The sequence below is a fragment of the Ricinus communis genome, chromosome 4 (genome assembly GCF_019578655.1).
Source record: "Ricinus communis isolate WT05 ecotype wild-type chromosome 4, ASM1957865v1, whole genome shotgun sequence".
NCBI lineage: Eukaryota > Viridiplantae > Streptophyta > Magnoliopsida > Malpighiales > Euphorbiaceae > Ricinus > Ricinus communis.
Window position 1 is genome coordinate 27,706,280 of NC_063259.1, and position 223,730 is coordinate 27,930,009.

The 223,730-nt window shown below is 34.5% G+C and overlaps 40 protein-coding genes, 2 long non-coding RNA genes and 1 other non-coding gene across 66 annotated transcripts; 20 read left to right on the top strand and 23 right to left on the bottom strand.

Annotated features, from left to right (window-relative positions):
• The first annotated feature begins 536 nt into the window (after window positions 1-536).
• Window positions 537-3,509, top strand: LOC8266332 (furostanol glycoside 26-O-beta-glucosidase-like). 4 transcript variants are annotated; one of them, XM_048372524.1, is made up of 8 exons: window positions 537-868; window positions 948-1,367; window positions 1,491-1,740; window positions 1,879-2,081; window positions 2,178-2,535; window positions 2,652-2,757; window positions 2,857-2,965; window positions 3,148-3,509. In XM_048372524.1, exons 2-5 carry the CDS (start codon window positions 1,294-1,296, stop codon window positions 2,401-2,403), a joined length of 753 nt encoding a protein of 250 aa, XP_048228481.1. In that variant the 5' UTR covers window positions 537-868; window positions 948-1,293; the 3' UTR covers window positions 2,404-2,535; window positions 2,652-2,757; window positions 2,857-2,965; window positions 3,148-3,509. The 4 variants fall into 4 exon arrangements, with proteins under 4 accessions (XP_048228481.1, XP_048228482.1, XP_048228480.1 ...); XM_048372525.1 differs by lacking the exon at window positions 537-868 and having other exon boundaries at window positions 876-1,023; window positions 1,116-1,367; XM_048372523.1 differs by lacking the exon at window positions 537-868 and having other exon boundaries at window positions 876-1,367.
• A 228-nt stretch (window positions 3,510-3,737) lies between these two features.
• Window positions 3,738-6,293, bottom strand: LOC8266331 (O-fucosyltransferase 37). The gene is made up of 6 exons (XM_002511170.4): window positions 5,527-6,293; window positions 4,967-5,135; window positions 4,778-4,867; window positions 4,411-4,694; window positions 4,056-4,314; window positions 3,738-3,968 (listed from the first exon to the last, which is right to left on the bottom strand). Exons 1-6 carry the CDS (start codon window positions 6,210-6,212, stop codon window positions 3,738-3,740), a joined length of 1,719 nt encoding a protein of 572 aa, XP_002511216.3. The 5' UTR covers window positions 6,213-6,293.
• Window positions 6,294-6,972: 679 nt separating this feature from the next.
• LOC8266330 (probable aspartyl aminopeptidase) lies at window positions 6,973-11,349 on the top strand. Its single transcript, XM_048372513.1, has 11 exons — window positions 6,973-7,168; window positions 7,256-7,391; window positions 7,491-7,569; window positions 7,704-7,906; window positions 7,996-8,068; window positions 8,513-8,635; window positions 8,789-8,944; window positions 9,663-9,836; window positions 10,178-10,252; window positions 10,354-10,494; window positions 11,059-11,349. Exons 1-11 carry the CDS (start codon window positions 7,075-7,077, stop codon window positions 11,278-11,280), a joined length of 1,476 nt encoding a protein of 491 aa, XP_048228470.1. The 5' UTR covers window positions 6,973-7,074; the 3' UTR covers window positions 11,281-11,349.
• A 340-nt stretch (window positions 11,350-11,689) lies between these two features.
• Window positions 11,690-15,330, bottom strand: LOC8266329 (adenylate kinase 4). The gene is made up of 6 exons (XM_002511168.4): window positions 14,892-15,330; window positions 13,878-14,023; window positions 13,660-13,779; window positions 13,398-13,565; window positions 12,639-12,728; window positions 11,690-11,981 (listed from the first exon to the last, which is right to left on the bottom strand). The coding sequence occupies exons 1-6, from the start codon at window positions 14,989-14,991 to the stop codon at window positions 11,880-11,882; spliced, it is 726 nt and encodes a 241-aa protein (XP_002511214.1). The 5' UTR covers window positions 14,992-15,330; the 3' UTR covers window positions 11,690-11,879.
• A 275-nt stretch (window positions 15,331-15,605) lies between these two features.
• LOC8266328 (nucleolar protein 56) lies at window positions 15,606-18,815 on the bottom strand. The gene is made up of 8 exons (XM_002511167.4): window positions 18,491-18,815; window positions 17,892-18,106; window positions 17,635-17,792; window positions 17,342-17,529; window positions 17,004-17,256; window positions 16,620-16,768; window positions 16,395-16,529; window positions 15,606-16,157 (listed from the first exon to the last, which is right to left on the bottom strand). Exons 1-8 carry the CDS (start codon window positions 18,693-18,695, stop codon window positions 15,784-15,786), a joined length of 1,677 nt encoding a protein of 558 aa, XP_002511213.1. The 5' UTR covers window positions 18,696-18,815; the 3' UTR covers window positions 15,606-15,783.
• A 699-nt stretch (window positions 18,816-19,514) lies between these two features.
• On the top strand, window positions 19,515-22,063 carry LOC112536368. Its single transcript, XR_007215462.1, has 2 exons — window positions 19,515-19,653; window positions 21,778-22,063. It is a non-coding gene; the product is annotated as an uncharacterized LOC112536368 (long non-coding RNA).
• LOC8266327 (transcription termination factor MTERF6, chloroplastic/mitochondrial-like) lies at window positions 19,648-24,802 on the top strand. Its single transcript, XM_025159052.2, has 2 exons — window positions 19,648-21,881; window positions 22,485-24,802. The coding sequence occupies exon 1, from the start codon at window positions 19,689-19,691 to the stop codon at window positions 21,069-21,071; it is 1,383 nt and encodes a 460-aa protein (XP_025014820.2). The 5' UTR covers window positions 19,648-19,688; the 3' UTR covers window positions 21,072-21,881; window positions 22,485-24,802.
• On the top strand, window positions 24,665-29,485 carry LOC8266326 (probable inactive leucine-rich repeat receptor-like protein kinase At3g03770). The gene is made up of 8 exons (XM_015726960.3): window positions 24,665-24,802; window positions 24,933-26,343; window positions 26,479-26,612; window positions 27,298-27,541; window positions 28,157-28,368; window positions 28,459-28,484; window positions 28,717-28,828; window positions 29,012-29,485. The coding sequence occupies exons 2-8, from the start codon at window positions 24,984-24,986 to the stop codon at window positions 29,219-29,221; spliced, it is 2,298 nt and encodes a 765-aa protein (XP_015582446.2). The 5' UTR covers window positions 24,665-24,802; window positions 24,933-24,983; the 3' UTR covers window positions 29,222-29,485.
• Window positions 29,486-30,341: 856 nt separating this feature from the next.
• Window positions 30,342-32,588, bottom strand: LOC8266325 (probable adenylate kinase 7, mitochondrial). The gene is made up of 5 exons (XM_002511164.4): window positions 32,101-32,588; window positions 31,673-31,813; window positions 31,498-31,579; window positions 31,348-31,388; window positions 30,342-30,925 (listed from the first exon to the last, which is right to left on the bottom strand). The coding sequence occupies exons 1-5, from the start codon at window positions 32,458-32,460 to the stop codon at window positions 30,758-30,760; spliced, it is 792 nt and encodes a 263-aa protein (XP_002511210.1). The 5' UTR covers window positions 32,461-32,588; the 3' UTR covers window positions 30,342-30,757.
• Window positions 32,589-33,531: 943 nt separating this feature from the next.
• On the bottom strand, window positions 33,532-37,065 carry LOC8266324 (protein ROOT INITIATION DEFECTIVE 3). Of its 7 annotated transcripts, none has more exons than XM_048373314.1 (8): window positions 36,549-37,065; window positions 35,855-35,968; window positions 35,479-35,612; window positions 35,231-35,375; window positions 34,931-35,133; window positions 34,567-34,688; window positions 34,212-34,447; window positions 33,532-34,004 (listed from the first exon to the last, which is right to left on the bottom strand). In XM_048373314.1, exons 1-8 carry the CDS (start codon window positions 36,771-36,773, stop codon window positions 33,708-33,710), a joined length of 1,476 nt encoding a protein of 491 aa, XP_048229271.1. In that variant the 5' UTR covers window positions 36,774-37,065; the 3' UTR covers window positions 33,532-33,707. The 7 variants fall into 7 exon arrangements, with proteins under 7 accessions (XP_048229271.1, XP_048229272.1, XP_015581803.1 ...); XM_048373315.1 differs by having other exon boundaries at window positions 34,221-34,447; window positions 36,549-37,049; XM_015726317.3 differs by having other exon boundaries at window positions 33,532-33,953; window positions 36,549-37,045.
• Window positions 37,066-40,453: 3,388 nt separating this feature from the next.
• LOC8266323 (cycloeucalenol cycloisomerase) lies at window positions 40,454-43,874 on the top strand. Its single transcript, XM_015721995.3, has 8 exons — window positions 40,454-40,708; window positions 40,798-40,952; window positions 41,263-41,346; window positions 41,495-41,536; window positions 42,294-42,404; window positions 42,483-42,674; window positions 42,941-43,038; window positions 43,455-43,874. The coding sequence occupies exons 1-8, from the start codon at window positions 40,702-40,704 to the stop codon at window positions 43,645-43,647; spliced, it is 882 nt and encodes a 293-aa protein (XP_015577481.1). The 5' UTR covers window positions 40,454-40,701; the 3' UTR covers window positions 43,648-43,874.
• A 305-nt stretch (window positions 43,875-44,179) lies between these two features.
• Window positions 44,180-53,154, top strand: LOC8266322 (ribonuclease J). 3 transcript variants are annotated; one of them, XM_002511161.4, is made up of 17 exons: window positions 44,180-44,665; window positions 45,237-45,465; window positions 45,845-45,968; window positions 46,900-46,956; window positions 47,188-47,379; window positions 47,444-47,521; window positions 48,187-48,369; window positions 48,497-48,577; window positions 49,214-49,279; window positions 49,359-49,451; window positions 50,088-50,213; window positions 50,580-50,693; window positions 50,896-50,991; window positions 51,075-51,172; window positions 51,253-51,701; window positions 51,881-52,329; window positions 52,650-53,154. In XM_002511161.4, the coding sequence occupies exons 1-17, from the start codon at window positions 44,476-44,478 to the stop codon at window positions 52,743-52,745; spliced, it is 2,721 nt and encodes a 906-aa protein (XP_002511207.2). In that variant the 5' UTR covers window positions 44,180-44,475; the 3' UTR covers window positions 52,746-53,154. The 3 variants fall into 3 exon arrangements, with proteins under 3 accessions (XP_002511207.2, XP_048228689.1, XP_015581879.1); XM_048372732.1 differs by having other exon boundaries at window positions 45,241-45,465; XM_015726393.3 differs by having other exon boundaries at window positions 44,184-44,665; window positions 45,845-45,954.
• A 1,283-nt stretch (window positions 53,155-54,437) lies between these two features.
• LOC8266321 (calcium-binding protein CML38) lies at window positions 54,438-55,262 on the top strand. Its single transcript, XM_015723351.3, has one exon. It carries the CDS (start codon window positions 54,763-54,765, stop codon window positions 55,183-55,185), a length of 423 nt encoding a protein of 140 aa, XP_015578837.1. The 5' UTR covers window positions 54,438-54,762; the 3' UTR covers window positions 55,186-55,262.
• Window positions 55,263-55,629: 367 nt separating this feature from the next.
• Window positions 55,630-56,967, top strand: LOC125369753. Of its 2 annotated transcripts, XM_048372734.1 has the most exons (3): window positions 55,630-56,156; window positions 56,262-56,324; window positions 56,401-56,967. In XM_048372734.1, the coding sequence occupies exons 1-3, from the start codon at window positions 55,976-55,978 to the stop codon at window positions 56,847-56,849; spliced, it is 693 nt and encodes a 230-aa protein (XP_048228691.1). In that variant the 5' UTR covers window positions 55,630-55,975; the 3' UTR covers window positions 56,850-56,967. The 2 variants fall into 2 exon arrangements, with proteins under 2 accessions (XP_048228691.1, XP_048228692.1); XM_048372735.1 differs by lacking the exon at window positions 56,262-56,324 and having other exon boundaries at window positions 56,401-56,966.
• A 1,420-nt stretch (window positions 56,968-58,387) lies between these two features.
• Window positions 58,388-64,355, top strand: LOC8266319 (conserved oligomeric Golgi complex subunit 2). 2 transcript variants are annotated; one of them, XM_015726106.3, is made up of 13 exons: window positions 58,388-58,977; window positions 59,139-59,345; window positions 59,470-59,806; window positions 60,396-60,557; window positions 60,648-60,747; window positions 60,822-61,037; window positions 61,125-61,233; window positions 61,332-61,532; window positions 62,594-62,698; window positions 63,030-63,155; window positions 63,246-63,380; window positions 63,479-63,622; window positions 63,914-64,355. In XM_015726106.3, the coding sequence occupies exons 1-12, from the start codon at window positions 58,519-58,521 to the stop codon at window positions 63,590-63,592; spliced, it is 2,271 nt and encodes a 756-aa protein (XP_015581592.1). In that variant the 5' UTR covers window positions 58,388-58,518; the 3' UTR covers window positions 63,593-63,622; window positions 63,914-64,355. The 2 variants fall into 2 exon arrangements, with proteins under 2 accessions (XP_015581592.1, XP_002511204.1); XM_002511158.3 differs by lacking the exon at window positions 63,914-64,355 and having other exon boundaries at window positions 63,479-63,852.
• Window positions 64,356-67,870: 3,515 nt separating this feature from the next.
• Window positions 67,871-83,622, bottom strand: LOC8266316. 3 transcript variants are annotated; one of them, XM_015724285.3, is made up of 28 exons: window positions 83,454-83,622; window positions 83,153-83,351; window positions 82,939-83,054; window positions 82,658-82,774; window positions 82,308-82,454; window positions 81,770-82,138; window positions 81,501-81,658; window positions 78,184-78,305; window positions 77,979-78,070; window positions 77,639-77,888; window positions 77,477-77,531; window positions 76,437-76,585; window positions 76,257-76,321; window positions 75,992-76,165; window positions 74,670-74,741; window positions 74,266-74,367; window positions 74,062-74,151; window positions 72,813-72,888; window positions 72,627-72,726; window positions 72,463-72,532; window positions 72,115-72,294; window positions 71,873-71,995; window positions 71,704-71,787; window positions 71,396-71,580; window positions 69,263-69,401; window positions 69,072-69,131; window positions 68,387-68,491; window positions 67,871-68,292 (listed from the first exon to the last, which is right to left on the bottom strand). In XM_015724285.3, the coding sequence occupies exons 1-28, from the start codon at window positions 83,550-83,552 to the stop codon at window positions 68,179-68,181; spliced, it is 3,612 nt and encodes a 1,203-aa protein (XP_015579771.1). In that variant the 5' UTR covers window positions 83,553-83,622; the 3' UTR covers window positions 67,871-68,178. The 3 variants fall into 3 exon arrangements, with proteins under 3 accessions (XP_015579771.1, XP_015579764.1, XP_002511201.1); XM_015724278.3 differs by having other exon boundaries at window positions 81,761-82,138; XM_002511155.4 differs by having other exon boundaries at window positions 81,501-82,138.
• A 5,182-nt stretch (window positions 83,623-88,804) lies between these two features.
• On the top strand, window positions 88,805-91,407 carry LOC8266315 (elongation factor 1-delta 1). Its single transcript, XM_002511154.4, has 8 exons — window positions 88,805-88,951; window positions 89,285-89,395; window positions 89,523-89,639; window positions 89,777-89,870; window positions 90,131-90,257; window positions 90,448-90,561; window positions 90,853-91,014; window positions 91,198-91,407. Coding segments are annotated over exons 2-8 (702 nt in total). The 5' UTR covers window positions 88,805-88,951; window positions 89,285-89,309; the 3' UTR covers window positions 91,200-91,407.
• A 573-nt stretch (window positions 91,408-91,980) lies between these two features.
• Window positions 91,981-96,036, top strand: LOC8266314 (UPF0235 protein At5g63440). Of its 2 annotated transcripts, none has more exons than XM_048373329.1 (7): window positions 91,981-92,351; window positions 92,862-92,962; window positions 93,645-93,798; window positions 94,004-94,100; window positions 94,695-94,783; window positions 94,900-94,968; window positions 95,610-96,036. In XM_048373329.1, exons 2-7 carry the CDS (start codon window positions 92,865-92,867, stop codon window positions 95,667-95,669), a joined length of 567 nt encoding a protein of 188 aa, XP_048229286.1. In that variant the 5' UTR covers window positions 91,981-92,351; window positions 92,862-92,864; the 3' UTR covers window positions 95,670-96,036. The 2 variants fall into 2 exon arrangements, with proteins under 2 accessions (XP_048229286.1, XP_002511199.1); XM_002511153.4 differs by having other exon boundaries at window positions 92,004-92,351; window positions 92,848-92,962.
• A 256-nt stretch (window positions 96,037-96,292) lies between these two features.
• On the bottom strand, window positions 96,293-98,414 carry LOC8266313 (60S ribosomal protein L17-2). 2 transcript variants are annotated; one of them, XM_002511152.4, is made up of 7 exons: window positions 98,246-98,414; window positions 98,116-98,152; window positions 97,961-98,001; window positions 97,392-97,622; window positions 97,180-97,282; window positions 96,977-97,044; window positions 96,293-96,549 (listed from the first exon to the last, which is right to left on the bottom strand). In XM_002511152.4, exons 1-7 carry the CDS (start codon window positions 98,246-98,248, stop codon window positions 96,511-96,513), a joined length of 522 nt encoding a protein of 173 aa, XP_002511198.2. In that variant the 5' UTR covers window positions 98,249-98,414; the 3' UTR covers window positions 96,293-96,510. The 2 variants fall into 2 exon arrangements, with proteins under 2 accessions (XP_002511198.2, XP_025014482.1); XM_025158714.2 differs by lacking the exon at window positions 98,246-98,414 and having other exon boundaries at window positions 98,116-98,161.
• A 255-nt stretch (window positions 98,415-98,669) lies between these two features.
• LOC8266312 (SWI/SNF complex component SNF12 homolog) lies at window positions 98,670-101,262 on the top strand. The gene is made up of 2 exons (XM_002511151.3): window positions 98,670-100,624; window positions 100,855-101,262. The coding sequence occupies exons 1-2, from the start codon at window positions 99,105-99,107 to the stop codon at window positions 100,922-100,924; spliced, it is 1,590 nt and encodes a 529-aa protein (XP_002511197.2). The 5' UTR covers window positions 98,670-99,104; the 3' UTR covers window positions 100,925-101,262.
• A 5,025-nt stretch (window positions 101,263-106,287) lies between these two features.
• Window positions 106,288-108,099, bottom strand: LOC8269245 (cytochrome P450 94B3). Its single transcript, XM_002511150.4, has one exon. The coding sequence runs from the start codon at window positions 107,927-107,929 to the stop codon at window positions 106,391-106,393; it is 1,539 nt and encodes a 512-aa protein (XP_002511196.2). The 5' UTR covers window positions 107,930-108,099; the 3' UTR covers window positions 106,288-106,390.
• A 4,016-nt stretch (window positions 108,100-112,115) lies between these two features.
• On the bottom strand, window positions 112,116-113,113 carry LOC112536301. Its single transcript, XR_003080346.2, has 2 exons — window positions 112,668-113,113; window positions 112,116-112,542 (listed from the first exon to the last, which is right to left on the bottom strand). It is a non-coding gene; the product is annotated as an uncharacterized LOC112536301 (long non-coding RNA).
• A 2,762-nt stretch (window positions 113,114-115,875) lies between these two features.
• LOC8269244 lies at window positions 115,876-119,192 on the bottom strand. The gene is made up of 6 exons (XM_015722259.3): window positions 118,812-119,192; window positions 117,579-117,624; window positions 117,209-117,335; window positions 116,851-116,921; window positions 116,244-116,347; window positions 115,876-116,089 (listed from the first exon to the last, which is right to left on the bottom strand). Exons 1-6 carry the CDS (start codon window positions 118,932-118,934, stop codon window positions 116,051-116,053), a joined length of 510 nt encoding a protein of 169 aa, XP_015577745.1. The 5' UTR covers window positions 118,935-119,192; the 3' UTR covers window positions 115,876-116,050.
• A 2,875-nt stretch (window positions 119,193-122,067) lies between these two features.
• Window positions 122,068-125,539, top strand: LOC8269243 (SNF1-related protein kinase regulatory subunit gamma-1). Of its 2 annotated transcripts, none has more exons than XM_048373194.1 (6): window positions 122,068-122,565; window positions 122,652-122,824; window positions 123,218-123,388; window positions 123,495-123,770; window positions 124,036-124,199; window positions 124,583-125,007. In XM_048373194.1, the coding sequence occupies exons 1-6, from the start codon at window positions 122,268-122,270 to the stop codon at window positions 124,698-124,700; spliced, it is 1,200 nt and encodes a 399-aa protein (XP_048229151.1). In that variant the 5' UTR covers window positions 122,068-122,267; the 3' UTR covers window positions 124,701-125,007. The 2 variants fall into 2 exon arrangements, with proteins under 2 accessions (XP_048229151.1, XP_002511194.1); XM_002511148.4 differs by having other exon boundaries at window positions 122,075-122,565; window positions 124,919-125,539.
• A 2,573-nt stretch (window positions 125,540-128,112) lies between these two features.
• Window positions 128,113-131,618, bottom strand: LOC8269242 (exocyst complex component EXO70B1). Of its 2 annotated transcripts, none has more exons than XM_015725392.3 (2): window positions 129,284-131,618; window positions 128,113-128,762 (listed from the first exon to the last, which is right to left on the bottom strand). In XM_015725392.3, exon 1 carries the CDS (start codon window positions 131,243-131,245, stop codon window positions 129,302-129,304), a length of 1,944 nt encoding a protein of 647 aa, XP_015580878.1. In that variant the 5' UTR covers window positions 131,246-131,618; the 3' UTR covers window positions 128,113-128,762; window positions 129,284-129,301. The 2 variants fall into 2 exon arrangements, with proteins under 2 accessions (XP_015580878.1, XP_002511193.1); XM_002511147.4 differs by having other exon boundaries at window positions 128,113-128,787.
• Window positions 131,619-133,859: 2,241 nt separating this feature from the next.
• On the bottom strand, window positions 133,860-136,711 carry LOC8269241. Its single transcript, XM_048372824.1, has 5 exons — window positions 135,271-136,711; window positions 134,706-134,876; window positions 134,520-134,612; window positions 134,221-134,340; window positions 133,860-134,115 (listed from the first exon to the last, which is right to left on the bottom strand). Exons 1-5 carry the CDS (start codon window positions 135,442-135,444, stop codon window positions 134,068-134,070), a joined length of 606 nt encoding a protein of 201 aa, XP_048228781.1. The 5' UTR covers window positions 135,445-136,711; the 3' UTR covers window positions 133,860-134,067.
• A 143-nt stretch (window positions 136,712-136,854) lies between these two features.
• LOC125368562 (pentatricopeptide repeat-containing protein At5g50390, chloroplastic) lies at window positions 136,855-139,134 on the bottom strand. Its single transcript, XM_048372821.1, has one exon. It carries the CDS (start codon window positions 139,077-139,079, stop codon window positions 136,941-136,943), a length of 2,139 nt encoding a protein of 712 aa, XP_048228778.1. The 5' UTR covers window positions 139,080-139,134; the 3' UTR covers window positions 136,855-136,940.
• Window positions 139,135-139,440: 306 nt separating this feature from the next.
• On the top strand, window positions 139,441-142,306 carry LOC8269239 (snurportin-1). The gene is made up of 7 exons (XM_002511144.4): window positions 139,441-139,781; window positions 139,862-140,048; window positions 140,123-140,373; window positions 140,547-140,661; window positions 140,741-140,833; window positions 140,945-141,088; window positions 141,662-142,306. The coding sequence occupies exons 1-7, from the start codon at window positions 139,441-139,443 to the stop codon at window positions 141,776-141,778; spliced, it is 1,248 nt and encodes a 415-aa protein (XP_002511190.1). The 3' UTR covers window positions 141,779-142,306.
• A 404-nt stretch (window positions 142,307-142,710) lies between these two features.
• Window positions 142,711-148,862, bottom strand: LOC8269238 (probable inactive purple acid phosphatase 27). Its single transcript, XM_048372822.1, has 12 exons — window positions 148,276-148,862; window positions 147,755-147,846; window positions 147,534-147,603; window positions 147,315-147,437; window positions 147,145-147,237; window positions 146,715-146,844; window positions 146,076-146,157; window positions 145,835-145,967; window positions 145,039-145,244; window positions 144,815-144,940; window positions 144,157-144,466; window positions 142,711-143,236 (listed from the first exon to the last, which is right to left on the bottom strand). The coding sequence occupies exons 1-12, from the start codon at window positions 148,471-148,473 to the stop codon at window positions 142,931-142,933; spliced, it is 1,869 nt and encodes a 622-aa protein (XP_048228779.1). The 5' UTR covers window positions 148,474-148,862; the 3' UTR covers window positions 142,711-142,930.
• Window positions 148,863-151,067: 2,205 nt separating this feature from the next.
• On the bottom strand, window positions 151,068-156,784 carry LOC8269237 (serine/threonine-protein kinase RIO1-like). Of its 2 annotated transcripts, XM_002511142.4 has the most exons (13): window positions 156,338-156,784; window positions 156,126-156,254; window positions 155,936-156,028; window positions 155,706-155,785; window positions 154,565-154,678; window positions 154,219-154,292; window positions 153,676-153,752; window positions 153,280-153,363; window positions 152,938-153,030; window positions 152,716-152,823; window positions 152,568-152,636; window positions 151,754-151,919; window positions 151,068-151,672 (listed from the first exon to the last, which is right to left on the bottom strand). In XM_002511142.4, exons 1-13 carry the CDS (start codon window positions 156,575-156,577, stop codon window positions 151,437-151,439), a joined length of 1,563 nt encoding a protein of 520 aa, XP_002511188.3. In that variant the 5' UTR covers window positions 156,578-156,784; the 3' UTR covers window positions 151,068-151,436. The 2 variants fall into 2 exon arrangements, with proteins under 2 accessions (XP_002511188.3, XP_048228780.1); XM_048372823.1 differs by having other exon boundaries at window positions 151,068-151,919; window positions 156,338-156,783.
• A 1,884-nt stretch (window positions 156,785-158,668) lies between these two features.
• Window positions 158,669-160,235, bottom strand: LOC8269235 (F-box protein At1g67340). The gene is made up of 3 exons (XM_002511140.4): window positions 159,935-160,235; window positions 159,660-159,822; window positions 158,669-159,566 (listed from the first exon to the last, which is right to left on the bottom strand). The coding sequence occupies exons 1-3, from the start codon at window positions 160,084-160,086 to the stop codon at window positions 158,832-158,834; spliced, it is 1,050 nt and encodes a 349-aa protein (XP_002511186.1). The 5' UTR covers window positions 160,087-160,235; the 3' UTR covers window positions 158,669-158,831.
• Window positions 160,236-168,357: 8,122 nt separating this feature from the next.
• Window positions 168,358-173,224, top strand: LOC8269233 (ubiquitin-like modifier-activating enzyme 5). Its single transcript, XM_015722076.2, has 14 exons — window positions 168,358-168,548; window positions 168,744-168,812; window positions 168,912-169,025; window positions 169,651-169,779; window positions 170,004-170,072; window positions 170,421-170,573; window positions 170,809-170,845; window positions 171,187-171,269; window positions 171,478-171,552; window positions 171,698-171,772; window positions 171,977-172,063; window positions 172,176-172,291; window positions 172,424-172,470; window positions 172,768-173,224. Exons 1-14 carry the CDS (start codon window positions 168,459-168,461, stop codon window positions 172,905-172,907), a joined length of 1,284 nt encoding a protein of 427 aa, XP_015577562.1. The 5' UTR covers window positions 168,358-168,458; the 3' UTR covers window positions 172,908-173,224.
• Window positions 173,225-173,582: 358 nt separating this feature from the next.
• LOC8277426 (deoxycytidylate deaminase) lies at window positions 173,583-176,820 on the bottom strand. 2 transcript variants are annotated; one of them, XM_015723645.3, is made up of 10 exons: window positions 176,713-176,820; window positions 176,355-176,499; window positions 176,176-176,251; window positions 175,965-176,004; window positions 175,665-175,723; window positions 175,557-175,594; window positions 175,229-175,292; window positions 175,007-175,060; window positions 174,077-174,178; window positions 173,583-173,825 (listed from the first exon to the last, which is right to left on the bottom strand). In XM_015723645.3, the coding sequence occupies exons 1-10, from the start codon at window positions 176,729-176,731 to the stop codon at window positions 173,763-173,765; spliced, it is 660 nt and encodes a 219-aa protein (XP_015579131.1). In that variant the 5' UTR covers window positions 176,732-176,820; the 3' UTR covers window positions 173,583-173,762. The 2 variants fall into 2 exon arrangements, with proteins under 2 accessions (XP_015579131.1, XP_002511183.1); XM_002511137.4 differs by having other exon boundaries at window positions 176,355-176,803.
• Window positions 176,821-177,859: 1,039 nt separating this feature from the next.
• TRNAL-AAG lies at window positions 177,860-177,940 on the top strand. The gene has a single exon. It is a non-coding gene; the product is annotated as a tRNA-Leu (tRNA).
• A 2,341-nt stretch (window positions 177,941-180,281) lies between these two features.
• LOC8269231 (zinc finger protein SHOOT GRAVITROPISM 5) lies at window positions 180,282-181,345 on the top strand. Its single transcript, XM_048372574.1, has 2 exons — window positions 180,282-180,612; window positions 180,751-181,345. Exons 1-2 carry the CDS (start codon window positions 180,500-180,502, stop codon window positions 181,037-181,039), a joined length of 402 nt encoding a protein of 133 aa, XP_048228531.1. The 5' UTR covers window positions 180,282-180,499; the 3' UTR covers window positions 181,040-181,345.
• Window positions 181,346-186,994: 5,649 nt separating this feature from the next.
• LOC8269229 (TITAN-like protein) lies at window positions 186,995-190,877 on the top strand. 2 transcript variants are annotated; one of them, XM_015725853.3, is made up of 7 exons: window positions 186,995-187,519; window positions 187,861-187,990; window positions 188,100-188,418; window positions 188,552-188,619; window positions 189,591-189,645; window positions 189,811-190,229; window positions 190,462-190,877. In XM_015725853.3, exons 1-7 carry the CDS (start codon window positions 187,260-187,262, stop codon window positions 190,480-190,482), a joined length of 1,272 nt encoding a protein of 423 aa, XP_015581339.1. In that variant the 5' UTR covers window positions 186,995-187,259; the 3' UTR covers window positions 190,483-190,877. The 2 variants fall into 2 exon arrangements, with proteins under 2 accessions (XP_015581339.1, XP_015581343.1); XM_015725857.3 differs by having other exon boundaries at window positions 187,003-187,519; window positions 187,864-187,990.
• A 70-nt stretch (window positions 190,878-190,947) lies between these two features.
• Window positions 190,948-193,857, bottom strand: LOC8269228 (glucuronoxylan 4-O-methyltransferase 1). Of its 2 annotated transcripts, none has more exons than XM_002511133.4 (2): window positions 193,381-193,857; window positions 190,948-193,293 (listed from the first exon to the last, which is right to left on the bottom strand). In XM_002511133.4, exon 2 carries the CDS (start codon window positions 192,361-192,363, stop codon window positions 191,377-191,379), a length of 987 nt encoding a protein of 328 aa, XP_002511179.1. In that variant the 5' UTR covers window positions 192,364-193,293; window positions 193,381-193,857; the 3' UTR covers window positions 190,948-191,376. The 2 variants fall into 2 exon arrangements, with proteins under 2 accessions (XP_002511179.1, XP_025014244.1); XM_025158476.2 differs by having other exon boundaries at window positions 190,948-193,299.
• Window positions 193,858-194,570: 713 nt separating this feature from the next.
• LOC8269226 lies at window positions 194,571-196,846 on the top strand. Its single transcript, XM_002511131.4, has 3 exons — window positions 194,571-195,399; window positions 195,482-195,574; window positions 195,687-196,846. The coding sequence occupies exons 1-3, from the start codon at window positions 195,352-195,354 to the stop codon at window positions 196,623-196,625; spliced, it is 1,080 nt and encodes a 359-aa protein (XP_002511177.1). The 5' UTR covers window positions 194,571-195,351; the 3' UTR covers window positions 196,626-196,846.
• Window positions 196,847-197,367: 521 nt separating this feature from the next.
• On the bottom strand, window positions 197,368-199,629 carry LOC8269225 (acetolactate synthase 3, chloroplastic). Its single transcript, XM_002511130.4, has one exon. It carries the CDS (start codon window positions 199,534-199,536, stop codon window positions 197,554-197,556), a length of 1,983 nt encoding a protein of 660 aa, XP_002511176.1. The 5' UTR covers window positions 199,537-199,629; the 3' UTR covers window positions 197,368-197,553.
• Window positions 199,630-202,797: 3,168 nt separating this feature from the next.
• LOC8269222 (protein transport protein Sec61 subunit gamma) lies at window positions 202,798-204,499 on the bottom strand. The gene is made up of 3 exons (XM_002511127.4): window positions 204,277-204,499; window positions 204,083-204,200; window positions 202,798-202,960 (listed from the first exon to the last, which is right to left on the bottom strand). The coding sequence occupies exons 1-2, from the start codon at window positions 204,368-204,370 to the stop codon at window positions 204,085-204,087; spliced, it is 210 nt and encodes a 69-aa protein (XP_002511173.1). The 5' UTR covers window positions 204,371-204,499; the 3' UTR covers window positions 202,798-202,960; window positions 204,083-204,084.
• Window positions 204,500-205,488: 989 nt separating this feature from the next.
• Window positions 205,489-209,516, bottom strand: LOC8269221 (nuclear transcription factor Y subunit C-1). The gene is made up of 2 exons (XM_015726676.3): window positions 208,781-209,516; window positions 205,489-205,746 (listed from the first exon to the last, which is right to left on the bottom strand). Exons 1-2 carry the CDS (start codon window positions 209,470-209,472, stop codon window positions 205,743-205,745), a joined length of 696 nt encoding a protein of 231 aa, XP_015582162.1. The 5' UTR covers window positions 209,473-209,516; the 3' UTR covers window positions 205,489-205,742.
• Window positions 209,489-215,055, bottom strand: LOC8269220. Its single transcript, XM_002511125.4, has 2 exons — window positions 214,629-215,055; window positions 209,489-213,054 (listed from the first exon to the last, which is right to left on the bottom strand). Exon 2 carries the CDS (start codon window positions 212,923-212,925, stop codon window positions 210,574-210,576), a length of 2,352 nt encoding a protein of 783 aa, XP_002511171.1. The 5' UTR covers window positions 212,926-213,054; window positions 214,629-215,055; the 3' UTR covers window positions 209,489-210,573.
• Window positions 215,056-216,599: 1,544 nt separating this feature from the next.
• On the bottom strand, window positions 216,600-220,510 carry LOC8269219 (protein NUCLEAR FUSION DEFECTIVE 4). The gene is made up of 4 exons (XM_002511124.4): window positions 220,426-220,510; window positions 219,605-220,296; window positions 217,586-218,523; window positions 216,600-217,449 (listed from the first exon to the last, which is right to left on the bottom strand). Exons 2-4 carry the CDS (start codon window positions 219,938-219,940, stop codon window positions 216,954-216,956), a joined length of 1,770 nt encoding a protein of 589 aa, XP_002511170.1. The 5' UTR covers window positions 219,941-220,296; window positions 220,426-220,510; the 3' UTR covers window positions 216,600-216,953.
• Window positions 220,511-223,730: the final 3,220 nt, after the last annotated feature.

A 223,730-nucleotide genomic window follows, 5' to 3' on the forward strand; every position in this document is an offset into this window, starting at 1 on the left:
CGACGGTGTGTTCAAATTGTTAGGTGTAGGCTTGTAGCATGTAGTAAGAAAAGGTATTAGGGTTAAGTTAGTAGATAGAAAATTATAAATTTAGTATTAGAGTAATGTATACTAATATTAGTATACTATATGATATATTAATATATAACTTATTTTTTTATAGAGTATAAAATACATTATAATATTATAGTTATTTTTAATATGTAGTTTCTTTTCTTATTTCGATAATAATTGCTTGAATGATATAAAATGATAAATATTAAATAATTTTTTTATAGAGTATAAAATAATTTGTAATATTATAGTTATTTTTAATAGATATTATTTATATAATATAAATAATTATTAATAAATATATGTAAAAATTCGGTTCTACGGTTTGGTCCGGATCAGTACAAGACGGATCGATTCTAATACGGTTATGGTACACTTTTTACTAAAGAACCAGTACCATATCGTAATAGAAAAAAAATTCGAATCAGTTCAATTCGGTTATAAAAAATTTCGGTTATTTAAGTTCTGGTATTTATCGGTACGGTTATTCGGTTTGGACGGGAATCACTGAAATCCATGCTCAGCCCTATTTGGGACACCTATGTAGAAAAACACCATGGTTTTTCTCACCTTAATTTTTTATTATCTTTCTCCAAAATAATTTAACTCCTTTTTTCTCTTGAAAAAATAAATAACTAATTAATAAATCTTGACACTAATAGTTTTTTTATTTATTAATTAGCTCCAAATAGAGTTTTAAGTTATTCACGATTTTATAAATATTTTTTTTCATTAATTATTTTTTTTTTAAATAGCTAAAGTGATTGATGGAAGCAACATGAATACAATGATTGATTCTTATGAACGTTACGAGGTGCGTAAAATACTCAGTATTTATCACTTCCATATGAAAAGAAAATGATACCAGATTTCTAATTCAAATATCTCTATAGGAAGATTTGAAGCATCTAAAGGACCTCGGGGTGGATGCTTATAGATTTTCCATTCCCTAGACCAGGATTTTTCCTGGTATGTTCTTGGTATTAATTACTGTTTTCTTCTGATTATGTTTTTATTAAGAAATTTGAGCAAGTTTCTTTTGTTGGTTAAATAATATGTAGATGGATCCTTGAGTGGTGGGATGAACCAAAAGGGAATCAATCACTACAACAAGATGATTGATATATTGATGGAATATGTACAAGCTTATATATCTCACATATGATATTGCATTTCTAACATTGCATGATATTTTATTTACATTTTTAGTAAATCTTTAAATTAGGTATTAAACGTTTAATGACTCTGAATCACTTCGACTTTCCTCAAGCTTTAGAGGATAAATATGTCGGCTTCTTGAGCAGTTCTATTGTGTAAGTAGAAAATAAGAGGATGATGTAGGGCTGTGAACACGTTAGTTCTATTTTCTTTAACAAAAACATAATGAATTGGATGGTCTTTTAGTTGTTGTCTGCTTTTCCTTTCCCCCTTTCCAGGGATGATCTCAAGGATTACAGTGAATTTTGTTTTAAGACATTCGGAGACAGAGTAAAAAGTTGGATTACAATAAACGAGCCACTAATAACAGCAAAGCTTGGGTATGACCTAGGAAGTGCCCCGCCAGGCAGGTGTTCAGAAAGAGAAGAATGTGCAGCTGGTGAATCGTCCACGGAGCCTTACATTGTGATCCATAATCTTCTGCTCGCCCATGCTACTGTTGCCAGGCTTTATAAGCAGAAATATCAAGTGAGCAATGTTTTCTTTCCTTGTTTTTGGTTCATTAAGAGGCCCAAGGAGATATGATATACAACAGACGTAATGTTCTTATTTGTAAATCTCTCAGCATAAGGTGATTATTTTCTACTAATGTTGGTGAAAGGGCAGTGGAGAACAAACATGGAGTTCTTATATCTTACACGATTTTTGAATAACATTACCATTAACTGGCACAAGGCGCACCCTCAATCTGCAGGCAGAACAAGGGAGAGAAATTGGATTTCTCTTACAGGACAACATTATGAACCGTATTCAAACTCACTGGACGATATTGCTGCACAAGAAAGAGTCATGGACTTTGAGTTGGGATGGTTTGTGCATTCACTTATTGCATACTTATGTTAATCTTCTTCTTTCTTTTTCTCCCTCAAAATATTTTTGCTTGTTATATACATATACATATATAGGTATTTGGAGCCATTGGTATATGGTGATTATCCTAGCATCACGAGAGAATTGGTGAAGGACAGGCTCCCAACTTTCACTGAGCAAGAAAAAGTGTTAGTGAAGGGCTCCTTCGATTTTATTGGCATAAACTACTATACATCAAATTATGCCAAAAGCATTTCAATAGATCAAAATGCTACAGCTTGCAGATATACTCACGACCAATTTGTAAATGCCACATGTTAAACCTAATTTCTTTAACGTGTCTCCTCCTCCTTTTCAATTCCTCTCCCTCTATAGGCTATAGCCATTAAATGATATTCTTCATGTTTTGTGGCTCCACTGGAGGATAAAGATGGAGTTCTGATTGGTCCAAAGGTAAGAAACATATACATATATCATGCCTAATAGCAGTTTTGTTTCATTTCCATTACAATGTTCATTCATAGATAGCTATGTATATATCTTAAAAACTTTTTGTCATGTATGTATAGGCTGAAGGGAACACAAACATATATATCTACCAGAAAGGGCTTCAGAAACTACTGGAGTTCATCAAGCAGAAATACCAAAGCCCTAAAATCTACATCACCGAGAATGGTTGCTGCTTAGATTTTAGTACACTCCTTTTAGTTAGTTCCTATCATGTTTTAAAAAATTTATAGCACCAGTAACCTGCCATGGTCGCATTGCCTGCAGGGGTTCCCGAAAAACGAGACGATAATCGTGGCTTTATTGAAGCACTGGATGATCAACATCGAATCGAGTATATTCAGCAGCATTTGTACAGGATCCGCGAAGCAATTAAGTAAATAATTAGAACATGCTTGGCGTATTAACCGCATTGTAATATTTTAGATTTCATAATAAAAAGATGGTGGCTAAATGAAATGAAAACTGTCTAATGCATTTGCATTTTGTTTTTTGTTTCACTTGACTGAAAAGTAAAAAACTTAACTTGCCTAATTTATGTCTTTGCTATATTTGCAGGAATGGGGTGAACGTGAAAGGATATTTCTACTGGAGTCTATTTGATTCCTTTGAATGGTTAGAAGGATACACAATAAGATTTGGGCTGTATTATATAGATTACAGTGACAATCTTTAGCGCATTCCCAAAACTTCTACATTGTGGTATCATGATTTCTGGCAAGGTGATAGAAGACAGAGCACGATAATGCAGACAAGGACACAACGAACATCGATGCATATGTGTGTGCGTGTTCTAATACCCTCTGTATTCCTGCTAAATCTAATGGGTGCACAGAAAAAAGGTCCACATGAAATATCCTGTTTTCGACATCATTGCATACGTTTGTTTACATTTATTACTTGATATTCATTGTACTCAATGTTCCTAGCCTCATCTTTGATTGATATAAATTATGAAACAAGAGACAGTTACTCTCAGAAGTTCAAGAAAAGATATGGCAACACAATTTTTGCATTGAGAAGGAGAAAAAGAACTGTACTATGAAGAATTGCTATACAATGATTCATGTACACTCAAAAGCTACAATGGGAATTACAAAATGTCTTTGCAAATGGTACACAACGATGTGCGTTTTCATTTGAGTTGCTCAAAAAATTGGTGTGCTGTGCTTGCACATGCACTCAGGTACTGGGTACGCGATCACGTCCCGGTCTCTCTTGTTACTTCTTGGCTCTGGCTGGCCTTTAGATTTCCTGTGCAGCATCCTGGCTATGCTCCCAAATTCTGCATCCGAAAGAGAGGATTTTTCTAAAAACGGAATCATAGATCGCTTGTTAGGCTTTATGCATTTCCAATGACCCACATAGGCGCGGTGACCCTGTCAAGTTCAACAGCGAAGCATCAAGAATAAGACAGTTCGCAGATCTTTGAACAACATTTCCATTGAAATGACTTGCACTATTACCTGCATGAGCCGGCCCATGTTTCCCCCATGAGATGGTATAAAAACATTGCTGCTAAGTGAAACAATGTAGTCAATGGCAGCCATAGCAGAAGATTTCTTGATATATGGTAACAGTTCTCCTTCTCTTGCCAACATATCCTTAGTCACTAGATTATGAAATTCTGCTACAAGTGGCTGCGCAGTCTGAACACCCCCAAATGGCTCTCCACCTGCAATGTATATTCTGGCGTTGCTCGAGACCCCTAAAGCCTTTAAAAGCCTGCATTACTACCCCAAAACTCAGAAACGGCTACAATCAAGAGTCTAAAAAATCCTGAACTGAGACATCTAGTGGTATGCTTCTGGTAATAATTACCTTGCCATTTCAATTGCATTAAGGGGACACAGACCAGCAAGTCTTCGCTCCATGTGGCTCATGTTTAATCTTCCAGTCAGGTATTCAGTTTGGGAATTCCTAACTTGAGAGATGATTCTGTCATATTCTGCGCCTAAACCAGTGAGACATCCACTTCTGACCCATACATCCTTCTCTAGACGAAGATGGAGGGCAATATATGGACCTTCAATCCACATTCTCCTTGCAAGTCTATTCCCAAGTTCTTGAATTGGTGCTGCAAATCTTAAGGCGTGGAAAGCCACCTAAAACATGCAGAGGAAAGAGTTGGAAAAATTACATGGTCATTTTAGTGAGAGATTTCTAATTATAGCAACCCGAATGTCACCTTGCATCGAAGTTTCTGCAGATCAGGTGGAAGATTCTTGGAGAGCTTAGAGGCTAGCCCTTTTAGTACAAGAACACCTTCTTCATTCAGCTACATGAATGTTTGAGAAGTGCAAGTATCAATAATTATTCCCTTTTTACACCTAGCTGCTAGACCATTAACAGGAAAACTAAATCTCAACTAAATTACCTTTCTAGAAAACCTGGCACGAATCCATAAAGGTGAAACGTCAATAGGAATCTGGTTTTCAATGGATTGTCTGGACATCAAATGAGTAGAGGGAAGGGATGATACAATTCTTACATCAGCTTGTAAGATCCTCTTGAAATGTTCCACATCAAAAATATCAGAAAATTCGCTGCAATATTATCAGAATAGATAGATTCTTTATACGCTGTCATGCAATTCTCGATCAAAATTTAATTAGACTATAGTCCATTCTGTTAAGGACAAATTCTTGCGGCTCGGAAGTGCCACATAACCCAATATTTCATTTAGTGTGCCGATGAAACTAAGATCAACAACAAGAATTATATTGTTCTTGATGCCAAATACGCTTGCCAGAAATAATGGAGAAACTTTTCAAGAAAAAAGAACATGACCCAAATGCTATTTTAAATTAAGTTCATAACTAGAAGTTAATTAATTAAACATGCCACTTATTCAACCATTTAGGAACATAAACAGCGACTAACATTGTTCCAGATCAGCTTTATTATACTAAATTGATTAAAAAGAAAATCTTTTACCTATCATCACCCCAGATCAAATTAACCTGCAAAACAGGCACAACCAAGGCAGCTTCAAGAATTCTCGCAATAACAACAGCATCAACAATCTGGGTTCTCTGCTGATTCAATCCGCCTGAGGCAACAACTACCAAGAATCTCCTCTTCTCCTTCGAAATTCTAGAAGATGCCTTTCGATAGTTGATACTAAAGTCCAAACATGGCTTGTACCCTTCGCCATCAGGCTGCTCCCAGAACTCACTCTCCTCTTTTGACACATTCCCAGTAACCCCTTGAACCGGTAATGGCACCATGACACTCTTTGCTAGACCAGGCTTGTCACCTTTTACATGTGATAACGATCTTGAAGAAAAAGAAGCTAAAAGGCGGTGCGAAATTGATTTAGAAGGGAAGGAGAGTGAAGATGAAGGAGAGATGAAAGAGTTACATGAGACTGAATCTTGAGAAATGGGAAACAAGCTGAGAATGAACATACCCAATAGCGAAAAAGAAACAAGAAGTGATATAAAGAAGATAGAAAAGGTTCTTGAGGTGGTTGATAGTGAAAAGAACTTATCAATGTGGTTTCTTGGGCTCTTTTTGGGAGAGAAGAGAAGTGAAGTTAATGGAGAGACAGAGACTAAGGGAAAGACTGGTGATGGAATCAGTGTAAAGAATGGGTTCTTTATGTTTCTCGCTCTCGCCATGAAAGCCTTTTTGCTCGAGTTCTCTTCAACTCGAAAATCTCTCTGTGTTTCTTGATCAGTTTTCCAGAGATGGAGGGAAGATTTCCGTCATGGATATTGAAAGGGTATTTTGGTAGTAAGCTGAGTTTAATAGGTGACATTGTGAAAGCCGTTACAGGATGGATTTTTAGTCGTTAGATTCGGGTGCTTTTCCCGCGCAAAATGCTGGTATGTATGTGAATTATCAAATTGCAAGGCTGCAACTTAACTCAGCTGGGGTGGCCTGTGTTAATCGGTTCATCAGTGATCATACAATCTGTTTTCAGAGAATCATACATTTTCCTTGATGCGGCAGTAGACACACTCATATGTTAGTTCTTTAGTAAATTTATGGTAGAAACATTTAATCTGTCAAACACTTAAAATTAATTTTGCATAAGAATTAAGTACCTCTACAATGTATCATAAAAGCAATTAAGCTTATTAAAAGTTAATTAAATAACCAAAGCTTAAAAGCAGAGTAAACTTAATAAGAGAGTGAGTGGAAGTAACTCTTGTCCTTGTTAATTACTAGTTTTCAAAAGGATTGGAGCTTTTACTGGAATTTTTAATTAGCTCAAATCAGGCAAACATTATATTATTATTATTTTCTCCATATGTACGGTTAAAATTGGATGGGCCTAAGGCCCAAAGATTTTAATTATTTTAAGCTTATAGCATTATTCTCCCAAGTGAATCTTACGCAATAGTCATGAAAAGGAAAAGACCCAGGCCCCCCAGCCACCTACATATACGCACACGCGCTAGCTGGTAAGTGTAACTACTCCTACCACCTCCTTCACTTGCACAGACTCTGAAACTAAATTCAAAGAGGTCAGCAGAAATGGCGAAGCAAGACTCCCAAACTGAAGGAATTTCAATCGATTCTGATCTTATAAACTTCTTAAACGCCTCTCCTACTGCATTTCACGCCATTGGTAATTTAATCTACTCGTTCTTTTCCCTTTACTTTCTTTTGTTTGTTTCTTTGGAAAATCTAATCATAAGTAGTGGGATTCGTTTAGATGAGGCAAAGAAGCGATTGAAACACTCGGGATATGTTCAAGTTTCAGAGAGAGATGACTGGAAGCTTGAACTCGGAAAGCGATATTTCTTCACTAGGAATCACTCTACTATTGTTGCTTTTGCCATTGGTAAAAAGTATGTCTTTTCTTTTTTCTTCAACTTTATTTAATTTCATGGCTATTTTTTTAATTCTAATTTTACGCGTGCTTTTACTCAAATCGTATTGCTTTTTAGATATGTTGCTGGCAATGGTTTTTATGTTGTGGGTGCTCACACTGATAGTCCTTGCATAAAGCTGAAGCCTGTTTCCAAGGTGATATTGTACTTCTTTTAACCTTTTTTTTTTTTTTTTTCTTTTTGATTTTTCAGCAATTGATTGGTCTGTTTTTTATTTTTATTTTCTTAAAAGATTTTGATTACTGAAATTAAATCTCTTGGTTTTTTCAGGTAACAAAAAGTGGGTACTTGGAGGTTGGAGTTCAGCCATACGGAGGTGGTCTGTGGCATACATGGTTCGATCGTGATTTGGCTGTGGCAGGACGGGTGATAGTAAGAGAAGAAAAGCATGGCTCTGTTTCCTACTCACATCGACTAGTCAGAATTGAGGAGCCTATTATGCGTGTCCCTACCCTGGCAATCCACTTAGACAGGTCAACTGCTCGTTTGATATTTTGTGGGATTAGGCTCTATGAGTGTGTGCTCTCATTATTAATTATGGGTTTAAGAGATTTACAAACAGGAATGTGAACACTGATGGATTTAAGGTGAATACACAGAGTCATCTTCTTCCTGTTTTGGCAACTTCAGTTAAGGTAATCTACAATTGCATGAACACCTATGTTTATCTGTTTATTTAGTTGTATTATTTCAATAGTTAAAGAAATGGTTTCTGTTCTTATCTTATATAGCAGGAAATTGGAAACCATATGAATTGTTCTTTAATATCTGTTAAACCAGTGGTTATCTATAGAAGTGCTAAGTTTGCCTAAGAACTTGAGGGCTATAATTATCAGTTACTGTCCTCATACTACATTTATGGTTTAGCATTGTTCAACATAATTTAGCTGCCAGCTGTTTGGACTGATGCTCAGTAAGCATCTGAAAGCATTCTCTCAACTATGGAAATAGAAGTAACTAGTATGGCTCAAGCTGAGCTTAATTAAAATGTAGACTGAATATTCATCTAATTTTTTCCTTTCACATGAAGGAATTGTATGTGTTTGCTTTCTTTTATTTTAACAAATTGCATTTCACAGGCAGAGCTTAGTAAAGTGGTTGCTGAAAATGGTACTGTTGGAAATGATGAAGAAACTGATGGGATGAAATCCAGTAAGGGAACAACTAATGCAAACTCAAAGCATCACTCACTGCTACTGCAGGTAACTTTTAAAACTAAGGATATTTGTCTTTTATCCCTTTTTTTTTTTTTTTTTTTTTTTTTCTGGGGCTGGGGCTGGGGGTGGAGGATAAACGGCTTGGTTTTTCAACAATTTATTATTTCTCTGATGGTGATTTTTTTTCTTTTCTTCTAGATGATTGCAGGTCAGATTGGATGCAATGGTAGTGATATATGTGACTTCGAATTACAAGCATGTGATACTCAACCAAGTGTAATAGCTGGTGCTGCTAAAGAATTCATTTTCTCTGGAAGGCTTGATAATCTCTGCATGTCATTTTGCTCTCTCAAAGTATGACCTGTTCTGTAGGCAATCATTGAGTTTGAACTTGTTTCATCTTATACTTCATATTATTTTATGTGCTAGCAGGATCAAAACCCCAGTTTTATTATTATCACACTGGCTTGTGTCTTCTGACAATTAGATCTGGTTGTTCTTATGAACACATTTTGTCTGATGTCCTCTTTTGTTTGGCTACTAAATTGTAGCTATAGTTATAAATTATCTTGTCTTAGTTTAAGTGCTATTGCATTGGTCAAAATTATCTGGTTTATTGAAATGACAATAGAGTTGCATTTCTCAACTGAATATGCATTCTAGAATTTTTCGAGTTTTAAGCTTTCTGAATATTAAAGTTGATTTATTGAGTGGGAAAACTGATATTTGTTTTGTTTTTCAATAGATTTAATGACAAGTATAAGTATTTTTTATTCATTTAAATAGCATTTGTTGGGTGGGAAAGAGTACTCATTTTATTAAAAATTACAAACCACTGGAGATGCTCTAAATAATTTGGAGAAATTGCCCTGATATCTACTTTATATCTTTGAGCTGGAAATTGGAAGTTATGATGTTTTCATACATCATGATATCAATTTACCCTAACTAAATTTTAATTATTTTTCTCTCTCTCTCTCTCTCTCTGGGTTTTATGCCTAATAAAGATCAGTGAACTATTTTATTTTATCAATTTACTGAAGCTGATTCCCTTTTATGACTTTAATTTCAGGCACTGATAGATGCTACAGCTTCAGACAGCCATCTTGAGAATGAGAGTGGTGTTAGAATGGTAGCATTGTTTGATCACGAGGAGGTTGGGTCTGATTCAGCTCAAGGAGCTGGATCTCCTGTCATGTTCGATGCTCTATCACGAATCACAAGCACCTTCAATTCAGATTCTAAGGTGCTTCCTTTCTGGTTCTGATTAAAAAAATATAGTCAGCTTCTGTCAAGGGGAAGTTCGAAATTATAAAATCGCCTTTTATATTCATTCAACGTTTCATAATTGGGGATCTAGAAACCAACATGTTAATTAATATTATTGAAATATTGCTTCTAAATTTTTTTGCTAATATTTATAGTTTGATTGGGCCCACATATTGAATCTTCAAATGGTGTTGAATCTTCATATGCTTTTTTCATAAAAGTTGTGGGATTCTGATGAAAGCAATCTGCATGATTCTCTTAGATTTTAACTCCTTCATTTGTTAATGTAGTTGTTTTGTTTAATTGATTTCTTTTCAGCTGCTTCGAAAAGCAATACAGAAGAGTTTCCTTGTATCCGCTGACATGGCACATGCACTCCATCCCAATTATGCAGTACGTTGTCTAAAGTAGTTCCAAGGTGCTTTTAGATGATTTGTACTTTTAAGTCTGCTGCTCTAATGTGGCAATTTTATTTTATTTTGTTTATTTCGTAGGACAAACATGAGGAAAATCATCAACCTAGGATGCATGGAGGGCTTGTAATTAAACACAATGCAAATCAGCGCTATGCAACCAATTCCGTCACCTCCTTCCTATTCAAGGAGATTGCATCGAAGCATAACCTTCCTGTTCAGGTTGGTGGCTCTCTGTCTTCTTTTTCATTCTCTTCTGTTAAAACGAATTCAGTATTACTACTTTTCCTATACCACCACAACCCAAAACCACAAGAAAGGAAAAGGACCATATTTTGGCCAGCTGGCAGCCTTATCCTTCCCCTCAATATTATGGGAGGTCAACAATGTTATGACATATTCAATTTATGTTAAGAAGCTATCGTTTCTTCTGTGCAGAAACCAAAGCATGATTCTGTCCATTTTGTTCTCCATGAGCCCAATTCTAAAGTTTAGAGGTTTAGTTTTGAGGGGGATAACATGTGCAGGACAACATTTTATAAGTACCCAGAACATAAAATTTCATTTAAACAAGTTAGCGCACCCTGGGAACGAAATGAATGTCATAAAATACAGAAAGGACAGCCTCATTTACTTGTAGTTCCAATTACATGCCAGTAGTCATTGCCACTATGTATAGGAAAACCAATTATAATGGCACTGAGAGTAACTCTTATTTTGAGTTCGAGTTAGGTTTAGGTTGGCGGTTGAAACTAAATGTTTCAGAGAAATTCCCAATGTATGCAGGACTTTGTGGTCCGCAATGATATGCCTTGTGGTTCAACCATCGGTCCAATCTTAGCAAGTGGTGTGGGGATTCGAACAGTTGATGTTGGTGCGCCACAATTATCGATGCATAGTATCCGAGAAATGTGCGCAGTCGATGATGTCAAGTATTCCTACGAGCATTTCAAGGCATTTTTCGAAGACTTTTCTCATCTGGATTCTAAGATTACAGTCGACATGTAGGTCTCCTGGACGTCATCTTTCTTGGGTGTTCCCAATACTCAAAATAATAAAAGACTCCTGATTTGCTTAGACTACTGTTCTTGTTCTAATGGAGGCTTCATTACTATAAATTTCAGTCTTATATTGTACTCGTTTACCATCCAGGTCGTAACTAGCTGGTACCTTAGTTATATTTGATGTGGCCAATTCGGTACTCGAATGAAGTTGAACTATTTTGACAGGGCAAGGACTCCTGTCGGGGTATGATATTCCATGCCAAATCTGTAAAGGAACTAGGCAGCACGACAAAAAGCCCACAAAATTATGTGGCACAAGGGCAGCTGTAGATGCTAATCAGAAAAAGAGTAGAAGATTAATATATGATGCGAGACAATTAAATCAAGTAAGATTTAACCACAAAAGAACAAAATAGAAGATATAACCAAAGTTGTAATATCATTATTTTAATGTTAAACTCGGTTAAAATATCTCAACGATGGAAGAAAGCCGGCTTGCAGTCAAAAAGAAAAGGCAATTGTGAATGTATGCTTAAAGTACATATGAGAACAAAAATCCCTTGAGAACAACTCATAATTTATGAGTCAAAAAGGACCTCATTTTTATGAGGAAAGCACTTTTTGAACCTCAGCTGTGACCACTTTTGGAGGCTTCTCTGCTGGAAGCTCCGCAACAACACCCTTCTGCTTGTAGTAGTCAATCACCTGCAATTCAAATGTTCAAAAAACAATCAATCTTTAGAATGAACTCGATAATGAGTAAATAATATGACAGCAGACCAACAATTAATCGACATGGCTAAAAAGGAAGAATTATAAGCTTCTATGAGATTGAACTGTAGGCGCACCACTGGATAAAAAGATGAAGGGTTCAAAAACCATCAATTGACACCAGATAATATATCATAGTCTAAGGTAACAGTTCAAAATTAATATGAATATTGATGCATCTCAAGATGATGCATGACCAGAGGCCTTCATAATGACTGCAATCACAAGTTGCAATCAAGATATATAGGCTGCTGATGTGAATTCAAAAGAGCCTTGAGCCCACCAATAAATAAACACAGGCTTGGCTGCCCAAGCAAAAATCATGGATATCAATCACATTCCTCTAGATATTTCTAAAAGATCTGTTATATGGAATATGCACAGGAAGAGGACAGGGAAAGAAATTCTGCAAATCTGTGTTCAGTGTCTTTCACCCTCTTATGTCCTGACGTTAAAAAAAAAAAAAAAAAGTATATTATTCTGTCCTAGGAACAACTAGTGACAGCCATAACCCTCTATATACTATTACACAGCAACTGAATCTAATTCTATCTGATGTCACCAAAAGTAATGAAACGAATGAAAGCATACCGGTTCAGTTTGCTTGTGGAATGCCTCCAGCCTTGATTTAAGAACTGCTGCAGTATCATCTTTACGTTGAATCAAAGGTTCTCCACTTACCTTCAAAAGAGCAAAACATGGGTACAAGCTTATTAACATATTTTCAACAGCTAATTTGCAGCAATAGAGATGCAAATTATGCAGAGATCACTATAGCAAGCATATAAAACCAGTAAAAGTTGTCAAATCGTACTCTTATATACACATGGATCACTAAAATTCTAAAAATGGGACGTAAACTCAAGCCCTCTATGATTTTCTACAGGCTCCAGTAAATCCACCTGATATATATTGATGCCTGAATCATTTTATCCTAGATGAATGGTTTATAATGTAACAGTGACGACCTTCACATAAGCATCTCTTATGCTTGGACATGTCAATTCTATTGAACCAGATCCTAAATGTTCAATCAGGTAAACTTCCGGATACTGCTTTGCAACTATGCCTGCATGGAACTGGCTCAACTAACATAGACTGGTCAGAGTTATCCTAGGCTATTATTAAACAAAAAAGCAACTAACAAATCAGTTAACACTCACCAAGAGCAATTTACGAATAATTATGAATAGCTATAACAGACTACTTTATATGTGGAATCTACGATTAACTTGTTTAGCCACTTTCTTGTCCTTTGCATTCGACCCATGTCAATGCATGCATCCTCGACTAGTCAGTTACATCTTCACAGCCAAAAAAGTAAAAGGATAATTAAACAAATCGCCTTACATCATCTACACCAGCAACCTTGGGAGGTGCAAATTTGGTGTGGTAGGTTCTACCACTTGAAGGGTGGATCCAGCGACCAGTGATTCTTTCCTCCAAAATAGCATCATCAATTGCAAAATTAAGTACCTTATCAATTTTTGCTCCCTGCTTTTCAAGCATCTCATCAAGCTGGACATAGTCAAAAGACAAAGTTATGAGCACACATAAACTGATTGAACAAGCCCAGGGTTGTACACAAGTAAATGATATGCTCGAATGGCACCTTCTGTGCTTGAACCACAGTTCTAGGAAATCCATCGAGAATGAAACCTTTCTGACATGAAGGTTTCTTCATTGCTTCATCTATAATGCCAACAACCAAATCATCAGAAACCAATTCTCCCTGAGATACCGCAAAAACTCCAAATTAGCAAAGAACAGCAAAATATTTAAGAAAGAAAAGAAAGAAAGAAGGAAAATAGGAATAGCTTAAGAATAAACCTTATCCATAGCCTCCTTGGCCTTAACACCAAGAGGGGTTTTAGCAGCAACAGCAGCTCTCAGCATATCGCCAGTAGCCAAGTGGCATAAGCAGTACTCATCCTTGATGATGGGTGATTGAGTACCTTTACCTGAACCAGGAGGACCTGCCAATCACATAATTTAAGTTACGGTATAGAAATGTTTGTATGCTGCAATATCAGCAATAATATGCAAATGAGAAAATTACACTTACACTATGTTTGGTTGAAATTCATTAAGGAATTCATTTCATTTGAGAAGAAAACATGAAAAAGAAAGTAAAATAAAAATGATAAAGTTGAAAGAAATATTTTGATGTTATGAAATATATTGACTTACTAATGTGGAATTCATTTGAAAATTATACCTATTATGTTAGAATTTAGTTTAACTATAACTAATTCCACACAAATTTAATTATGTAAAATTCTAAATTAAGTTTCATTTCGTTCAAACCATATAAACTTTAGATTTACAAATGAATTATCATAAATTTTATAGATTTCAACCAAACACAATGTTAGTCTAAATACAAGGCATTTAGTAGAGATACTTAACCCCAAAAAAATAAAGTTGATACTTTTTGCCCATAAACATTCCACTGGAAATTGAACTGTTATATTGAAATATTCTAAAGAGCAGCTATTGTGTTCTCGCAACCAAATAACATGCCACAAATAAAGCCTTTCTCTATTTTTCCTTTCATTATTATGGATTAAAAAGCATAATTATTCAAATTCCAACTACTTAAAACCTTAAAATTCCACTCACCAATAATTTTAATAATAATAGCAGTAGAGTATTAGTTGTAATAAACAAACCCAATCCTGTTTTCCCATTTGGTCTATTTAAGACCAGCAAAGAAACACAACAGGGAAACAAATAAGAGTCTACAAGAGAACGACAGCGAAGTTTCGGATCTGAGAAGCCGGAATAGTTAGACAGGATTATTTGAAAGAACTGACATTGCAATTAAAGTATATAGAGAAATACCGATGAGAATGAGGCGCTTGTCTGGTTTAGAGGAGCACTTCATGCGACGGAGGAGCTCCGTCATGAGATCCACTGACGGCACATCCTCCAAATTCGCCATTATTTTAGCTTTCTCCTTACGACCAAAAGCAAAAGGGTTACAGTAAGAGAGAGAGAGAGGAAGTAGTTGTGTAGTAAGAGGAGGTTGGGTTGTGTTTGGCGTATGAAAAGTGAAAAATGTTTGGTGGGTTGGTTCGGACCGTCCAATGCTTCAAATTCAAGCAGTAGCTTCCCGTCTCTTACCTCTCTCTCTCTCTATGAAATTACTCTTTTACCCCCTTGACTTTGACTTCCTCTTTAATTTTGTGTCTCCTTTTTCTGCAGTTGGCCGCCCAAGGCAGATGAAAAAATTGCTCGTCTTTTCTATTATGATGAAGCAAGCATTTGTACGCTCTTCCCAATTGGGTTAATTTCTCTTTTCTGTTTACAAATCAGTCGAACTAAAATATGTGAGAAAAAGAAAAAGCCCACAACATAGCATTTCATTACACACCGAATCCGAATATAACCAACTCATGCGTGAGGAATTAAGAAGTTACTAGTGATTGTGATTTCAGACCTACCAACCAAAACTCTTTCCCTGCCTGCCACCAAGAGGTGACAATTTAACAATCGTAGCACACAGCATGATCCAGACATAAGAATGCTGGATGATACTGCCAGCAAAGAAAAGAATTAACAAAACAAGCCCATAATAGAATAACAGCTGAATATTTTATAGTTCTTAGGACACCTAATCTTTTCATAATTCATACTAATAACAGATCAGTTAAACGCCACTTCTACAATTCAAAACTCTGATGGCAAACAGTTTCCACTTATGTAATAAACTCAAATACATCCTGTCAAAATTTCATTCATCATCTTCGCTTTTTGATTTCTTCTTCTTTTTCTTCTTCATTTCACTGGCAGGCTTCACATCCTCTACATCTTCATCTTTACTCTTCTTCTTTTTCTTTTTCTTGTTAGCTCCATCCTGCTCGGCATCAACCCCATTCACTCCATTTGATTTCTCCACAGCCTGCTCTTGCTCCAATTTTCTTTTCTCTTTCTTCTTCTTTTTCTTCTCTGATTTAGCATCCTCCAAAGCTTCTTCATTTGCAGCAACTGTTGGTTTATCCTCAGCCACATCTTCACCATCCTCTGCAGCCTCAGATTTTGATTTCTTTTTCTTGCTTTTCTTTGTTGAAGGTACAGGACTGACTTCTTCTGTTTCCATATCATCCTCTGCGGCGGCAGCAAACATGATCAGTGAAATATATTCTATCCAATGTAAGTAAGATCATTGATAAAATGCCAACATGCCAAATTGTTGACACAATAAAACTAACTGCTCTCAAAGAACAACCACTGATGCCCGGGCTACTTAGTGTTTGTACAGCTACAATGGATCTGAAGGAAGTTTTTTATATACACCAAATGTCGAAACAAATTAAATTTATATGAAAAGTTATATGCACACACCTTTATTTTCAGCACTTTCAATTGCAGCTTTCATCACATCGATGTTTTTACGAGGTGCAACTCCCTTGTCATAGAAATCTAATCGTTCCTCAACTTGTTCTCTTAGTTTCTCACCAAATATGGTAGTGCCATTATCTGCAACACCACCAGAGGGGAACAAGTAAATCCTAAAGGTGGCAAAGAAAGTTGGAATACGAATACAACTTACCAACAGATTAATTATACCTGAAAAACAATCAATGCGAGAGGCTATAGAGCATTTGTTTGCTAGATAACGAGCCATGCGTCCCTTGTTGCGAGCAGATGCTCGACCAATAAAGGATGAATGGAAGATCAAACCATATTTTGGTGTGTTTCCTCTAGTTTTCAATGCCCTGAAAATAGCATCAAAGAAATGAGTCTGGTAACTCAAATCATAAGCAGAAGAATTCTTGGGGAAAAGCATCACAGCGGACTCGGAAATAGAATCTTCTCAAGGGACACAAAATAATACCCCAAGTAAAGAGATGACAATGAATAATTTGAAATTTAGAAAGTTAAAGCCTCTAGAAATAATATAGGCTTACAAGAAGAATTCTATATAACTACAAGGATAGTGATGGTAAACACCTGAACAATGCCTTCTCTGCACCAAGAATCTGAAGTGTAGAAGAAGGGCATTTAGCCAGATTTGTAAGACTACCAGCATGAGAAATCAAACGAGCCCCAACAACTTCACCAATCAAGGAGGCCAAATTGGGTGCAATATCATTCATCTTAGTAACCAAATAATCGTACAACTTCTTCCTATACTCAGATAGATCCATTACCCTCTGAGCAAACTGCTGGACATTAATCAAGTCAATTGGGGACAAATCCTGCCCTGAAAAGAGTAAACAAGCAAGTTAATAAAGACAAAATAAGGATCAACAAGTATTTCATAAGGAGTAAAGATATAAGAATTCTACCCATTGATGCCTTGGCAGCTTCTACAACCTCTTTTGCCTTATCCTCATCACCAAGTATGTCTGTCAATTCAGGGATTTTCTCTTCAGACAACTTAGCCTTGTCTTCTATGAACTTGGCAAGTTTTGCATAGAGATAGTTGTCATTGACAATCTTCACTAACTCAGGAAAATGCCAAGAGTACCATTCTCTGCAGAAAGTGGGAGTTGAAGGACATTAAGACAAAGTACATGATCGTTAGTTTTAAGAATTGCTCTAACAACGCAAATGAGCATTAGAAAGATCCGCAGCAGACCTGACTCTCATTGAGAAAGAATTGATATCCTTATCAAGAGTATCGAGAAGGAAAATTGCTTGAATAACCATATTGTCAACTCGGTTGACATTGAACTTGACCTTTGCCCTGCTATAACTGTGACCCAGACCAAGTTGGGCTTTCTCCAAGTCACCAGGCTATGAGACATAAGAATCTTATAAGAGAAACATCCCGGTTATCTCAGAAAAGCATAAAATATATATATATATATATATATATATATTTGAAATGCAAACCTTTAGGTCCTTGATGAATCTTTCAAAGTGTAGACGGACACCACGAATAAGCTCAAGAACAAATTCATTGCTTTGGCAAGGTATTTTAGTCACTTCAAAGATATGTGAACCCAACTTGGGCTCAGAAACTCCTAAACTAAACTTAGCCTTCTTACCTTCCTTAACTTTTGGGAGATTAAGCTCTAAAAAGCTCCTTAACTCATCCGTCATAAGCCCTGAAAATTCGAATAAATAGATTCTGCTGTCAGAGTTCACAACTGGGAGTTAATTAACTAACATGCCACTTAACTAACCGTTTAGGAAAAGAAATCAGAATTCATAGTCCAAATTGACTAAAGTACCCTGTAAATGATTTAAAAGTCCCCATTTATTTTTTACTCTTAAACGCCATTGCAGAAATACGAAAGCACATTAACAAGGAAAACCACATAACTGGTAATAAGAGAAAATGCAAAATCCTAAGAAGCAATGACTCAAAAAGTAAATAAATGAATGAATAAATAAAAAACCTTAAATGAATTCTATCATTTGATAAACTCTAAAGACCTAAAAGATAACATCACTATACAGTAATGAGTAAGTGTGTTACTAAACGTTACCTTCAGAGAGAGAGTTACACTGATTGAGTGCATCTAAAGAAGACTCAAAGGGAAGAAAAGCAGTTAACTGAACAACTTTGCCGAAACGGTTAAGATCCGCGACGGAATTACGAACAGCTTCTGTGTTTTGTCCAATTTCATCGAGACCGTTAGCGAGAAACAGACTGTAACCAGACGCCGACTCGTATAGCAAATACAGCGCCATGGCTCAAATGGACTAACAAACTAGCAATCTTGGGTTTAGCTTTTTTCCCTTTCTTTTATTGTGGGTTATTATCGGCTGAAAGGAATGAGAAGGAAGACGAACTGAAAAAAGGGTTTTGGTGTTAGGGTTTTATAATAAATAAACATTATAATTTGTGGAATTAGGGTTCAGTTTATGGATTTTGTATTTGGGTCAAGTTGACCCAATATGCCTATCCGATCGAATACGTTTTGGGCCTATATCTCTTTTAGAAAGCCCCAAACTGTCAAGGCCCATTAAAATTTTCTTTTAATAGAAAAAGCACTTCTAAGATATGATTCATAAAACTGTAGCTTGGGCAGTTTAGTATCAATTTTTTTCTTATATTTTTTTTTTTTGTTGTTCATTTTCTAGACTAAATATTTTATTTTTTAAGGCAGGAAAATAATTTTTATAATTTAGAAAATTCATAAAGAGATTTTTCTAAATTTCTGAATTCAATTTTTAAGAAAATAAAATAAAAAGGATAGGAAAATTTCATATTTGTAGTTCTAATGAAATTACTAAATTCCTACTATAATTATAAATTAACCAACCCTATTTATTCATTTAGTTTGGTTCGATTGATGTATTTAATTATAAACATTAAAAAATATATGAAATTATTATTTATGAATAATATTGGTGGGTTACACTTTAATAATTAATGTAAAGAACAACTATACTGGCCTCCAATTAGGCCTCTGATGAGTAGAGAGAAGGTAATGGACTCGTAGTATTGCGTGACCGAACGTCTCGATCTGGCCCAGCATAGCAGGACCAAATACGCATTTTCGATGGCTTCATTTCCAGTTGAAGCGACTGTTTAGGTCTATTCCTCAAACCGATACCCAATAAAGACGACGAGAGAGGGAAGCCATAGCCCATAGCTCAAATTCAACACTAAACAGCATCCATCAAGAACAAACAGAAAGAACAGGTAATCATTTCCTTCATTTCTTTCTCCCCAATCCGATGATTCGTTTATTTTGTCAAATACTGTCACAAATAGTAAGACACAGAACTTCACCATTTACACTTAGCATTAGCAGTGCTTACTTCTATCCAACACCATCTAAATTCATCATCAATCGCTTAAATTCTGGACCTTTGCAATCTCTTACACTTTCTTACCTCCAAAAATCACGTGGATTGTCTTTAGAATCAGCTGTTTCAGCTTCTAAAAAGCTAGAACTCGACTCCACAAAGAAGCCTGATTTAGTCTTGAATTTGCTTAGAAAATATGGTTTGACTCAGACCCACATCAAGTATTTAATCACTAATCGTCCAATTTTACTTTTAGCTGATAAAGACAATACCCTTAAGTCTAATTTAGAGGTGTTCAAGTCTTTGGGGATTTCTGGCAATAGTCTTGCCAAAATGCTTAGCAAGGAACCAAGAGTACTTGATGTTGATGCGAAGACAGTGGTTGAATTCTTTAGAGAGAATGGTTTTAGTGATAAACAGATAACAATTTTGACTATGAAGAGACCCATATTGTATTTATGCCGTGCACATAAAAATTTTAAGCCAAAGTTGGAATTTTTCAAGTCCTTGGGCTTTTCAGAGCTTGATATTGCACAAATTTTGTCAGCAGAGCCTTATATTCTAGAGAGGAGTCTTGAAAACACTATTATGCCTTGTGTTCAAGTCCTCAGGCGTGTTGTTGGAGACGATTCAAATGTCCTAAAAGTAATAAAGGCGAGCTACCGGATTCTTGAGGTTAATGTGAAAAAGATGCTGGAGCCAAACATGTTATTGTTGGCCAACCATGGGGTGCCAGAGTCCTTGATATTGAAGGTATTCTTGTTTCAGCCAAAAATTTTGCTGCTAAAGACTGATCGACTGAGTGCGATTATTGGCGAAGTTAAGAAAATGGGTTTCAGTCCGACAACTTTATTATTTGTATTAGCTGTTCGTAGCATGTCAATGACAAATAAAGCACTCTGGGATCGAAAGTTGGAGGCATACAGAAGTTTTGGTTTGTCAAACGATGAGATTCATTTGGCATTTAAGCTGCAGCCTATGTGTATGCTCTCTTCAGAGAAGAAAATAAGAAAATTAATGGACTTCTTTGTGAACAAATTAAATATTAGCCCTTCAGTGATTTCCAAGAATCCAAACCTTATGCTTCTTAGCCTAGAGAAGAGGATTTTACCTAGGTGTTCAGTTCTGAATATTTTGATGTCCAAGGAATTGATAAATGAAGGATTTAAACTTATTTATATGCTTAGAATGACTGAGAAGATGTTTGGGAAGAATGTAGTGACCAAGTATCAGGATCTGGTTCCTGAAATTGTTGAGGCGCATCAAGGCAGGGTAGAATTTCAAGGCTTTTCAAGAGATTTGAAAATGTGATTGATCATTGATAGCAACAACTCACTAGGTGGTGTCAAATGATTCTTAGCTCATAATCCTTTCAGCACAATTTGGAGGACAAACTTATCTTTGTTTACCTTTCAGCAATAGATAGCTATTAGTAACAGTAATAGCTTAAAAGCTGAGCTTATTTAATGGCTGTCTGGTGCATGACTATTTTTATTTTGAACAAGAAGCCTTCTAAGATTCAAGAATGTGAAGGATTGTGATACCACAAAATCATTAGGTGGTGTCAAATGAGTTTGAGCTCCTATCTTTGTCATGCACACATCAGTGGAATAAATTGAGCATGGGCATTATATACCTAATATTTTAGCTGAAAATGCCTGAGGTTATTAACGGTGACCTGGTGCATCAAGCTTCACACTTTTGAACCCCCCCATGAAGTGGTTTGCCTAATTTTCTTCAATATGCCAAGGCATTGGGTAGACTCAGATCTTCATATTAGGTTTAACTGACCAAAAGAGTGTCAATCATTGTTCGATAAGGTTGTGCCCAATCCATGCTTTTCCGTTGTCTTTTCTTTTAATATTTATCTCTAATAATCTCTTATTGAAGATAGATTATGTTCTGACTGTTTGATGGCATCTCTTTGCTTTCTTAGTATGCTGATCTCTTGTTTGATTCTTTTAATTCAGAAGGAATTTTAAAGTGCTAAAGCAGTGTGTTACTATTGCTTGTCCAGTCATCCCTGCAGCTACGGAGGAATGTATTACTTTTGCTGATTCAATATCAATCTAATTTATTATCTATAAGAGCCTGATCGCTTGGATAAGCACTGGTTAAAGGGTGAGCTTGTTGTGAGTTTCACTTAGTGCCACTCCAGGCTAGTATGATACATAATTAGATGTGCAGCTTCAAGTGCTTTTTATGAGTCCTGATCTTCGGCATCAAATGCCTCAATCAGTGTGTAAGAAGTCTAAATGCTGTAGTAACAGTATACGTTGAATTAAATGGTTTGTCAACTCTCACCAAAGTCGTCTCAGTGCATTCTTCAGCTTTAAGAACATGGCGCAACTTATTGAATGACTAGAACAACTTTCATAAAGAATGTTAAGGGATCCCTCGGTCATCCTCTACACTGCAATAGAATCCTTGAGTTGCCATTAACTTGTACATAGACAATTTAACTTATTATCTATGCGTGTGTTCTTTCTTCTTACCATAACCACTATGGTTTCTCACCTCCACAACTTGACTACTACCAATTGCCATCGTTTTTTTCCTTGATTTTTGGTCCAAATTGAGGCATAGGCTCTAGATACATAAATTAATAGTTCCTGTCCCTTTGAGATATTTTCACAATTTTAAGATATTGCTTGATCCTGCCATGCATTATGGTGGTTAATGTTCTGAATGCTGTGACTGACGCTATTTCATCTTGCGTATCAGCTCTTCCATTGTTCCTCAAATGCTTGGGTTGCATGAGCCAGGATGGACTCGATTCATGAGTACGCACCAGCACTCGCATCACAAAATTAGACGCACATTATAAAGCTCTTAAGTCGTCCCAGTGTAGGTGTAGGTGTAGGTGAATTCGGAAGCCTGTGGTCTTGATCAATCTTCTCATAGCCTTCTTGTTGAAACCAATAAGATAAGCTTAGCGTTACCCTGTTATTTGGAAGCAGTCTGCTAATCTGCAGTAGTCTATCGAAAATTAGGAATAAGTTGTAACATCATCCTTCGTCTTAACAGGAAATAGAAGACCTAAATGGTTATGGCAGCAATAGAAGTTGTGGTTGCCCTGTTACTATCATTCTGTAATGGCATTACAAAGAGCTCTTGCTAAGACATTCCGGAAATGCTACATGATTGCTATTTTACCAAAATTTCGCACTTGTTTGTGGCTATCCTCGATTTTTGTACTCTTAAGAAAAGGAAAGTTATCAGAGTTTGATTCTTATAACCTCCATTACTAAGAGCCATGCATGACTTTGGGTGCTACTTAGAGGTACTAAATTTGCAATGGCAAATCATTGCAATGAGTGGTGAAATTATGCAAATGGGTCCCGTCAAGCCATCATTTTCAAAACATATGATCTGAATAATTGATTTTCTATTGCTTATTTTATGTTAAAAATCAAAAGCAAGGGCAAGTGGTTTCCACTGGTACAAGCATCATGTGGATGTAGATTCAATTGCATGAATTATTTGACAAAGACACGCCATGATAATAAGGCAAAAAGAAAAATGAATTTGGTAGGCCCTTTTATATAATACCAAAAGGAAAGTTCAAGGATGTACATATGTTCCTCTCTCTTATCTGGTGACCACATTGCCTTTCACTGAAGGCTTATAACTTCATTCTTCACATATGCTCTTCATATTGTTAGCCTAACCTTCGTCGGTGGCCAAATTAACCCCAAAAAGATTAGGGCTACTCTGCAGGAGAGGAGAGGTGGGGTCTGCTATTGATAATCTATTAAATTATGGATGGATAAATCTTCCAGATGGCATGGCCTACTTAATTATTTCTTTAATGGATATGGAGCTTTCCTCTCTTTTTCTCATTCATAGTTGTCAACAATCTTTATATAAAGTGAGAATCTGTGTCTAAAGTATGCCATCATATTTATCTTATTAAATGTTTTATTATTAGCTAATACAACTTACTGTATTATGAATTCATGAAAGTCAGGGTCAATAAATAAGGTTAGTCTTGAGTCAGTTATAGCACCTGCAAGGTTGAGGTACATTGCTATTATGGAAGGTCCCATGTTGGGAAAAGATTAAATGCTCTCTCATAATGGTTTGAAAGGAAAAAAGAAAAAAGAAAAAACATAACCAAGTATTGACCAGAGAATAAAAGCTTTATCTATTTTGTTGAATGAAGCCCAGTTAAGTGTTTCTGCTTCCTTCTTGATTTGCTCTTATGGGTTGGATGTGATCAGTCCTTCTCAACCTAGAAGATACGGATTAAATACCAGTTCTTTAAATCTTTACATTCATAATTAAGTTTAGCTTGAGGTTAAGTACACATTTCAACTTGCAATACAAAATGAAAAAATACATAATCCAAAAACATAAAACTGCTATGAAACAAGTTCTCTTTTACTAAGTACTTAAAAATCTCACAAATTTGCACTAAAGAATTGCTTGAACAAATGGGTATACTTAGACAGCCTGTCTATTTATGGGCAAGTAACAGAGACACGAGTTCCAAGGAAATGCTTTGTTTTTTTACTCTTCTGCCCTTCAAAGATGGCTAAATTGGCTACTCATGAAGTTTTTCTCAGTATTTATTTCCTCTGAAAAAAGTATAACGGTTGAATAAACAAGGAAATGTACTGATTTCTTTTAGTAACTTTCTAGTTTAGCTCTCTGTCCGTTCTACTCTGTACTTTCACTGCTGTAGTAAAAGGTTTCAACTACCAAGCACCAACTGCATTATGGACAAAAACTCTTTCCATTAATGTTGGAGAAAGTCTACATCTTGAAGCAAGAATAGCATGTGGGAGCACTAGTTCCGTCTATTCCTGGTATCCCACCACCCTAAATTCTAAGATATACAGCCAATAGCAGATTTCATTTAATGCTCATAATTCACTAATTGGTGTTTCCATTGAAGAAGAAAGAAGAAGACAACTTTACAGCACACTTCTCAACGGATCATATGGCTCAAGCCCTTTGTATTTTCTTTGTTTCTGCTTTAGCCTTAACGGGTGGTTTTCAACTTGTTCAGTAGTTCAACACTGAGAATCTTCATTCAGGTATTTTTGTCCAGTCCTTTTTGAGTTTTAACTTCGTAGAAACTTATTTTGATCCTTAACAGGTTATTCTCTGCTTCAACTATTTAATTTATTACAACTGATTCGCATTACTTTTATGCGTGGCTTTCAGATAAATAAAAGCGCTGTGACCACTTTTGTATGCAAAGGAGATAGTTTGTCCATGGGTTACTGTAGCTGGTTGTTGCTGTTATGTCTTGTGTGGAGTTCTTTGATTCTGGGTACCCTTCAATTACAATCTTCACAAACACAAGTTCTTCTTCAACTAAGGAAGCATTTAGAGTACCCGTATCAACTAGAGATTTGGAATGATCATACAATAGATTTTTGCTATTTATCTTCAACTACACAAGTGAATGTGACATGTCAGGACAATTTTGTAACTGAGTTGAGAATTTTAGGAGATAAGCCAACCCAGGTTAATAGCTTTGTTGGTTTTGCAATTCCTACCATAACTTTATCAGAAAATTTCTCTATCGACTCCTTTGTTGTTACTCTTGCAAGGCTAAACAGCTTGAAAGTTCTCAGTCTTGTTTCTCTAGGAATATGGGGTCCACTTCCAGACAAAATTCATAGGCTGTCTTCGCTTGAGTACTTGGAATTGAGTTCAAATTATCTCTTTGGTTCTGTTCCTCCCAAGATTTCAACAATGGTGAAGCTTCAAACTCTTATCCTTGATGACAATTTCTTTAATCATACAGTTCCCAATTGGTTTGATTCCTTGTCTAATCTTACAATTCTAAGATTGAGGAACAACAAGTTGAAAGGTCCATTTCCATCTTCAATTCAGAAACTTGCTACTCTTACTGATGTTATTTTGTCTGGTAATGAGATATCTGGGAAGTTACCAAATCTTGAGGCCTTACATAACCTGCATTTACTGGATTTGAGTGAGAACAACTTAGATTCTAATCTACCTTCAATGCCCAAAGGATTGGCGATGGCATTCCTTAGCAACAATTCCTTTTCAGGTGAGATTCCACAACAATATAGCCAGCTAAGTGAGCTTCAACACCTTGATGTTTCATTCAATGTACTAAGTGGAAAACCTCCTGCTACACTTTTCTCATTGCCAAACATCAGTTACTTGAATTTGGCATCAAATATGTTAAGTGGTTCTCTTCCAAACCATCTAAGCTGCGGCAGCAAACTTCAGTTTGTTGATATATCTAATAATAGTTTTACCGGGGGACTGCCTTATTGTTTGAGTATTGAATCAGGGGATAGAGCAGTGAAGTTTGATGGAAATTGCTTATCCATTGAACTACATCATCAGCGTGCAGAATCATCTTGTGTTAACGTCCCAATGGCTGTAAAAAGGAAACAATCTGGAGGCAAAAATGTAGCACTATTAGTGGGTGTGATTACTGTTATACTTATCGTTGTAGTGCTTCTGGCTATTGGCTTTCTCATTGTGTGTAGAAGATACTGCCCACGAGGAGTCTCTGAGCAGCATTTGTTGCACAAAGCAGTGCAAGAAAACTCAGCAACCGGGTTCTCGTCTGAGATTCTCACCAATGCAAGTAGGTCAACTAACAAACTGCAGGCAGGCATTGCAGATGTCCTACATTAAATTTCACTCAGATACAATTTTGCCCGAGTTTTTGTGGCTTTACACTTTAGAATGTACATAACTCTTTTCTACTTTACCCTTCCAGGATGGATTTCTCAAGCAGCAAAATTAGGGACACAAGGTCTCCCAGTGTGTCGCCCATTTACTTTGGAAGAGTTAAAGGAAGCTACAAGAAACTTCGACAATGCTATCATTTTGGGTGAAGGTTTTTACGGAAAGGTTCTGTCTAAAACTTTCAAAAGTAAACTCACAAGTTTTCTCATGAAACATTTATTAAAAAGACAATGGTGATGCATCTAACTGTTATTCATCTGTTAAATTACTGTCATGGTCTGTTATTGTTTGCGTATCAAGGGAATTAGAAATGAAGAATAGATACATTTGCATTTAAAGGGTGCTAAAAATGAAGAAAAGATACATTGGAAGGAGAAGGAAGCTAAAGAATACATGGCTAATTTTATGCTTTTTTTTTTCAGACACTGGCTACTTTTATGTTTTCTGAATGGGCATGGGCTTCATTTTTCAATTTTGAAGTGTGTGTTATTAGTCCTGTTCAAAGCCATATTTGGAAGTGTAATTTGATAGTTCACAACATTTGCAATTTTTGGTTCACGCACCTTATTCTTATGTTGTTTCCAATTTATCAGTTTCCGATTATTGGTCTTAACATATGCAGCTGCAACATGAATGCTAGTAATGGTACTTGGTTGATGGCAATAAAGGGAAAATTCTTGTAGTCCATATGCATACATATAGGTAAAATAGATATCATGAATATTTGGATGTCCTTTTGCAATGACTGCAATTTGAGCTTTTTGAACAAAAAACAAAAAGAGAAAATTATGGTGGCTTCTCTCCTTCTTCTATAATATTGTTTCTTTGACCCTTTTCTTTGTTTTCTCAGCTTTACAGAGGCAGACTACAAGATGGGACTCAAGTTGCTATAAGGTGTTTACCTTCAGCAAAAAAATATTCAATTAGAAATCTTAAACTCAGATTGGATTTGCTTGCAAAGCTCCGTCACCCGCATTTGGTTTGCCTGTTGGGGCACTGCATTGATGGTGGTGGACAAGATGATTACAGGGTGAACAAAGTCTTTCTTATATATGAATACATTTCAAATGGGAACCTTCGTGCTCACCTCTGTGGTAATTATGAAACATTTCCTGAGAATTTCTATTCAAGTGATCAAAGGTCTGTTACCTTGGGTCTTGTATATCACTGAAAAACATGATTACCAAACACATCATTCAAACTTAGAGTAGGCTTACCTTCCTTGTTGACTCCCTTTGCACATTTACACAGAACATCCACCAAAACTGCTTCTGATGTCTCCTAAAGCGAATTCCATCTCCTGTTCTTCAACCAGATTCTTATGTTTTCAGATTGGCACTTTATGTTCCTGAATATAATGAGGGGAACGGGTGAATGGATATCCAAATTCTTGCACATGTATGAACATTCATTATTCTGTACAGATGGTCATCCATAAATCAATTTCTCATGAAAAACTAGATATTAGTTAATGCTGTAAAAAATGAATCAGCAGCTAATGGAACCTCATCACTTGAATTTAAATGGTGAGAAAATGTTTTCATGATGGTCATCAAGCTTCAGTGAAGTATACATAATGATGAATTAGCGAATATTAATTCAATTTTTTCTAACAATATTGGTGAATTAAGCCATCAGTTGGAAGTTTCTCCTCTAGCTAAAATTTAGTGTGAAATGGTGAATTAATTCTAAGAATATTGTATGTGCAGAGGACAGTCCAGGCAAGGTTCTAAATTGGTCAGAGAGATTGACGGTACTAATTGGTGTTGCAAAGGCAGTGCACTTTCTGCATACAGGAGTTATTCCGGGTTTCTTCAACAATCAATTGAAGACAAATAATATCCTTCTCAGTGAGCATGGGGTTGCAAAGTTGAGTGACTATGGTCTGTCCATTGTCTCTGATGAGTTAGGGAGCTCCAGGGTAAGGGTCCTTATCTTATAGATCAAATTGTTAAGCCTTGCAATGAGGCCTGTTCCCTAGAGGTTCATGACATGGGTTATTTGTTTGCAGGAATGTGGAGAAGGCCATAGAGCAAGGTAAGGATTATTTATACATATGTTGCAATTTGATCCACCAACTTGATCATAAAAGAATTCATTAAGAATGACTGATGAGAGATTGGAAAAGATTAATTATCCAAATCAATGGACAACAAGTTACATTTCTAATCTGTGCAGTTTAGAGTAACTAATCTATTTGCAATAGTACCTATATAATTGTGCTGTATATGAATAGAAAATGAACTAGATTTGTTTATCCATGTTTCAGGCAAATGGTAAGATTAGATGATGATGTGTATAGTTTTGGCTACATACTGCTTGAATCACTTGTTGGCCGCTCAGTATCTGCCAGAAGAGACAAGCTTCTAATAGATGAATTGGTATGTGCTGAAACTCCAAGTCAGAGCATATTATATTTATTGCGTGTAGGAGAATTGCCAAAGCTTACTTCTCTCCATTCTTCTGATATGCTTTTGATTTGAGGTTGTTGATTTAAAAAAAATATATATATATACATATATATACAGAAATCTCAATGCTAAAAGAAAAACTGCACTTTACAGGCCTCTTGTAACAGCCAGGACAGCCATAGAAGATTAATAAACCCAATAGTGCTTGCAACTTGCACGCAAGAATCTTTATCAATTGTTATCTCCATAACAAATAAATGTATTTCTACTGAATCATGGAGCCGGCCATCGTTGGAGGACATCCTCTGGAACTTGCAGTATGCAGCTCAAGTCCAAGCAACAGCAGATGGTACAAAGGTTTGATAATTCATGATATTTGAAAAGTTAATGTGTAGACTAAATCAAATTCTTGCCATTCAGTCCTCAGGATCCTCAAAAGAGATTTCTGTCTTTTTCATTGAGGTTGTTGTGTAGGTGGCAAATGTCTTTAGCCATGCACCTCATTTTGCGCAGTTAGTGTTTTTGTATCTATTGTTATTTTTTTTCTGTTGGTTCTAGATTTTTAGCACTCTGTATTTATTTGAATTTGATAGTATAACTAACCAAAGATCAATCAGTGAGGAACAAGATGACCTTGTCGAGAATTGTTTTAGCCTTTAGGGCAAAGGGCACTGAAATGAAGTTTTGTCTTTGACATGTACAATCCAAAACAGTAGAAAATGCTGATTATCATAATCCCATGCCAAAAATGGAATAGTCGAAGAAAAATAGAAACAACATTCTGTGGCTTATGCAGCCACATTCAGAAGAGAAAAAGTGAAACTGCAGAATTGAATTAGGAAGAGAGGGATTTACCCTAATTTCAATCTTCTGCTGCAATTTTTATCCAATTTTTTCAAAATTGTATCAATTGCTTGAGTCTCATATAACGTGGCAGCCATGTATAATTAAATTGAAAATTTATTAATTTGCCGGGGGGAGAAAATGGAAAAGGATATAGTCAAAACTCAGGGCAATGTCGTAGAATTCCTTCAATTTAATCCTACATGGTTGCCGCTGTCAGATGAGACACAATCCTACATGGCTACCACGTCATGTAAACACAATCAATTGATCCAATTTCAAAATGTTGGATAAATTTGCAACAAAAGGTTGGAATTAGAGTAGAGCTGACAAAATTAAAAAGGTTTAGGTTTGATCAGAATTGATAGAAAACAAACAGATGTATACCTTGATGTAGAAGAAGATGATCAAAGGTAATTCCAATGATGTGCAGATGATCGAAACTTTCTGTCTCTTCCCCCTTTAATAGACAAACTTGTGCAATTTCCTTATTAAGCGTTTTCTTTTTTGCATTACAGACGTTCGCCGTACCCCCATTTAGATTAACACCTTAATAATTAAGCATGATTAATTGTTAAGGAGGTTAAACTTTAACCTTAGTGTCCCATAAGTAACACCACCCTCCTTTAAGAAAATTAACTAAAGCAAATACACGCATGTGCGAACACTATGCTATTACTTGGAGAATATACAAATACAACCAATTCTTAAGTCAGTAACCTAAATTATGTAACTAGAACCATGCTCAAAAGCATAAAAGCTAAAACATTTCTACCAACATTTGGGGCTACAATTGATTGATTACAACTGTGAAGCAAGTTAATTGGTACATATCATAAAGCTGGTTTTCTCAAGCTGATCCTGGGGAAGAGCTCATACGTGACAGGCTTTCTTCTTCAAAATTGCTTACAAGGTATTCAACAGAAAACAAGATGTAGGAATTCTACAGAAAGGTGCCTTTTATATGTTAAAATCACGGTTGACATTTTTCTCCTAATACAGCTATTCACATTACTTGTATTTGCACTAAAGTCAATACCTAATCGTAAAAATGGATTAAAGCAATGTGTATCCCGCAGTCAGATTCTTTGAGCAATACAGGGCATTAACATGTTGCAGGTGTAATGCAGACACAAGCCCCTGCCAAGTCTCTCCAGGTGCTGTGCCTACTTCAAAGTCGAGAAGCTTTTTCTGTTTCCTGTAATAATCTTCAAGTGGCTTGCTCTGAGGAGAAAAATGGAAAGTTAAACAATTGGGATTCGTCCCTCTTTCTGCCTATGTATCAGTAGTTCATACCACCTAATAATACAAGCAATCGGTTGTTTGTACTAGCCCCGCAGATAAATACCATCTATAAGTAGAATGACAAGACAGGTAGATTGTATGTGTATAATATCAAATTTTCTCAACTACTTTCGAATTTTGATGGACACTATGCATTAAAAAATAACAGGACAGGAAAACAAAAAAAAGAAAAGATTTCGTATCCACACATACAATAATAGTTTTAATAACTGTGAATTCACCAGAGGGCAACAATTTGCTCATAATCAAAGACGCATGGACTGAAAAAATTGAGCATAACATAGGCTTGGAAAGTATAAAAACTTATGATGTAGCGACCGAGCACAACGTTAACGATATACCTGTTCAACATAAGCTTGGAGTTTAGCTTTCCAGGCACCTTCTGCAATATCAGTGGAAGAATCCGGTTGAGTATGGTCTGAGCTAATACCAAAGCTTAACTAGAGAGGTGAATATTTCACATGATTGATTTGAATGGACAAAAAATTTACCTTCTTGATGTTTTATCAAGAAATCATCAGTGCATTTAAAATTTACAACCAAATCAATCTCAGTAAGTTGATCAAGAATCTCCTACACAGATCAAAGAAAGAATATCAAGTGATTCCAGCAGGTGAATCTCCCAGAAGTGCACAATCTTTGAACCAAATATGTGCATGAACTTACAGCTTGTAATTGGGAACGAGGAATTCCATCAAGAATAAAACCAGTTTCCCCTCTGTAATACCCATCTTCCAATCTCTTTGACAGCAAACCAAACATTATATCCTCTGGAACAAGTTGGCCACGGTTCACAGCATTTGCAATCTATTACTCGGTTAAATAATTATCAAGGACAACAAGTGAATGTCAGAATTGCGAATTTTTCCATTAAGTAAAATCATACATTATCTTATGTACTGTAATTAACGGCTAGTTCTAGCAATTATTAATTTCTAATCGTCCAATTCCTAATTCAAAAACCTGGATGAGTCAATATCTTTTCTGATTAAAATGATCAGAATAACCTCGGCATGAAAAATTCCAAAAGCAAATGTGATCTTGATTCTTGTTATCCAAATCAATAATAATAATAATATAAGAAAATAGGCGACCTGTTTATAAAGAGAGGTGCCAGGATTGAGCTCTTGACGAACGAGGCTAGCCATGGAAATGTACGGAACTTGCAGAAGCTTCGAGAGTGTTTCGATGTAGACGCGCTTCTTGACAAGTGGATATCCTATGAACGCCCACTGTACTCCTCTTTTTGGAACCGAACTTTTCGTTTCAGCCGTTGGACAAGTACACTTGTCGTTATTGCTGCTGCTGTTGCTGTAATAATAGTAGTAATCGGGGTCGAGCTGCGGCTGAGCTGCAGAGACGTTGGTGTACAGTCGACAGAAGGTAAGTAGACGGCATAACGGTGGCGTTACCCTTATGGCGGCCGCCGCGACATGGCCGCTCAGAGCGATCATGTCGATAGCAAATTTTCAAGCGACAGCAGGGAAATGGAAACAGGAAGTAAGCAGTAGTTTTCTGCCAGTACAAATGAGTACGTGATCAGCGCCATCTGCTTCCTGCCACGTAATTTCTGAATCGTGGGAGCCACGCGCAGTTGGAGTAGATTTTTTTTCCTATTACGTTCTTAACCTCATTGTAACATTAAGGAAAAAAAAAACTTAATTTATCATCATTTCGCTAATTATGAATTAGGTGTTTTTTAAGCAATTTATTTTTCCATAGAGAAAAAGAAAACCATTATAATAGAGTTTTGAAGGGGTACTAAGGCCATAGCAACAATTGTTAAGGTCGAATTAAATAATTATAATAAAATACTAATATTTTAAAATATATCATTTTGATCCCTTTGTCCTTATTTTTATTTTTTGATAAAATTGCGAATCATAGTTTTTTTTTTTTAAAGAAATTGAATAAAGACAATAATAATTTAAAATATAAAAATTTAATTTTTAAAAGAATTTTTATTATTACCATAATTATTTTAAGTTATTTATAGTTATTCTCTAAATGCGTACAATGCATAGATATATTTAATTTTTTATTTAAAAGATTATTAAAAATAAATTTAGACAACAAATGCATAATTGATTATATGATCAATAACATATATTTTTGAAATATTTTATATTTTGTATTAAAATAAAATATGTCATACATAAATTAATCCTACGTGACAATCGAAATTGAAATAATAAAAAAAAATGTTTAAACTTGATATATAATCTTATTTATATACTAAATTAAATATATTATAGAGGTATATATAAATTAATAGATGATTAATATATATATATATATATATATATATATAAAAATTTAATTAAATAACCTAATTTTTTTTAGTTTAAATGTATTATCTTCTTCTTCTATGTTCCTAAACTATAATTCTTAAATTGGGAAGAAATCAATTACCCCGATTGAATGCCCTAAAAGTGCAAATATACGAAGCAACTAGCAAGAATTCTCCATCACATGCTTTAGGTATAAGTAATTTTAGTTAATCAACTTGCGAGTACATATAGAAGAAGAGTCAACAACTAAAATATTTTTTGAATAATATTTAAATATATGAGCGGAAAAAAATTCTGTTTCCGACGATTCATAGACGGAACCATGCTTATGCTACAATTATAAAAAAAAAAAAAAAAAAAATTACGCCACCTTCTTCTGGTTAACTTCCTGTTTAAAAATCATGGAAATTTTAATTTTGGGACTGCAGTAGCTTCTCTTCCTCGAGTGGAGTTTCAATTTTGAGCTTCTTCTTCTTTCTTCTGTTGCTCTCATTATCTTCAGTGTTCCATAGCAACCGGATCTGCATCAAATCTAGCAAACGGGATTGCAAATGCTTGTTCATTTCCATAACATGCTTTGTCATTCTTGTAGCCCACATCCGCTGGACTATGCTTGTTTCTGCCTTCATCTGCAAAGCTGCAGGTGTATGTTCTTCCTGGTGACATACCAACAGAGGAATAAGAATTGGATGTTCCCCAAAACATATCTGTATGCAGAGAAATAATCTTTAAAAAAAAATTATTAATTTAGAGGCCACTTTTATATTCAATTAGCAATCACAATTAATCCACCTAGTAGCCACCTTTTGTTATTATTCCATGCACATAACTAAGGATGCATGGCATGGATCATGGATCTTATCATGTTCTGTCAGAATAATGTTTTCTAGTGTAACAAGTATCGACAAGCGTACAAGAAAGACCTCCATCTCAAATATTTGTCGCTCCAAGGAAATGGTTCCGACATTCAGAGAATTGTAATTGTCATCGAGGGAAAAACATGTGCGACGGAGAGTGGTGGTTCCCATGGATGAGTTGGGTGGCTGGCATTTGTCCAGTGGAGAAACACAGAGACGATTGGGAACTCTCTGATGGCTTGATGAAGGAAGCAGCAAAGAGTGCTGAATCACTACAACATTAGTTACTGCCCCTGCTTAGAGATGAAAACGGCATTTAGAAAGAGCTTCATTTACTCATCAATACAGCAATATTATAGCAAAAACTAAGGAAGTTTCTTCAAATTTGCAGAAACAATGATATTACGGTTACCTTTGTGATAGTTAAACCTTTGTATAGCAACCCAACTAACAGCATCCCAGAGGCAGATCGTACAATCCTCAGATGCTGATATCAGACCTAATGTACTGAAGGTCAATGCTGTTATAGATCCTCTGCAAGGAAGAAGGATTACGTAAATATATTATGTTTTGGTTGAAATATATAGATAATCATGCTTGAGAACACATATTTCAATAATTGGAACCAATTTAGTTACTTCAAAAATTTCTACGTGATTTAAGTTACTAACTCTCCAATTCAAGAGTATTTGAAATCAATTTTTCTTTCCAATATTTTCAATATTCCACATATGTACTTTAGTTAAAAAATTTATGCATCATACATTAGACATTACTTGTGTCCTTCAAGCACAACAAGTGGATCTTCAGCAATAACCAAAGGATCATCCACTAGTCCAACGTTAAGCATACTAACAAATATTCTTCCATCTATACATCCAGCAAACAGGAATTGATCCACTGGATGAAGGATGATTGCAGTAATTGCCAGTGGATATTCCTGACTTTGAATAGGCTCACCAGAGACCAGGTCCCAAGCCTACAAAATGAAAATTTACGTCCTTTGTATAAGAAGATTTCCCGTGTTAAAAGATACAGTTAATGAGAACGTGAAGTGAAAACATATATATGCTCACCTTGCACGTAGCATCAAGGGAGCTTGAGATAAAAGTTGAGTTTGAATTGCCGGATGTTGTTAACAGACCACTTATGGAGGACTTATGCTCTGATGAATAGTGCAACAATGAAGAAGAGCTTCCCGAATTCTCCATATCTAGCAAACTTCCATCAGAATTGGTATTAATAAAGTATCATACATAGGATTTGATTGGAAAATTTTGTGTACAAGGTATAACATAATTGAGAGTAAAGAATCAATATTTACCTAATCATAGACCACATACAGATAATGCCATCATCTGAACCAGAAATAAGGAGAGAGTCATCATTAGAAAATACCATGCACTTCAAAGATGAATGATGGGCACCCCAGGTTTTGAGTAATCTTCCACTAGTAACCTACACTTGATCTCAATGTTATTAGAACCTACTGTACAGATGATGTTTAGAACATCATATGACTACGTGAAACTGAAACTTTAATCGCATTAAATGAGCATGTGAATTGTTAGGAACTAACAATATAGTCCAGGTTCCAGGCTCCAGTTAAAATGAAATTCAATATAATGTAGTTTCTAATGGAAGAGTTCTCTAGAGGAACTCGTCATCTAATACAGGCAAAAAAATGGTTAGGTACCAACCTCCCAAATATAAGCATTTCCAGAAGGAGAACCACCTGCAAGATACACTCCATCCGTGGTGCAAGCAATCGGCCCAATAGCTTCAAGTGGGTAGCTCCGAAGTGGTGATTGAGGCTGAAAATTGAACATGAAATGAAGTAGAATCTTATGCCAACAAATTTAGATTTCAGAATAGGTGGATTGGTTTTTTATAAATTTTTCATTGAATCATCTTTGGTAGTTCGATCAGATTTTACAAATATGAGGCAAATCAGCAAAAATGAAAACAAAAGTAAAAGCAGGAATTTTCGTTTTTTCTTTTTCCTGAATAACTGGGGAGGGGGAAGAGGTTCAGGGGCACAAATCCCCTGGCCACCAGGCTAAGCAGGAATTTCATTATAAAATCAACCACCAACAGCAAAAGTTTCCTTGATCAAGCATCAAGAGAAAAAATCTTGCTTGATAATCATGAAAACACCTATCACTTTGATATAATACATAAATCAAGAATCACAATTGAAATTTACCAACTACCCAAACCAATAATCATGAGAACAGCATCATCTAGAGCCACTTTAATCCGAAACCCAGACCAGTCTGATTTGTCATGGACATAGAGCCTCAGAATTTACCTAATTGACTAACAAAAAGAAAAAGTAAATTTTTTTTTTACAAAGATCATGATTAGAGTAAAATCCCAGAGAAGTACAATTACCTTGTTCAAGGGCCAGGTGAAGATAGCCCCGCCACCTACAGATCCATGCTTATTAACCTGAGAAGCTACAAGGAATTGGTCTTTCAGGCACAATAAACCATGAGGAGCAGAAGCACATGTTGGAATATGCATAAGCCGATCTCCAGTTTCGACGTCCCAAATTGATATTCCTGTCCCCATACTCCTATCACTGCATCCCACTAATGCCTCTCTTCCCCTGCCCATCTCTTCCGCACCTCTCTCTCTCCCTCTCACACACACACAAACATATATATATCTATATGACGAGAGTATCTATGATTCTGTGTGTACTGAAGCTATTCGCATGGGCAGAGTTATTTTGACGCATCGCGTGTATGCTTGTAAAAGGGACAGAGGCCGTTGGGGGCAGATTGTGTATTTTGCTCACTCGCGAGCATAATTTTGGCAAGTGTATTGCATGCAAAATCCTAACCATACTATGCATGCTCAATCGCTTAAAGATGCCTCGTTTTTAAATGGGTCCACTGTGGCCCTTCACTCTCACAAGCTTAATCAACTGGAAGAAGATTTTAAGCATTTTCTGTAATAAAAAAAAAAAAAAAAAAAAAATTGAAGTTAGTTGGGATTCTATAATCCTCATGCTGTAAACTCAAAGTAAGAGAAATTTTCAAACTAAGACCGTATAGAGGCACCTTTATTTCGTCAAAGGTGATGTCAAGGACAGTCTACAAATAAAGTCGAGAGTTGTTCATTCTATAATCCGCATGCTGTAAACTCAAGGCAGGAGAAATCCTCAAGCTAAGACCGTATAGAGGCACCTTGCCATGAGAGGTCTTTCTGCTCTTTTGGATTCTTATAACCGAGTTAGCCCTTTTGGATCATAGAAGAACAAATCGTGCAAACAATTAACTCATAGCCAAAGAATTGAGAAAAAGATATGAAGAATTTAAAAAGCCATGAGAGAGAATATTATGCTCATAAATGAAAGGAAGAAAAACTCGCTTGCTTCATTACTTCTCGACTCCTCTTTATATAGAGAAGCCTAAATACAATAAGACAGAAAAGATAAGGTGGGAATCTTATCTTTGACACATGTCTTCCTTAGAAGAAAAGATGAGATTTTCCACTTACAAAAGGATAAGTCCTATCTAATAATACACTGACATCTCACATGCATATTAAGACGATAAGTCTTAATAATACACTTACATATCACATGTAGAAAAACAAAAATAATTCACCTAATAAGACGAAAAAGATGAAATTGGAATCTCATCTTTTTATTACATGTTGATTTATTGAAGAGAAAACTAGTCTTTAAGTCCAGCTCACGAACCATTATCATTGCCAGCTCAAAAAATACTGTCATAGTCATCATCATCCATAGGTTGAGAATCTTGCATAATGGCATCCTTATGTTCAGTGGTCAGATTCGGATCATCTAGTGGGGTTGGTAATATAGGAAAAGTGGAATGTTCAATAATGGAGTGTTCAGTCCATAGATGTCCATTGTAAGTGCAGACTAGTGGTGTAGAAACATCAGTCGTTCCTAGGTCATTTCTTAGTTGTAGAGTGTGCTTTAAATCCCTTGTTATTGTTGGAGGAGCAAGATGTAAAGGCATCTCAATCGTTCTCCAATAATGACAGATGTTTTGGGTTGCATAAGTTTCTTCTGAGAGCTGTAGGTAAGGCCTGTGAAGAATGTAAATGGCATGATATCCTGAAGCCTTGAAGTTATTGTTTGTGAACAATTTGTTTTCATGAATAACTCTGAGGAGTTCCCTTTTCCATTGGCATGGGGTTTTGAACCAAGTGAGGTATTTCCATGGATATGTTCCTATATTTGTCTCACTATTGAAGAAGTATAGGAGATCCATGACTGGTATTTCAATAGCATGATAACAAATTGTGGAAAGACACCATAGAAACCATAATTCACTTTCAATTTGTGGATGGGTATGAGAAAGGTGATAAATTAGGCACCAAGGGTAATCTGGATAAAAGAAATTGGGTTGGATGGGTAGCGAGAAAGTTTGTTGGATAGTTGTCAAATAATGAAATATCATATTTCTGGCAAAATTGTTGACCTGTCTCGTTGTGAGATTTGTGGGAAGGTCTGGTGGTGAGGGAGGTTGCAGAGGGTCTTTTGAGGACGAAGAGGCCACGAAGATTATAGGGAGATTAACTGTTGAGGTGAGGAGGACAATAAGTTGGTGTTTTGGTTGTGGCTTTGATAGTCTGGATAAGAAATCTGGGATGAGATTTCTCGTCCCTTTTATATGCTGAACTTCAAAATCATATCTACTGAACCATGATTTTAACCTCAATAATTGAGGTTCTGGTAAGGTATTTTGGTTGGATTCAAGGATTCTTGGAAATGAAGAATTATCCATCCGAACCAGGAAGTGTTGTCCAATCAGGAAAAACTCAAACTTTTTTATCCCGTATTTGACTGCCAATATCTCTTTGTAAGTTAAGTGGTAATACTTTTCTGAAGGAGAAAATTGTCCTGATGCATAACCACACAGTTGTTCCTTGTTGTTGAGATTTTCAAGGAGGATGGCCCCCTACGCATGATCAGATGCATCCGTCTGAAGGATAAGATTTCCTGTAGATGGAATGGTGAGAGGTGGAGGATTGTGAGCCAATTCTTTTAGTCTCCGGACAGCTGTAGTTTGTTATGTTCCCCAAGGAGGAGGGTCTTTTTTTAGCATTTTAGAAAGATGACATGTGTAACTGGACATGTGTGGTATGGCTTCCCTGACATAGTTGAGTATTCCAAGAAACTGTTGTATTTGCTTTACAGAGAGATTCTCATCTGGAAAGTAACCAAGCTTTTTTGTCAAGTGTGGACCATAGGTGTATTGGCCGTCTTTAAAATGCATGCCAAGAAACTCTATCTCTTGTTGGCCAATCATACTCTTTTTCTCTGACAGTATGATGCCATACTTTTGGATGATAGCAAGGAATTGTTTCAGGAGGTGATGATGTTCTTCAGCTGTCTCCGAGAATAGGAGAATGTCATCAATATAGATCAGGGATGAGTAAAGGATAGGCCCAAAGATTTCTATCATTATTTTTTGAAATTGTGAAGGAGCTGTTTTGAGCCCAAAAGGCATGACTGTCCATTGATATTGGGCGTTTGGGATACAAAAGGCTGTTTTGTATCTTTCTAAGGGATGGATACCTAATTGCCAAAATCCAGCCTTAAGGTCAAATTTTGAATAGAATTGGGTCTTTTGAATATGGACTTTTAGGTTCGAAATTCGAGGGAGAGGAAATTTGTTATCTTGCAGAAAATGGTTTAAAGGCTTGTAATCAATAACAAGTCTCATTTTCCCTCTTAATTTCTCAGACCTCTTTTCCACATAAAAAGCTTGACAGACCCATTGTGAGGTTGTGGGCTCAATGAGGACCTGTTGTAACAGAGTCAAGCATTATGATCTGGTAAGGGCTAGATCTGTAGGAGACATTCCTAGATGAGTGGCCTTTGTTGAGTTGATATCTTCATTGAGCTTGAAAGGGATGAGAAATCCTCAAGCTAAGACCGTATAGAGGCACCTTGCCATGAGAGGTCTTTCTGCTCTTTTGGATTCTTATAGCCGAGTTAGCCTTTTTGGATTATAGAAGAACAGATCGTGCAAACAATTAGCTCATAGCCAATGGATCAAGAAGAAGAGATGAAGAATTTAGAAAGTCATGAGAGAGAATAAATACAGATTGAAAGGAAGAACAGTGATAATACAATATAAATGTGGTATATTATATAGCACTGGTAAGAGGAGTGTTGGATGCATTTCCAATATCAACATTCTATTTTATTAAAAGTATGGTGTTTCTTAACTTGTGATTAGTGAGCCAAACTAAAGTATAAAAAAGAAATCCATATATGATAAAAGAATCAAAAAAATTCTCGAACAAAATTTGGAGTTAAATTAAGCCAGAATGAAGACAAAATCAAAATAGAGACCCTAGTGTCAGTTACCACTTTGGTTTATTTAGACTTACTATACAGTCTACAGAGCTAGCGCACTATGGAGTCGCCTCGATCGCTAATCCACTAACAAAGACTGTCACTGGGCTAATTCTGTCTCTCTCGTCACTCCACGCACTCTCTATCTGTTCAGATCCCAAAAATATCAGCAAAACGCTATAAACCCATATCGCAAAAATGGGCGGTAATCTCAATGTTTATTTTTGTTTTATTGTTAAAATAGGTTTAATCATTAATATTAATTCTTGACAAAAATAAGATTGTTCATTGAAGATGATACTACAAGTAAGGAGTCGGGTTCTTATACTTCGAGTTTATGGTTGGCTCCTAACGAGAGCAAAAGATGGGGCGAACTTTTCTTTCTCTGCTATACTCCTTTCTGGCTTACTCTCTGCTTAGGCATTGTTGTTCCCTACAAGCTTTATGAGGTAACCACTGTTTGTTTATTTAAAAAATGGGATTTTTTAGAGAGTTTTTATGGCTTTGGAACTTTGGATTTGATATTCTTTGGTAAGTTAGTTTCTCTACTTCTATAATTGGCATTAGATCAACGTGGTAATACGGGTGCTGTTTTAAAATTAGCTGTATATATATATCGCAGTTATGTTCATTTTGTATTTTACAGTTCTGTTCAATCTGGATTTACTTTGCGTATGCTCACTATATTGCTCCTCCAGAACCAGAGCATAGTGGTTTTAGTAACCATTAGTCTAAACCTATCATTGTTGTTACTGGCAGAGCTTTACGGAATTGGAGTATCTGCTTCTAGCTATGGTTTCTGCAGCTCCTTCTTTCTTGATTCCAATGATTTTTGTTGGAAAGGTAAATTGTTATTTAATTATCATTTTCTTTCTCTAAACAGTTCTAGAATTAAAATCCGGAAAAAAAAGGGGTTATTTCTCTTTTCTTTTTAATTGTGTTTTTCTTCGTTTCTGATTTTTCTGTTTTAACTGGATTAATGTTTTTGCAGGCTGATAGGAATTTGAATTTTAAAGACCGTTACTGGGTCAAGGCAAGTGCTTTTTCAGCCCAACATTTTATATATAATTATCATTAGGAGACTATGTAGCTAGGCAACTTAATTTTTGGTCTTGCATCATTGTCATGCTTTCCATTTATCAACTATTCAGTCATATCATGCCCACTTTTGCTAAATCATTTGTGAACCCTCTTCTTAATTAATAAAGTCGTATACATGTTTATTCACCAGCTATCATCTTAAATTTCTGTATCATCTGAGGTAGCTTTTAGGAGTTGGTAATTCCATTGTTTCTTCAAATTCGCTGTAGAGTTTCATTGAGCTTATTGCAGTACAATAGTATGAAGTCAAACTGCATTTCCCATTTTGCTTTTCTAAAACCTACTCCATCCATTGTAACCTTAAAGGTGAAAATGTATTATAATTGCATAGACAGGTTTAAAAGATATTTCATATGGCATGAGTATCAGTTGACTAGATGATATAATTGTATGACTTTTTAATCAGAATAAATGTCACTTAAGTTTATGCGGACTTTTTTAATCATCTTAACTTTGTTTTGTTCTCCTTATGAGTTATGACTACTTCAGTATAGTTGCTTCTTTTTTCATAATTAGTGCAATATCCATTGATGAACATAATTAAAGAAGTATTTATCATTAGGCGTAGATTTTTATGCTTTCTTTCTTATTTTAGAACATTATTGCAGTTCAATGTATATGTAATTTGAAGAAAGTTCGACTCTAAAGATAGGTTATCAACCTCAATTGTGAACTTACTGTTGTGGCAGGCTAGTCTCTGGATAATCATTTTCAGTTACGTTGGCAATTACTTTTGGACGCATTATTTCTTTACAGTTTTGGGAGCTTCTTATACATTTCCATCATGGAAGATGAATGATGTAAGTTACAAAACAAGACACATTCTTGTTAACTGACATGCTTTCTTGTGTACTCACTTTGTTTTATAATCTGTGTAGGTACCACACACAACGTTCCTTCTGACTCATGTATGCTTCCTGTTTTATCATGTCACTTCAAATATGACACTTCGTAGACTGCGGCATGCTATTGCTGATTTGCCAGATAAACTTCGGTGGGCTACTGAGGCAGCATGGATCTTGGCTCTTGCATATTTCATAGCATACCTGGAGACCCTGGCCATCTCTAATGTATGTTATACCTTGGCTTTTCGGTCAACAGTTACTATCTGAACTTGTACTTAACTATTCCAAAGTGGAGGTGATTTTCATCTATAAATTATATTGAAATGGATTCTGGTCTGCATTGAATGCTACACTATGCAATATCTTTCATAGTCAGTTTGATTCATAGCATTTTCTTGTTTTCTGTAAAATGACTGCTAATGTCAAAGTATTTCTTAGTCTTATGTGAACTAAAGTAACTGACAAGGACATTACATTTTGAACATATGCAGTTTCCATACTACGAGTTTGTTGATCGGTCTTCCATGTACAAAGTTGGGTCCTTGTTTTATGCCATCTACTTCATCGTAAGCTTCCCAATGTTTTTGAGGTAAGATGTATACTTGCCGATGAATTTGAATGTTGGATCATTTCTATAGCTCATGAATGCTTTTAGGTGCTCCAGTATTTTTTGCATTGTAGTATATGCTTGAAAATTGCTAACACTACCATACCTGTTCTATATGGAAATTCTGGGATCATATTCTCAGCCCTAAATGTTTCAGCTCATGAGGAAATTTGTGAACTACCTTAATTTGTATTTGTAGTATTGCATGTTTATTCTGTATTTATCGGTTTAGAGAGGAGAGACAAATGATACATTGGAGACATATGAGCACCGAGACAATAATAAAATAACACTAAGTTGAAGAAGTTGAAAGAAAGCTGAAAATGATGAGTGACTTGTACAGGATCAGGAAGGATATGGTTCTGACTTTTCTTTGTGGGATTCACTGATGTACGCAGGATTGATGAGAAACCTGGTGACTTATGGGACTTACCGAGAGTGGCTGTAGATGCTCTGGGTGCAGCAATGCTGGTAACGATAATACTCGACTTGTGGCGCATCTTTCTTGGACCTATTGTTCCACTATCAGATACAAAACAGTGCCTTCAACCAGGACTGCCCTGGATTCATGCACATGCCAATGAAACTTAGTAACTGCATTTCATTGTGGAAGTTTCAAGAACTTGATGTTGTAACATTAACTGTAATGTACATTAAGCCACTATTTTGTTTCCTTCATCTACGGATGCTTCATCTTTGGCTTAGACTGACTCCTGCAGTAGTTCTTTTACGAATGATGCTGTGTCCAGTGCTTCCTTCAAAAATGGCTACTCTGCGTGCTCATTATCTCAGAACACAGATCTTTCTTGTTTCAGTAACTCTTATGTTGGTTTTTGACAACACAGCCATTATAATTTGCAGTTTATCATATTGGAAAGAAAGCCATTGCAAACTGTAAAGAAATTATATCAGCAGATACTAATGTTTATTCAACCACAAAAATGCTTCTCATGCTCTAAATAATATTTGAGATTATTAAATTTAAAATAAATAGTTCAAATTTTATTGTTTAATAAAAAAATTATTAATAATATATAAAATTTAAATATTATTTGTGATAAATTTTAATCATTGGATTATAATTTGTGCATGAATATTATCAGCGAACGTATATATGAGGTGATTTAATTCCTGTAAAAATCATCACTAAACAGAAAAATAAAAAACAAAAAATAAGTAAATTTCACAAACCATAATGGGATACGCACGTGGTGTTAGGCAGGCACGTGCGACTGTTTATCACTTGCCATCGTCTCAACGATAAGAAAGATATTTATTTCTCAACCTTACGAAAAAACAAAAAAAATCCTGAACTTCACTTCACTCACTCAATTTCCCGCTCCAGGGAAAAGCTCAACTAAAATCAAAATTCTAGGGTTTTCCAGTATCTGGAGCTTCTAAATTAAGTGAAAGAAACATATGCAGATGCAGTCAGTCTCCTCCTATTCATTATACTTCACTTCTTGTAGCAGACTCGAACAACACTGCTTTCACAAAATGGCTGCTTTTAGTGCTATCTCTCTTTGTCCCTACAGTCTTTTGCACCGGCCTAGGCCTTCCACAAGAAAGTATCCCATTTCTTGCTCTATCGGCTCTTCTTCAACAATAGGTGTTTACTGAAACACCTTCACATATGAGTTTACTTATTTTGTTTTATCATTTACTTTATGAGAACTAGTGCTAAAATGAAGAACTTAGTAGAAGAAAAGAGTATGCAGTTATGGAGCTCATATTTATCTTCTTTTGGTGTGTGAACAATCCCATATTGATATGTTTTCTTTTTGTTATTTGGAAAAATTGTAAGGTTAAAACTTTCTATCAATTGAAACCTTACATATGTCAACAATATTCATAATATAACTTAAGTTTGTATTTATACAGCTGTAACTAAGTAACCTCAAAAACCTGAATGTTGTGGGATTTTTGTTCTTTCTTTGATTTCCATTTATGTTTTCTTGCCGCACCTTACAATCCATAGGAACAGGATCATACTATAAATGTTCAAATTCTCATTTCTTTCAGTGCATTAATAATTTATTTGGATTCATTAGGACTTTGGGTTTTTACTTTTCTGGTCAGTTTTTTTCCTTGTTCTTTTTGGTTAAGCATTATCATCCATATAGTTTCTACTATTAGGGATTTAGTTTTTATGATCACTGTTCTGTGTTGTTTCATTCTAGGCAGTCATGGATCCAAAGCACCACGTAAAAGATCAGGAAGAATGGAAGGGGCTGGGAAAAGTATGGAGGATTCTGTTCAGCGCAAGATGGAACAGTTTTATGAAGGGTCTAATGGTCCACCTCTTCGCATTGTTCCAATTGGTGGCCTGGGTGAGATTGGGATGAATTGCATGCTTGTTGGGAATTATGATCGCTATATACTAATTGATGCTGGTGTTATGTTTCCTGAGTAAGTATTTGGGCATACTGTGCTTCCTGAGGATCTTATATTTTGTGTTTAGCGCATGCCTGCATGCATCTCTGCCATTAATTTATTAATTTTTTCGTGATTCCATCAAAATTATTTACATTTTACAGCTTTAGTTACTTCTTCATGATTTTAACAACTTTTCCGACTTCTTGCAATGAATTAGGAAGAGGATGAAATACGTGAAATCAACTGTGTTAGTGACTATAAATGCTTTATAAAGCACTTTCAAGGATTACACTTTTGTGTAGAAAGCACTGGAAATTGCAGTTTTCTTTTGCATGGATTATTAATAATCATGTTGCTGAAGTGTTGTTATCTGGATGTGCTAACATTTTAATATTTCTATGATGTTTTCCAGCTATGATGAGCTTGGAGTCCAAAAAATTATACCTGATACCACATTTATAAAAAGATGGAGCCACAAAATTGAAGCTGTTATTATAACTCATGGGCACGAAGATCACATTGGTGCGTTGCCTTGGGTAAAGTTTCCTTCTACTTCTTGGAAAATGACCTTTTGACCTAGCACTGCTTGATGAACTACCTGCCTATTAAGCTTGTTAACTCTATCAATGTTTTTATCATTAAAATCTGTTCTCTGAGTTTCTGATAGGGTGTTTTCTCATGCATTCTATTATTGATAAATTCAGACACAATTTAAACCGACAATTATTGTTTAATAGAGAAGGATCCACACCAGTGCCTTGGCTGATAGCTGGGGGCAGCTTGATCCATCTAGTTGGGATGGCCAAGGTGGATATATAGATGAAATCAACATGAAATTGAAGTGTAAATAGATTTTTTTGCAGCTGATATATGATTCTTGAAAATTTATCTTATTCTTAAAGGTGGAGAAGATGAACTTCAAAACTTTAGGCAACTATTGGTCTCAATATCTGCTGACAGCTATTGCCAGTTTGTCACAGGCACATGCTTGTGTTTGACGCTTACTTGTAGCTTTCTAAGGGATTTTCGTTGTGCATTATCCATTGGCTATGTCAGTGCTCTTAAGAATGACTATGATTGCATTGCTACAAAATTAAATAGATTTATTTATCTTCCTAAAGGCTAAATGCCACACATGATAAAATGACTGTCTCACACGTCATTTTGTTTATTCTTGAAATGGTATTTGCTGCACTGGCAAAGTAGGGGTACTTCTCCTTATTCTTCTTCTTATTGAAGGATAAGGGATGGAACTTGGAATTTAACAGACCAAGCTTTTTTCTCCTGGCCTTTATATTTAATAGTGTGGCTCTTAGCTACGGTTTGGCTGCAGCATTTCAGCCTTCTAGGCTCTGTCATTTGGCTTAGTTAGACATGATTAATATAAAATATCTTCTTTTATGATTTCTAGCATTCTTCTGTTTATTTCTGTTTCCACTTACATCATCTCTCTTACTCTCCAAGCAGGTTATCCCAGCTCTGGATTCCCGTACTCCGATTTATGCATCATCTTTTACGATGGAGGTATATATTGTGGCTGCTACATGCATCCATGACTAGAGCATATGCATACTAATACAGCATAAATATAGTTATGGAAACTACCTTACTTGCTATTAATAGGTGTGAAGAAACTAACTCAAATATGTTGACAATAAGTTGAAAGTACTGTTTCAAAATTACAAGTCCTGACATAGCAGCCTTGTTTTTGATGTGGTTAAAGATTATGATATACTTTTTCATACTTTTCAACAGTTGATAAAAAAGCGCCTGAAAGAGCATGGGATTTTTCTTCCATCTAGACTTAAGGTCTTTAGAACAAGGAAGAAATTTATAGCTGGGCCTTTTGAAGTAGAGCCTATCAGGGTGACTCATTCCATTCCTGACTGTTGTGGGCTGGTACTTCGCTGCTCTGATGGTACAATTCTTCACACGGGGGACTGGAAGGTAAGCTTATTGATTGATATATCTTCTTTTCTCTTCGTTTGAGTTCACTTGCTTATGTCTACAGATAGATGAGTCACCATTGGATGGCAAAGTCTTTGACCGTGAAGCACTTGAGGAACTGTCAAAAGAAGGAGTGACATTGGTAAGTCTCCTGTATCTATACTGTAGTTTGTAATCAACTTATCATAATTACATGTTCTTGTGAAGCAACTTTGCTAGATTTAACTTTGTGAAAGAGATAATTGTTTTATGAGCTGCAAACAAAAACTTTGCATTTGTGTTTCTGATGATAGATTGGACAATAAAAATGAATTTCATTATCACTATAGTTGGGTCACGTTTGTTTCTTTATCACCTTCTTTGACTATGGGGGAAAATGAATGCTCTTGACATTTCTAATGACACAATTAGCAATGGAGTAAATGCAAAGGATCATACTGTCATTTCATTTTATCTTGAAAACCAGTACGACTGTTTGCAGTAATGTAATTCTGTTCCTGTTAGTCTCGGCAGATCCAAATCCAATAGTCATAGGGACATATCTACAGAGGTAATTTATTTAACAGTTTGAAGTTAAATAATGGCATCTGATGCCATGATTTTATGTTTTCTTTAGATATTCATTTGATGTTAATCATATCCTTAACCTTGTGGTTTCCTCTGCATGATAATTCTAACTGTGAATCTATCTAGGTGTTTTTTACTTGCAGTTCTACTGTAAATGCATTGTGATTTTAGTTCTTTTATTGAAGTTGTTCAAAAAAAATATGGCAACTTGACATGCATTGAATGCACAATCCTGTTCAGATGATGAGTGACTCAACTAATGTACTGTCACCTGGAAGGACAATTAGTGAAAGTGTAGTAGCAGATTCATTATTGAGACATATTTCAGCTGCCAAAGGAAGAATCATTACTACCCAGTTTGCATCAAATATACATCGCCTAGGAAGTGTGAAAGCTGCTGCTGATTTGACTGGTAGAAAGTTGGTAGGCATTCTTGAGTTACTTGCTTTCTCTATTATGTTATAAGCACACCTCTTAGTAGATAATGCATTTTGCTTTTCAAAGGTAGAAGACATACCAGACAGTTGTGACATTGTGATTATTTTGTTAGGTCTTTGTTGGTATGTCCTTAAGGACATATCTGGATGCAGCTTGGAAGGATGGAAAGGCACCGATTGATCCATCCACTCTGGTAATAATACTTCAAGAATTCTGTGCCTTGATTCTGTTCCTCTATTACTTGGTTTTTCTTTGAAGAAAAAAAATATAATTCAATTTTTTTTCATATCAACTATAGCCCTTGAAATTCATAAAGTCGGCGTTAACCCTTCCATAGGATTATTGTTTGCCATAAAATTTTATACCTCTTGACCCCTCTATACTTGGTATATGTATCCTCATCCTTCAAGCACTTCAGCTTGGATAAAATTTGTTTTGTTTACTGGTTCAACGACTTTTTTGAGGATAATTCGATAGGAAGAACTTAGTTGGGGGAAGCACAATATGGCTATTGCAGGAACTACATGAGCACAAACTTCATATTGTGCTAGGAATCATGTTTTCCATTGTTATTGATTGCAAGATTTTTTTAAAATTTTTATTGTTTTGGGTCTATTAACTAAAGACGGATATTTTTGGTAAGCTTTTTATCAAGGGAAAAAAAAGTAACTCTAATCAATTTTAGCTCAGAAATTTAGTATTCTTTGCATGCGCTATTTGGTTGGCATATAATTCCAAGACAATTTATGCCCATCTTTGTTCATAACACTATGTTTTAATGACATCTTTCATCTTGTTCTCATGATCTTATGCTTTGTACATTAAATAGGTGAAAGTGGAAGATATTGATGCTTACGCTCCAAAGGATCTGCTAATTGTTACGACTGGATCACAAGTAAGCAGATCTATCTCCTTGGCTCAGTTCACTATTGTGCCATTTAGCTAGCTTCTTGACTTGGCATGTATTGTGTCAGGCAGAGCCACGTGCTGCACTGAATCTTGCATCATATGGTAGTAGTCATTCCTTCAAATTGAACAAGGATGATATAATTCTATATTCAGCAAAGGTAAAGTAATATCTTATAAATTCAATTTCATTTTCTATTTTTAACCAAAATTTGCCCAATGGTTTATTCTGTCTCTTTCATATGGCTTGATATAAGTTGACAAAGTAATGCTTCTACTGATCATCTAATGATTCAAGTATTCACAATTTTTCATTTTTGAGTTCTTTTTGGATGTAATTTATAGTTTCTACGATGTTGGATACCTTCTTGGTATGGAATGAACCAGGATGTTCTCATTGTCCTGGAATTCAGAATTTTCACTTGATATATGACGAGTTTATGCATTGGAAGTACCGAATATAATGAGTGGTAACGAGAGTATTACTAGAGTTGCTGAATAAAAAATGGCCCGAGATATGGAGAGATTTATTCTTGCTCCAATTTCATTTTCGAAAAATGCATTTGGTTGGTTGAATTTTTAAGTAATGTTAACAATTTGTATTACGCTAGCTTTTGTATTTTGTTAAATGTTTATCCAATATGATTGCTCTCACTGGTTTACTTAAGACATTCCATTTTTTCCTTTTCCTTGCTTCAGGCATTTAGGAAAATGGCTTTACTATTAATCATATCTACTGTTTGTTGTTAAATTCACATAAATTATGCATCTTTAGCAGTTTTATATTTCACTTTCAGGTAATCCCTGGCAATGAATCTAGGGTGATGAAAATGATGAATCGTATATCAGAGATTGGGTCAACTCTGGTAATGGGCAAGAATGAGCTGCTGCACACATCTGGCCATGGGTATCGTGGAGAATTAGTAAGATCTATTATACTTATCCTTAAGGTTTCTTTTATAAATTTTTTGGCATCATGCAGCATCTTAATGCGACACTGGCTTTCATCATTTAAGCATGGTTTATTTCTCCCTGTTATTGACTTTGCCTTTTGTAATATGAGAACTACATAGAAGCTGGTACCCAGAAAATTAGTCTCTTTTTAAGAGAACCAACAGGTGAACTACATAATGTTGGTTGTGCTGGTGTGTCTTACCCGCATACTAACTCTTAGACTTGATATGCATTATATCTTTGTCTTTGGTCTTTTATTACACTTTATTGATTATCCTAAAGAAAAAGTTCTACATTCTCATGAGATTAATATAATATTAGTATAAATTCTTCAGGAGGAGGTACTTAGGATTGTGAAGCCGCAACATTTTCTTCCCATACATGGAGAACTCTTGTTTCTGAAAGAGCATGAATTGCTTGGGAAATCTACTGGTGTTCGACATACTACTGTGAGTTAACTTTCCATTCATAAACACCTGTGGCTGGTATTAACTTAGCTTGACTAAATAAGGATGAGTAGATTAATGTCATGATATATTTAACTTTAAGCTAAGACACATGTACATGATACTAGGCATGATTTTCTTTTTGGTGCTATTATTTGAAATTATAAGTCATGATATAATTGGCAAATTGTATATAATTTTCCAGGTTATAAAGAATGGAGAGATGCTTGGAGTCTCCCACTTAAGGAACAGAAAAGTTCTATCTAATGGCTTTATTTCCCTTGGGAAGGAAAATTTGCAGGTTGGTTATAGTTGAAGATTTCGATTTCTTAGTAATAGAATTAAATTTAAAAATGCTTGATTGACTGAAGTCTTATATTGCAGTTGATGTATAATGATGGTGATAAAGCATTTGGCACGTCAACTGAGCTTTGCATTGATGAGAGACTAAGAATTGCAACAGATGGCATTATAGTGATTAGGTAGAGCATTGAAATCTTCAATAGTATCCACCCTTCTATGCTAGTTGTATTAATGACATCTTGGCATTTCTCTGTTACAGCATGGAGATTTTACGCCCACAAAATGCAGAAAGCCTCACTGCGAACACCATAAAAGGAAAAATAAGAATTACAACACGCTGCTTGTGGCTAGATAAAGGGAAGCTTTTAGATGCCCTTCATAAAGCTGCCCAGGCTGCACTATCAAGCTGTCCTGTGAATTGTCCTTTATCTCACATGGAAAAGACAGTGTCCGAGATTCTGAGGAAGATGGTAAGAAAGTACAGCGGTAAAAGACCTGAAGTCATTGCCATTGCTGTGGAAAATCCAGCTGGAGTTCTTTCCGATGAGCTCAAAACAAGGCTATCTGGCAACTCTCGTGTTGGTTTTGGAATATCAGCACTGAAAAAAGTAGTTGATGGATATCCAACGAGAAATCGCTCAAACAAAACACAAATGGAAAGCAATGGTTATATGCATGTAGATAACACATTACAGCAAAATCTGGAAGGTCCTCTTTCTCTCTCTCTCTCTCTCTCTCTCTCTCTCTTTCTCTCTCTCTGTGTGTGTGTGTTTGTACACATGTACTGATGGGTTTCCTAGACAATTCTTACTGGTGATTATTTTTTTTATTCTTTATCCATTGGACTTGTGAAGTAAACCATCGTTTGTGCTATGGTAATTATGCAGTTGATGATAGTGAAGTTGGGAGACTACAACCTGATGAAAATACTGCAGCCTCAATTTCAAGTTCACCTGACAGACTTCCCTCCAACTCTCAAGATCAAGATGATTTTTGGAAATCATTTGTTTCATCTAATCCAATTGATACTTTGGTTCCACAATCAGAACACATAAAAGAGCTCGAGGATGATGGTAGTCTGAGCAGTGACGATGAGTCCATGGAAATGCAAGATCAGAAATCAAAGCCTTCCAAGCGTGTGAAAAGAAATAAATGGAAACCTGAAGAGATTAAGAAGCTGATAAAAGTGCGTGGGAAATTACATGATAGATTTCAAGTGGTAAAGGGGAGAATGGCTCTCTGGGAAGAGGTATCTAATAGATTGATGATTGATGGTATTAATCGAAGTCCTGGGCAGTGCAAATCTTTGTGGGCATCCCTGAATCAGAAATACGAGGTATGTTCTTCCTCCTCTCATGTTGGAATTATGGTTCGTTTTTTGTAAATCTGTACATGTGAAATTTTTATGTAGTCATGTGCGATTAATCAGTATCTACCTCTGGTCTTTTCCAATATGACAAGATCATTGTAGACCAATATCTTTTTTACTTCAGCCGACAACAAATTTGTCTAGATGAAAACATGAAATATTGTTCATTTGTTGCATGAATTTAATGATATGAGTCCTACTGTGTTTCTTGTAATTTGATTGTCTTACTGCCTATTTATCCCTTCTTTTTCATACTGCTTAGTGACAAGTACTACTGGTATGAACAGGAAAGTAAGAGTGACGAGAACGGCCAAACAGTTTGGCCTCATTATGAAGACATGGATAAAATTCTATCTGCTTTTGGGGAAATGACAACAAAGTGATTGGGAGAGGGGAGAAAGCTGTGCATCAAACATTTCTGAAGAGCCTTCAACAGCCATGTTTTTTCAAATAAAGCCTGGACAGTGATGAATGGGGTGATACAATTAGCAGAGGCACCTGATCAGGGATGTATACGAATTAGGGGCAATGTTGAAGGTTTGTTTAATGAAATACACCTGCGATTACAAAAGAAAGAAATGATATTGATAGTGATATTGTAGCCATAGGGGCTTTTATGAAATGGTGATCTGGTGTATATTATTTGAGTACTGTATTTGTGGAGGATGTTTTCTTTCCTTTGCTTCTATTTGTTATTTTTGTTACATTAATAAAACTCTGATCTGACGCAGCAATACCGCTAGGTTCTTGGTTGAATTTATAAAGATCCATAAAGTGATTCTTTCCTAGTCATCTGATACTCTTTATAATATGTAATAATGTATTTTGATGTGGTGAACCTATATGTACAAAAGGCTCCATGTAAACAAAACTCAGAACTAGTAGTATAAGGATTCTAGATGTTGGCTGGTATTAATTAATACCCCACCAAATTAGGAGTCACTCCAGACTCCAGCAAAATGAAGACACCAAGAAAACTAAGAAACAGGCATGAACGCCATGAACTATAACATATATGTGAACTAGGCTGGAGAGAGACACTAATCACTGAACCACATGGAGGTTCCTTGCGAAATATGTGTATCATGGGGTTGCTAGTGCATGCTGGAACAGGTTAACAATGTTGGCACTGAAGCACAAGCCTGCTAGATGACGTTATGATAAAACAATGTTAGGGATCAAAATAAGTATTTATGAGCAAAAAAAACACGATCAATCAAATAATTGATATTTCTCTCCAACCAGGAAACGATGTAACTTTATATGCTCTGCAAGACTTTGAACGCAATCCTTCCCAAGCTCTTTGCACGTTGCTGTTTCTGAGGACATATGAAACTGGCCACCCTCAATTGCAGTATCCAAGCATCCCAGGACCAACGTTGAATCAAAATTTTGACTGGATTCGGAACGACGAAACACACACCGCCAATAATGAAAGGTTTGAGGAAAAAAAAAAATCTTATTTTAATTTATTTGATAAAAGTTCAGAATTTGACATAGAAGAAGCCCAAGAAAGAACGTTTTCTGGAACTTCTAGCAGAGTCAGCCTTATTAGCAAGTGCGGGTGAAATGACTATTGTGTATAAACAAATGCAGTCGCTGAAAGTTTCAAGATATAAATGATTAAAGAAAGATTCGTAAAGCAAAAGGCATTGATCCCTTCTTTAGTTTTTGAGTGCTAGTAAGTCTAATTAACAAAACCCCAACTGCCCAAAAAGAACTCTTCTAATTTTGTTGAAGAAAATCATAATAATAATTATATGCAATCAGATCAAAATAATTATTGTTGTTGATAGGGAATTGAGTTATTTACTCTGTCAAAACTCAAAACTACCCTGTTGAAAAATTGAGCAACTTAATACAAAATAAACTCCATACCAGACTCTCTATTCACCACCTCCATAACCACAATGGTCTTCTACCTAGAATTTGTAATAATGTTCTCACCTGTGTCAGTTTGTGAACTTCCAAAATAAATAAATAAATAAATAAAAGGCTCAATGCAAATTATAATCTAATTAGCTTTTCTATGGCTATATATACAGTAGGGGACAAGCACATGACCCTTCCCTCAGTCCTGACGTTATTCCTCCATTTATCCGATTCTATAATATAATTCTCCATTTCTTGAACACTTCTTTCACTCTATTGAAAATTCATGGCAACTTCTTCCAGATATGATGGAAAGTCAGGTCAAGAAAACTCGCATGCCACACGCTCTTTTACACACCCATTTAAACAAGCATGCCATCCTATTTTACTCAAATCAATACCCTCTTGCATTGCATTTGCTTCTTTCTTTCTCAATAATCTTCCTCATTTACAACTTCATCTCTTATATATCTGTCTGCTTGATCTTGATCACAAAATTGTTAAATAATTTGCATTTTTTTTTCTGCAATGAGAAAGAGAGAAGAAGTGGAACTCATTTTTCGCCACTTGGACAAGAATGGCGATGGCAAGATTTCACCATCAGAACTGAGTGACCATGTAAGTTTGATAGGGGGGAAGTTGTTCGTGAAAGAGGCGGAAATGGCGGTGGGGTTAGTGGACTCAGATGGAGATGGGTTGTTGGAATTGGAGGATCTTGTTAGGCTAATGGAAGCTGGAGGCGAAGAAGAAAAACTGCAGGATCTGAAAGAGGCTTTTGCTATGTATGATGAGGATAACTGTGGGTTCATCACACCAAACAACTTGAGAAAAATGCTTAAAAGACTCGGTGACTCAAAGTCTATCGATGAATGTAAAGTGATGATAAATCAGTTTGACCTTAATGGTGATGGTGTTCTTAGCTTTGAAGAATTCAGGGTCATGATGCTGTAACCTCTCTCTCTATGTATACACAATACATATACATATTTGTTTCTTTCATATGCAGAAATTTATCAATGTTTTCTTAATGGGTCTTTGGATTGCTTGTATACCATGTTTATGCAGTCAATTTTCAAGCATGAACTCTGTGAAGCAACCCTTGAATCTTATTTTTTCTATTCATGTAATGTTACAACAATTGGGAAAAAATTAAACTCGATAGGAACAAAAGTCTCCTTTCTTTTGAGTAATATTGGAATGAATGTAGGAAAAACCATTACATAATAAAGATTTTGAATTAACCATAATCTTCTCAACATTTTTTCCAACTTTCCATGCTATTTCCACATAAATTAAAATAGAGATAAAAGTAAATTTCAATGGAATTAAAGCATGTACTATAAAAACAAGAAAATAAAAATCTATAGAATTTTGAATTGAGAAGTTTGAATCTCAATCTATGGTTTTGGATGGTGTGGCAGGATAACATACTATTAGACATTGTGGCCTAAAAGGCAACTATCATTCATACGGCTAAACCCATGCATTTGCTCATCAAAAAAATCTAAATCAACTGACATCTTTTCCTTATAATAATCCATCATTCTGTTATTTGTTTCCTTGTGTTTGATTTTCAGGCATATTCTTCTCATCCAGCTCAGCCGAAAGGCAAAGGCAAGTTTCTTGTTCCTCTTCCTTGTCTTCATCTGAATCTCTTCTTGTGCTTCTTCTTTCCTGTCTCTATAAACTTTTGCATAAGACAATGTGTTGAGACATCGACATAAAAGGGAATTTTCTCATAATGGAAGACTCTGTTTCGGTCAAGAAAACACCAGATTCAACTATTAGTCTTCATGAGACAGACATGGATTTGATGCCATCTTCTGAGGAAAGGCCATCCGACATGGAAACCTCACATGCTAATGACATTTCAGATTCCAAATCTTCCACATCAATTTCTGTGACAAATTCCCATGACTTTGGTATGACTGAGTACACCTCTTCTGCACCTTATTTTGCATCAGTCGTACAATTCACATGCATCAAATAGCTTGTAAATTCACAAACCTTGCTCGCAATTTCTGTAGGCGGCAAAAATATGATGCCTGAAGGATCTGACACTGAGGATGATTTCTTCAGCGTCAAAGGAGGTGCGATAACCTTATAATAATTAAAAAGTTTCACACAAAATCTTAAAATTGTGACACTGTGTTTACCTTCTTTCAGAATTCAGCCGATCATGCAGCAATGCTTCGAGCCGGAGAGACAGCTTCGGTAGTGTATTTCCATCATTAAAGGAGGAAGAAGGTGATTGGAAAGGGGAGAAAGATCCATTAGAAGAGAAAAAGAACCAGTGCGATCAGCTCTTTCAAGATTCCTTGTGCGAGAGCAACCAAACTGATCATAATAATAATCAAAGAATAAGATTGTTAGAATTCCTTGAAGATGAATGTTGGAATGAAGAAATTGCCAGAATTACTGCTACTCCTACTCCAAGTAGAGCAGAAGAAGAAAGATTGAAGTCAAAGGAGCAGCATTTATCTTCCAAGAAAGGATGTTCAAGCATGGTATTGGTTAGAGATGATAAGATAGCTAAGCAGTACCATTCACGTAAAGTTGGAAATAAACATTGCTGTTTTCCAAGTTTGGGTCCAAGACGTACCCCAAAGGATTAACTAATTGAATACCCATTCTACCCCACTTTCCCCTTCTTTTATTTTGGCATTGCGTAATTCCTTTTATCTTTCTTTCCCCTTCTTTTATTTCTATATGTATAATAAACTATTATCTTTTTCACAAAGGATTCTAAAAATCGCCAAAGGGTATTAAAATAAAATTTATTGTATTAAAATATTTTAATATTGTTCAAGCAATCAATAGAATTTATCAAATAATTAAATATATACATATTTAACTTTTATACACATAATTATAGGTTCCTAATTAAAATATGACTTTATTAAAATAATCAAAATAGAAAAATTACATACACCTCTAAAATTTATAAAATATTTATTTTAAATCACAAAAAAAGCTATAGAAAATTATTATTTTTGTAAGATAAAAAATTAGTTCGTTATTATTGAAAAATATATTATTTTTATAAATTTAATTATTTTTGTACAAATGATCATATTTTCTTAATAATTATAAAAAAAATATTTTCTAATAAAAATATATAAAAGGATCGTTATTTTTCATAAAATAAAATTTTATTTTATATAATAACTTATTATTTTCATAAATTATTGACTTATGTAAAGATAAAATAAGTAATAAAATTTATAAAAAATAACTTTAGTTTATGGAAAATTTATATATAAAAAGTTATTATTTATTGTAAATCCCATGATTATGAAAATTCTATTATTTTTCATAAATCTATCAATATTTTTATAAACTATTGGCTTATACAAAAATAATTATATCTTTATAATATCATAATCTTTTACATAAATAATAAGAATTATGAAAATTATTTTAACTTACAAAATTACAAAAAGGATTTAATAAGTATCCAGAAACTCTTAAATATAAATTTTATAAAAATAGTAAAAAAGAATTTTAAAAAATGACATTTAAATAGCTTTAAATGTCTTATATGTAAGTTTTATATTCTCTGGGTTATGGATTATTTTTTTCATTACGAATGTTTATTCAAACCTTGTTTTAATTTTATGAATTTAAATTTTGGAACTGATTTTTTTGAGTAATTTCTTGAAATATTTATAGGGAGTAATAAATATAATGAAATTAAGTTAAGTGTATTTCAATATTTTTAACTATTATATTGTTTTTAAATAATACATATAAAAAAAAGATATCTGAAATTTAAATATAAATAGAATATTACTAAATGAATAAAATTATTTCCCCTATTAACTATTATAAATTGCTAAAATAAATAAGTCTTGAAGGTTAAAAAAATAACTAAATTAACATACAAATTTTAGACATATTATAGATCTTATAGTAAATTTCCTTGTAAATATTTGGATTTCATACTTATTTTTATTACATTAAAAAGATTAATTCAAAAATTATAATAGAATTATTAGAAAAATAATATTAAGAGGCTTTTTAATAAATTAAGTTACCTCGATTATCCTAAATAATCAAAGAGCGTAGGTGGCATTCATTGATTGGGTAGGTGGATGTAAGCAAGTAAGAGTAGAACAATTTATGAAGAAATTACGCAATGTATCAGTCTTATATCCTAAATAATTTATAATAAATCTTAGTTTTCAATAGCAATATTAATTTTTGAACTGACTTTATTCAGCAAAATTCATTCACATGTTCCTGATCTGATTCAAATTTTCAGCAAAACTAACCAAACTAAAAATGGTGGATTCATTATCATCTCCAGCACCAAGATCCGCAACGGACCTTTTCTCGGATCCACTGGACAGCCACCCGCTTTGGTTCAAGCCAAATCTCTTCCTGTCTCCTACATTCGACTCCGAATCATACATCTCGGAGCTCCGAACCTTTGTCCCTTTCGATACACTCCGTTCCGAGCTCCAGGCACATCTTTCCTCCCTCAATCACGAACTAATCGATCTAATTAACCGCGATTATGCCGATTTTGTTAATCTCAGTACTAAGCTTGTTGACGTGGACGCTGCCGTGGTTCGAATGCGGGCCCCGCTGTTGGAGCTACGCGAAAAGATCGAGGGGTTTAGAGGCAGCGTTGAAGGTTCGCTTGTGGCTTTGAGGAATGGACTGCAACAGAGATCGGAGGCTGCTTCTGCTAGAGAGATTTTGGAGTTGTTGTTGGATACGTTTCATGTCGTTTCTAAGGTAATATTTCTAAAACCTAATTATCAAGTTTTTGTTTTTCTTTTTTTGGTAATGCGCCATTTTAATTTTAAGTGATGTTAATTTATGAGATCGTTAGGAATTATTTGTACATCAAGGCATTTAGTAAGAAATTTATTTATGCGAAATTTATGTATGCGCAGGTTGAGAAACTTATAAAGGAGCTACCAAGTTTACCTGCTGACTGGTCAAATGGAGATGTCAATTCAACTGTAAAGAATGCTATGAGTAATGGCATTTCCTTACAATCTATTGAGAATGGAACAAATTTGAGAGAGACTCAAAGCATGCTTTTAGAGAGAATTGCCAGTGAGATGAATCGGCTTAAATTCTATATGGCTCATTCACAGGTCTCTTTCCCTCTTGCTCTTAATATTTATGTTTATGTGGAAACACTAGCATCTCTTTGTATAATCATAGGTAAAAATTATTAAATATATGTGCTCATCTCTTTTCTCTGTTATGCCAGTACAGAATCTTCCTTTCATTGAGAACATGGAGAAGAGGATTCAAAGTGCAAGCCTTTTATTGGATGCAAGTTTGGGACATTGTTTTGTTGATGGACTGGAACACCGTGATGAAAATGCAATATACAATTGCTTACGTGCATATGCTGCCATTGATAATACCAATAGTGCAGAAGAGATTTTCCGCACAACTATTGTTGCTCCACTAATACATAAAATTATTCCACATGGACCATCAGGAACGGTTGCTGGGGTATCTGGGGATGGACTTGAAAATGATTATTACCAAATCAAGCAATGCATTGAGAAAGATTGCAAATTCCTTTTGGAGATATCTTCCGCTGGTAAATCCTTCTATCATTTGTCTTGCTGTTACATTAAAACTGAGCTTTCTCTTAATATTTTGTGCTGCTAAAAGATATCTTCATGATGTGGCTTTATTTTGTGGCTGGAGTTGGACCCTTGGCACAATTTTTTCAGAATGTATGGTTTATCTGAATTCTGATTCAAGCTGAATTACCATGTACTATGAACATCAATCTCAACTTTTACGAAAGGCCAACTCACCTGAGATTTTGTTCTCTTGTTTTTGTTGGTTTCTGTGGAAAATTGATGCCAACAGCTTTTATGTGTTCATTTTGAAAAATTGTTTCCATGTAAATCAGGGCAGACCTTGATTATAGATTGACCAATTTATCTATAAAAAAGAACTAAAAAATGAGTATAATGTTGATAATCTTGCTCATACAGCATCTATCATTTTTAGTCCGTCGTACCCTTTAAAAAATTGATCAGATACTAGTAAATTATCTTGTGTTTGGCTGCCTCAGGAAAGAAACATTTGTACACTTATATTAATCTTGTCCCCACTATGTTCAAATGGCACTAAATTGATGCTTTACTTGTTTGCCATTTTTATAATTTATGGTTCAGAGAATTCGGGTCTTCATGCATTTGACTTCCTAGCCAACTCAATCCTGAAAGAGGTTCTCTCAGCAATTCAAAAGGGAAAGCCAGGTGCTTTTTCCCCTGGAAGACCTACTGAATTTTTGATGAATTACAAATCAAGCCTGGATTTCTTGGCTCATCTTGAAGGTAGTACTCCTCTCTCCACGCGCACATACACCAGAAACTATAATCCTATACTTTGGTCATTATAGTTATAACATCCAATTGTCATGCAAGGCTATTGTCCATCCAGATCTGCTGTCGCTAAGTTTCGAACAGAAGTTGTTTATGTCGAGTTCATGAAACAGTGGAATGTTGGGGTTTATTTCTCCTTAAGGTATGCAACCAAAATCTTAGATGTTGCTTTTATTTGTCGTCAAAAGGTTGTTCTTATATATCCAGTTATCACAGATTTCAGGAAATAGCAGGAGCATTGGATTCTGCACTGTCAGCAACTAGTCTTGTCCCAGTTGAGAATTTACATTCTGGTCAAACAAATTTGCAAGACCTAACGTTAAAACAAAGTGCCACTCTCTTAGAGAGCTTGAAGTCTTGTTGGAGAGAAGATGTTCTCATCCTCTCGTGCTCCGACAAGTTTCTTCGCTTGTCCTTACAGCTTCTTGCTAGGTCAGTTTTAACAGAAAATGGATAATTTGTATTAGTCACTTCAGTTTATATATCAATTATTGATTGTCATTAATGAATATTCAACAGATATTCAAACTGGTTATCATCTGGAATCGCTGCACGGAAAATGGGTAATTTAGGTTCCAACACTGTATATGAATGGGCTATTTCAGCTGTGCCTGATGATTTTGTTTATGTAAGCATCTTGTCATGGTTCTACTAGTCATACTAATTTTCATGGAGGACGTGATCAAGGTTATATGAGCACTTTCATAGAGGGTCTTGGTTTTGCAGATTATTCACGACTTAACTTGTCTGGCTACGGTGGTATGTGGAGACTACCTTGATCACATACTTCAGCTTCTGTCTCCGTCTTCAGCAGACGTTCTTGATCTAGTAAAACAAAGCATTTTGCAAAGTGGAAAGTCATTAAATGATTTAGCACCTCTTGCTATCAATGCAATCATTGAGACGCTAGTCAATAGGGCTGTGGAGGTGAGCTATACACTAGGATATGATTGAATTGGATGAGGATGCTTTTCTGGTTGTGAGATTGTTCATAGAGATAGCCTGTGTTGCTGAGAGGTGCTATTTGCACTCCCTGGGATTCAAATGCTTTAATTAAGATGATAGTAAAATGATAAATTAAAGGATGGAACTATCCTCTAACAAACACAAACTACCATCATTTTCTTGTCTCCCTCCATCTTCTTTATTCTTTTGGATTTTTGGATCCAGTTAATCATTTCAGTTTACTCCACTTTCTAATTATCTGAGTTTATCCAAATTTGATTATCTTATTCTCTTTCTCTGTTTATTTTCCTTTTACTTCTTTCTGAAGTTCCTTCCTAATAATTGACCAGAGAAAGTGTAAGTTCATATAGATTTTTTACCTTTCCTTTTTACTTATTCTCTTAATGGATTTTTTTTTCGACCTCTCATTATTTCTGTCGAGTTCTTTCAAAGTAGGTTATGCCGATTTTTGAGTTTAGTATATTCTAAACGCTTTTTGATATCTCCTGAAAAGATTTTAAGTTCAATTATTTTTTTTTTTTTCTCTCCATTTAGAGGTTTATTCTTGATTGTAGGTTCTTTAGTTGAGTGGGTGTCATTTTGCATTGACTTTTCGTTTATCTGCTTCTCTTGATTAGCAGAAAAGGCAACCATAGTATTTGAGCATCAAATTGCCTTTGCAGAGGTTTTCACCACAGGAACTCCATAGAAACAACTCAGATGGTTATACAAAATCTTCCTTAAATGAAAATAGGCAGGAGCTAACTAAACATGATTTTTGAAGAGTTATTTTCTTTGATCTAATTATTTTTCATAGGATCAGTGAATTATCTGCACGAGAAAAAGGAAGAGGATGGAGTAGAAGAGAATGGGCTATATTGTCCTTTCACTAGCTGGTTTATTATAATTCCAATTAAAGTATTTGGATGAGATTAGGTGTGGGAAGACCCAAAGGAGTGCAAATAGCCCCTCCTGTATTGCTAAATTGGTTATATTTCATAATTTGGTTCAAATGTTCATGATTTGGCTTGAAAATGTTGTAGGACTTGAGACAGGTGAAGGGAATATCTGCAACATACAGGATGACTAATAAGCCTCTTCCTGTGAGGCATTCACCTTATGTCTCAGGGGTGTTACATCCTTTAAAGGTATGTTTTCACTGGAGTAGCATTAGCTCCGTTACTTTAGTCTCGGAAGTTTGCATATGTTTTAGAAATGAGGTAAAGGCTTGTTAAACAGTCTGCTTCCTCACACCTTGACTATGATACTCTTTTATCTATTACCGGTCTTGGTACTCTTACTTTCATATCATTACTTTAATCACTGCAAGTGCTGCCTGGACTGTGATTACCTGCTGTGTCTTAAGTATTCATTAGATATAACCTCTGTAGTATCATGAAACTTGAGCTTCAAAGTCCTGATATTATAATGTAGTAGTTGTATCATAGATTTTGTGCTTAACTTTCTCACTGCTTGCAGGCTTTTCTGGATGGAGAGCGAGCCATTACATATTTAACTAAAGAAACTAGGAAGGAATTACTGGTTGGTGCAGCAACAGAACTTACTAGTCGTTATTACGAATTAGCTGCTGAAACTGTCAGCGTGGTCAGTGTCCAAGATTAAAATATGTTAATTTGACAGTAGATCTAATCTTGAAATTCTCGGCTCTAATTTGTTTCCGATGTCTATGCTCAGGCTAGGAAAACTGAAGTTTCGCTCCTGAGAATACGGCAGGGTGCCCAAAGACGAGGTGGAGCAAGCTCAGATGTCTCAGACCAGAGTGTTACTAACTCTGACAAGATATGCATGCAATTGTTCCTTGATATCCAGGTATTCTCGATCCTCTGTTGCTCTCTCATGTTTGTACTATACAAGCAATAATGAATTGACCTTACCTAACTGGATTAACCTGTATGCAACATTGTCAGGAGTATGGACGTAGCCTTGCAGCCCTTGGTGTTGAGGCAGCTGATATTCCCGCATATTATTCTTTGTGGCAATGTGTTGCTCCTCCAGATAGACAGAATGTGATTAGTTTCTGAATGAGCATTACCTGGAGAAAGTTTGTAGATGTAATTTTTGTTTTCCCCTTTTGTTAACGCAAAGTACTCGATCACAAGTTTGAGTTTGCTATGAAAAGATTTTTTTTTCTTTTTTTCCTTTTCTTTCTGGACGGAATACCTGATTCTTAAAATCATCATTGTTTGAGGGATAGGAGAGGTTACATTTTGTACTATCAAATTTGTGGTTCATCTCATTAATAAATGGAAAAAATGCATAAATAATCTCTATACTTCTTAAATTTTGCTATTCTAATATCTAGCTAATTTTTTTATTCAATGAAATGCTTTGATTAAAATCAGGCGATTTATCTATGTCTGACAACAAAATGATTGGCGGAGGGGAGAAGGTCTGGCCATCAAATATTTTGGGAGAGCCTTCAACAGCCGTGTTTGTCCAAATAAAGCTGGGACAGTGATGAATGGGGTGATACAATTAGCAGAGACACCTGATCAGGTATATATACGAATTAGGGGCGATACTGAAGGTGAGGGCCAACATTGAATTGTTCAATGAAATACGCCTGGAATTAGAAAAGAAGGAAATGATATTGATGATATTGTAACCATGGGGGCTTAAGAAATGGTCATGTGGTGTAAGATCATTCGAGTATTGTATTTGTGGAGGATGTTTTCTTTTCTTTGCTTCTATTTATTATTTTTGTTACATTTAGAAAAGTTTGATGTACTGCTAGGTTGCTGGTCTAATTTATATAAGATCCAAAAAGCGGTTCTTGCCAAGTCATCTGATACTCCTTATAACATGTAATAATAGATTGGTGCCACAGAGTTGAGCTTTGTGTTGGATAAACTTCTAGGTGTAAGTTGGTTTTGTTAGAATTCATCATGACAAATATGAAGAATTTCTAGTGCACTATGCAGAACTAAATATGTGTAGAAATAAAATCTCAAATTATTGTGAATGGACTTGACAGGTAAGTAGCAAGATCATAAATATGAGAAATGAGAAATAGCATGACCATAAAATGAGTCTCTGACTTTTCCTTTCATATGCTCTTTTGAGAGTTCATTACAATGAAGGCAGTGGAGATTGTGCATTGCTGATACTGATCCTCATCATACTGGTAATGATGAGTACAAGAAAATTACAAATGGTGGATGGAAACAAGCTGTTGACGGCAAAGGAAAGAAGTTCTTCTTGCACGACAAGTTCTATAATTCTCTGCTGCCACAGAAGCCAAACATGGTTTAGAAGTGACGATACTACCAAATTGGTATATAAACAGAACCCTCGTACTAATTGCATGCATAAATCAGCAGACAAGCTTGCAAACTTAGGCTTTAATCTTGATTTGTTTTGATCCCCCTGCAGAGATTAGCGGCTTTGGCTTTAACAACCCATGAGAATCAAAAATAAAAGTTAGGTTATATTTTAGAATGTACGGAAATGAAACAGTCAAAAGAAAAAAAAACAAAATCATTATCAAATGGAATTATAATCATGAGATCAATACAAGAGGCTTTATGTGGTGAAATGCTGCACGTGTTCACAAGATCCTTTTCTTCGTATTGACAAAAATCAGAGAGACGCACAAGTGACCTGTGCTAGATGATACTACATTGCAATTTAGTAATGTCCATGGTGTTAATGCTGAGCACTTGCGAGGAAATTCAAGCTGTTGTATTCTCTCCTCATCCTGATAAAACTCCAGGTTGAGATGGTTTCACGACTAGATTCTTTCAGCAAAATTGCAAAATGGTGAAAGACAATATCTTCCGGGCTGTTTGCAGTTTTTTCCATTCTGGTAAAATGCTTAAGAGTGTTAACCATATCGTTATCTCCCTAATACCGAAGGTAAAGAATCTGAGAAATATGAAGCATTATAGACAATGCTTGTGCACAATCTTGTATAAGATCATTGCTAAGGTTCTGAGGAGAAGACTCCAACCATTTGTGCCTCAAATCATGCACTGCCTAAAATTGAGAAAGAAAGGCAGAATTGGGGTCTGGCTTTGAAAGTCGTTTGCCTCGGCTAATGATCAGATAATCAACCTAGAAAAATCTGTTGTCTTCTTTAGTAATAATATCCCGGAGGATGATAAACGAAGAATTACTAAGGTACTTGGGGTATCCTATATTGGCGCCCAAGATCGCTACTTGGGTTTGCCAACATTTATCAGTAAATCTAAAAGGCAGACCTTTTGTGATATTAAATCTAAAGTGGCTAAAATAATCGTTGGATGGAAAGAGAAGCTCCTCTCCTCCGCTGGCAAAGAAATTCTCATAAAAGCGGTTGCTTATGCTATTCCAGTGGGGTCAGCAGAAAGAGGAAAGAAGAATTCATTGGGCAGCTTGGAGCAAGATGTGTAAAAGTAAGTTTCTTGGAGGACTTGGATTTAAGGACCTTCATGGCTTTAACATGGCCTTATTAGCTAAACAGGTATGGAGAATCCTGGTCTATCCCGATTCATTGATAGCCAAAATATATAAGGGCAGGTATTTTCCTCATTCTTCCATTGTTAATGCCAACTGTGGGACAAACCCTTCATGGGCTTGGAGAAGTTTTCTGGCAGCAATAAACATCATTTTGCAAGGATGTAGATGGCGTGTTAAGAATGGGAAATACATTGTGACGGCTGAGGATGCCTAGATTCCCACTTCCAAACCCTATAGAGCTATATTCAATGAGGATTTGCAAGGTCTTGCTCCTCGGGTGTCCGATTTCATCGATAGTCCATCTAATACCTGGAATGCTAGCAATATAAAGGCGTTCGTTCCTGAGCAAGCTCGAGTTATCCTATCTATCTCGCTTAGCTTTTCTGGTCAATATGATGATGTTATATGGCACTTTCATAAGTCTGGTTCTTATAAAGTTAGTTCTGGATATGCAGTCTGGACTAACATTCTATCTGGCTTGAATTATCGGGGCTCTGCTCAGTCTAGAGGATCTACTACTGAGTTCGATCCAAATCTATGGAAAGCTTAAATGCTTCCTACGGCGTTTGTTACTCAACAATTTTTCGACAGGGGAAGCTCTCAGAATCAGACTTAAAGTTCCAGATGCTTGTCATAGATGTGGTCTGGTGGAATCAAGCAAACATTTATTCTTTGAGTGCTTGAGCAGTTTGGAGGATTTCACCGATGGGTTTAAATACTGCGGCATGGATTGACAAAAACATTTTGGAAACTTGGTGTACTATGACTGATGATCTTAAGTCCTTGGACCCCTCTGGGGACTATCGACTCCTCGCGATTCATATTTTATGGAGAATTTAGAATGTCGAAATGATCTGATCTTAAATCAGAAGGAGTGGAGTACTAGTGAGGCTGTTCAGAAGGCCCTCTCTGATAAGATTGAATTTGACTCTGTTTTAAGCTCTTTGGATTTTGATCCTCCCTCAAATGGGTCTGATGTCAGTGGTAATCCTGCTCCTTTTAATAGGATCAAATCAATTTTGATGCAGCTTCAAATGCAAAATAATAAAAAAATAAAAAAACCAAGGCTCAATTGGTTTGGTGGCTGGAGACCAGTCCAACTTCATAGACCAGAAATCCAGATCTTTTGCTGCTTCTTCTGACCCGCTCACTCTTGAATGCCTGATTCTTCATGAAGGTCTGCTCTGGGCTAAGGATAGAGGATGGAATCATGTTTGTTTGGAGGAGGACTGTCTCCCTGCTATTAATTTTGTCAACCAAGTCACTACTCCCCCAGTTGATTTGGCAGTAATCTTCGAAGATATTATTAAGACTCTGCTTCTCGCTTTGTGGTTATCAAGTTCACCTTTCTTAAAAGAAATCTTAATTCCCCTGCTCATAAAGCTTAGTCGGTTCTGTCCCCAGGGTTCATCTCATCTATATACATTTTCATTGATATAGCTATTTTGCCCTTTTGATGAAAAAAGAAAATATATATATATATATATATATATATATATATATATATATATATATATATATCATTAAATGCTATTTATGACGTACAAAACCCATATTATATTTTAATTTGAAACTTATTTTAAAATTCAAAAGATATAAATAATCTTTTATTAGATAACAAATCTCAACTCCACATTATACAAACATAATCTTAAGCCTAATGTTTTCCTATAATGTTCGAACATATACCAAATTTTCCAACCCCAAAAGAAATACATGCCTAATGTTTTTTTTGTTTTGTTTTTTTAAAAAAAAAGGAAAAAAAGAAAAAAAAAAAACCAATAATCCTGCTACTAGGCTTATTGTTCGATGATTATCACAAGACCATATAAAGAATAATAAACAATAATACAATCACCATATTCACAGCGTATTTTTCTCTTCTCTTTTTCTATTTCAGATGAGATGTTAATTAATTTAAAAAAGAGTCGAAAGTAAATGCTCTCCATGACAGCGGATAGGGGACACACAAGAACATTACAGTAGCTTTTCGCCATTTATACCAAAGCATATATCCCCAAACTCCGGATAATAAAACCCTCCTCCTATACTTACTTCCATCATACAAGACAAAACGGTTCTCCCACAATCCCATGGGGGTGAGAGCTGCATATTACTTGGGTGAAGGCTTTTTTCAGCAGAAAATGAGAAGCTTTTGTACAAATGACATTTACATAAAATAGCTGAGAGCCTTCTTTCTTCTAGAACCACCTTCCCCGTAGAGTTCATTCCATTGCAGCAACTCGGTCATGTTAACCGACTCCGATGAAACACTTGCACACACCTATTTTTACAAAATCAAAACATAAATAAATACACCACAGAAAGAATACATACACCAAAGCAGATAACATGGAACACGGATCCATCCTTTTTACCCGTTCATGAGCATATCTGAAATCATCCATGTTAAGCGGCCGTATATCACCACTGCCACTTAAAGCTGGCGCAGGTTTACCGTCTGCTGCAGCTGTAGCACGTTCCTGCCATTAATTGAACATGCAAGATTATATTAAACGCTACACAGACAGCAATTCAAGCCTCCCATGACAAATCTGAAACCATAACCAAATATTTGCAAACGCCAGAGATAAATTTTCAATAGGACTACAGCATTTAGCTTTTGTTTGGGAAAAGGGAGGAAAATGTCGGACCCACAAGAAATAAATTTGTGGGCCACATGACATGACTCTTTTTCCTCCCGCTTTCCTCTCTACCCTGGTTTCCACCCTTCCCAAACATAGTGTTAGATCTTCCACTCTAGTGTGACATCCAGTGCTAATATTCACATCTATGCTGTAATTATCACAATTGGAACTTACTATCAACTTGATTCCAGGCACCATATTTTATGTGTATGTTCTTGCAAATAGAGAGTTAAGCTGAAAAAATGAAACAAATGTAGGATCTCCTCCACAATTTATTATTGATAGAAACCATTATAAGAATGTTCAGTACAAAAGCTAATATTCAGAACATAATTTCAATCATCCCATCAATTCAAGTAATTGGCGTGTATAAACAACTGTTTTTAAAAAGAAGAAAATAAATTGCAGAGCATACCTTCTTTTCCTTTTCTAGTATCTCTTTAATTGGGCGGTGTGCAGCAGTAACACATAAGTTCTGCAGCAAAAAAAACATAAAATTTTGATGAGAAAATTTAATTTTGAAAATTAGCATTGATTAAAGAAAGAATGGAGAAGCCATTCCATTGCACAATTAACTTATAAAGGAAAAGAATGAGAAGCAAAAACCTTAAGGTCACTTCCGGAATATCCATCTGTCAAACTCGCAATTGCATCAAAATCAACATCAGGGGACAAATCCTCCTTTGCCAAAATAACTCTCAGTATTTTTGCTCTATTTGGAGCATCAGGCAGATTAACCATCAATCTGTACAAAAACATTCATTATTATATCTATACTACATAGAAAGGAGATAAGGGTCGTCCCTATTCAAAGTTGTAATTTATGGAATGCCTAGAATACCCTCTTTTTGCTTAATAACTCAAAAGTACAATATTAATTTTTCAATTCAAGAAATTTCCAATAACTTCACAATTTCCAAAACTCTTACTGCAAAATTATATGTTTCCCTCATATTATTTAGTTACGCCACAATACTCTTCTCCTCTTCTAGTGTTATAAGTATATCATTAACAATTTCACTTTGAATAACTTCATAATTTCAATTTAAATATACATTCTCCATATATTAACATTATCAATTATAAATTAGTTACAGCTTTTTCAGAATAAATTATTGTCCTCAACTTTTCTTAGTTATAAAAAAAATCATTGCACTTAACTTTTCTTAATTATAACTTCCCCATTTTGTCATTTCAACCTTACAAATATAAAAATTTCTATGATATGTTCATTAGCTTCATCATATTCAGTTATTTTCCTTATCTATACATCTCTAACAATATACAAAGAAGACAAGGGTTCAAAAGGTTCATTTGGGTGATTTTACTTTGTTACTCTACGAAATAACAAAAGAGTCCTTAATAGGTTATTTAATTGTAATTTTTCTGTTATACCAAATGAGAACAATACCTTACTAACTTAACCTAATAAAAATAATCTATCTATTATTAGGTTACTTTTGTCTATTTCCATTTCAATTTCTTAAGGTTGGCCCTCCTTTGATTAAAAATTGTTTATATTGCCATAATGCTATTTCAACTTTACGTGCACATACTGCTAAGCAATATTACAAGTTTATCATTAATATCTAAAGTAATAATTAATTGCTTAAATAATATTTAATCATGTAGTGACTATCCTGCTTGTCTGTATTTTACTTAAAATGACTCATGTTAATTTTACGCTACTGTTCGAATTTGATTACAAAAGATATTTGGGAGCTAGAGTAATTCTATATTTTCTAAATATAATTTCTATCCTACACTAAATAAATTGTAATCAATACTTGCTATATTTCTATTGAATACCTAAATATTAGTTTGAGACAATTAACTACTACTCTTGCTACTATAATGTAATTATTTTATTACTATTCAGTAAATAATAATAAAATTATTCTTATAAACCTTTTCTTTAATCCAATAAAACTTTTCAATATTTATAGTCTTTATAAGTGTTCAAATATTTATCCACAATTAAAATATAATTAATTTATTTTGTTGCATTGATTTGTCACTAAATAGACAAATATAAGATCACCAGAAATGAGCAGTATCCAATTTAAGCTAAAATTTAGTTTCACGAAATAATAAATAGTTATTTAGTTAAATTCTGAGATCTTGGTTTAAATAATCAAGTCATAGTTTCTTTTTAAATTAATCGTTAACTTTTAGATCTTTTTATTATGATAGGATCTAGACCAAGTGGAAATCAGAAGCTATTGTCTTTTTCTTTTTAACTACTACATGTACTTCAACATAATAATAACTTAGCTTATGCTTGAACCTACTGTTCAATCATTTAACAGTTCTTTAATTATTTTGATAAATTCATAAAAATTCAGAAACAGAAACACTATATTGAATTATTATTTTGTATTGAAAACTTTCATCGTCATTATTCATTCATTTTAAGTAAATCAATGGTGAAAATCTAGAAAATTTGATATTATTTTCTAAAAATATTTTGACTTCTTGTAATATTTTTATACTATTATTAACAATAGAGATCACGGATAATAATTGATAAGTTAAAATTGAAATATAAAAAATGATTTTTATTTTTATAGATATTTATGTAACATATCATAATATTTCACAAGCCTAAAAAGCTGGACTCTCTGTGTCCAACTAGTTTAAAGAAAATCATATTATATATATGTGATACAAATAAGCTTCATCATACATCTGCATAACCTATTAGGGACTCTGTTATCAAAAAGGAAAAAAAATTACTACCTTCGTGGCAGCCGTCTAATGACAGCTTCATCAAGGTCGAAGGGCCTATTAGTTGCTGCAAGTACTAGAACCCTTTCTGTATCTTTGGTGCGTAGGCCATCCCAGTTCACCATAAATTCATTTTTCATCTTCCGCATAGCTTCATGCTCCCCTGGATTTTCCCTCCTTCCCAGCATGCTGTCAACCTATACAGCACAAACAGACCAGATGGGAGGGAAAAAAGGAAGAATCCGAGAGAGTCAATACCTGATAAAAGCTTATAAACAATAATAAAAATCATACTCGATAAAAGTACTATAGAAGCTTGCCTCATCAACAAAGACAACACTAGGGGCAATTTTGCTGGCCAGAGAAAAGACAGCTTTCACATACTTCTCACCCTCACCAAACCACTGTGGCAGATGAGAATAAAATATGTTAGCTATTAGGAAAATAGCTCTATATATATAAATCTATCAGACCTAAAACTATCTTAACCTTAGATGTGATGCTTGACATTGAAATATTGATGAAATTTGCACCAGCTTCTGTTGCCACAGCTTTGGCAAGCATAGTTTTTCCAGTTCCAGGCGGTCCAAATAGAAGTATGCCCTTGCAAGGCTGAATAGAACATCAAAAGTTTAATTTACATCTGCCAACCAAATTCTTGTGCCAAGTGTATTAACAGATCCTTTCAAATAAAATTCTTCATTTTACTGGATATAGAGAAATGTAGGAACCTTGGTTAACTGCCCCTTGCAGAAAAGCTCAGGCCTCTGTAAAGGAAGCATCACCAACTCTTTCAAAGTATCCTTAACATTTTCTAAAGCTCCAATATCATCAAATGTAACTCCAATGTCACTAGGTGGAATAACATCTGCCAGAAGCCTTTTCTCAAACTCATTCTCTGTCACAACATCCTGATTGTGGCCAAAACAATTACTGACAAGATTAATACAAGACACACTACAGAAAAGATTAACAGGATACTTTGTTATCATAACTAGTTTAAAGAACTTGTGCCCATTAAAAAAAAAAACTAAAACTAACTGTCAAGACATTTAGATGCAATAATGTAGGATAATCACCTTGAGTGACTTCTTCAGGCTTTTGGACTCATTCTGGATGGCCTGCAAGATTTCAATCCCATATTGGAGGCTGCCAGCATAATGGAAATATAACTGTGTTATCTCTTCAATAACTTATAGCAGATGACAATCCAGAAAAAATTACAAGATGAGCTGTCAATTACCTCTCACTAGATAAAACAAGTCTAGCATCAGCATCAGCATCAGCATCAGGATTTTGCATTAGATGATGGCTTAGAGCCCATCCAACAACCTTTTCAGCAGCTGCGATGCACAATAACATATGAATTTTTTTTGAAAGACATAGATCAGAAATGCATAACATTACAATCTACCAAAAGAAAGCTTACTTTCATTTGTGAGTGTGTGGTCCTTAATGCATAATGTCTCCAGTCCTTGACATTCCATCCCGCTCCGACTCAGAACCTATTATACAAAATGACAGCCTATCACCACTGCAGATCGGAAACAATACTATTCAACCCTTATTAAAGAAAACACACACCAACATACAAATGACACTACAAAGCTTATAAACCTCTGAAAATAAGAAACAACACTATTCAACTCTTTTCCATAAAGGAAAAGAGGAAAACGCCCTCCTATATAGTTTAAGATTTTTAAAAGACAACATATCAAAAGAAGGAAAGCATGCAGACACAGTTTAAAACACACAGCACAAGAGTTGATACAACTCGATTTGCTCCCCAATCTCTAAACATGAACAAGCTTTCTGTCATGAGTCTTTGCTTACCACATAACCACGACTTTATTTGCAGCATATCATGATTTGTGTTTGCACCAGAGAACCCCAAAAGTTTCTCAAAGCAATATTACATGTTGTATTTTCAAGTGCATGTTACAGGAAAAGCTGCTAATTAAAAAGATGACTACCTCCTCTCTTCTGGAAAGAGCAAATATCACTCCTATAATATCTGACATGTGTAAAGCACAAGGCTTTAAAGCAACAACCAATTTTGTGATAGTTTGGGAAGAATAGTCAGCAGCCATTACCAATTTTTACAATCCACAATAATAGAATGAAAATTTAACAAAACCCTTTCATCCTTGAAACAACAGTCATCTATGAGCAATCATGGTCACGTACAACAGAATCAGGTATCATATAAAAATAAAAAAAAGGAAAGAACTTGTTAGATTCCGGAGAAGGAACTGGTATAAATGTAAAAGAGAAAAAAAAAACATACAACAGATGTAAGAAGTTGAACAGCAAGATTAGATGGTAACACATAGTTAAGACCTTTCCCCAAAGACCGGGTAAGCCACTATCTAACTAGTCTTAGACTGCTGGCAGAAGCAATTTCTATTGCAGTTATTGCCCATGTGAATATTCATGAGTCATTAAAAACGAGCTTATTTTATGCACCAGGAATATGAGTCACCAGTATGTTCCAGCAGCAGAGGGAAAATAGGCAAGACACAGAAAGAAAAAAAACCCTAAGCTAAGATTATGCAGATATGAACACTCATTGTTACATACTGCACTGCAAACACTAGTTGAGCCAGAACAACCAGTATAATCATTTCATATGAAAAACAAAGATGCAGTAAAATTGAAGTGCAGGAAAGCTTTCTCACAGAGCGCAGATGATTCAGATTTCCCTTCATTTTGAGGGTTTCAGCATCACGATCCAATTGATGCTTCCAAGAAGTTAAAAGTGCCTCATCCTGCAGCAATTTAAAAAGCTCCCATAATGTGCCACACCAAGAATAAGAAGAATTACAGTAGTATAGTAGCATAATAATTATAGTAATACGATATCCGTCACAATTAACACAGACCTGTGGCATGTGAATAACTACTTTATTTGGGAATAGTTTAGTTAGCACTTTTGTTGCTTTTGGCACTTCTTTCCCTCTTTCATGAAGTCTTCCAAAGCTATCCTGAGAAAACCAACAGGCAGTAACATACATCAATTACAGGATAACTTCTTAAATTCCCAATTAGCGATCAACATCACATCACACACACACACACACACTGAAACCATATTTCAACAGAGTCTTCAGCTCTACTTTTGAAGGACGCTGGAAAAGGCTAAACACTTTGAAATGCATAAGCCCTCCGAAATCAATTAGAAAACAACCATAAAACGTTTAAAGATTTTCTCAAAATTAACTGGAGACTAGAAAACCAAAATAGTGGAGCTGCAACCAAGAAATGGAAGAGACAGAGAGAGTGCTACCGGAAAAGCCAAGTCGAGAAGAGCCGTTTGATTGCTGCCAAACTTTGTGAAAAGAAGACCTCCAGGATGAGACTGCAAGAGAAAATTAGTATTAGGGTAAATGAATCACAACTTTCAAAATGAGATTATAAATCTCAACAACAAAACTAGAAGCAAATTTTGAAAGTGCAACATTTGGGTTTGATAACAATAGAAGGATATAGAACTTCTTTTACTGTTTTTTCCATTCAAAGTTATAGGTGACAAATGGATTTGGATAGAACTCCTTCCCAAAAGCTAGTTCAAAGGAAGAGGGTGCACAATCTATATATATACTATAACAGCCCAATAACTAGGCGATATGGGATAAATACAACTTCTAGCACCCTCCGTCACGCTTGGCGTGACATGCAAACGGGCCGAGTCCAAACCCATCATTGCAAACAAAAGGCCGGCACTGATACCATGACAAATGGGCTTGGATAGAACTCATTCCCAAAAGCTAGCTCAAAGGAAGAGGGTGCCCAATCCACATATATACACTATAACAGCCCAGTAACTAGGCGATGTGAGATAAATACAACTTCTAACAATAGGCAACTCATACATTTTAAATATACTGACTGTGGAAATATCAACAAATGTTTCGTAGAGAAAAAGAAAAAAAGTCTTGTAGCTGGTTAGAACAAGCCTAAGATGAGATCACATTCATGTAAAAGGCAATTTTTTGCATATTCAGTACTGTGCTATTTCCCCACATGTACATTTTAATTAACTAAGACTGCAATGCAAAAAGGGAACTATTTTGGGAATAAAAAGGAACAAGTTGCAGGTTCTAAAGTTTATGTTCTTATGAAGGATCATATTCTGAATTGTTGCTACTTTTGCAGCAAAGTAGTCCCCTACTTTCAAGATATACCCCATTTGACAATTTATGTCAAGCTCAAGTGATGTGCAAGTAGATCAAAAGAGCATTTGCAAAACACCGCCGCAGGGTAAGTGTGTTAGAACTCCTCATATTCTCCTCAAAACAATCACCCAACAAAGTGCCATATTCCATTTTGGATACTCAAAACTATATAAATGAACACTAAACCACATTGATATTTCAAACCATACAAGACAATTAAGCCTTCCTATTGATTGCATACATAATAACAAGGATATACACATTCATAAGTTCCAAATTCTCTGATATCTTTGCAATTTTGCCCACACTTGTTCACTGAAGAAGATAAGAAAAGCTGTCTCATTTTTTAGTCTACATGCTTCACCATAATGGTATCCAATATTTAAATCAAAAAGTGTCTAGAACCACATATTTAAGCTTAACAAAACATTACCTTTTCCTTACGATTGTCGGTTTGTGTGTGTGAAGCAATTGTTACCACATTATCAGGAAGCTTTTCAAGTCTGCTTTTAAATGTAGAACATGAATCAGGGTTTCCTGCAATTGATTTCTCCGCATCTTTCATGAACAAAATAAAAGGGGAATTTCTGCTCTCATTGTATACGGCCTGATTTATTGAGAGGTTCATAAGAACTAATGAAATGGACAAACAAAACAAAGAAGTCAAATTAATAATACTAATGTATCAATATTACTACCTCAAACAATGTGTTGATGAGTAGCTTGTCCAAATCTTCCACATTGTCCAAACGAAGATCCGTAACTAAGAGAATAGCACATACCATTAGTAAGTAGAGTAAGAAAAGTTAAAGGCAAAACTAAAGGGATTACTGATCAAGTCTATGGACATGAAAATGTCATATTCTAGTGCATGTTACCATTGCAAAAGTATCCATGGCCTCCCTCACAAAGACCTCCAAGATCAACCCCGTCAGGCACAGGCTTGTCAAACCTTACCCCAATTTTTGACAAAGGATTGTCCTCAAAAACAAGAACAACCTTCCCACGAATTCCATTAGGTGGGCCCCTACATACAAAATTAATAGAGCATTAATGGAGAAAACCTGATGATTGCCAAAGCAACCAAAATCAAAGGATAAGGGCAGGAATGGACAATTTCTATTCCAACTCATACAAGGCAACAGCCCCTGAAATAGCAATAGGCTCAAAACCTCTCCAAAAACTTTTCTACATAATTTTCAATGATTCTCCATTTTTATCCTAACTTAAAGTGCAAATACATGGTGTTTCTATTAACATTGCCTGAAGCCCCAATCTTATGTAACACAGCTCCCAGCTTCCCTATTTGTTAATTGCAGAAGAGCGCCTTAGATCAGCAGGTTTCAAAATTAAAATGTTTTACCTAGTCTGGTTGACTTGAAAAATATAATCACATAATTCATAATAATTATTCTTCTAGAATTTTGATAAAATGCTATATTTGGAACCCTCGAGTAAATGGACAAGTGAGTAAAACTTCACCAGCAGAAACCTGCTCAGCTGTGCTCGAACATGTCCAAATAGATCTCCCAATTATGCTGACTATTATTCCCAATATTCATAGATAAGTGAAGATCACTTTTGTTCATCTATGCGGAGGTAAATCCTCTAGTTTTACCACGATTTTCTAGCATCTATAAAATAAATTCAGAAGCACTTGATTGGCTGAACATAAGCTCCTAGTGAAGCATGAACTTCCAATTTGATAATTAATGAAAGAAGAAAAAAAAAAAAGAGCTCTCACGTGGGTAGTCCGAAAAAAAGAATCATATAGGCAACAATTTTAAGGCCAAATGCACCACGAAATCATGCAAACCCAATAATGATTGCTGAAGCAGCATCAGCATTCATAATAACTATTCAAGTTTGAGACACCATAGAAACAACCAATAAAACTGAACTGGTGTGAATATTGTACCTTGATGGTGATGCTGTTGGGTATAAGCCACCAAACATATATCTTACTCGGTCACCTGGAAAAGCACATTTTGCAGTTATCTTGCTATTTTAGAATATATGAAAACTGAATGCAACTAGAATGTGAAATTATTAGAAGATCAAATGCAGAAGACAGCCATACCTATTCTGAACAAAAGATTTCTAGATGTCCCAGAAGAAGAAGGTACAGCATCAGCATCCATTTTTGGTTGAGATTCCTGTCCAGAGGAAGAAGGCGCATTCGAACAACTAGGTGTATCTGTTTCAACAACTGATGATGGATTCACACTCTTTGATAAGTCCATAGTTACAGGACTTTGTTTAGCACAAGTGCAGGATTTTTCGGCATTCAATCCATCCTTCAAAAACTCAACTTCCTTTGAAGACAAACCCTACATATTCATAATTGATGATTCAACCACTGATAAGTCTTTACACTACATAGATCATAGTACTGTCAAGCCAGAGTAGTTTTAGCTTACACCCAGAAAAGAATGGCTATCAAATATGAGTAATTTGGCGCCAAAATAGTTAGCAAGAGCCTTTGCTAACATCTCCTGATATATTTCAGAACCTGCAGATAAAATTCACAGGCAAGAACTTCAAGCTCACATTTAATCTCATATGGAGGGTTAACTTATAAAGACTCCGGAGATATATAATGGATCAAGTAAATCACGAACAAACCTGCAGGGCCAGAAAGCAAAATCCGTGGATTAACAGTGGTGAGTTCTGCAGTATACTTCACATGTTCTTTGTGCCTCAAGTGTATAAATGAAGCCGCAATTAGCACATTCTTCGTATTCTCACTGCAAGAGAAGACATATATGTATATGTAATGACAAAATTTTCTCACTGGTTTATATCTTTATACTTCAAATATAAATAACTTGAATTTATAAATTGGCACCAATGAATTATTTCATCCAATCCAATACCAAAATATCGACATTACCAAATACGCAATCAACACATAACTAAAATAAGAAAATCATTAAAGTCAATAGAGCATAAAAACAAATATACTATTCTAAAATAATCACATATATGTTATTTTTTATAAAAAAAAAGATGAATATTAACAACTTCATATTGAAAATAAAAAATTGGCATAATACCAGTTTAGGGAAACTGATTAAGAGAATATGAAGTTAGATTAGAAACTAGTGACTAATATAGGCCACAAAATTTGATGCAATAATTTTTACAATGTCATTTCTATTTTTTGTTTAAAAATTTATAAAGAAATCATAAAATATTGTTCCAATAGGTTTTATGTGAATTGTCTAGAAATCTTGTAAACTTTTAATCTTTTAAGGACAACTTTATTATTGAAGTAAAGTTTTGGAGTGTGTTTGAGTCTGAGGCCTTATTTGGGATAATTAGCCTATTTCTGAGGAAGTATACTTCCTACGAAGTTGAATTACTGAGGAAACTACTTCTCAAGAATTAAAAATTAAAAGTGTACATAATTTGACTTCCTAGGAAATAGAAATTATCTCTTTTGTTCATATGTCTCACAAAGACAATAATGCTCATAACGAATATGATTTATCTATACATCATTTGTGTTTTAAATATTTAATAGCTAACAAATAAAATTTAATGAATAATCTATATTCAAAATTACAGCAATAACAAATGGATTTTTAAAATATAAATAAGTTATTATTATGCTAAACAACACACCAATTATTTATTTTTATTTTTTATTTTTAATTCATATTTAAAATTTATTTAGACTTATCAAATTATTAAGATAAAAGATAAATATAATAATCATATAATTTATACTCAGCCATAAATATTAAGTGGTGAAAAAAATTAGTATTAGCCTTTTATGGTATTTAAGTGAGGGTGTATTGGTCAACCAATTCTCTTTAACTAAGAAAATTCTACTTATCTAGAATTCTAAGTAAGTTACTTCCTCTATAGTAAGAAAAGTTGGATTGCCTACTTCGCAGGAAATTCTTTTTGTCGTTTCCTAGAAAGTCCTACTTTCATTCCTACTTACTCCTAAGTGATTTTAACAGCAATCATCATTTTATTGATGTTTAGCCGCGCTCTTGCTAAGCCACCAAAATGCAGATGGTCTCCGAGATTTGGCCCAACTTACTCAGTATTTATATAAGTCCTAACCAATCCAAAGCACATTCAAGGGCAAAAATGGATGCTAAAACTCTACCGCACTGATGACTCAACTTTTCAGTTGTTCTCACCTCTCTGTTGGGTGATTTTCTTATGGTGATTGCCTTGATTATAGTTGTGTATTCAACTTGTTTTATTGTAGGTGTATTAAAACTGATGAGATTTTATAGTACTAGGCTATGATGTTGTATTAGAGTTTTCCAAATATTTGTGCCCCTATTATATTTAATGCATATAATCTTTAGTTCAAAAAAATATTCAAAAAGACTTCCGGCAGCAAACTCAGAAAGATGTAAGATACTCAAAATAGAAATCTTATTGATGCTACCAAATAGGAGTTTGCCAAAAACTCGTGATAAATAATTTAGTCAGAATGATACCCAACCATGTTGTAGCACTATTAATATGACAAAGACTACAATAGTAAAACAGCAAAATGAGCAACAAACAAAATGCAAAGGCATGCAGAAAAGATGGCATTGTGGAGTAAAACATGGCCGATATGCAATGAAAACCATTCATTTTGCAGAACCATCTTTATGGACAACCAGATTGTTGTTATATTATCAGCTGCAGGACAGTCTGGTGCTCCTAACAGACTATATGTCGAAAACAACAAAACTACTCATCAAGATATGACAGATAGCTATGGACCACTGACATACAAACGAGTGCATGTGTCACCACAGTAAATGCCATAATGATGCTATATCCCAGTGTTTAACATGTCTAACTAATAGATTATCCCCCTCACTTGCATAAGTCAATACCCCTTTTTTTCCCCTTTAACTGCACAAGGTGATGCATTTATTTGAAATATTCCACTGTATCATTATATTATACCAAGCTCTAAAGTCAAAATTGACCACCAATGGGACAGCAACAGGAAAAAATTAAATGAGCCTAATTAATTACATTGCACTTCGTGGACTCATATTAAATAACCAACTCAGACTCTTGAATCAAAGGAGGAAGAGAAAGAGAGAAAATTCAAACATTAGCCTAACTTAAGTGCAGTTACTGTAACAATTAAATCAAATGCATATAAGACTCCAAAATTCAGGTTTTTCCTTGTCCCTTTTTCACTTCTTTAAGCATTCTAATGACATGATCCTAATACCCCTAGTTACTGCACTATGTTCTTCTCCTCCTGTTCTCTTTCATTCCACCCTTGCTCTTCGAGTATGAGAGAGCATAGATATCAACGTTCAATCTAAGCAGCCCAAACAAAGTTTACCGTATATCATCTACCTATGTGGCTTAGACCATCATTTTCCTCCTTGTAGGTCTCTAAGCCCTATAACACTAAAGTGCATTAATTCCTCACCTTTTCCCATCTACCATAGATTCGTTTAATTAGATGTCCTTAAATCAGGAAACAGAAATTAAGATTAAGTAATAAAATGACCAAAAAACCAACTGGAAACCTTTTTTTTTTTTTTAAAAAGGAAATTTAAGAAATATAATGCCCTCAAGAGCACACACCGCATAATATTCCACCATAGACCTATTACTGAGAATTATAAATACATATTATGTATGCATAGCTATCATGAGGCAAGAAAACTTTACAAACTGCCAAGATAAAAGAAATCAGCATCTTTTGCATTCTTCGACTCTTGAATCTAAAACCAAGTTTCAGATTTCAGAGAAACTGGTAGAAATGACAAGAGAAAATGGTCTATCCTATATTGTTATCTTCTCCAACAACTGAAAGAAATTTTTCCTTGGTTAATTGTTTGGTTATGCCACTATAAAATTCCAAGTGTCTGAGATAAGAAGCCATTGTGAATAGTCTTACCTAGAAAGTAGAAATAGTAGTATGAAAATTACACATGGCAACAACAATATCATACCTTAAATAGTATGGGAAACTGTCAAATGAAACTTCTATATTTTTGCCGTCAAGGATTCCAGCACGAATATCTTCTTTGAATACTGCGCAACGCAACGACATACCTGAGGTTGATGCCAGTTGTGAATCCCTTGTCCACTCGTTTCTTTCTTCCAATACCTGTTTACAGATATTTTTGCTCAATTTTTGTTTACAACTAGATGATCGAGCTAACATCCCGAACAAAGGCCTTATCAAATCATTCACTCCAGAGAGTTTTACATTGCCTGCCTCTATGCCAGAGTCCTGGTTGCAATCGTGAGGAAGGTTCTTGCCCACTGCTCCAGCATCGACAACTTTATCACTCCCCATATCTGGAGTTGAATTAATTTCCAAGCCATCAAGTTCAACTTCTGTACCATCGTTGACAACAGAGTGTGCAGGCACCTCAGTGCCTTGGTGGATTTTACCAGTATTCTGACTGGGAGATTTATAACGCGAAGGTAAATCTTGTCTCGGGCTTGAAAGAGAAGCCAATATTGATGCCCCAGCAACAGCTGAAGCATCTCCTGACCTCCTTTCTAATTGTAAAAACTTTCCCAAATTACTCTGGACCTCCACACCCTTGACTGCAACCTCAGTCATGAGTTGCTGAAATATCTATATTGACAAAGATTAAGGAAATTGACATATAGTAACAAACACTGGCCTCTATGGACAACTGCAAGATCAAATAATTAGATGAGGAAAGACACAAGGGGACTTGAAATAACCAAGAGCAAGACAGGAACAGACGGGTAAGTTATCTTCCAGCTATAAGACAGGATACATAGGCATTGTTCCCCATCAAGCCAAAAACCACCTCATCTCCCGAATGAAGATCACGCGTAGTGCCCTTCTTAATTACTTCTCCATTTACTTGCACTGATCCCTTGCTTCCCGTACTTTCTAGCACAGCTACAGCACCTCCCTCGCGCTGATCATGTCCACAAACAGTGAGTACTCAAACTGCATGTACATATTAAGGAGTTCACCTCCAGAAGAACTAAAAAATAAAACAACTGCACCCAAAGTACATCTGAGGAGTGAGGAATTCTTATATACCTGGCATAAATGTAATTTATCCATTTAGTACTTATCCTCCTATAAAAAGTGACCACAAAAACTGAAAGTTAATACCTGTGTGTGTTTAATCTTGCATAGAGTTCCACTAATACTCTGATCCTTCAGAGGGAAATTACATTGTCTGCTTGAACCAATCGTGAAAGTCGGTGTACATATAACTACATCCCGGTTCTGAATATCAATAATGAAGTAATATGGAAATGTTAATAAAAGAAACAACAAAAAGAGCGTTATCTCTTTTCAGACATGAAAAGAAACACACACTCACTCACTTGAGCTAATAGTTAAGCTTAACAAAATCAAACCAATCTAATAATTAGTGATAAGTTAAGTACCTGTGCAGACTCCGTGAGAAGCTTGCACCAAGGCACTGATGTTTCAAAAGTTATACTTTGCTTGTACCAAGATGCTAATGAACTCCTTGGTTTTTCCACTGCAACAGGTGTAGAACCTACAAATTACAAAAAAAATCCATCCAAAAACAAAATATTATTATGATTCAAAACAGTAAAAGTAAAGCTGTTAAACCTTTAAAAAAAAAAAAACAACCTTCAGCGATCGGTGTGACAACAGCAACTGCCGGAGCCGCCTCACCTTTACCTGAACTCAAAGCCTCACCACGGCCATCTACGGCAATCGGAGCATCACTAGCTCCACATTCTGCAGGATCCGACACCACAGGTGGACACAATTCCTTTGAATTCTCCGCTGCCGGCATCGGTTTCTCCGCTGTTCCACCATTCTCGCCCTTAAATTTTACAAATCTCAGAACTTTTACATTAAAAAAATTTCAAAACTTAAACATTCAAAAACGACAGTCAAAAAAAAAATCTCTTTTTCCTTTTTGCACCTTTTGACGCTTTGGCGATGGAGGCTTTTCTTCCGACGAGGAAGATCTCTTGGTATTATTGTTTGTAGAGAGAGATCCACTTCTTCTCGTTGAAACCATGACTTTGGTTTCTTTTCCCTTCTCTCTGTGCTGTTTCTCTCTATTCTATAATACTTTCAGCTTTCATATATATAATAATTCAAAGCGAGATGATTTGTTGTATTTTCATCTTTTTTATATTTATATATATTTTACCGTAACCTTTTTAGGAAAATAAATAAATAAACTCTTGGTGCAGTTGGTGCACGAAAGTTCGATGCCTCTGTGTGTGGATATTATGGATTAAGGCGTGTGCTTACCGGCGTAAGATAGCAACTCTGTTATAGTTGGCGGTGTAATTTAGTTGATCTGTTTGGTTCTGCCTAGGATGCGCCGCGGTGGTAAAGTAGTAGGTTATGGTTCAGTTCAGTGTAGTATTCGAGTTTTTATTTGTCCTTTTGCAAATAGCGTCTCTCATTGGTGATTTGCAATATCAGCTTTAATTACCATATAACCCATCGCCATAACTGATATAAAAATCGTTGTTTAAACAATTTCAATTCTAATTTTAAAATAGTAATTTTGAATGGAACAAGACGATAATTTGTCCAGCATTTCAATATTCTTTTTTCTTTTTTTTCTATAATAAATAAACATTTTAATTTGAATAAATTTATATAATTAAAATATTTTTATTTTTAACTTGTACATGTTGTAATGAAATCATAATTTATAAATAAAATAATTATATAAATAATACAAATGCATCAGTTCAATGGTAGAAGGCGACTGTTAATAGCAAGTATTAAATTAATTATTTATGAAATAGTTGAATGGATAAAGTTCTGAATGATATCAAATTTATAATCACCTTTTATTAAAAAGAGATTAATTATGTCATTTCGCATGAAGTGTAACTAATTAATGCTAAGTTATGGTTAAAGTCGGTCATGGTTATGAACACGTGGGACGTGGAGTGTTCATAATCTGCTCGTGCATCAGAAGAGTCCAGCTCTTTCTGACGGCTAAAAACTTACCATACAAGGAGTTTAAGTTATTTTATTAGTGGTGTTGATTGCTTGAGAGAGCTTTACCTGGACTTGGGCGAAGTTTTGGTGGATTCTGCTGCATATGTATCAACCATCTGATTTTAATCATACGGTAGAGATAATAACAGATAGGAGGAGTATGCCCCACTTGTTTACAGTTGCAACTATAATAGTTGCGTGGACTTTTTGTTTTGTTAAAGACAAAAAGTATGAAATGGTATTCTTATCCATAGATGAGATGAGTTGTTAATCATCTCTTCTAATCTAACTAAGATTTTAAATTTAAATTTTAGGCATATAATTACTCTTGAAAAAATATTTTACCATATTAGAATTTTATCTGACATGTTCTAAAATAACTTTATATACACATATATAAAAAAAAAAAAGATATTCTTAGATTTTTTTATAAGGTTTTAATATAGATATTTAAAAAAATATATATTTTTCATAAAATAAATCTAATCATTTTCATTTCAATTAATCATTTTTATTGTATTAGTTATATTTGATAACATGAATTTATAGTTATAACATCTTTGCCAGATTACAATAAAAAGTCACTGCTCCAATTAATGTCAACCCGAGTCGAACATTAACATTAGAAATTGTTCAATCCAAACTCACCATCTCTAAACATGACTAATACGATAATAATAATCGATAAAAAAATAATTAAATCCTGCAAACTATAATTTTAGTTTGATTAATTTAAATTATTCAATTTTTTCTTACTTTTTATTATATTTAAATAATTAATTTTTTATTTTAGAAATTGTGTGTGTTTTGATTATATTTTCTATTATATCCTTATTTTAATTTCTTATTATTAAAATTATTTAAAAGTAACAGAAAATAAAATAATAAAAAAAGTTAAGAGCCACTCTTTTAACTTCTTAACTATAGGAAGCATATACAAGAAATAAGCTTTTAGTAAATTTTCTAATTCATCGTCGCTCTCTAATATGACTTAGAAGTCGTATTCTCTCTCTTTAAATTTAAGAAGAGAGAAATTGACTCTTAAGTAGCTTTAAATATATTATATTTTTTTATTTTTTTTTATGTTTTGTTCTTTAAGAGTCACATTCTCTCTAATAGAGAACAATATGACTCTTTAAATCATTTTATACTTCCTAAAATAGAGAATAAACATGATTTAAGAACTTGTTGTAATACTCTAACCCTTTTATAATACTATAATTGTGTCTACTAAGTATTTCTTAAAAAATATATGTCTATCAAAAAAATAATTTGATAAGAAATAATATTAGATTATGAAAAAAGTGGAATAAAATAATAATGTAAGATAATAATTTATCGTAAGTTGATTATCTACCTAAAAATCAATTGTAATTTTGGAGAATTATAATATTTCTAACTAAGAGAAAATATGGTTAAAAATAAACTAAGGAGGGCGTTATTCAATTAAAAATTTTGAAAACTTTTATGGAGTTTAAAAACTGTGGTGTATTCAATAGTAATTTTAAAAGACTTTGTATAATTAATGAGGTATTCAATATTTGCTTTTAAAGACTTTAAAACAGTCTATAGAAATTATGAGGCGTTTAATTATAACTTTTTTAAAGTCTTAAAAAGTAAACTAGTATTCAGAAATTCATTGACTTTTATAGACATAAACTTTTATATATTTTTAATAGTTTTTTATACATTATTAATTATAAAAAAGTATTTTAATTTAAGGACATAGAAAGATAATCATGTTTTTGCAAAATACTCATTTTTTATGATTGGAATATCTTTTATTGACTTAATTGATTTACCTTAAATCAGTTATATTTTATAAATTATTCTTTAATACAGCTAGAAAATGATGAAAATTTATTTAAATTTACAATAATATATGAAAAGATTATCATTTTTGCAAGGTAATACTCTTTTTCATTGAGAAAATATTTTCTCGTTTGCTGATTTAACAACTTTCTCGTAAGTTATTGATTTACATAAAATTAATTATATTTTGAAGGGTGTATTTAATTAAGATTTTTTAATATTTTTATAGACTTTTTTAAATGAGTTATTTTTAACGAGTTGATAAATTTTCAATGACTTTTACAGAATTTATAATTTTATAAACGAATTTCACAAACTTTACTTAAAAATACTTTTATAGATATTGATAGACTTTTATTGATTTTTATAAACTATCGTTTATCTATTATTTAATAATTTAATCATTTCAGTTTATTATTTTCTTCATCTTTTTTTTTTTACATTTACTATATGCTTTAAATATTATTTCACATAATATTAAATGCAACTTTATACACAAGTAACATACTTTATTTCGTTGTTGTGTCAAATTCATATTATTGTTAAATTTTCTGTCTCATAACATGAACACTATTTTTTTTTGTTAAGACAATAAATTTTTTAAAAAGGAAATTATCTTATTACAATTTGTCTCTAATTAAACCACCAAATTCGTGTTATACTCGATATATTTTGTTTAAAAATTTATTGGATAAATACTTAGACCAACAATAATCACGCCTACTAATTCGTTAATAAATACCTAAACTGACAACAATCATATTTACCAATATAAAAAAATTATCTTCCTAACAAAACCTATAAATCTATTTATAACGGAGTTGTTTGCAAATAATTCACTAAATGCTTAAATTTAAATTTATACGATGCTCTTTTTAACATTAAATTTAAAACTTTTAATTAATTATTTTAAATATGTGAGTTCAAATAAATATTATTAGTAAATAATTTTTAGTTTATAAGTTTTATTGATTGTCTTATATTTTTTAAGATGGAAAATACAGTAAAGAAAAATGAAGACAATAATGTAGAAAATTTTGAAAAGAAGAAATATGAGTTTTCAAAAAAATAATTCTATTTAAATCTCGAAGAAAAGTGAAAGACAAATCTTGAGAATTTTTATTCATAACAATGTATAAAAAGTCACTAAAAGTATATAAAAGACTGTATCTATAAAAGTCAATGACTTTTTAAATATCAGTTTGTTTTTAAAGATTTTAAAAAATTGTAATTGAATACCCCATAATTTCTGTAGATTTTTTTAAAGTATTTAAAAGTCAATATTAAATATCTCATGACTTATACAAAGTCTTTTAAAGTAATTATTAAATACACTCTGATTTTTAAACTTTACAAAAGAATACATTTTCCTATGTCATTATATAAAGTTATATTTTTTTTATTAATTCCATTATCATTTTTTATAAAATTGTTGATTTAACGGTTATAATTAAGTTTATTAGAAATCAAGTATGAATATAACAAAGGGTTTTGGTACACGTGAAAAAAAGAAATTAGGATGGGACTGTAAATAGGAATGATAATTTATATTATCGATGTCGTGGTTGATTAAAAAATCACTTAAAGATCAAAATAAAGTTATCCTATCAATGAAAATTACTCATTTTCTCCTTTCTTTACGAAATAAAAGTTCATTTATAAAAATCAAATAAATAAATTATAAATGACCACATAAGAAAAATAATAATTTGTTATTTATGTAAATATTATTATTGATGTCAACAATGAATTAAAATTTAATTTTCATTATATATTAAACTAGATAATTTATAAAATAAAATCGTTCCCATTATTATTTTTTTCTATTTTTATTTTTATACTTGATATAAATCAGTTAAAACGATTCATCAAAGGCGAGCTATAGCTCGCCACTGTTCTAATCAGATTTTTTATTACCGAACTAGAAACACCCACATGGCGAACCCATACATTTTATTCTATTTTAACATATGTTTCTCACTTCCTCCACGAATATAAGAATTAATTTACTCCCTTATCATTACATCACCTATTTTATAGGAAATAAACTCTTTAATAGCTATCAACATAAAAAAAAGAAGAAGTAAAGAAGTCACTTGCTTAAAATGATGTCATTTTATCATTTTAAACACTTGTATTCGACTAAATATTAACTTAAGTTTCAGAGTAGTTCTCCAAACACATTGTAGGAGTTATTCTCACTTGTAATTTACAAATTATTGAGAGTAGATCACTAGTTTACAAATTGAAACATTTCCTATTTGCATATAATACTTACTCTCATTTCCGATATTGAATTAAATAGGTCCTAAAAGATTTGTTACTTTAAAGTAATGGTAGAAGAAGCTAATATGATGTAAATCTAAAACACATATAATTAAAACTATAAACTGTTGATTTTGAAACAAATTTTAGGGATCAGAATCGATATTTCGGAAATGAAAAAATAAAAAAAAGCGTTTGTGCGTTAAGCTATAGACACTGAGGGGTTGTTAGTAATTTTACCAAAAAAACTCAAGTACGCGTAATCTGCGATACAGAGGATCATCTCTCACTGCCATAAATACATATACAATCTTACCGCATCTCACAAACCCTAGTCCTCACCTGCTCTGCTGCTTCTTTCCTTCTCTATAGCCGGTAAGAACATAGGTCCACTAATCTCCAACTTGCGAAATATGTTTCATTTTCCAGGCATTAAATTCATGTTTCAATTTGTTTCTGTCATCATGGGTTTGTGTTGTCAGCATAATCTATGCAATCTTAATTGCTTAAATTTGCCCAGCGATGTATTACCACTTTGGTTTGACGGTTGAGTTTTAAAATTATGAAATATTTTTTTTTGGTGTTGTTGAATCAGCTAGTGATTGGAAATAATATTTCTAAAGAAATTGAATATCGATTATTTTTGCTTCACTGCTAGTTTTAGTTTTTAGAAGTTGCTTGTATATTTACCTTGATTCATACTTTTAGTCAGAAACCACACAAACGGTTAGCAATGGCAGGCACATTCTATGATCTTGGATCAGCTGCTGGTCTCAAGAATCTCGACGATTACCTCCTTACTCGCAGTTATATCACTGGGTATGTTTTTGTTTATTTTATTTTCTTGGATGTATGCTTGTTTATATATGAATTGGTTTCAGAAGGAATGCAGTTGAATTTAGCAATTTATGTTACTGATTCTTCCTCATACTTGTGCTATTCCCAGCTACCAAGCTTCAAAAGATGATGTTACAGTGTATGCAGCTATTTCAAATGCTCCATCATCGGAATATGTGAATGTATCCCGCTGGTTCCACCACATTGATGCACTTTTAAGGATTTCGTAAGTTCTCATGACTTGCTATAATGTTTATCTGCAATGTTTTGATCATTCAATATCTTTGTCCTTGTCTTGTTATTGCAAGTATATTTGGCTTCTCATGATTTGTGATTTATCATTTCTGTTTTGTTTTGTTTCAGTGGTGTATCTGCGGAAGGGTCAGGAGTAACTGTTAAGGGATTTGCTCCTGTCGCAGAAGAGGCAGTTGCAACTCCTCCTGCCACTGATTCCAAGGCAAGTATCATTTTGTCTCTCTTGCAATGTTTGTGGATTCATGTTTGCTTGGCAACCTGTCGTCTAAGGTTTTCAATATTTTGTGTGATAAGTATAGTTGTCCAAGAAACAGATTATATCTGCTTCCAGAAATATTTCTTGTGCTTATCAAGTCAGGATAGACTGGAAATTGTAATTTCGTTTCCAAGTTGCCTTTGTATTCTGCAATGTTGGAACTTATTGTTTTCTCCTAATGTGTAACATATAATATTTGGCTAAAGGCTGCTGATGCTGAGGATGATGATGATGATGATGATGTGGATCTGTTTGGTGAAGAGACTGAAGAGGAAAAGAAAGCTGCAGAAGAACGTGCGGCAGCTGTCAAAGCATCTGCCAAGAAGAAAGAATGTAAGTGTCTCTACTATTGCAGATTGTATAGGAGGCTAGAATTTGTCTTTTCTTGCGAGGCATAAAAGTTGCTCTGTTGGACTTTGGCGAATGTAATTTTTATTTGTATGTCAATGATAGTAACATGTTTCCTTTTTGTTGCTTTTGAGATTAGAGCATGCTTACTAAATGCCTTGTATTTTTTTCTCAGCTGGAAAGTCATCTGTCCTTTTGGACATTAAACCATGGGATGATGAGACTGACATGAAAAAGCTCGAGGAAGCAGTTAGGAGTATTCAGATGGAAGGACTGCTTTGGGGAGCTTGTAAGTTCTTTAGCTAGATTATGGTTGCTAATCTAGGTGGAAATCTTTATAAAGTTCGTCTTCAAGGACTTCAGTTTTCTTTACAACTTGAAGTTGAAGGAAAGATGAAATTGATGTGTGTTGGGGATGGTACATCATATTCCAGGGCATTTAACCAGTTCTTTTAAGTAGTAGTTAATACCCACTTCATATTGACGAACTTGAGCATGGATAGACTTTATAGATACGCATTTCTTACAGAAATGTTTTTGGTGGTAAGCAATAGTCATAACATGCATTTTTTTGTTGCAGCCAAGCTTGTGCCAGTTGGATATGGAATCAAGAAATTGCAGATTATGATGACTGTTGTGGATGACTTGGTGTCTGTGGACAACCTCATTGAGGAACATCTTACAGTTGAACCAATTAATGAGCATGTTCAAAGTTGTGATATTGTGGCCTTCAACAAGATATGTAAGCAAAATAACTTATCCTTACTATTTGATCATATTCATGCACTATGCAACAGCCAATCTAGGCTGTGTAATTGTAATAGTAATTCATGTGAAATACACATTTTGTTTGTGGAAGCTATCATCACATATCTCATATTTCTTGTAATGTGCTAATTTATGCTTTTTCTGATTCTTGTTGCAGAAATTTGAGGATCCTTGTAACAGGGACGAGGTGCAGGAGAGTTTTCTTTTAGCGAAGATATTGGGTTGAAATGATTGTTATTGTTATTGTTATTTAATTCTGTATTTCATAGTTTTGTTGCAAAGAACTCTGGATTTTGAGCCTGGATGTTTATCAGATTACTTTTTGGGAACATTCCATGTTTGGAATTAATTGAATTTTGTTAAGTTACATTTGCTTTGAAAATCATTTCACACATTCAAATTACCAGGAAATACAGAAAGAGATGTGAAACAATAGAACAGCACTTAACGCAGCCGAGTTTTGAATACGGAATGCAAGTTAAAAGAAGTGGAAGGTTAGTGATGTTTTTAGGTGGGCCAAGTAGCTCAGATTTAAAAAGAGCAAAGCGAAACAAGTCTTTAAGGTTTGTCCGGGCCATTGATTTCCTTTTTGGTTCTCAAGATTGATTCTGCTCTGCACAAGAGAAATGAATGGGTAAAGAATTGCTGCCTTTTGAAAGTTCAAATCAGTATTGATTTCTAATCTTAATTATTTTTTGTGGTACCGCAGACCACAGCTTCACCATAAAATCATGGTCTTAAAATTTAACTTCAAACATGTGATTTCGATTATATTGCAATTCTTTGGCCCTCATTTTTCTTTTAAACTTTTCTCATCTTTGCACACAGGGTTTTGATTTCTCAGAAGGTGCCCCCGTCCGTTTTGCCTATATTATATAAATATAGCAATGTTTCTTTTAATAAAAATTATCGACCATTGGCCATCAAAATAGACGACAGAAGCTCTCTTTTAAATTATACATAGACGACAGAAGCTCCTCTTTAAATTATACATAGACGACAGAAGCTTTTTCTTATAGAAAACAAGGGTCTAAACGAGCAGTCGTTTTGGTAGTTTCTCCCTCTCGCTTTCTCCTATTACCAGTGCGATACCGTTTTGTGTATTTCTAGACGACGAGCGAACGAGGTTTCGACGTTTTCTCCTTGTTGCTACTGTGTTATACACAGACGAGGCAGGCAGAGAGAGAGCGAGAGAGATGCCGAAGAGAACGACACACACGTACTCTAGCGAGGACGCAGCTCCAGATGGACCAGATTCGGATCTATTCGTCTATTACTGCAAACACTGTAGCTCTCATGTCCTAATTACAGGTTCTCTACGATACCTATTCGTTAATTCTGGATTCTGATACCTTCAATATACTGTACGTTTGATTTTTTTCTTTAATTTTTAAATTGAGTTATTATGTTAAGTTTTAGCGTCTCGTATCAAATTCAACCATTTTATTTTGAGATTACCGTATCATAATATCTGATGACAACTGTAGCGGAATCCGAGAATGAATCTTAATTTTGAATGCTAGAAGAAACTTATAACACCTAATGCACAAGAAAAGGATCGCGTCCAGTTGATGCAGGGCATTCTTTCACTGAAAGGAATTTTAATTATTCTATACAGGATAACTTTTCACTGAGAGGAAAGTTAAACTCTAGCTTTCTCCAAGCCAAAAATTATTACCTAGAACACTTGTTCTTTTGGCCTGGATGTTTATTGTCGTTTTGATAATTTATCTACTTTATGATTTCTGTATTGTACTAAATGAACTTGACAATGCTATAATTGAAACTAAAATATGTTTTCTATAAGATACACAATTGCAGAAAATGCCAAAAAGGAAGACTGACAAAGCATATGTACTGGACAAGAGGAAGCATCTTGCTAGATTGAACATCAATGAAGCGGGAAAAGTTCTCTTGAAACGGTATTTATCTCTAGTAATTTGTCTTTATCAGGATCTAAAGCATTTTGCTTATAATCCTCCTTTTCTTTTGGCATCTATGGCTTTACTTTACTGCTCTTCTCTTTTCCCGTAACTGAAGATATTGGATTTTTGTTAATATTTTCATGTCGTCATATAATATGTGGCTGTGGTGGCATTTTTTTGGCCTACCAATGAATTTGTACTTGTGCCATTTTCAAAAGAAGAGGTCCATGGTTAGATCTAAGTTGGACATATCACGTCAAGATTCAAGTTGTTCAATTTCCTTTTTGGTTATCATCATGTACCAAAGTTTTTCTTTCTCATCAATTGATAGTTATCACAACATTCCCAACAAGCGTTTAAATCATACTTACTTTCTATTATAGGGAGTGTTCCTAAAAATTAGGACTTCAAGGGGCTCCTTAATTCATCCTCCTTCCAAAATCTCTTAAAAACCACATTCTCTCTCGTTACATATGTTATCTCATTTTTCTTCGTTAATAAAAAGTTAAATAGACTATAACAGAAAATGTAGTTGGAACACACACATATTTCGAGATAAATTAAAAAGGGAGTTAGTTGCTTATAGTTTAATAGAGGCATATGTCCTTATTTCCATGAATATGGGAAACACAAGTGATTAAGTGGCAATGACTTACAGCCCTGCATCATTCTTTTTCAGGGGTGAAGGGAAATTGGAGAAGCAATTTCGTATGAACTGTATGGGTTGTGGCCTTTTTGTATGTTATCGTGCTGAAGAGGATCTGGAATTTACTTCTTATATATATGTTGTTGATGGTGCACTTAGCACAATTGCTGCTGAAACAAATCCTCAGGTACAAATGGGTCCTGATTTAAAAACTTTTAGATTGTCCGTAGGTCTTAACGTAAAAAATTTTAGATTTTGTATCATGCATGCTAATCAAGCAACCATGTAGCTTCTCGGTTATCTTTGTCAATGGCAGACAGCTGTCTTTTTTATATAAACAATAAATTTAGGAAGATGATTCATTTTATGAATTTTTTTTCAATATGCTATAGGATGCTCCTGTGCCGCCTTGTATATCACAGTTAGAAGGAGGACTTGTTCAGGTGGCTATTGAAGTGGAAGACCGTGCACAACGCTCAGCAATAACAAGTAATTTGATTGTTTAATTACTATTTCCCTGTGCATCCCTTCTTACTATTTCATATGCATCTCTTTTATGCCCTTAATCAAACAGACTGAATCATTTTCCAGGAGTTAGTCACATAAGATTAAATAGGTGTTGTTTAAGGACATGTGTGAATAGACTGACTTCAATGTCCAATGGATTTAAAACTAGTTTGTGCATAGAGGCGGTTTTTGGGCTTATAATTTCAGCAGAAATGTGATACAAGCGTGTTACATGCATAGATATCATTTACATACATATTGTGCATGCTAATATATCTCTGTGTTAAGAGAATTATAGAAAGAGGAGTGAGAAATGAAAAAATAGAGAGCTTACCTCTAGAAAATTTGGAAAAGGCTCAATTATTAGAATTTGTAAGTGGTAGGAGGTGACAGTAGGATCTCCAGAAGGCACATCTGGCTCCGGTATTAGCCTACTGAAAACCATCACGTATGAGGCAGTTATTAGGATATTGGAATATCGAATAAATCTTGTAATCTTCTTTCACTTAAAAAGTACACCATAAATGTCTTATGTGTACTTAACAGTTCTTTAGATCAATTTTGTAATTTTATCAGGAGTGAATGCTGATGATGTTCGAGTTACTGTAGCTGCACCTGCAGCTCGTGGGGAAGCTAACAACGAACTTTTGGAGTTCATGGGCAAAGTATGGTTTCCATGATTTATTAGCCTTTCGTGTCTGTTTTGAGGCTACTAAACTTAGTTTACAGTCTTAGTTATCTAACTTGGAGAGCCAAGTAATCTGATCTGCATCTCATACAGGTGTTGGGTTTGAGATTGAGCCAGATGACTCTTCAAAGGGGATGGAACAACAAATCAAAACTCCTTGTTGTAAGTTTATTGAAGAATTTACTATGTTATTGTTGTCTCATTCTGTTCCTTAAGAATTTGTTAGGAATTTACTCATGTTGAATTTTTGTAAGTCCAGTTTTGTGACTTTCAAGGAGATGGAAGTAATGTGTGCGAGTCTAGTTAGGTTCATCGAGCGTTTCTGTAACTAGAATTAGATAAGCTCATTCAAACATATGGGTTAACATACTGTACCTAAGTTTTTGATTTATGAGATTAGTCTTTGCACTCCACGACTTTTATGCTGTAGCCTCCTCTTTGTTTATCCATAAGTTGTTCAAGGTAATATCATGAATCAATATTTCTACTGGGTCAGTTGTCTAAATCCGGAAAAAAGAAAGATCAGTTCATACTTGTTATGCATAGGTTTAAGTAGGAGGGTGAATATGCCTTATTTGTTAAAAGCCTAGGTGATTTGCATTTAAATGATTGTGATTTTAGGGATATAACACATTACCCAGAGAATTACCGTTACTCTTAATTCTGAGTTGGTTATCCATGATGATTCTTTGGATTAAATTCTTATCCATAAGTAGAAGTTGATAGTTTGGTATTATCTGTGGACTCTTATCTGAGTTTTGGGGAAATTAGTTGTAGTTGGCTAACGGTTAGGTCTGTACCAGGTGGAGGATTTGTCTGCTAGGCAGGTGTATGAGAAACTTCTGGAAGCTGTGCAACCTTGAAGCAGCCTTCCGAATGCATAATAGATGTGGAATGAGTTGAGAGATTATGTGATAAATTGTCGATTGGTTTATACATTTAAAATTGGGAGTCTGAAGCTGATTAAAAGTGCTCAAATGCTAGTGTATTGTTGCGCCGTGAGAATAGGTGGCATCTGCTCAGAAGAACTGATTCAAATGCGCGATAGGGCATTCTCATTCAGGTTCCAGAATTGAAATCGCCCAACTGATAATTTGTAATCGGACAACCTTTACTATGTCTGTTCAGTTATTTGGTGGTAGCGTAGCGTCCAAAACTACGTCAATCTTGAAGCTCCTTTTAAATGTTTTGCAATTTTTATGTTCTATTAGAAATGCGTGTTGTGAGATATATGCAATTTAATAGCAATTTTCATACTAAACACACATCGGTAAACTTGCATTTTAATGATGGCTACAACGTCGTGGAAGCTTTCCACCTAGATATCAGTAAAGACTCGAGAAAATGGTCAGAAAGCATGTTCGTATGCTATCGAACGCATTCAGTAGGTAAAACCATTTTGTAGCAATGCAGCAACAAAGTATCCTCCCACTACAACTTACTGTAACAATAATATATTCCTAGGAAATAAACAGGATATTGCACATTCAGCAACAGGTTATAACTTGAACATTTCAATGCTGCCTCAACCAATATCAAAATTCAGTTGAGTTTTCATGATTCAGGTCTATAATAACAGTATAAATGAGTAGAAGTTTTATAACAAACATCTCAAGAAACAAACTTGATGCGTCACATCTAAAAATGTTTTCCACTACCAATTTTCAGGGCCAGCCTTCAGGAGGAAGCCCCACTGTGTAACGCTTAAGCCCTTGCTTTCCTAGGTGCTAGTTGAGTTTCCGGCTGCAAAACCAACAGACTCTAAATAAGATGCAGGATAATGAATGAGCAGACCAACACGTATAAAAAGATAGCAATTCAAGCGAAAAATTTAACCAAGAACTTGAACTGACATTTCATAAAATAGTGAAGTAAGTATGACAATGGAAATGGATTGAGAAGCCACTTCAAATCACAAAGGGTACGCCCAGCTTAAATTTCTATAGTCCCAAAGAAATATGTCTATCTCAATTTTTTTCTTCTAATCTCCATCAATGAATTCAACCAACCAAAGAAGACGTACACAATTACACATGTATAAAACTATTTGGGAGTATTTAATACAAACGCAATCCAAAGACAATTTGCTATAAGCTATGGTATCAACTGAAATGCTATCAAACTTATCGGCTGCACTTTCGAGTGAGCTATTATTATTTTACAATATTACCTCTTTCTTAACAGCTTCTTCTTTTTCCGACAAAATCAACTCAATGTGGCATGGGGAGGACATGTAAGCTGTAAAAGAAAATTATAGGTTAGAATCAAGTCTGCGTGCCTAATGGTGACTATTATTATACAGGAAAAGAACAAAGGAGAAATAAGACAAGTGTGGGGGAATTATAAAACCAAAGATAGAAAGAATGCACTCACGATTAATCCTTCCATGGGCCCGGTAAGTGCGGCGACGTTGTTTTTGGGCTTGATTAACTTGTATGTGAGATATGTAGAGTGAATCAACATCCAAACCTTTCATCTAATGAACGAGTAGACAACACATACACTTGTTAGAACAATATGAGGTCAGGAAGCAGTAATGATCTGTATCAATGCTATTTCTGGGATACGATAGACAGAACAGCAACCTCGGCATTACTTTCAGCATTCTTGAGCAAATCAAGAATAAATTTCGCAGATTTAACAGGCCAGCGTCCTTGTCCATTTGAATGTCGGTTCTTAGCCTGTGCAGTTCGCCCAACACCACCACAAAAACGTCGGAATGGGATAGCTTGCTTGTGTGCCATAACATCCTCCAAGTACCTTTTAGCCTTTGCCAAATGCAACTTCCGAATTGAATAAGCAGTCTCCCTCGTATTCTGATATAGAAAATCGCAAAATGAAGCAAGCTCATAAGCACTTGAGAGAGTTTTTTGAAAATGATAGTGCTGCACCATATAGATGCACCAAATTTAAGATAAAGAATCATATTACTAAGAACTTTAGTATTAATCAAAATCAAATGACTTTAGTATTAATTAAAATCAAATCAAATAATCTTAAATGCTGAAATTGCAATTGCAATTGCAATTATTCTAGCCATGCTGATATGCTACAAACAATGATATGATAGGTGCTATGATTGACCGATCGAGTATCATATGCATAGAGAATAGTTAAATAATTCAAAAATGATTCTAGAATAACAAAATTTTACCTTAAAGTGAACTCGGAGATCAGAGCCTCGGGCTTTGCAAGCTGAAATATAACCAAAATATCAAAATGAGACTTCTATTCAATTCTATCATTAAGCACATTTCAAATTCCCAATTACAAGAGAGACAAGATTCAAGATTTAGCACATGAACTCACATTTGGTGGGGTTGTCTGGTTCTCTAGAATACTTCACCTGAAACATCAATCAAAATCCAAAAATCGATACCTTTTCAATTTCGCTAACTGAGAAAAGAAAAAGAAAAAATCCAAATTTCAAATAACCTACCATGGCTAACAATCTCTGCCGGTGATTCTGCTCCAAACTTCCGAGCCAAAATAGAAAATTGCAGAAATGTTAAACGCCAATCAAAACCCTAATAAAGCTTGCTGCTTGCTCGTGGTGACCTGTGAGAGGGTTTCTAGTTGTCCCAGTCTTCGGCCGAATAATGACTATGTTATTTGGGTTTTATTAAGGGTCCGACCCGGTTTACCCCACGTGGGAATACTCTGTTGAAAATTGCAGTTTAAATAAGGGTCTTTATGTCATTTACGCAAGAGAGAATATATACCCCAAACAAGAAGAACAGAAAAACCGAAAAACCAGAGTTGAAATCCTTAAACAGCTAATCGCAGAGAGACAAATTTTGAAACACAGAGGCAAAATGCAAAGAGCATAAAAGCGTTTTAGCTTCCGAAGATACTTATGTTCTTGTAAGAAATCTTGCATTTGTCTTCTTATGTTTTAAATTATCTAAGTAGATGCATAGGTTTGAACTTGTAGATTCTGCACTCCCCTTCTCTTTTTTTTTTTTTTTTTTTCTGATTAGTGATATAGCTAACTACTGTTTAAACATATCTAAAACCACATCAAAGAGCTAAGCTATTGGTACGGTTATATAAACGTGTTCAGTAGATGTTTGTTGGATTACTCATAATTAGGGTTTCATTCACAGAATAGGGTTTACATCTCTGTTTTGATTTGAGTTGTTTGTTTAGGCTGGTTGGATGGGAGTACTTAGAAGTGTGAATTTAGAAAAGAATGCTCTTTTATTGATATCCAGAATCTCATTTTAGTTTTAGTGGCGATTTTATGAGGTTTCATTTGGAGTTTGGAAGATATTGTGGTTTATGAGAAAGAGATATCAATGAATAACAATAATCCTGCGAAAAGCTTAGGGACACCGTTGGCATTTGCCAATCCTGGCACGCTAACACAGCCTTTGCCTGTCCAACCATCTCACCATCCACAACCTCAAACACAGGGGGTGCCTGCCTATCCAGGCCACTTTCAGCTGTCTGAACCGCAAGCCCAAGTGCATGGTCATTCACAATATGCACAGGCAGCTCATGCTCAGTTTCAATCTCAGGTACAATCAAGTAACCATTCCACTGCGCAGCTCCAAAGCCCTAATCCTAGTAATGCTGGTGTACCATCACCGTCTGTGTCTGCAGCGGGCACTACAAGTGCCAAAAGGGCTAACCAGAAACCCCCTTCTAGGCCTCCAGGTGGCTCATCCAATACTAATACAGCTTCACCATTTAAAACTATGGAATTGACTCCAGCTGCGCGGAGGAAGAAGCAGAAGATCCCTGAGAAGCAGATTCCCGATAAAATAGCTGCAATTTTGCCAGAGTCTGCACTTTATACTCAGATGCTTGACTTTGAGGCTAGGATAGATTCAGCTATGGCAAGAAAGAAGATTGATATTCAAGAGTCACTAAAAAATCCCTCGCGCATCCAGAAAACACTTCGAGTTTATATTTTTAACACTCATGAAAATCAAGCGCAAGGTGAGAAGAATAATGCAGAGCCTCCTTCTTGGTCACTGAAGATTGTTGGGAGGATACTAGAAGATGGCAAAGATCCACTGCTGTCTGGAAAGCCGCAAAAGTCATATTCAAAATTCTCATCTTACTTTAAAAAAATTACAATATACTTGGACCAGAGCCTGTATCCAGATAATCATGTGATACTGTGGGAGAGTGCTCGTTCGCCTGTACTTAGCGAGGGCTTTGAAGTGAAGAGAAAAGGAAACAAGGAATTTACTGCAATAATTAGACTAGAAATGAATTATGTGCCAGAGAAATTCAAGCTTTCACCTTCTTTGTCAGAAATACTTGGAATTGAGGTAGAAACCCGTCCAAAAATTTTGGTGGCAATTTGGCATTATGTGAAATCTAAAAGGTTGCAGATCCCAAATGACCCATCTTTCTTCATGTGTGATCCTCCCCTTAAGAAATTGTTTGGAGAAGAGAAGGTGAAATTTGCTATGGTTTCGCAGAAGATAAGTCAGCACTTAACTCCTCCACAGCCTATTCACTTGGAGCACAGGATAAAATTATCAGGAAATTGCCCAGCCGGAACAACTTGTTATGATATTATAGTTGATGTTCCTTCACCATTGCAAAAGGACCTTGCTGCATTTTTAGCAAGCTCTGAGAAGCACAAGGAAATAGATGCTTGTGATGAATTAATATGTGATTCTATAAAGAAGATACATGAGCATAGAAGGAGGCGTGCTTTCTTTCTTGACTTTAGTCAGTCTCCAGCAGAATTTATTAATACTTTAATTGCTTCACAGAGCAAAGATCTAAAGCTTGTATCTGGAGATGCAAGTCGTCATGCAGAAAAGGAGCGCCGTTCTGATTTCTATAATCAGTCATGGTGAGTTTTTCCACTCTAATTTTGATTTAATTTTAGTTTAATGCTGCCCATGTATTTATACATACATTTAATCTAGCCACATTTTTTCCACAAGATCACATTTTCACTGTAATGGAGCTGGCCAATGGAGTTTGGTCTGATCCAAGTCAGAATGACAAGAAGATAAGATTAACAGACTAGCATTTGTGGTGTTTTTTAGTGTTTTTTTAATCTTTGGTTGGAATCTTTAGGGTTGGAGATGCTGTTATTCTTTACCTGAATCGCAAGTCTGCTGGAAATAATACTCCTGGAAGCACTTGAATCAAGGATTCTCAAATTGACAACTGGTGGCATATACGTCAAGACTTGTAACGTCTTTCTGGTCGTTTCATCCTTGTGCTGATATTGATCAACTTGGTTAGATGGAGCAGTTTAGATCCTTTATTCTGTGGTCTTCTGGTGGAATTCTTGTTCAAGTTGTAGTTCATGATGCTATTTATGTTTTAGGGAAAAAGGCGTGCTTTTTTGTTCTATGTTTATACATGCTGAAAGCTTGTAATGGTACACCTTTTTTTTTGGCATTCATTCTAGCATCTTGACCGATTCTAAACATTCAATTCCTCTATTTAGTTAACAAGGATCGAAGTTACTAGGGACAATACACCAATGTGCTTTTCTATTTGCCTGATGTAGAGGAGATTCCATACCCAAATCTGCTCTACTTAGAAAAGCCCTAACCAAACAGCTTGCTTTAATTTTGAAATAAGTCAAGTTTTGGTATGTCCCTCGTCCCATTTGAACCTTAAGCTTCTTGTTTTTGATTTTTGGTGATGTTGTGTTTGTTTTCCTTATGGTTGTTCATACAATTTACTTTGCCTGATTCTGTTTGTATCTGGTTCAGTCATTTCCTGTTAGTCACCCATTCAATCTTAGTAGACTGAATTTACGTAGGCCATGTCTCAAAATATTTATGTCCAGCTTTTGTATGAGAAACTTTGCTCTGTAAAGAATACCTGAATTCAGAGGCTACTTAAAACTCTAAGTAGCCGAAAGGCAGGATGACTGTATGTTCCACTTCATAAAATTTATAGATTAGCCCTGTAAGATTCCTCTCAGTTTATCATGCCAGACTCTTTCATTATTTTATCAGCTTTCTTTATTTTTCTTTACGTGGCATCGTGTTCTAGCAAATATTTTACGCATTAAAAGTCTTGCAGTTTTAACAACTAAAATATCTTGAACGAATTTTATTTTATTTATTTTCTTTTAGTAGATACAATGGCACTATCAGATATAGATGATTGGCACTTTCTAGAGAATAGTACAGATAATAGCTAAAATCTGCCAGAGGGGACGTGAAGATCCAACTAGAAGGTTCAGTTCACACATGTTGTTCAGCACATGCCCCATCATTTATGCAGGAACTTTCAGCAATAATATTGAAGCTCCTTGGGTAGATGGACATCCAATCCAAGCATTCTCGTCCTCTAGTTTCTTTGTTCGGCTGTATGTGCTATGATCTTGTGGTTGAGCCATCTCTTACCACATGTCCTGCCTGCTTTATGCAATCTATAGGCAAATATTTGTGTTTGTCTTCATTGGTTACTACTTTACTGTATACAGTAAATGTAAAATCCTTTCTTCTTTATTTTAGTGTAACTTTTGCTTCGTTACCGTTCTAATTTGATTCTGTCTAGATTCTTGTTTTACCCCATATAATCTTTTGATAGAGCAAACATTTAGGGGCTTTGACCCATCCCATCTTAATCTCAAGAAATTAATTCATTGCAGCATTCAGTGTATGATATAGACTACAACCCTGTTGACTTTTGCATCCTAGCAGACATTATGTGCAATTGTTTTCTTGGAGCATCTGCCCATATGTCAGTCGAACCCTCCTGGGCATTTTTCTAGATACATGCAAGGGGATTCAGTATTATTAGACTTTCCGAGTTTATTAAAATAGGAATTGATGACTTGAAGTTTAAGATATTGTCATCCAAGCTTCAGTTTGCATATTCATCATTCTAGATGCACATTCTAAGTATTCTATTATTCAAAATCTTATATCAAACAAGGTGCCCATATGTCGAGTTGAACTGGGATTGTAATATTTAAAAGACAGGTTGAAATTTAATTCAAATCTTCATTGTGACTAACCATAATGGACCGACTATGTTTGGTCTGCCAAGCCAAGCATCCTTTCAATATAGTATACATTGTGCTTGGACATTAACACTTAGAATTTATAGTTCACATTTCGATGTCAGGAAAAAGACCAAGATTGATTGGTATTATCCATGTGAGGGATAAATTTAGGTAAAAGGACCAGACTTTTGGCGTTGAATGATTTCTTTTGAAATTGTATTGCCTAGTCACCATTTACAGCATGCAGAGCCATTATTATAAAGCCAAGTGTAACAGAAAATTTTGTTGATGAAAAGCAATCATTACAAAGACTGGAACGTTCTTGATAATTAACGCATTGTTACCTTGCATGGCGAAAGGAAACTTCCTGGAATATAGTCCATCAGAAGAGAAGGATTAAGTTGAATACGAAGAATATCCTAAGATGTGAACTCATACAAATATTCTGTTCTTGATTCTAGAGTAAAATTTTAAGTTTATACCTCAATGGCAAAAATAACAAAAGTACAAATTTTATTTAAAAAATAATAATTTTTAAAAAATAAAATGCCTTGTGATAATGTTAAATTGGTCAATGAATTAGTCCTTTTTAGAAAATTTAGTAGCCAAATTGTTTTCATTTTCGGGAACACTTGCTAATTGTTAGGTATTATTAGTTTAGGAGCTAATTTTAGTTAATCAAAGGTTAAAAAAATAGTCTTTCACGGCTCGATCAAGTAATAACTTTGCATAATTACATAGATACAATTGCTTGACCTCCTCCATTTAATTCCTTTTAGAAATTAGAAAAAGTGTTCAGTCTGAAGAGATTAATTAGGGAAAGATAATCCTATAATCATAGATGATAACTCGGTCGGCTGAGGAGAGCTATTAATAACAAATTTTAAAAGTTGATCTCGATTTTCAAAATACCTGCAAAGATACGTTAAAAAGTCTCTAACGGAGTTGTCTGGCCACTCACTCTAATAATAAAATCAGCAATTTGTACGAGGGTAACTAAAGTATTTAAGTGTGTAGGATTGTTTGTACTTAGTGAATGATGTCTCATTTCTTACATAAACATTAAAGTTCTTTTAATCTATTTAAGAGAGAAATCTATGTTTGTATGTCGTCCTAATTGTATTAGAATTTATATTCTTATTTATCTTCAGAATTCTAGATCAAATAAAGTCATCAAATATTTAGTCAACCTGCCTTTCTAGAATAGAACGAACTGACTAATGATATTCGGTTATTAATAGATTTGAGGAAATTATAAATATATTATTCCAACCTATTAAACTAATGCTTGGAACTTGATTTCAATTTCAATGTAGCCTTTACCAACTTTAGAATCTTCAATGTTGATGGTTTAACCAAGAAAAAAAAAAAAGGAAAATCTGCCACAGACAATTTCAAAGCACTTTCATAGAAAAATCATTTCAAATTTCTGACCAATAAAATATAATTAGAGAAAGCTATCGGCCGGTTCTTTCCAATATGATCATTAGAAGTTTCTTAAAGCATCATTTGGGTTTAAGACGGACAGAGATACTTTTTTTAGAAGGAAAATAAAATATTAATGATTTAATTTTTGAACATTACTTTTAAAAAAAGAGATAATTTGATGCTTTTTTAAATATATTTTATAGAAAAAATCTATAAAAAAATTAATTAGATTTAAACTCAATTTCTTAACATCCTAACAGTTTTATAAAAGCTCTTTTGGAAATATGTAGAAAATATTTCATGAGAAATGCAACAAACGATTTTGTCATAAAACAATTAAGTATCTCAAGGAAAGTGATTTTCACGACCATTTTTCTAAAATAAAATTATATAAATTAATTAAGAGTCTATTAGAATACTATTTTACATTTCCTTTTAAAGTACATAATAAGCAATTGATGGTAATAAAAATTCATGTTCCCACAATCTAGAACTAGCCAGAATTTTTAATGTGTGTTTGATATGTAATAGTTTTAGAATGTATCATAAAATTAACTTATTCATATATAAAATGATTTTATTTAATTTTAATTGCAATTATAAAATTATTATATATCAAAACTTTCTTAAATTAGAAAGTCTTTTCTATTAACCTATTTTAAATTATTGTTATTACGACAGCTTCATTTGCCTTGAAGGATTAATCCATGGATCTTAATTAAATACCGTTCATTATTAGTTAATATAATATTATATAAATTAATATTTTATTTTTAAGACCAGCGTTTAATTTAGACTATAATTTATTAATTAATAAATTAATAAAAAAAATAAAAATTACATATATATTTAAATCTGATATATCAAAAATAAATACACATATTAAAATAAAAAAATTATATGTCAAAACTCAATAGTTTCAGGTCTCGAAAATCAATATTATATATTAAATAGTGGAACTAATGGATTTTAAAGATTTTATTGTTTGGATTAGATTTAAGTCCTATGGATTCACATATAACAACATATCTTTCGTTAAAAAATGATAAATTGTAAAAACAAAGGATAATATATATATTTTAGTTGATGAATGGAATTAGGTTAAATTAATAAATTGTAAAAGATCCTTGGACTACGCATATATGCTACAAAAAAGCCTGAAATATTTATATTTAAACTTATAGTATTTAGCTGTAGTGTGTCGATGTTTATAAACCTTCACCACGCATATGATATGAGCCGTCGACAGTCAGAGGAACAAAAACCAGGTTGGTCCTCTCGAACCGCCTAAACGACAAGCCCACCGTGTATATATATATATGAGGTGAACCACGTTATTTTAATAATTGCTTCTTGTTTTGAGCTTTTCTGAAACGTAAGTGTGTTCGAAGGCCTATCGGTCGAACAATTGGAAACCACCAAAAAGAAATCATATGTTTGAGCTTTTCTGAAACGTAAGTGTGTTTGAAGGCCTATCAGTCGAACAATTGGAAACCACCAAAAAGAAATCATATACAAGACAAATGAAGGGTCTTTGTCGTTTTATAAGAAACTATAAATGGGATTGCTTTGACTCTCTCTCTCATCCTCTTTCAATACTATTATAATTGTTTTCCATTAATTAATGATCTACTAAATGCAACTGCCTGAGCCGCTGCTTCTGCTTCTGCTCCACCACGTTTATCAGACTGCTACACCACTCTTCCTTTTCCACAACACAGAATTTCGGTTTCCCAATTTCATAGAATATAAGATTAATAGTTCTTGAGGATGAGATTAATAGTTTTCTATTAGTCATCTGTGTTAATTCAGCCGTTTCCAAATTGATGCAATTTTGATTTGGTTGGGTATAATGTTAGCATATCCATCTATAGTATTCATATAGATTTTCAAAGTAAATATTTAAACTATATAACATCCATTGTTAACTTTATTATACGTAAACTGGCATAGACTAACAAATTAGTTAATTCATATTGACCATATTGAAAAATTGGCCAAAATTGCATTAGTCTGAAAACTAATTTAAAGATTAAATGTAAATTAAAAGGCAATATAGTATTTTGCTTTTCTCTGAAACAGAATAAGGAATGCATGGGTCGCTGGAATTATGTTTTGAAGGCAAATCATCAAACTTTTGCATTAAAAATACTTCTACATCTTTTGCATACCGACTTTTTGCTACAGCCACAACTTAATTTACAAGGACACTTAACAATTTTCAATTCTTCTCTTGACCGTGACCTTCAGTCCGCCAGCCATATGAGCCGTCAACAGAGGAACAAGGACCGGCTGGTCCTCTCGAACCGGTCTAATCTCGAACCGTCTCAATATCGAAGCCGCCACATACTTCATCTGTATGAATGCCATTTCCTTGCCAAGGCACACCCTCGGACCAGCCTGGAAAACTGGAAACTTGTATGGACTCACCGACTTCATTACTCTGTCACCTGTCGACTCGAACCCGAACCCAACCGGTTTGTTGAACCAGCGGTCAGGTTTAAACTCGAAGCAGTCCTTGCCCCATAGTTTCTCCATTCTGCCCATCCCATAAGGGAAATAGGTTACTCTATCCCCTTTCCCTACAAAAGTTCCGTCCGGCAAGATATCATCGGAAAGGGCATGCTTTGAGTCCCAAGCTACAGGAGGATATAGCCGCATGGACTCGCATAAACTTGCTTTCAAGAAGTTCATCTCTTTAAGTAGTTCAAAATCAATAGCCTTTTCACCACGGTTGAGCAATGTTGTTACTTCTTTCACGATCATTTCCTCTGAGTTTTTGTTCTTTGATAGCAACCAAAATAGCCAAGTCATTGCTGCTGATGTTGTATCTCTTCCTGCCATAATGAAACTGATCACCATATCTCTTATAACCTCCTCATCATGACCACCTGATAGCAACCTTGATAAAAGATCACTTCCTTGGTCATTTTCAAGAACCTTCTTCTTGTTCTTGACGATCTCTAGAACTGAGCTATGAACCATCTTGACTGCTTCTTTCAGTTTCTTTTCTGTCCCTAGATTCAGCATTCGCTTTGTCTTCCACACAGCGTAAACAGGTGCTGTTCCACGCATGGCGCTAATTTCCGATGCAGTATCAAAAGCCTTAACAAGAGGTGGAATGGGGCGTGAAAAATCCAAGCAGAAGGGATCAGTGCCCAAAGAAACAAGACAGACAATGTCAAAAGCAAATCTTCTCAACACATCTTGCAAATCAAGAACACTTTCTCTATCAGCAGCATCTTCCAGCAAAGGTATCAAACGATTTTCAACTACTTCCTGCAAAGTTTTCACCACAAATTCTCTTAAAGACTTGGTGCTAAACTCGTGACTAGCCAGTTTTCGCTGCGTGGACCATAACTCACCATCAGCATTGAAAATGCCACAGCCAAGAAGGTCCCCAAGAATTTCAGTAAAGGGTTTTCCTTTGGGGAAATTACTGAAATTGCTCTTGAGCATATGTTCAACATTGGCTGGATTAGCAGTGACAACGATTCGGCGGCCACCAAGCCGCTGCACTTCAATGGTTTGTGTTGGTGAAACTGATAAAAGATCAGTATACCAATCTAAAAGACGGAAACGATTCTTGTAGAAAGATAACAAACAACCGATAATTGGATAGGAAGGAGGGCCATGTGAGGAGAGTAACTTCATGTCATGACGAGTGTTGTAGAATACTTGAAAGAGAGAAAACAAGAAAGAAAAGAGAAAACACCCTAAAGAAACACAGATAATGAGAAAGATTAACATGGCACGTAGCTAGCTAGCTAATTAAGAGATCAAGAAAGCGTTTCTTTTGAATTAAAATTCAAGCTGTTTCTTGAAGTAAGATAGGGTTTGGTGCAAGAAATTAAGCAGAAGGAAGGGCTATATATAAAAGAAAATTGAACGTGCGAGTGAAGTTTTGGATGTATGCGTTAGTGTGTGATGTTGAAAGGAGGCAACACCAAATATATACGGTTTGATGAAAAAGAAGACGAAGATGGGCAAATGGGTCACATGATTTTCGAGCTTAAAATGGAAGAATAGCGGGCGGGGTTAGAAAGGTAATTCACCTACTTGATTCCGACATTTAACCGCTGATAGTTTCCTTCCCACAGTTCGGACTCGGGATTTTTCACTCTTGTCTTCGTCTTTTATGTTTTTATACTTTTCTTTTCTCTTTCATTACATTAATCTTATACTTCAACTTAGATGGACACAACAAAAGAATAAAGTATATATGACTATCATAGACCGAGTTTAGTGGTATTTATTTTGAATATTTTATTTATTTTTAGTATTAGCTAATTAATAATATTTAATTATTTAAAATTAATAATTATATATCAATTATTTATTAGTTTAATATACAAATATAGTGTGAATTTTCTTGGCAAAAAGGTTTGTCTGAAATCCAACTATTTAATCACTTTGAACATCTTATTTTCTAGTTAGATAGATATATGTATTTTGATTTGGTAGCTCTTGTAACTTCCATTTCACCTATAAATTATGTTTTTATAACATTTAAAAAATTAAACACAATGCATACTAATATGTTTCAGCTTTTTATTTTATAAAAATAAAGATTATATTGGATTCTTATTTTCAATCCAAATAAAATAAACCGGGACAACAAAGGACTAAAGGACAAAATAAAATAAAACGGAGATTTTTATTCAAGTTTGGTGTATACACTATAATTAATAGAAAAATGACATATATGCACAAGTGTTTTACACTTTGTTATTGAATAATTGATACATACTTCATCATTTAAGACTAATGGATATGTGTCAATTTATCAATAATATACACTAAGCTTGTGCAACAAATTTTGAAATTTAATAATGTCCACCGGAAGCGATTAGGTCTAATTAGAAGATTGAATTGTTAAAGTTCATTTTAAGCTAGTTGAAATAATCAAATTATTACCCATTTCATTTAATATAATTAATAAAAATAAACAAACAAGAGTAGTATGTACCTGCGAGCTTAATTCGCTGCATGCCCCTTAATTTTTTATTGGAACCAAGATTTGCATATTAAAGTTTACTAAAGATATATATATATGTACTTTTTATTTACATGTCAAGAAATTAGGACTATAAAATAAATAGGAATTGGTATTTAATGTGTGAATTTAAAATAATAAGGACATCAAAATTATTGAATTTTAGCGGACCCGGTCCAAATAAATATTTTACAGAGTTTTTTCAGGCTCCGTAGCAAGAAATGATATTAGTTGGAATAGAAAGATATGATATAATTCTTCATTACTTAAAATAGAATAATCATCTATATTTTAGGGTAACGTACTTGAATTCCTTTTGTATTTATCAATTTTGAATGATCTATTTTATGCCACCTCAACGCGATCTATGGTTTAGACAATTTTTTTTTTTTTTTTAATATTGATATGAGTGACGATATCGGCTGTCCCGGTAAAGCCCTCAGACCGTGTATTTTTTTGAAACGAGGCCCTGCTGAATGAACATTTTGTATGTACCAGGTACTAGACTTTGAACATCATGCTTGGTTGGACTCTGTGAATGGAATCTGGCAAACCTACCATCTTAACCCCTTTTACTCAGGAAGGTAGGGAACGAAAAATGGACTAAGAGCAATAGCTAGAATGTATATGAGGCAAGCACTACCTAATTACTTTTCTACCTTTTTTTTGTTTTCAGTTTTCGTTCTTGATATTCATTAGATTTTAGAAACAATTACTTGATTAGATATATAGTCGGGGAAAATGACAATTGTTAAAGTTCATTTTAATTTTTTATCTTAATATATTTAATTATTTTTTTCATAAAAAATAAAATGAGAGAGCATATTTAAGTTCTAGTTCTGGTGGTAAGAGCGCTCTCACCTCTATATTATATTAAATTTCATTTTTATAGTGAAAGTAACTGAATGGATATTTGCAGTTGTACAGCTCACGGTCATTGGATCTCCTATGAATTAAAAGAACATAATTTATAACAAGTTGCTTGTGTATGAACTTGACGACCACATATGAGTTTCTAATTAATTTACTCTGTAGTTTTATGTGGTACATAATAATTTAGGTTCTCTAGTGTCCAATTGCAGTATGTGGCTGGCCACCCTATCTTTCTATATATGATTTAACAGCCAAATCAACTTATATATAATAATTGTGATTCTTATAGGTATATCATAACTTCATTTTCTATATAATATATCCAAAGCATTGATGTATAAATCATTTGAAAAAAAAAAAAGTGTAAATATTATAGTGATGAATAATTTTTGTTTTCCAATTATTTAAAAATAAATAAATGCCAAGAGCAGTTTGCTAATGGGTCTGAAATTCTTTATATTTTGTTTGTATTAAACGCATATTATTGTTGTGGTGAATATAAGTGTGGATATTATTAGAAAAATAACGGTCATAGCAATAGCCATATCATATGAGTACAAGTTGAGGGTGAAATATCTAAGTCCCCATCACATGATCACAAGGTTTACCAAAGCTTTTTTTCCTCAAAAAGAAATGTCTTTTTATTGGGTGGGTCTCAACTCTAAATTTCAGATAAAAACGAAAAAGAAAAAAACAAATAGAGAAGATTAAGTCAGACACTTGCTTTTCTTCCCACGGAAATTTACACAATAAAGAAAAAAGGCACGTGGAAAAAGTGAAGCCCGTTTAGGGTTGCAGAATATAATAAACATTTTTATTGTGCCAATTTATCCATTTTTTGATTTTCTTAAAAAATAAATAAATAAATAAAAAGGAATCAGGAAAAGACTTTACGATAAACTCTAGAAAACTGAAATCCTTCTAGAAGAAATACACATCACTTATTTTTACAAGAAGATTAAACTCTCTTTAACAGATGATTATATTGGTGGGCTGATAGATTCTTCTCAAATCCTATAAAAAAACAATAAATAGTTTTTTATTTTTATTTTTATTTTTATTTGATCTTTCCAAAGAAATGCCAAGTCCTGGATATTATAAGATATTATTTTTAAATTCCAAAATTACTTATCATTTATTTTATTTAAATTAGTCACATGCCAGTTGAAGAGGCTTTCTAAATACGTGATTAAGTGATATCCAGCTTTCCTAATTTAATTAAGGGCTGTGATTTCTACTTTCTGAAACCAGACGTGACAGTAGCAATGTATATTATTTTTCCTTATTTTCATGTTAAGTTTGAACCCTGAGTCCCAACAAAATATACAACCACGCGCTTCATGTCGGCTCAGCCTATACTCACATGTACCTTGTAACTATACTTTGTTCACCGTTTGTGCGCCGCCGTATGTTTATCCCTCAGATCTTTTACACACTTCTACTTCTATTTATTTTAGTTAAATATATAATTCTTTTAAATATAAATAAATAAAGAAAAACTCAAATTAGCTATGAATGGAATTTATTTACTCATTATTTTCTCTTTTCTTTCCTTATCTAGATTGGATTTCTTTATTTCTTTATTTTATTAATAGATAGATCCTTACAATTTCTTAAAAATATAAAATAGTAATAACAATATTAATTTTTCGTATATTTTTCTTTTAAATTCGGTTATTTCAAAAAATTTATAATTAAAGTATAATGTCAATAAGAAACCGACACAACGATTCTAAATACTTTTATTAGTGATGTAGTGGAAGATATAGAAAGAAAAGAACTAAGGTTTAGAGGATTAGAACTTTTTTAAAGCTTATCTTATCTTTTCTTTTATTTTTGTATGAAAATAAGTGAGTTTTTTTTTTAATTTTTTTTTACCGGTAATTTCTCATCGAACACACCAAATAGAGTCATTTATTTTATATTTTTTAGTTTTCTTAGCAAGTCGGGTTGGAGGAAAATCTGATTAACTTTCAAAGTATAATATACTTTTAATGGCCAACGAGGCTACAAAATTCAATTACGAGACATTTGGCATCAGGAAACTCTTAATTCAAAGAGAAGTAGTTACATAAAGGTAATGTTATTAATAAGAAAAGAATGTATACATATAAAATATATTTAATATTAATAAATATAACATATAAACTGAGACAAGACTTGGACAAAAAAAGATTCCCAATTCAAAATGGCATCTTGTGCAATATCCGTTGAACGGGTTACCAAATCATACACCTTAATATCAGAAATTGTCTGCATGAAGAGCTGGCATCCATGGGCTCCTACAAACTTAGCTCTGTCGACGTGGTACCATTTTACCCGAGAGTAAGCCATTAGGTTTTTGTAGATTCTAGAGCTGCTTACAGACTATTGATATGTTTAGCAGATTCTACAAGCAAAGACACGTGTACAGTACCTAAAGCTCTTATCCACATTAGAGCATCTTTAACGGCCATTCTTGTTTTAAAATACATAATTGCAGTAGTGTTGAGACCTGACAGAAAAGCACAGAGCCCTTTTGATCTTGTTAATAAATAATAATAATGAAATGGAGAAGAAGCAGTTTGACATAATATTAGTTAGGATAGTAAAAATGAAAGGAAATAAATCTGGCACTACTTATTGTCTTGGTCCAGTAGTGTCAACTAATTGGAGCTGACAGCCGAAATTTGCGAGTGGTGTCCCTGTCAATCAGTTCAAGAGTTGAGATATGAGGAACTCTCCGCTACGCATCAAATATTGAGTTGGAGAGGACACGACACTTCCACCGACCATTCTTCATTTCTTCCGTATCCCCAATTACTTTCAATTTGCTGTCTAATTTATTCATCAATTCCTCTATATAATATCTCTTCATTTGTTTCTTAAATTGAAGAAGAAGAAGAAGAAGAAGAATAGTAGTAATGGTTAAAGGGAATAATACAATTTAAAGAGTATGGTGCCGACATAGAGGATTGAGTTGGGCACATTTATAAAATGCGGCTGAGAAGAAGACGACAGTTGGGACAATATCCAAATTTTTTATTTTGATCTTATCTCTCTCTCTCTCTCTTCATTACCAACAAAACTTTTGGTAGAATAATTCCCAGATTGATTATATTCTCTAGTGCAAATATATAATTTATTTTTTTCTAATAAATTGTTTGATAATTATCATATTACTCTTTTTTTTACGCCTAGATAGAAAAATCATATATCGTTTATAATAATAGGCATTTAATTAGTTATAATATGTACATATAAAAATAAAATTTCAAACATGCTTTATCTTTTATATATATATATATATATATATATATATATATATATATATATATATATATATTTTAATTTTTTAAGATATTTCGCTTAATTTACATGAATTATTTTTATAGATTATTTATTTTTCTCTTAAGTTCTCTCTTTCTTCTTTTAAAATGAAGTATTTAAAAGGCTCTATTTACCTAAACTTTTTAGCTTTCTTTCTTTCATTGATCTTGTATCTAAATATTTTAACTTTTTTTTCTTTCATATATAACTACTAACATTTTATTCATACCATTGCATGATTGTTTTATTTATTTTATATTTAAAAATTTTATTTTATATAATATATTTTAGTTTATAATTACATTAGTTTAAAAATAAATTTTTATTTTATTTTATGATACTTTTATTTATATATCTATTAGTATTTTATAAAAATCATGATATATTCTTATGAAATTTTTCGACTTTTATATACTAAGATAAATAAATATGAGATATATATATATTCAATTTTAATCCTTCATCTATCTTATTGCACTAATGAGTTCTCATATGTTTATATAATACTTATTTTTAATAAAAAAGATTGTTAGAACTTTTACTTTTTATTCTTTTGATATCATATTTATATAGATTAATTTTTATTTATTTATTATATTGAACTAATGAATTTTTCAATATATCATACATTACTTTTAACTATTTTTATGATTCAAATGTAAATTTCTTTTCTTTTACTATTTTATTAATTTTTTATTTATATATATATACGAATATAAACATATATTTTATTACAAAAAGTAAGATTTATTATTAATATGGAGTACCTTTACTAATTTTTATATTTATTATAATCATTTTAAGAATATAATAGTTTTATATTTAAATAAATAAAATAATTATATTCATTATTAGCATTATTTAAGGTCACATTAAATATTTTATAAATATTTATAAGTTAATATTCCTATGAGCATGCTATATGTCATTTCTTATTGGAAAACAATATGATATGCTCATAAAATTTTACCGCATAAAAAATCATGAAAAAATTTAGCATTTTTTATATATATCTTATAGATTTTATTTTTTTTAACTCTTATTCTCCTATTTATAAAGAAGAATAAAAATTCTTAATTTTCATATTTTATTTATTAATCTTTCTACTTTTACCATTTATTTTATTTTATTTTATTCACAAGCTACCACTATCTTCTTCAACTTAATTTCTTCATTATTCTTATGTTTGTCATGAATTTTTTTTATGAACAAATAAATTTATTTTTATCTTTTTTTTTATACTTTTTTTAGCTAGGTTAGTTAAATTCAAATCAATAGTCTGTTTATATAAAAAAAGGTATTTTAAGAGACATTTTCTCTATTTTAAATGTATCTTTTTATTTTCTAAAGTCATTTTTATACATTTTGATATAGTTTTAAAGTTATTTTTTATCACATATTTTAATATAATTTTTTTTCTTACATAGCACTTTTTTTATTATTTGAGAATAATTTTATATTTTTTTAATATTTTATTTTTATCTTTTTCTCTTAATAATTTAATTAAATTATTTATTAGGTTATCGATATTATTATCTCCTTCATTTTTGACAATCTAAATCTAAGTTTTTAAATTTTTTTATTTTTTTTGGATATTTTATTTAAATAAAAATAATACTGAAGCAAGGATTATCAAATACTGAAATTTTCAATAATCCATAAAACACTAATTATAATGAAACTTAATAATTATATAATATTATAACTTTTTATTATATTTTATTAATATCTATATAATTATCTTAATAATATTTTAATCCATCCAGAGTCTAGTTAACATATAAAGACTAGACCATCTGTTTGTGGATGAGCATTTATGTATATTCACCTTAAAGATTTAATCTTTGGACGTGAACTTAACAAAATAAAGTGTGGCGCTAATAGCATTTGGGTTTTATGAACCAAGCAAGTGTGGTTTCAGTATTTTAGCATTTACGAAAAGATGAAAATAGAAAGAGTATCTTTTGAGAATTAAGGTTTGATTGTTGCATATCATTACTACTTTAATAAGAAGAGGTGAGGAATCAAATGCCCATCCGACAAAAGCCCAACAATGAGCAGAATAATAACGGAAACATTCGTGTTGGATTTTTGGACCAAACAGATGGGCAATTCTCGGGAGGCATTTTCTCCAAACATATAATGGATTCAGCTCGGTTGTTTTACTGAATATAAGAAAAAGATTTAACATATAAAATCTCCATTAAACTATTAGTTTTAAGTTTTAATGATTACAATAATTAATCTCACTCGGTATAAGTCCAGAATCGACTGCATTTTTTAACCAAGTGTTTGGCAAGTGTATAATCAGTCTTTTCGCTCAAGGGTGAGGACTGAGGCATGGAACATCCAATTACCTGCTCCATAATTTACAAATAGTCATCTGTATAAATTCCCAGCAGCTCAAATTAAACAGTTGCTCTAGCACGCCTACAAAAGTGCACCACACATCCATCATACTTCCGAGGGTAAGAGCGCATAACAGCAGCATATGATAAATTGCATCTTGGCAAAAAGAGGCAGCAAAAAACACTCAAATTATCACACGTTTTTCAACTTTTAACATTAACACTTCTCTGTCATCCATCATTGACCCATTTTCTAAGTTACATAGAAGACAACAAAATCACCTAACTCCTTGCCCCGGACGTATACAATTACGGCAACAGATTTATCCCCGCACTTCTGAATGATTAACCATTTACGTTTCTCAACCTTGCAACCAGCTCATCCTGCATATTAATGAATCAGTGAAGAAGGCAGATGCAGAATGATAAACCTAATTCTGAAATATGATTAACTGACAGTCAATATGCATATAGGCACAGAGCATTAGATAACAACAAAGTCCAGACTGCATTTTATAGAAGTGGTTTATATACTTGCCTTCTTTCCTTTGGGTGAAAGGCCCCGCTCCTTTAAAAGGGCACGGAGCCTTTCTACTGTCAAACTGTACAGGTCTCTATCAGATGTGCAGCTATCGGATCCCTCTGCACACATGGTATTTAAAAATCGAAGAATGAGAGACATGATATCCATTCATTGAAACAGATTGCTGGCATGTAAGGCGGACAGAGTATCTGAAGAAAGGCATCTAGTTGTAGAACTATCCCCTCATACTTTGCCCTGTTATTTTTTACCAAAAAAATCTTTTTTTTTTGCCCCCAATAATCTACAAAATTATAGCCACTTTTTCTGAAGCCTGAACTGTAAATATTTCAAATAGAATAATGGGATTTAGATTATGGTGGATATGACATAACATGCTTAGAGACTGAAACCACAGGTGCATAAAGGCCAAAGTAATACGAAAGTGGATGTATTAAACTTTACTTCGGAGAATATAATCATCAGTTAGTTTGGTGGTGGGAACTAGGTAGGCAGAAGATAAGGGGTTTGAATTTATATAGTTGTTGACCATTTCAAGCCCAATGAGACACATGGCAAAACCCGAGCTCGTAACCCACATAAAACAAAGACTATCGGTATTCACCTTGTCGAGAACCAGTTTGATTATTGCTTCTCTTAGCTGAAGCCCTCCCGTCCTGAACCCTTTCTGAAGCACTGGAAAAATAAAAGCCGCAAGCATATAAGAGAATTAATATGATCATGTACTCATGAGCAAACAGACTGTGATGGTGAAGCACGTTCACAAATAAATGACAAAGTGTAAAGAAGAGAAGAGGCCGGGGGTTGGGCTAAAAGAGCACAATATACAAAGAAAGTTACATGTGCTGTAAAGCAAGTGCCAAGACAAAACAAAACCATGAAAGTCTGTCTGCACCTAAATAGTACATAAGTGACTGACACAAAATGAAAGCACCCTCTTCTTAAAAGGATAAAGGCAATACCGCTTTCTAGAACCCTCAGCTGCAGTTACCCCCTTAGCATCCTTCGAACTGGAATCACCCTTTTGTTTCTTAAGCTGGAGTGATCTAATCAATATGTTTGTTTGGTTAGTTTTTATCTGTTGACCCTCTGTATGCAAAAGCAAGACCAGAATAAGTTCATGTGATCAGAATAACTCTATCACAAACTAAAATTCAGGCTTTGGACAAATGGAAATCCCAATTATAATACAACTCAGAGAAAGAGAGAGAGAGAAAGGAAGGTTTAATTCTCGCAATGCAACAACAGATAATATATAAACTTGGAGCAATAAAATTACATATCTTTGCGGCATAAAAAGGGTTCTCTAAGAAGTTGGAAATAGAAGTAGACCTGGGGGGGTTGTTTCATGCTCACAGATATAGACTCGCATCCCACCCTGCAAAAGAAATCTCAACATGTAAACAAAATTTCAATGTGAAAGCTTAGAAGCAGCATTTTCTTTTCGGCAAATCCAACTAGTTCCATGACTATGGATGTTAGGTTCAAAACAACAAGAAAAACGATGTACATGAACAACAACACAACAGATGGTAAGAAATATTTTGAAGCTTTTACGGCAATGGGAGCAGTAATTTAGCAAGAAATAAAAAGGATTATTCCATTTTGAAAGGCTAACTCCTTAACAGCCTGAAAATATTAATGATCTCTGTGCAGATTGCATAGATGATTTAGATGCTCATGAAAAAATTCCACATCGACAGTACTATAAAAGTACAAGATAGAAGCTTGAAGCAGAAGGCTCCTTATTGATGACTGCTGGCTTATATTCAAAATGAATAACTTCATTCTTTCCTTTTACATTATTCTTCTCTGTTGTCAATTCTCATCATACCTTGAAATAATATTTCCATACAAAATTACGAAAACCAAGATCATGGTCAAATGACTTAAACTAGAGTAAAAGCAAACTCTATCTCCATATTCAAGAACAAGAACAAGTTGCATAGGGACATTGGATTTCTTTGAGCTAGCCAACTAACCAACCAGTCATTGAGCCGATAAAGTCATATTAATAAAGCAACTGGGTAATGCAGAAACAAATGATTAACGATATCAATAGATCCTTACTATCTACATGTAATAAACTGAATGGTAATATAATGTACATTATCATATAGCTTAATGAGGATGCATTTATTATAATGAAAATTTCTCAATTGAACAAATTTTCCAACAACAAAAGGCTTCGCACTTAACAAGTGTTTATAAGAGTCTAGATCAATAATAGCCAAATAACAATCCAATGAACAATTTCTTTAACCGTGACGATATACTAATCTGAATTTTTCTATTCTTGATCAAATAACTTTAATTGCAGACTATGCAAGTATAAAACCTAAGCCCAAACCCCACCTTTAATTGGGGGAAGTTATAAAATGCTTTATTTATTAAATATCACAAAGCAACTGAATAAGAAAAAATACTGAATTTTAAAGCAACGTAATCAATGAATCAATACCTCATAATTGAAAAATCAAAGGACTTGAATTTTCTCGGAAATCATACATACAAAAGAGAACAATTGAGGAATGAGGGGTTGGTAAAACAAATGATGAGATTTACCAAATTAGAAGAAACAACGGTAGAGGACAAGAAGCCGCGAGAAGGAAGGTTAGCGAGGAATTTGGTGGCGCCAGTAGTAGCCGTTGGATTTGAATCGGACGGCTGAGAAGATGATGCTTCCATGGCGCTGAAAAGAAAAACCCTCGTGAATGTAGTATAGAGATAAAAGGGCGCGACGAGTGCTGTGAGTCTGACTCTTTTCTTTTAGTACAAAATCAAGACTGTGGATCCTAATCCGCTATATTTACGGGAGAGTGGGACTTGTGGGATATTTAACGCATAAGAGTGTGTTTGGTTGCTGAGAAATCGAAGGAAAATTAATCAATCCCAAATCCCCAAATTGTGATATTTCAAAGGTCATACTAAGTTAGTTAGGAACTCTCGAGTATTACTATAGGCCAAAATATCTTTCTTACACACCTCTTTAAACTATTTTTTAAGTAATTAGTTTATATCATTTATTACCTTTAATTAAATTTTTATATTATTAATCACTAAACTATATTATAATTATTATATAATATTATTTATTTTTAAAGCGCTCTTTATAAATTATTCAACCTTTAATTTTAAAAGTATATATTATGACAATTTTGAGTTTTTAGTTATGGAACTAAAAGCCCCCTCCCTCTATTACAAATTTCATCAATATTATCTTAGTCAATATACTAAAAGATAATCAACGTATCAAAACTTTTTAATTACCCTTGAAGGGTTTTTCGTTTTTAGATGAATAAATATCTTTTCTTATTTCCAATAAATTGTTGTATTTATAATTAAATCAATACAATATTTTATTAGTATAATTTATTAGTTTTTCTTAATAATTTCTCAAAACATTACATATATTAGAATAATGATCTTTGAATTAATTCTATACTAGCATAAACTAGTTTACATTTTTAAACAAGTAATATTTATATTAAGAATTATATTCTGATATAATGTATATAATAAAAAATAGAGTTATCGTTTTAGTTATTATAAAATATCTTACTATACGTATATTAAATTCTAACAAACAAAAAGCTTCAGTCTCCAAACTCTATTATATTACTTTTCTTATAATATATTAAAACTTAAGAACTAAACTCAAAATAATCCGTAGAAGATGCTTCCTATTACTATCCAAATTAATACTTGTGATCAAAATGAAACATGAAATATTGGAATATAACAACCTATCCCATTAAATTTTTTTTTCTTTAAAAAAATAACGGCGAAAAGTCAAAATTCAACTCGGTAAAAGCTCGTTAATTTTAACAAACTAAACTTAAATTTGTAAATAATTGGCTCGTTAATTTATTTATAAGTTTATTAATATATTTGTGAGCTAATTCATCAAAATATTTATATTTAAATTTATAAATAAATTATTTTATTTAAAAATATATAATTATTAATTTATATAAACTAATATGTAAAAGTACATTTATCATTATTTGCATTATAATTAATTTCTATTAAATACTAAATATTTATAATTAATAAATTCAATATATGATGAAATAAATTATATTATTAGAAATTAATAGAATTAAAAAATTAAAATTATATTTGATAAATAAATTTTAATGAGTTAAATTATAATAAATTTTATATTCATAACTACATACAATGAGAGTAAATAAGAAAATATAAAAAGGAAGGTGAAGGTAAAATATAATTAAGTAGGAAAAGAATTTAGAATGTTTTATTCAATAATAAAAATAAAAGTTAAGAATATGATATTTATTTTATATTTTTAACCGTTTAATTTTTTTTTTAAATATAAAATACTTAAAAACAAATATTTACAACTAAGAAGAAAGTGGATAAGTAGAATATTGATAAATTGATATATATTTTTTAAAATTTAAAATACAATATAGAGCAAATATATCAGTTGAAATATATATTTGTTAAGATATAATAGCATAGATATAAAAAAATAACCTATATATATGTATGTATATATTTATTTATTTATTTCTTAGACCTAGATTTTTTTGATATATATATTTAATTTTTAACATATAGATTTTTTGTTTTGATATATGTACTTATTTTTAATATATAAGATTTAAACTTATATGTAATTTTGTGATTTTTTTATTAACAATAAATTATATTCCTAATTAAACACTCATTCTAACTCTGAGAATTAACATATTAATAATTTATTAGTTTTATAATTAGATAATGATTAATTTTTTAATTATATAATAATTATTTTAAAAAATAACAAATTAATTATATTTTAATATTATATTAATTAACAAATCAACTTTCTAATTAGATAATAATTATAATTATAAAAAAATAATATATTCAAACAATATATTTATTAATAAATTATTTTTAATTGTACAATAATTTATAATTTTGGAAAAATAATAATATCAATAATATTTGATAGAATTAATTTATATAATAGTAGAGTTAATAAATAAATATTTTAAAAATAATTTTATATGATATATTAATAAAATTTTTAAAAAATTAAAAACATTTAAAAATAGATAGTTTGTTATAATTTTAGATTTTTATAAATTAATATTAAATATTAAACAATTGATTAGATTATATTTACAAATTTGATTTTATAATTGAGATAATAATAACGGTCATACAGTGACTAGGTAAACGACATGTTTTTTTACGTGTATTTCTTAACTTTAGAAAAAAATTATTTGATAAAGAAATTTATGTGCTTGTCATTTTTAATTTCATGAAAAATAAGATATTTTATTAAATAATTAAAATAAAATTTTCCCCTTTAATTTTTAAATTTATTTTATTCTTTATTCTCGACGTATCCAAATTTTATGGAAAGAAATAATAACAACAAAATATTCTAATATATACGGACACATGTACGATATAAGTCAAATAAATATTGGTCCAAACTCAGACGCCGGCCCAAAAAGCCTAAATCCAAAACGGATCCGTTATTACCAGCCCGCCATCAGCCGCACACAGAAATAACAATTACTGCTACTATGTAATGCAATGCAATGAACCAAAACCATAAACAGAAAAATAATAAAAGAAGAATCATTCGAAAATGCACAAGGTTACTAATTCAAGAAAACCACTACTCACACTGAGCCACGTGTCAGAATCTGAGTATTCATGGCAAGTAATTAAGTTAAAGAAAAAGGGTGCGCAAAGCACGCACCGGCTCACATTAGAACTGGCCACAAAACAAAACAAAACAAGTGGCCGCCATTAAGCATCGGATAAGGGAGTGTCTTTCTCTGCTTAAAGTAGCAATAAAATAGTGACTCACCGGATAAGCATCCACCGTAATCCTCGTCAACCCCTTTGACCCACTCTCCATTCCATTACCCACTCTCACTACTCCACGCGTCGCAATAGTTCTTCTACACTGTCTTACTGCGAGATCTGATGTACGTGATTATTAAGGAATATTGTTCTTTTTCTTTTCGGTCAGCTTCAAAAGCCTGATTGCTGATGGTAATTGTTCTGCGCATGCTGATACAGAGAAAGAAAGATATTTGCATAAACGAAAAGGAAAAAATGGCGAGTGTGCAGATGATGCGAGAGAGAGACGATGATCAGGTGGTGATGAAGATGAAGATGAAAGATCATGAGAGTAATCAAAGTCCAAGGAGTCCAGAGGCAAGGTTAGGAATGAAAGTGGAGGACTTATGGGATGTACAGGAACCACAGCTGAGTCCAACTGAGAAACTCAACGCCTGTTTTGAGAGTATTCCTGTTTCTGCTTTTCCTCACGCACCTTCTTCTCAAGGTAGGGTGTGTTTTTGGTAAATATATGATTGATGGATTGATTTTTGAGTTTTGAAATTGAAAGTGTGAATGCTGTGCATGATGCAGTGGTGGAGATAAAATCAGATACGAGTCTAGCGGAGGCAGTTAAAATATTAGCGGATCATAAAATACTAAGTGCGCCAGTGGTTGATGTTGATGCACCGGAGGATGCCACTTGGATGGATAGATATCTTGGTGTTGTTGAGTTTGCTGGAATTGCTGTCTGGATTCTTCATCAGGTTCATTTAGCTTCCATATTTATTTCTTTTTGCATTTTTATGAAATTGTTAATAATCAATTACAAATTTATCTTTTTAGTTAAATTGTGAATGGTGAATGCTGATCTTTAACAGGCTGCTTCAATTCTGCTTTTGTTTGGAATAAATCACGTACAATAAACTGTCATTTATTAGCATGATTTATTTTTTTTTCCCTTTTTCTTTTAACTTTAAAGATTTGAATGTTAGGACTTATAGGCTCTCCAAAACAAGAATTGACTAAATTAAACTCAACTGAATTGAACACTCGTTTCATTTTTTTATGAAATTATCAGGTGTGATGTTTTTGCTTTCTTTCCTCATTGAGTTATTAAATATGGTTGATTGAAAACAGAATTTTTGTGCTATGTACAGTCAGAACCTCCGTCTCCTAGGAGTAAAAACTCTGGAACAGCTCTTGCGGTGGCAGCTAATGGATTGACTAATGCTGCAGGGCTTGGGACCTTAGGCCCTGAAGACGCTTCCACAACTTCTGGAAACTTTTTTGAGGCTTTGACTTCTTCTGAATTCTATAAAAACACAAAGGTTTTACTCTCTACCTTCTATTAATTTCAATCTCTTCTGATCTCAAGTTACTTAGTTATTATCTGATTGTGTGAAAACACCGAGGTTCTAATGTCACACTTTGCAGGTTCGAGATATCTCAGGGTCATTCCGTTGGGCGCCATTTCTTGCTCTGCAGAATTCGAACTCCTTTCTGACAATGCTCCTTTTGCTATCTAAGTACAAAATGAAAAGTGTTCCTGTGGTTGATCTGGGTGAAGGGAAGATTGATAACATCATTACGCAGTCCGCTGTGATTCACATGTTAGCAGAATGTGCAGGACTTCAATGGTTTGAGAGTTGGGGAACCAAAACACTTACAGAAATTGGTCTTCCCTTCATGTCCTCTGATCTTATTGTCAAGGTACCTTCTTTTCTCAATTAATGTGTCCTTTATATGGATTTTAGGTTATTTCTTTCATGGTCATTTGGTTAATGTGCTTAATTATAACAATCTACACAAAGGTAAATGAATCGTTCTGCATTCTTTGTCTGCATGGTGGGGATAAAGATAACAATTTTTAGTCTCATTATATTTTCAGGCCTTTATATTTTCTCTTCATATGTTCTTCTAATGTTATTTAGAAGGTTTCTGATACTACTTCAAACCATCACTTCATTTGTTTCAGGTGTATGAGGATGAGCCAGTGCTCCAGGCATTTAAGCTGATGAGGAAAAAGAGTATTGGAGCAATACCTGTTGTTGAAAGTGGAGGGAAAAAGGCAGTGGGAAATATAAGTCTAAGAGATGTGCAGTTCCTATTAACTGCACCAGAAATCTATCACGATTATAGGTTTGCAATTTCACCTTTCATCTTATATTAGCTTTGTGCTTTATTTGGTTCACCAGTACTAAAATTATGCATGTGTGACTAGTTGATGTTGATAATAAGTTTGCTATAATCAACCATAGTGGTACTAAACCTGTAAGGAGGTTTATAAGAATAATGGTTAGTACTCTACTCTGAACCAATTTGAAAGCTATTCCACTTATAAACTCAAGCCATGTGATAGTTTATTGTGTAAAATTGCTGACTTTTTATGCTAGGTGTGTTTGATAAACATAGAGAAGTTTTTACTTGATTCATAATGATAAAGGACCTTCCAAAACATCTTTTTTTTTTAATAGCTGTTTCTCGACTTCTTTTTCTGCTTATGGTGTTTGAATTCTGAAAAGGAGTGAATCCTTAAAAGAACACAGAATTCAGTTAGATAGTGGCAGAGCCAGGGAAGCTTCTAAGTGGGGACAGAGCATAGAGGAAAAGAGGAGAGTGGGGGTGGTTTGCACACTATGAGAGCCAAAGAAGCTTATCTGCCACCCATTCCCGCCTCCACCAATTTTGAGAAAGATCAATTTATGCTCAGGCCGTCTTGGAAAATTTTCGAGTTTTTCGTGGTGGCTGAATTAGGGGCATGGGATTTTCCACATTCCTAATGCAATTCATAGGATCTCATTTTGACGCGAAACCAAACTTCTTTTCATCCCAGTGAGCTCATGGCATATCTATTGCAGGTCTATAACGGCGAAAAACTTTTTGACAGCAGTTAGAAGCTACTTGAAAGAGCACCAAGAAACCTCACCCATGGTGAATGGCATGGTTACATGTAAGAAAGATCACACCATGAAAGAACTGATTCTAAAACTTGATTCCACAAAAATACATCGGATATATGTCGTGGATGATGCTGGAAATCTGGAAGGGGTGATCACACTGAGAGACATCATCTCGAGACTTGTACACGAACCACGGGGTTACTTTGGCGATTTCTTTGATGGAGTATTGCCACTTCCCCACAACAGTAGAGTTTAAGAGGCATCGATAATGATGGTCTGGTTATTCCCTATTGCCTGACCACATTTTTCCAAATTATACGTGCCAATCTTCTTCGGATTGTCTGCCAGCGAGAAAATGTAGCGCTGTAAGCTGTAAGATAGGTGAGTGCCATGCAGTTAGCTTTCTTCTGCTTTTATGGGGTTCTGTTCTGTGTATATTTTGATGTATCTATGAACTGAATGTGAGCTCTGCTGTTGAAAAAAAAGTCAATAAGTAGGACTTCTTCATCTTGTAATTAATTTGAACCCTGAGCTTGCACGGTGAAAAGAATATTTTGCATTTGTGTTTTGTATTCCTAATTTTGACTGTGTTCCTACCTATGCTTTAAAAGAAAGCAAAGCATGAAGCATTTGTTCAGGCAATTTTTGTTATTCCAAACTACTCAAAGTTTTAGGTTTTCCTTGGAAGAATTCCATAGTGCTGTTCTGGAAGGGGAAGAAACAACTCTTATGTGCGATGAATAAGAACGACTCCAGGATATCCGGACTCGTTGAGGAGGCTGGAAGTTGGAAATTTTTGTCCAATGTCTGGTTAAAGACGTACCCACAAATATCCTGCGGCAATATTTCTCATCTCATTGAAAAGACCAATCAGAGCTCAGCTGTGTAAATCGGTGAGCTGTGGCCTGTGAGTTTGCTGGGGTCAAAATTATGCAGGCAGGTGTACTAGTCAAATCAGACAGATGTTGACTTTTGGCATCGGGAATCACAAATTTCCAAAGTCAAAAGGATATGGAACTTCTTACTTAAACCAAAAATTTGGATTCTGCTCTTTGGAAGCTCTTCAGACAGACGGCCTTTCTGTTAGATTCCAAAACTAGGAAAACCAGCCTCTTTTCTTCATGTACTTGGCATAGGTAGAGACTTGAAACATATGTTCCTTCCCAAGCAACGAATCCAATTTTTCTTCATGGCGCATATGAGGTTGTTTTACTTTCAAGCAACAGAAAGCCAAACCTGTGTCTGACATTTCGGCCTGGTTCAAAACAAGTTCCCCAATTCCAAGCAAGGTCAACTATTGTACAAGTTATTGCATGTGGCACCAACAAAGATCTACGGTTATTCCAATGCTAGAACTACCTGTTGGTTTTCTTTGTACCCGCAAATTTCTGCTGAGCAAGGTTGCACGTTAGGAGAAACTTGATAGTAGCTAATTAGGACCTCGGTCCAATATTAGAAGGTAGAATTAGGCTTAGGCATTACAACAGCTTGGCTCAAATATAAGCCAATATACATATAATTTAGAATGGATATACTTTGATCCTCTCATGTTATTGGAGACATAATTTATTATATTTCCATGATCTTTAGTTTTTCGTCCTTAAATCCAAATTTAATTAAGATTGTAAAAATAATTAATTCAATTTCAATAAAGAACGATTGATATTGTATTCTATAATCCAAGTGTTGGATGCATCTATCACAATGATCAAAATATAAAACAGAATTCAAATCCTCTGATATTATTGAATATGACTTGCTTTTGTAATATTTATTGTAAAATATGAAATTAAGTAGATGAGATATCTCATAAAAAATTCATAATCAAATTCAAAATTAAGTAGTTGAGACATCATCATCAAAAATTGAGTGGATGATTATTTATTTATATAACCACTTGAGTTCATCATTAAAACTACGCAAACATGAAATGTTAGGCTAATTATAACTTCAAAGGATGGAAGGACCTCAATCAGGAGAGATAAAAACACCATAAATCAAGAGGGCAGTGGCCAACCAAGAGTGCTTGTAGTTACTAGGACACCAGTTTTAGTTGATGAAACAGTCGAGTTTATATGAGTACAATCATAGCGAATCCATCAGAATGACCCATTAGAGTGCCTCATGGCTGGGCAAAAATCGATGTGACTTGTCTAGAATTAGACACTTGATCCCCATTGAATAGATCCCTCTTCGCTTTCATCCCCAGACATGGCATGTTCTATGGTAAAGTTTATTAGCATGCACGAGGGGCATACGCTCTTATTTGCTCAAGAACATTGTGCCCCCATCAGATGGAATTAAAACCCAACCCATTAACCTGCAAAAATTTATTGAATGGGGACTGAGGTTTCCAGACAGACATCAAATCCTTGAGTGGAGCAGACGAGTGGTTTTATGGTATGGTTGCTTCGGCCGACAAATTTGTGTTGAAGATCGGCTTCGTCTTGACAGGGGCTGTCTGGAAAGATGTGCAGGGGATTTCTCTAGCAGTCAAAACTACCACACTCCGAAATAGATCACAGATGTAGAGTTTTAAAGCCAGTATACTTTTTCCTGCCCAGTGTTACTATGCTTTTCTCCTAATTCAGTTCTAAATAACTCTAATCATCCGCCACCGTAAAGCTCAACAGGCTTGAAGGCGCACATACTCGCAGACAATACACAATTATTGGTGAAACATCTCAGACAAAAGCTTTGTATTTTAGTCGCTTTTGCCTTGCAAGGTTCTCCACCAACTGAATTGCCTAATCACATGTTTGCCACTGGTAATAAAAGCCTGTTTCTAGGGATTCCTAAGGAGCAAGTATATTATAATCATCCTGAAAGCAGAATTATCCTCTTAGATCCCAATGCTCTAAAAGTTACATGTCAATTAGTGGCAACCAACTAGTTATCACCTTGGTCCCAACGCCCTGCAGCTTATAATAAAGCTTAACAAGGATACAAATATCCTGCTACTTCAAGTTTGTTGGTCATATATTCTAATAACTTGTGAGGCCATCGACTGTTTCACCTCATTTGACTATTGTTTATTATACAAAGCGATAAAGGTTTACAAAATGGAAGCAGTTAGTTCACATATCTGCACCCCGCGCCGGCATGGTTAGTCAGTCTCAATTTTTAGAATCAACCAGTTTACAAGAAGCACATTAAGTAAATATGTAGAGCTCTTAACTTAATAAGCCTCTACAGTTAATCCCATTCCCATATCTTGATAATATAAGTTTACATTCCAAATGAACTACAAAAAGAAACGGAGAAAGCACATGATACTCGAGGTGATCTATAGATTTACAGATACTCAAACACATGATTCTCCAATTTCAGTTCCAGACTATGGAATGCAGAAAAAGATGTTACAATGTCAAGTATCAAGTGCAAATACCATTGATGGTAAAAATAAAAAAAATAAAAAAGCCACAATTACAAAATGGATCCGATCAGTCAAATAGCGCACAGTACAACCACCAAGAGAATTACTCGCCTTATCTTTTGTTATTCAACAATCAGTTCCAGTAAGTGTAAATTCCAGAGATTGACATTAGCTCTCCTGAATAAAAGATCTGTCCCTTCAGCATATCAACAGATGCCTAGATTCACATTTCAACTTCTTCATACTAGGACAAATCATTTTTGAACTTCATATTAACCCATCTGAACCTTAACTTTGTTGTTGCAGATGGGAGAAAGACGCCCGTGAGGGGTGGGTTTACTGTTTTAACCAACATGCTGGTACAATTTTTTGTGCTCTCATACATAGTCAATAGATCGCCCCATCATATGGAACCTCCAACACAAACTGATGATGCCAAGTTATTTTATCTCTATCAACCAAAGAAGCAATTATTCATAACAAGGTGAACTTAAGCCATCAATATTCAAATGCTTTGATGAAATATTGCTCAAAGAAAGGTGATATTCCTAGCTTGAATCCAACTATTTTCTATCAGACAACTACTGAGAACTGAAATACTAGAACCACATAATATCGCATTAAAAAAATAAAAAACAAGAAAACACAGGACGCTCCACCTAAAGAGATAGCTCATAGGATTTGCAGAAGTATAGCCCCCATATATTTCAATTCTGATGGTGATTCATGACAATAAAATTCGCGAGTTGAGACAAAATCCAAATTAAAAAATTATGGTCTATGATACATGTACAAAGCTTAACATAATAATATTTCAAAGGAGCATTGTTTGACTATATCGGAACCCTGTGTTTAAAACATTACACCAGCAAAATACAAACAGCATTCAGATACATTAGATATATGAAGTTTGTTCATTCTAGTCTTTCATGAGAGCACATGCTTACCTGTTACAAGCCTGTATTCTATGAGCTTTTTCTTCTCAGGTGGTGAAGAACAAGAGGAGTCCCTTCAAACAAATCCAGTAGATAATTCTCTAAATCATCAGCTGTATACTTTATGTACTTCCCTGCATGCCTTCCACTCTCTAGCTGACTCCCAAACCTTCCCAAAAATGCACGGTAAGCTGGTAGAACTTTTTCAGATATAGATATTCGAAGCTCTTCACGAAGCTGAGGATCTGGTACTTTCCAACCAGTCTGAATCCTATAGATATCCTCAAAGCATGCGTTGAAATTCTTAAACCTGTCCTTCAAAGCTACTTTGGAGGCATTACTGGAGCTTCCTCCAATCCCTTCATCCTTCAAGCAAGACAAGGCCTTACTCCAAGCGGCCCTTAGATAAGCTGTAGCATATTGGCGTATCTGGCCCCGACGTTTGCGAACCCACTGATCTCCCACAAGCTTGATAAGATCTGAATCCTTAACCTTCTGCACTATGTACAAGATATTATTCATGAGAAATATATACTGCATAGCCCCATCCTCATACAGTCTAGATTTCTCCTCAAGATTTGACTCTAAAGTTGCTAATAAGGCCAGTAATCTCCTTTGTATTGGAGTTGTATTCTCTGCATCATCATCTTGCAAATCATTGGAATCATCCTCATCATCCTCCAGAAGGGAATTCAAGGTATCACTATAATCCACAAGCAATTTCACATAATTCATCACATAACGAGTAAGTGGATGAATCTCTCCGTTAAGCATAGGCTTCTTTGAAGTCTCACCCTTCACGGCATTCTCAAACTCCATGAAAGTCCCCTTAGCAGCCAGTCCCAAACCAGCCAATACTCCCTTTGCTTCACTACACACGAACTCATCTGTTACCATCATCTGCAGATCCGGTAAAACTCCAGCCAATGCATCAAACATATCCAAAATCCTAAACAATTTCTCAGAAGACCTCCTCGCAATAGACACAGCCTCCCCAAAATTCAACAACTGCATAACACAGCCTTTAGCAGTCTCATTAAAACAGACATCTTTGGCAGAATCAGAGCCACTAAAAATATGATCACAAAGCCTTTTTTCACCAGTCAAAAGAACCCTGACACAAATCTTAATGGCCTGTATCCACTTCTTCATTTTCTCATCCAGGCTTTTCCAATCAATCTTTTGAACCTCTTCAATACTCAATTTCTCAACACCCAAAATCACCAAACACTCATCCAAAGCATCTCTTCTAACATTACAATAAACCTGAACACATTCTTTTTCGTACCTGGATCGAATCATCCGTTCTGCAATCACTTTCAAATCCTCAACAGCTTCACTATTAATCAAATCCACACAGAAATCATCTTCACCATAACACAAACTCCTACCGCGCTCGTGAAAATACCTACCAGTACTTTGACCTTCGTTATCAACAACCTCACTGAAACTAGTGTCGAATTCCTCATCAATATCATCAGCTGAAGATACAAAGGAAAGCGAAACTCCTCTCCTAATAGATCCATACAACCTCTCTGCATCAAGCGGAACAGTGTTCCTAATCAATATATGACGAAACTCGTCTTCTAACCTCGACATAGCAACCTGAACAGCGCTTTCAGCACGGTCAATGACCTCGTTATCTGACCTTAGAGATAAATCATCTAAAAGATCAAGAATTTCATCGACAGCTGTCAGATACTCAGCGGCTTGATCAGGAGAATCTTCCCATGAGGAATCGTAACGGAAAATAACCTTTTCAGCGACATCTAACCGCGACTGTTGGGAATTTGATTCGTCTTTGATTAAATCGGTTATATTTGATAAACGATTGTCAAAGCTGGATAAGATCAGAAGCATATCTTCTCTTACGTTCTTACTCGTGTTTAGACTCTTCACGATCTGTTGCGCTGTAGCCATGACCCGATCGTCGGCGCCGGCGCCGACGCCGAGGCTTGTGGTTGTTGTCGCCATTTCTTTTTGGTTCGCAATTTTGTTTACTTAGGGCTTTGAGAGGGAAAAAAATCCGAGGGGAGAACTGAGAATATTAAACTTAGTAGATGACTTTTGGTGATTGAAATAACTTAAACATTTCTCTCTTTTTTTTTTTTTTTTTCTCTATATCTCTCCGATATTTATTGTTTTTTTTGGGGGGCAAAGAGAAGAGAAATAAAAGAAGTGTTTGGCTTTAATGGCGTTTTAGGCTCCTTTAAGGAGAAGATTGCAGAAGAAGAAGAAGAAGAAGAAGAAGAAGAATTATGGGAGATGCTTAAGGTGTGTATGTATATGCAATAGACTTATCGTCCTTGTTACTCTTTTACTCGTTTTGGATGGTCTACACTGTGTGCTGCTGTTATTTATTTATTTATTTTTGTCTGGTTTCATTTGGGCTTAGAGCTTAGGCCTTCTTCTTTTGTTGGTTGGGCCCATTGATTACTTTCGTGAGATTTCAATCAAACATGAATAATGGGCAAGTTGACCGGGTCTACTGAAAGACGGGTCCGGGCAAGGTGTACTTGCTTCTTGTATTCTTACCACTTTTCTGGTCTCCAATCCTTTTGGCCATTTTGGTTACTGTTGACTTCAAACAATGACCCATTCCATATCCTTAAATTTGGTGTCAAAGAAAGTCATTTTAGAAGGTTCTACGAATGTGAATGTGAATACATTAACTTTCTTAACTTCATTATATAATAAGATTGAAATTATTGCTATTAGCCATATTTATAATAATTTTAATTCTGACCATCATATATTTTATAACAGTTTTAATTAAATGTTAAGCTTGCTATTTATTTTATTTTTCTCTACTAGCTATTTTATGGATTATTTTATTTTAAGTTATCCATAGTCCAATAAAATTTCCTAAAATTATATTCTTAAAGATATTATATTGATGTGGGAAATTCGCATTGAGATGTTCGATCAGTAATCAATAATGTGGATAGGCTGTTTTATTTTGTACATAAATTGTTATTATTATTGCAGCTAAAGTGAAGAGCACAAATATAAACTAGTTGGATAAATAAAGATAAGAGTAATAGTAATATATGTTGTTAAAAGATGTGCAATTGTCAAGGAAAACTTCCCACAAAAGCTGACTGATTTTCTTAGGAAAAAAAAAAAAAAAGGACAAAAGGAGAAATTGTGCAAGATTTGATGGAAGATTGGCTGTTGAGTGTTGGATACTTTGAAACTAACAAAGAGAAGAAGATAGGAAGGATGCTTCTTTTGTCAAATCATTTTCCTTACCTAACATGGTGGATTGGATCATGCATTCACACTTCATTTAATAACACTCTCATCCTTCATTTCTCTTTTATAATTTCTTTTGCAAACTCCATTGTTATTAATTTCTTTCTTTTTTAACTCATAAATGGATGACACGGTGGTTCCAACTTCGAATTGCGTAATTGTTAGCTAATTTTTTCCAATTATTTCCCAAATTCTATATTTTAACATAAGGTAATAATGTTTTTAATTTCAATTCCGATGCACTACATATATAATGGATTATTTATTCTGTCTCGCAATAAAGACTTTTTCTTATTTCACATTTTCTAAAAATTCCAATTTCTTTAATTTTATTTTTTTCATTCTAATAAATTTAAAATTACTTCAAAAACAGTAGCTGATTATTTTGACAAATAAAGTTTTTTGTTTCAAAAAATTGTGAAAAAGAGTGAAGCTATAACTATCTCACATTGTGCAAGTGGTCTCCTTCTACAAAAGAGAAATGGACTACAAATTCTACCTAATTGAAACATTTTGTATCTAAAAATTGAAGGTGTCCATATGTTGCGCAATTAATTCGCATCATTTTGTTAGCAATGATGGCCGAGTCACCAGCAGCAGCATAAGAGAAACAGATAAGAATTTTGCAGGATAAGTGAACTATAAGAGTAAACTGCTTTACTTTCTGCTGCACGGCTTAAAGGCTCCGACCTACAATACAAGCGATGATAAAAGCATGAAGCTACCTGGAATAATATATATACATATTAAGCAGGAGTTTTATAAAGAAAATGCGCCAAGTTTGACTCTGCATGAAGATGCCAATAGAGACTCTGTCCTCTGATGCCAGTATGCGGACACAAACAACATTCACTTTCATTGACTTTCAGGTACAAAACGGTTATGCACTCTCCTAGGCTCTGACAGTAATTCCCACAAAATGACATTCTATATTACTCCAGCATTCAATGTTTTCTTCCACAAAAAGCATCTCCTTACCTCACCATCATCCTTGCATCTGCAACCATGTATCTTTGCTTTCTTTAAACTCCAAAAGAAGCTTAAGAACCTCGGCATTTTCACAGGAAATATTTCCAATTGATGCCTATAGTTTCTCATGTTAATTATTCTCTCCTCTCTTCCCCTCTATAGATTACGGTAGCTACCCTTATCTCCTAAGCATTTGCATAGAAACTCGAAGTTCTCTTAGTGTCTTTATTTGTTTCAACATTAATATTGTTGATGCTTAGTCATGACAGCAGATGCATTAAAGCTTCCAACGAACCCATCTTTTATTAGTGTAGAGCCTCCTGCTTCATCAATTAAATATATTAACATATTAACAAATTGGAACTGAGAAAATTGGGGACTTCTATTTGATTCGCAACAATCTAAATATCTTTCGAGTTCAGGGAGACCACAAATGACAAATGAATGAACAAAATTTTGCTGATCCTAATCTACCTTCATATCACAAATACAACCTTGAGACTCAGAATTAGTAAGTTCTGCCCCAACAGCCGAATAAATGAGAATCCAAACGTTTGAAGCATGTCAGTGGACTAGATTGTGTTGCTTTCCAGGGATAACTGCCCTTTTGATGCGCCATCCTGCAAAGGAGAACACACATTGATAAAGACATTAAACCAACACAAATTTGCACCTAGTAGAATATAGAAGAGAAAGACTGGAAAAATTTCTAGTTCGGTACTTACTATGTCGGACAATTGGTCTCTTATGCAGTACATAGACTTTACCATTGTTTCTAGAGTATCTTTAGCTAATTGGAATTTTACTTCCAACTCTCCTGATTGAGATGGAGCATCGTTTTGAAGCTGAAACAAGAGCAACTACAATTAATAGGTGCACAAAATTACATTAATAACATCTTGTATGCCACTTGTGAATCGGGCTTCATCCTATTAAACTTCATCAAGAATTTAGTTAGTAACAGAAAAAAATTCAAAGAAACTCTTTTATCTATAAAAACTTCAAAATGGGTGGTTATATGTACCTTCAAGTTTATAACAGCCATGGGTTCTGTCATTTCTGCTGTGTCCTGATTTGCCATATTCCAAGTCATTGCCTTCAACCGGGGGAAAGTAACCTAAATAAGGTTATTTAAGAATTGACAGTCAGATCCTTGCTTCTTGCCAAACAAAGATCAATTGGCTGCATAAATAACAGCTGAAAATTAGACCTGATCCTTGAATACATCTTCTTGCCATTCTTTCTGAAATTTTTGCAGCAGAATCGTCAGTAACCTTTGCAATTCGGGCAGAACCTCACTAGGAAAAAGCTTTTGAATCTCATCTTTGCTTATATTCTCATAAACACACCTTCGAATCAGCATGCGGAGGCACACCAGTAGCTGTATAGCCGAAAGGTAGAGAGCATTAAAGATTAACATCTGAAAACATCAATAGCTGTTTAAACAAATTATAATGATACAACTAAATGAGAGCACGAAAAATCAGCCTATGGCAACAACATAGAAGCACAAGAACAAAACTCACAACAGGGTTTAGTAACAGCAAGGAAAGAACTTGAAACTAATCAAGAACAAGAGATGCCAATGAAAATTGAAAAACCCAGAACAAGAATCTGAAAAACCCAATTACGCCAAAACAAATATGACAGATTGATTTCATTTAGACAGTTATTCATTTTCAGTAAATTCACCAGTAGCATGCGTACGATTATCGATACTAAAATACCAAAAGAAAAAAGTTAAACTTTCTCGAGTAAAGCTAGGAAATACATACAGGGTCAAGGTCGGAGTCGTTTTGGAGCTGGAGCATCTCGGAGACGACGTGACGGTCGGCAGCATCGAGACCGGTCTTTCGAGTTCTCCAGAGAGCTTGAAGTATATACTCTACAGACTCCTTTGAGTTTGCTCTAACCAGTAGAGGTAAATGACCCCAAAATGTATGCTCCATCTATAACCCTAATCAGTCATTCATCAATTCAGATGTACACAACGCAAAGATAATTAAAGGCTATGGCTATCCCCAATTAGCTGCCGTACTAGTTGTCCACGCTCTGTTTCGTCTTTCACTCTCGATTGTTGAAGAGAGTGTTATTTGTTTTTTTTTTTTTTTTAAACTTTTTGGGGTTGGGGTTGTTGGCGATACGTTGTCGTTTGTGAGCTTGTCGTCGCCAAATCTTGCGTCGCAATTAGGTGACAAAAGCTTCGTCGCCATTTAGACCTAAAGAAACGTCTTATATACGCGGCAGAAAGTTATCCGTCACCTTTTGGACGGTCGTTACTGTTATGGACGACATTTCCCAAGTATGTACTGTAGCTTCGGATCCCCATTCCATCTCGTTCCTCAATGGCATTGCAATTGTTGGTCACCATTAGTCCGCGGCGATACTACATATACAGTATATAATACATAGCGGTCACTATTATGCAACAGCCACGAGAATCATTACTTCGGTGCTATGCTGAGAGTGTAGTGATGGTTACTTGGTCTCTCAATTAATGAAACAGTGTCGCGGTAGGCCTATGACCTTGCAGCGTGTAGAGAGCCAAGATGACCATCTGTTTTTCTTCAAAAGTTGATAGGGAAGGACTGAACTGAGCTCAGTCGCATCTATCTATATAAAATAAAGAAAAAGCAGAACCAATTGAATTAAAGAATCTAAGCAAGCAACTTCAAGCAGCTCTTATTTCTTCTCCGGTCAAAGTTACCCAAGCCTCAATTGACAATTCCATCCCCATCTCTAGTGTCTTTTGCCGCAAAAATGCTTTTGAAATCAACCCTTGACTCATCCATGTAGACTATTCCCTTTCAATGTAGATGCCAGAAAATGGGTACCTACAAATGCTTGTCATTGTATAGAAGTCATTATTTCTTCCTTGAAGAAAGTTCCTTGTTTCGTTAGAAGCATTGCCATTAAGTATTGCCTGTTTAAAGTTTGCTTTACACGGTTCTCCCTAATCTTGTATTTGTTTCCTTATGTGCACAACCAAATGTATCAATTCTATCTCACTGCCTGTTGCCTGTGATGTGAAGTGTCCCATCGGGGTTGGCAATGGTGCGCATGGGTTTAACAATCACAAGATACTGATACTGGAATTTAGGATTGTAAATCTATAGCAAGTGGGAATATTTTCCATAACTTAAACAGGTAAAAGAAATGAAAAAAACAACGGAGAAATAAAAAGAAAAAGAGCAAGGAAAACAAAAATCCTTGAATACAAGGAAAAAAAAATGAACGCCATAAGCTGAACCTCTCAGATATCATATGTGGTTAAACAGCTCTAATTTCTGTTGATTGCCTGGAAAAATTGCAATTATAAGTTGTGCTCGCAGCATTCATTATTTTTGGAGGAGGAAAAGTAGAATAATGAACTTTTTTATTAAGTTGCTGATAGATATTCTCAAACAGGGAAAAAACGGACCTTAATGTATATTATTATATACCATTACCAGTAATCCCCACAAGAACAATTCCCATCTCTGAAATGATGGAATCTGCTGGCATCCTTAACTACAATTTCCCTCCCGCTAACCATAGCTATCAGCTTAATTGCTTCATGACAGTCACAGCAGAGACGGTGGCCCTGAACAACTTGCAAAGGAGCCCAATATGGAGTATTAATCAATCCAAAAGCAATCGCTAGTTTCTCACTATGGTACAACAGCACAAGCTGTTCTTGTTCATCCACATCAGGAAGCAGGCTGTTCTTCTCAGGAACATAACCGTGCTTAGAAATTTCCTTCATCAAATCATCCACTTTTTGATATATCTCCTTTCTCTGGGGGTGAAATTTATCACCAGAATGGAAAACATGTGGCTGTTTCTTAACTTCAATCCAACTGCATGCCGGAAGCATTCTCAAACCCTTTCTTCTTAAAGTATGGATGACACCAGCAGCCTCCTTTAACTTGCCAGAACTGTTATATATATTCAAAAGAACAACGTAATTGTTAAGCTTCTGGGGTTCCATTCCATAGAGTTTCTCAGCTGCCAATTTTCCAAGCTCTACATTTTCATGGATTCGACATGCCGTTAACAGGGCAGCCCACATATTTGCTGTAGGCTTGAAAGAAGCACTTCTTATCAAAGTAAAAGCTTCATCTAAGAGCCCTTCTCTTCCTAATAATTCAATCATGCATGCATAGTGCATAGCCCGAGGCTTAACTTTGTAATCTCTATCCATAGATCGAAAAATTTCCCACCCATGCTCGGATAAACCAGAATAGCTACAGGCAGATAAAACAGCAAGAAAAGTGACATGGTTGGGTCTTATCCTTTCTTGAAGCATCTGCTCAAACAACTCAATTGCGTCATCTCCCTTACCATGATTCCCATATCCAGCAATCAAGGCATTCCAGGAGATAACATTCTTGCAAGGCATTTGGTCAAAAACATGCCGAGCAGTTTCCACTCTTCCCCATTTGCTATAAAAGTCAACAAGTGCTGAATTTGCTACAATATCTGATCCAAAACCATGACGAAGTAGAGAAGCATGGGCTTGTTTAGCATAATTCAAAGAAGCTAATCGTGCACATATTCTCACTACTATAGAAAATGTGAAATGGTCCATTCTTACACCAGAATTACGCATCTCATACACCATGTCCAAAGCTTCCTCGCTATAACCGTGAAGTGCATAACCAGCAATAATAGTATTCCAAGCCACTATATTTCTCTCCGGCATTTCATCAAAGACACAATGAGCATCTTCAATGCTCCCACACTTACCATACATATCAATCAAAGCACAAGAAACAAATATATCATCCCCTACTTCCATCTTCAAAGCGCACGAGTGTAACTGTCTCCCTATGGAAATCCATCCCAACCCAGCAGACGCTTGGATCATGGTGGCAAAAGTACGAGAACCAGCATCAGAGAACTCCTCCCACATAATCAGAAACAACCTAAATGCTTCCTTATAGTCCCCCATATCCACTAGTCCAGAAATAATAGTATTCCAAGAAACCAAATTCCTCTCAGGCATTTCATCAAACCATTTACGCGCATGGATCATCATCCCACACTTAACTTGCACAAGCAGAACTCTGTTAGCCATATACTGATCAGGTTCAAACCCATTACTCAACATATAATTAAGCACTCTCTTAACGCCTGGGATAGATCTTAGTCCAATACAAGCACTAACTAAAGCATCATAAGTACTACTACCCACATCAAACCCACCATCAAGCTCAAGTATCTCAAACAATTCAAGTGCCTCTCTATATTTTCCATGGAGAACTAACTTCTCTATCTGACTACAAATTCTAGCACTGGGTTTCTTTATCCGGGTATCTTTGAAATTTGTCCCTTCTTCTACATCAATGTCGACTTTAGAAGGTTTAGGTTTAGGCCGTGGTTGTAATCCTCGATCTAGCGAACAACACTGGTTTATAGCAAATGGATTCCTCCATTTTCTGCTATTGAAAGAAAAGCGATACAAAGAGAAAAACTTTATCTGCTTAAAACCCCTGTGATTTGTTGAAGAAGAAGAAGAAGAAGAAGAAGAAGGCAGAAAACTACAAGTATTCCTAATTTGACCCAACGAGATACTTTGGTAACGCTGTAACGGAATGTCCATGTTTAAAAATTAAATCTTGCAAAACCAAAAATCAGAAAGAAATTGTACCTTGGCAATTATAACAGTACATATAAGAAGAGAACTTCGAGTTTGGAGATTGCGAGGATAGAATTGTCGTGTGTTGTTGCTGATAAATTTGTCTCTGTATGGTTTCTTCATAGTTTGGGTTTTACTTTCTTCTTCGTAGCATCGAAATATCCGCCACTTGAGTCGTTGTGGTAGTTGCAACTATCGCTGCCAGATTTTAACAAAGTTAGCCCAAAACGCCGCGTTTTTTTTAACCGACGTCGTTTATATAAACAAATTGAAAATGGCAAAGCCGCTATGAAAACTGTTCTTCGAGAGAAGAGTGTAAAAGCAAATGGCACCAAACGATGTTCGGCGTCCCTTCAAGAGAGCGGCGATCTCCGACCAACAGAGACGAAGAGACCTGACGCTACAACGGCAAGCGCAGAGTCGCCGTGATGCTCAACAACAAGCCCGTTGTGTAGCCACCACAGTCCTGTCTCTCCAATATCAAAACACCCAACCCGAACCCGAACTTCTACCGGATCAAGAAGAAGACGGCGGAGGTCCGTCAATAGAGCTAGACGTCCGTCAGGCATATAAGGTGAAAGGAGCAGAAGCTCGAAAATGGTTCGCGAAGCAGTTAATGCTTCCAGAATGGATGATCGACGTCCCCGATTCCTTAGCTCAAGACTGGTCCTTTCTCTCTCTAATTTCTTTCTGTCTCTAAAAAATGATCTGTGAACAATGATTAATCAATCGATTTATTCAATTAGGTACGTATTCGCGAGACCAGCTGGCAAACGATGCTTTGTAGTTTCATGCAACGGAACTACAGTTAGTAGGCAAAGAAATGGCTCGATCTTACACCGTTTTCCGTCTGCATTACCAAACGGAGCTAAAACTAGAGATTTGTCTGGATCTTCTCAATCTTATTCTATACTTGACTGTATATTCCATGAGGTAAAAAAATGCATTTACTTTTGTGTTTCTTTACTATACTTTAATTTGATTAATTAATTAATTTGATTCTGCAGTTGGACCAAACTTATTATGTGATAGATATGGTTTGCTGGAGAGGCTACTCTCTTTATGATTGTAGTGCTGAGTTTAGGTTTTTTTGGTTGAATTCGAAACTTGGAGAGACTGGAGCTTGCAATCCACCTTCTGTTTATCATAAGTATAGATTCTCCATAGTGCCTGTTTATAATTGTGATCAAAGTGGTCTATGGTCTGCATATACTGGATCAGTGCCTTATACAAAGGATGGTTTATTATTCTATAACAAGTAAGTTCTTTCTCGCCTGACAATTATTTTAATGCAGTAATTAAATGTATCAAGAAGTACAACAATTATTTGTTTGAATGAGATTGATATTTTAAGCAAGTGTCAAGCAACGTCTCTACTTAAAATTTATGCCATAAAATGACTCTCTGATGAGCACATTACTTCTCTGTCAGGCATGCACACTACCAAATGGGAAATACACCACTAGCACTAGTCTGGAAAGATGAGAATTGTAGTCAGTACGTCATTGACACAGATAGTAAAGGCCAAGTTCCCAGTCAACAACAGGTATTCTATTGTAACCCTTCCTTTCAGTACCCTTTTGGGTCTAATGCTTTGTTGATGCCTATGCTGTTGGTATAACCAGGTGGTTTTGGAGTTACAAGATGATGGAAGTTTGATTTCATCAGATGATCCTCCTGTGGTCTTTGGCTGCCTAGATTTGGGTTTTGTTCAAAAGGTTTGACTTATGCATGCCCTTCTTGTATGGTTTTTCGCACTTTGAACTTCTCTCTCTCCTTCTCTCTCTCACAACAATTCTCTTGTTATTTTAATTCTTTGAACTCTTTAGGAAGTCCTGCATTCAGGGAATCTTGTACGTTTTGCTATTAATGATGGAGGGTTGAGGTTTGCTGATGGGAAGCTTGAGAAGGCTGATCTGCATTATCTTGGAAAGCCCAACAGGGCACGTGCTTCTGCAGATAGTTACTCCAAGGTTAGTGGGAAAATGGACATTCAATGCTTCGTATTCTACCTTGCTCCTCTAAGAATTATGTTACATCAAAACTGAGACTAGAAGGCAAAAGCCTTGATACTGTTAGGAGAAGTAGGTACCCTTATAAGCTTGCCTATTGCTCCATAGGGCTTTTATGTCTTCTTTCTCGAAAAAAAGGGAAAAAAAAACAAGTGGAGGAGAATTAACTCATCAACTATTGATTAGAAAAGAATTAAATTGTTGTACGTCATTTGATTATTTGACCTTGCTTTCTGAGCAATAGAATCTCTCATAGTTGATGGTGCATGACAAAACAAAATTGGCAATGTAGGAGGGGATCTGGGGTTTAGTTTCACAGAGCATTTTTTTCCTCTGTTTCTTGAAGTTGTTTATAGAATTGCTTTATTTGTGAACAGAGGACGATAAATATGGTATCCAGTTTGTGCACTTGGCTGGTTTTGTGTGTTCTTTTGTAGAATTTTGATTGTAATTTACTTGTTCTTGCAAGCTTTTATGGGTTGCAGTAATTACAGGCTTGTATGACTATTGCACCTTCCGAATTTTCACTTGCAGGTTGTGTTCCAGCATACTGTTCGGCACTCTCCCTTAAAAATTGATGATCTGCTAGCATCTGTTTGCTCGTCAGATGATCAGCAAAACAGACCTTGTGATATTGAGATGAGTGGTTGAGGGTGATTGTTAGTGATGACAGTGCTTGCTCCTTGCAAGTGTATCTACCCGGTTTGGCTCTTATTTCTTCCTGAGGTTTTTATCACTTGCGGTCCTGAGATCAGTCTATCTTCCAGCTGCATCTCGTTTGTGATACAACTATGACCCTACTCAACACCAATGGATACAAGCTTGAACAGCTCTTCCCAATATATTAGTCAAATGTGATCCTGCGTACTGTGGATTTCAACTCTCAATTTTTACTATAGGGCTTGGCAAATCCATATGTTGGGACAGAGGTTATACTTGGCTTGGAATCATTGCGAAATCAGGCAAAAAGGAAAGGAAATTGAAGAAGCATGTAATTTGTCTTTTGGAAAATGTCTCATTATTGCTTGGTGTTGTAAACCTGTTGCTAATTCTTTTGATTTGGGTTTTATGTGTTAGCTATTATAGGTTATGAAATAACTATTAACTTGTATTTGGTATCATATTCTGCCAAAGATATTTATTCTATTTTATAAATTATATCAGGTGTTGGAACTTGGATCCCATTTTGGTTGAAGCATGGCACATTTAAATCCAACCTGAGAATTCTCTCATACATTCTGTCGCCAATAGTTCTGGTTCGTGGGACAGGCAAGAGGACAAGACAATAGATACTGAAAATGCAATAGAAAAACAAACTCTAGCTTTAGGTTCATCAAAGGATCCAATTTACAACGGAATCATTCAAGATTAAGAAGGTTGATGTGGCTGGAGTCGCTCCGTTTATGTTAAAAAACCGATCTTAACCAAATTCATACCCATAGAACTATTTGATAGCCACGTAACATTCAGAAATCTCAGTTGAGATTAGATTATGCACTAATAAGAGTTCAATTCCCTTAATTGGGAGGGATATCCATTCCCATAGATGCACATATCAGACAAAAAAAGAAATGCAAAAAATATAGAATAAAGGAGTATCTGTACTAAATCCGAAAAAGTTTCTATCTTAAGGTAATGAAAGATATTGGATTGGATGCATATCATAGTAACAAAAGTAACAGAACAAAGGACAGGTAGAATGCATCCAAAGGTTTATTATTTATTAGACCATTCTTAAAAATTACAACCTAACTAGAGAGGAACACTTCAAGAATGTCGACATTTGCACAAATAATGTGTAGTTCAAGATGCCGAAGTGGTTGCCGGACAACTATCATGTACACAGGCCAAAACATCCCTGTAATCCCTTGAAATGGTGAAGGAATCATACACCTTCCCATCGCTGCTTTTTTTATACTCGAACAGCAGAGATGAGTGGTTGAAAGCTGTCAATTTGACAAATCCAAAGTCATAATCACTGTAAAGACTCCAATTAGGGGTTACTTCGCTGAACTTTGACAAGTGGCTCCCTGCACCTCCAGCGACAACATGGATTGTTCCGTTCACTGTGCCTGAATAATGATTTTTCTCTGAGTTCACACATCGGTTCTACACCACCAGCATAAACAGTCAATTATTAGAGGAATGAAGTAGAAGCTAACCTTCTTGTCAAAATATCGAGGAACTTGAAGCAGAGTGATGTGAACCAAAAAGAGAACAGATACCATTTTAGCAATCAAGTACGTCAAGACATAAAAATGTTACAACCCCCCAGCTAATATGTGGAATGATTACATCTATAGTAAATGTCATATTAACATAATCCATCACTAATATGGAAAAAGAAAAGCCCCAAAAGTTTTTTGATCACGTCGCTCAGAGTTCAACTCATTTCATAACTTATCATTCACATCTTCTCATGATGACTACCAGATGCAAAAAAAAAAGTCTTGTATCTTTTTATTTTTCTCTTTTTGCTTTTGGTTGGTTTGCAGCAGCAGCAGGGAGGGTGGGAGGGGTGGCGGGTATGCATTAGTTCAATTGTAGGTGCTTCTTTATCATAGAACTCCACAGCTTGCACCTTTAAATATTTAAACATACAATTCAAGACTTTCAAAGAATTCTATGTTTGTTACTGTACTGTCTACATATCCTCTTTTATATTCAGGTAGCATTGATAAATACCCTATGATTCATGTACAATACCTACTCAATGCCACAATATGGATGCAGAAAGTCCTCGATGATTCATCTAGAATATCTACTCAATGCCACAATATGGTTGCAGGAAGTCCTCAAGTCGTTGTTGAAATGCTCGTGTGTAGGTAGTCATTGATCATTTCAACAAAGATTTAATTAAGTTATAACCTAATGCAGTCTTCAAAAATTACTTGCATGAGTAGCATGTATTATAGTGAAATATGAGTTGAGTCCATTTTCATAAGATATGTATGCATCAATTGATTCATAAAGCCTGTATTTGCATTTTTTACTGGAGTAAATTGACCTGCATATTGCATTATGAATACCTGGTATATAGGGCATGTTCTTTCATAGTTATGTACATGCCCATAAAATGCAATGTCTACTTTGTACTTCTGCCAAAGTTTCTGCAAGCTTTCCCTCCCCATGGGCTCTTCAAATGAGCCTTCTAGACCATACCAATAATCAGAGGAATACCCAAGGACACGATGAGCAGCAAAAATTAGCCAAGGCTGCTTTTGCCTATCTACAGATGCAAGGCATTTCTCAATGAACCTGTACTGTTCCGATCCCTCCCTCCAGTCATGCTCAGTATCGGCTATACAGAAGTGGAACATGCCATAATTAGTTGAGTACCTGCATATTTCATTTATGAATTCCAATCAGAATTGCAGTAGATAAGCTTAATTATGAATTGGATGCACATTCTCAAATTGCAAATTATAGAGTTAGTTGTGCAAGGAGCCTATGCCTTTATATGGATCGACACTTATTACTTGTCTGGTTCCTTCACTGCCCACAGCACCACCCAAAAAAAGAAAAAAGAAGTTGTAATCCCTTTCTTTCTTTTCTTAGTTCCGAGTTAATATAAATTACTAAAATAATTGCCAATACTGAAATGTATGGCACAAATATTCCCCACCCTGATTATTGAAGGGGAGAGAGAGAGAGAGAGAGAGACTACTGAAGGCAAATTAATTTTACCAGAATTTAGCTCTGTTCTCTGCAGGAACATAGAACATGGTCTCTGCAGGCACTCCACATTCCCCACCTGAATCTGTAGTGTCATAGAAGGATCCTGTATTAGGCCAGTCGCGTTCATGGTTGCCACTGCAGAAGAAAAGTAACAAATAAGCATTAAGCAGAACCACAAAGTGAATCAGAAGTTTAAGCACATAGCAATAGTTCACGAGCAGAAGTGCACAAACCTTGCAATCATGTATGGCACCGTTGATGCAATGGGCTCCACCTGTGCTGTGAATTGGTCCCACTGTGAAACATATCCATTTGAATATGTTATATCTCCTATATGGAACACTATATCAATGTTCTTCAAGTCTTCAACAAGTCGATCTGTGGTGTTGAGTGAACCTGGCTGATAATCACTGTACTCATTTGAACCATCACGCTCTGCCTGAAAGCAATTGTTAAATAAGTAAAACTCCTTCCATATGCATCAACTTATGAACTTAGTATGCAAGTATTCATGTCAAAATTATGTTGAGTTGAGCCAAGCACTAAGCAGGGACAGGCTTCCACAGCATCCAATACCCCTAGCATGGGCTAAAAAGCACCCTTATTAATTGACAATGCCGCTTCATTTCAAAAACCAGAAGATGACAATTAACTCATGACATCCCGGATATTTGGATACAGATATTTAAGGCACCGGCCCTAACACTTGATGGCAGTATAGACCTGAGTACTCATTTGACATTTCCTATATTAGGTACCACCTCCAATCTAAAACTCATTCTGAAATTAGTAAGATAAAGGAGGATGCTAGGAAAGACAGGAACAATACTTTTTCATGTGAAATTCATCAACTGCACAACAAGGGAAGAAGTAAAGGCAACACGCATAAATTCATGATGGACATACAGGTACTACTGTCTAGACCTAAGCAAACAAACATATATACAAGTAAACAAATACATATACATATACATACATATAAAATGTTGCTTGTTAAAAGAACATTTTCATACAGATTTCCAATACTACCTTCCCCATGTCACCGAAAATAATAACACGCTGTAATGAGTCTTGTCCAGGATATGGAGATGATTTGAATGAATACATCTTACTCCAGACATAAGAACCATTAGATAAGATGTGACCTATCTGGTATGTGAAACTAAAAGGAGAATATCACGAGTTCACAACATTAGTATATCTAACATTTTGAACTGAAAGGAACATAACTTCAAAGATGAATAAGAAGAAGACATTTAGAGATGATTACACAGTGTTTGGCCACAAGTTTTTCAGAAAACTTGTGTGTATATATCCAGGATCACGCCAGCCTACTGTCCGTGCAGGTGAACCTGCAAGTGGCATCATTTTTTACAGCAACATGCATAGAACAAATCAAATAGAATGTTATGCAAAATAGAGAAAATGTATATATTTTGCACTTTCAATGTAATTGGATATAAGACTAGGAGAAGAATTTCTCTTTAGCAACATACATACACCTCCAAGGTAGTCTAAGAAGCTAAACAAATCCATCTAACCACAGGAAGTCTCAAGATTCTTTAACATGGCAGGACAGAAACAAACTGTTCACTCTCACCATCAATAAACTAACAACATCATAGGTGGTACTAGGGCAAGAAAGAAATTTCAACAATATAAAATGAAAGTATCATTGAATAGGCATGAGACTTTAGAAATTGCTACTTTAGAACTGAATACGCCTTAGTCAACCAATTATAAATTCATTCTATTTATTAAAAAGAAAGTAACTGTTTTATAATAATCAATTCGAATGGAGATATGTAAATTATTAAACTTGTACTGAATATAAAGAACTAACCAAATGAAACATAATGTGATTCAAATTAGGAAATGTACTACCATTAGTAGATAAAATGAATCATACCACACATGCTGTTTCGATGAAATGTCAATGTTGCAGCAGGCGAGCGCATTGGAGATTCTCCCTTCAGACCCCATGCAACAAATGGAACAGCTTCATCTATGTTATAACCACTAGTCCAGGTTATGGTCATCTGTCCAACATGAAAATTTTCATTTGGAATATTGGATAGAATATATTATGAACCAACTCCCAAAGACATGGACATTCATGATATCATTCTAAATGATTTTTTTCAATTACAAAAGACCCAAAGTCAACGCGGTGGAAAAGCTAAAAAAACCTTTTTTTTGTTTTCATGCTAAAAAGATAAGATTTCCCTTTTCATTATTTCATTATATTTTTCTGTTCCACAATTTCACAACTGATGAAGAACTTTATAAGTAAAAGAACAAAGGTTGAAAATCATAAAATTTAAAAAGAACCAACTTACCTCATCCCAAGATTTTCCTTGAGCAAGACGGGGATAGAGTGGTGCTTTAGGATTGGCAAAAGTAATGGAATTTGAAACTGCTATCACTCTTGGCTGCAAGACATTAAATATGAAATGGCCACTTTACAACAGCATTTCTTATAGCAGTTTATATTTCTTATAGCACTTACATTTGACAAACCGCCTGAAAATAATGCAAAGGAGAAATCAGCCCGCTGATTTATCAGCTGAAATTTTAAAGTATTCTGGCCTGTCTTTGTGTATTGCGAATTGGAATGATTTGCATACTTATACTGGAAAAGGGGACGATACAAATTAGATAAGTTCTGACCCATAATACTGCTAAAGTTGAACTCTTAGGCCAATAGAGTAAATGGCATTCTACACACCTTTATTGGGGCTGAACAAATGTACGGAGTTTGCTCTTTGGGGTCATTTAATGGTGGACATGTGGATGAGCTGCCGTAACAATTGAAAAAAAAAAACTGATTTATGAAACAATAGATATGCAAAAAGACCTAAATAGTGTAATCATCAACCATCACAGATTGGTCATAAACAAAAATGATGATTTGATTTTTAGTTAATAGTAGAGCATAAACGGCATTACTTGAATTTAGCAGGAGAGAAAACTCCAACCCAATCATCTGCAGATGGTTCAGGGTGCACAATATCCACTTTTACCCATTGAGTATCCTCACCCTGCAGTTGTAAAAAATTACAAAAACGAACATCAAATTACACTCCTAAAACACATAAAACATATCAGGTCACATATAGCATGAATTGTCAGCTAAGATCATTATAAATATAAACTCAAAATTGACTAAAGAGAAGAAAAAGGACCATCATAAATACACACAAAGTCGAGCAACGCTCTAAAAGCCATGGTGTGGTATGTTAGTGACTGTAAATTTCATTTTTCTATAGTAACATAATTAAGCACAAGGACAACAATAAGCAGAATCTACTTTTTGTATATTGCTTTTGAAATCAAAGTGAATAACACAAACATCAAACTTCCACTTGAATTAAATCTTAATAGACACTCAAAAATTCATTTCAGCACACTGCCAAAAAAGAAGTAGATTTGCAAAAAGGCAGCACAATAGTAACCAAAAAAGTGATTACCTTTAAACCCAGTAGAGTAGGGGATGCTACAATTGAAGCAGACTCGTGAAAAGCGAGGGTAGTTTTATAAATGGAAATTTTGGAAAGTGGTTGCTCTCCGAACCCATTAATATGACCATAGACGTAGCTCAAGTTTATAACAAGACAAAGAAACCAAACAGGTGTCAATGGTTTTAGGCGCTGAAAGTTACCCTCCATTGATTGGTTTCTGGGATACACGAATAAAACGTCTAAACCCTCAAAGCACTCGAATTTATAGCGAATGTTTAGATAAGAATGTGCCAATCAGATTCCTCGGTATCATTCCCGGTCTGACTTAAACTTATCGCCCCCTTCTTTTTCCTTTTTTTTTTTCTTTCCCTCCTTTTCTTCTGTGCGTTTTCTTGATTGAAACGAGTGAAGTGAAGTGAAATATAGAAGAAGAGAATCAGAGAGGTCAACGTATGTTTATGCCATCGTCTGACTTCTATTTCATCATTAAAGTGTTAATACTTTGGAAGTGTATTTTTATGAATCGTTATTTTTGTTATTCTTGAAAGAATGAATCGTTATTTTTGTTAAAGAAGGGTCTAATTCATTCTTGATAGCATCGTATAAACAGTCAAGAAAGAAGACTCTTATTTTATTTATATTTATATATAAACGGCCTTGGGTTTGAATCGCTGTACTTATGAAACTACAAAGATATCTTATAAGCTTTCTTATACAAACAAACAGCCTTATCTAAACTCGAAAATCTAGTAATCAGTTCTATATTCTGAAGAATAAAATAATATTCCCCCCTAATACAGTAAAAAGATAAACTTTTCTAAGAAAAGGACTGTAGTCATCATAATCCGGGATGCTAAATGTGGTAGCTTTATTGTAACTAGATAAGCTTTTTCATTTAAAAGTTTGTTATTAACTTTGCGATTGCTTTTATAATATGGATGATGCCATAAACAACCACCTCAAGCTTTTCCTTTATCTTTATTTTTATTTTGTTCCTCGCCAATTATTGAAATGTTCAGAACTAGTTAGATCCCACTAGACGCCCACAAAATTACATTTCTTATTTTTTTTTTCTTTTTTCTTTTTCTCTTTATCTATTTATTTACTTATTTATTTTTAAAGAAACTTACTAAAATGTGCGAATGATTTTCTGTTAAATATTGGCAAGAGGGCAAAATACATTCCTAAAACTCAAAGTTGAAAATTAGCCAAATAGATATTTATACTTTTCAAATTTGACTATTTAATTATTTTAATATTTTAATTTTTAGTTTAACTTAACAAAGACTTGAACTTGCTTTCTTATAATATTTTAATACTTTTGATATTTGTCTTCTTTCAATAAGTTCAAATATATTTATTATAATACTTTTAACACTTTTGATATGTGTTTCCGTTCAATAAATTCAAATGTATTACATAAAGTGCTTAAATATTATTAAAAATTAAAATTAAGGTATATATTAGGTTAGATTTATAGTTAAAGGTGTTTAGATATTAAAAAAAAATAAAATTCATGTGTTTGTTAGGTTAAATCAAAAGTTAAAATATTAAACTGACTAATTGATATAAATCTAGAGATATAAATATGTATGTACTTCCTATTTGATGCGTTACCTAACAATAACATTATCCTTTTGAAGAGTTTTCAATTGCAGATGATTTTATTAATAAATATTATTTATTTTAACATATAAAAGATTTTAACTAATTCATATCATAAAGCAATTACTTGAGAAGCACATTTATAAGAAATAACGCGATGCAGGAAAGCTCATTTTTGCCCTTGAACTTTTAATTCATCTCTTGTTAGACCGAAAATGATATTTCCCAACCAAATAAGTCACAACTTATAATACAGCACTAGGGAATAATAGAGCGACAAAAGGGTAGTGTGGCCACAGGAATGATGAGAGTTGGTATACACGTCTTCCCTCTTCCATTTGCACATGAGAATAAATGAACAGTAAGAGAAAACATTGACGCGGCAAAGATGACAATGGTGAAAGACTTGCATTATAAGAAAAAAATAAAAGAATAAGTTTCAAAAAACAAGACCCAACTCATTGATTGTTCCTTTTATTTTAAATTGTAACAATTTGATAACTAAAGTATTTCTAGTTTGATATTTCTTCTATTTTAGTAGAAGTTAGAAAACAATTCTATTCATAAAAAAAATCATAAATCATAAAATAATAAACTTTTTAACTACATCTGTTAGATTTAATGTACTTAAATATCACAAGTTTAGGGGACACGAGTTAAAAATTGAAGGACTAAGGCGAATTTTTGTCCGCAATTGATGCAATCGAAGATTAGGAACTAATTGATCTTGGACGGAAACCTCACGGGCCAATTTCAGCCTCAGCCACTTACGAATTGTCGTCGAATATTTTCCACGCGACAACAATTTTCTAAATAAAAACAAAAAACAGGGCAGGGCAATGGTCGGATATGAATTATCTGAGTGTGACATCTGATAAGATCACATTTGAACTTTCGGTCCCACGGCATGCTTTTTCTTTTTGTTTTCTTTTGCACTCTAGTAGTTGTTTTGATGGACCATTATGCTGTCATGTATCTTCACCGTCAAAATTCAATCGGTTGGTACAAAAGTAAACAACTGGAAATGCTAAAGTAAGAAACAAAGAAAATGGATACTGCATTCTCACCAGCATTTCCCTATACGAAGTTGGCTACCATCTAATTTAGTAGGCAGACTTTAGTCTCCTTTGTGTCTCACTAAATAGAACTAAAGCAAAAAAAAAATAAAATAAAGCAGCAGCAGGTGGAGTTATACAGACATGGAAACAAACGAAGTATACTACATACAACCAAGTTCAAACAGAATGCGCAGAATAAACCAAACAGGGGCTTGCAACCGTTAAATAGAGATGAACTTATGCTCTTACATTTACATAACTAACCCTGTCTACCCCCACAATAAAAACACAAAACAGGTTTTTTTTTAAAAAGAAAAAAACATTGCTAGCTTGGGTCTCAAAATTGCTTCTTTCCTCATTCTGCTATATTGCAGTGGCTGAAGAAACAGGGCTTTCCCCTCAAAAATAATAACTGGCCTTTATCACGTTCGAAAAACTAACTTGCTTTTTATCCACCTCACTTTTGTACATTAACTGCAGGGTCAATACGTTATAGCAAGATAAATTTTACCTGGTCTTCTTGGCTTTGGCCAATTTCTTCTTTCTTTTCTTTACAGCCTTGGGAACTTTAGTTTTCCGGGCTTCTCTCTTCTCTTCTTTTACTTTCTTTTTGTTCTCTTTTCTAGCAGCTCTTTTATCAACAAGATCCTTTTTCTCAACATCAGTCGAAGAATCACTCTCATCTGACTCATTTGAGTCATCTTCATCTTCATCCTCATCCTCATCCTCATCTTCATCTTCATCTGCACAATCCTCAGATTCTTTTTCATGAGAGTTAGAACTGCGATCATTACTGACAGAAGACTCTAATGCAGAGTTCAGACCTTCCTTTTGGTCTCTTTCGGCTGTGGAAGATTGAACTTTAGAAAGAGCCTCCTTTAGTCCAGTAATGGTTCGATAGTACATATCATCTGTATCCTTGCCACTTGTTATCCGTATAACATCTTCCTCAACATGCTTGACATGATCTAATGTTTTTGGAATGTATGACTGGAGCACCAAAACAACAAACAATTCCCATAATTACAGCTTTCCTCAAATATCTAATGGCATGTTTGGTTACTCTTGGAATAGAAATGGGCGTTTAGATGGAAGTCCAAATCCCAAGAATCCAATTCCAAGTTTACTTTGACATAACTACATAGAACTTACTGCTAATCCTACAAATTAGACTTATGAACAGATGTAATCTTAATATAAATTCAAGTCACTCAGACATACTAACTAAGAAGAGATTTAAAAATAAAAAAAAAAGATTTCTTTATGAACCAAATGAAAAAGAAAATAGAATCCCATTCCAAGAACTGCATAAGATTCCCAATTCCACAGCCAACCAACATGGCCTCGGTCTATTATAAAGTCATCTCCATATCTTCACAAATTGGTATTATAGTTTAATTTTCAACATTGCAAATATAATAAATCCCAATCCTCCAAAAACCAAAAGAAATTCTCAAGCTTGAATAATTTTCATCTCCCCAAGCCGGCGAACTGCAGAATTTTTCATCTCAAACATGTTCATCATTTAGTTTTTACTGTAAGCATAAAGTTACAATATAAGAAACACATGCCACTCCCTAACATATCTCACAAGTAATACAAAATTAAAACCAAGTCAATCTAAAGGGTGAAAAGTACCTGCACAAATACAGAGTCTGCAATCTCATCCTCTGCAGTAATGTCTCTGGTCAAAATTCTTTGTTGAACCTGAATAAGCTGCCAATAGTCAGATGACAGATACCAGAAAGGATTCAGGAAAACGGCGAGCACAGGCAAGGCCACAAACCTCTTCCAAATAACTATCAACAGTCTCATCAGTAATAGTTGGATCAACTATGAAATCAAATAGCTCTCGAATAGTCATGACAGCTACGCCATGTTTCTTAAAGAAATCCTGCATGCCATCCATCCCTAATTAACTTGGAGTGTTCATAACAAAACTTGTTTTCTTTTTTAAGTAAAACGTGAAAGCCAAATGACAACCATCCATCTTGAAGAAAGTACTTACAGACACATGAACGCAATCTTCCCGTAGGAAATCTAGTGCGCGCGGGTGGTCGAGATCAACTGCTTGAGACACATCAATTATATACAAGTGACCCTGCAAACATGAAGAGCAACTCAGATTGTACATTCACATTTCCAAATGTGATCAATCTAACATATCTGAGTTACACATTGGTCCAATCTTAACACATCCGCAGTTACACATTGGTCCAATCCAACATCTTCAGTTAACAACCCTTCCTCGAAGAGGAAGTTTATCTTGCATCTTTTGTCTTGGAAATTGATCAAAACTTGACTTTAGGTAAACATATTATGTGTTTGGCAATGAAGATTGGACATTCACCTCAAAATAGAGTATGTTATATTCACTGAGGTCCCCATGTACCAGTTTGCACTTCTGATATAAGGTCCGCATTGCAATAATCATCTGAAAAGGACATTTAAAAGGTTAAGCAAAAGAAAATTATCATTTCAATCATTATTTTCTTTTCCCCATTATAGTGCAATAATGGAAGCATAGGATGTTACTCCATGAACCATATCTTTTCCAATAAAAGTTTTCTTTAGACTCCTCCTGCCTAATTCCCAAGGTATAGAACCCTAAAGACTAAAATTTTTAGGAGGTTCAACTTTACATGCCTGAGTTACCATAGACTAGTTATGAACAAATGTGCTTCTATATTTAACTAAACTAAATAAATCAATGACAAAATAAAAAGAATCAGGAGCCCGAACACACCTCTACATAGCCTTCACGTAACTTGTCCAGAGATAAGGCAGCATCCTTGAGTCGAGGTGCAGCCCAACCAGCCTTTCCTATAGCAAATATTGTTACCAAAGGAAAAGTTAAATATATAATGGACTCTAAACTATTCGCTGAAAGAAAAAAATGAAATAGATACAAAAGAAAATACATGCGAAAATATATAAGTAAAAGGAAATGCATGAGATAGAGAGAGGAGAGCAAGAACGAAAAGAAATATATATAAAGAATGTATAAAGTAAATTTTAAACGATTGCCTTAAGGTTAAAAACATAAAAATAAATAAATAAATAAAACCCTCCATCGGACTGTATATTATGAATAATAGGCTAAGCAACAACACTTAAAAATGAGAGTTTAATGGATGTGATATGCCTAAAACTACAAGATCCAGATGAAGATGTCGTAAAAGCTAAAAACTGTGCATATCAAGACAAGTACAAGCACACCCAGCAATCCAGGCACATATACACTCATCTCAAAAGAAAGAAAGAAAGAAAAAGGAATTAAAGGTGATACCTATAAATTCCATGACCAGAACATGAAGTCTCAAAAGATATGGAATAGGGCACCTAATTCCTGCTGCCTTAAGTCTGCAATTCATAATACAAAAGAATTCCTATCATATTAATGCAAGGGTGAAGGAAAATATAAGATTCGAAATTTATATATAAAGTATCATATCCTTCCACTAGATTACAAGAAGAAATTCCAATTAATAACCAATATAATTTAGGATTCCACCCTTATATAATAGGCATAGCCAACTGCAAGAAGATGACTTGAAGGAGGAATTCTGAAACTGTGCATTGCCATGAACAAGTAGCATGAAAATGTCCCACGCAAAATAAAATGATGTTCTTACCTCAATAGATTCCTCATTTCTTTTTCAGCCCATGTCTTTACCATTTTCCTTGGATTGTGCTTGCAGTATCCATGTCTAAAACGATAGTCACCTTGTACATACCGATCACGGTCCCTATTAGTTTTACAAAGCACAAACTAAATTGCATGAAAATGCTGTGGGTAAAATATAACATATGGAACCAATTATGTGGACAAAGAAGAAGTCAAGGAAAACAAAATTCAAAAAATCAATAAATTTAGAATCTTGGTCTAGTATTTACTAATTCAATATTTTCTGTAGTTTACAGATTCTCTGGAACATTAGTTAAGATTTCTTTAGGAGTCTCTAATTTCATTTTATTTTGTTTTGAGTCTGCTTGTTGGTTTAGGATAAATATTATTTCTTATTCTAATTCGAGGTCAAACCCTTTAAAGATTACATTACTTTTATGAGCCTAAAGTCTTTAGGTGTACAATTATTTTAGAGTATAAGCACCTAGGCTTGTAATAGATTTTATTTTTCAGTGTCGAGTATTCAGATTTCAGTTTAGTAAAATTATGGTAGATTTGATATTCCAACTTGTGTGATTCAATTCTATCCTTAGGTGTGACAACTTAGGATCCTTAGGTGTGATGTTCAACAACTTCTAAGTATGATCCTTAGAAGACTTTCTATCTTTTCTTTGTTCTTTCCCTACAATCAAATTTTAAAGCATCTTATCTGCAAATCTCAGATAGAAATTCTGATAGCTTCCGCAAATTATTTGTAGGATAGGACAGATTAACCTAAATCTGTCCTACATTAACCAATTACAAGTTAATTGAGCGGGAAGAAAACATTCAAGGAATTATGCAATGAAAACGAATAAAATTGTCTATGGCACAACATTCAGCATCCTAACTTGACTGATTTAGTCCTATATCCATATCTGGATCTCAGTAGCAGAAGTCGATAATGCATACATAGTTTAGAGACTAAAGAACTCGAAATTTTTTGCAAACAGAATGAATTGAAAAATGAGTGCAGATAAATTCTCAAAATTAGCATGGACATGTTAATGTTTTCCCACACATAGAACTATTCGCATCAAAATATTAAATGCTTATATTTCCAAATGCAACCTCAGTTATGAGCATTTGTAAAACATTGTTGGACTTACTTAAAAACCAGAATTGAAGTTTTGTACACTTTGATAGCAAGCTCCTGACTATCAGATTTTGTTGCATGATACACATTAGCCTGTTAAAGAGCAAACCGAAAAAAATTTCAGAAATCAGATAAGAATAACATTTAGTTCATATATGCCGCCTTCATAGTAGTTAATATTGGAGCATAAAGTTTTCATAAGGACAGATTATAGAGGGATATCAAAGTAGTGAAGTGGTACACCTCTTTGCCAGTAGATATGCAGCCGTTAATGTCGTGAAATACACAGCGATTCAGCATTTTAAACAAAACCATACGAGTTCTAGGATCAATAGCCTGTAAAAGATAACAAAATAATGAATTATAAATATATAATAAAACGCAATCTCATGAAAAAACTAAGGTTAGAAAGGCTTCGAGTAAAATTGATTACCTGCTCAACAGTTGCACGATCAGCCTTCTCAGTAGTTTTAGTTTTACCAATAGCCATACCTCTCACACTATCTCTGATTGCAGTAGTAACAGAATTTGACATTCCAACATTAACTCTTCCTTCCCATTCCTGCACCGTAAAATTCATTAAAATTAACAAACAAGCATACATAGAGAGACAACGACAAATTGTTAGGAGCTGTTGATAATTACCTCTAAAGGAGAAGCACGGATGTGATGAGAGAATTTCTGGTTTCGGTTAGACAGAGGTTGCAATGTAGATGAATTAGGTCTAGAGTGAACGCCTCCATGTGCATTTGGACGCCTTGAGTTCAGCGTTATAGCTCCATCTACTGCTTCCTCCTCGTCTTTTGAGTCTAACCAATCCAGCGCTTCTCCAATTTCACTGTCCGATGACCACGAAACTTCGTCCTCTTCCGTTGCTATAGACATAATTGCTAGCTTGATTGTTTGGAGGTAGGGTTTAGATGATTGTGAAAACTAGGGTTTTTCAGTGAAGGAAACCGTTTGCAGGAGAAGAAAATAAATACGGTTCATTTCGCCACGAAAGCTGCCACGTCGGAATTTAATCTAGGATTTCCCAATAAAAAATTTATTAACCTATGCTCCATACGAGCTACTGTCTCGTTGCTTGACCAAAAAGAAAACTTGCTATTCTCTTTTCTGAAAAAGAAACTAAATACAAGGCCTATACTTGTAGGGCCCATGGGTCACACGTAATAAATCAGGAAGTCTCCTTTGCGGTGGTTCCAGTAAGGGCGATAGTGCTTTTACTAGTTAATCCTGACCGTATCTATTGGGCTGTTGGAACCGACTCCAACTTTTTCCAGTTGTGGGCCTATCCACAAATCAAAGCGACTTTTTCAAAAATACCCGTAGCCCTTTTCTGTGGTGTCAAAAGTTTTTACGTTTTTTACTTTCCTTCAAAATACAGTAATTTTTAGGTCTCCGTTAAATGGCCTTTTCTTTTGGAAAATAGTATTTATCTCGAAACATTTATTCAAGATGATATTTTCTTATTATATATTTTTTGAATTAATGTATTATTAAAATATTTAATATATATTTAATTGTCTTTTGCAATAGAAATTTTAAAATAATTATAGATTGTGATCTACATAATTTAGTATCATGTATTTATTTTAAAATCAAACATTAGATAGTATGTAACCAAATAATAAAATATCAAAAAAATAGTATTAGTTTGATAAATTTTATACGTATTTTTATTAAATCTGTTTTTAATTTAAATTTAGTATATTTAATTTAATGACATTTTATTTATAAATTTATCTTATTAAATTCATAAAATTACTAATAATTAAGGTCGAATTTAATTACATTTTCAAATGCTTAAATCTATAATATATATATACTTTTATTATGATGATACAAATATTATTGATTTATAATAATTTATTACTGTATTAGATTTTACGTCTAAACTAAACACATTATTTCATCTGCAAATAATTTTATTTATAGGTTCATTTATAAATGAAATTAAAACTAGAAAAAGATATTAGTGTACTTAAATATTTGTTTCCTTTAGCTAACTTTTGATTTACATTTTGAAATCATAATACCGGAGCACTTCATATACTTTGTCATTGGAGGTGCAATGGTAGCCCTCCCCTGCTATCACTAAAATATATAATCAACTTTGAAATTTCTTCTACTTTGGATGGTTAAAACAGAATGAGAGGATCGAGATGCGGTTGTTTGTTGATTGGTTGACCAATTGAGAAGGGGGAATCGGCCAATTAATGTGTTAGGGAGGAGTGATTATCGGCAGCCGTCTTAATTATTCTTAATTAAAGTCGCATTAGCGGGTCCCCTAAGAAAATCGCGTGGTTGTCGCTTAGCCGTATTATCTTAGATCTTTACTTTTCTTTTTCCCCAGTCCTCTTGCTGTTGGCTTTTGAAAACAACTATGGCTAGGGTCCATTTCTTTGTCACCCCTGCCCTTCACGACAATTATATAGCTAATAGTCGAGAGTGACCTGTGTTTCAATACAAAACCGTCGTCATGAGTCCCAAACTCCAAACCCAATTCTTACCCATTAGTGGTTTGAAGAGGAATGTTGTTCATTATCATGAGTCACATTCATGCGTGACATTTAAATAGTTGCAACAAGCTTTTATATATGTGCTGAAACAAACTTGTCCCTTAAATAACAATTAAATTATGAATACCGACAAATGTGTTTATCATTTCAGATAAAAAATAAATTAAGTCAATGTTCAAAGTTAATTTTACAGAAGTTTTGACTATTTTTAATGTACTATTGTACTAAATTATTAAATGATAGGTGACATGGCGTGCATTTTATATTTTATAACCATATTGACTGTTTTTCTTGAAGGTTTAATTAGTTTAGTTACTGATAATTCTCTGTTTCGTTTATTCATCATGAATCCTTAGGCCTGTTTCCTGGAAATAAAAGATTAAACAAAAAAAACTATAATTGATGTAATTAAGTATAAACTAATTAGCAACAACAAACGCAAAAAAATAAAATCTCTCGCAACTTGTACCACAATATCTGGTATAAATTGGTACTTCAAAGCAATTTCCAAAACCTTCTCTTATATATACAAAAGAGAAAAATAATAAAACATAATAAATAAGAACATTACCTTAATTTTCCACATCAAACAGTAACATCAAAAGTAATCACTATCATCAAACAATTTCACGTTCTTCAATCTCCACCATTGCTCCAATCTCATTATCATGACCGTCATCCTCCACAACTAGCCACTGCTCCAGTGGCACGCATTCCATCTTATGTCTCAACTTCCAATCCAACGCTTGACATCCCCGCGAGCAATAATTCACCGTGCCACAAACCGAACACCTGCGAAACTCGTGCGGTCTTGTCTCGGGCCGCCCACACCCACTGTGCGAGCACAACCTCAAACCCGGCCCCAGTAATCCGCGCCCCGACTCGAACCACTCACTCAAAAACCGGTTCGCAGGGTGAACTTCCCTAGCCGGCACATTACATCCAAAGTCACTTAACAATGGACATCCTGCGCTTTCCATAACCTCGCAGGAAGCGTATTGTCGGTGGTGTTGGTTATGCGGTTGCCACGTCAGCATGGACCGTAAAGATGACGCGAGCTCCCGCGCGTTGGCTTGGACTAAGAGCCGGCGTCCCTCAGCGATGTTTTGTGCAACACCGTAACCGTCTTGGAGACAATGGCCTAGCTCCCGAAGAGCATCGATGTGACCTAGGACCGCCGCTCGAGCACATAGAGATACACCGGCTCGAAGATCTTTGTCGATTTTAGAGCCACCACTGCCGTTGAATTGCATAACGGCGAGAGAGTATAGAGCCGGTGCGTGAGATTTAATAGCGGCCTTAGCCATTAAAGACGCTCCAACTCCTCGGTTTTGTAAGCAATAAAATCGGATCTATAACAGCGAAAAAGAAAACTGTTACCATAAAGTTTTAGTCTTTTAAAGAGAAATATAGAGGGAGATTTGATATGTACAATATATACTGACCATTCCTAGAGTATAAGAAGCTTCAGTGTTGCCGGCGTTAATGCAGAGTTTGAGAAACCGATGAGCGGAGTCTGACCAGTTTTTGGCTTTGACAGCAAACGTTTGAGGTCCGGCTTTTGATAAAACTACAGGCTGAAGAGCTAACCGATTCAATCTCTTGCATCTGTTATTGAATATGATAAAATGATGTATAAGCATTATTCAAGAAATTAAACATTCAAAAGTAAGAACGAGAATGGTAGACCGTAAACAAGCACGTATATAGACAAACATACGTGAATAGAATGTTAATGAAATCGGAAGGGCAAGAAGCGGAGGAGCTGAGCTTAGAGAGGATGCAGACCACAATATCATCAGGTAGTTCATCGAATAGATCGGATTTTTCAGGGGTTCTGCGTGAAGTTTTCTGCCTTTTTCTTTGATACATCTTGAATCAGTGTTTGCCTGCTGGTTGTTCTATTGTCAGCTATATTTAACTTCTCATATTCTCAGTCTATACTGTCCCCTCTGAAGCTTGCTGGCTGTTCTTTTGTTGGCTATACATTTAGAGAGAAAAAGAAGTTTTGAGTTGTGTATATATATATATATATATATATGTATACACACAGAGAGAGGAGAAGTGGGGGACCTACTATACAAAGGTGAAATAAATAAATAAATAAATAAAACTAAACTATGGGATCTCAAGTAATCAAAATATGAGAGGTGCAATATAGCAATTTCCGGTGGCGTTTTTAGCTGGTTTCTTATCCTTGGCCTGATTTAGATAGATAAAAATATGGTCAAAGTGGCCCTATGCATAGAGTTGTGGGAAAAGACAAATCGAGTGCTAAAGATAGGTTTGATGGGCTTGGGGTTATTATTTTGTGGCTTGCTTTGCTTTGCTTTCCTGAGCAATAGATATTCCTCGTTTTCAATTTCAAAAAACAACTGGAGGAACAATATAAAGGTCTGGTCACACCTCTGATCTCTGGAATCAAAAGATGACACAGGAAAAACAGAATTCCTTATTTTACCTCTACAGACGACGCCAAGCTTCTCTTTAGCTGTGGATAATTGAAACTGTTTTGTTTTTCAAATTCTTCCAACAAGATAGAAAAGCATCGTTTCATGGTTAATTAATATAAATAATTTATTTCTATATTTGAGTGTAAAAACATTATTTTGATGTATTTTATTTGGAAACTGAGAGTTGCTATTACTTTTTGTTGCGTTTATTTAAACTAACACATAATTTTTATCTTTAATCTTTATTTTCATTTTTATTTTAAAAAGAAAAAAAAAATCAATCATACAATTTTTAGTTAAATCACACGATAAGAATAAATGAGAATTGAATTTGTGGCATCAAACAGAAAATAAGCAGACAGAGAACAAGAGCTCTTAAATTGCATATATTATATAATTCCAGGTTTTCTTTTCATATATATCATAACAATCACTAATGACTTGCTTAATACTATTTATAAACTAGGAGACACATTTTCTGCACAATCTCAGCAGACAGTCTTGTGACATAATCACAAATTATTTGATAATCCATACTATAATCATCAAGCTTCTTGGTTTCTGATATTCTTTCTGAATATAGAGTATACATAGTCTTCTTGCGGACGTTTCTTGCCCTTATTAATTATATGGTTTCAATTTCTTTATTCCACTCCGACATATATACTTTAGTATTGCCTCTGCTTTGTCTCTATTTATTATTGATAATTGATGTCACCTCCATCTGATGGTAGTATACTACTCTTCTTGGTAAGTCTGGATTACTATATGCCCTAATAATAAAAATAATCCAAGACTTTTCCACTTTTTGTAATTTTAATTAAAATTTTAAATTTGATTGCGAATTGGAATAATCAATAAAATTATTATCTAAACTATATATAGATCATATATTCATGAGAGATGATCCTAAATAATAATATTTTTAATAATCAACATGTATTTTGCACCTATGTGATTTGCTTTGTTTCAATTTATGAAAGATATTCAAACTTCATTTGTGATATTCTAATAGCAGAGTGTTGTAGAGATTACACGTACTTTACGCTATAAAAATTCTATACTTCTGCAAAATAGGGCATGAAAATATATGTTTATATAACTTTTTAATGAATTAATAAAAAAAAAAATAGATTAAGACTGTTATGTTTGGTTTAATCTATAAAAAAAAATATTTTATCTGAGGAAAAAAATTATGAGAAATAAAATAAAATAGAAATTGAACTAGATATTTTGGTGTTATGATCACTAATAGATAACCAATAGACGTACCAAAGTTTCTCAACAGGACTGCCATAGCTAAAATCTAGTTTGATTAATTGTTAGGCCAGGAACAACATTGAAAACGTGCAGTTTGTCCAGTTGTCCTACATATTAAGACCTAACCTAAACATCAGTACATGTTTTTCATGTCTAGTATATGCACCATTATCACATTTCCAAAATGTTCATTATTGTAAGAAGCTTAAAGGCTCATATTGCTCCATGTAGAGTATATTAAATTAATCCCAGCTTCAATCGTAGGAGTTAATCCATCAGCAGTTTAATTACTTGAAAACAGGAAGTGCAGACAATATTTAGATTGTTACAAGGAATTCAATTGCTTAATGAAAAGAGGAAACAAGTCAAGGTGGGAAACCAATGGCAAGGCTTTTCCATCTTTCACATCTGTACGCATAGTGCAAGTTGTGAGTACAGTTACACACACACCTTGCAAGTTGCAAGGTTATCAGAGTTTAGCTAGTTTTGCAAATCAAGTTAGCCCTAGCCAGATATAATTTTTGGTACGTAGGGACATTCTTAAGAAATCATAATAATAATAATAATAATAGTTAGCAAAGTAAATATCGGCCACTTCTCGAACTGGATAAGGGCAATGTTATTGTTTGTTGGATAAGTTTGAGGGGAGATGTGGAGTTGGTGGAACACAAATCCTTTTCATTATCATTATTTTTTTTATTTTATTTTTTATAGAAAAAAGAAAAGATGAATTAAATTTTTTTGGGTTTGGTAGGAAATGGGAATTGTGTTGCTGCCTTAATGCCATTTGTGCCGTAAGGCTAACTTTCAAACTATATATCTCATTCACCTTTTTTTTTTTTTTTTTTTACTTTTAATTATTAATAATTAAGGTTGTGATAGTTTCAAGTTTATGAAGAAACCGGCTGGTAAAGAGAGAGAGAGAGAGAGAGAAAAAAAAAAAAAAAAAAAAAAGAGATTTAAACAGAGAATGATGTAAAAGCATTGCCTTTTCTGGTATTGTAAGATACACTTCCTTGCTAGAGGACAAATTAAATAGATTGTTTGAATTATGTGCTCACCTCTTCAAATGCTGCAAGCTAGCATGTATGTATCAATTAACATAATTATATATGGCTGGGTTCGAATTTGGCCATCTTGCAATCTCACTTTCTATCAAGGTTTTGAAGGGTTTTTATTTTTTATTTTTTAAAGATGATCAAGGCTTGAATTTCTTCTTTTGATTTTTAGATATATTGATGGACCACGCTATTGCATAAAGAACAATGCCAAAAAATTAATTAACCATAAAAGTAAACAGACCATATGATCCAACTCTTCTGTAACATTCTAAAATATATCAAAATAATAGGAAATAAATTGGGTTATTTTTTGTTTTTCGCTATTTAAATAGTTAACCAATGTTTAGGTCCTTTTTGTAAAAAAATATTTAGTGAAATTATAACTCTCGCCTTTAATTCTAAATTGATCTCACCTCATTATTATACTAACACAACGGTTAAATCTTACATGAAAGATTGGGAGCAAATGAGATTAGCACCAAAACTAACTCTAATGATTTCAATTGTGTGGTTGGGTATACAAAAGCTGAGCAAGAGGTGGCATGTCCCAGAATATCATTACGATGGCACATACGTATATCTTATATGTCTGCATCATATTTAACCATTACAGGAACCTTAACTTTGATTCATATAATAAATTATTTAAAAGTAGGGTAAGCCAAATAATCATTGAGTAATTTTACTATAACCTAATCCGTTCATCTATGTTAATTATTTAGTGGAAATGCAATGCAACTAATTTTCTAGGCTCAAATTGAACTCTTTCCTACTATTCCAAGTTTATTTTTTTGCATACCCTTTGTAATTAAGGTTGTTTTTCTTTTTCTCCTTCAAAAGTTTTACAAATTTTTCTATATTTATTAATCGTAGCCTCTTCTAATAATAATAATAATAATAATAAAAGAATACTTTTCGTTCAACCGGTTCCAAGCCATAGAAATACATATGAAGCCATTTGCTTCTTTAGAAAGTTGATTAGCCAAAATCCTGAGCAATATTTATTGCATATGTAACTTACTACTTAGTGTAATATATATATATATATATATATATTTGAAACAACTACTCAGTGTATAATTATATGTTATTGTTGCGTACTTGTTACTTAAAACTTCTATAATAATATTCAGTTCCAGCAGACAACAGTATCTAATTAATTAATTAATGAACCCAAATAGTACTTAATTAACTATGATCTTAATTAATTATATAATTAACACTAAGATCAATGTCTGCCAGTTTTATATTATTTTAATTGCATGATTATCACTTTTCTTTTTTCCTTTTGAAAATAATTGCATGATTGTAACTGATTAAATATAATAATAATAATAAGGAAAATATCAGACTTGAAGAAAATAATGGGCAATGCCTTGTTCATGGTAATTGCCCCATTCTTTTTTTCAAGGTTGCTACAAAGCGTGACATCGATTGGCCATCATCACAAGCAAAGCTAGGTTGCTTCAAAGATCAAAGTGGCATAAATTCTTATATAATCTGCATGCATTAGTCGTCACCTTTGTGTGCACTGTAGCATCCATAAAATAATAGCTAAATAATAGTAATCATTTTTTTTAAATAATTATTATCTTTTTAGTTTATCAGACTTGGAATTAGTATTCTGAATTAATAATAATTCACTATCTTTTCTTGAAATTGTTGTCTAGTTGGAAAATAAGACTATTAATTTATAGAAATTAAGTTACATATAAAAAAAGAAGATAAGACTCTGACTCTGATTTCTATTTCTATTACAACTGCCTGAATTAAATTATTGTAGATCTTCTTTATAATTCTCTACTCCAATAACAAATTAAATAATAATAATGATTAGTGTTGCCAGCCATTGAAAATGTATACCAGCAAAAATAAAATAAACTTTATTTTTGTTAGATAGGATGTCTATATGGAAGACTTGAATTTCTGCTACAGAATTTCTATTAGTCTCCAAGAACTGGTCAATAATGCAGAAAGGGTGAGGAGCTTAGCTTGTTGACCTCGCAACTGAAGCAAAAGAATGATAATGACAATGGGTACTCGTGGAAAACTGTAGTGATGGATCATGACCCCACGTCCTTGTGTTTCAATATTCATACATAAATAGGCTTGCCACCTTAAAGAAGAAGATGGTGTCATCGCCTATATCAGGGTGGCATGTGCATACAAGTGATTACGGAACTTCTGGTGGGTATAATTACAGCACTAACACCATGATTCGGATGCATGCCTAATTATGAGCAGGAAAAAGGCAAGCTTAAGAACCACAACATAAAAGATGTATAAGAGGCATAAAATTATTTTCAAAGGATGCTCACTGTTTCAAGAATTCCCATATATATCCAATCACCTTTTATTGTTGTTGTTGGGCATGAGACCGGGAATGGATTCTATTACACAGTGAAAGAAAGGAAACCATTTATGCTTCCCTTTTTCAATGGAATCATCTCTTTTCTAAAAGAGTTTGGGAATACATTTGCTTCTGCCTCCTTTTGATTGGTATAGTTACAGCAATAATTTTGTATGGTAAGACTTCCCTACTACGAATGTACACAGCAGAACAAATAGGTAAATAACCGCATGTGATTTGAGTTCTTTTTATGATTGACTCATATTTAATTATTTTATTATCAACAAACGTCTGCTATTCTCCTACGGGCTTGGTGTATAAATATACAAGTACATTTAATAATGTAGTAGGCATGTATTTTTTTCCATTATTCTTTTAACTTCTTATGTACGAGAGACTTTTCCAGTGTATGCCCCATTCTTAATATTGGGATAAAGTTTACTTTTGATCTCTTTTTTCCTTAAGATGTCATGAGTTCGATGTTGAAGTTTCACTTGTATACTTCCTATTTTGTTTTAGTCAATAAGTAATTGAATATCTATATGATAATTCCAGTTAAATCATGTCATATCAAAAAATGTATTGACAAAGCCTCCAAAATTATATGACATGCACAAGTGGTAACAGGCTAAGTGGCTAATGGCTTCTTCCCAATAAAAAGGCATCTTAGTTTCGAACTCAGTGTTGTATAATGCATTGATCCCAGGGAAGGTCACATCCCTGGTTGCTCAACGTTTCACTCAACCTGAAGAAAATGTCCCCAAATAAATGATGCTCAATTAAATGGAATCTAAAAAATCTTGATTTGAAGCTGTCTTACTTAATTAATTAGGAAAATCTTGAAAGAGAATATCCAATTATAGAAGTTTTAGAAAAAGACAATTGATTAAGTTTTTCGGATTCTTGCAAGGAATGATTTCTGTTACCTGCAAAATGCTTGTGGGGACTCTTTCATCCTTCATGCAACGACTGCTAGTTGAGTAATGGATTCCCATTTCTTTTTGTTGTTCGTTTTCTTCAATGATTAATTGTGCTAAAATATTCCAAAACATAATTTTATGCTTGAGATGAAGGAAAGTCAATCTTCTTAAGATATACAGCAAATTGTATATAAATTCGATACTCTTTTTCGTGTTTATAATCTAAATATATTTGAAAATGAAAAAATATAAAAATAATGATCACTTCTCCTTAATTAGTTCTGTATTGAAGACATAAGTTGTCTAATATTTAAAAGTTTGCAGCTCATTTTTGGTTAAAGGAAAAAGGAAAAGATCTGAATTGTGAATGGGAAAATGCTATAATAGCAAAATATTCGCATGTAATAAGGAGACATTGTAATGTATGTAAGGTTGACAAATGGCAAAGAATACAGTGAAAAGGCCCTCATATACACATTATGTTCGAGGACGGTAGGTGGCGTATCAAACTCTTATCAAAAAGTTGTTTGTGCAAGTTGTAATATATATATATACACATACATATATAATTATATAATTTTGAATTTTCTTAGCATGTAGGCTCCTACTGACTACAATTTTTATTTTATTTTTTTCAACATTTTTGGATAAGCATCAAAGTATACGAAATGGGAATAGAAAGTGAATTTTTAAGTGAGTAGACTGATTAATACAAAAGTAAGTAGTCACTCTGGGGATGCAAATTGTTTATGAAGTTTGGTAAGGTGGTAGAAATATATAGATAAATGGGGCTCCACATGGGCCATTCTTTTGGGCCTTCCTTCTTCTTCCTTTTTTTTTATTTTTTTATTTTTTTTTGGTTTGTTTGTTTTTACGATGGTTTCAAGTTTCAACCTTATCTGGCTTTCTCTGCCACAGTCTCTCCATCCGACCATCTCTTGCTTTTGGATTTCCTTTTTTTATTGGTCTTTGGTTTCGTCCATTCGTGAGCTAAAAAGTTAGATGGGTACTCTTGCCTTGCCTCTAGGTGAAGGAATCTCTCTTTTAATATCATTGCTTTCTAGTTTTATTGATTCATAAAATAATTGCTGCATGCTTTGTTAATGGAATAATCTTGCACACGTCTCTATTCCTTCTTTTCTTTTCCTAATCTAAGAGATTGCTAATTCATATTCTAGCAAACCTTCTCTTCCTGTACCAAAAACTAGTTTTATTTTAGTTATCGAACGGTCGACTTCAAAGCGAGAGGATGGGTAAAGATGACAATTCTCAACCGTATTTCTTATAGATCAAATAAAAAAAATATTCTTCTTAAAAAAACATTTCCCGATTAATTATTTCAAAATAGCTTTACTTAGTTTTAATATTAACTTAAATGGTTAGATAGGATTTTTTCTCTAATTCATTTTTATAATATTTTATTTAAAATTAATCCCGCAATATACCAATATTCTATATCAATATATACTATTTTATATTTTATTGGCATATATCTATGAAAATAAAAATAAAATTTTAAATTAAAGCAATATTATTAATCCCTATAAATTCTTAAGCTCGCGTATATATATTTTTTTATTACAAAATGAAATTTATCATGTTATTTTGTTTATAAATATTTTAATTGTATTTTAAATACTTGAGAGATAATTCAAATAATAAAAATATTTACGAAGTAGGTATTTATAATTCAAATTCTATCTCTATATTAAATTAATTATTTATTTTATGGTGAGTATAAGAAATAGCTTATCTTGCATTAAACCTCTCATGAATCACTAAAAAAAATTCAAATTAGTATCCTAGTGACATTATTTTGGTTCTATAAAGAGATCTCTTGAAAATTATCTCTTAATAATTACATATGATATACCAGTTTATAAATCTTCAAATGGCTATTGCTCATCTCAAATGAATAAAAAATCTATTGTTATTATGTAGTCCAACTGACCAATTAAATAAATAAAAGCCCAATATCCTATTTTGTTTCCATTAATGGGCCCGCAGGATCTAGTCCTACACTATTCCCGAAAGGTTCAGTGATCAATATATGGGCCTTGAAGCTTTCTAATGGGCTATGAATCCTACATTTAAAGCATCTAGGCAGCTTGCTGTAAAGGTAACGAATTTTGAGGCAAACAAGACAACGATCGCAGTGATATAGCTGACTAGCAGCAGCAGCAAGAAACTGCAAGCAGCAATGGAGGCTGAATTGAAAGGCCTGCTAGATGATCTCTCATCTCTCATTTCTTCGCTGCCTGATGCTTCTCGTCAGGCATCGATTCACAAGGTATATATATATATGCAGATTATACGTTAAGTGCGTCGAATGTGCGTTTTATTTTGGTGAATTCGGACTATGAAATTATAAGTTTGATCTGAATTTTGAATTTTTTGATCAGGAAATTAATGCGTTGATTTAGATTGAAATCAGTGATTTAGCTTTTTTTTTCTTCAGATAACTGTATTGTTATTTATGTTGCAGCTGCAATCGCGTGTTGAAGTTATCACGAAGCTGGCAACTTCTGCTCCGTCTCGGCGTTCAAAAGTCAAGGTTTAGTTTATTTTATTTTTCTAAGAATCATCAATGCCTTGTTTCAGTTGGAGCTTGTGATTATAATGTTGATGCATATGTCACTTATCTGGATCACAGGATATGAGTGCAGAGGTAGTTGATAGCAATCCGTATAGTAGGCTAATGGCGCTTCAAAGAATGGGCATTGTGCACAACTATGAGAGAATTCGGGAGTTCTCTGTTGCCATTGTTGTCTGTACTTTTTCTCCTCCTACATTACTAATTTTTTTTTTTTCAGTTAGTTGCAAAATACTATTATTGTGACGAAGAATGTGCTTAATCTTTTGCCAAAACTAATTTAAGGATTTAGGAAATTCTTACCTACTCTCTGTGAATGTCTACCTTATACATCAAACCAATCACTATTTAATACATAGTAGGACAGTGAGTTGTTGTTTCCAAAAACATCACATAGTTGATTATATGTTACATAGTGGTTGGTTTTGTAAGGATTTTTACCCCAAGAACTGCTTAACTCACAAATGGAGGCATCGCATCTTAGATTACATAATTATTGAGATAATAAAGTATTTAGTCAAATGCAGCCCATGTTTTGTCTGATGGTCTAAGTAGCAGTTGAGCATTAACAATGGTTTCCCATAATCAAATTTATAGAAAGTGGTTAGTGAGAAGATTTCTAGCATATTTACTTGACTCTATCTGCTTTTCAATTAATACCATAGATTACCCACCCATTAAGTAACATAAACCCTGGGTTTTCATGATTGCTTTGCTCATTAATCCTCAAAAAATTTGTGTGTTGGCGCATTACTGTTTATCCTAATAGTCTTGACATGTTGGTGCTATTTTATCATAGGGAATTGGTGGTGTTGGTAGTGTTGCAGCTGAGATGCTAACAAGATGTGGCATAGGTCGACTTTTATTGTATGATTATGACAAAGTGGAGTTGGCCAACATGAATAGGCTTTTCTTTCGTCCGGATCAGGTTTCTCTCCTTTTCTTTATATGGTTGTATTCCTCACTTTTGTAGTATCAACATTCCTTATACAATATTGCCTAAAAACTGGCTTTTTATAGTAATACTATGAAACTCAATTTTATTTTGTCATTTTGATTTAATATTAGTATATTTTATATGTATAAGAGATTCTTATGTTCACATAACCAGCAAACTGGTATTTTACTGATATACCATTTTTCTGCTGAAAGGTTGGCATGACAAAGACTGATGCTGCCGTTCAGACACTTTCAGAAATAAATCCTGATGTTGTGCTTGAGGTAAGTTTAATAAATTTGTGTGTTTAAGTGGCTTGTTGACAATTATAAACTCATTACAGTTTGTCCAGACATAAAATTACTCTTAATCCTACTTGTATAAGCAAAGAAACATTCACGCACTCCTTGGGAGTGGGGTTGGTAAATAAATATCTATTGGTAACCATCTAGGAAGAAAACTTCGATTTTACGGAGTCTCTAGTAATATTAGCATTTTGGCCTCCTATCATATTTATTATGGGTTAGTATTTTGCATTGCTAACTTATCTGGAATTGAATAGAAAAACTGGTTTGCTTACTATATAATGGATGCTTCTTTGCACTGATTATTTCTCTTCTACTTCTATTTAGAGCTATACGATGAACATCACAACAGTACAAGGATTTGAAACCTTTGTGTCAAGTTTGAAAAGTAAATCATTTCGCCCAAGTAAAGAAGGTACTGGAGTAGATCTTGTTTTAAGCTGTGTGGATAATTATGAAGCAAGGATGGCTGTTAACCAGGTAAATTTGACTGTTGTAGTAGGCAATCATTCACTTTTCGTGCAGTCTTTTGCTGACAGATGCAAACTTTATTGACCTATTCCTAATGTAAAATTTCTTTCTAGTATCTATGAATTTTACCATCTTAGCAGATGATATAGTTACAAATTAAAACTTAAACATGGTGTAATTTTCTAAGTACATTAAAATTTCTTATAATAAAGAAGTCTTGAATGCTTTTATTGTGGATATGCAGGCCTGTAATGAGTTGAACCAGACATGGATGGAGTCTGGTAAGACCATTTTCTTGTTCCTTATTTTACTTTATTATAAGTGGAATTATTTGAACTTGCTCTCTTCAATTTTTTTTAATCTTCACAAGCATGTGATAAAAAGGTCTAGACCTTTGATTCTCTACAAACTTAGTATATTAAACAAGTCATTCTTTCCAAACTTTTTTGCCGATATGCACAAAAAATTTATGCGTGGTAGTTCGATGTATAATACTGAATTATGCCTGGATGTCTATTTTTGGCTTTTTGTGGACTTCTATATAGAGTCTGAATTCTTGGGCCACTGAATTTCTAAGTTCTTGGCATATGGTAATGTATTAAAAAGAATATATTTCTTGTAGGTGTATCTGAAGATGCTGTCTCGGGTCATATACAACTATTGATTCCTGGAGAAACTGCCTGTTTTGCATGTGCTCCTCCTCTGGTAAGTTTATTCCTTTTTTGGAATTTTGATAGAACTGTGGGGTTTTCGTCTAGAATGTGCGATGACAAAGCCTTGAAATTTATATAATAGTTTTGGGATGTTGTGAATTGTTTTTTCTATATAATTGACCTACTTTTTCAATTAGCCTTGTAAAGGTCAAAGTATGGTAGTATATATAAAATGTTGAAATTGAATTGTGCTTTTTTAGGTTGTGGCATCTGGTGTAGATGAGCGGACACTCAAGCGTGAGGGGGTTTGTGCAGCATCTTTGCCTACCACAATGGTAATTTACTGTTGCTGTAACTACATTAACATCTCTAGTGTCCTGGTGTATTATGGAGTATATAAAGCTATATGAATATACTTTTTACCTATAGTGCGTTTTATGATTTTGATGTTAATATTCACTGATGTGAAATAAATGGCAGGGAGTTGTTGCAGGGCTTTTAGTACAAAATACATTAAAGTTCTTGTTACAATTTGGACATGTATCCCCATATCTTGTAAGTTCTATGTTAACCTTTCCTTGCTCCCTCTCTATAGCCATGTGCTCCGATTCTTGCTTACCGCATTGTTGCAGCTAAATTTGATAAGTTTTTGGAAGTTTAGATGTTATGGTTACTTAAACTTTGCTGTGAAACTTAATCATTAGATGTTCCTTGGGCTGTCTAGTTTTGACAGGTTCTGGCTTAATTGATTGATTGCAGGGATACAATTCTCTAAAAGACTATTTCCCAACGATGGAAATGAAGCCAAATCCACAATGTTCAAATGCAGCTTGTTTGGAGCGTCAGGTAGCAAACTGACATTTGCTTTCACTCAAAAAGAAGTTGCATTCTTGAGCTTTAATTATGTCGTATCTTTGAATCCTTTTGTATAATAGTATAATCTGTGATTATTATACAGAAAGAATACATTATTGCAAAGCCGGCTAGGGATGCTGCAGCTAAAGCCAAGATGGAGGCAGAAGCATCATTAGCTACAGAAATCCCACTTCATACTGATAATGAATGGAATATAAGGTAGCACCGATTGCTGATAAAGACCAATTGGTGTACTTAACATCAACATTATGCTCATTTTGTGTATGTTATGCTTCTTTCTGGGAGCCTACACACCAAGTTTATTGAAGTTTTCTTTTGGCCTTCTTTCAGTGTTGTTGATGATAGTGAGCCGGAAACAAAAGATGCCACAAGTTCAGGTGATCTTTAATTGTTTATATTTCCCCCAATGAGTGAGATAATGAATATGAAATGGGAATTCTTTTTTCTCTTTTGCATGGTACTTTTTATTAAAAAGCCGCTTGTTTGGTGAATGAAATTACAGAATGATAGACAAACTCTTTACATCTTTTTTTTTGCTTTTCTTTTCTTTTCTTTTGAGGTTCCATCTAGACCTCAGAGTTCCTTCATGTTTGGTTTGTTTGATCACTTGGTGGTTCACTCTTATTTAATATATTGCTTTCTCATTTCACCCTTTGTTAATTAATTGCTAGCAGATAAGCTTCCAGAAGGTCTTGCTCGGGAGCTCCCAACTGCAGATGAATTTCAAAAGTTCCCAGCTGCTGAGACGTCTACAACTACATTTGATGACCTTGAAGAACTCAAGAAGCAACTTGAAGCCCTCAATACTGATTAAGGACTGCGTTGATATTGATATTTTGTTGCCTCTCTGGATGAAAAAATCAAAGCTCTCACTGGAGTAATCCGGTCATGCTTACCCATAAGTTAACAAAACAAACTACCAATACAAAACCTTCATGCTTTGTTCTTTTTCTATCATATTTCACTGTATCTTTTAAAAAATGTAGCCTGATTCAACTTTAGCTTCTTATTTTTTTTTTGCTTTTAGATTGTTTTACTTTCCTAATACTTCGATCTCTTTTCCAAGTTCTTACAAAGCTAGATTTTCATGTATGCACATACTTTTTTGGTCAACGTGAATGCATTTACTCATTCTAATGCGACAAAATAATTAATTCCATTACATTTTTTAATCAAGTCTGTCACTCTTTCTATTAGCCATTAGCTTTCCCGTGATTGCTTTAGATGGTCCAGTGACTCATTGCAGATCCACGGAAAGATCTAAATGGAACAAGATGATTAACTATTTCAGGTTGAATTGGAACTATTATAATTGCCAAACACTGGCTTAAAATCAACCAACCAAAAAATGCAAAAATTTAAAAGAGAGACTAGATTATTACTAGAGAGAGCATGTTGGAAACAATTTGTGTCGGGTATCTAACAATCAATTTGGTTTCTGATTTCATCTGGTTTTGTGCTCAAGCTCCATCGAGTTGAATACTTAATGTATTAGAACTTGTTTGCAGTTATATTTCCAGAACAACAAAATGTTATACATATACTGTTAAATTACTTGGTTGTGTGCAATGCATACATACCACAGGAAGTTCAGTGTACCATGACCTTCCATTGAACAGATCGTAAAAGACGAGCAATCTCCAGGCTTCACAAATAAACAAAATCAAAGTCATCGTCTAGGATCTTCAAACTTGATCAATATTTGACTCATTTGAGGCTGATGTCTTCTGACCTGCATTTACAAAGTATACATGCAAATAAATCTTAATTTCAAAAGTCCACATACAATCGTTCTAAGTTAGGCAGGTTTACAAGAGTTTGAGCATGTATTATCAGGTTGGTGCATAAGCTTTACTATAGGCCATATTTACTAAAGAGGGCATTACTGCTAAATAAAACCTACAACTGAACTTCAAGATCGCTTGCTGTGCAAAATCTATACCAAATTCAATATAACTATTCGAAGATAGTGGTAAAGCTTACTTTGATTCCAGCCATAGATAGTAGCTTGTGTGAAGCAATGTATGCCGTCTCAGAATTACTCAAGTTCTTCTCCACAAAATATATAACTTCGGATACACCTGACTGCAAGAGCAAAAGTGAAAATAAGATGAATCCATGAAACCATGAACCATGAAATGCAAGAGAAGCAGGACAAATCGAAAATGCTAAGTAATTTATTTGGCACATTTCAAGAACTCACCAAATGATTTCCAGGCAGCAAAGGAATACCATTGAAGAATTAGATGAAATTATTTTAACTGGATCTTTTTGCTAGTTTTAAGGTTTATTTTAACATATAACCACAAAAGGACGATTTAATGCTTTAGGGTTGTTGCTAGATCTCAAAGACAAGGCTATCAATTTGAAATTTCCACAAAGTGGAATCCTGCAGTTGAGCAGGTCACAACCAAATGTGTTATTTGATCTCCCATGAAGTCGCGAAGATTAACTGAAACCATAGATTTAACAAGTTTTAAAAGACTTATACTTGACCCAACATGCTAAAGATGAAAGCATTCTTACATTTTCTTTTTTTCTTTAAAAAGAACAAAGAAAAAGGAATTTAATAAAAACAATTCATTTCATGTTTCACAAAGTTTGTACAGAAAAACATGTAATATATGTGGATTAAATAGATAGATGAGATTTTAACACAATTTTGTCATTGTCAAATATTCATTATCAGTCTTAAGGCATTAATAGATTTTTTCAACGTCTGAAAGTGCTTAAGCAAGATAATTTGGAACTCTGATCTAATTTCCTGACAAATACTGAAGTAAACTTAGATCATCCGCTTTGTGCTTGTTAAAGTAGGTCTTGAGTATGAAAATCAAGATATCTAAGGTAGGGTATATCTCCTGCTTCACATTTTAATTTCAAATATAGAATTTACCAGCGTGATTGTCAAACCTGAATGATTATCTTGGCACATTCATTGCAAGGAAACATGGTCACATAAAGCTTCTGCAGAGAGTAATCAAAAGAACCACTTTTAGTTATATCAATTATCTACATACTAAATTTTGGAAATCTCTGTAATGATAGTGGCAAAGAGAGATGCCAAACAGACAGACACAGAAAACAAACAGTAAATAAGAATAGAGAATGACTGAAAATGAAACTATTACTTACCTGACCAGCAGCAGAAGCATGATTTGTGTTCAGGATAGCATTAACTTCGGCATGGCAAACATAACTACAATAGATTGTTGTATATATGATTCACAATCCAGAGATATTCATAAGACATAATAGAGGAGACAAGTGGTTAGTAAAAGATACAGCAAGGCACAATCATTGGCATTTACAATCTTATTGATACCAAGTAAGCAACACACCGAAAAGTGATACTAGACACAGGATAGGACATCAACTACATGTATATCCATGGCAGAAAGTGTATTATGTTAAACAAAAAAAGGTGCCAAAATAAAGGATAAAATCAAAGCACGACACTTACGGATACTTCGTCTCCAAGGGATTCCCAGTTTTAGATTTCTGAAACAGAAAAGAAGATATTTAGTAGATGCAATTCCATTGTAATATGAGAAATAACATAAATACTAACCTTTGCCCAAGGAAGTTTGTCATCTGAGCAACCTCTTGGAAACCCATTATAGCCAATGCCTAAGAAAAGAAATTCGAAAGAGACAAATAAATCACCATAGACAACGTGAGACTACAAAGCACTTGAGTTGCTTGTGGTGCAAATGTGAGATAAAGCATTGAACATTTTTTCATGTGACAATACAATAAGAGCTCTAATTATTATTACCGTCCACTATCCACTTCAGTCACACGCGCATAAATACACTAAAGTTGTTTTTTCTTTTTAGCACATTGAAAAATTTATCTTAGAAGATCTTACCAAGAATAACTCCATTTTGACTGACCAAGCATGCACCAACCTGCAACATCAATACACAGTTTAAAAAACAAATTAGAAGCAATAATTGAGCATTTCTAAGCTTCTTAAAACCTTAATTTCTTTACAACTGCAATTACTTTAAAAAAAGTTTATTGCATTCACAACTAAATTAGAATTTAAAAGAAATAAAATAAACAGAACATGACCTGACCTGCCGGTTTGGATCTTTAGATCGTTCAGCTGATAAAAACGCAATTGCCATAAAATAATCGTCCCAGGACAAATATCTGCACTCAAATCAAACCGCAGCAACAAATAAATCAATAAATAAAAGCTGTTATTACTATTTAATAGTAAAAAATAGACAATTGATTTAGATTTTTAGCTCACTCTTTGCGCTTGGCAGGATCAAAGGGGCTCTGAGAAGAGCAGTTTTTTGAAATGACACCGTTTAGCGATGGAGAATTGTGTTTTTTCTGGTTGGAGAAAAAGAAGCGAACTACGAATGCAGATGTCAATGCACCGAATACCGTCGCTGTAGAAACAAGAAGGACCTCTCGAGAATTCATACAGTTTGACAAATCAGAAAATACGAAAAGAAAAATAAAATCTGAAATAAACCTCGTCGAGAAAATTTGTCACTTGGTACGGTGCTGATCTAAAGCCGCGAAAATAAATGAAAAAAGAAAATAGCGGGAAAGTTAAAACAAAAAATGGAAATAACGAAGAGGAGAAAGCCCTAGCCTACCCGCGCATTTACGGGTCATTCCAAGCCCAGGCGAAGCTTGTATTCGTCCCTGGTAGTCCAGTCCTTAAAACATGTTGGGTTTTATATAAAATAAAGAAAAAAGCGATTATATAAAATATGTAAATACGTATATTGGTAGGCCTTTATTTTATAACAAGTTTTTGTATACAAGTGTAAATAAATAAGATATTTTTTAAAAGTAGGGGCCAGGATATAAATCTTTTTTAATAAAGTCATCTTTTGTTATTAATTCTCAATGGGAAAAAAATAAAGGAAAAGGTGTTACTAGCTATTCATAGCTGATAGGTTTACCCTTTTACACTTGTAAAAGAAAATCCCAAGACCTCAAATATTCACAAAACGACGTTGCTCTATGATTCCTGATACTTGAGAAAAGAAAAGAAAAGAAAATGGCTTTTTTCGCAGCAAATTAATTTCAGAGAGGACAACTTACGAAGTTTTGATATTCATTATTGATAAGTTTTAATTACATGAATGACAGAATTCATCATTTTAAAAAGGGTGGAAAAACAAATGTTAGGTATTAGATAGAACAGGCAAAACCTGCATGGATAAATTTTTTTTATTGTTATTATTATTGGAAAGAAAAGAAGGGTTAGAAGGGGGGGCTTTTTAGTTTTAGGTAGCGCATGGGGACGGAAAAAAGAACAAAAAAGAAATTGCCCAAGGCTTAGTTGGAGTCCATGATATAAAATCACTGTCCTGAGAGGTGACCTCCATTAACTCTAGAATTTGGCTTTTTTTTTTTTTTCTTTCAGGCAGCGTTTGGAGCTACTGAGTAGAGCATTCATAAACATCCAAATTCCAAAAGCCTTCCAATACTTTTTCACCTGTTCCATGTCCCCCCCACCCTTACCCTTGCCCTCCATTGCTAGTGCTACTTACCTCTGCCCTTGCATAAGGGACCCTTCGATTGAGTTTTTAATTTTACTTCCTTATCCTTTTGGTGCAATTGGACAAATCAAAACCCCCACTCTTGCTACTACTTTCTTCTTCTTCTTCTTCTTCTTCTTTTTTTCATGTCAGAAGACAGGAGTGATAACATTAACGTGCATGGATTTATTCACGATTCTTTTTCCTTCAGTTTTGTTTTTTGGTCGAGATTGATTTGGCATGCTTCCGCCAAGTGGAGATGGCCGAGTTGGTCTAAGGCGCCAGATTAAGGTTCTGGTCCGAAAGGGCGTGGGTTCAAATCCCACTCTCCACAAAAACCATTAATCTTACTGTGATAATTTTTTAACCCACCAATAAACTCTTCCACGTAAATTCAGATATTTATCATATTTCCGTCTATCTATGCGTATGCGTATATAATTAATATATAAAGTAATAAATTCTTTTTCTAATTAAAAATAATTATAATCTTAGCATCTATTTTTAATATTGTATTAACTGATGAATTAATAATCTAATCTCATAATATTTTTAATTAAAAGAATAATATATCAATAGTATTTGTATTATTCCTTAAAATCTGTTAATAAATTATTCAGTTAACACTTTTAAATAAATTTTATTAAGAAAGATACTTAAAATTATCTTAAACTATTATATTCTTTTAAATATGACAAATAACTTTTTTAATAAATTTATTTTATTTTTTATAATTAAAATAATAATAAAAATTATTCAATACACAAATAAACGACTAGTAATATAATAACTTATGGAGATAAGAAGAAATAATTGATGTATTCATTAATAAGTTGTTTGTGATATGTGGACTAGGTTTAGTTAACTATCGAATTACTTTACTTTTTAAAAATTGAAAAGGTAGATAAATAAAGAATTAAATGAAGAAAATCTGCTAAGTTATGGAAAAGGCATGATATGGAGATAAAAAGAAATAATGTAAGCTTTGCAAATGGAATCCTGTCCAAAACAGAAGATGTAGTCAAGACAATCAAAGCTTGCACATGCATAAAGTCTCTAAAGAATCTTCATTTGCAGTACTCGTCCCCATTTACTTCCTATTCTAATAATATTTATCTTCTTTCGACCATACCATGCATCCTTCATAGGACGCTTTTTTCTTTTCAATATAAATATACAAATAAATAAGTATCCCGTTGTTAGATTATTTTCATGTGAGTTACAATTATTAATTACTATAGTTATAGTACACATAGAGGCTATTTAAAATATTGTTAAACTCTTAAAATTCGTATATATTATTATACAAAAGTTTAAAGGTAGATAAATTACTTCTCACACTTGATAAAAAGACATTATGCATGTTAAAATTGAAGCTTCCCATTTGGAAAATTAATTGTGCTAGAATTATATTAAACATATTTATATATGAAGAGTACTTTGTTGGCACATGCTCAATTAAGGCCTATTGGACTTAGACCCACAATTAAACAAAGATACGAATAAGGACAGCACGTGACATGAGAAATTAGTCAAGTGTCTTATTGCTATTCCCCGCCAAGAATACGGAGCGTTTCCAGCGATGATCGAACCCGACCGCAGGAGTAAGGCCTCAAGACTTTGTGGTCCTTGCAAATCAACAATGAACTAGCCTCAGTTGTAATAGACAGGCAGTTAATTCAGAAAAACGGAAACAATTAGGATTTAGAGGACTGTTTCAATTTATTTTTCAACATTTATACTTTTATTTTAGCAGTAAACTTTAGCGAATTGCATCCTGGTCCGATTTCTCGGTAAAATTAAGAAAGAGAAGAAAAGAAAGAAACGCTGAGATTCTTAAGCATAAAAATTTTGTATCTCTTACCATTAACACCACAAGGATGAAGGGTCCAAAAGGAAGAGTCAGTACCCACAATCATGGTCAGGCACGGCAGTGTGGCCATCCCACGTGCCAAACCTGGCCGGAGCGTGGGCTGCTGAGTTAGAAAGTGGAGAACTTTTTCCTACTGAGGGCCCGACAACCTTAGCCCTACCATCAAGCTTAAATCCATGTCCAGAGCACCCAATTTTTATTTTCTTTTTATATATATTATTTATTTATTTATATGTGTTTCTTTTTGATTTAAAATAGTAATAATATAATAAAGTATAGAAAAGAAGTGTTTTTACTATATACTAACAACACTTGATGCACGTGCGAGTCTAATTATTACACACCTACACCCCTCCTCCATATCCTCATCTCGTCTAATAATAAAAAGAGAAAAAGGGTGCAGAACACAAAAAAGATACTCATTGCTCAATAACGCGATCCGTTATTTTTATGGTTTTTCCCTTGTTTCTATAACGGAATTGTCACTTGTACCTAAAACACCCTTCTTTTTTTACCAATATTTACCTCTCATCGGTGACTCTTTTACTCTTAACAGTCCTTCATGTGGTGTTAAAACAGTTCAGGGTTTCTTCAAATTTATGGTGTTATGTTTTATTTGATTTGGCTACATAAAGATTAGATGTATATTTGGTGGCGTGTTCAATAAAAGATTTCGATTAATAGTGTGGGTGATTTCTTTTTAAAACAGAAGTCAAAAAGGAATTTTTTTGATTTTCTCATTTTATTAGTATCTATAACAACTTTATTATTAAATATTTGCAAAGAAAGGATTACTAATGTTGCGTAGTCGTCTGTCTATTAAGCATCGGATTCAGCCCGTCGGAACTGCAACAGTGAACGTTCACAGTGAATAGGGGTGTTATTGTAAAGTCAGTCTGCATGGGTACTATGGACATAATAGTAATTTAATCTAGCGCGGTTTTTATATATAGGCACCCGTCATTGCCACCTTGATAGTTCTCCTTCAGCTTAAACCTCTTTCTTTTTATATCTTGTTCAATGGAAGAGGACGATCATAAGGAGTTACAGCTGCTTCCCTCTCAACAATCCTTAGCTTCTTCCTCTTCTTGTTCACTCATGTCATTCCGGCCGCCGGATTCTAATTCGCTGAGGTACCGGTCGTCAGCGACAGTGTCCGCTGATCACAATCAATTTGGAGGGCCATCGCTAGACTTGCAATTATCGATAAGTCTTAGTCCGATCCAAGCACCATCTAACTGTGTATTAACAGGTCCCATTTGTGATTTCAGTGATGGGAAAGTGGATACAGGCTGCGTCGAGGCGTTGAAATGGCAGGCGGCGGAGCAAATTCGACTGGCTGCCATTGAAAAAGCTTATGCAGAAAGAGTAAGGGAGCTAACGAGAAGAGAGATGGAGTTAGCACAATCAGAGTTTGCAAGGGCAAGACATATGTGGCAAAGAGCTAGAGAAGAAGCGGAAAAAGCTGAGAGAATGAAGGAGAGGGCAACGAGGCAGATAGATTCTACGTGCATGGAGATCACTTGCCAATCTTGCAGGCAAAGGTTCAAGCCAGCTTAAAAAGAAAAGGAAACAAGCAAAAAAGAAAAGGCTTCTTTTATATCAGGATTGTTATTTGAAACTCTCCAAGACAAGATGATGAGAATGAGATGAATAATCTATATGGCCAAGTTGTTTGAGTTTTGAAAAATTTGGGTATTGGATTCCTTCTTTTTTCATTTCAACAGAACAGAAGATAGAAGGGATAAGATCATAAGTGGGGTTGGAAAAGTTTGCAATTCCCATACTTTGTTTCTTCTTCATCATTGTGATATGTTTGATTATTTTGGCTTTTGACCTTAATAATTATGACAGAATTTATTTAAACCCAGATGGCATTTTCCAAATTCAAATCATAGAATCTGTGATCATATTGAAAAAGAAGAATTCCTCTATTAATATCTCTCAGACCAAGTAATACTCGCTCGACGCATAAGCATTTCTTGATTTTTTTTTCTTTTTCTGAAAAATGATCTGCCCGGCAGGGATCATGAATTAATTAAGCAACAGTTTCAGCAGTAGAGTGATGATCGTTTGTCTGAATTTCATATAATGAATTAATGATCTTTACTTTTAGTTTTCTATCTAATAAAAAAAAAAATGATAGAAACTTGAATTTTAGTCTCACATTCTTGATTCAGGAAGTCAAAACTCAGAAGAAACCTGGATGGTGATATATATAAGGAAAATTCCTTGGACCTATAATAATAATAATCAATTAAGTCTAAGCTATATATATATAGCTATTTTCACCATTTTATTTTCTTTTTAATTTTAATGTTTTAATTAGTGATATATGCTACATACACTAATCCAACATAGATATATATAGATGATATTGTCACTGCATAATGGAAGACTTGAATTACAAGTTGACAAATCATTATCCACCTGTAATTTTCTCTGCCCATCGTGTACATGCACCTAAAAAATAATAAGCCCATTAAGCTTCCCTACATTCTAAAAAGAAAATAAATAATTGAAAAATCAAATCGTTTTAGATTATATCTTTTGTTTGGGAAAAGAAATTCACATGATAGAAGTAGTGTCATAACATAAAAGAGTCAACAAAATTAAGAATTGGCATTTTAAGTGGTTTCAGACAAGAAACAATTATAGTCGGCAGTGAACTTGAAGATATACATAACAAAAAGGGAATGCCCATAGCTGATTTCCATATCTGTCAACAATCTGCCCTCCACGTAAAAATAAGACTGCCGAACCCGTTGATTAATCCAAATTCTTATCCCAACTCAATTTTTTTTTTTTATAACATTTTAATACATTTTTATATTATTTTAAAAAAACAATTTTTAATATTTATTTTTGTTTAATATGTTAATATGTATTGCATAAAGTGCTTAATTATTATTAAAAATAAAATTTAGATGTATATCATATAAAATAGAAATTTAAAAAAATTTAAGTTTAAGTACGTATTAGATTAAATGAAAAATTAATTTAAAAATCCAGAAATATGAATATGCATTTAGCTGATAAAAAAATAAAAAATAAAATTAATTTCATAAACTATACCCATCGTCGAAAATATGTAATTGCCTACAGCTCCTCAGTATTAAAAACTGATAACTTTTGGCTTGGAACTTTACTGGTTTTATTTGTATTAACGATGGTGAAGGCATTCAGCTCAGAACCTTTTTCCCAAGCTATGCCTAGCAACTTCGCAAGAAAAGGAAAATAGTATGTATTCCTTAAAACATTTAAAATAAAACTCTGATTTTAATCAAGTTTTTATTTGCAATTTTGATTTCAATTCTTTCATCTTTTTGATACTATTGAATCTGGAACGAAGAGTGCAGCATGGCTAGAGGGGTCAAACCTGAGGTCTATCAGAGTCGAGTTTTGTTTGATAGAAAGGCAGCAAATGCCAGAAGTCAGCAGTCAACTGTAATGTGGAGAAAGAAATTGCCTCCAAACAAAGAAGGTTCAAATGGAGGAGATGGTGTATCCTGACCCATCATCTTGATGCTTAAATTAGATAAGGAGAAAAAGAGAATAAACGAAATGTGTTCATGTGTATTTTAACTTTGATGCTTGGTGAAGAGTGGGTTCTTACCTTTTCTCTTTCGGTCGTTGGAACATAGTAGCGGTTAGATAATATTATTTGTGTTCAACATTAATGGAATAGTGAAACCGTTAAAAAGAGTTAACAGTCTCACACTAATAATCGATAATAATAATTAAACTTGTTTAATATAGAGCATAAAAAGTTTTTTAGTTATTCAGTTAAATCGGTGTGTTTGTATTTAATTTGGTTATTTGTTTGGAATACTTGATCCCTTATATTATCAAAAATGAATCGGAACAAAAAGCAAGCAAATTCATTAAGAACAAGACACCAAAGTATGGCTGCATCCGCTTGTATTCAAACTGTTAAACTTTTGCTGATGAGAAACCAAACACCCACTATCCATGTCTGGGATCCAACACAAAAGAGGCATTTTTAGATAGGATGACCCCAGCTCATGAAAGCATCATCAGTCAATGAAAGGGAACAGTGTCTCCTTTCAACATTGTCTCAAGAAAACTAATATTAGCTTAATTTGTCAGCAACCTCCAAACATATAGCTCACATACAGTTAATCTGTCAAATGGGTGCCCTCCAATAATACACTGTGCCCTCGATTCCTTTGCTTAGGTCAAGACATAATTCAGTGGGGGCAGAGTATCTTCAAGTTTCAAAAATTAGGTCCTCCTTGAAAAGTACATTGGCCACAAAAGCATGAGAAGAAATAAAGCTAATTCAATCCTAATCTACTAATAGCCACAATCTCAATTTGATTTTCACAGTCTTTTTGAGTGCTCAACCTAATTGAAGATCACCCAAAAGAAAGTAGCCCTTTTCACTTGCTAACAATTTCTTGTCTTGCTTGTGCAATAAACCATTAAATAGTTAATAACATAACTTGAAAAAGACACTAAAAGAGCTCTCTCCTTTTTACCTTTTTTTTTTTTTTTTCTTTCCCCCCTTTCGAAAAGCTTAATGATTAAAGCTGCAATAATATTGCTCCATGCTGTTCTCTAATGACCTTTTCTGGTATGGTGGTAGAAAGGATGAATTAACTTCAATCGCAGTGAGATGCAGCAATTATCTTAAAAATGGAGTGTTCTAATTATGCCATTATGGGATGCCAATGATGGAATAATGTACAGGATACATAGATGTTTGGGGCTGGAAACTAACAAAAAAACTATTTAAAAAACTGTTACCTAATTGAGTTGCATAATTAAATGATAATCATAGTAATCAGAGACCGTACCCCGACATATGGCCACTTGCATTATGGAGGTTCTTGTCTTGTATCTTTTATTTGGATACAATCAGAGAAATAGCAAGAGCTATATAATCAAAAGGTCTTCCACAAAGTTGATAAGCAAAGATAAAGTTGTAGGACATAGTTTTGCTGATCCATCAAACTAGTCATTATGACAAAACCTTAACATTTGTCTTTTCAGATTGTCCACATATTATCATTGAACTGATACTGTATTTCTACTTCAAAATTGATGTAGATATGTCAGGATTGTTAACAACAGTCACCCCCTTATCCCCATTACCATACATATACTGCTGTCTATATATGTCCCCTGTACCAGGTTTCCCTCAAGATTACCCTGTTCCTTGAAACCGACATGTCCCGATCATCAATATTTTGACCGATCAACCATTTTCCAGCGCATTTAATTAAATAAACCAGAATGTAAAACTAAATTCAGATGGAAACTGTCGATGAGTTTATCTTTCGTGGTGCAGATCATTATTACAAGCTATTAACAGGAGAGAATCTATTGGGGATTCTTACAAAAGGACAGTGCCAATCATTTATAGTTAAATTTTGGAAGGAAGCTATGAGGAACTATTAGAATTAAGAGGAGACAGAAAATGGTGGAGCTCATATCATTTCATGTGGGCAATCATTCAAAATTTTTTCACCTTCTTCCACTGATGAATAAGGTAAACTTCTCCTAAAAAAGACTACGTCCCATCTTCTCTTTTTTAATGGTAAAACAAGAACAAAAAGATGAAGATGTATGAAGAAGTTGTTCGATCGCTCAAGTCATGCCTGAACTAATCAAGAGAGAAAAAAGAAAAAAGAAAAAAAAGGCAAATCACTTTTGATGTTAGGAAAGAAAGAAAAATGGTTGGTTGGTTCCATGGTGTTTGGGTGGGATCTCTAACTATTACATTCACGCCATGTGGAAATGTGAAACACAATATTGCATTACCGGACTGGCTAACAGAAGGGATGAGGCACCTTTATCTTTTCAATAATGAAAAAATGTTAAAGCAAAGATTCTTCTTCTTTCCCCTCCTTTTCATTTATAAATTTGACATCGGAAATTGACTGATGAGGCCACATTATATGTTCATTTATAAGTATTTTCTCTGAAAAGCTTTTATGTTTAATGCTGAAAATTATGGAGTCAATCTTTTTTTTTTTTTTTAATATGAAATACCTGCTTATGTAATTATAGCTAAAATGGAAAACTCTATTATCAACTTCACTCCATCCAATCAACTTTGTGGAATGAAGAAAGAAAAATGAAGAAAAAGAAACAGGGATAAAGAAAGCATATCAAATTTCAAATTCATAACTGCAGAAGTAATTACCGCATACATTATTTGCTCTTGGGAGTATTTTAATAGGTAAATTTTTATTGTTAAAACGAGTATAAGAGACTGACTATCATTTGTTACGATGAGCATAATTTATTAGTCATTTTTTTTTGAAATATTCCTCCTTCTTAATATTAAAAAACCTACCACAGTTAATGCAAGCAAACAATTAATTTGTGTAAACTTATTGGGTTTTTTAAATAAAGTTGGTAAGATAGCATTTTTAAATCCTTAAAAATCTTTTTAATTTTATTTTATAAAATCTTTTGATTTTTAATTTATTTTATTAAGTATTTTTATTTTTATAGCTAATTAAAATAAAATTAGAAAAAAAAACTCAATAAATAAATAAAAATTTATAAGATATACATAAGAGTTGTTTAACTAAAAATAAAATAAAATAAAAAAATAATATGTAATAAAATCTTAAAATTTTAAAAAAATCAAATTGAGAAATTTAGGGGTTTATCAATAAATTTTGATGATTTAGAAGCATTACTAGTCGTCTATCTGTGCGTTACACGACCATTATTATTATTTTGATTATAAAATTAAATTTATAAATATAATTTAATCAATTATTTAATATTTAATATTGATTTATAATAATTTAAAAATAATAGCAAACTAACTATTTTCATATATTTTAATTTTTTTTATATTATTACACCAGTAGAATATTTATTTACTAATATTATTTTAAATTAATACTATCAATAAATTATTTTTAAAATATTTATTTATTAACTCTAAGATCATATAAATTAACATTATCAATATAATTGATATTATTATTTTTTAGATTATAAACTATTGTATAATTAAAAACTAATTTATTAGTTAATATAATATTTAAAAATATTAATTTTTATAATTAAATTATTATCTAATTAAAAAATTAATTTATTAATTAATATAATATTAAAATATAATTAATATATTACTTTTTAGAATAATTATAATTTAATTATTTTCTGATTAGAAAATTAATGTATTAATAATATGTTATTTTTTAAAATTACGACGGATGTTTAATTAGGAATATAACTTATTAATCAATAAATTAATAAAAAAATCATAAAATTATACATAAATTTAAAATTTTTATACAAAAATAATACACATATATATATATATATATATATATATATATATATATATATATATATGATTGTTGTCGCCGATAGCAGTTAGGAAGAGTTGAGCTCTGGCTCAGCGCGTGGCGCAATTGAATGTTTCAATCTGTTATCCGACGACGAGTCGTCCACTTTAGAAAAACGTAAAAGAAAATGTTGTTTAACTGACGAACAGACAATGTCGCATAGAAAGGTTAAAGGTCGGTTGTGTCTTTTAATTATTTAAACGGTGTGTCGTTGACCTCTGGTAATCTGACTAATGTCGCTTAAAAGAAACGCAAGCATTGTAAGGCTCAAACGGCAGAGGTGCTCGTCCTCACAGTCCTGCTGTCTTTTGACGTAAATCATCCGTCCTCTTCCGCAAATGGCACAGTAGTATGTCTTGTAAATTAAACGGACGATCAATACACAAATTCAGAAAGCTAACCTTAACCCTGACCTTAATTCTAATTCTAAAATCAACGGCATGAAGCAGAAAATCAATAACGGATTCGAGTTTTGCAAGGTTTGCAATCTGAATCACGACCAAGGGCAACGCCACAAGTACTTCCCTAACCACAAGAAATCACTCTCTGCATTCCTCTCTCGATTCCAGAACAAGCTCGCAGACATTAGGTTCTTTCTCAAAAACCCTAGCCTCTTGCGCCCCGAACACTCCTATCGCAATCGCTTATGGTGCGTCTTCTGCGATACTGATATCATTGAAATAGGCAGTTCCTTCGCTTGGTGAGAATTTCAATTGTTATGTATTCAATGAAAATTCGTTTATTTTTTCAATAAGTTTAACTGAGTGAATTGCACTGTCTACTTTTTTGTTTCTACACTTGAGCTTAATTAGGCTTAAGCTTTAGTTGAGCTCAAACACTTAATCATTTGAGATCGATATGCTAAGAGAATGTGATTATGAAACTAATTAGAATCTGTTAAAAAAGGAAGGAAACCTTTAATGCGGACTAGGTCGCTTTGAACCTCTTCTGTGGAACTATGCAAAATCTTTTTGATGTTGTTTTGTAAGTGGTAATGCAAGTATTTTTGTTTTACTTTTCTTGTTTTTTGCTTTTACAAAGCAGTGCTAATGCAATAAATCATCTGGCAAGTGCTGATCATTTGAAGAATTTGAAGCATTTCCTTTGGAAATGCGGTGGTGGGATGGACCGTCTGGATACCTTTCGAATCTTGGAATCTGATGTAGATAAAGTATGATCATTTCTTCGTATTGTTTCTTAAATTATGGTAGCATGGCATTTCTGCAGTTCAAATATGAATATATGATGCAGAATGCTTGATGTCATTTTGGTAATTGCAGTGGGAGAAGAAGTGCAAATCGTTGAAGAATGAAGGCGCATCATCCAGTGATGAATTTTGTGTGCTGAAAATTGGGCCTTCAAATGATATCCAAAATGAACTAAACTGTAGAAATATAAATGAGTTTGAAAACAATACTTTTGACCCTCTTAAATCGAATGTTTCAAATGGTGTTATGCCTTTACTGTATTATACGAATGAGTATCAGATATCCCAATCAGCAGTTACAAATGCTGGGTCTTTTCTTTTTGATACGGTCTCTCCATTGCCTGTGGATGCATGTTCCAGTACAAGTTTGTTGAGTTCAAATGATTTAACAGGTATATGTAATACGTTTATTTTCCATCTATTTTGTTCAGCAAACTTATTTGTTTGCTTTATGTCAAACACTCTTTCCGGTTTTTATACTCATAGTTTTTTTTGTGGTTTGTTTAATGTGTTTGGATGATGCAGTTAATTGGAAGAGCCAACAGCTGCTTCCATATGAGAGGGTAATATCTTGTAATCTCAGTGGTAAACAGGTGAGTTAGGCCCTTCATCTACTTCCTTTTTCTCTAAATTGCTTTCAGGAATTGGACATTTATTCCTTATTTTTTAAATTTTCTCTGTACAGCTAGAATTCAGTGTTTTATTTGTAAAAGCATGTTTAGATTTCCTCGAATTTTAGTATTTTCTTCTCTATGTATGTATTTCCATTCATTAGGTTACTGTTTGAGATTAAGTGCTGGCTTCTCAGATTGTAAGTTGCAGATTGTATGAGGCTAGCAATTTGAGCATATGTCCTCCTTTTTCTTTTTTTATGATTTATTTTCTGTCGATTGGAGGCACTATTTTTGGAAGAAATATTATCTGTCATCTGACCATGTGAAATCATGGCCTTCATGATATTACACCTTTTCATTTAGATGATTTTCTGGCACTGTAGAGATGCTGTGGAAGCTAAGACTGCAATCTTTTCTTCTTTTTCCAGTTAATTGGAGGGTGACCTTAGTGCATCAAAAAGCCATATAATATTATCCCTGTTCAGCATTTTCCGATGGATCTTGCATCAGTTTATTACTTACTTTTGTTATGATCCTAATACTGATTTAAACTAATGCTCATGAGTTAGTGATTGCGTATACCTGAGGAGATATCACGATCTCTTTCTTTTGTTCAGTTCTGTTGATAAAAGTACCTATTTGCTTCTTAATTTTGTCGTTTGACTCATGCCATTACATTTGTGTTTTGTGCCTCATATTTCATATTGTGACTCTGCTTTATTTCCAGGAATTTCTGATCTGCCCATTGCACTTTTGCCTAAACATTTTGTGGGCACTATGCCACTGATATTCAGGGTTCGAATGTGCCATATATTTTGCATGTTCCGTTTCGTTTTGATGCTGAATAATGGGCTTTGAGAAAAGAACTTCTATTCTGTGTATGTTATTAGGAGTTCAGAACAATTAAATGAATGATATTTTTCTTAACTTTATTTATTTTGGGCGTATAGCCGTGCCACAGTTATGAGGGCAAAGGAATGGTAAAGGGAGCAAGCAGCTCAATGGGTAATCATCTCCTCTCTCTCCCTCTGCTTTTTTGAGCTAGTCATTGTGGTACCAGTAATCAATTGAATGCCATATATGGTGGAATGAATTTATACATGAATTTGGGCTGATGTTAGCATGAGTTTCCATTTGAAGGCTATCCTCATCTCATTATTCTCTTGTCAGATTCACAGCATATGACTCAAATTTCTACCATGCCTGCAAAGGAGGCTGGAATAAATGTACATTCTGGAGCACCTCCTCCTTGGCTTGAAGCAACTGAAGAAAATCAACTAAATGTTCAATTAAGACCAATCTCATCTAGCTTTATTTCCCTTTCAAATAAGCCTAGGAAAAAATTAAATCCAAATAGGGTTGGAGCTGCTTGGGCAGAAAGGAGAAAGATTGAGATGGAGTTGGAGAAGAGAGGAGAAATTGTGAGTAATTATGAAATTAACTGGCTTCCGGATTTTGGTAGAGTTTGGCAATCAGGCAGTAGAAGGGAATCCAGAAAAGAATTTGAGAAGGAGAAACAGAAATTGTCCAAGGTTGAAAGTCCTTCTGATATGCCTATAACAATACAGCCTTACATCAGTAAAAGAATGGTAAGCACCTAGTTCTTATGAAGGTTGTGTAACATTCCATATATCCTTTTCCATGCCAGTCTCAGTTGAGAAAAAAATAATTATTTGTTGTCTCGCTAACCACATTTCATTTCATTATTTTCCAGTTACATGATCGTGGCATATGACAGTCACACCTATTTATGCATAACCTGCTAAAAGCACCTTATAATTGATTTTTGAAATTTACATTTTTTGTATCTTTCCAATGCAGCGAAGGGACGCCTGTGAATGATAATTGAGGACCTATGGTGATTAACATGCAAATCAATGGCAGTGCAAGAGACATGGTGAGAGATCGTTATGTATATTCTTCTGCCATTACTCTTCAACTTCAAATTTGTAGATAAACTGAGTTGAAGATTGCTGGTAAAGGTGAAACATGTCCTAGTGAACATTGGTGAAGCAATGGCAAATCAGCTGTTAATGACAATGATGCTAGATATGACGGTTGTTGATACTTGTTCAATGTGCTGGTGGCTGAACTTTGTATGTCTCATGCCTTATGTCGGAGAAAAGGGATGATCGACTTCGCTGTTCTTTTAATATCGTTAAATGATGCATTTGCCAAAGTAGGATGTACATTACAATTATCATATTCCGTTTAATACATGGCAATATGCTTCTCCATTCAGGTGTTAGACCAGTAATGCTGTGCTATGAACCACACACACACACACACACACACACACACACAGATATATATATATACATATATATCTCAGTTTTAGATTTAAAAAGCATTTGAAAATGAGATATACAACAAACGGCACTTTCTGAATAGGTTCTTTCACTGTCAAATCGGTTTACAATGTGCAAGTCTCATTATATGCACTCTGCAAAATTAACTTATTGAAGATTAAGAAGCAGTCTATGGTGAAGGCATTTTCTGTATGTATTTACACCATTTTGTATATATACGTCCTGTCTTTGTTGCTTGCAGATTGCCTGTAATGTGTGGCAATGATCTGTGTGGATCTTGTCCCTTGATTGGCTTTCTCTTGGCTGGTAGGTTAAAAAATCGTGGCATTTGAATATACGGCCTTCATGATGAACTTGGCACAACAAAGAATGCTTATGAAATGACAGAACTTGATTCTTTTTGCAATCATGCCATAAAAGAAGGCTATCAGACTAGAAAAGCTATTTTTTCTGTGCAAAATGTTCTAGAATTAGGTTTACTGGTGATCCTAAAATTCCAGAGCTTACCCTTAGAAGAAACCAAGTTCTCGTCACATAGGAACTCCCAGGAAAACCACTTCTCAATTGTTCGATCCACATCATGTACTAGTACATCTGTTGTGTGTCCAGCTCTTGCTATCATACCAGCTGTGTAGATCGCAGCCATCCTACCTGGGGCTTCTGGTGAGTGTCCACTTGGTCCATCCACCACTACTACATCCCATTTCTGTTGATAAACTTCTCCAGGTAAATTTGTTAATGCAAGTTTGCATGTCGAGTTTTGAAGCCTTCCTGAGCTGGGTGCACAATCTTGACTTTCCCTTGCATGTTTAAGCAGATTGTAAGCTTTCTTTGCAGGTACATGGTAGTCAAACTTGTAGATAAGAGTGCTGTTAGATTTTGCTCTGATTGAACTTATTCTGTCAGGATCATCCTCTAGAAAAATAGTGGTGCCACCTGAGTTGATTGAGGAAAGTTTTAGGAACTGGGCACTCAGTCCGAAAATAAGGAGGTTGCAGGGCGCTTTATGCTTAATGACATTAGATAGAAGCTTAAATTCCTTTTTTGTGAGAATGGTTGCACTGGTGGAGCTGTTTTGTTGAGTGGGTGGGCTGCTACTTATGTTTGATGAAACAGCGCTGCACTTTGTAGATGAGGAATGACATGCATGTTGCATAGTCGGAGGGAGTGCAGGCAATAGAGAGGTAGACGATTTTGTAGTGGTAGCAATTCTAAGAAGTCTAAGGATGGAGATGGTTGATAAAATGAACACAAGCAGCGGCATAATTTTTCTTCCAGGAATTTTCATTATTTTATTTCCTTTGAAAGATTTGCAGCTGACAGGTATAATGAGATGCGCCTCAGGTGAGCTTGATGGGGAAAACCTGACTAGAGGAGTTGCAAATGAACGGTAGTGAGGCAATTCTGGGGGCATTTTTTGTCCCTTCCCTCCTCCTTTCAGTAATACACTGCTAGGATCACATCTCTTCCCTACAAGGTATTGGTGAGATTTCTATGACAAGAAGTGTGTTATTATGGTGCTTTCTCCTTTCAACTTTTTCTTGAGTGAGGAAGAAGGAATGAGCTTTTGCTTTTGTTTCAAGTGTTATCTTCTTTCACGGAGCTGTCAGCTTGTTACCTAATTGCTATTGTTACCGTTTTACAAATCAATGCTGCCCATATATATCACTTATGAATATATTAGTGAAAGGGTTGGTCTTCCAATCATTTTTCTGAGGATAGTGACTTGGGTCTTGATACTTGTAGGACGTTGGTTCGTTGACACATTGTTGTCAATTTGTCCTTTGTAGGCCCGTTTGGTGCATTTGAGTGAAGCTGGAGCAGGCTAATGTGTAGTTGCAGGGTTGCTGTCAATCAATCTTGTTTTCATCAAAACACATTTGTTATTCTAATTGTGTTGGCTGGTAGACATAGATGTCTAATTCAATTTATAAGTAAAATGTTTTTTTGGCTAACTGGCCAAGAATAACCTAGTCATGGGACGGGAACCGCTAGGCACATAACTCATTAAATATGAGGATGATAGAACAGCCCCATTTAAGTGGGTCGCAAATCTGGCTACCTAGAGGTCGCACTGAAGTGATGCCACCCAAGTGAGGCTTAGAATGTGAACCCACCGTGTGCTGCTGATGTGGGTAGAAAAAAATGATACCATTTGGTTAGAAATATACAGTGTAATTCTCTTGAAGTGATCAGGCAACCGGTGCTTTTCCAACGGACTCCTTCAGAAGCGACTTGAAGTGATGCCCTATCCCCTTCTTTCTCCATGATTGGACAAAGTAGGTCTCTCAGAATTATCCAAGCTACTTAGTAATAGATTGTTATGCTCCCAGCTCGCTTAAACCTGAAACTGACAGATGAGATCTTGTAACTCAGTGGAGCAACTATAATGTGATTGTGCATAAACTGTAAAGGTTTGAGTTCAACTCACCTGCCTGTGTTTTTCCATTAATTTGTTCTTCTTCAAAAGGTTGGTTGGTGTATTCTATACAGTGAAGGAGAATATTGAAACTCCCTTCTGCAATGGCTCCATAAACGTGTTAAACATGAAACATTGAATCACGGGAAGTTCTCTCTTTGCAAACATCACCCTACTAGTACGAAAAATATGACACTTGCGGCCGGATGATATGTTATTGTTGAAGTGAGGAAGCAAGAGAAAAGAAAAACTAAATGTTCTTCATAAGCAGTAGGAACATAAACACATACAAGACAGCTCACATTTGAATAATTCCAAGTGCTAGCATGTTAGCTTCTCTAAGTGAGAAAACGACTGCCCCAACTACTAAGAGGTAGCTTTTTACCAAACATTGGGCTACCAATGGTTTAACATGTTAGTTTAAGAGGAAGGTTTTTCCAAAGCTTAGCAAAATCAACTGCTACAACTTTGAGAGGTAGCCTTTTCCATATAACATATTAGTTTCCAAAAACAAGAAGTTAGTATCTCTAACATCACTCATGGAGACAAAGGTCTGATTTTTACCAAACATTACATTTGCAGAGGATCTGAGCACTTAGGAGAGCTAAAGTTGAAAGTTGAAATGGTATAACCCACAGAGGAGTTGGGGTTAACTGAAATAGATGACAGAGTATGGCAGCTATTTCTTCTCTTAGCCTAGATGAAACTTTCCCATTCAGTTTAAAACAATCATATGACGAGGAAAGAGGCATATGTTAAACTAATGTCAACTTGCTCATTGTATACTTTTTTTCCTGCAGTTTTGTCTCTATGCGAGTCTTACCCTGGAGGAATCTCCCCAAGGCATAATCTTCTATTGCTCTACTTTTCTTCTGCAGCACAGTCTAAAATAAAATATCCTTGATGAAGAGTGACAACAATTACTGTGATATTTTTTTCTTCTTTTATGATGCAATGTTATTACTCGCCTCTGCTTGGCAGGAATATTCTCACATTGCAGGTTAATCATTTTTCCTTTTGGATTATTTGGTTCTGACTTAATTAAAACTTGTAACCAAACAGCCACAAGGATGAACTTTAGGCATTCTTTTACGTCCACAAAGGGGTCCAAGCCGTCTTCCAACCGGCATGACTTTAACCAAGTTCCCCTGCAATCAAGGTTGGCATTCGAAATAAAGCACTTAGAAATTAATCACCGCCAATTGAGAAAAAAGGTCTAGCTAGTTTTTTAATCTTAAAATAAGATAGTCGCTTTCAGGTTCATAATTTTAAAGTCCATAGACTGATGTTTCATCCCAATTGAATATATTTTTCGACGCTTGCTTGTTACTTGGAAGATCCATTTAAAAATTGCAGCTCCTTTCATGAGATGATACAAGTCAGGATGTAAGCCAAACCAATGGTATAACCAAGGTTTATTCCACATACTCAACTCAACTAATGATCAGATTACATGGTACTGATCTTTCAATAATATACCATGGTTAGAATAACAAATTCAAAGAATAGTTCAGGGTTCCCAGGTTTACAACAGTGACGTTGTCACTGTTGGCGTGCCTTTTTTAATTAATACTCTCTATTCAGATCCAACCCTGAAACAAGAAATCTTTTGTGCAGTTTGGCCAGGTCTTCCCTTCACATTTGCCTCCATTTCTTCCTCCAAATTTCCCATTTCTTAATCTTCCTAGTGGTCAACTTTCATTCTTTAATACACACCTTCACATATTAATTCTATTATAAGAGGGTTTCACAAGCTTAGCTTGTGGTTATTCCCCTCTCCAAACCCAAACCCCAACATCGGCCCATTTTATCATTTCTGCTGTGCATTAATTGTTTGCTAAGTTTCTTGTTATGGTCGTATAGACTTGAAGCTGATTTCGCAGCAAGACAGGTCTAGAGTTCTGTGGAGACATCCTCTAAATTTTCCTCCAAGATTTTGTGTATCAAAGTCTGTTCACCTCTTTGGGGTAAAGAGCAGCTATCATGGGAACAAACACGGAAGAAGAGATTGTATCACGTGCAGGATCAAAGGTAATTTAACTTCAATTCAGTGACATGTTTTGGTTCATCATATTTTAGACCCTGATTGAAATATTGACACAAAAAATATTAGGCCACGATGGAAAGTCAACACAAAAAATCCCTTTTTGCATCTATAACCAAACCGTCAGTAGAAAATGGCAGACCAAGCAGCATGGTCGTAAAGGTACACTTTTAAACTCTGTAGCCATATCTGATATGTTTTACAAGGTTTTCATACGTATAGGAATCTAACTGAACCTGCGATTTTTTCTTTTCACTAAATTTGGGACTAACAGAAGGCACATACTGTAATTCCTGCACATATTATAGCAGAAGCCATATCAACAATCCGCGGTCTTGATCTCAGATGGTCAGGTCCAATAACACCAACAGAAAGGCAATATGTTGAACAGTATGTGTTAGCAAAGTATCCTCAATATGCAGGTCTTGTTGTTGGAGAAAAGTTAGATCTTTCTACTCTTTGTATCAATGAAGAGGCTTCAGAGGCTACACCTGATGATAAAAGAAAATCACCTAGAAATACTTACAGAGAGGCCTCATCACCCTCCCTTGGAAGTCATCTCCCTGATTTGGACAGAACCCAGTTAGAGCCATCAAGGCTGCTTGATATTCTCACCAAGAAATCCTCATTTCCAGGGAGTTTCGTCTCAATACCTGAAATTCAAGCTCAAAACAGGGTCTTGAAGCACTGTGGATTACCTGCTGATGAGTATCTTGTGCTCTTCACTCCTAACTACAAAGACGCGATGATGTTAGTAGGCGAAAGCTACCCTTTCTTCAGAGGAAATTTCTATATGAGCATTATTGCAGAAAAGTTGGATTACATACGGGAATTTGCCACTTACAAAGAATCAAAAGTGATCTTGGCACCAGAGACTTGGTTGGATTTGAGGATCAAAGGATCACAGCTTAGCCAGTATTTTAGAAGGAAGTGCAAGCACAGCCCAAAAGGCCTGTTCTCTTATCCAGCTGATGTGAATGGGACTCGTTACTCAATGCATTGGGTATCAGAAGCTCATCGGAACTCATGGCATGTCCTTCTAGATGCAACTGCACTTGTCGTGGGGACGGACAGAATGAGCCTTGCACTGCATAGGCCCGACTTTGTGCTGTGCAGTCCTGACAATATACCGGCTAATCCTTCAAACATCACTTGTCTTCTTGTTAGGAAGAAATCTTTTGATACTTCAACAGCTTCATCTTTAGTTCAATGAGTACGATGAGCTCATCCATATGTGAATACTTAATGTGTAGAATTGTTTAGCAACGGCTACACATCCACTTAGAAGGATCTTTTTCTTCTTTTTTTCCCCCAAAAATATCAGTGATTGAATTTGGTTTATTGTAACCTCATGCTGAATAATCTTTCCATGGATGGATTTTGATGAAATACAATCCTGTTGCAATATCTCAATAAGATTACTGCAATTGCAGCTGATTTCCTTCCCAGTCGGAAACTCATTCTGAGACATCAAGAAACACTGGTATATTCAAAAACCTGGACCAGCAAAAACCCAGTTTCCCTATCTACCATTGATGGCAGAAGGTTAACCTCCTTGCTACACGTTTTGAACTTACAAGACTTACTGAAGAAGTTGTAGTGACCTATTCTTATGTCTGTACGCCACTACTCCTAAATGAATTTAGGCTGAGCGTATAGTATATTGCTTGCACAGCCATAAAATGCTTTCTTCATGCCACAGACAAGCATAAGCACATGCCAAACCAAATATATTGGTATTAGACGTTTAGGACATATTGGTATTAGACGTTTAGGACATATTCCATAGTCTTCATCAGTCAGTAGCAACGGGAACTAGAGAGGCTCGCATGCATCTAACAACAGCAGAAATTTAGCCGCTCAACGAAAACAAAGGCAAGAAGGGCGATCCCAATTTGGCAGCACATTATTACCTAAAAGCAATTACAAGATTCAAAAAACCTGGAGGCTAGAAGTACAGAGACAAACTACTTAATCACATTAGTAAAGCTGAAAGAAAACATAGCCAATATATTAGATCTGTCCAAACAAAAAGCATCAAGACCTTAAAAAAACTAAGTAGAAACTAAAGACCTGCCATACCTTAGTAATAAGCATGGAATTACACATAACATACATATATGCTAGACAGCTAGGAAATATCAATACTGTGTTCTCCCATCACCCTCAGTTATCACATCTTTAAAAGCACCGCCACTTGGAATCATGGGCAGAACGTGTTCTTGATGGGGAACAATGACATCTAATAAGTAAGGACCGGGTGTATCCAACATTTCTTGAATTGCTGCTCTAAGATCCTCTTTCCTTGTCACACGAGCAGCAGGTATTCCACAAGCTTCTGCAAACTTCAACATATTGGGGAAAATCTCAGACTCATTTGATGGATCCCCCAAATATGTATGAGCTCTGTTAGCCTTGTAGAAACGATCCTCCCATTGCACCACCATTCCTAAATGTTGATTATTCAATAGCAATATTTTGATGGGGAGATTCTCAACTCGGATAGTCGCCAACTCTTGGACATTCATGATAAAACTTCCATCACCATCAATATCCACAACAACTGCGCCAGGATTAGCAACAGCAGCTCCAATAGCAGCAGGTAATCCAAAACCCATAGCTCCTAATCCTCCTGATGTCAACCATTGCCGTGGCCTCTTGTACTTGTAAAATTGAGCAGCCCACATCTGATGCTGCCCAACCCCAGTACTAATAATGGCATTCCCATTGGTCAATTCATCAAGAACTTGAATAGCATACTGAGGAGGAATTGCATCTCCAAAAGTCTTAAAACTCAATGGATACTTAACTTTCTGTTCATTCAACTCCTCTCTCCAGGCCTTAAAGTCAAGCTTACTCTTGGCACCTTTACTCTCCAAAATCTTGTTCATCCCTTGTAATGCCAACTTAACATCACCACAAACAGACACATGAGGCTGCTTGTTCTTCCCAATCTCAGCAGAATCAATATCAATATGAACAATCTTTGCTCTACTAGCAAAAGCCTCAAGCTTTCCTGTGACACGATCATCAAACCTCACACCAAAAGCAAGCAATAAATCACTCTTATCAACTGAATAATTTGCATAAACAGTTCCATGCATACCAAGCATTTGTAAAGACAACTCATCCCCAACTGGAAACGCACCAAGACCCATTAAAGTACTAGCCACTGGAATTCCAGTCAACTCAACAAACCTCCTCAACTCCTCACTAGAATTCAAACACCCACCTCCCACATACAAAACCGGTTTCTTAGACTCGGAAATTAATCTAACAATCTGCTCTAAATGCGAATCATTTGGCACTTTAGGCAATCTAGACATATAACCAGGCAATTTGATAGGTGTATTCCAATTAGGAACAGCTAATTGTTGTTGAATATCTTTAGGCACGTCAATTAAAACAGGACCAGGACGACCTGAAGTAGCTAAAAAGAAAGCTTCTTGAACAATTCGAGGAATGTCATCAACATCAAGAACCAGATAATTATGCTTAGTAATTGACCTAGTTACCTCAACAATAGGAGTTTCTTGAAAAGCATCGGTACCAATCATTCTACGAGGAACTTGACCAGTGATAGCCACAATGGGGACACTATCAAGGAGAGCGTCAGCTAAACCGCTGACGAGATTGGTGGCGCCGGGGCCGGAGGTGGCGATGCAGACACCGGGTTTTCCGGAAGAACGGGCATAACCTTCGGCAGCAAAGACTCCACCTTGTTCGTGTCGTGGAAGAACATTACGGATAATTGGCGAGCGTGTTAGAGCTTGGTGGATCTCCAAGGAGGCCCCACCAGGATATGCGAACACGTCGGTTACACCTTGGCGCTCAAGTGCTTCGACAAGGATGTCAGAGCCTTTTCGTGGTTCATCAGGGGCAAAACGGGGATTTGGAGAAGGTTGGGGAACTGGGGCTGTGGTGGCGGGGATTGTAGTTGCGGGTTTTGAGATTGCATTTGTGATGTGGAGGGAACGGTGGGCTGTGGATTTTTGTGGGTTTAGGGAGAATGGGAGTGTAAATCTGGAAATGGAAATTGGTGATCTGGAAGTGGAGGTGGAGGAGGAGGGTGCAGCGGAGGGTTTTGGAATAGAGGTGGCGGTGGCTGCAGAGGTAGCCGCCATCGTGGTTTGAGCTATGGAAACTGGAAAACAGTTGATTTACAGATTGTGGCGGAGGAGGGAGTGAAAAGAGTGGCTTGGAATTCTTTAAATATGAAGGACCTGGCTGGAATGACTTATTTGTCCTCTTTGTACGCAGTTTCTATTTTGGGTTAGGAATGTAAAATCACAGAAGGATTATGGCAAATATTAGTTTTTATTTTTTATTTTCTTCTATATTAGGGCTGAATATTAACATAGAGATTACATTATTGAAAATAATACATAAAAAGAATTTATGGTAATTTCTAACATAAGTAAAACCTATGAAGTAGTTCTGTGTTTATCCCTGGCCTGTTTTTTGAGTCGAGTGTTTTGTATTTTCTCTCACATGTGTATTGTCAATTGCATTAAGGACAAACAATGCCACGTGGGAGTGAGATCATAAGATAAATACGTGTAGATGGTTAGACCAGTACCACCTACGACACACAAAAAAGAAAAAACAGCCAAATCTATACTTCATTACAATTGAACTCAAACAGAAACAAGAGAACATCGATGGTTAACTAATCTAAGAACGCCAGGGGCTTTGTGTCTTAAGGAGGTGCTTAGTTGGCTAAAGGATCAAGCTTGGAGCAACCTCATCGTGCAAATGGATGCTAAAGTAATTATGAAGATTTTTCTGAATTTGGAAGTATAATTCAGGATTGTTTATTTTTAGTTAATATGGTGCACAATTGTTCTGTCACTTTCGTTAAGCGACAAACCAACGAGGTTGCTCTGGTTCAAGTCCTCCTTCTTGGCTTGAGGCTCCTTTGTTTGTCAGAGACCTCTTGATGTTACTGCTTCTTCTTCTTCTTCTTCTTCTTAATGAAGTTTCTTTAATCCTAAAAAAAAAAAAAAAAAAAAAAAGAGATGGTGACAAAGTTAGATATGGGATATTCATATGACAAGGCTTCAGGCAGCGAGCTTCTGGAAAGATATGCGGGGAATGGACTTCCCCAACAAATTGCTATTTCCCTTTTGATACTTGTAAAAAAAGCTTTCACGATGCTCATGATTTCTGCAATGGTTGCATATTTTCTTTGTATTGCGAATTGTGATTCGGCTAGGCTAGGCGGTGCGATTAAGCTCTTCAGTCTGTCAAAGATGGGATTTACTGGATGTAAGATATTATGGTGGAGAACTGGTCCTCCTTGCTAGAAGGGATTGACTTTTTTTATAAGAACAAGTGATCTTTTTTTTTTTTTTTGCTTTTTGAACAATTAAATTGGTATTTCATTTCTATCCTCCTGCGAGATTACAACAAAGATCCTTAGGAGGAGTAGAAATCCAAGATAAGCAAAGAGTTTTGGATAGTGTGGCGGCTGCTACCAATCAACATTCTACTAGGAAATAAATTTTATAACAACTGAAACAAAATCAATGAGAAGAGACTTAACAGTATTCACAATAGCCACAATCTCAACAAAACAGGGCTCGAGGCTACAACAAGCATTGACCAGAATTTGACACTCGGACTAAAAAAATATATGGAAGTGCACCAATTCTCCTGGTCAGTCGAACATGTTAAGCAAAGCTTGAGCTTCTGCTAGAAGGGTACTAGAAGCCTTTGCAATCCCAGCCTCTCCATCCACCAAGATTCTTTCCAATTGCCAAAAATTATAATATTCCTACATCCTTAGATCCTTGCTTCCATATTGCATCAGAATTAAACTTGTGAACTGCTGCTTCCAGAGGAGACCATCTGCCATCAGGCCTTTGAGGGTGAACTACGTTTGAAGAAGACTTTTGGCATCTGTGGCCTTTAAGAAGTCTTTTTATGTATTTCGTAGCTCTATGTACAGTATTTAAAGGGATTAGGAATGATGTAATTGGCATTACGAGCCTTCCAAATCCCACAAGATAAAAAGAGCAATCACAGAAAATAACAGGACATGCAAGAAGAAATGCCTCTAAGGTTGGGATGGATACCTAGAGGGGATGCAAAACCATGCTGCCCTAGTATGGTTACAAAAGAACAGGAGATGTTCAAGAGATTCCACTTCAAGTTCACGCAGAGTGCAGATAGGACTGTCTACCAGATAGGGCAGAAAGACCAAAGATCAAGTAGGAATTCCATTTCTGATGCACTTCCGTAGGAAAACCTTTAGTTTAAGATGGAAAACACCATTCCAAAATGTCTTTTCAACTGAAGCTTCTGCTAGTATTAGAAGGGCCAGGGTCTGAAAGTCATCAGTCATTGTGGACATCAGCATCACAATGCTAATGTTAATAATTCATTAGTGTCCCCTAATTTTCTCATTTATCAAGTTAAATTTTGATGCAGTTAGCAGCAAGGATCAGAGATAGGTGTAGTAGCCAGAAAGTGGGATGGCTATAGGAATCGCAAATAGGAAGGACAAGTCACTCTTGAACGCGGTGCCAGAATTATTAGTGAAGCAATCACCAGTATACGACCTTTAGCTGCTTCAGTTTGTGTTACCCAGGACACCATTCACTCACCTATCAAAATTGTCTGTTTTATATTGTTTCGCTCATGTATGCCCATAGTTTGGCAAAAGTAGCCTTGTTAGTGAGCCGATTTTGCTTAGATCCTCTAGCCTGATGAGTGGCTACTTCACATTCTGTAAAACATGTTTTGGTTATGCAATGCATGGTATGTACCTTTTGGAGAAAAAGAAAAGATTACGTAAGGCTACGAAGTATTATGCCTTCTAAGAGATTACGTAATGTATGCATTCACATGCAATGGTCCTTCAAGTAGAAATATTAATGAATTTACAAATTTATCCAGGTTCTTACTCGCACATGGTCCTTTTTCCTTGGAATATTATCTGAAATGTAAGGCTACGAAGTCAGGGTTGATCCTTTTCCCTTCAATTCATCTGAGGTGTCAGGTCACAGAAGGTTTCTCCTGAGATTTTATGTTTTAATCATATTTATCACTTCCACGTGAACACAACAAAGAAGTCAGCAAGCAAATTGCAAGAAATTGGTATTTTGAATAAGGGAATAACGGCCTCTTAAGAAAGTAAAAGCCCATAATAGAATAGTACTAAAACGGTAACAAGGGGTAAGGATCAAGGATTATGAATATAGACATTCAAGGGACATATGTTAGTATACATTTAGCAACTTTTATCTACCCAAAAGGAAAAGAACCCCATTGACTCTTCAAGATCCAAATATATCTTTATATGGCAGCATCGCAATGTTGGAAGGGGAAAAAGAAGAAAGTCAGAGTCACTGAGTCAACCATCAAAACCAAGAGAAAAAAGCTGAACCAAAATCCTCAATTTAATTCATAATTTCCTGTTTTACTCAAGTATTGCATACATATCAAAAAAGGAACCTAAAACAGAGCTAAATGCTAAGCATTCCTCTTTAAAGACAAGCTCTTTGAACAACTTTCATCCTGTAGAATTGTTGATAATCCCGGAAGCTGCAAAAGTACATATAAATAAATCAGTATCTATGCTAATTCAACTAATGGCAACAAAGGTACCAAGAAGGTCTACATTCATTAACAAGCAGCTTAAAACGAAAAGGTTGAAGAATGAACATCAAAAGCACGTGTTTATTCTAATTCAAACTTAAATAGAAACAAACTTCAAATTTACATTGGAGACGAAGAAAAAAATACCTGACAGTTAAACTATTACATAGGGCTTTAATGGTCGAATTCATGCCATATAAGCTGATGGACTCAAAACTAAACTGTGATAAAATTTATGTGACACATTCTCTAATAAGAAATATACAGACATAACACTTCAATTACTTTTTGTCATCTCCTTTGGGTTATAATTGGAGTCTCTTTGCCTAAGTGAGTCATGCCTATTATTGTATGATTCTTTTTTCATTTTTCTGTGGGTTCCTGTTGGTATCAAAACATATATGCACACTGCATGAGCACAGCTGCATCTAATGCTTGCATGAATAATTATATTTCACAATTCCATTCATCCAATTTTCATGATTTGTTTAATACTAGTCAAATACCATAATGATAGCCAGACAAACACCCCATCATACAGTAATACAAATAGCTGCTATCAGGCTTTACACCTATACGTGCCAAATATTCCAATCTGCAAATGTATCCATAAACTGTACAAATTCAATTAAGAATGGAGAGTACAGAAGCAGCAGCTCTCACTTAACACATCGTAATATATTTAAATTGAGAATTTAGAATCCATGACTAGTGAGATCGTAGATTTTAAATTCCACCATTTGGATTGAATATAAAATACCTGAAAAGATAGGGTAATCTTTGAGTAAATAATATTTTACCAATCCATGTTGAACTTTCTCACTTAAAATTTAAAACTAAGCTGTCTTCGTGTTGTTAAGAAATGAAACAAAGAGCCAAACAGCAGATATTAGATCAACACTATCCAAAAAATGATTCAAACTATATATCCGCTTAATTTAGAGTTATACACAAACAGAATCACCCGGCAAAAGCTGTTATAAATCCAAAAAGCAATCACACAATTCAACCCTGCACTTGTCCAATTGGCAAACAACAACAGATAGCCTAGAAAATTCATAGCATTACCTTCAACCAGAACCGACGATGATGTTGTTGATCGGGATAAAGATCAGCTTCACGAAGAATCCGACGAATCCCATCACCACGAAACCGATTGCAGTACGGAACGCGACCTTCGTGAATTCTGAAAAGCGAGAAGCAATCAAAATTTCAAAAACCAAACAAAAACAGATCCAAGGGAATTTGATAGAGATGGTTACCTTTGCGATCGGGTTTGTGGCACCTCTTAACGAGGCGGACACTGTCCTTGGCGAAATCTCTGAGAGGATCAAACACGTTATCTAAGGCATCCATTTCGGTCACTTGCAAGCAGAAACCCTAGATCTAATTTCTTTAGTAATTGAAGATGAGAGAGATACCGAAGCGGACACGTTTTTTGCGAGTGCTGTAGACTTTTTCAGGTCAAATACGGAAGACACAGAGAAGATATTTATTTTTTATTTTTCTTTTTTCTGTATTGGACGAAAATACCTGTTTTTGAGTAGTGGACTGGACCTGTTTGCAAATAGGGCTGAGGAGTTTCATTCAATTCCTAGCCCAGCTCCATCCAAACAATCAGATTAATTATAGAAAAAAATATTAAGAATATTCATATTATTTTTCATCTTTTTATAAAATTTATAGTTTATTTATCAAATATTTTAGAATTTTTGATTGATTTTTAAAAAAAACAGCTAGTAAATTATCAAAAATTATACAGTAAAAATATCATTAATTTTATCATATTTCAAATTTCCCTTATCTATATTAAATCTTATAGGTTGTTGATTAGACGTGTTTCTTTATTATTATAAGCATTAAGTTATTAGATAAGAACAACATTCTATATATAATTTCTGTGTTAAGAGTAAAAGGAAAAAACTTATTGCCTTTGTTCCAAATCGCTACAAATGATAAATGTGGCTATAAACTAAATAATGACAATTAAATTCAGTTAACTTCCTCATGAATCATGATGAAACCTTCCTTTCAGGAATAAAGACGAGTGTTGGTAAATCCATACATTAGGGAATCGTGATTATTGTAATCTTCAGGTTCCTTGTTGATCATGCACCAATTAAAGTCTTCAAGCACAATCAAAATAGTCCCAAAAAGAAAAAGAAAAAGAAAAAAAAAAAAAAAAAAAAGAGAAGGAAAGAGAAAACAAACAAATGATGCAGAAAATTGATTGGAGTCAAAAGTACCCTTCATGGACAGCTAACTTTCAAGATTAGCACGGAAGGATGCCGAAAGCAAGCCTTCATTTCAATTCAAAGAAAGAGCATGTGAAATACTCTCGATGGGTAAAAGAGTACTTACTGATCAAACTACTTAACTAAGCCTTGCTCCTGTTGTTTTTCGGTTGATCGTATTAACAAAACAAAAAGAAAAAGCAAGCAACATTTAAAAAAGTTCCAGCAAAACCACTCAGATTATCAATCAAGAAACTGCACATTAGATATAATTAGGCAATTCATGGCAGCGATGGTATTGGCTGCTACAAAATGAAGTTAAAAAAGTTTCAATTAAGTTTCTAGTTAACCCATTACAATTAAAGGTAGTTTCGACAAATAATAGCAGGCAATCACATTAAAGATTGGAAGCAAGCAAAAATCCAAGTAGCATTAGCTCAGGCCAATTGCCTTCTGCTGCACCACCCAACACCACTATGTCTGAGTTCAGCTTATTAACTGCACAAAACAGTATGCAATACAACGTTACATTTCATTAACAAGAACTGAGAAATCTGCAAGTTCCACAGAATTTCAACAATAGAAATTTCTATTATTTTTAAACATGACATACAGTATTAAGTACAAGAAGATATTGATGTTCTCAGCTCAATTTATTATTTATTGGTTTGATCTATGACCAACAGGCAAGAGAACAATCATTCTAGAAATGAAGTATTTTGACAGAAGACGTGATTTTCACAGAACCACCAACAAGAAGGGCAGAAATTAGAAACAAAAGCAGACATACTTCCCAAGATACTCAAAAGAAATTCCGACTTAATGTGACAAGCAAAGGAAAACAGCCTGATAAGTTGATCAGTTTAGGGAGAAAATTCAAATATATAGAATCCATATGAGCACTGTGTATTTCACCTTATCTCTAGAATAATGAACAAAAACATCATTTTCCTCCAATAGTACTCATCCTAAACTTCTTTGACATAAATGTAAAGAGCAATCTCACTGCGACAAAGTGGGTTACATGTTATAGACAGAGAGTATCCACTCTTTGAGATGTGAAAGAAGTGCTGCCAGTGCCACTATTAATCTAGGATCTCATTTCAAGTCAGACTAACTAATCACATCAAAATTCTGCATACGAATGACAAGAAGAAGGGATAAGGCTGGTCTTCCCTGTCCCATCCATGATCCAAAACAAGATTTCCCCAGAATAAACAAATGTTGGGACAGGAAAGAATGGTAAAAAGAATCTAGGGAGAAGCATGCATACTTGTATCTGGCTGTATGTGAACATTAAGATTGATGTGGAAGGTAAGCATTCATATCCATAAGTTGTAATGAATATGTCACTCAGTTAAAAGAGTAAGATATCCAATTCTGAACTAAAAACGGCATAGGTGCTGATCTTTTAAAGCAATGACTTCTTGACTGGTTTATTGATGTTGGACCTTCTTGTAGTTTGATAATGAAACAGGAGTATACGTTGTCTAAGTCTGTGCAGGCCTCTTTCCTTCTAAAAATATATCTAGTTTCGCCCATGATAGAAGTCAAGACACAATAACTCAACTCAATCCCACCCCTGGCACCAGTCAGGTACTACACTCATAATCCTTATCACACCAACCGTGTTTGCTGTTTGGAACATAATCTCGTGACTATATAACAAGTGAACAAAGGAATGGTAATATAGAGAAAAAGATTTATAAGAGAAAATGCACTGTTCAAGGAAGTCTAGTAATTTTTTCTTTTTTCATAGTATTCCTCGGTACAGCTCCTATGGGAAAGGGGATAGGGATGTTACATATATTTAGGGTAGATTTTGCATTGTGTTACCATTCCAAAAAATCAAAGATATTAAGCTTTGTCAGAGGTAGTTAAAAATAAAATTTGAAATAATAAAAGAAAATCAATGGTTTTAGTTAAAAACTATGACTCCTTCAATTTATTGGGAAAATAGATATCAACAAAATCAAACCATACATGATCTTGAACAATACCCAAGTGAATCCCTACTTACGAGTTTTTTGTGAGCTTAAGACAAAAACAGAAGAAAAAAACTCGTGCATAATTCAGAATCCTTTCATCTTTAAAATATTTCTGACAACAGTTTGTATTCACCAATTATTACGAGTTCGCACTAAAACTTCAAATATGTAATATGTGTCAATGCAAGTGAGGCTAAACCAAGATGTCAAAACTAGAAAGTAAGCAGATAGGCTGGCTGTTCAGATTGATTTGCACATCCACCAGGATGAAGCTAAACTCAAGCTGATAACATAGGCTAGCCTATAAAAATACATGTGCCGAAGTGACAGTGGGTTCCTCATGGATTCAGAAACAATGCTTGGAGCTAGACCATCAAGATTGAAAAAGCTAATAGGGAAAGAACTTGAGATGACAGCTTAAGTGGAAATGACTTGCAAAGCCACCTGCCATCCTTTCTCCAACATGAATATGGTTACAGACAGAATAAAATACTTTGCCAAATTGTCATGCAAATGCCACCCAAGAATTGCACATCCTCTCTTGTCAAGAACAGTTTTGCCTCACAAAGCAATGCCATTAAACTGAAGTCTTGAACAAACTGTTCTCACAGTTTTGCCATGTTAAGCTATTCTATAAGCATCTTCCTCATGCTCTAAACCTCATCCCAAGATGGCTATTATGATCAAATTCAAAACATTGATATCACTGAAATATTCAGGGTCAACAACCGAAGTTTTTTCTTTATCAATATAACTAGTCTCTCCTTTATACTACACTTTCTTTATTCTTTCCAAAACTTTTTTCCTGCCAATGGAGACCATCCCTATTATCTGATTTAATTCGAAAACAGTTCTGATACTAAATTAAACATGCTCTTTATAATGTATATCTGGCGATGCTTTCTGCAGGGAGGATGCAAATAGGCTGCTCAAGTCGTAAACAGCATCCCTTTGCCACTACCTAAAAGAGGTGATAGGAACAGACTGACCAATTATAGTGACTCTTCCATAGTTCAAGATGTTAACTGATACCTCCAGCAGCATGAATCCGACAAAAGGGCTCTTTGTAAGTTATTGCAACTCACATAAATGAAGAAAACCCAGCGGAAAGAAAGAAGCTTTAAGCATGGAATGGAGAGACAGACCATTTAACAAAATAAATGAAATTACAGAACAGCACAAAACTTACAGAACCTCCATCCGTACAACTTAAAGATTTCTCCTTCAACTAAATCCAACACAACAAAGTTATTTGGTTAACCTTCATGTACTAAATTAAGAATTGTCCCATGATGCAAAAACTCTAAAGGAGCCACCTTAAACAAAAACCCAGAAAAGCTAAACACAAAGTTCAAACAACGCAATATACACACCCATTTTACCTAAATTACAGAATAACATTTTGCCCAAATGAAATAAAAAATTTCAAAAAGCAAGCCCTTTAATTAAAAGCTACAATACCCCTCACAGAATCAATGGAAGACAACAAAAACCAGAATCAAAATCCACACGTATTGACAAAAACAAAATGCAAACATACATACCCTTGTCCGTCAAGATTCCCTTGGCCGCTGCTCCCTCCACTTGCATAAGACCCATCGTCAGCAGCAGTCTGCCAAACAGATTGCCAAGCCTGAGAAGGTGGCTGCACATAAACACCCGTAGGATCCATAGCAGCAGGCCTACCAATCATCATCCCTCCAGGACCAGGAGTAGTAGGCTGACCCATTGGTGGATAATAATAAGGAACACCACTAGCAGTGGCCCCAATAATCCCTCCTAAACCAGCAGCCTCATCTTTGATCTCATCTCTAGGCACAATATCAACCAAGAAATCAAATATATCAGTTCTTGTTATAGCAGCAGCGATGTCATTCTTTTGAAGAGTCCTCCTTTTATTCTCTTCAGCATGAAGCCAAGACCTTATTGTTAATTCTAAAATGAAAAGCTCACACGCTTTTGCAAATAAAATGGGTGCTTCCGCTGAGATCATGCGCACATCCTCGTCAGCTTTCATGATTTTCTTGATTCTCGCAAGAGGGAGTTGGTGATTCTTGAAATCATTAACTTGTTCGATCTCTTGTCTTTGATACGACCAAAACATTTGAAGCTGTTGTTGCTGTTGTTGAAGGAGATGGTGGAAAGGTGTAGGTGCTGGTGGTGCAGGTGCACCAGTGGTCGGTGGTTGTGGTGGGTATGAGGCCGATTGGGCTTGCTGCTGGCTGTTGGCATCCATCTGATTGGTTAATTGCTTTTTTTTTTTTTTTAATTTTTTAATTTTTTTAAAAAAATTTGTATTTTGATTTGATCGAATTTCTTTTGATTGACAAATGTTGGCGTTTCGAGAGACTCTGAGTGTGATGTTGGGTTTGGGGGGGAGAGATAGAAATGGATGGGAGAGATGAAAGGATAAGGTTGAAGAGGAAGAGAGAGTGTTGTATTTAGGGTCGTTTGATTTGGTTGATTATTAGGACTCTTTTATTTCTGTCCTTTCTGTTGGAAGAGAATGATTCCCCTATATTTTGCTTATCCTGTGCACCCCCAACCCCCCCTTCTTTTTCTTTATTATTTATAAATTCTTTAAAATTAAGTATTATTTTTATATATTTTAACTAATTACAGTTGATATGAGAGTTTAGCAATAATTATTAGGATTCTTTATAGCATTGTGTTGCATATTGCTCAAAATTTGTTAACTTTTCATGAAAGGTGACATTTCCAAATTGCATTCTCCTAGCAAACGAGAGAACATGTCACCATCAACTTCAGGGTTCGTGTTATATCAACCAGCTGTCCCTAGTCACCACCCTACTGCTTAACTTTCCATGCCAGTACTGAAATAGATTAAGGCAAACAATTTAAACAACATTCTTCGTTTCAAGATGACAGTTAAGTTGCATGATGGTGGCAAGAAATCAAATGAGAATACGTTCTACTTAACAACCAAACACAGCAGAAGAAAGGGAAGATTGTAAAGCCTTTATAAGGTGTATTCAATAGAAGTGCAGCTCCTAAGGCAAAAAAATTTGACCAGCTGCATGAACATTGCTTTATAGGGTATTCAGGAAAAAAAAAAAAAAATTAAAAGCATGGTGGGCAGCAAATAATGAACTTAGCCTACTGGATGTTAAGCTCCTAACCTACCCAGTACCCTCTATGCGAATTCAGCCTTCCAAACAATCTTCATGTTACAGGCTGCGATAAGTCTCAGGGGCATCCAATAACTACAGAAACAAAACTATAACCCACCGCTGTGATAAAAAAGAACAACTGCTAAATTATTTCCTGTATACACTTTTCAACCTCTTTACCTTTTCCAACTATAACTTTAAATGGCCTAGTTCCTTTCTCCCCTCCTTTTGTACACTATTACCTTCTCTCCCATGGTTTCCTTACCCTTATCCTTCCTCACTTCTACTCCATTTCGTTTACCAGAGTTTTCCACCACTCCCTTTTCCTTGGTTGTTTCACCATTTTCTATCGACTGTATTTTCTTAGATTTTTTGACATCTGCAAGTGGATCCTTAGCCTTTTCAGCATTCTCCACCATTTCTTTCACCTGAGCTTCAGTTAGTACTTCAAGTAGTTCCATAGGCATAGATGCAGGATCAAGTTCCCAGCAATCCTTCGGAGCAGTATGACCTTCCTGACCTGTCAGAAAGTAAGAAGGGACCTGGTGGGAAAGTCTAAACAGCTCCTCTCTTGGAATTGCCTTGATTTTACTTGTGTCAGGATCCCGGCGAAATACTGTCTTAAAACCAGCAACTTTAACAAGAGGAGCAACAGGCACACCTCTCTCCTCGTTGTAGTCTTCAAGCACTTCCACCATGTCATACTTGTGTATCACTTCATCTGGGGTAAGCTCATTCCAATTAGGCAACCAATTCCTATACTGAGCCCACACATCACCCTTGCTCGGATAAATTTGAATGGTCCCTCTAATGCCCTTTGCCCACTTCTTAACCTTATGTGAAAAAGAATTAAGAGACTTGTTAATTTCATGCTTGCCTATCCAGAAGTCTCCATTGGTCTTGTAAAAACCAGAAGCAATCCAGTTTAATGGCGCCAATTCACGATTGTTTTTGGAATTAAGCCAACTGATTCGCATTCTGAGTGGTTTCCGTGAGATCACACTGTGAATCATAGCATAATGTCGAGGCATCCCGTCATCATCATCATAAGCAGCCCAAACCTGGTTACCGCCAAATGATTTTTCTGTCCGATCCTTATCAAAATCATGAAAATCTGGATCTGGGACAGTCATTGACACTGGATCAGCACCCTTCATATCAGGATCGACGTCTGAGTTGGCAAGGAAAGGCTCTGCATGAGCTCTAGTTTTGGAATCTACCAGGCATTTGTTTCCATCAACTTTTGTGCCATTTGAAGAAGCCTTTTCCTTTCCTTTCTCTTCCTTCTCCATCTCTTTCTCTGAGCTATTTAATACAGCAGACGGAGACCTGCAGTCCTTCAGTTTCATGCAAATATCCTTCTTAGCCTTCTCCGTCAATATGTTCCGAATTTCTCTCTGTGACAGCTCTCTTATCTGATTAAATTTATTGACATCAGAAATGGTTCTCCTTCCAGTTTCAAAACCACCCTTTCGGCTACCAAATTCACCAACTCCTCCGTGTCTGCTTGCCATTTGATTTGCCATATAATTCATCTTTTGATCATCAACGCGCCTTTTCTTCTTCAGCCTATCTACTTTGGGTGTAGAAGCAAAACCAGCATTAGAGGATTCACTAGCTAAACTAGTGCCTGCTTCCTTAAAAGTGTGAAATTTCCTCTGAAGGAACTCCTCTCCGATGGCGGGTTTTGGAACGACTGATGGCACACTTCCAACACTGCCTGCTTCAGCAAATGCACTTGAATGAGCCGCAGATTGCATATTTGTCATAGAAACTGGGTCCTTAAATGTAGCATATGACTTTTCAGTTATTGTATGCTGAGAAGAATTCTTTCGTCGAGTGTAGGAAGTGCATTTAGTGGATGGACTGTTGCCATTTATAGGTGGGGGTGGCATCTCAACAGCATAAAAGGGCTGACGACAGTTCTGACAAAGAAGGTTCTGGTTGAGATAAGCATTAAGGTACTCAAATTGTGTTTTACAAAAGTTGCAGATTGTCCAAAAGGTTCTAGGTTTGGAAAAATGAGATGGTGGATCAGACTTTGGATGCATCGCACTATTCCGAGTTGTTGAAGTGGAGTTATTATTGTTGAAGAAATTATGCAAACCATTCTGACCGGTTGGCATTGCCGATACGTAATTTGGAAATTTCCGATAATCACATAAATTCAGCTTCTGGTCGTAGGCGCTTCTCTTGGCTTTATCAGACAACAATCCCCATGCTTCAGATAGAATCTTAAAAGCCCCTTCAGCACCCACTGATTTATTTTTATCAGGGTGAAGAATGATAGCCAGCTTCCTGTATTGCTTCCTGATTGTGTTATCATCAGTTGGTGGTTCTATACCCAGCACTCCGTACCAATCTATTTCCCCATTTCTTCTTTCCTTGGCAGAGACATACACATCAAGGGTTGCCAGAAATTGAGAAAGACCATCAAGCCCAGGATACAAGTTATGAGCCTTCAATGCAAATCTTTTTGCCCCAGCAACATCGCTCTCAAGGAACTTCTTCTCTGCCATCTCCTTAGCTCTAAAGGCATCGTCCTTGTTACATTCCATTTTTACTATGCCTCTCCGATGGCTTTCCTTCTTTCTAAATATAAGCCGATGATAGCAACAAGAATCAATTGTCAATATCTGAATTAGCCAACAGCTCCAGTTGTGACCCTGCCTTCAATCATGCAAGCCCTAATACAGGAAAATCATCATAAGAAAATCTCCAAATAACGAAACAAATCCGAAGTTCTCGCTAAAAAATACGGACACAACTCATCAAAGACAACGCTCAAAACAATAAAACCCTAACAAATGCTTTGCATGAGCAGTCAATAACAAACTTTTGACACGTGTTCATCCGGACCTATTAAATGATCAAATAAAATAACCGGAAACCAGTGATGAAGTTCCAAGTATTCGGTAATGAACTTTCAAAAAATGACACCATCACAATGGCATCAAATACATGTTGCTAACACCTGTCGCTCTGACAATCTATCAAAATATCAAATGAAATAACCAGAATATATTTATGAAATTCCAAGTATTCGGTAACGAACTCCCTAGATACGTATAACATATTTGGAAAATGGCATTATAGAAATATCACTAGAATGCCATCAATTACATAATTGCAAAGATCTTCTATCTAAAGACTTATTAAATGATCAAGTGAAATTACCATAAAACGTTTATGAAATGTGTAGTGCTCGATAACGAAATTCCAAACTAAGCATAGGAGATTAAGAAATACAAAACTAGCAAATGATTACACTGCCATCAGCTATGTAATCTTTTCAACTCTTGTTGATCTAAGAACCAATTAAACCAACAAATGTTAATGATTAGAAAAAAGTAGTGAAGTTCCAACTTTTCCGTACAGAACTTACGGACATGACAGATTGCAGGAAACATGATTACGAAGCCATGCATGTTACTGATTCATATCCAACTATAAAAACAAATCAACAGTATGCAAAAACATGAAAACCTTAATGATCCTTTTTATAGTGAGAACTTCATAAACCGATAAAATGAAAGCCCAATTATAGTTAACACTAACCAAGTTATGAAATTCCAAATCTTCCATATCAAACATCCAGACATGCCAGATTAGGGTAACCATGATCAAAATGCCATGCATGTTTCGCATTCATATCCAACAGCAAAGATCAATGAATAAAACAAGATTGTTCGATACAAGGAAAATACCCGTGATACTTTTGGTAACTAAGAATCAATAACAAATCAGATAGGGAAAAACAAAATCTTGACCTCATGAAAGATTCCTTTTCAGAAAAATCTTGATATAGTTCTAAGCTATATCTGCATTCCCTTGATTCAAAAGCAGCCAAAAAGAATAATGATTCTATTTTTTCTTCACCTTTAGCAGTATAATCTCAGTATCATACACTTCAAATTAACAGACAATTGAAAAACAAATAAACTCTAATCAATAATGGAGCAACAGAAGCACCAAAATTAAACTTTTTTTCTCCATAAAGAAAATGGACTTGAATTTCATATAAAAAAAAAAAAAATGATGAAGCGACAATGAGCGTATCAAATTCTATAAGGAGTGTGCATTTCACGTCCAAAGGGCCCTATTCCGATAATTAAAAGTAGAACCCTATACAATTGTTATCATTAGTGAACGATAAAATGCACAAAATATAAATGATCAAAATTTTCCAAACAGAGCAGATATGAGTGTAAAAATGCAATTTTTGCATAGAATGTAACGAATATAGAGAAAAAGATTTTACCCATTTGCAGAGAGTTAAAGCACAGGGACGCCATTGATGATTTTAGCTCTTCAATTTTGATTTTACCCAATTTTATAAGCCACAGACAAAAAAAAAGGAAAAAAAAAAAAATATATATATATATATATAAAATAAAGTTGCACTGTTGTTTATTTTTGGGGTTTTGAATTTTTTTTTTTGCCTTTTCCTGTTTTTTTTAAGAGCCTAATGAGAATTGACTAGAAAAAACTGCTACAATATAATCTTTAATTGAAAAAGAAATGTGTTTTTGCCTTGCATTCTACTTCCTTTTATATGAAAAAACTCTTACCATTTTTTACATGGTTAAAACCCTAATCATGGTTTGTCTGTTTTTTTTAACCATGGTTAAAAGGATTGCTTTTGTCATTTGCCTAAATTTGGAAAACATAATATTTATTTGAGTGACTGAAAAACCAACAAAATATTATATATATTAGATTTTTTAAATTTATCTTTATTTATTTATTTTAAATTTAATCATGTTGGAATTCTAATCCTCACTTTTAAATTTATCAATATATTTTTATTTTTATCTAACAAATATTAAATTTAGTCTACTAGATGTTTAAAGGTTTTTTATTTTATTTTATGATATTACAATTAATTTTAAGTGCTATAATAGATTTATTTTTTAGTCGAATAAATGTAATTGGTATCGTGAATAAAAAATTTATAAAGAACACGGGATAAAATATTTTTATTACTAACTAATTTAAAATTTAAAAAACGAACTCTTTTGCCAATCTAGATTTTCTTTAATAAAACACAATAATATGATTAATTTAATTTATTGTACCAAATCCAAAACCCTTGAAGATTTTATGACTTCAGGCTAAGAGTTAAAGCTATCAACTTCATCCATATCAATGAGGGCTGAATTGACAGTAACACATGCAGGGGTTTACTTGACCTATAAAACCTTTGAGATGGAAAGGCATCTATTAATAATCTAAATAAGGTAGATAATTCTCACTGAATTGGAAGGTTACAGAATTTCCTTGTCAGAATTTAGGCTAAATGGCATGAAACTTTTTGTCTGTATGTATTCTACTAATTTTCAAATTACAAACCGTGTTCTTATTAAAAATATAATGAAATAGAGTTAAACAGAAACTCACAGATCTAGTTTGATACTCGATATGTATCTTAATTTGAACGAGAATTAAGATTTTTAACAGTCTCTTTCTTTATTTATAAATTAATCAAAGAAAAATTATGGGATTGGACCAGTATCCGGACATTAATTAGTTACCATATAAGGCATCATTCTCAGGATTTTGCTGAACAAAGAGAATCCGATTCTTGAATTAACGGACAAGAGAGACTGTAATTATGGTTTGGTAAAACTGAAAGGTGATAACTCTGACCAGTGAACCTAAATTTGGGATTTGGTTGCTATGTCAATCCTTGGTTGGACTTGCTTAATATGGAGCAAGAAGGGTAAAAGAGCATGGAAAATGTTTATTTGCAATTGCATCCATGTATGCACGTTCACTTCCATATGAGATAGGTCCACCATACTCTAGAACAGTGGTGTATGTACATTTGCTGAAAATGGTAGCCACCTGATGATATCCTTTCCATACTACGAGTGCCTTGCCATTTTTACCTGTGAATTCCAGTTCAGTAATTAGTGGCACTGCCATTTAAATTAATATGCAGAGAAGTGGTTATAGCGGACAAATCTCATTGTAGTTAGCTTGAGTCTCATAATTCACGTTCTATTCTTCATGGGAATATAATTTCCAGAAGAGTCAATTATCAATACAGCATTAGTAGTATGAAAAACCAGTTCTGCTGAACTTAACCTGAGTGTTCGTCTACCTGGTTATAATCTGGTAAAGCAACCATTAGCAGTAGCATTCATCAGAATCACCATTTTTCTTTTGTTTCTTAAATACATGCCATTTGCAAGAAATAGCAGGAAATGAAAAGAGAATACACAAAATAGAAGGATAATAAAATACAATGATTCCTTCTTTGATTTCAGTGAATACAAAACGAATTCACTCAATTCAGTATAGCACAATGAAGCATGATATATCCTGGCTTAATGACCTTCAGGTCGGAGCATAAAAAAATTTCAGAAACAAACAAGGAATATAATTTGTTTTGAGAATGATCAAAATGAAGCGACTGCCTTTGATCTGACTTGGTATTTACTTTATATGCTAACAAAAGGGAATACTATTTGCTTCGCCTTCTTCTGCTCAGTGCTCAGCAAGATCTTATCTACAATGGTAGTAACTGTACCCCATTCATGATTTGAAAGCACTTATGTGCTTCTCCAGTTATCCTTTCAACTCAAACATTAGTCTTTCCATAGAGCTGAGCATAAACACTCCTAGTCCGATGAACCACAATCAAACTCAGTATCATAGCAACAATGCAAAGACCTGACATGATTCCACAAGTGAGGGAATAACATATTGAACCCACACAAGTAAGTGATTCCTCCTCAACAAGATGTGCGGCGAGCATAGATCCTGCATTTAGCTGTTGGATTGCTTGTTTTTCTGCATAGTAGTCGTATATACCACTAGCAATCACACCAGAGAATATAAGAGAACCAGCAGTACTCGAAAGCGTAAGAAAATTGTACAAAGCACCAAAGCTCTTCAGTCCAAATAGTTCTGAGACTGCCGCAGGCACGATTGCCCAATGGGCACCATAGCTGAGTCCTATCAAAATGCTTACAACATATATTTCTCCAGGCCAACCCATTGCATAATAGAAGAGTCCAATAGCCATGATAACCTGAGCAACAGCCATTGCCACTGGTCTTGGGTAGGCAAAATTTCTGAAAAAGCACCAAGTTAAGTACATAATTATGAACTAGGATCAGTAACATGTATGCCAGTATTAGTTACAAATGTACAACATCATCATTGAGTTCTTATCTTGAACAAGGAAATTCAATGGGAAGTAGGTTTCACCTAATGATAGCTTCAGAGAAGTAGCCACCACCAACACGGCCAAGAAAGTTCCAAATACTGATCATGGAGACAAATATGCTAGTATTGGTATATCCCAAAGATTGACAAATCTGACCCAGATTGTCAATAACTGTCAAACCAGATCCAGAAGCCAGTATTAGAGAGAAAAACATAAGCAAAAAATCTGCCTTTACTAATGCCTGCAATAAAGTGAAATCCTCCCCTCTACGTGGGCCTTTCTTCCGCTTGACCCTCACCGCTCCTTCTGCAGCTGCCTGGAAGAGTTTAGCTTGCAAATGAGCAATTCGTTTATGTCTTTCTGATGCTGGAAGTGATTCCACTTCTGCAGGCTTCTCATCTTCGACCTCACTTAGAATGACCTCATTTGCATCCTGCTCCTGCCCAGAGTTAACCCCTTCTTGTTTCTCTGGCTCAGGAAGAAGGGTCTCTTCTACTTGAGATCTTGGTTCAAAGAAGAAAACCAATAGAACAGGAATTGTAATAGGAAGCAATATGAGAATTATCAGAATTATAGAAAATAATGTGACTAAACTTTGGCTCACATCAACTACATCCTCAAGTATCAAGACTCCCAGTAAATAAGCTGCCAGTACTAGGCAGATGCTGTAGGTATATAAGAAGCTTGAATTATCAGATGGCCTAGCTTGTCTGTGACCTCCTACAGGTCTAATAATGAACATTAGAGCGATGACAACCATAGAAGGCCCGACTGCAACCATGAAAATCAACCATGCTTCATTAGGGAAATTGATCATAGTATAAATCTGAGTCAGAATTGCACCACTCAACCCCGCAAATCCTTTCAGGATTCCAACAACAGGACCTCGGCTTTTGGGGAAGTTCTGTACACAGGAAACTAGAGCTGCTGTATTGAAGTAGGTTTCACCATTTGTCCCAACAAATACAGCAACACAAAGCTGCAGAACAGAATATGGTAAAACTTTACAAAATTTCGCAGGCAAAAAACTCAAAAACCTTCTCTAGAAAAACACATAGTTATTTTGAACCTAGAATATATCAGTATGCAACTCATAATCAACTGGGCACTCCTTGGCAGTGTAAATAACATTAAGACATGACTAATGGCTCTTCAGCATATAGCCAACTTCTCCCAGTGGATGCCAAGACTTGAGGAGTAGTCAAGTAGACAGAAAAAAGATAACATAAAACACCATTGCAAAAACTAACAGCTTTAGTCTTTAAGTGCTTCCATCTTCAGTAAACATAAAATACAGGTCTTTTAAACAGGATCAATATTGGAACAACTAAGGACATTATAGAACACAATGTGCAAATCTAAGTATATTCAGCATAAATCAGAAAAACTATCAGACAATCAAAAAGTATTTTCTCCAAGCAATGTTTCCGGTATAACCTATAACTTCTTTATCGGGATAATAAGATGAGACATGTCAAAAGTTTTTTTTTTTTCTTTTGACAATATACTAAGAACCCTTGTCAGGATTAGAAGTATAAGACTAAGAAACGGAATAATTTAAATGGTGCGAAGTAACAGACTAATCCCTAATGTGGGATTAGGATCATAAATTGTCATGCTTCCACAGATGACATCCTCAGCAAAACAGCCTATGACTAATTTCAACTTGGTCTTTAAGAGTCAAGTCAAGTTACGTGCATAGGTAGGCTTTGATACCAACTGCGGATTGCCTCCGTTCATCCCTGAAACCAATACCAATTCAAACCACAAATACAAATTGTCCCCAGCAACTAGACCGCCATCATCATCATTCTTCAAACCATAAAGAACACCAAAGATTCTTCAAATTCCCAGACATAAACATATCTTGTCACAAGCAAAAAAGTGATCGAGAAGAAGAAAGATAAATAAAAATTTGATTACAGCTGAGAGTTAAGTCAAACTTCTGTCAGAGCCAAAAAATCAAATTTTCCATAGCAACTTTAGATCATAAAATAGTTTTTCTTTAAGAAAAAAAAAAACAAAGCTCCAAGTTAACACAAACAGATGATTGAACTCACCACCCAGAGCGGCAAAGCAGGCAACTTTTGGATTACAATAAGCCAAAGCAAGCCATACCCAACAAAATTCTGAAACACCCCAATTAGCAAAATGGCCCAAATAGGCAAGACCTCACACAAAGCACCAGCAACAAATCCAATACTATCACCCAAATCTTTAGCCACACCAAGCATAGCCACCTCCCTCTGATTGTAACCCATAGAACTCTTGATCACAGGTGAAATACTCCCAAACAAGTATCCAATCCCTGCACATGATTGCACCCACATTGCACAAACAAACACAAGCCATCTGTTATTGAAGAAGGCCTTGAATCTCTCATGCAACCGCTGCATTCTAATCCTAATCTTATTCCTCCTCTTGTGCAATTAAAGAAAATACAACAATCAGTCGTAACAAGAGATATATATGGGATATGGGATCTTTGAAGATACCAATTGGATGGATGAATAAAATAATATGTATTTTTCTTGTTTGAAAGCTGAGAAACGAAAAGGAAAGATTTTTATGGTTTTGAAATGTATGCTCTCTTATTTCAAAAGGAGAAAAAAAAAAGTCTGTGTCCCACCAACTGCACAACTACTGATCAAAAGCATCACCAACTGCCCTTATCACCTGTGCATGTGCTCTTGTACCCTACGGCTTACCACTCATCACCTCTTTATTCAACCTTTTTTTTTGCCTAAATCTCCTTAAAGAAAAAAACATAAATAAATTTGTCAGATTGATCTAATTAATTTTTTATTCACATATGCGTAATGGTCTTTATATGAACGAAACAAAACAGTACTTGTATGGCTTCCATTAACAATGAACGTACCTAAATTATTTGGCCTCCACATAATTTTATCTCTAAACTTTTCAATCCAATCTCTTTCACCTCTCAGTTTCTGTTTTTTTAAACCTCTTTTATCTCTGTATATATTTTATATTTTATTTGATTATATTATAAAAAAGTAATTAAAAATAAATGATATATACAAAAGTGAAAAAAAAAAGTCAAAAAGAAAAGCAAATTATGATGTGTTAATAGATTAAAAAATAGTCAAAGTATTAAGAATTAAATTGGTAAAATTTTTAACTTAATGAAAAAAATAAATTGATAAGTTTAGAAATGAAACTAAACTGTTGATTAAGCCATATTGACTCGGATATTTACATGGCAACGATGTTTAATAGAAGGATAAACATAAGCCACATGGCATTTTGCTATTGGTTGCCAATGGATTATCTGGCATGGAACTGAGTGCTTATAATTTCTCTGACTAGTGGGCCTATTGCTAAGTGTTAAACACATTAGGACAAGTATCTGCTGAGTCAGAAATTGGGCTTTAATATTCAGATATGAACAAAAATACTAAAAAAGAAAATTAAGTGATATTCTAAAGTAATTTAACTCCCTGAAATTAATTTATAACTAATTAAAGTATTCCATCACAAAAGATACATTAGAAGTCCTAGTGGCTCTTTCGTTCTTAACTTCTAAAATATCTGAGTTGTCTAATTTTTCTTTTTTTCTGAAGTTTTAAATATTACTAATTAATAAATTCGTTATCTTTTCTTATTTCAATCGAATTGAATGTATACTTTTAATCAAACAATTATTTTTTCCTTATTGAAGTAAAATTATGTTTTAAATAATCAAAATATTATAATTTTCTTTCCTTTCCTAGTTGTTATCGAATTCTTTATCTCATTTTTCCAATTGGATTGTGTTATATTAATTAATATTTTAATTTTACATTTAATTAGTAATGACCATATTAATCTCATTTTAAACATAAGAAATCGTTAAAACCGTGGCTTAATTAGTAAATTTGCATGTCGCTTCCATCTTTACGTGTGTGTATATATAGAGCAGCCTTCAAATCTGAATCGCGGGTGAAATCAGACGAGAAACAGAATAGGAAAAGAAGGAAAGGTTACTGGAAAATTCTTGCCAACTTTTCTCTGAAGAAAGGGGAGGGTTTCGTTTGCGGTGCACTATAAAGTTTAATGTATGCTTTTCTTCTTCTGTTTCTTTAGCACTATGCATAGTCGAAAAGAAGTTTTTTTTTTCTTTTTTTTTTTTATTTCTTTCAGTGTTCTATGAATTGTTCGATTCTTCGACGAAAATTTGCAAGGATTAAGTTGTATAAAGAAAAATCTACACTTTGTTTCGAATAAAATATTTGCAGCGGCATTGGACACATCTAATAATGGCAGAGGATTTAATAACTCAATTAGCTGATGATCTTCTTATTTCAATTCTTTCTCATCTAACTTTGAAGGAGGCAGGCAATAAGAACCAATGTCTTATCCCGTAGATGGAGGAAATTATGAAAATTTACTGGTAGATCGGACTTTAATTTAGGCAAGATTGATTTAAAGAAGTCTAGGTTCATTGGCTAGGTTTATACCGTCCTTCATAATTGGCTCATGTTGGCTTCAGAAAGAAAAGTTCAAAGGCCTCATTTGGATGTTAATACTTGGGGTTTTAGATATACTTTCTCGACACAGTTTCTTCATAGTCATAGCCTTAATTCAATGACTGTTCTACATTTGAAAAGCGTAGAAGTTACTGGTGATGTTGTTGACGACCTTTTAGGCCTGTGCCCCTTTTTTGAAGTGTTAAGTATTGAGAGTGTAACTTCACTTAATCATCTAAATCTATATGCCATTCGCTCAAGCTGAAGCACTTAGAGATAATATTCTGCAACTTTGTGAAATATGTGGAGATTTCTGCGGAAGATCTTGTGTCATTTAAATATTGTGGACGATATGGACACATAATTGTTTATGATGTTCCTTGTCTTCTTGAGGCTTCTGTTAGGGATGAGTGTGCTTATTATTTCCTTAAAAACATGTCCCAGTTCTCAAACTATCTCTCTCTATTAAAGACGTTTAAATTGGACTTAACGTCACTCGAGGTATGCATGTGAAATTCTTTGGTTTAAATTCTCCCTCTTCTTCTCTCTTTCGTGCACACATTACTCCCAGGCATATTGTTATGAGAAAGCATAGTTGTATTGATCTTTTCAGCTTTGATTCTGGATTGAATTGATATGATATCGGAAGGTGCCCCGAATTTCCTAAGTTAAGGAATCTCAAGCACTTGGATTTGGCGATTTATGCTTATGATGCTTACAACCTCCTCTGTTGCTCTTCATTCCTGTTGATGTGTCCCTTTTTGCATTCATTAAAAGTTATAACTTTGTTGAAGAACAAAGACAGGAACAAGAACAAAAAACAACAGTCAAGGACCAAAGGTCAAGGCCTCAGGTCATATCATCACAGGCCTAAAAGCTGAGAAAAGATCAACTTTTCTTTCCTAAGGTTGACATAGAGCTTAGGGGATCAACAGGGTAGCAATACGACCGTTACCCTTTAATTGTATATAACAGAACACTTACATACATAAAGATCTCAGAATTCTTGCTTGTAAATTCATTACAAATTAATAAAGCTTCTAATTACATTTTCTATATGGTATCAGAGCAGGCTTGATCCTGTCATCATTTACCAAAACACAAACACAAAAACCTTTCTCATCATGTCTCACAGTGATATCACAAATTAACCAACACTGTGTTAAAAGGCAATCAAAATTACTTTGAATGGTCAATGTCCGTTTACATCAGCCTAAGTGGCAAAGAAAAATTAGGATTCATCACAAGAACCAGAAGCAAGCCACAACTAATCAATCCGAACCAACCAACTAAAGAAAAAAATGAAAGCAATAGAAGAGTGGCAAACGACAAACTATATGGTAATGTCACTACTCACAAATACCATGGAGCCTCATATTGCCAGACTCTGCATGTTACTGGCATCATCACAGGCCATCTGGACCAAGATGAAAGGCCTATATAGCCATGAGCAAAACTATGCTCACATCTTCAATTTGAAACAAGAACTGGCACAAATTAAACACGGGACTCAGATAAGCACGAGTTACGCGACTGAGGTTTTGACCAGATGGGAAGAACTTCAGAGTTACCTCCCACCGACAACAGACCCAGAAGAGGCAAGAAAGAGAGTAGAACAAGATTTAATGTATGCTTACCTAGGGGGGCTCGATTCGAGCTACAAAGCTTTGAGATCGCAGATTCTATTGTCCAGCAACCTCCCCAGAATCAACGTTGT

What these genes read in the sequence shown, in the direction of transcription:
- LOC8266328 (XM_002511167.4), bottom strand. Translation starts at nt 18,695, where the DNA reads ATGGCGCTGTATTTGCTATACGAGTCGGCGTCTGGTTACAGTCTGTTT. An exon ending in TCTTTCTCAATGAGAGTCAG is followed by an intron (nt 17,530 to 17,634) that starts GTCTGCTGCGGA and finishes CACTTTCTGCAG; the next exon opens with AGAATGGTACTCTTGGCATT. An exon ending in TCGCATTGATTGTTTTTCAG is followed by an intron (nt 16,530 to 16,619) that starts GTATAATTAATC and finishes GTGGTGTTGCAG; the next exon opens with ATAATGGCACTACCATATTT.
- LOC8266313 (XM_025158714.2), bottom strand. Translation starts at nt 98,161, where the DNA reads ATGTTTCAGGTGAAGTATTCTAGAGAACCAGACAACCCCACCAAAT. An exon ending in ATCTCCGAGTTCACTTTAAG is followed by an intron (nt 97,623 to 97,960) that starts GTAAAATTTTGT and finishes TTTCTATATCAG; the next exon opens with AATACGAGGGAGACTGCTTA. An exon ending in GGCCCATGGAAGGATTAATC is followed by an intron (nt 97,045 to 97,179) that starts GTGAGTGCATTC and finishes TTTCTTTTACAG; the next exon opens with CTTACATGTCCTCCCCATGC.
- LOC8269222 (XM_002511127.4), bottom strand. Translation starts at nt 204,370, where the DNA reads ATGGATGCCTTAGATAACGTGTTTGATCCTCTCAGAGATTTCGCCAAG. An exon ending in CCACAAACCCGATCGCAAAG is followed by an intron (nt 204,201 to 204,276) that starts GTAACCATCTCT and finishes CTCGCTTTTCAG; the next exon opens with AATTCACGAAGGTCGCGTTC.
- LOC8269220 (XM_002511125.4), bottom strand. Translation starts at nt 212,925, where the DNA reads ATGGAATGTAACAAGGACGATGCCTTTAGAGCTAAGGAGATGGCAGAG.
- LOC8266316 (XM_002511155.4), bottom strand. Translation starts at nt 83,552, where the DNA reads ATGGTTTCAACGAGAAGAAGTGGATCTCTCTCTACAAACAATAATACC. An exon ending in GCCTGAAGAAGTCACTCAAG is followed by an intron (nt 72,295 to 72,462) that starts GTGATTATCCTA and finishes GGCCACAATCAG; the next exon opens with GATGTTGTGACAGAGAATGA. An exon ending in ATTCCGGAAGTGACCTTAAG is followed by an intron (nt 69,132 to 69,262) that starts GTTTTTGCTTCT and finishes TTTTTGCTGCAG; the next exon opens with AACTTATGTGTTACTGCTGC.
- LOC8266327 (XM_025159052.2), top strand. Translation starts at nt 19,689, where the DNA reads ATGATTCGTTTATTTTGTCAAATACTGTCACAAATAGTAAGACACAGA.
- LOC8266329 (XM_002511168.4), bottom strand. Translation starts at nt 14,991, where the DNA reads ATGGCGAATTTGGAGGATGTGCCGTCAGTGGATCTCATGACGGAGCTC. An exon ending in CAAGCGCCTCATTCTCATCG is followed by an intron (nt 14,024 to 14,891) that starts GTATTTCTCTAT and finishes TGTGATTGGCAG; the next exon opens with GTCCTCCTGGTTCAGGTAAA. An exon ending in CCAAGGAGGCTATGGATAAG is followed by an intron (nt 13,780 to 13,877) that starts GTTTATTCTTAA and finishes GCGGTATCTCAG; the next exon opens with GGAGAATTGGTTTCTGATGA.
- LOC125369753 (XM_048372734.1), top strand. Translation starts at nt 55,976, where the DNA reads ATGGAAGACTCTGTTTCGGTCAAGAAAACACCAGATTCAACTATTAGT. An exon ending in GACAAATTCCCATGACTTTG is followed by an intron (nt 56,157 to 56,261) that starts GTATGACTGAGT and finishes CAATTTCTGTAG; the next exon opens with GCGGCAAAAATATGATGCCT. An exon ending in TTTCTTCAGCGTCAAAGGAG is followed by an intron (nt 56,325 to 56,400) that starts GTGCGATAACCT and finishes ACCTTCTTTCAG; the next exon opens with AATTCAGCCGATCATGCAGC.
- LOC8266324 (XM_048373314.1), bottom strand. Translation starts at nt 36,773, where the DNA reads ATGGGCAGGGGAAGAGAGGCATTAGTGGGATGCAGTGATAGGAGTATG. An exon ending in TCACCTGGCCCTTGAACAAG is followed by an intron (nt 35,969 to 36,548) that starts GTAATTGTACTT and finishes TTCAATTTTCAG; the next exon opens with CCTCAATCACCACTTCGGAG. An exon ending in CCCTTGATGCTACGTGCAAG is followed by an intron (nt 35,134 to 35,230) that starts GTGAGCATATAT and finishes TTCATTTTGTAG; the next exon opens with GCTTGGGACCTGGTCTCTGG.
- LOC8269241 (XM_048372824.1), bottom strand. Translation starts at nt 135,444, where the DNA reads ATGGAGCATACATTTTGGGGTCATTTACCTCTACTGGTTAGAGCAAAC. An exon ending in AAGATGTATTCAAGGATCAG is followed by an intron (nt 134,613 to 134,705) that starts GTCTAATTTTCA and finishes AACCTTATTTAG; the next exon opens with GTTACTTTCCCCCGGTTGAA. An exon ending in GAGACCAATTGTCCGACATA is followed by an intron (nt 134,116 to 134,220) that starts GTAAGTACCGAA and finishes TCTCCTTTGCAG; the next exon opens with GATGGCGCATCAAAAGGGCA.
- LOC8269219 (XM_002511124.4), bottom strand. Translation starts at nt 219,940, where the DNA reads ATGCAGCGGTTGCATGAGAGATTCAAGGCCTTCTTCAATAACAGATGG. An exon ending in CTGCTTTGCCGCTCTGGGTG is followed by an intron (nt 218,524 to 219,604) that starts GTGAGTTCAATC and finishes TCTGTTCTGCAG; the next exon opens with CTTTGTGTTGCTGTATTTGT. An exon ending in TTCTCTGAAGCTATCATTAG is followed by an intron (nt 217,450 to 217,585) that starts GTGAAACCTACT and finishes GTGCTTTTTCAG; the next exon opens with AAATTTTGCCTACCCAAGAC.
- LOC8269235 (XM_002511140.4), bottom strand. Translation starts at nt 160,086, where the DNA reads ATGTATCAAAGAAAAAGGCAGAAAACTTCACGCAGAACCCCTGAAAAA. An exon ending in TTCATTAACATTCTATTCAC is followed by an intron (nt 159,823 to 159,934) that starts GTATGTTTGTCT and finishes ATTCAATAACAG; the next exon opens with ATGCAAGAGATTGAATCGGT. An exon ending in CTTCTTATACTCTAGGAATG is followed by an intron (nt 159,567 to 159,659) that starts GTCAGTATATAT and finishes TCGCTGTTATAG; the next exon opens with ATCCGATTTTATTGCTTACA.
- LOC8266321 (XM_015723351.3), top strand. Translation starts at nt 54,763, where the DNA reads ATGAGAAAGAGAGAAGAAGTGGAACTCATTTTTCGCCACTTGGACAAG.
- LOC8269221 (XM_015726676.3), bottom strand. Translation starts at nt 209,472, where the DNA reads ATGGATGCCAACAGCCAGCAGCAAGCCCAATCGGCCTCATACCCACCA.
- LOC8266330 (XM_048372513.1), top strand. Translation starts at nt 7,075, where the DNA reads ATGGCGAAGCAAGACTCCCAAACTGAAGGAATTTCAATCGATTCTGAT. An exon ending in TACTGCATTTCACGCCATTG is followed by an intron (nt 7,169 to 7,255) that starts GTAATTTAATCT and finishes GGATTCGTTTAG; the next exon opens with ATGAGGCAAAGAAGCGATTG. An exon ending in AGCATAACCTTCCTGTTCAG is followed by an intron (nt 10,495 to 11,058) that starts GTTGGTGGCTCT and finishes CAATGTATGCAG; the next exon opens with GACTTTGTGGTCCGCAATGA.
- LOC8269226 (XM_002511131.4), top strand. Translation starts at nt 195,352, where the DNA reads ATGGGAACAAACACGGAAGAAGAGATTGTATCACGTGCAGGATCAAAG. An exon ending in TATCACGTGCAGGATCAAAG is followed by an intron (nt 195,400 to 195,481) that starts GTAATTTAACTT and finishes AAAAAATATTAG; the next exon opens with GCCACGATGGAAAGTCAACA. An exon ending in CAAGCAGCATGGTCGTAAAG is followed by an intron (nt 195,575 to 195,686) that starts GTACACTTTTAA and finishes TGGGACTAACAG; the next exon opens with AAGGCACATACTGTAATTCC.
- LOC8266315 (XM_002511154.4), top strand. Translation starts at nt 89,310, where the DNA reads ATGGCAGGCACATTCTATGATCTTGGATCAGCTGCTGGTCTCAAGAAT. An exon ending in ACTCGCAGTTATATCACTGG is followed by an intron (nt 89,396 to 89,522) that starts GTATGTTTTTGT and finishes TGCTATTCCCAG; the next exon opens with CTACCAAGCTTCAAAAGATG. An exon ending in ATCTGCCAAGAAGAAAGAAT is followed by an intron (nt 90,258 to 90,447) that starts GTAAGTGTCTCT and finishes TTTTTTTCTCAG; the next exon opens with CTGGAAAGTCATCTGTCCTT.
- LOC8269243 (XM_002511148.4), top strand. Translation starts at nt 122,268, where the DNA reads ATGGTAATTGTTCTGCGCATGCTGATACAGAGAAAGAAAGATATTTGC. An exon ending in TCACGCACCTTCTTCTCAAG is followed by an intron (nt 122,566 to 122,651) that starts GTAGGGTGTGTT and finishes TGCATGATGCAG; the next exon opens with TGGTGGAGATAAAATCAGAT. An exon ending in CTGTCTGGATTCTTCATCAG is followed by an intron (nt 122,825 to 123,217) that starts GTTCATTTAGCT and finishes TGCTATGTACAG; the next exon opens with TCAGAACCTCCGTCTCCTAG.
- LOC8266326 (XM_015726960.3), top strand. Translation starts at nt 24,984, where the DNA reads ATGGGTTACTGTAGCTGGTTGTTGCTGTTATGTCTTGTGTGGAGTTCT. An exon ending in GTGAAGGTTTTTACGGAAAG is followed by an intron (nt 26,613 to 27,297) that starts GTTCTGTCTAAA and finishes TTGTTTTCTCAG; the next exon opens with CTTTACAGAGGCAGACTACA. An exon ending in GGAGAAGGCCATAGAGCAAG is followed by an intron (nt 28,485 to 28,716) that starts GTAAGGATTATT and finishes TCCATGTTTCAG; the next exon opens with GCAAATGGTAAGATTAGATG.
- LOC8269238 (XM_048372822.1), bottom strand. Translation starts at nt 148,473, where the DNA reads ATGGAGGGTAACTTTCAGCGCCTAAAACCATTGACACCTGTTTGGTTT. An exon ending in TTTCAGGCGGTTTGTCAAAT is followed by an intron (nt 147,238 to 147,314) that starts GTAAGTGCTATA and finishes AATGTCTTGCAG; the next exon opens with CCAAGAGTGATAGCAGTTTC. An exon ending in AACTTGTGGCCAAACACTGT is followed by an intron (nt 145,968 to 146,075) that starts GTAATCATCTCT and finishes TTCTCCTTTTAG; the next exon opens with TTTCACATACCAGATAGGTC.
- LOC8269237 (XM_048372823.1), bottom strand. Translation starts at nt 156,577, where the DNA reads ATGTCTATAGCAACGGAAGAGGACGAAGTTTCGTGGTCATCGGACAGT. An exon ending in ACTTCAATTCTGGTTTTTAA is followed by an intron (nt 154,679 to 155,705) that starts GTAAGTCCAACA and finishes TAAAACTAATAG; the next exon opens with GGACCGTGATCGGTATGTAC. An exon ending in GAAATGAGGAATCTATTGAG is followed by an intron (nt 154,293 to 154,564) that starts GTAAGAACATCA and finishes TATGAATTGCAG; the next exon opens with ACTTAAGGCAGCAGGAATTA.
- LOC8266331 (XM_002511170.4), bottom strand. Translation starts at nt 6,212, where the DNA reads ATGGCGAGAGCGAGAAACATAAAGAACCCATTCTTTACACTGATTCCA. An exon ending in TGCAGAAACTTCGATGCAAG is followed by an intron (nt 4,695 to 4,777) that starts GTGACATTCGGG and finishes TGCATGTTTTAG; the next exon opens with GTGGCTTTCCACGCCTTAAG. An exon ending in AATGCAATTGAAATGGCAAG is followed by an intron (nt 4,315 to 4,410) that starts GTAATTATTACC and finishes GTAGTAATGCAG; the next exon opens with GCTTTTAAAGGCTTTAGGGG.
- LOC8269239 (XM_002511144.4), top strand. Translation starts at nt 139,441, where the DNA reads ATGGCACCAAACGATGTTCGGCGTCCCTTCAAGAGAGCGGCGATCTCC. An exon ending in TTGACTGTATATTCCATGAG is followed by an intron (nt 140,049 to 140,122) that starts GTAAAAAAATGC and finishes TTGATTCTGCAG; the next exon opens with TTGGACCAAACTTATTATGT. An exon ending in CTGCAGATAGTTACTCCAAG is followed by an intron (nt 141,089 to 141,661) that starts GTTAGTGGGAAA and finishes TTTCACTTGCAG; the next exon opens with GTTGTGTTCCAGCATACTGT.
- LOC8269229 (XM_015725853.3), top strand. Translation starts at nt 187,260, where the DNA reads ATGAAGCAGAAAATCAATAACGGATTCGAGTTTTGCAAGGTTTGCAAT. An exon ending in GAGTTCAAATGATTTAACAG is followed by an intron (nt 188,419 to 188,551) that starts GTATATGTAATA and finishes TGGATGATGCAG; the next exon opens with TTAATTGGAAGAGCCAACAG. An exon ending in GGGAGCAAGCAGCTCAATGG is followed by an intron (nt 189,646 to 189,810) that starts GTAATCATCTCC and finishes TTCTCTTGTCAG; the next exon opens with ATTCACAGCATATGACTCAA.
- LOC8266312 (XM_002511151.3), top strand. Translation starts at nt 99,105, where the DNA reads ATGAATAACAATAATCCTGCGAAAAGCTTAGGGACACCGTTGGCATTT. An exon ending in GATTTCTATAATCAGTCATG is followed by an intron (nt 100,625 to 100,854) that starts GTGAGTTTTTCC and finishes TGGAATCTTTAG; the next exon opens with GGTTGGAGATGCTGTTATTC.
- LOC8266314 (XM_002511153.4), top strand. Translation starts at nt 92,237, where the DNA reads ATGCCGAAGAGAACGACACACACGTACTCTAGCGAGGACGCAGCTCCA. An exon ending in GGAAAAGTTCTCTTGAAACG is followed by an intron (nt 92,963 to 93,644) that starts GTATTTATCTCT and finishes ATTCTTTTTCAG; the next exon opens with GGGTGAAGGGAAATTGGAGA. An exon ending in ACAAATCAAAACTCCTTGTT is followed by an intron (nt 94,969 to 95,609) that starts GTAAGTTTATTG and finishes GGTCTGTACCAG; the next exon opens with GTGGAGGATTTGTCTGCTAG.
- LOC8266325 (XM_002511164.4), bottom strand. Translation starts at nt 32,460, where the DNA reads ATGATCGCTCTGAGCGGCCATGTCGCGGCGGCCGCCATAAGGGTAACG. An exon ending in GCACCTCTCTTTATAAACAG is followed by an intron (nt 31,814 to 32,100) that starts GTCGCCTATTTT and finishes ACCGAGTAATAG; the next exon opens with ATTGCAAATGCTGTGAACCG. An exon ending in TCCAAGCTTATGTTGAACAG is followed by an intron (nt 30,926 to 31,347) that starts GTATATCGTTAA and finishes TTTTCTCCTCAG; the next exon opens with AGCAAGCCACTTGAAGATTA.
- LOC8269231 (XM_048372574.1), top strand. Translation starts at nt 180,500, where the DNA reads ATGGAAGAGGACGATCATAAGGAGTTACAGCTGCTTCCCTCTCAACAA. An exon ending in CCGGATTCTAATTCGCTGAG is followed by an intron (nt 180,613 to 180,750) that starts GTACCGGTCGTC and finishes TTGTGATTTCAG; the next exon opens with TGATGGGAAAGTGGATACAG.
- LOC8269228 (XM_002511133.4), bottom strand. Translation starts at nt 192,363, where the DNA reads ATGCCCCCAGAATTGCCTCACTACCGTTCATTTGCAACTCCTCTAGTC.
- LOC125368562 (XM_048372821.1), bottom strand. Translation starts at nt 139,079, where the DNA reads ATGGACATTCCGTTACAGCGTTACCAAAGTATCTCGTTGGGTCAAATT.
- LOC8266323 (XM_015721995.3), top strand. An exon ending in AAGACCGTTACTGGGTCAAG is followed by an intron (nt 41,537 to 42,293) that starts GCAAGTGCTTTT and finishes CTGTTGTGGCAG; the next exon opens with GCTAGTCTCTGGATAATCAT. An exon ending in AGACCCTGGCCATCTCTAAT is followed by an intron (nt 42,675 to 42,940) that starts GTATGTTATACC and finishes GAACATATGCAG; the next exon opens with TTTCCATACTACGAGTTTGT.
- LOC8269245 (XM_002511150.4), bottom strand. Translation starts at nt 107,929, where the DNA reads ATGTTAATCTTTCTCATTATCTGTGTTTCTTTAGGGTGTTTTCTCTTT.
- LOC8269233 (XM_015722076.2), top strand. Translation starts at nt 168,459, where the DNA reads ATGGAGGCTGAATTGAAAGGCCTGCTAGATGATCTCTCATCTCTCATT. An exon ending in AGTTCTCTGTTGCCATTGTT is followed by an intron (nt 169,026 to 169,650) that starts GTCTGTACTTTT and finishes ATTTTATCATAG; the next exon opens with GGAATTGGTGGTGTTGGTAG. An exon ending in CAAGGATGGCTGTTAACCAG is followed by an intron (nt 170,574 to 170,808) that starts GTAAATTTGACT and finishes GTGGATATGCAG; the next exon opens with GCCTGTAATGAGTTGAACCA.
- LOC8269244 (XM_015722259.3), bottom strand. Translation starts at nt 118,934, where the DNA reads ATGGAAGCATCATCTTCTCAGCCGTCCGATTCAAATCCAACGGCTACT. An exon ending in CCGTTGTTTCTTCTAATTTG is followed by an intron (nt 117,625 to 118,811) that starts GTAAATCTCATC and finishes TTTCTTTTGCAG; the next exon opens with GGTGGGATGCGAGTCTATAT. An exon ending in GCTGAGGGTTCTAGAAAGCG is followed by an intron (nt 116,922 to 117,208) that starts GTATTGCCTTTA and finishes TTATTTTTCCAG; the next exon opens with TGCTTCAGAAAGGGTTCAGG.
- LOC8266322 (XM_002511161.4), top strand. Translation starts at nt 44,476, where the DNA reads ATGCAGATGCAGTCAGTCTCCTCCTATTCATTATACTTCACTTCTTGT. An exon ending in ACATTGGTGCGTTGCCTTGG is followed by an intron (nt 45,969 to 46,899) that starts GTAAAGTTTCCT and finishes CTCTCCAAGCAG; the next exon opens with GTTATCCCAGCTCTGGATTC. An exon ending in TAATTCTATATTCAGCAAAG is followed by an intron (nt 49,452 to 50,087) that starts GTAAAGTAATAT and finishes TTTCACTTTCAG; the next exon opens with GTAATCCCTGGCAATGAATC.
- LOC8277426 (XM_002511137.4), bottom strand. Translation starts at nt 176,533, where the DNA reads ATGAATTCTCGAGAGGTCCTTCTTGTTTCTACAGCGACGGTATTCGGT. An exon ending in TCAAAATGGAGTTATTCTTG is followed by an intron (nt 175,724 to 175,964) that starts GTAAGATCTTCT and finishes TTCTTTTCTTAG; the next exon opens with GCATTGGCTATAATGGGTTT. An exon ending in ATGCTTCTGCTGCTGGTCAG is followed by an intron (nt 175,061 to 175,228) that starts GTAAGTAATAGT and finishes TACTCTCTGCAG; the next exon opens with AAGCTTTATGTGACCATGTT.
- LOC8266332 (XM_048372524.1), top strand. Translation starts at nt 1,294, where the DNA reads ATGACTCTGAATCACTTCGACTTTCCTCAAGCTTTAGAGGATAAATAT. An exon ending in TTCTTGAGCAGTTCTATTGT is followed by an intron (nt 1,368 to 1,490) that starts GTAAGTAGAAAA and finishes CCCCCTTTCCAG; the next exon opens with GGATGATCTCAAGGATTACA. An exon ending in TTTATAAGCAGAAATATCAA is followed by an intron (nt 1,741 to 1,878) that starts GTGAGCAATGTT and finishes GTGAAAGGGCAG; the next exon opens with TGGAGAACAAACATGGAGTT.
- LOC8269225 (XM_002511130.4), bottom strand. Translation starts at nt 199,536, where the DNA reads ATGGCGGCTACCTCTGCAGCCACCGCCACCTCTATTCCAAAACCCTCC.
- LOC8266319 (XM_015726106.3), top strand. Translation starts at nt 58,519, where the DNA reads ATGGTGGATTCATTATCATCTCCAGCACCAAGATCCGCAACGGACCTT. An exon ending in CGTTTCATGTCGTTTCTAAG is followed by an intron (nt 58,978 to 59,138) that starts GTAATATTTCTA and finishes ATGTATGCGCAG; the next exon opens with GTTGAGAAACTTATAAAGGA. An exon ending in GGGGTTTATTTCTCCTTAAG is followed by an intron (nt 60,748 to 60,821) that starts GTATGCAACCAA and finishes CAGTTATCACAG; the next exon opens with ATTTCAGGAAATAGCAGGAG.
- LOC8269242 (XM_015725392.3), bottom strand. Translation starts at nt 131,245, where the DNA reads ATGGCGACAACAACCACAAGCCTCGGCGTCGGCGCCGGCGCCGACGAT.